Genomic DNA, 288,358 nt, shown 5'->3' with positions numbered 1-288,358 from the left:
TTTATTCCAATTTCCAAATGAGCCACTCGCTGGGCTCTCCCCTATTACATTTCTCAGGACGCTTGTTCATCTTTCTGTGTACTTTCCCTTCATTCTTCCTCCTGAAACTCACAACACAATGACAGTTTTCTCTCCATATGTGCCCATTCACTCTTCCCCCAACAGTAACAAAATAGATTTTTTAAAATACCTGCTTTCATGGAGCTCATATTCTAAGTCACAACACTAGACAGATTCAAGAAAATAAATCCCTCCCCCAATTCCTTACTATAGTTTTCTTGGCCCCTCCAACCTATTTTACAGGCTGGAGATGTGTGCTGAGCTAATGTTGCTAAACCAATTTCCCCACATCATGTGTGAAAATTGTTCAAGATGTATAACTTTGGAATATGGCATCAATTGTCTTGGTGCCCCAGCTAAAACTGAGATAAGAACAGACTACTTTTAATATCCTGTTACAGTTTGATCTAACACCTTACCTAAAACACGGCCTCCCAAGTCATCCCTTCCAGGTCTAGGAAAACAGACATCTTTGCTATTGTCAGCACCGTAATCGTTATCCCACTCCATTCTGAGAGCTCTTCACCCAGTTCCTTCCCCAAACTGCTACATTAGGCTGGGGCGAGGGTGGACTGAAGAAGTCTGGCACTCAGGAGGAGGCTGCGATTTCAGTTTCTTAAACCTTCTCTGCTTCAAACGAAGAATGGCAAATAAATTACAAAAGAAAAATTTGTTATAAAGATAGTAGAACTAAAAATCAAGACAATAACAGCAATAATAATAATCATACAAGTTAAGATCATTATTTTGTTCAAGGAAGATAAAAATAGAAATGGAATAACTCTAGACTTTGTGAAAAATATAGTCATATGTAAATGTTAAACGCTATATATAACATAAGGTAAATAATGAAAGGATGGAAAATGGACTCTATAACTTTGAATCCAGATTTTAAAAGGGAGGAAAATATTCAACAGAGATTTTACATAATGATACTGTAAAAAGAGTGACAATTTTCTTCTGCAAAAAAAAAGTAAATATAACACTGAATGAAATGTCAAAAATAATTTCAGGGCACTGGAAACAACAAAAGAGAATAAATTGAAAAGCATTTATTTGTGAAAAACAGAGCTTTTGGGTAATAATAGCAAGTCTTTGGCTTTGTCCCCTGGGGCTGCTACCATCTTGTTCCCTGCTTTATCCCAACTCATTAGACAAAACTGCAGCCTTACTAATGTGGGCCAGCAGTGAAACCCGAAGCTTTGCTGCCAAAGCCAGATGGAGGGGGTGAGTGTGGGAGACTCCCTCACTTGGGGTGAAGTGGGGGAATTGAAGGAGGAAGCCCACAGCTTTATTAGCCTAAGGTTGTCTCAGTTGGAGTGAGCAGTGGACCAGACATAAATTCAAGAGTGTTAAAAAACTTGAGCTACAACATATATAGGAGAGTCTGCCTAACAGCAGCAGAATTTTTTCCCCAAAGGGTACATGGAACGTTTTTCACCTTAGACTGCATTGCAGGGCATAAAATAAGTCTCAATAAGTTGAAAAGAATCTAAATCTTACAAAGTGTGCTTTCTGATCACACACAAAAATTATATTAGAAATCAACAACAGAGAGAAACTAGAAAACTGACAGGGCATCAAACTGTGACCTCCTGGTTCACAGGTCAACACTCAACCACTGACCAGTGCCAGCTGGGCTATTTTGTGCTTATTTAGGAAAACTTGTACTGTCTCTGTATTCTAACGCTATTTTTCTAAATTTTCTTCTAATAATTTTGTTTTGTTTTTATAATCAAAACTTTAATTTATGATGAGCTTATTTTTTTGAACCATGAAAAGGAACTAAGTTGACTACTTTCAATATTTAAAAAACTATCAACACCATTAATAGCATAATTCATTGTAATGATTCTTTCTCATATCCTGAGGTCTGATATATGACTAGGTCTGTTTACAGTAGCTCTATTCTGTTTTATTTACATTTTTTATAAGTCTAAACCCATACTACATTATCTTAATAAATCTAACTTTGTGTCTCTTTTGTTTAACTGGCAATGGCATAGCTCAGAGTACATTTATTTTATTTTATTTATTTATTTTTTAAATATATTTTATTGATTTTTCACAGAGAGGAAAGGAGAGGGATAGAGAGCTAAAACATGGATGAGAGAGAAACATAGACCAGTTGCCTCTTGCACACCCGCTACTGGGGTTGTGCCTGTAACCAATGTACATGCCCTTGACCGGAATCGAACCTGGGACCTTTCAGTCTGCAGACCGACACTCTATCCACTGAGCCAAACTGGTTTCGGCTCAGAGTACATTTTAAATATTTATTACATTTATTGAGTAGTTGGGTGTTCTCTATTTTGTTTTTGTTTTATTTTAAAAGTCAATTTGGCACCATTTGTCTACTTAAAGGAACCAGGAATTCTGAGAGAATGATTGATTTCAGGGCTGGACATAGAAGGTTTACCTTGAGCCTGGAATACCTTCTTACCTTACAGGGAAAGGTAATGCTTTAAAATAATGGAACATGTGAAAAGAACATGGGAGCCAATGTAATCTGGGAGAATAAACACATCAAATAAATAATGATATTAACAGATTATAACCTCAATGACTAAAACAATAATTCAAGTCCATGTTAATATAAACATGTCAATAAATAAATACAGGAAAAAGAGAGCACTTTTCTATTAGTAGAATGCCAACCAACAAATGTTGAATGAATGATGGATTTAGATAATGACTATTTGGCAAGTCTCATAATAATAATTAATTCAAGCAAGAATTATCAATGGATGTTAAAACTAGCAGGTGAAAATCTGATGAGAAATAAGATATTTATATGGTTTCAAAGTATCTCCCCACAAAACACTTATTAACTACCAAGGGGAATTGCAGTGCAGAAACCTGGTAAAACCATTCTTATTCAAGTGATCAGAGCTAGCATTACCAGTAATGAAACATACTAACATCTGTGCCTCTTGATATGATGCATGCAAAAGACGCAACATCACTTATCTGTTGATCCTACCAAAGATGCAAAATCTGCATTTAATTTATGAAGGAACAACAGAAACACCTGAATTGAAAAACACCTTATAAAATTGAATTGCATCATTAAAAATTATTTTTCCATTACATAGAATATCCTATATTATAAAACCCTAATATGCAAATCAACAGAATGGGGAAACGACTGGCCAGAATGACCAGTCGCTATGATGTGCACTGATCATCAGAGAACATATGCTCAATGCAGGAGCTGCCTCCTGATGGTCAATGCACTCCCATAGGGGGAGCACCACTCAGCCAGAAGCTGGGCTCACTGCTAGCAAGCACAGTGGCAATGGTGGGAGCCTCTCCCGCCTGTGCGGCAGCACTAAGAGGCAGTGAGCCCAGTGGTAAGGAGCAGTGAGAAGTGGGCAATAAGAAGCAAGAGATCCTAGACTGTAAAAAGGCGTAGGCTGAGGTAAGGGGAACCTGCCCCCTCTCCCCCAGTACACTAATTTCATGCATCGGGCCTCTAGTTATTAAGATAATGAACTAGTGTTGAATAGTATCTACAGGTTAGGAAATAATATTGTCACTGTTAATTTCCTGGTTTTGACAATTGCATGTTAGTTATGTAAGAGAATGTCCTTGTTCTTATGAATTACATGCTGACATATTTAGGGGTAAAAAGGCAGCATGTCTGCACCTCACCCTCAGATATACAGGGGTGCTCTAGCTGGTTTGGATAGAGTGTAGGCCTGGGGACCAAAGGCTCCTGGGCTTGATCCTGGTCAAGGGCAGATACCTTGGTTGCAGGCTCTTCCCTGGCCTGGGTCCTGGTCAGGGCTCGTGCACGAGGCAACCAATCTATGTTTCTCTCACATTGATGCTCCCCTCTCTGTCTTTCCCTCTCTTTTCCATTCTCTCTAAAAATCAAGGGAAAAATATCCTTGGGTGAGGATTAACAACAACAGAACAACAAAAAATCAAATATACAGTGTTGAGCTAAAATAGGTTTACAATTGTAATGCAAATAAATACCGGTAATGTAATAATGAATAAAGAATAATGCAAGAATAAATGTGTTTCACATGCTCACAACTGTATACCTACTTTTGCCCACCCTTGTATATGTAAAAAGCAAGTGTGGCAAATGTTAAAATTAGGGGAATCTGGATAAACAGCCCAAGAGTTTTTTGTATAACTTTTTAAACTTTTCTGTAAGTTTGAAATTATTGCAAAATAAAAGTTATAAAAAACTAGTGAATATTTGCTTTCTCTGGGTGGCTCAATTGGTTGGAGCATTGTCATGTTCATCAAAAGATTGTGGGTTCAAATCCTGGTCAGGGCTCATACCTAGGTTTCAGGTTCCATCCCAGGTTGGGGCACATATGGGAGGCAACCAAAGGATGTCTCTCTTTCTCTCTCTCTCTCTCTTAAAAAAAATCATCAATAAAAACATATCTTCAGGCGAGGATTAAAAAAATCTAGTAAATTTTCTTCCCTAAAAGTTATCAATGTTTTTTATGGTGAGCCTTGGAGATGTTTTTTAAAATCACTCTTTGAGACCTTGAAAGTGTTTATTCAATGTCTATTTTTTGGCATCTATTTTATGCTAACGTCCTAAGGACATAAAGATAACTAAAAAAAAAAAAAAATGTAGCTTTCCCCATGTGAAGTTTACAGTCTAGTAGGGAAAACAACGATGGTACAAATAATTGCATAAATACAGTTATTAAGTGACTCATTCCCACAATAACACGTACACTTCACAAAGTCTCACGTATGTGCAGACGGCTTTACATTCCTTTCTTCTGAATATACAGATGCAATCTCCCTTTTTCTTCCCGAATGCCCTTTCTGCCTCACAATAGGGCTACCACCACAGGAAGTCATTAAGAGTCCACCCAAGGACCTGTTCTTTCACTGTGTGTTTCTGCCAGAGGGATGGGGATTATAGAGGGAAGTGGTGGTGGTGGTTTTGTGGGGTTGTTTTGTGGGTTTTTTGTGAGCTAAAAAATGTTCCATCCTGAAAAGCAATAAAGTCTGCTGTAAAGGAGGGCACCTTTTCAAGCCGCTTGTTCATTACAGAGATAGGCATCAAAGGAATTCTGAGCCACGTTCTGCATGACTTTTTTGAAATTTGAACAAAAAGGATCTTGTTACAGAGCTCACAAGGGCAGTTCTAAAAGCTTCATTAATTTTCATAAAAATTTCCAATTAATTCATTAGTCACTTCCTGATATTCTGAAACCATGAATTTGAAAGCTACTTTTAACCTTTTGTGGAATTGAAAATGTGATGATTTTTTAAAATATATTTTATTGATTTTTTTTTTACAGAGAGGAAGGGAAAGAGATAGAGAGCTAGAAACATCCATCAGCTGCCTCCTGCACACCTCCTACTGGGAATGTGCCCGCAACCAATGTATATGCCCTTGACAGGAATTGAACCTGGGACCTTTCAGTCCACAGGCCAATGCTCTATCCACTGAGCCAAACCAGTTAGGGCAAAAATGTGATGATTTTAACTGATGCAACCTATGCTAACTTTCCAGCCACTTAGGAAAGTGCAAAACAGAAGTCGGGGCCCATGTCGGGGACGAGGAATGTGCAGTGATGTCCTTCATTTGTGCCGCCTTCGGAATGAGGAGTCGTGACTCTTCCAGGGGGTATGAAGGGCCCGGTGATAAATAGAATTAGACTGGGTGCTTCCCAATGCTGGGGGCCTGAGGCCTGATAACTGGGGATATCAATAAAACCCTAGTGGGAACATAAGCAAAATTCTCCAGCTCAACCCATCCAGTGTCATTACAGCTGCCCAGAAAAGGGGTGGGCAATAAGGATGTGAAATGTGGGCTTAGGGAGGAGGTGCTGTTCAAGAACCTTCCTTTCTGCCATTGTTGACCTTGTTACCTGCTGTGGTCAATAGTGGTTCCCCAACCAGTGTCTGGGGGGCCTCAACTCCCTAGTGCCCTGCTCAGACTGGCCCCCACCTTGGCCGCCACATCCTCAGAGTCATTCTTCAAGCAGCTGCTGCCACCACTCTTCTCCCCGTTAACCACTGCACAAAGCTTTTAGCTCTTCTATGCAAGTGTCCATTTTTAGACAACTGGGCACGGAAATACCTCAGTCCGCAGGTGAATAAATTGAGAGATGAAGCTCTGTTCTATAAAAGGATTTCTCAGAAAATCCTCCTGAAAACTGAGCTGCCTGATAAGCAGAGGCTCATTTATCATGAAGCTGACAAAGCGCAAGCCGCCAGGTCTCTCTCATTTGCAGGATCCTTCCAAGGCCCCGCGAGGATCACTAGTAATGTGTTGATATGGTCTTTTTTTTTTTAACAAATTTGCAAAAAGCACAGTATTTTAATGGCTATTGATTCTTCACTACAACTCGCCTTCTCCGTACCACTTCCCCTGTGTTGGTGGTTTTTGGGGTGTCTGAGAACAATGTCAAGATGTGGGTTAAAAAAAAGTGGGGGCTTTTAGGCCCACTTACTCTGGGTTTAGTGGTGCATTTTTAGTGGCTCCGACACACTTTGGTATGTAGTTTAGTTATTGCTAGACATCCTGGAGTAGGACAAGCTCTCAGGAACATCCCTGTCAACCACGGGCCAATCCCTCAAACCCATGACAGGAAGGGCCATGCTCTCGGTTTGGGAGTGCTGGCGGGGAAACCTGTTGGAAGGAAGTTGGGCTGGAAGAGGCTTTCCTTTCACCCGGGGCCTTGGCATAGCCAAGTCTCACTGTCCCTTCTCTTCTGTGTGTGGAGTTCTAGAGGCTTCTCTCTGCTCAAGAGGGCAGGAATCACCTTTGCCTGCCTACATGCAGCCTCTTCCTCATTGGTGTGAGGTGCAGTTACCGACATCTGAGTCCACTCTCAGCAGATTCTCTGTGCTCGGCTGGTAGAGACCACACTCCCCTGAGGCTGTACTAGATTTTTAAAATATCTTGGAGGATCTTGATTTTAAGAAAGATCTCAGGGAGAATCCTATATAATAAAGAGATAATATGCAAATTGACCCTCATGCCATTGTACAAGATGGCTGCCCCCAGGAGGTAAAGATGGCCACCACAAGATGACCTGCAGGGGAGGACAGTTGGGGACAACCAGGCTGGCAAGGGAGGGCAGTTAGGGGTGACCAAGTTGGCAGGGTAGGGCAGTTGGGGGCAACTGGACCTACAGGGGAGCAGTTAGGCATCTATCAGGCTGGCAGAGGAGTGGTTAGGGGGTGATCAGGCAGGCAGGCAAGCAAGCAGTTGGGAGCCAGCAGTCCCAGATTGTGAGAAGGATGTCTGACTGCCGGTTTAGGCCTGATCCCTGTGGGTCTAAAACCTGTGGGATCAGGCCTAAACCAGCAGTCAGACATCCCCCAAGGGGTCCCAGATTGGAGAGTTTGCAGGTTTGGTTGAGGGACACCCCCCACCAGTGCACGAGTTTTGTACACTGGGCCTCTAGTTGTTAAATAAAATGGATACTTGTTTCCAAATCATTCTGTTTTGAGTTTTAGAGTTACAAACAATAACCAAGATATAGTGGTGGGTAAAAGTAGGTTTATAGTTGTGAGCGACTTCTTTTTAAGTTCATCAGGCTATTGCAATCATCATAACCTGCATGTCTTTTTCCACACAAACAACTGTACACTTATGTTTGCTAAACCCTGTACTTTGGACACTTGCTTTGTGTCAGGTACTGTACTAAGTACAGATTTTGTGCATTATGTGATCCCAATGAGGGAGTCACTGTAACTATTCCAACGTTAGAGATGAGTCCATTGAGGCTTATTAGGTAACTCGCTGAGGGCTTCCCTGTGCTGCAGTGATTTGCCCTCATTCCAGCGAAAATGTACCTAATTCCCATACTAACCGAACCAAGAAGTTCCCAAACAGATTCTCAAGTCCTGGATCTTGGGAAGGCACTGCTAAGTTGAAGGAACTTGATGACAACAGATACTAGAACTTTACTCCCTTTAGAGAGGCTTAACAAGAATTGCTTAACTGAGTGGAAATGTTCCTGTAAGTAACTCGGTGGACATGGAGATGAGCCACCAGACCCCATTCCAGGAGGGGCATCTTGCCCCAGATGGTGGAAGTGCTCCCGGCGACCTTCAAGGGTGACCTCAGTTGTAGAGATATGTCTCCTCCAAGGTTATGCCCTCCCAGGGGCTGCCCACATCGGATGTAATGTAGCCTGAGCACCTTGCCTAATGCAGGATAACTCTGAGGGTCCAATTCAGCCCCAGAGTTCCCAATGAGTGTCGGCTGAGATTGTTGAGTCTGTGACACTGCTTGCCATCTCCTTCCATCCACTCTTGTTTATTTCCTTTCCTTCCATGAGTGTTGATCCCAAGGATGTTTTCAATAAATATTCACACTCTACCTTCTGTCTCAGAGTTGGCTTCCTAAAAAACCCAAATGGCAACAGCCATGACACATGGAAATGACACTTGGCTTTACCAGAGACCTGAGCTGTTTCATTAACGCCTTGATCACTCAAGTCTTCGATGAATAAATAGCTCAAGACCCTACCGCTGTTTTGGAAAAATTTCTAGTTGACTCTTCTTTTCTTGTGATGTGTGGGTACTAAATGGTGTGTCCCAAACACTTAGGATCCGCTGAATTGAAAAGTGATCCCAGAGCAGAGTGAACCTTTTCTGGTTCTCTTTCTTTTCTTTTTCTTTTTTTTCTTTTTTTTAATATATTTTATTGATTTTACATAGAGAGGAATTGAGAGGGATAGAGAGTTAGAAACGTCAATGAGAGAGAAACATCGACCAGCTGCCTCTTGCACACCCCCTACTGGGGATGTGCCTGCAACCAATGTACATGCTCTTGACCAGAATCGAACCCGGGACCTTTCAGTCCACAGGCCGACGCTCTATCCACTGAGCCAAACCGGTTTCGGCTCTGGTTCTCTTTCTTGCAACTGTTTTCATCTTCAGGAGACAGACACCAATATTGGCCAGCTCATACATGTGGACCCTGAGACTCCACGGAGGTAGCATTCCCGCTGCGGATTCAAGTTTGCCCTTAAGCAAAGTTGCAGGCCTCACACATATGTTTATATGTCATTACACATGGCCCAAACGTTCACACTGAGCGAACGTGAAGTGCAAATCATGCCAAGCCCTGCTGCAGCTGCCGTGTTTTTTCCTACAAGTGCATTGTGCATCTGGGTTGTTCATAATTGAAGATGGAAAATGCCTTGGCTTGTCTATTGAGCTGGTCCTTGTGGGTTCAACTTTAGTGAAGATGAATATGTATAAGGATGTTTGTGGCTCTGTTCATTATTTGAGTCCATTTTCACATAAGATTTTTTTCTTCCTCGGCATTGAATCCTATTAACAAGGAGTTTCCATGGCCAGAGAGGAAATACAGGCATGCCTCCGAGGTAGTGTGGGTTCAGCTCCAGATCATTGCCATAAAGCGGGGGTAGCAATAAAGAGAGTTGTAATCTTTTTGCCGGTGGAGGGTCTGCCTTCAATTGGTAAAAAAAACAAAACAAAACAAAAAACCAACAACACAGCATATGTGAAGCACACTACAGCAAAGCTCAATAAAACGAGGTATGGCTATAATGTATAAATCTTAACTGCATTTTTCACTTGCAGGTGGTTTCATTTTTTTATCTTTGTATCAGAACCAATATTTTGTGTGTTTTTTCAAATGCCACCTTGCTGTGCATGTACTTCTTATGACTGTTGGAAGGATTGATACGCTGCTGTGGGTAATGCCCTTGTCACAGAGCTCGGCACACAGTGGGTGCTAAATAAGTACTGGCTAGAAGCACTCAAACCACTCTGGAGGTGGAGTGCTTGGGGGTGAATCCCAACTCTACCACTTGCTACTTTTATTACTTTGGGCCAATTAGGGGACTTCTCTGTGCTTCAATTGTCTCTCCGGTAAAATAGAGAAAATGACAGTCCCACCTCACAGGGTTGTAAGGATCATGTTTCCATCAATAAACATCAGAAAGCTATGTTTGCATAGGTTAGTATTGTAAAGCACCTAGCATTGTTTAAATATTCACTTTTTTATGAGGAGTTATTCCAAAATGGTAAAATCGTTTTATCAAAATAGGCACTTGAAGTGTTTAAGGTATTTACCATTTGTATTGTACTGCCTAGTTTTTAGTGTTATATACAGTTATTATGTAGTTAACAGTTATCAGGTGCTTACTATGTCCCAAACACTCTGCTAAGCACTTTCTAAGCGTTGCCTTACTTAATCCTCTCAACATTCCTCATAGCAGACGAGGAAACTTATACACAGAGCAGATAAGCGACTTCCCCAAGAATCGGCCAATTTAAACCCTGAAGTGTGTCCAACTTCAGAACTCTCATATTGCTCTATTCTACCTCTTAAGATAGTCTGAAGCTGTTACTAACCAAGAGCATGTACAATAGAAGGCTAAAAATAAATAAAGCCTCTGGGAAGGAAGCCAATCATTGAGACTGGAATCTGGGATAAAATAGTTATTGTTTCAAGCATTCATGTATATCTAAGCTTCCCAGCAGCCAAGGCAAAATGGAAAACATGTGTCATATGATATCTGATTTTTAAAATCAAGCCATGTTTTCCCTTCTATTACCCTAAACTTGGCATACTCCTTTGCATTTATTCATCAATAAAATAAAATCTCAGAGGGAAGGCGGGGAGGTTGAGTGGGTCAGAAGTAATAAAAAATTTAAAAAAATAAAATATAGTAAATATCTACAATTTCCAGACACTTATCAGTCTTTTAAAAGGCATATTTATTGCCCAGATGGCCTGGATCCATGGTGGAGCATTGACTTAGGAACTAAGAAGTCCTAGTTCAATTCCCGGTCAGAGTACAAGACCGGGTTGTGGGCTTGATCCCCAGTGTGGGGTGTGCAGGAGGCAGCTGATCAATGAATCTCTCTTATTGATATTTCTATCTCTCTCTCCCTCTCTCTTTTTCTCTGAAATCAATAATATAGATATATAGATTAGATAGATATAGATATAGATATAGATATAGATATAGATATAGATATAGATATAGATATAGATATAGATATAATAGATAGATACACTTGCTGCCCAGCCAGTGTGGCTCAGTGCTTGAGCGTCGATCCATGAACCAAGAGGTCACAAGTTTGATTCCTGGTCAGGGCACATGCCCAGGTTGCATGCTCCATCCTCAGTAGGGAAGTACAGGAGATAGCCGATCAATGATTCTCTCTCATCATTAACATTTCTATCTCTCCTCCTTTCCTCTCTCTGAAATCAATAAAAAACATGCTTTTAAAAGAGACACTTTTGTGCCGGGACCGGTTTAGCTCAATGGATAGAGCATCGGCTTGGGGACTGAAGGGACCCGGGTTCGATTCCGGTCAAGGGCATGTACCTTGGTTGCGGGCATATCCCCAGTAGGGGGTGTGCAAGAGGCAACTGATCGATGACTCTCTCTCATCGATGTTTCTAACTCTCTATCTCTCTCCCTTCCTCTCTGTACAAAATCAATAAAATATATTTTAAAAAAAATAAAAAATAAAAATAAATAAAAATAAAAGAGACACTTTTGTTGCCCTGGCCAGTATGGCTCACATGTTTGGATCATTGTCCCATATATCAAAAGGATTAGGGTTTGATTCCCAGTCAGGGCACGGGAATAACCAATCAATCTCTCTCTCTCTCTCTCTCTCTCTCTCTCTCTCTCTTCAGAACTCTCATATCGCTCTATTCTACCTCTCTCTTTTTCTTTCTCTCTCTCTCCATCTTTCTCTCTCTCTCAAATTCAATAAATTTTTTAAAAGACACAGTTGTTATATATATATAATTGATTTTTTTTTTTCAAAAACTAAACCACATACATGTTATTTCAAAACTTGAATGTCAAGAGCAAAACTCTGGCTATTAAATAATAACAACAATGCCAATGCAAATCAACAAAATAAGAAATCAGAATTATGGACATATTAATATTCTTTGCTACTAAATGAGTCTCTTTTGTTGCTGGTGTAGATTTACTCAGAGTCTTTGGATTTGCTGCACAAGACTTTGCAGAAGACTGGAAGCTAACAGATGCTAGCATGAGCAGGAACATGATTAAAGAAGTAGCTTCCACATCAGTCTTTAATTTCTTCAGATGACTCCATGTTGGCACTTCAGTCCCTTGCATAGCCTTCAGTTTTCTTCTCCCACTTTGCTGTCGTCTGGGCAACTCTCAGTCCTTTTGGGTGAAGGGACACAGGAGCTTCTCTGAGTCCATTGTGATGACGGACATAACACTCTGGCACCCGAATTGGCTGCATCGCTCCTTCTTTCCTTTCATTTTGAACCCAGGGTTCGACCCCACAACACTTCGGGCCTGGATGCTCCGGGCCTGGCTGCTGCTTCTCTGGGCCTGGCTGCTACTGCTCTGGGCCTGGCTGCTTCAGGCCTGGGTGTTCCAGGCTATAAATGATTTTTTACAGAGAGGAAGAGAGAGGGATAGAGAGTTAGAAACATCGATGAGAGAGAATCATCGATGAGAAAGAATCATCGATCAGCTGCCTCCTGCACACCCCCTTCTGGAGATGTGCCCACAACCAAGGTACATGCCCTTGACCAGAATTGAACCTGGGACCTTTCAGTCCACAGGTCGACGCTCTATCCACTGAGCCAAATCGGTTGCGCCGACACAGTTGTTCTTGACATTGAACTCTCAGCTGAATTGTCAGTGTGGTTCCTCAGAGGATGAGTATGGGAAGACCTGGTGAACAATGTATTTGTGACAGCTGGTGGAGGAGCTGCATGGCCACAATCTAAGTGACCACTTTTGATGTTGGCCCCCAAGAAAGGCAAGTAACAGAGTGTTCAGTCCGTGGGTCCCGATGGGGTTAAACACCACAGCACTCACTGCATTAGCATGAACTACTTATTATCTATTCAACTGGTAATAACCAGGGACATCATTGTGAGTAAAATGATGTATCGCTTTATATTACACTCAGATAGGCACAAGGAGCAGAAGGCCCAATTTTTTTAAATTACTTTTTTTTATTAAAGTATTACCTATTTGTCCTCATCCCACCCCCCCCATTCCCATCCCAAACCCCTTCCCAAGTACTCTATCCCCTTGTCCTCTGTGACCTCTGGTTAGACTCATATGCATGCATACAAGTCCTAGAAGGCCCAATTTTTAAGAAGAAATTATTAAAAAAAAGATTAAATTAAAAAAATTTTAAATTCTACCCAATGACTTAATGTTATTTTCCTAAAAACTGAGAAACACACAGAAGTACTAGATTTTAGTTTGGCACCACCCACAAAAAAGTAATGATTACAAAATAAGGCTGTACGTGTCAATGTAGGAAGCAGCCAAATTTGTAGAGAATTTTTGTAAGAGTTCATTTGAACCAAAACTGAAGACAATTGCCCAAAAGCAAGTACTCAAATGCTCTGGAGAGTGACCGTTTTGCAGTTTCTTTTATGCATTTGATATTAAGGAGGGGATGTAAGGAAAACTGCATGAAGGTGGGAGAAAGCAAAGCAGGGATGATTACAGGATATTTAAAAATATATATATTTTTTATTGATTTTTCACAGAGAGGAAGGGAGAGAGATAGAGAGCTAGAAGTGTCAATGAGAGAGAATCATCGACCAGCTGCCTCCTGCACACCTCCCACCAGGGATGTGCCCGCAACCAATGTACATGCCCTTGACCGGAATCGGGGACCTTTCGGTCCGCAGGCTGACGCTCTAACCACTGAGCCAAACCGGTTTCGGCTGATTATAGGATATTTAACAAAATTATGTGCTCTCTTGAGGGTATGTTAACCTAAGTGCACAAAAACAATGAAAAGGACTTGTTTAAAGCAAAGATAAATCTTTTATTTAAAAAAGAAGTTATAGCCGGGACCGGTTTGGCTCAATGGATAGAGCGTCGGCTTGGGGACTGAAGGGTCCCAGGTTCGATTCCGGTCAAGGGCATGTGCCTTGGTTGCGGGCATATCCCCAGTGGGGGGTGTGCAAGAGGCAGCTGATCGATGACTCTCTCTCATCGATGTTTCTAACTCTCTATCTCTCTCCCTTCCTCTCTGTATAAAATCAATAAAATATATTAAAAAAAAAAAAAAAAAAAAAGAAGTTATATGCCTGGGGCATGGCTACCCACCATCACCTGCCCAGTTGGAAATATATGATGTGCACAAAAACAATGAAAAGGACTTGTTTAAAGCAAAGATAAATCTTTTATTTAAAAAAGAAGTTATATGCCTGGGGCATGGCTACCCACCATCACCTGCCCAGTTGGAAATATATGATCAGATCATCCTGTTACGTTACTTCCATTTTCACCCCAAAGAGTAAGAAGATAGGGCTCCTTGGTGCATCCTTGTTATTCACAGGTCTGCCTAAAGTTTGGGAGTCAAAGGAGGGAATGAGGAGCTGGCCAAGCCAGAGGAAACCAGATCTGGTGGCTTGTTGCCCTTCCAATCCTTAGAACTGGGGAGATGCCATCAGCATTCAAAAGTCAGCCTCCTTTTAAAGAGGGGATTCCTTGCTGTGCCAGAATCCAGGTAATCTCTTTCTCTCTCCCCTTCCTTCCTTCCTTCCTTCCTTCCTTCCTTCCTTCCTTCCTTCCTTCCTTCCTTCCTTCTTTCCTTTCTTCCTTCCTTCCTTTTTTGATTTCAGAGGATGGGAGAGGGAGAGAGAGACAGATAGAAACATCAATAATGAGAGAGAATCATTGATCAACTGCCTCCTGCACACCCCACATTGGGGATTGAGCATACAACCCAGGCACATGCCCTAACCAGGAATCGGACCATGACCTCCTGGTTCATAGGTCGCTGCTCAACCACTAAGCCACAACTGGCTGGGCTAGGTAACCTATTTCTTACTCTGCCATTGGGCCTAATAGCAGTAGGCTAATGTGTTTTCTGTATTCCCACCAGAGGGTAAGTTAATGAAGCATTTCTTAAACTTTGATCAGGAAAAATGTTTGTTGGCAGCACATCTCCAGAACAATGTTCTCCACGACACACTGACCTAATGTAATGAGTATACATCGGTGAATAAATGCTGGCCAATGTCCAAGATAAGGGAAACAGTCTTTGTATTAGGCTTTCATCTTACTTTCAATTTTAAGTGTTAGTTTTTCTTTAAACAAGGCCTTTCACTCACTAGGACTCTTTGTGCAAGGTGTGTTTGCATTTCAAAGTCTTGTGTTTCCCAATACAGCTAAGTTCTAAAAACACATTTTGCTATGATAAGAACCTTTCTGAGATTATAAAGTTCAATAAAAGTACAACAAAGTAAAAAGTTCTTTCTCACCATAGATTACTTATTTATTGGGGTACACAATTTCTTTGTCTATGAGTCCATTGGGCAAGTATATAACCACCATGTTAAAGAGATACTAGGGTTACCCATATGCAGGTGGGTTCTAACTGGGTAGTAACTATAGGGTATGTGTCCTTCAGGAATATTAACTGTTCTCCTCCAGCTGGGTAACTTTGACAAATCAATTTCCCTACATGCATCTCAATCTCTGAATCTGAAAAATAAGAGAATTGGATGACAAAACATCCTCAAAGATAAGAATCATTGGGATAGGGGTTAAATATTGAGGTTATAAACCCTCTGTTGAAATTCTGACTAAAAGGATCTAGGTTGTTTTTTTTGTTTTGTTTGCTTGTTTATATGCTTGTTGGCCGATTTGTTTGTTTTAAGACAGTCTCTAAGTCCTTATCTTCAGGATCTTGAAAACTTGATTAGATGATTCAAGGACTTTCCAACTCTGTAATTTTATGATTCTTTTCTTTTCTTTTATTTTTAAATATATTTTTACTAGAGGCCTGGTGCACTAAATTTATGCACAAGGGGGGCGGGGAGGGTTGTCCCTCAGCCCAGCCTGCACCCTCTCCGATCTGGGTCCCCTTGAGGGATGTCCCTCTCACAATCCAGGACTGATGGCTCCCAACTGCTCGCCTGCCTGCCTTCCTGATTGCCCCTAACGACTTCTGCCTGCCAGCCTGATCACCCCCTAAACACTCCCATGCCATCCTGATTGATGTCTAGCTGCTCCCCTGCCAGCCCCTTTTGCCCCCAACTTTCATCCTCTGTCAGCCTGGTCACCCCTAACTGCCCTTCCTTGCAGGCCTGGTCCCTCTCAACTGACCTCCCTTGCAGGCCTGGTCCTCCCAGCTGCCCTTCCCTGCTGGCTATCTTGTGGTGACCATCTTGTGTCCACTTAGGGGCAGGATCTTTGGCCACATGGGGGCAGCCATATAGTATGTTGGAGTGATAGTCAATCTGCATATTACTCTTTTATTAGATAGGATAGAGGCCTGGTGCACAGATGGGGGCCAGCTAGTTTGCCCTGAAAGGTGTCCTGGATCAGGGCGGGGGTTCCCTCGGGGTGTGGGGCAGCCTGGGCGAAGGGCCTGTGGTGGTTTGCAGGCAAGCCACGCCCCCCAGTGACCCAAGTGGAGGCCTTGGTATCTGGGATATATATTGAAACTTTGTAGCCTGGAGTGGAGCCAAGCCTCCTGCTCGATCTGTGGCAGCAGTGGTTTCTGTTTGGATTTCTTTCTTTTCTTTTAATATATATATTTTTAATATTTTTAAATATATTTTATTGATTTTTCACAGAGAGGAAGAGAGAGATAGAGAGTCAGAAACATTGATGAGAGAGAATCATCAATCAGCTGCCTCTTGCACACCCCCTACTTGGGATGTACCCGCAACCAAGGTACATGCCCTTAACCGGAATTGAACCTGGGACCTTTCAGTTCGCAGGCCGATGCTCTATCCACTGAGCCAAACCGGTTTCGGCTGCTTATCTTCTATAATTGAAATTTTGTAGCCTTGAGTGGAGGCCTAGCCAGCAAGGGCAGGCAGAAAGCTTGGCTTCCTCCGTTGCCAGGGAAACACCTCCCTCCTGCTCTCTATGGTTGTAGCCATCTTGGCTGGGTTTATTTGCATACTCGCCCTGATTGGATGGTGGGCGTGGCTTGTGGGCATGGCTTGTGGAACAGAATGATGGTTAATTTGCATATTACTCTTTTACATTTTTATTTTTTAAATATATTTTATTGAGTTTTTACAGAGAGGAAGAGAGAGGGATAGAAAGCTAGAAACATTGATGAGAGAGAAACATCCATCTGCTGCCTTTTGCACACCCCCTACTGGGGATATGCCCTAAACCAAGGTACATGCCCTTGACCAGAATTGAACCTGGGACCTTTCAGTTCGCAGGCCGATGCTCTATCCACTGAGCCAAACCAGTTTCGGCTGCATATTACTCTTTTATTAGGTAGGATTGATTTCAGAGAGGAAGAGAGAGGGAGATAGAAACATCAATAATGAGAGACAATCATTGATTGGCTGCCCCTGCCCGCCCCCTACAAGGGATCGAGCCCACAACCTGAGCTGGAATCGAACTGGGACCCTTCAGTCCACAGGCCAACTCTCTATCCACTGAGCCAAGTCAGGTAGGGTTCTATGATTCACCATCCCCTCATTAGAAGCTATTGTAGTTAAGGTAAGACTTTGGTAATTTCTGTTTGATTTTTCCCTCATATAAAGTGGCATCCAGATAAGTTTGCATGAAATAAGTATCTTCAGACTTCTCATAAGTCAATAAGATGATAGATTCTGTGAGAAACAATAAACCCAAATTGTTTGTGCTTATTAGATCTGTGAACATTCTTCTCCTTAACTCTTCTGATGTGTTTCCCACATACTAGTCCTAAGCAGGATCCTAGCATCTGTCCTCCTCAAACCTCAGATTGATAACTGCCAACATCCAGAAATGGTTTCATAACCTCGTAACTCCTCTGAATGGCTCCTGAGGTAAGGATGATGATGACCTTCAGTCAAAGCCCAAACTCCTACAAACACCAAGTCTGGTTACTCACTCTTGCTTCTCTGGAAGCCATTTGATCCCTGTAAGACTAACCTAACTATTTCTGAAAACTGTTTGAAAGAATGAGAGTGGTTTTCCAACCAATCCTTTGAAACAATCAGAGGACATAAGGCTAAAAATTCCTGAGAGTTTGGCTTCTCTGAAAGAAAACCTAGAAGAGGGCTGCCAAACACAGTCATTTTCATTGCTTTTTTTTGTTGTTGTTATTTTAAATTTTTATTTATTTTTAGAGAGAAGAAGGGAGTGAGAGACACAGAGAGAGACATCGATATGTTGTTCTACTTATATATGCATTCATTGGTTGATTCTTGTATATGTCCCAACTAGGGATTGAACCAAAAAACTTGGCGTATTGGGAGGATGTTCTAACCAACTGAGTATCCAGCCAGGCTTAATTCCAATTTTTATTTTTTTAATATATTTTATTGATTTTTTACAGAGAGGAAGGGAGAGAGATAGAGAGTTTGAAACATCAGCCAAAACCGGTTTGGCTCAGTGGTAGAACGTCGGTCTGCAGACTGAAAGGTCCCAGGTTCGATTCCGGACAGAGGCATGTACATTGGTTGCGGGCACATCCCCGGTAGGGGGTGTGCAAGAGGCAGCTGGTCGATGTTTCTCTCTCATAGACATTTCTAGCTCTCTATCTCTCTCCCGTCTTCTCTGTAAAAAAATCAATAAAATATATTAAATAAAAAAAAGAAACATCAATGAGACAGAAACATCAATCAGCTGTCTTTTGCACACCCCCACTGGGGATGTGCCTACAACCAAGGTACATGCCCCTGACCAGAATCAAACATGGGACCCTTCAGTCCGCAGACTGATGCTCTATCTGCTGAGCCAAAACAGTTAGGGATAATTCCAATTTTTAAAATTTAAGTTGCACCCTAGCCAGTTTGGCTCAGCGGATAGAGCAGCAGCCTGCAGACTGAAAGGTCCCGCGTTTGATTCCAGGCAAGGGCACATGCTTGGGTTGCGGGCTCGATCCCCAGTAGGGGGCGTGCAGGAGGCACCTGATCAATGATTCTCTCTCATCATTGATGTTTCTATCTCGCTCTCTCTCCCTCTCCCTTCCTTTCTGAAATCAATTATGTATACACAATTTAAGTTGCCCTACCCAAGTTAATTACTTGTGGGTAAAGAAGGGGTTCAATGGAAAGTAACCTCACATGAGATCTGATTATAAATTCCTAACTGGGCAGGTTATTATGGTGGTCACACTCCAGGCATATAACCCCTTTAGTAAAAGGTTTATCTTTGCCTTAAGCCACAAGTAAATGTCACTGTAAGAACATCCAAACCTGTAGAGAATTTTAATAAAAATTTATTTGAGCCAAACAGAGGATATGTCTGGAAGCACCATCTCAGCAGACTGAGGAAAATGTTTCCTAGAATAGCAGCTTGCAGCTTCTTTTAGCATTTGGAATTAGGAAGGAGACAACAGAAGAATACATGAAGAGGGAGAAAGCAAGGTGGGAACTGCATTACTGGATAGTTAGCAAGATTGTATGCTCTCCTGAGGGTGGTTTTGCTTCTGAGAGGTCTGAAAAGGGTATTTCAAAGGTGTATTAACCTCGATGCACAGAAACAATGGAAGGGATTGCTAATGGCAAAGGTAAGTATTTTACTAAAGACCTTATATGCCTGGGGCATGACTACTCACCAGGTCCTAGAATTTCTGATCAGAAATTTCTGAGGTTACTTTCTGTTGAACCTTTATTTTTGTCTGCATGTTTATGTGGGGAGGAAAGCAGCATTGTGTTCTGTTTCAGGAAGACTTTGGAATCTCTTTCTCTGAACATCTTTAAAAATAATATTGATCAGTATGAGAGAAAATAATTAACACTGCAGCCCAGCTGGTGTGGTTCAGTGGTTGAGCTTCGACCTATGAACCAGGAAGTCATGGTTCAATTCCTGGTCAGGGCACGAGGCAGCCAATCAATGATTCTTTCTCATCATTGATGTTTCTATCTCTCTTCCTTTCTCTCTAAAATAAATAAAAATGTATTTTAAAATAATAATAATAATAATAATAATAATAATAATAATTAACACTGCAGAAAAGAATTACAAGTTGATGAGGTTAAGTAAAAACCCTGAAGTCCTGAATTTGAAATGGAAGTATCAAATGAACTCATGAAAACATTTTATTGATTTTTAGAGCAGGAGGAAAGAGGAGAGAAACATTGATGTATGAGCAGAACATTAATCAGCTGCATGCCCCTGCTGGGGACTGGCCCTCAACCTGGGCAAGTGACCTGACTAGGCATGAAACCTGTAACCTTTCGGTGCATGGGATGATCCCCAACCAAATGAGCCACACTAGCCAGGCCTCATGATAATACTTTATTTAAAAACAAAACTATTTTCTAGCTCTGTCCATGGAAGCAAATAATCAGCCCAGTAAAATGAGCACACATAGTACTCAGGTTGTGATCTCTAAATACTATTTCCACCAAAAGGAACTAGGACTTCTTGAAGAAATGGCTGATTCCAAATCTGGGGCAGAAAATCCCAAGATGAGCCTGAATTGTGTTGCCATGTAGAAAGCAAGGAACCTATCAAAGACACTGGGGTTGTGTCAGAAGAACCCAGGGATCCCATTATCGCTTTGTAAGTTATATAAATGTCTAACCATTATGCCGCCCACCCGAAACTACTATAATATTGAATATCAACTATAATTTTAAAAAAATTAAAAAGAGGATTCCCACTTGCAGGGGGCTGTTTTCCATGTCCATCACGGAAAATGACAGGTTCCTGCATGGAGGAGCTGGGGATTAAGAAAGAAAGAGACAAGGAGCAGAAATAGATTCATCAAGCTGGGTGCTAGGTGGGCGCCATCTCTCTGATGGAGAGGCAGCAAGTGACCCCCCAAGCCAAGCAGCAGGTTTATTATAGGGTCAAAGGAGCTTATTTGCATTCTTAACTAGGCTCTAGCACTATTGGATTTACATATCTAGACCCGCCCCTGCTGACACCTGGACAAAGGTAAGTCAGAAATTGAATAACACCCCCAGCCCTCGGGCTCAGTTGACAATTTAAGGGATGTCCATGTGCCTTCTCAGGTGGCCCTCTACACTACTAGTCAAAGATGGAACAATCTGAACATCAATAAGAATAATTATTGCAGGGGTTGGATAGAAAAAGATAAAAAGGCAATAAATGGTGATGGAAGGAGACTTGACTTGGGATGTTAAATAAACAACACAATAAACAGATGATGTATTATAGAATTGTAGACCTAAAACCTATATAATTTTATTAACCAATGTCATCTCAATAAATTTAACTTAAAAAAAGAATAATCACTGCAATGTTTTGAAGCCATCAAATGCATTAAAAACCCATGAATTCATTCTGATACATTTACTTTTCACTGATCGGTAAAATGCACTGGTACTATTTGGAGTATGCTAGGGATTCAACTTTTTACTTTGGGAAATCAGGAAAAGAATCAGGTACTTAGCCTCCTATATGATCTATATTTCAGCCATGTAGTATATAAGAAGTTTATAGAGTATTTCAGTAAAATACATTATATGGAAATCATATAATTTGACTATCACCAAATTATATTTCCTAATGGATCTAGACATAGCTGCTGATAATTACACAAAGAGAGACATGTTTAATTACCTCACAGTCTTCAGTATGCTAAGACACTTTTGGAGCTCCAGTTTGGGGGGAGGGGGTAACAAAATAAACCTTCTGACAAACTTTTTAGCAACAAAAGTTTAGTGTTCTTTGGATATGATTGGTCTATGAACTGAAATTTAATTTCCTAATCAATCTTTCAATTTCCAGCTGCTATTCCTGATAATGTAGATAATGAAAGTGATGCTCGGGATTCGGGAAGACCAAGGTTTAAATTTCAGCAGAAGACATTTGACCAAGTGATTTAATCTCTCAGTACACATGCTGGTTCATCTCCATTTGCCCCTCACGAGGCTGACCTCTAAAAAGTGCATCATCCAGGTGTCCCTGTCCTCTGATTCCCTATTAGGTTTGGCCAATAGAAACCAGTGGTGGGGGAGACCAGTGGGTGGAAGCAGTGGGAGAAGAGAGAGGGGAGGATAATCAATCCCCCTTCACCCCCTCTTTTCTGCCCATTGAACTACAGTGCTTCTGACCATCTCCCTATCTGACTCCAGTTCTCCAGCTTCCCAGGTAATTCTCCTTCTCTTTCCCTTTAGATCTAGGGGTGACAATGACCTCCAGCTGCTGCTAATCCCTCAAGGTTTCATTATCCCTCATTATTCCCTTAACTCTGTTTACATTTCTGTAAATAGTCCATTTCTTAAACTCTCTTCAATTAAAGTGCCTGGGTATGCCATCTGTTTCCTGCTGGATCCCTGACAATACAAAACTTTGGTCTCCTGAGGAAATGATGACTGCAATGCCCCTTTCATGGGGGCTGCTGAGAGCATTCAGTGAAAGCACAAGAGCATGTAAAGCACCAGCAGTGCTCACTAGATGAGAGATAACTGGTCCCGCTTCCTTCTGCCTGTCCTTCCAATAGTCACGTGTGCAGAGATCTTCTTGCTTCTTTGCCAGTGACCCAGGCTGAAGTGGGCAGAGGGAGGTAATACTGGGCCTCAGCCTGGTGATACAAAGCTGCCACGTGTTCCCAAGCTCCAGTCAGTGGCCAGAGAACAGGGCTGACCTGCAGGCTGCGTTATAGTGCCCGGAACAGAGGACCCTAACAGGGACTGGAACAGCGAGGGTCAGGGCGTCTATATGCTCAGCATTTCTGTTGGAAGAAGGCTGCTTCTGTGCTGGATGCAGATGATCCGAGCGCCCACACTGGCCAATTGTTTCCCAAGGAGGAAATCCTTCCATTTCCAAATCTATTTTTTTGTCCGCTGTTAAAGTGATCAAGTGGCCTGGTGTGGGTGCTGCTACTATCCGGGCATGTGCCTTGACAGGGAGGTCACTTGAACTAAGTTTCCAGTACATTTCCCAACAGGCATAAATTGGGGAGATTTTAAAAGGGTAGTAATAGAAATCATGTATTAGAAAATAGTTCATGGATCTGTAGGTAGGTGAACTGTTAATCACTTGAAATTTAGTCAGAGTCTTCATAAAGGAAATTATTGGAAATGTGGGGTATGTATTGGGTATGATGTACAACACAAGCCCAACTTGTGGCATGTAATCAGAACACAATTTTATTTTGTTTCCTACCATCCCCTTAAATGGACTCAGTGGGAGAAATTCTTTCCACACCTCTTGAAAAACTCAGGGAGACTTTTTATCACTCTCTTTTTAAAAATATTTTCATTAATTTTTAGAAGAGAGGAAGGGAGAGAGAGAGACAGAAAGAACCATCAATAGGAGAGTGAAAATGTTGATCAGCTGCCTCCTGCATGTCCCCCACTGGGGATTGAACCTGCAACCTGGGCACATGCCCTGACTGGAATTGAACCATGACATGTTGGTTCATAGGTTGACACTCAATCACTCAGCCAAACCAGCGGGGCTAACCCCTGCCATTCTTAACTGGTAGTGAGTCAAGGTTTCATTATCCTTTGTTAGTTCCCTTAACTCTATTTGCAATTCTGTAAATAGTCCATTTCTTAAACTCTCTTCAATTAAAGAGCCTGAGCATGCCACCTGTTTTCTGCTGGACTCAACAAAGATGGCTAGCAGGATCTCAAGGTGGTGATAAGTGAACACAGACCAGAGAAGAACCTGTTATTGCTGTTCTAAGAGGAGTCCTGGCATTCTATACAAGGGCGCTCAAGCCCACATCAGTCCTGGTCAATCACCCCAAAAGAGTAAGTGCAACGGGGGCTTTGGCCCAGGAGGGAGCCACAGTATCACTGCATTCCTGAGGTCAGATAAAGAATGGGCACCTAGGATTAAAAATGATGATGTCGCCCTAATGGGTTTGGCTCAGTGGATAGAGCGTTGGCCTGTGGACTGAAGGGTCCTGGGTTTGATTCCAATCAAGGGCATGCACCTTGGTTGTGGGCATATCCCCAGTAGGGGGTGTGCAGGAGGCAGCTGATCAATGTTTCTCTCTCACCAATGTTTCTAACTCTCTATTTCTCTTCCTTATTCTCTGTAAAAAAAATCAATAAAAAAAATGAGATTTCTTTTTTTTTAATGATGATGTCATGTTGAATAATTTGTTCTAGTTTTCTATCTTCTTATAGTTTTTTAAAAATATATTTTTATTGATTTTGAAGGATGAGAAACATCAATGATGGTAGGGAATCATTGATTGGCTGCCTCTTGCACACTCCCTACTGGGGGCCGAGCCCGAAACCCAGGCATGCGCCATTGACCGGAATTGAACCCAGGACCTTTGAGTCCGCCACTCTATACACTGAGCTAAATTGACTAGGGCTAGTTTCCAATTTTCTTAGCCATGTATTCTCAAATGAGGGTGGCAAAATCTTAAATGTTACAATGCTTTGGGGCTTCCAAAAGGCCACAGTCCATAAATAGAAAAACAGTATATCTATGATATTAAACTTTTATGGGGAGAAGTGTGACTCCAAAAATTCACCTAAAATTGTTCCTTAGGAGAGCAATAATAACAACAGCAAAGGTTGAGAAATGTTGTTCCAGAGAAAGTTAGTTTTGGTTATTGGTTCCTTCATAATGTACTTTTAAAAATATATATTTTATTGATTTCAGAGAGGAGGCAAGAGGGAGAGAGAGATAAAAACATCAATGATGAGAGAGAATCATTGATCCGCTGCCTCCTGCACACCCCATACTGGGGATTGAGCCCACAACCTGGGCATGTGCCCTGACCAGGAATCGAAACATGACCTCCTGGTCCCTAGGTCAATGCTCAACCCGTGAGCCAAACCAGCCGGGCCATAATGTACTTTTTAATATACTTTATTTGATAATTAAAATCTGAGTCAAATGGAAAAGCTGATTATTTTCTGTTGCATTTATGATTGGAAAAATAATTCTTACAGAGCCTGCCTTATATCAGGGCCCTTCAATAGTCATGGCCCTGGAAGCACAGATAGAAACAAGCAACCTAGGGTTCCCTATTAGTAATTGCTCAAGGATATAAAAACCAGAGTGTGGGTCGAAAGCTGGTATACAAAATTCACCCAGGCAAGAAGATGACAGAAGGGCTGTACTTGCTTCCAGGACCAACTGGGTGGAGGGAGTACTTACATTCTTAGCATTTGCAGAATAGCATGCTAGGGCTAATGAATGGACTTGTAAGTTATGCTTTTTGTGGGTATGACCTAAGGACCCTAAAAATCAACTATACTGCTGCCTTTGAAAATATGACAGTACAAATTGACTGAGAGTAATTGTACATAATCAGCTGTCAGAGGCAAACTTGGGAGTCCTGGGGTGAAAGATTAGGTAGCTTGAATCTATTAACTATGGTTAGAAGAAAGAGGTCAAGCTGTGCTCAAACCACAGGGTTCGGCAAACCTTTTCTGTCAAGGGCAGGTCCTAATTGCAAGTGGGATAATTACCACTGAGATGATGAAGAGCAGAGACACCATCCTGAACCTACATTAAGGGGGCAGTCCTGCACGGGATGCTCCAAACTGCCAGTGTGTGGGTTCCTCCAGCGATGCAGAGAAGGCTTCTAGGTCAACTCAGGACCATGAACATGAGAGCCATGCCCTACAGATGGCTGAGTAGCGAGGCTGGAACACCTAAGTCTCCAAGGACCTGTGAAACAGAGCCAGTGATCCAGCCCCAGGAGGCCTATCTCAGCTGTTACGGAAAATTTCCTGGGGCTGGAACCAAAGAAAGTGGCTGACAACTTTGTCATGACATGAAGAGTTTATTAAGGGAATTTACATACGAGGCCCATTCTGGGCAGCAGCCAGATGACATGGATACCCTCCATGCCTCCCATCCCTCAGACTGTTTTATAGCTAAAAGCACTGAGTATGCTTGCTGGGAGAGGAATGTATGTATAACTTAAAGGGGTTGGAGTCCACCAGGTGATGAGGAGCTCTGGCAGCAGAACTGGTCTGGAGTCAGATAACAACAAGGGTGTGTCCCTCCAGAGGCAAAGCACAGAGTTCTCATGTCCATTCACATACCTGGAGACAGGGGACAGCGTCTGGGCTGTCAAGGACTCTCCAGAGTCAAGATGGTAGATTAGCTTCAAGACGAGCCAGTTCTGTCCACACACTCCACCCCTCTAATCACCTCTGACAAGCTCATCGTAATGTTCCCTGAGCCTCAGAGAGGGCCTTCTGAATGATGCATTACATTCATTCTGTTCAGCTTGCAGGCAAAGACCACAGCCACAGTAGAGGTAGCAGCAGGCTAGGATACTTATCTTATCTAATAAAAGGGTAACATGCAAATTAACCATCACTTCATCACAAAGCTGGCAGTGCCCATAGCCACTAAATAGTGGCGCCTAGTCTTTTAGCCTGGTCGGAGTTCCCAGTCCTGGGGGGTGGGGGTGGCAGCTGGGAGCAGGCAGCATGAGCAGCCCGGCAGAATGCTTGCAGAGGGCCTCTGGACACGGGCATGGAGCCCCGGGAAGAAGAGGGGGGAGGGGGAGGGCGGCTGGAGAGGGAAAACACTTGCATCATCACCCTGGCAATAAGGCAAGTGTTCTGTGCCCATGGGCCTCTGGGCCACAGAGAGCCTCTGGGCAGTGGACACAGAGTGGCCCGGCCCCACAGAGAGCTACTGGCACATGGATTCATAACTAATATAAAACAAGGATAAAGAGTAATGATAGCCGAAGCCAGTTTGGCTCAGTGGTAGAACATCGGTCTGCGGACTGAAAGGTCCCAGGTTCGATTCCGGTCAAGGGCATGTATATTGGTTGCAGGCACATCTCCGGTGGGGAGTGTGCAGGAGGCAGCTGGTTGATGTTTCTCTCTCATCGACATTTCTAGCTCTCTATCTCTCTCCCTTCCTCTCTGTAAAAAATCAATAAAATATATTTTTTTAAAAAAAGAAGAAAAAAAAAGAGTAATGATAGCCCCAAGACACAAACCATGACGATAACCCTAGGGGAAAAGAAAGTTTTGACAAGATGCGTATTTACTCATGTGTGTTCTGTACAGCAAGGCTGGCACCGCCTGAGTTACCAGGGATGTATATGCAACGTTGAATTTTCATGGTGACCTAAGTCCCACCTTGACCAGGTGTTAAAACACTCAGTGCCGTATAATTTTGAAGCACATCTTTCCTTGAGTAAACCATTTCTGCATGAGCCAGTGCAATGCTCTGGAAGCTGTAACTAATCACACGTAGCACGTTGTGTGTGACTAGTTACAGCTTCTGTGTGCCGAATGGTATCCCCGACCTCCAGGGAAGGCACAGAAATAGCTGTGTGGTGGCCATCCCAGTAGAAAACACTCCTTATCCACCTACTGGCTAAATGGGGGTAATTTACAGGGTTCATAACTGTTTTTGTCCACATCTCTGTACCCAAGGAAAACCTAGGGTGCCCCACCCAAGCCAGTCCGGGGACAGCCATGGCCAGAGGTTGAAGCTACATAGCCATTCTGTCCCATTCAATGCCCACCAGGCCATGCCAGGATGCCGAGACCAGTCAGGAGCACCAGTCCATGGTGTGGAGGACAGAGACATTTCAGATTGCTGTCTAGGAAGCCAGCCCATTTCTCTGGCACTATGAGCGCAGGAACTGAGTGTGTGGTTGGCCTGTTCCCAGAATAATGGGGCAACTTGGCTCAGGTGCCCTGCTGTGGGTGTGGGCCAGAGGAAACCATCCCGGATTTGCAAAAACCTTCCCTGTAGCAGTTGTTCTGGGATTTGATGGTGGGAAGCTTGGCTTTTGTTTTCTGTGAGTGAGGGGTTGCTAGGACAATCACCTATTTCTGTGTGGCATTGACAGGAAAAGAATTGCCATGTCCCGTGCTGTTCAAAGAGGCAGTTATAGACCAGTTATTTGCATCATAATTAGCAAACACTGTGTTAAATATGGTGCTTTGGCTTTGAGGAAGCCTTATAAACACCTGTAATTCCCACCAATCAGGTTGCACAGGTGAGACTCACCAGGACAGGCCGGCCGTGCTGGAGAATGGCAGCATGCCGCCGGCATCACTTTGAGCCCAAGGTGGGAAAACATCCACTTCTCCCCAGGCAGGGAGGAGCAGCATCCGGAACAAGAAGCTGTGGGTGGACATACGGATGTTTAGTGGGTCCAAGGACAACAGTGGCATTCTTTGTTCGTTAAAATGGACTGTATGCAGCTGAAACCGGTTTGGCTCAGTGAATAGAGCGTTGGCCTGCGGACTGAAAGGTCCCAGGTTTGATTCTGGTCAAGGGCTTGTACCTTGGTTGCGGGCACATCCCCAGTAGGGAGTGTGCAGGAGGCAGCTGATTGATGTTTCTAGCTTTCTATCCCTCTATCTTCCTCTCTGTAAAAACTGAATAAAACATATATATATTTTTTAAATGAACTGTATGCAACTTGTGGACTCCGGGCAGGCGGCTCATACCAGGCATGCTGTGTGAGGGGCAAGGGTGCTGGGATTATTTCTAAAGAGAGCGGGGTAGCAGAAGGCCATGCTCACTGGCCTATCTGAGTGCCCTTTGGCATCGGTGACTGTACCATTGCACTGGTACACAGAGTGTTTGGGCCCAGGCTCCTGAAGGACCGATAGGGACCACATTAGCTGGCCGGGACACTCCTCCCTCTCAGGCAATAAATATCCTATCCAACCTGGTGCGGGGAAGGGGCGGCTAATCTAACCCCCATTCATGTGTCCTCTCTCCTGGTTCGACATCTCGAGAGGCTCTGAACTGCAGCGCTCCCCTTACCAGCTCTGGCACTGGGGCATTGGGCCATAGCTTTTCGGTGAACTCTCTTTGTCACAGTACCTAGGGAGCCACCCCGTGCCGGCATTGGCTGAATGTATTTTCCTAATTGCCTTGACGATGACCTTTTCCACCTGTGCGAAATAGAGAATTGTAAAAGGGCAAACAGCTGTGCCTTTAAAATATCAAATTTTTTTTTTTTCTCATTCAGTCAAGCCAGCAGCCTCTAGTTACAGGCTTGGTGAAGTCTCCCTTTTATATCCCTCTCCTGGGCCCAATCTTGGACATCATGTCCAGTAAAATGTGTACCTCAGTCACTGCCAAAGCACCGAGGTGAACCATACACAACACTAGCTTGTTCTAACCCCTTCACTGTGGCTATTTGGTTGGTTTTTTTTGCAAGGCAAGGCTTGCAGTGGTCTGGTTGCGGTATCCACACATGTTAAGGAGGCATAGTTCTGTCCTTGGCAAAGACCCAATGTACTCTACCTGCCAGTCTTGTACAGGGATGGGTGCTTTGTGTATATGTCCTGGTAGGTGTGGGGTGCAGCAGGGGTGCAAGTGAGAACATGCCAGGCAATTGGTTGCTGCCACCACTATATCAGCACAGGAGAGGGGCAGTCTGGCCCCCTTTATTATTTGCCATCCTAGCCGCACACTGAGATGCCCAGTCTGCTGGTGTGGGTGTTTGTGAAAGAGCCGGTGTCCTGATCTTTCCTAGGATATCAGCCTCCTTTCTGGGAGGTGGGTCAGACAAATGAGCAGAGACCTGATAGGGCAAGCCAGCTGGCCCTCACCCTTGTACCAAACCCCTATCCTATCTAAATAAGAGTAATTTGTATATTGACTGTCACTCCAACACACAGATGGCTGCCCCCATCTGGTCAAAGATCCTTCCCCCATGTGGACACAAGATGGCTACCACAAGATGGCCAGCAGGGGAGGGCAGTTGGGAGGAACCAAACCTGCAGGGGAGGGCAGTTAGGGGAGACCAGGCTGGCAGAGGAGGGATGTTTGGGGCAACCAGGCCTGCAGGGGAGAGCAGTTGGGGGTGACCAGGTCTGCAATAGAGGGCAGTTGGGGTGATCAAGCCTGCAGAGGAGGGCAGTTAGGGGTGACCAGGCTAGCAGAGGAGAGAAGTTGGGGGTGACCAGGCCTGCAGGGAAGGGCAGTTAGAGGGAACCAGGCCTGCAGGGGAGGGCAGTTTGAGGGAACTCAGGCCTCCAGGGAAGGCAGTTTGGAGGGACCCAGACCTACAGAGGAGGGCAGTTGGCAGGGGGACCAGACCCAGGGGAGAGCAGTTAGGGGCAATGAAGCTGGCAGGCGAAGGCAGTCGAGGGGTGACTGGGTGAGCAGGGGAGGGCAGTTGAGGGTGACCAAGCTAGCAGGGGAGGGCAGTTAGAGGCAGTCGAGCTGGCAGTTAGGCATCAATCAGGCTGGCAGGGGAGTGGTTAGGGGGTGATTAGGCTGGCAGGCAGAAGCGGTTAGGGGCAATCAGGAAGGCAGGCAGACAAACAGTTGAGAGTTAGCAGTCCTGGATTGTGAGAGGGATGTTCAACTGGGATCGGGCCTAAACAGGCAGTCAGACAGACATTCCTTGAGAGGTCCCAGATTGGAGAGGGTGCAGGCTGGGCTGAAGGACACACACACACACCCATGCACAAATTTCATGCACCAGACCTCTAATATATATGTGTGTGTGTGTGTGTGTGTGTGTGTGTGTGCGCACGCCTAAGCAACTGTTCAACCAGTAGCTATAATACGCACTGAATACCAGGGGGCAGACACTCAACGCACAGGCATGGAAACATGGAACAGACTGATGAATCTTAGTGGGAAGCAGGGAGCAGGGAGTGGGTAGGGCAGGAAGAGATTAACCAAAGATTTTATATGCATACTAGAGGCCCAGTGCATGCATTTTAGTACCGGTGGGGTCTCTCAGAGTGGCCTGTGGGAATTGGGCCAAAACTGGCAGTCCAACATCCCCCAAGGGGTCCAAGAATTGCAAGAGGGCACAGGCCAGGCTGAGGGACCCCACTGATGCACAAATCAATGCCATGAGCCTTTAGTCTAAATATAATAAAAAGCAAGTCAATCTAACAGAATTACAATAAATAAAATAGAATTTGGGGTTCAAGTAAGTATTAAGAAAGAAGGGCAGTACCTAAAAATAAAAGGAACAATTTCTGCCCCCTCAAAAAAAATTTTTTGAACTTAAATGTACTTATTATCATATCTAATCTAATAATAGAGTAATATGTAAATTAACCAGCACTCTGCTACACAAACCACGCCCACCAGCCAATCACAGTGAGTATGCAAATTAACCCAACAAAGATGCCTGTTAATTTGCATATGTGAAGGGAGGAAGGAGTGAAGACAGCATAGAAGGAAGAGGGAGAGAAACTGGAAATCAAGGCAGGTGTGGCTGCTGGAAGGAAAGCATTGGCAGCGCATGCGGGGCAGGGCGAGGTGTGTAGTGGCAGTGGCACGCACAGCCATGGAGGAGGTGGTGGCGGGAGGCAGCGGGCACAGCAGGGCGAGCAGCAGCAGTTTGCGTGGCCCCAGAGGCGGCAATAATGAGTGCAGCCAAAGAGGCAGCAGCAGCGGCGGGCACAGCGGGTCTGGCGGGCACAGCGGGTCTGGCGGGCACAGCGGGTCTGGCGTGCGGGGCAAGGCACGCAATGCTGTGGCAGCCTGAGCACCGTGCAGACAGTGGTGCCCCCCCCCACTCCACCCATCCCGCCCCACCCTGCCTACCACAGTGGGAGAGGTGGGGATAGCAGGAAGGAAGCCCACCAGAAGTCTTGCAGGAATATTCCTATAACAGGTGCCTAGTATATACATATTAGACCAATTTTAGCTTCACAGGAAAGTTGAATGGAAGATCACAGTTTTTCCATATATTTCCTGCCCACTTCCTCCCCCGCCCCTCCCACACACACATACACGGCCTCCCTCATTATCAACATCTCCCACCAAAGTGGTACATTTATTTCAATCAATGAACCTACATTGACACATCGTTATCACCCAGAGTCCATAGTTTACATTAGTGTTCATTCCTGGTGTTGCACATACCATGGGTTTGGACAAATTAATGGTGTGTATCCCCCACTGTAGTACTCTAAACATCTTCTGTCCTCTGCTAATTCATCTTTTCCTCCCTGCTCACTCCTGGTAACCACTGGTCTTTTTACTGTCTCCATAGTTTTACCTTCCCCGGAATGTCATACAATTGAAACCATACCATATGTAGCCTTTCCATATTGACTTCTTTCACTTGCTAATGTGCATTTACATTTTCTGCATGTTCTTTCATGTTTTGATAGCTTATTTCTTTTCATGATGAATAATATTCCCTTCTCTGGATGTACCACAATTTATTCATTTGCCTACTGAAGGACATCTGATTGTTTTGAATTTTTAGCAATTATGAATAAAGCTGCTATAAATAAGCTCTTATAATTTTTTCAGAGACAATAAAAAGAAGAAAAGCTACCTAACTCATTTTATGAGAATGGCATAATTTGGGTAGCCAAATACAAAAATAAAATTATACAAGCATTTAAGATCTTGCTTCCGGGCAATTGTCACTAGTTTGGCTAAAATAATCTAAAACTCGCCCTGGTCAGTGTGGCTCAGTTGGTTGGAGCATCACCCCTTGCCCAGAAGGGTCATGGGTTCAATTCCTGGTCAGGGCACATACCCCGGTTGTGGGTTTGATTCCTCAATGGAGTACATATGGAGGCAACCAATCGATGTTTCTCTCTCACATACCTTTCTCTCTCTCTCTCTCTCTCTCTCTCTCTCTCTCTCTCTCTCTCTCTCTCTCTCTCTCTCTCTCTCTCCTCTTTCTCTCTAAAAATCAATGAAAACAGGTGGCGTGGGCTGGGCATGGCGGTATGGCGGTGTGGCAGCCCTCTGCTCAGTGGGACCCACGGGCTTCCTCTTCGCTGCACCCAGTGGATGCTTGCCTCAAAGACTGAGGGGGAGCTCTAAGTAACCCAAATCCTCAAAGAAAACTTTCCTCGAGCTACAACTATCAAAATCACTGACATTTCAGGAGGCTGTGGGGCAATGTACAAAATCCAAATCAAGTCAGAAGAATTTAAGAAGAAGAGGACTGTCCAGCAGCATCAGATGGTAAATCAGGCCCTAAAAGAAGAAATCAAAGGAATGCATAGATTGAGGATATTTACCTCTGTCCACAAAATTGACCACGCCCCGGCTGCATAGATGCTGCTGCTGAAAACCTTGGATGAACTTGACTGTGTTTCCTAGGCATTTGCCAAAAAATGTATCTATTTTGTTCATAGACATTCCCATGTTATAATTATAGAAGAATATGTTCTCTATTTAGATGTTAATTAAAGGTAACAGATAACTGAAAAATAAAAATCAATAAAAACATATTCTCTGGAGTGCAAACTCTGCTCCACCCGCACCTCCTCGCCCCTCGCCAGAACCGGAACAAAGGCTGCATGTGGTATGTACTTGCATGTACTCACGTATTCTCTTGGCGTCTACTTGCTGAAATCCACAACCTACGGAGGCACCACCAAAGTTTCCCGCCCCCATATGCTTGTCTTTGGGCAGAGACAGATTTTTCCTCAAGTTTTCTGGGGTCGAGTTTACCGTTTATTGTCCGAATGGCTGGCTTCTGGGCTTAGTCCCTGGGACTTGGAAATACTTCCTCCCTGAGCTGAAAATCATAGATATTGGGTGGGGTGTGGAGGTTGGGGGCCACAAAAGAGAATTTTAAAAAGAGGAGGGTGGGCCCTAACGAGCTTGGCTCAGTGGATAGAGGGTCGGCCTGTGGACAGAAGGGTTCCAGGTTCGATACCAGTACTTTGGTTGTGAGCACATCTCCGGCTACAAAAATGGTTTTCTTCGGTTCTGCTCAACGGCATGTGCTTTGGTTGTGGGCGCATCTCCAGTGGGGAGTGTGCAGGAGGCAGCTGATGGATGTTTCTCTCTCATCAATGTTTCTACCACTCTATCCCTCTCCCTTTCTCTCTGTAAAAAAAATCAATAAGATATATTTTTTAAAAAAGAGGAGGGTTGGCGGGAGGCCAGAGAAGAAATCTATGAGGAAGAAAAGACTTGATATATTAAGTTGTCCACTTGAAAAAAATCTTATGCGTGTTTGTTTGTTTTGTTTAGTTTCATACAAAGATTCCTATTTACTTATATCTGATGTATTAATTTCTTATTTTGTTTTAAAACTCCTATTGCCCCCTGACCGATTTGGCTCAGTGGATTGAGCTTTGGTCTGCAGATTGAAGTTTCCATTCTATGTATCTTGGTTGCTGGCACACCCCCAGTAGGGGGCGTGCGGGAGGCGGCTGATTGATGTTTCTCTCTCATTGATGTTTCTGATTATCTATCCCTCTCTCTTCTTCTCTCTGTAAAAAAAAAAAAAAAAAAAAAAAAAAAAAGGATCCAAGATGGCTGCGCCCAGGTGAACACCTAGCCGCAGCCGCACACAACAATTTCAATAAAATACAACTAAAATATAAAACGGACATTGCCCAGAACTACAGGAAGGTTGACTGACTGGAAATTCTACAGCGAGAAGCAAGGAGAAAATCAATAGGAGGCGCTGAGGAGCTGGAAAAGCCCAAGGTACGGAGACGCAGCGTGCGGAGAGGACGGAGCCGGAGAGGAGGGAGGCCGAGTGCCTGGCGGGCATTCCCTAGTGGAAAGGAGATAAAACTCCTACTGTGCTGGGCCCCAGACTGCTCTGAACCCCGGTTCTGGGCCAGACCCCGGGGACTCAGGCTCAGCCATAGGGAGCCGGGCTGTAAGGCGGAACCCTGGGGAGAGGCAAAAGGAGGTCCCAGAGGCGCGCACATTGCGCACAGAGAAGGGACGGTCGGCTCTGCCGCGGGATTGCCCTGACGGGAAGGAGACCTGGGCTCCAGACTGCTCTGAACGCCACCTCCAACTCCACTTCCAACTGAACTGAACCCCAATACCGGTCTCATTGGGGGAGAGCATAGACTGTTTGGCAGCAGGCGAAAATCGAGGGCACCTTTCTCTCAGAGGCGCCGGCAGCAGCGAGCACTGAAGGACCCGCATAGGGCGGGGCTGACAGAAGCCAAAGCTGCAGGCTCCACCCTGAAACCCCGTCCCATCTGTAACTGCGAAATGCGACAACAAAATAGATCACAAACGAAAGAAATGGAGGACAAAAAGCGTCTGGATATAGAGTTCAAATCTATGCTTATAAGGTTTTTCAAGAATTTCCTAGAAAAGATGGATAAGGCCTATGAGGATATGAAAAGAGATCAACTAGAATTAATAAGGAGTCAACAAGAAATGATAAGGGATCAACAAGAAATAAAGAATACATTGTCTGAAATAAAAAATATTTTACTGAGTCCTAAAAATAGAAGGGAAGATCGCAAGAATCAAGTCAAAGATTTGGAACATAAAGAGCCAGAAGACACTCCTCCACAGAAGCTAGAAGGCAAGAGAATCCAGAAAATTGAAGATAATGTAAGAAACCTCTGGGACAACTTCAAGCGAACCAACATCAGAATTATGGGGGTCCCAGAAGATGAGAGAGAGCAAGATATCAAAAACATACTGAAAGAAATAGTGACAGAAAACTTCCCCCACCTGGTGAAAGAATTAGACTTACAAGTCCAGGAAGCGCACAGAACTCCAAACAAAAGGAATCCAAAGAGGACCACACCGAGACACATCATTATTAAAATTCCAAGAGCAAAAGACAAAGAGAGAATATTAAAAGAAGCAAGAGCAAAGAAGGTAGTTACCTATAAAGGAGCACCTATACGATTGTCAGCTGATTTCTCAACAGAAACCATGCAGGCCAGAAGGGAATGGCAAGAAATATTCAAGGTGATGAATAGCAAGAACCTACAGCCAAAAATAGTCTACCCAGCAAAGCTATCACTCAGAATTGAAGGCCAGATAAAGAGCTTCACTAATAAAAAAAAGCTAAAGGAGTTCATCACCACCAAACCAGAATTATATGAATTGCTGAAGGGGGTTCTTTCAGAAGAGAAAGTAAACAAAGATAAAAATTATGAACAACAAATACGTATATCAACAAGTGAATCTAAAAACCAAGGAAATTAAAAAAATCTGATGAACAATATTAACTGTTGAACATAATAGAATCAGAGGTATGGAAGGGGAGTGAACTGACGATTCTTGGGGAAAAGGGGAGAGGGGGGCGTGGGAAGAGACTGAACATAAACTGTGCACCTATGGATGAGGACAATGGGGAGGGGAAAGGGCAGAGGGCGGGGTGGGAACCTGGTGGAGGAGAGCAATGGTGGGCGGGGGGGGAAGGAACATTTGTAATAATATGAACAATAAAAACTTATTAAAAAAAAAAAAAAAAAAAAAAAAAGAAAGAAAATAGAACAACCCCCCCTCCCAAAAAAAACAATTAAATATATTTTTTAAAAATTAAATAAAAAAACAAACAAAAAAACCCCCACATATTCTCTGGTTAGGATTAATATAAAACAAAACTCTTAAGAATAAATAAATAAATAAATAATTTATATCTCTCAGATTGAGAGAGGTTGTCTAGTGTATAGTTAAGACAGAAGGTTTTGGAGCCAGTATGTCTGATATTTCCTAGCTGTATGACCATGGGCAATTTGCCTAACCTCTCTGTGCCTTGGTTTTCTCACTTCTAACAGGGATATAATAATAGTTCCTATCTCATAGGATTGTTGTGTAGATTAAATGAGTAAAACAAGTCAAGAACTTAGAAAAGAGCCTCAATTAATTCTCATCTCATCAAACACAGAGGGCATAGAGGCCACTAAAGAAAGATGAGATACAAGTCTGATGTCAGCAATGATGACAAGACAGAAACCACCTTGGGGGTCAGAGGATACCACTCTGGGACGGAAAGAACCCAGAATTAACTGAGTTTTGAACCTAATGTAACAAAGAAATGACTGAATTGGACTGAATTTCCTTGAATAGGAGCAATCAGGTTTTTGCATCAGGCAGAATCAGGGCTCAGAGTCAGAAATGAACTGAGTGGTAGAAAGCACAGTTACATTTTAGCACTCCTGAGTCAGGGCTGTGAGCAGGGCCAGCGACATAATAGGCGGGACGCTGTGCAAAATAACAATGTAAGGTCCCGTGTTCAAAGGGCAGGAATCGTGTGCTATTAAAGGTACTAAAAATGTAATGCTTTTTCCTTTATTTCAAGATCTCCTTTGTAATTTGCTATTTACTATTGTTCTGAACAAAGGGAATTTTAAAAACTTAAATGTTTAGCACGAATTACCATTCATCTTTATATTGTGCAGGGGCAGTCTTCAATGCAAACTTAGGAACACTGAATTCACATGTGGAACCACTGAAATGACCCAGTCCATATTTCAGAACTCATACAGGAATATGTGTTTCGTTCTTGCCCGAACAGTGGAAACCCTGCACAAAACTAAACTGGCTTTATTTCATTTCCTGACGCACACACGTCCTACCAGCACTCTTGTCCTTTGCCTTAGTGTTAGTAAGGAAGCACGGAAAGAAAAGGAACTATGGATTGGCCTCTTTCCCTTTCCTTCTGTAACACAGCAGCATCCACATCACACCTTACACTCACTCCGAGTCCTTGCTGAAGACCCACGTGTCATGGGCCCATCGGAAGCCAGGGAAGAGAATGTTATAAGGAGGTTCAGTGCGGGAAGAAAACGAGGAGGCTACTCAAGACCTGAGAGCAGTGATTTTCAACTTTTTCACCTCATGGCACACATGAACTAGTTATTGAATTCTACAGCACGCCATAAAATATATATTTTGCCGATTTGACAAAAATATAGGTATAATTTATTTTATTTTTTGTTAATCCTCACCCAAGGATATTTTTTCCATTGCTTCAGAGAGAATTGGCAAGAGGGGGAGAGAGGGGGAGAGAGAAAGAGGAAAGAGAGAGAGAAGAGAGAGAGAGAGAGAGAGAGAGTGAGAGAGAGAGAGAGAGAGATGTACAGCAGTGTTTAAACACTGATGTGAGGGAGATACATTGATTAGTTGCCTCCTGCATGCACCCTGATGGGGGGGAGGTAAGAACCTGCAACCCACTACTCTTCAGTGCATGGGCCAACATTCTATCCATTGAGGCAACCTGCCAGCCAAGGCAATATAGGTATAATTTTGACTCATTCACACCAGACAGCTATTGTTGTGTTGGCTGTTATTTTTTATTTAACAATTTAAAAAAAAGTGGTCAGTGTCCCTGACTAAATATTAGGTATTGCATGTTTTTTAAATTCTTGCAGACACTGGTTAAAAATGGCTGCCTTACAGGAAACTGTTCTGATGGAATAGCAGGGTGGAAGCCACATTGAAGACAGTAGAATTGTGAGTGGGAAGTGAGGAGACAGGGATAGTAAGTATTATAAGGAGTTTGGTTGTAAAGGACAGGGAAGGGCAGCATCTAAAGGGGCATGTGTGGTTTTGAGGAAGGATTTGTTTTTAACTGGCAAGCTCCTCCCTGCCTCCTAGGATTGATGATTAAATGACATCATGCATATGAAGGGTTAAGCCTACTGCGTGGTACATAGCACACAGTCAACAAACATTCGCTTTAAAAATAGGGTGAAGTAGTATGAACATCTCCCTTTCATATAACTGTCGGTGTGCCTAACTCCTAACTTTCAAGCACTCCAATAAATGACTTTGCAGCCTGCTAAATTGCCACTCTTAAGCAGATTGCCCTTCTGTTAGGTATGATTATTGATTAAACCCTGAGGCAAAGAAATGTACAGCAGTGTTTAAAGTACTAACTGAAGCTGGATAAAGTATTTTGAATACAGTACTTACTTTTTATCTTTATTCTAATTAAGATAGAATAAAGATAAAAAAGATATAATACTCTGCCCTCAGCGCACTGGATGAGTACAGGGAACCGCCCTTTTCCATCATCAAGTCAGTCTCTTGGAAAACCGGCAGGCTTAAAGACCAGTCAACACTATGATGTGAGCGCCACCTGCTGCTGAGAAACTCAAAGGCACGCTGAGACAGTTTTAATGTCTTTTTGTTGTTTTTTAGAGAGAGAGGAACAGGGAGGGATAGAGATATATAGAAACATTGATTGGTTGCCTTCTGCACTCCCCCTACTGAGGATTTAGCCCACAACCCAGGCATGTGCCCTAATTGGGAATCGAACCTCTTTGTTCATGTCTTGAATTAGTTCAAGGTTATTACTTATTCCAGAGATCCTTCCTAGGGATGAAACTTAGATGATACTTATTTCAGTTATCTAGTTAAAAGGGAAAACTTGAGTCCTAACCGGTTAGGCTCAGTGGATAGAGCGTCGGTCCCGGTTCGATTTCAGTCAAGGGCATTTACCTTGGTTGCGGGCACATCCCCAGTGGGGGTGTGCAGGAGGCAGCTGGTCGATGTTTCTAACTCTCTATCCCTCTCCCTTACTCTCTGTAAAAAATCAATAAAATATACATTTTTTAAAAAGTGAAAACTTGAGCTTTTCTCATCCCTTTCAGACATCCAAGATGTGGAAGCAAGGACATGGTGGGTCCTCGGGGGCGAAATGCTGGTTTCCCTGGTCCTCTGGTAGGAGCCATGACCCACTGTACTGACAACAGGAGCCAAAAATCTGTGCATGATCTCTGTAAAGGAGATCTAGGGAGGGTGAACAGACTTCCTGCTGCCAGGTGAGTGACACGGTGAGGGTCACAGAACACGCAAAGCAGAGCTCAGAAAGAAGGTACACCCAGCGGTAGTAATTCGATAACAAAAGCCATGCCGGAGAAAGGATGGCGTGTTTCTTTAGTTTGAAGATAATGCAGGGGTCAGAGTAAACAATAAAAGCGAAATGAAAGGTTCTGTGCACAGGACCAGTTGCAAAGGAGTGTGCACATTTGTGGCCCAGGATCATCCAATGCTGGCACCATTGCATGACTGTCTGGTGTATTTATAGAGGAAAAAAGTTATTGACACTCAAAAAAACCCACAAAACTTGAAAGGTTCCCTTTAACTAGCAGTAAATTAGTTAACTGGCCAAATATTTGTTCACTATCCCCGTTTTAACCCAGGTATGTGCCCTTGACCAGAATCAAACCCAGGACCCTTCAGTTGGCAGGCTGATGCTCTATCTCTTGAGCCAGTCTGGTTAGGGTAGAAGTTTTAAATTTTAAAATTTGAATTGGCCCTGGCCAGTTGGCTCAGTGGGTAGAGTATTGGCCTCCAGATTGAAGGGTCCCAGTTTCTATTCCAGTCAAGAGCATGCAGCTGGGTTGCAGGCTCCTCCCCTGCCCCGCCCTGATTGGGGCACATGCAGGAGGCAACCAATTGATGTGTTTCTCTCACATTGATGTTTCTCTGTTTACCTTCTCTCTAAAACTAAATGGAAAAATAACATCAGGTGAGGATTAAAAACAGAGAAAATTGAATTAAATTACATTAGTAGTTTGAGCAACTGGCTTTTTTTTTTTTAATACTCAACCAAAGATATTTTTCTATTGGTTTTGGAGTGGGAGAGACAGAGAAAGACAGAGAGAAACATCGATGTGAGAGAAACACATCGATTAGTTGCCTCCTGCATGTGCCCCTATCAGGGCCTAGGCCAGGGAGGAGCCTGAAATCAAGGTACATGCCCTTGACCAGAATTGAACTCTGGCAACTTCTTTATGTCTTCAGCAGGCCTACAGCATCCACTGAGCCAAACCTGCTCCTGCAGTAATTGGCATTTCTAAGACTAGCTTGGTGAGCTTGCATTCATGAACTAGGAACAGTGGTCGGCAAACCATGGCTCGCAAGCCACATGCGGCTCTTTGGCCCCTTGAGTGTTCTAACGCCACTTTTTCAAAATAGACTTGCCCAGGCTGAAAACTGACTTCTGCGCATGGGCCATGAAATTTCAATCGCACTGTACATGTGCGTCCGCATGTGGTGTTTTGTGGAAGAGCCACACTCAAGGGGCCAAAGAATCGCATGTGCCTCTCCAGCTGCGGTTTGCCGACCACTGAACTAAAACATACAACTTCAATTTCACCTTCATTGGTCATTTTCTTTATACCAGGCACTAGACATGGGAGATACAGAGTTTTAAACAATTACCTCAGTAGAGAGCAACAATGGAAAAAATATGTTTAAATGTGAAGTACTAAAATGGAAGTGTATCTAAAATCAGAAAAGAGATGAGAGAACAGTTGGTTCAGTGTGAGATTCTGCAGAGGTGACCTCTGAACCACATACAGCATGACATAACAGGTGGGAACTTATTAAGTCATCCATTTGCTTTTTTATTTTTCAAGTTATAAGAGAAAGTTTATTTAGAAAGTTGCAAATGTAGTAGAAGTCCTAGCTAGAGCAATTAGACAGGAAAAAGAAAGAAAAGACATCTAAATTGGAAATGAAGCAATACTGGCAATATTTGCAGGTGACATGATTCAATATATAATACATATATAGAAAACCCTAAACACTCTATCAAAAATCTGTTGGAAATAATAAACAAATAGAGTAAAGTTTCAATACACAAAATCAATATACAAAAATCTGTTGCATTCCTACATGCCAAAAGTGAAATATCAGGAAGAAAAATGAAGAAAACAATCCCGTTTACAATCACAACAAAAACAATAAAATGCCTAGCAATAAACTTACCAAAGGAGGTGAAGGACATGTACCCTGAGAATGACATGATATTGTTGAAAGACATGGAAAACATAAAGAAATGGGACCATATTCTGTATCCATGAATTGGAGGGATTAATAATGTGCCAATGGCCCTAGCAATGTAAAGATTAAATGCAATCCCTATCGAAGTCCCAATGGCATTTTTCACAGAAATAGAACAGAGAATTCTCAAATTAGTATGGAACTACAAAAGATTCTGAATAGTCAAAGCAATCCTGAGAAAAAAAGAACAAAGCTGGAGGTGTCATGCTCCCTGGCATCAGACTATGCTACGCAGCTACTGTAATTGCTCTTCCTCCCTGGCTGCTTGGAGATCAGCCGCCATCAGGAATGACACAGTAACTATCCAGACCAGGAGGTTCATGGCCAACAGACTACATACTTCAATGGAAACAAAGGGTCATTGGCGTCCTTCATCCTTGAGAAGGCTATAATATCTAAGATAAAAATTCGGGCAAAACCCTAACCACTGAGCATACTACCCAGGGAGCAGTATAGTTATTTTTAATGCCCTCTTTACCCCCTTGAACTTTATGTTATAATGAAGTATTTACTATCCTATTCTGAAGTAGAGTTGCAATTTCTTGGTTCTGACTATATGTTAGTCATCTCACTCAAAGTTTTGTATACTTTTGTCTTTCCGTTTCGGATAGAATAGCTCCTTGCAACATTTCTTATAATTCAGGTCTTGTGGTGGAAAAGTCTCTTAGCTTTTGTTTGTCCAGGAAAACCTTTATTTCTCCTTTATAACCAAAGGATAACTTTGCTGGATATATTATCCTTGGCTAATCGTTCCTCTCTTCCAATATTTTGAATGCTTTCTTCGCTTTCTCCTGACTTGTAATGTTTCTACTGAAAAAAAAATCTGATGATAATCTAATTAAGTTTCCTGGGTAGGTTACAGTCTGTTTTACTCTGCCTATCTTGAGAATTCTTCCTTTGTTGTTAATTTTTTTTTAAGAGAGAGAGAGAGAGAGAGAGAGAGAGAGAGAGAGAGAGAGAGAGAGAGATCAATACAAAAAACATCAATTCGTTACCTCCTGCACGTGCCAGGGATCAAACCTATAACCTGGGTATGTGCCCTGATGGGGAATGGAATCAAACCTACCACCTTCTGGTGAACAGGACGATAGTCCAGCCTACTGAGTCACACTGGGCATCTCATTTATTCAGTTCTTCAGCTCACAATTTCAATTTGGTTCTTTCTTTGTTTGTTTTAATTTATTTGGTAAAGTAATCCTTTTGTGCATTAACTTTATTCCTGAGCTCACACAGAGTTGTCTTTCTGAGTTCTCTTGTGTCTCATTGAGCTTATTCATAACTGCCATCTTGAATTCTCTGTCCTTAAAAGTCACAGTCTTTCCTAAACTTGGAGTCTGGTTTCTGGAGACATTTTCCTGTGCTCGCTTGGTTGTTCCCAGTGTTTGATGGATTGTTTCTCTGTCTAAGCAGTGCTGGCAGCAAACTCTTTTCTTGTTTGGATACTGTTTGGCTCTAAAATTCAGCAGGCTGATAGAATACTTTCCTTTGTTTCCAGCTGATGGTGTTATGGCACACATTTTTGTTTCCTCGCACCTGCATTATTCCCAACCCCGGGTCATGGTGGCGTGGCATCTCTTAGATTAAGAAAAATGCTGTGTGCCCTCTGGGATGGTGGGTGTCCCCTCTGTGGCTGGCTCACCTAAGTTACCGGCATGATCACTGTGACAGGGAACGTGGCAGGTTGTGGAGAATCAATTTTGTGAGCTCCCAATGCTACCTCCTTTTTCTAATGGTTGCCGACCCCACTGTGTTTTGGGAGGTGTCTCTACTGCCTCTGCTGAGCTCTGTGGGGAATGAGGGGGAGGGGAGTACAGGGAGGTGGGAGGCAAGTTCATTGTTTCAAGCCTCTGCTCTCTACACACACACACACACACACACACACACACACACACCGCCAGCCATGGCTGCTGAGACTTGTACTGTTTAAGCCTTCTTAGCTTTCTCTACCTGGCTGGGGGATGGGTGGGGTTAGGGAGGCAGGTTTATAATCTCACCCTCTCCCCTTTCCCCACCTCCCCTGCCAGCAATGGCTATCAACACCACTGTACTGTTGAAGGCTTCCAAGCCACTTCTACTGAGGCCTTCCAAGATGGGGTGAGGGGAAGGGATGAAGGCTCTCCTGGAGGAGCACTGTTCCTGCTCCTCATACACTGCAGGAGGTAGTGTGAGGGCTGCAGCCTGGCTTCCCCTCCCCGCCACACTCCTTAGAGCCAAGGCAGGCACCCACCTGCATCTGCTGCCACCATCCCTGTGCTCTCCCCCATTTCGCCTCCTTTATTTGTGCCAATATGCCCACCGTCGGAGGTTCCAATGTGTGATGCTTTCAAGTATGTTTGTGTGTGGAGCAGGGGACCCTCTGTTGTTATAGTTGTCTGATTTGTACATTTCAACGGAGAAACAAGGAGTCTTCTCACTCTGCCATCATGCTGACATCCTTATGTGACTCTTCCATCGTAAAAATGCGTCTTTAGTGCCTCTAGGAATAAAAGTCAGTTTTCCGCACCCAGATGTTCTCAGTTATAATCCTTTCCATCCTCTCCCCCAGCAATTGTTGAAATTGGCCAAATTAAAATACTGTTTAGAAGATCTTAACAAACAGCGTGAAGCCTGGTTTATTTAAACAATCTGTGGTTCCTTGACTTGAGCTGCTTTGACCAATAGATGGATAGTTGGGCGGATGGGGCCTTTGAAATCACTCTTGGAGTTTTTCCATGGAGAGTGGCCTGAGAGCCTGACTCTGATGTAGGACCATGCCTTTATCGCTAACAAATCTTCTGGACTTCTCTTAGATTAAAAAGTATAAAAAATGGTGTTTATACTTAGAGAAAATGCAAAATCAATGAGTGAGTCTCTCTGTATGAATTGAGATATAGTCTCTTCTGATTATGTGAAGATGCTGAGATAATTTTCCTACAGGGGCACCAGTCACCCACCCTGGCTGCCCTTTTCCAAGTGGTTTTTAGGGATGAGGATCCAGAAGCATTGGCCTTCACACTAAAAAGGTGTTAAGACTCAGTTTGAGTGCGCTGTCCCCTGTGTGAGTTGAGGAAATATCCTTGTAAACCAAGGCTGAGTAGACCAAGGGTGACTTTTCTTGTGAGAACTGAGATAGAGAATAGTTCTAAGGACATGTCCATTAATATTTTTAGTGTATACGGTACATAAATGTTGTTAATTCGCAAATGCTGGAGATGAGTGTACCACAGATAATTTTGGGCAAGATGTTGCTAACCGAAGGATGCACACAACTCAAGGGAGCAGAACACTTCAAGAAAGCCAGTGGACTAGACTTTATGAAGCACATACTTGTAACATCTCAGCTGGGAAGCCTTCAAAAACCTGAAAGGCCAGGTCAAAGTTCTTTAACAAAACTGCTGTCAGCCCAACCTGTTTCTTCTATCCCAAGAAAATGACAGAAATTAATATAAATTTTATAACTCAAAATGAGGGAAATTTTTAAAAATTATACATATGAAAACCTTAATGTAATGTGGTTTGATTTTAAAGACAAAGAATTGAAAGAGCATACCCTAAACATCATGTAATTTGTGCAAATGTTTTGCAAACTAATTGAGGTTTTAGGATCTCAAAAATTAGTGTTTAGAAAACGTTCCTTCAAGCAACCAAATAAAATTCTTAATCAAAAACATAACTCTCCCATTGGTAAAAGGTATAAAAATATTTTAAAATGTCTGTGTGCAAGAATAAATATGCATAAGCATGTTTTGAATGCAAACATACAGACATAACTGTTATTGGTATATTGGTGATATATTGTGATAAGTCAATAAAGCTAAGATATTATGAAGTAAATTATTTTAACTAGTATTTTTGTTTTTAGCATACTGTTACAGGAGAAAAAATGCTTCAAAGCTTCAAAAAAAATAGCATCAGACAGACAAAAATTATGTTAAGGTGTAATAATAATAAAATGCCTGTACACACACATTCACGCATGCATACCTACACATCTGGTAACAAACACACAGTTCCTCCATGCCTAAGATAAAAAAGAGGTGTCACTTTGAATCTTCATTCCACAGACAACAGTTTATGGGCTGTGGTCTTTTCCTTTTTTGGTAAGGAGAAAAAGCATATAGGAGTTCTGGTTTTGTTTTTTTATATAAATTTTATAATTCCAAATCTTAGAACTTTTATATTAAATATTTAGGTTCAAGGTAATAAAATATATAACTAATCTAGGTACATTAGTATTTCTTGCTGTAGAAATTTCCTTACTAAATGTTAATAAGTGAAATTAAAAAGGAAATCTATAGGCAAATTTTTAAAATAAGCTTTAATTTTTATAATGTTACATTATGGCTCATATCTGAAAGGAAAAGTATAGATACTATAAAATACAAAATTGGGAATACAAATATAGTTTGTTTCATTCATTGCAAAGATTCGAAGTGTTCTCCTATTCTTAGGGTAGCTAACATATCTTGTGACTATATTGAAAGAGGTTGTAAAGTGCCCTAGCCAGGTAGCTCCATTGGTTAGGGTGTTGCCTGATACTCCCAAGGTTGCAGGTTTGATCCCTGGTCAAGGCATAAACAAGAATCAACCAATGAATGCATAAGTAACTGGAACAACAAATCAGTGTTTCTCTCTCCCAACTCTCTCTCTCTCAAAATCAATCAATAAATTTAAATAATAATATTGTGGTTTGAACATGTAATATAATAACGCAACACATTAAATGGTATATTAGAGCTAGTAAGAAATATTTTGCCTGAGCTGGTTTGCCTCACTGGATAGAGCATCAGCCTGGGGATTGAAGGGTCCCAAGTTCTATTCCCGTCAAGGGCATGTAGGTCAAGGGCATGTACCTTGGTTGCAGGCACAACCCCAGTGGGGGATGTGCAGGAGGCAGCTGATCAATGCTTCTCTCTCATCGATGTTTCTAACTCTCTATCTCTCTCCCTTCCTCCCTGTAAAAAAAATTAATAAAAATATATTGAAAAAAGAAGAAAAAAATAAATATTTTGAAAGATGGATCTGGAATGTGCCAGGAGGCAGGATATTGTCAAAATGTTGAGATGATCTAGAAGCCAACTTAAAAGCCAGGTTAAATTGTTACAGTTGGCCAAAACCGGTTTGGCTCAGTGGTAGCGCATCGATCTGTGAACTGAAAGGTCCTGGGTTCGATTCCGGTCAGGGGCATGTACCTTGGTTGCAGGCACATCCCCGGTGAAGGGTGTGCAGGAGGCAGCTGGTTGATGTTTCTCTCTCATCAACGTTTCTAGCTCTCTATCTCTCTCCCTTCCTCTCTGTAAAAAATCAATAAAATATATATATTTTTAAAAATTGTTACAATTGAAGAGAAACCAAGATGGCAGCACAGGGTAGACACCTGAATGCAGCCTACCACAACAAATTTGAATTTAGAACTGGAAAACAGGGGAAACGTTGCCCTGAAGTACCGGATGGCTGGCTGAGAGGAGGCTCTACTATCTGGGAAGGAGAGAGAAGGCACGCAGGAACTGTGAAGGTGCGGAGAACTGTGTGCTCGAAAAAGTGGCCGCCAGATTTTGCTGCTGGCTTGCTTGCGGAGTGCAGAGAGGGTGGGCCGAGTTTGCTGCTAGTGTACTCCCTGCGTGCAGAGAGGGCGGACAGCTAATGCGCAGCTGGCTTTCTTGTGTGGGACAAAAACAGAACCACCCTATTGCTCTGATAGACGGCCCCAGACAGGGAGAGGCCAGACTGTCAGGCAGTGGGCAGAGATCTCTCAGAGGTGTGTGAAGCCAGTGGCCATTACTGCAGGACTCAGAAACCAGACCCTCGTAGGGAGGGGCTGACCAAAGCTTGTCTGCACTACCCAAGACTCCGCCCCATCCAAGCGGAGCACAGAAGCCCTTCCAGTGGCTAGCTTTATCGTTCACCCAGGAATAGGACTCTCCTAGGGAGGGGCAGACAGGAATCTAAAGCTTGTCTGTGCCTATACCCAAGAGGTGCACGTGCCTATAACCAATCTTCGGGATTCACCAAAGTTTGGCTGTGCCACCCCGAGACTCCACCCCATCCAAACGGAATACAGAAACCCTCCTAGCTGAGACACTTCTGATCCTCATAGCCAATTGGCTTGGAGATCAATGCTTCCCAGTGATACCAACAACAAGCAAGGCTTAACAACAAGACTGCACACACAGCCCACAAAGGGCTACATCAAGACTGTCCACCTCAGGTAACTGGGAAGCTGACCCACTGAACCATATAGGACATCTTAGCACACAAAGCCACCCTACCAACTCAGGGAAGCTGTGAAAATGCTGAGACAAGGAAACAGAGCACAAACAAAAGAAATGGAGGACAAGAAGCGACTGGATATAGAGTTCAAAACCACACTTATAAGGTTTTTCAAGAAATTCCTAGAAAAGGCTGATAAAATAAATGAGACCTATGAGGATATGAAAAGGTTTCAACTAGAAATAAAGAATACATTTTCTGAAATAAAAAATATTATACAGAGTCCTAAAAACAGAATGGAAGATCGCAACAATCAAGTCAAAGATTTGGAACACAAAGAGCCAGAGGACACTCCTCCACAGAAGCAAGAAGATAAGAGAATCCAGAAAGTTGAAGATAGTGTAAGAAACCTCTGGGACAATTTCAAACGAACCAACATCAGAATTATGGGGGTCCCAGAAGATGAGAGAGAGCAAGATACCAAAAACATACTGAAAGAAATAGTGACAGAAAACTTCCTCCACCTGGGGAAAGAAATAGACTTACAAGTCCAGGAAGCACACATAACCCCAAACAAAAGGAAGCCAAAGAGGAACACACCAAGACACATCATAATTAAAATTCCAAGAGCAAAAGACAAAGAAAGAATATTAAAAGCAGCAAGAGAAAAGCAGGTAGTTACCTACAAAGGAACACCCATACGATTGTCAGCTGATTTCTCAATAGAAACCATGCAGGCCAGATGGAAATGGCAAGAAATATTCAAGGTGATGAATAGCAAGAACCTACAGCCAAAAATACTCTACCCAGCAAAGCTATCACTCAGAATTGAAGGCCAGATAAAGAGCTTCACAAATAAAAGAAAGCTAAAGGAGTCCATCACCGCTAAACCAGAATTATATGAATTGCTGAAAGGGGTTCTTTAGGAAGAGGAAGAAGATATAGATAAAAATTATGATCAACAAATACGTAACTATCAACAAGTGAAACTAAAAGCCAAGGGAATTTAAAAACCTGATGAGCAATATTAACTGGTGAATATAATAGAATCAGAGGTATGGAAGGGGAGTGAACTGACGATTCTCGGGGAAAAGGGGAGTGGGGGGTGCAGGAAGAGCCTGAACAAAAACTGTGCACTTATGGATGAGGACAATGGGGGGTGTGGAAAGGGCAGAGGTTGGGGTGGGAACCTAGTGGAGGGGAGCAATGGAGAGGGAAAAAAATGAGGAGCATTTGTAATAATATGAACAATAAAGATTTATTTAAAAAATTGTTACAGTTTTATTGCTTAGAAAAGGAAATTAGTCTTATACTTACTAGTATTTAAAACAAATTAAGAATGTAAAAAGCCACGAATCCATAATGATATTCAAAAGAAAAGAATAGGAATTCTTTTTCTCTTCAAATTTTAGTACTTCATTAAAGTTTATTGAGAAGAGAAAAATATTTTATTCAGAGAAGAAAAATTATTGTTGAAGTTTAGTTGTAGTTCTCTTTTTAGGACGGGTGAAACATACAAAGAATAAAAGAATGTTAATGGTATGTGAAAGACAAGACTCTCTTCCCGTGAAATATAAATAAGCTCTAAATAGGCTCTTGAGACTTCCTGCTACCCCCTCAGCATCCACCCACTTACCGGACATTCATCTATTGAATTGACACCAAGCATTAAGGAAGTGGGGCAAGGCATTCCTTTCAGAGGCATGGAGGTCCCCCCTCCCCCTCCCCTCAGCCATGAGATGGTGAAAAAGAATTTAAAATCCTGAAAGCGATGGGTTTTACCTCTTAAACAGACTTTAATTTGTGGAAATAATCTTTATTTTTTATTTATTTATTTATTTTTTTAATAAGTTTTTATTGTTCATATTATTACAAATGTTCCTTTCCCCCCCACCCCACCATTGCTCTCCTCCACCAGGTTCCCACCCCACCCTCTGCCCTTTCCCCTCTCCCCATTGTCCTCATCCATAGGTGCACAGTTTATGTTCAGTCTCTTCCCACTCCCCCCTCTCCCCTTTTCCCCAAGAATCATCAGTTCACTCCCCTTCCATACCTCTGATTCTATTATATTCAACAGTTAATATTGTTCATCAGATTTTTTTAATTTCCTTGGTTTTTAGATTCACTTGTTGATAGTTACGTATTTGTTGTTCATAATTTTTATCTTTGTTTACTTTCTCTTCTGAAAGAACTCCCTTCAGCAATTCATATAATTCTGGTTTGGCGGTGATGAACTCCTTTAGCTTTTTTTTATTAGTGAAGCTCTTTATCTGGCCTTCGATTCTGAGTGATAGCTTTGCTGGGTAGATTATTTTTGGCTGTAGGTTCTTGCTATTCATCACTTTGAATATTTCTTGCCATTCCCTTCTGGCCTGCATGGTTTCTGTTGAGAAGTCAGCTGACAATCGTATAGGTGCTCCTTTATAGGTTACTACCTTCTTTGCTCTTGCTTCTTTTAATATTCTCTCTTTGTCTTTTGCTCTTGGAATTTTAATAATGATGTGTCTCGGTGTGGTCCTCTTTGGATTCCTTTTGTTTGGAGTTCTGTACGCTTCCTGGACTTGTAAGTCTAATTCTTTCACCAGGTGGGGGAAGTTTTCTGTCACTATTTCTTTCAGTATGTTTTCGATATCTTGCTCTCTCTCATCTTCTGGGACCCCCATAATTCTGATGTTGGTTCGCTTGAAGTTGTCCCAGAGGTTTCTTACATTATCTTCAATTTTCTGGATTCTCTTGCCTTCTAGCTTCTGTGGAGGAGTGTCTTCTGGCTCTTTATGTTCCAAATCTTTGACTTGATTCTTGCGATAATCCCTCCTGTTTTTAGGACTCTGTAAAATATTTTTTATTTCAGACAATGTATTCTTTATTTCTTGTTGATCCCTTATCATTTCTTGTTGACTCCTTATTAATTCTAGTTGATCTCTTTTCATATCCTCATAGGCCTTATCCACCTTTTCTAGGAAATTCTTGAAAAACCTTATAAGCGTAGATTTGAACTCTATATCCAGACGCTTTTTGTCCTCCATTTCTTTCGTTTGTGATCTATTTCTTTGTCGCATTTCGCAGTTACAGATGGGACGGGGTTTCAGGGTGGAGCCTGCAGCTTTGGCTTCTGTCAGCCCCGCCCTATGCGGCCCGTCAGTGCTCGCTGCCAGCGCCTCTGAGAGAAAGGTGCCCTCGATTTTCGCCTGCTGCCAAACAGTCTATGCTCTCCCCCAATGAGCCCGGTATTGGGGTTCAGTTCAGTTGGAAGTGGAGTTGGAGGTGGCGTTCAGAGCAGTCTGGAGCCCCAGTCTCCTTCCCATCAGGGCAATCCCCCGGCACAGCCGACCATCCCTTCTCTGCGCTCAGTGTGCGCGCCTCCGGGACCTCCTTCCGCCTCTCCCCGGGGTTCCGCCTTACAGCCCGGCTCCCTATGGCTGAGCCTGAGTCCCCGGGGTCCGGCCTAGAACTGGGGTTCAGAGCAGTCAGGGGCCCAGCACAGTCGGAGTTTTATCTCCTTTCCGCTGGGGAACGCCCGCCAGGCACTCGGCCTCCCTCCTCTCAGGTCCCTCCTCTTCGCACGCCGCGTCTCCGTACCTTGGCTTTTCCAGCTCCTCCGCACCTCCTTCTGGTTTTCTCCTTGCTTCTCGCTGTAGAATTTCCAGTCAGTCAACCTTCCTGTAGTTCTGGGCAATGTCTGTTTTATATTTTAGTTGTATTTTATTGAAATTGTTGTGTGCGGCTGCAGCTAGGTGTTCACCTGGGCGCAGCCATCTTGGATCTCTAATTTGTGGAAATAATCTTTAAATGTAGATACTGGATAGTGGTTTTACTAGCTGTCTTGAGGTTGGTTGCCTTTTGTGGTTGCTAAAGATGCTGAATGCAGGCGACAGGTTCACATACTGAGCCTGTCTTTCTTTAACTTGCACCCAGAAGTGGGGGGAGGGTTGGAAGAATTCTCACCCAATCCCAAATAACCCTACTCCTGTTGAGACTCTTCGCTGACTTTTCCCAGGGAATGAAATCAGAAAACAATTCATTTACAATGTTTTTTGTTTAAAAAGTTTTTTGCTATTTTCAAAGTAATACATATACATGCTTGCGGGCAACCACTTTCAACTTTTTTTTTTTTAAGAATTCTTTATTGTTCAACTTAAAAAAAAAAAAATATATATATATATATATATATATATATATATATATTTTTTTAAGTTGAACAATAAATATATATATATATATCAGAGAAGAAAGGAGAGGGAGAGAGAGAGATACAGAAATATCAATAATGAGAGTATCATTGATTGGCTGCCTCCTGCACACCCCACACTGGGGATTGAGCCAATAGCCCAGGCATATGCCCTGACAGGGAATTGAAGTGACCTCCTGGTTCATAGGTCAATGCTCAACCACTGTGCCATGCCAGCCAGGCCCACTTTCAGCTTTTAGCTGATTCTTTGATATTTATGACTGCATATCTAAATAACATGTTCATATTGCTACTTCTTGATTTTTTTCAGAGAGCCATTATCTATTGACTTCCCAATACGGAATAGAAGGAGTTAGCTTTCTTGTGCACACTCCTGTGCGCTTCTACGAGGCATGGACACTTTTAGTTCTTCAGTTGCCCTGACACAGTTATCGAATAATTTACTTATGGGCCCAGTCAGCCGGATGTCATTGATGTAAGAGATTAACATGATGTTCTATAACAAGCATGTCAAACTCTCTGCCTGTGGGCTGCATGCGGCCCACAATGAATGTTTTTGCAGCCCAGCCAATATAATAGGATATAAGAAACGTTTTTGATAAAAATTTCCTAACTTGGTTTTTACAATATTCTGTTATTTGTAATTATTAATAGCAAACTACAACATTTGCTAACGACTATTATAATCATGTTGCATTCATTTCCCTTACACGCTTTACATGCAGGCTCACCATTTCTCTCCACTAATGCTAGCAGCGAATATTTTAGCAGCCGATGGCCATGTCATTAGTCTTGGACTGACTTGTTTGGTGTGCACAACAGGAAATATTTTACTTTCAGAGAACAAGAAAAATAGGTTTATTTGCGTTATGTGTAATTTGTGTCTAGTAAGTTAATGTTCAAGAAAAAATATTAATTTTTATTAAAATGTTCTATTATTTTATGTTAATGATCACTCATTTATTTCAGCCCTTTGTATTCAGCATGATTCCATTGAAATAAAACTACGTTTCTGTCAAAACCGGTTTGGCTCAGTGGATAGAGTGTTAGCTTGAAGACTGACCGGTCCCGGGTTCGATTCTGGTTGAGGGTATGTGCGTGGGTTGTGGGCACATCCCCAGTAGGGGGTGTGCAGGAGGCAGCTGGTGGGTGTTTCTCTCTCATTGATGTTTCTAGCTCTCATCCTTCTCCCTTCCTCTCTGTAAAAAATCAATAAAATATATATTTTTTAAAAACTACGTTTCTATGAAAATTAAAGCTTTTGTTTTTTTGCAGCCCACATAAACTTAAATCTTGTTTATTTGGCCCATGTTAGCCTTTGAGTTTGACATGTTTGTTCTACAAGATGTCCAGAAGGTCTAGATCTATTCAAGCTACTTTGGGACAGAGGGCAGAAATGTTAACATAGCCCTGGGTCAAACTGTCAAAGTATACTTTTGTCTGGTTTATGAAAATGCTGTTTCTGATCCTTTCTTATAATTGGATTGGAAAAGAATGCATTCACTAGGTTAATGATGTTTACCAAACACTCGACGCTGTATTAATGTGCTCTACAAATACACTACACCTGGCATCAGGCCCATTAATTGGTGAACTTGCCATAATCTACTGTCATCTTTCAGGGTCCATCTATTTTTGCAGGGACACATGGTCAGTTAAATAGAGATATGCTAGAAATTAGCACCTCTGTATCTTTAAATTCATAAGAATGACACTAATTTCATCTCCTGAGAAACAATATTATTTTGATTTCCTGTGCCATGGTTGGCTGGGCAGAGAATGCAATTTCAGAGGCTTACACTTGGCCTTCCCTACAATAGCTTTTACTCCACAAACTTCCCAATGTGTTTGTACCAGTTGCCAAATGTCATTCCGATTGTACATTTGGGGTCTGGGAAAATGACCACTATGTGGGCCACAGACCCAATGGACCTACGCTGAGCTGGACCCGGCCTGGACCCCACTTATTAACTGGTCTCTTTATGCCTCCAGTCTAAGAGAGGGCCATGACGATACTTGTGATCTCTGGGTATCAATTGAAATGCTATGTCTAACAGTCCTTGAATGTCTGGGTATTCCCATTTCCCCAAGGTACAATTACCCAAGTAAATGACCAAATATCCAGGATGGGGCAAAAGTAGGTTTACAGTTATGAGTACATGAAACAGAGTTTATTCTTATGCCATTATTGATTAATTGTTGTATTATTTTCATAGGATCAACTGTAAATCTACTTTTGCCCAACTGTGTACTTTGGGGATGGACTGGGGAAATGGTTACTATTTATACTTGAAGTGTAGCAAGGTTCTTCCTTCTTGTGGCCCTCTTAAGTCAATGGGTTCCAGGTCTATCAACCGGCATAGGTGTGGAAAATGGTCAATGGAATTGTGACTGTATTGGGTGAGAGACCTTAGCCTCCTGGTCATCTATTCCTGATTTTTTTCTTCTGATACAAACTACCCTGTTTCCCCAAAAATAAGACAGTGTCTTATATTAATTTTTGCTCCCAAAGATGTGCTAGGTCTTATTTTCAGGGGATGTCTTATTTTTCCATGAAGAATACGGTACACATTTATTGTTAAATGAAAATAAAGGAAATTTATTACCTGTATACAGTATGGTAGTACGGTAGTTGTCAACACAAACCAGACAAACTGTGAATCCTACAGTATCAAGAATTTACTCATTTATTCCATGACAATCATGTCATCATCTTCTGGAACATCATCATAACAATCCAATTCCTGAATTTCCTGGTGAATTTCTTGTGACTCCATTTCTTTCAGAATCAGTGGTCCAAATCTCTCATGTATCAAGGTGGGGTGAGGGGACTTAAAATGACACATGGGGGATTTGAGGGGGGAATCAAAATGGCACAGGAGAATCAGAGGGGGGATTACCATTTTAGTAATCCCTTTTGATCCTCCTGTGTCAATTTGATTGCCCCCTCTGATCCTCCTGTGTCATTTTAAATGATCCCCCTCCCCCCACCCCTATGCCACTGAACACCTTCACCAGACATCCCCCCCTACCCCTTTATCAGACATTTACTCCCTGGGGCCTGCCTGCAGACTGTCACTGGGCTTGCTGGGGCCTGGATCTGGGCTGGAGCAGGGTCTACCACTGACTGAGAACCTTCAGTCATCATGAGGGCGGCCTTGAGCATCAGGTAGTATCACCAGAGACAGACCAGCACTCACCACCTTCGCCGCATCCTGTCCACTCTGATTCTCCTGTTCTTCTACATGCATCCATGAAAGTCTCCTCCTCTCTCCCGCCCCGGGCTCACAGCTCACTCTGACCTCTGCCCCGCCTCCACACAGCAGTGACGTCAGGACTCCACTTAACACTGGTTGCTAGATACCAGTTGGGGCGGCCCTCGAGACCAGTTTACGGTAAATTAATTTTCATTCTGAGACAGAGCCTAGGGGGGCCTTATTTTCCGGGGGGATGTCTTATAATTCACTCAGAAGGAAACCTGTAAGTAGGTCTTATTTTCGGAGGATGTTTTATTTTCGGGGAAACACGTTAATAAGATCTTTGTTGGATGCCTATCTATTTTGCCCTGAGGGACACCAAGTTCACTTACTGAGCCTGTCTTTAAGTTGCACCAGGAAGTTCCATGAATCATTTCCATAACTGTGTGGGACAGGTCTGCATTATGGTCATTGTAACTTTCTGGCTTCTGGTATTTGAACACTGTCCCCTGGCCTCTATTGTTTTGGAGCCCTGTAATCCCCATTGCTCTCAGTGAGCCAAGTTCTAGGAGGTCTCTGCTACCTTCAGCTGGGACTTGCTGAAAGTCATGCATACCCCAGGCTCCTAGTGGTGTATGATGGTAGGTCTGAAACCAGACAACCAGTGTATCCGAGCTGCCTGTCACTTGAGCCAATTAAGCAAGACAGGGTTGAATCATATATGAGCATTTATTCCAATAATGCTGGCACTATGAGAGAGCAGCAGGTCATCCACAAAAATCTGCTCTGTCCCTCATAAGCCAGCTGCTTATATTGGGAAGGACAAAGATTACATGGGGAAGCTGTAATCACAGGCATGGGGAAGGAGTGAAGGTGGGCTGGGCCTGGGCAGGACTCCGTTGTTTGGGTAACAAGGTTATTAACCTTTCCATGATAATAATAGACAGTTCTTTTTAGCTATTGTAATAGGTCAGTCTTTAGTTTGACATTGTGTACCACGGACTGGCGTGTCTCTGGCAAAATCATTGCTACTTTCAAACTCTACTAGGATGGATAACCAATTCTAATTTCCTATTCTCATTTTCCCATTTCTAGTTTTTCTATCACCATTGAGATCCTGTTGTCTGTAGCCACTATTCTCCCTATCGGGCTCATCGAGAGAATGGAGAGGGACCACATTCCAAGGTTGACTCCCAGGTCCTGGGGGCAAATAACTCCCAGCCACATTAGAATGTGCTTTCTTTAATCTGAACAAAATAATCACAGTTAACAGAGCACGATTAATATTTTTTATTTTTTTCTTATAAATAATAGCAAGTCCACAATATTCTATTTCTGTCCCTAACAGGTCTTGCATCTTTTTTTTGGAATAGTCCTCCATTATCAGGCATAGCACCTCCCAACTAGGTAGGTTATGCTATGACTTAACCTAATTATAGGCCTAGTGGCCAGAAGACCATAGATTTACGATGCACATAGAAAACCTTAAAAGAAATGTCATGTTGGCTTAGTGGAAGCATTTGGGCAGACTCAGAAATTGCAAGATGAAAAACTGGTGACCTTTGATGTCCAGTTGCAAGATATTTGTAGCATGAAGGGAGATAATTGGAAAAATTTATAAACTTGGTATTTGCTGGCTTTTTCTTGCCACTTTTTGCAAAGTTCTATGAGAAATGAGGCCAGCACTAGCTGACCTGTAGGTATTATAGATATGGAAAGGAATACAGTTTTGCTAAGATGGGTGCTTTGTCTATAACTAAGTGGGTGATTATGAGTCTCAGGCCAGGATGGCTCAGTTGATCGAGTGTTATCCCATGCACCAAGAGGATTCCCAGTCAGGGCACATGCCTGGATTTCGGGCTTGATCGCGAGTAGGGGGCAAGCAGAAGGCAACTGATCAATGTTTCTCTCTCATTGATGTTTCTTTCTCTCCCTCACCACCTTCCCCCCTCCCCCCCCCCAAAAAAAAAATAAACCAAAGAACTTATAGGCATATAACTTATAGGCAAAACCTATGGACACAGATGATAATGGAGTGAAGGCCTGGGTAGGAAGTAGGAGCAGGGTAGAGGGGGTCAATGGGAGGGGGGGGGGAGAGGGACATCTGTAATACTTTTAACAATAAATATAAATTTAAAAAAAATATTGAACTTTAAAAAAACATATAAGAAAAAAAAAAAAAAAAAGAGTCCCAGAATTTAGAGTCTTAAAGGGCTGATCAAAACTAATTATTTCTCCACCTCCAAATCAAAGAAACCATGCCTGTGAACAGAAGCCTTGGAAGGAAATATGCCTGCCACTCAGCCACATAGAGCTGACAATATGGGTTAACAAAATGCTATCAACCTGTTAAATCCCATTGCTTCAGATGCCCCAGGTTAGCTGTCATTAAGTGTGAGGTAGCTGCTCAGAACGAAGAAGCCAGAAAAGATAAGTCTTTGGGGCTTGCAACAATAAAGATTAAATAAACAAATAAATAGTCTTTGGGCTTAAAAACAATATCTAGGCAAGAACTGCAGTAGTAATTTCTCCTACACAGAACTGTCTGAAAGCAAAGGGGTTAGAAAACCTTTAAATTTTTGTGTGAATTATGGTGCCAGAGATACACCAAGCCTGATATGCATCCATGGGCTCCTGCTGTTGCTGACAAGCAAGTTTGGCAATTCTGAAGCAACATTAGCAAAACCTAGGTATTCAGCCACTAGTTGTGTAGGCCTTGACGGGCAGGACTTAGGACATACTTGTGCTGGTGGAATGGATTCTATTCTCTCGTGAGCCCTGATGGGGAGAATAGTGGCAGACAACAGGATCTCAATTGTGATAGAAAAACTAGAATTGGGAAAATGAGAATAGGAAAATAGAATTGGTTATCCATCCTAGTAGAGTTTGAAAGTAGCAATGATTTTGCTAGTATGAGAGAAAGAGACACGCCAGTCCGAGGTACACAATGTTAAACTAAAGACTGACTTATTACAGTAGTTAACATCTGGAAACAGCTCGAGTGCCCATCAGTAGATGATTGGATAAAAAAGCTGTGGTACATTTACACCATGGAATACTATGCAGTGATAGAAAAGAAGAATCTCTTACAGAGAGGAAGGGAGGGATAGAGAGTTAAAACATCCATCAGCTGCCTCCTGCACACCCACTACGGGGGATGTGCCCACAACCAAGGTACATGCCCCTGACCAGAATTGAACCTGGGACCCTTCAGTCTGCAGGCTGACACTCTATCCACTGAGCCAAACTGCTTCACTGAGACAGCAGGAGGGACCTGGAGAGTATTATTCTAAACGGAAATAAGCCAGCCAGAAAAAGACAAGAATCACATGATTTCATGCATAAGTGGAATCTAATGAAAATAAACTGAGGAACAAAATAGGTCCAAAGACACAGAAGCATAGAAAAGATTGTGGAACATCAGAGGGAAGGTGGGAGAGGATAGGTGGGTGGGAAGAGATCAACATCCTTGTATGCATATATGCATAACCCATGGACAGACAATAGGGTGGTGGTGGTGGGTGGGCAGGTGGGCAGGGCAGGCTAGAAGGGGCCAAGGGGTGGGGAGGAGACATTTGTAATACTTTCAACAATAAAAAATTAAAAAAAAAAGACAGTTATATTTTCTAACTCTGTCCTTATCTATTTTGGGTATCGCCATTATACTGGCCTCAAAATGAGTTGAGTTGCTTCTTCTCTCAAATCCCTTGAAAGTGTAGTAAAACACTAGTTTTGAGCCCATTTTACCATGTAATAGCAGAATTAACTTCTCTTTAGAAAGTTTAGAGATCACTGTGTGTGTGTGTGTGTTTTTTACAAAAAATATACAATGATTCAAAGCTTTCTAAGTTTCATTTTAAAAATTTCTTGGGGGGGGGATGGTTAAGGTGGGCAAATTAAAGGGAAGTTATCTGGATTCAGGACTCGTGGCTTGGCAAGGGTAATGAATCTCCTGCAGATTTTTTATTAGGATGAATATTATAATTCTAGGTGATTTCTCCTAGTCTCACGGTTTAAAATACCATTTGGTCCTCCCAAATTTATATCTCCTGATCGAATCGATCCGTTGAGCTCCAAAATTGGTATCAGCTAGCCGAAACCAGTTTGGCTCAGTGGCTAGAGCGCTGGCCTGCGGACTGAATGGTTCCAGGTTTGATTCCGGTCTATGGCATGTACCTTCGTTGTGGGCACATCCCCGGTAGGGGGTGTGCAGGAGGCAGCTGATTGACTTTTCTAACTTTATCCCTCTCCCTGCCTCTCTGTAAAAATCAAAATCTTAAAAAAAAAAAAATTATATATATGGCACACAGTAAGCGCCAAGACCTGCTTGACCTCACAAAGCACGCAAACACTGCCTCATCGTGTTTGGACCCTTTCGCAGGGGCTCCCGCAGGAGTCCTTTGCAGCTCTCCCAGCCAGAACCCAGACAGTAAATGCTATTTTAAGGGAAAGGTGTAAACAGGCAAAAAAAAAGAGTGGGGGAACTGAAGAAGCGGCTCTACGGTATCCTACTGAGGGCGTACTGTTACCCACGTCAGCCCTTGTTTTTACTGGACAGGCCTGGGGCCGGGCTGCGGATGCAGAGAGAACCTGACGGGGGCGCCCACCGGAGAGCGAGCAGAGCGGCCATTTTCTGAAACTAGTTTCCCGGGGACCCCGCCCGGCGCGCACGGGGGGAGGGGGCGGGGCCTGCGGGAGGGCGCGGCGCCGGAAGCCGCGCCCCCGGCGGCCGGGCGGGTCCGCAAAGCGCGCAGCGAAACTTAACAGTTGGCGGCGGCGAAGCGCGCCCTGGAGCGCCAATGAGAGCGGGAGGAGGCGAGCGGCTCCTGAAAACACTCTGTACGTCCAGCAATGATTGGCTGGAGCCCTCCTTTTTTTTTTTTTAAAGTTTTATTTTTATTGAATGTATTGGGGTGACATTGGTTAATCCTTTCTTCCCGGTATTGGCTGGACTCCCTCCCCCCCGCCCACTCAGCGGGCTCTTTGTCCGGGCACTTCTGATTGGCTCCTTCCGACCGGAGGCTGGGGGCGGGGGAGCCGGGTTGGGGGCTTGTTCACGGATTGGTGGATTTGAGCACCTGGCGGCTCCATCTCCGCGAAGGAGCCCGTCCCGTCTCCCGACCCGTCGTCGTCCGCTTTCCAGAGGCCACTGGCGCGCACGAATGGTTAAAACAGGGCGGGGGCCGGAGGGCGGGGAGGTGTGAGGCTCCAGCGCGCCAGCCCGGCCCCCGGCGCCTCGCGCGCGCCCTCCGCGAGGACCCGCGCGGGCTGCCCGCGCCGATGCCTGCGCTGTTTGAAACTGCGGAGCCGGTTACTGTCTTGGGGGGGAAACTACCGTTCCAGCTGGTTCCGGCGCACGTGCGTGCCGGGGGGCTAGCGGAGGTCGCGGGGCGGCTCCTGTCTTCCGCATCTGTGCCTCGAGGAGACTGGAACCGGCATTTCCGAAGGGCACCTCCGCCAATCGCAGCGCTGGCGCGGGCGGAGGCTGAAACACGGGGGTCCTAAGGCGGAGGAAAACGCGCCAAGTTCCCCTCGGTGGTGGAGTGGGGACGACCCTAGCGGCGGAGGCACTTCGCCAGCGGGACTTGTTCTCCGCGCTCCGTACCGTCCCGGGGCCGGCGGGCACCGCTCCGGGGATGTAGTTGGTGCCGGCGCGAGGCAGGACCTAGCGGCGCCCCGGGCTCCCGCTCTTGAAAGCGAATGGTCACTCCCCCGCGGGGAGGGCGATCTGTATCCAGCTTTTTCTCGGACCGGGGACTCCGCGGGCTCGGGACGAAGTCTCCTCGGGGTCGCACCCACACTCGTCCCGGTTGGACCGGCCGGCGTCACCGCCGCGGACCTACGCTGGGGGCCATGAGCAGGTAAGGAGGGCCTGGCGGGGAGAGGCCGTTGCCGGGGGCGACGCGAGTTGGGCCGGTTCCGGAGCCGGGCTTCCCTGGGACGCCGGCGCCGGTGCGCGGGGGACTTCCCCGGGCCGTGTGGGTGCTGCGCCCGGGCGGAGCTGCCCCTGGGCACCGGCCGGGGCGCCCCCTCCCGCCGCGGCGGGACCCGGGAGAGCAGGTGCGGGCGGGCTGGGCGCGCACCGGCCGGCCGTCTCCACCGGCGTGGGCGCCAGGAGCCGCGGTTCCGGCCGCCGCCAGCCCCCCGCCGGGCCCCGGGCTGGGACCCGCAGCGACCGCCGCGCAACCTCGGCCTCTCCCCCCGTGGCTGTGCGCTCGCGGAAGGGCTGGGATTCAGGAGCAACACTGACGTCGGTCGTCCTGTGTGCATAACTGCTCGGTGTTACACGCAGTTTGTTTTCATCTGTCTTAGAAGTATTTGGAACGCTACGTGCCTTACGCCTTTGTCGAAGGTGTTATTGTTTTTGCATTTTTCTTGGAAAAATTGGAAATCGAGTCGCGTCATTTTATAGAGGAGAGAACTTTTAAAACTTAATGGGACTGAGTGGTCAACGCTGTCATTTGTTACGAGAGACTTTTTTTAAATTATTATTAAACGTAATAACCCCCCAGTTTTAAGAGAAGCCAAGAGCAAGAAATGTTAAGTCTCATAAATGTTCAAGGTTTAATCCTATTGCTTGGAGGGAGCCAGGACTGGTTGATAATCCGTTATTCCAGCGGCTTGATCAGTTTTTCTAATATCTGCTTAAGTCCGGTTTCTCTGTTTCGTAGAGAGCCCAGTTTCTGTCGTTTCTTAGAATTGGCTCCCGAGGAAAACCTTTGGAATGCCTGGAGGCACCTGACAACCGAGCGCGGCCGGCGTGTCACTCACGTTAGCGTGTGTCAGTAGCGTTCAGTGGCCCGGCGGGCGGATTGAACTGGAGGCGGGGCAGGGGAAATTGGTCAGCTTTCCACATTCCTGGGTTTGAGTCTCAAAAATGTGGTTTCACTGCCGATTTCAGTGTTGTGAATTTCTAGATCAGAAGATTCCAGGGAAATGCTTAGTAAAGATGGAATGCGAGTGAATTTTGTTAGTTCGTAGTATTACTCTATATTTGAAAGTTGTTGGCTGAGCTTTTGGCTTCTAATTAATTTAGATAATCTTCCCCACCCCTCTAGATATCCTAATGAAAAACAGGATTAATATATAAAGTAACTACACAAATAGTGCCTTTTAATTTATTTTAAAAAAATCTTTATTGTTGAAAGTATTACAGTTCTCCCCTTTCCCTCCCATTGATTCCTTCCTCCCTCTCCCGTCCCCACCCACCCTGCCCTTAGGCTTTCACCGCAGTAGTGCCGTTTTTTTAACCTAAAAGTTTTACTTTAAAACTGGCAAGAAAAATAGCAAAAGGCAAGCCAAATCACCCCCCTCTCCCACCTAAAGCATTATTTTAAAAAATGTACTTTAACAAATGTTTGGAAAATTAGTAGTATAAGAATGTTATATACACAAAGTTGCTCACTTATCCCAATTTTCATTTGTTCTCTTACTTTTCACTCAAGTTTTTAGCTATAACACCACCAGGTTTTTGCCTTTTCTTCTATTCAAATTACATTTTGAAGGTACTTTTTAGAAACTTTATTTCATGTGTTCATATTAAGTAGAAAAGACCTTGGAAGGAAAACTTATTCTATTATAGCATCCTTTGATTTTTCCATCCATCCCTCCTTTTCCCACTATTTTGTAAATTAGAGATGATAGTTGCTCAGTCAATATTTATTGAGTGAATTAGAAAGTTAATAAAAATGTTTTTACTTGTTAATCTTCTGTGGGTCTACTAAAATGAGGTCTTTTGTGAGGTGACCCTTACTCTAATGCAGGCTAAAAAAAATTATTTCCTCTACTTAAAAAAGGTTTTTATTGATTTCCGAGAGAGGGAGAGGGAGAGATAGAAACATAAATGAGAGAATCATTGATTGGCTGCCTCCTGCACGCCCCCTACTGGGGAGTGAGCCCACAATCTGGGCTTATGCCCTTGTCCAGGAATGGAACCAGGACCTCCTGGTACATGGGTGCATGCTCAGTCACTGAGCCACACCGGTGGAGCTATCTGATACTTTTTGTTTTGTAAGAAAGCTAGGACAAATGGCAGGCAATAGAACACTGAGCATTTATTATTGCCAGGCATTAGGTATATGAAGTCCTAATTAGTAATTATTCCTTATAAGTTTGTTTTTAAATGTTATTTTATTGACTGCAGCTGATAACTGAAAACTTTTTTGTGATTCACAGATATGATTGGTGATTATAACGTCCATATGTAAATCAGTATTTGTAAACTCTTTGATATTTGAAGAAAAAATGCCTGGTGTCATACCTAATGAAAGTAATGGGCTTTCAAGAGGTAGTCCATCAAAGAAAAACAGACTTTCCTTGAAGTTTTTTCAGAAAAAGGAAACTAAGAGAGCCTTGGATTTCACAGATTCTCAAGAAAATGAAGAAAAGGTTTCTTCTGATTATAGAGGATCTGAAATGTAGGTATCGTAAGTATATTTCTGTACTTATAAAATTCTACATCAAGGAAAAACTGGTGAAATTAGATCAATATCTTCAGACATCCCTACCTGATAATCCATAGAAGCAAAAAAAAAACAAACACACACAAAAAACAAACAAACACAAAAAACCACCCTCTTATTTGTGAGACAAGTCTAACAGTATATAGTGAAAACAGTAAAACTAGTGGTGGTTCCCCTAAGGATCACACCATGTTAACTCATTTACATTGTGCTCAGCCAATTTGACTAACTTGCATAAATATTTATACACTGACACTGCTTTTAATGTAAACTTGTTTGTTTTGTAGTACAACACAGTGTATGGGTAAATAAATGATTTTTTTAAAGAATACTGTACTTGACAGTTACCTGAGATACTTAAACTTTATTAACAGTCATACCTGATATATGAATTGCAAACCTATTGGAGATGTACAGTGGCAAATTTATTTTAAATAAAATTAAAAACAAATGCTTTTGATAGTAATCCTTTGGTGACTAAAAGGAAAGTAGAACAAAATGAAATACTTTATTCTATCAATAGTTGTTCCAGTTGGAGTCTACACTAGCCCCCTATTCAACAGATAGGTACTCTTCTATATGACTTTAGTAGATATGGTTTTATGTATAATTTCCTAATATTAACCAATAATCAGCTTAGGAGGTTGTGTGTGAAGCTTTTGTTTACCAGCATTCATGCCTAGAAATACTTTGAGGTGTTAGGGTAATAGCAGCCATAAAATAAAAATGCTACAATGACTCTCTGCTTGTTAAAGTAATAAACTTAATTCATTTTAAGTGCAGGACAACTATGTAATTCTCTTCATACTCTTTTTTCCTCTTACTTTTTTTTGGGGGGCGGGGGGTGTTAATCCTCACCTGAGGATATTTTCCCATTGATTTTTAGAGAGAGTGGAAGGGAGGGAGGGAGACAAAAAAACATCGATGTGAGAGAGACACATTGATTGGTTGCATCCCACTCATGCTGGAGATGGGGAATTGAGCCTGCAACCCAGTTACATGTGCCCTTCACTGGAATCGAACCCGGGACCCTTCACTCCGCAGGCTGACCCAGCTAGGACTCCTCTTATTTTATTAATAGAATCTAACTTAGTGAAGCTTCTCCCAAATATTGTCATAGTCAAGTTATTCCCAGGTTTCTATTCAGAGTTAAACTGCAATTGATCCTTGAATGTGGGTTTGAATTGTGTGAATCCATGTGTACTGGGTATTTTTTTTTCAATAAATACCATAAATGTATTTTCTCAACATTTTTCTTTTCTCTAGTTTACTTTATTATAAAAATGCAGTTTATATATAATACACATAACATACAAAATATGTTGATTGACTAATTTTTTCCCTAGTAAGGCTTCTGGTAGGCTATGAGTAGTTAAGTTTTGGGGGAGTCAAGAGCTAGGCGAATTTTCAACCAAGCGTTGTGGAGGTCAGAACCTCTACCTGCCCCCCACACCTCCAAAAACACACCCTGCATTGTTCCAGAGTCACCTGTACTTGATAAAAGTGTTATGATGGCTTAACAAATCACTGTGAACTACTCCGTTTTCTGCTCTATAAAATAGGATTAATAACCTCTTGATGGAATTAACTTTGAGGTATCTTAATTGTAATAATTTTAAAGTGCTTATAAAATTTGTATTCTGGGTGTATAGCAGATTTTTCACCTTAAAATGTCATTTGAGAAAAATCCATATGGTTTTCAGATTATACAGCTTTTGGGAAAAGACAATCTAGGGAAGTAACATTTCTGCTTTCTCTAAGATACTATTTCATTATATCTTCTCTGCTCTATACTTATAGTGATCAAGTTGTTCCTGCGGCACAGTCCTCACCTATGAATTGTGAGAAGAGAGAAAACTTGTTACCATTTGTGGGGCTAAATAATCTCGGCAATACTTGTTATCTTAATAGCATACTTCAGGTAAGTTGACAATTTTGATATATAATAAAACCTTAGTAGGCAAAGAATGACAAAACATCTAATGCTTCTGAGAATTTCAGATCATTAGAGTATTTTAATTATCCATAATATCTTTGCATTTGATTGTAAATAAATTAGAATGGGCTACAATAAGAATAATGATTCTTAAAAAGAATAAGGATTCTAAGTTATATGTTATACATAACCTTCCTTTGGGGTAAGAGAAAGTGATGCATTAAAATTGGGAGAGCATAATTGAGTAGTCCTTAGTTAAGTGGAAGATGCCAGACTTTTTCTCAATTCCTGGTGCTATGGTGATAAGTATTTAGGCCTTGGAACCATATCTGTTTTATGTTGTGTTCTTACCACCATAAGTCTTAGCAATATCTGCTCAGGCTCAGTGCTTTATTGCCAGTGAAGGAAGAGAGTGAGTGAGCTACAATGATGAAATAAATCCTCACCGCAGGATGTTTTTCCATTGGTTCTTAGAGAGTGGAAGAGAGAGGTAGAGACAGAGATAGAAACATTGATGTGAGAGAGACACATGGATTGGCTGCTGTCCGCAGGGCCCCAATCAGGGCCAGGGATTGAGCCCACAACTGAGATATGTGCCCTTGACCAGAATCAAACCCGGGACCCTTCAGTCTGCAGATGACGCTCTTCCACTAAGCCAAACTGGCTAGGGCGAGAACAGTTTTTTGACACAAATCACAATCTCAGAATTTTCAGTAATGCACATTTTAAAGTGCGTTACTTAAAAAGCATGATAGTGTTTGAATAACCTTAAATGCTATATTGTTGTTGTTTGTTCAGTAAACACTCAGTTTCACTTTTTATAGGTATTATATTTTTGTCCTGGTTTTAAATCTGGAGTGAAGCACTTATTTAATATTATTTCAAGGAAGAAAGAAGCTCTTAAAGATGAAGCCAATCAAAAAGAAAAGGTAAAATATAAAAGTAACAAAATATAAAAATAAATGAAAACTCACTTGCTTCATAATAAAAAATAATTAGATGCACAGAGGATTTGGGAAGAGGATGACAAAGATTATTTCTTAGTTAAACTATAACTTAGAATTGAATTTCTTAGTAGTTTACAGTCAGAAAAGCAATTATTTGTCATTCTTGCAGGGTAGCTAACTAGATTATTCCCTTTTACTGAGTGTCTTCTCCAGGCCTTTAACTTATTGTTTACCAATAAACATTGTCTTTGTATACCCACCATCACAATTTATCATACCTTTGTATCACCTGTCACACTCATTGTTTTTCCTATTGACTCTCTTTAAAAATACAAGTAACTTAGAGGAACTGTTGACTTACGTAATTAGAAAACCATTATCCACATAATAAAAAAAAACCCAAATTTTAAAAGTTTATTTGTATACCTCCATAAAATTAGTGCTGTAATGAAGTTAAATTTAAAAAAACTAGTTTTGTCTAGTGAGACAAAGGTATTTAATTTGTTCATAAAACTGATTTGTGTGTTTCTTTCTTGACAGGGAAATTGTAAAGAAGATTCTTTGGCAAATTATGAACTAATATGCAGTTTACAGTCCTTAATCATTTCAGTTGAACAACTTCAAGCTAGTTTTCTTTTAAACCCAGAAAAATATACTGATGAACTTGCTACACAGCCAAGGCGATTACTTAACACACTCAGGTATAGTCTGTAATATAATTTTAGGATTCTAATTTAGCTACTTCTTTTCCTTGGAGGAGTGCGATACATGAACAAATGGAGGTGTAATAAAGGGCAAAAAAAAAAAAAATAGAAACTACATATTTATAGTCCTTATTATCCTAGAGACTCAAAAAAATGGAAAACTTTTCATAAGTTTGGTATTAAACTCATTAAACCCAAATGTATATGAGTTTATAGTCTTCCTTCGTATTACCTGTAATACGAAGATCCATACATTTTTAAAATAGAAATAGTAATGTGTTTGCTTGCAGTGGTTCCCAAAGTGTGGTACGTGTACCCCCAGGGGTATGGGAAGAGTTTGGTGGGGGTACACATTGCACTGGAGTTTGGTGGGGATATGCACTGCACCGTGCTTAGCTGCGCCTAATTCTACATTCTCATGAGTACGAGGGGTACTCAGCGTTACCAAAATTATAGAAGGGGTACACAGATGTCAAAAGTTTGGGAAACACTGGCTTAGAGGATAGTGTCCCTTATGTTAGTGATATATATATTATGTGTCATATTGTCTTTTTTAATCTGAAAAATTGTGAATTCCCAAACATTTTGTCATAAAGATTTCAGATTATGAATTGTATGTTTGTATTCAAAATATGCATAAGAATTCCAAATATTTTTTGTTGTGTGTACTTAGAGTCATTAACTGGATTAGGTTTCTTTGTAGTATTGTCTTCAAAAATAAAACTTTATCCTATATATAAAATAGTTTTATTTAAAATGTTATAGGCTAAGTCTTTTAAAATAAAATTATCTATTCATTTGGTTTAGGAATGGACCTAGGTGTAATACATTGCTGTATGTTTGGTAAGAGGCAGTGTAGCATGGTGACTAAGAGCAATTTTGAAAAAATAATTGTATTTGTTATTTAAAAAAATATATATTTGTATTGCCTTAAAGAGGAAGGAAGAGAGAAACATCAATGATGAGAGAGAATCACTGATTGGCTGCCTCCTGCACACCACCCTCCTGGGGATGGAGCCCACGATCCGGGCATGTACATTGACTGGAATCGAACCCAGGACCCTTCTTTCTACTGAGCCAAACCAGCTAGATCTAAGAATAAGTTTGAAAGTTTCGCATTTATAACTGAATGTATGTTTTTAGATTTAAAAAATACAGTTATGGCCCTGGCTGGGTAGATCATTTGATTGGAGAGTCATTCCATACACCAAAAGGTTACAGGTTTGATTCCCGGTTGGGGTGCATATGAGAGTCAACTGATTAATGTTTCTCTCTCCCTTCCTCGCTCTAAAACTCAGTGAAAGCATATTCTTGGGTGAGGAATTTAAAAAATAATAAAAATGAAAAAGTAAAGCTATGATATCCCTATAAATATTAAATTCTATAAAATAAAAGGCTAATATGCAAGTCAACTGAATGGTGGAACAACCGGTCACTGTGATACGCACTGGCCACCAAGGGGCAGACACTCAATGCAGGAGTTGCCCCCTGGTGGTCATTGTGCTCCCACAGGCTCATGGCTGGTGAGTGTGGGAGCCTCTCCAATCTCTGGCAGCACAAGGAACAGCAAGCAGGAGGGCGGTAAGGAGCAAGGGCTCTTGGATTACGAGAGGGTACAGGCCAGGCTGAGGGACCTCCTCCCCACCCCAGTGTGGGAATTTCATGCACCAGGCCTCTTGTTTTTATATAGGAAAGTTTTCTTATTTGTATTGTATCTTTAAAAGTACAATATATGAAATGGGAATTTTTTTTTTTTTAATAGGGAACTCAACCCCATGTATGAAGGATACCTACAGCATGATGCACAGGAAGTGTTACAGTGTATTTTGGGAAACATTCAAGAAACATGCCAACTCCTAAAAAAAGAAGAAGTAAAAAATGTGGCAGAATTCTCTAACAAGGTAGAAGAAAATCCTCGTCAGAGAGAGGAAATTAATGGAGTTAATAGCACAGAGATGGACAATATGGGGCCTTCTGAAGACTATAAAGAAAAACTCCCAAAAGGAATTGGGAAAAGAAAAAGTGACACTGAATTTAGTAATATAAAGAAAAAAGTTAAGGTATCCAAGGAACACCAGTCATTGGAAGAGAACCAGAGACAAACTAGATCAAAAAGAAAAGCTACAGGTGATATACTAGAGATTCCTCCTAAAATAGTCGCTAAGTGCATTCCTGAAAATGAGAGTGCAAGACCCTCACAGAAAAAATCAAAAGTTAAAATAAGTTGGTTAAAGTCTGCAACTAAGCAACCCAGCATCCTTTCTAAATTCTGTAGTCTGGGGAAAATAAACCAAGGATCCAAAGGACAATCTAAAGAAAATGAATATGATCTTGAAGAGGACTCTGGGAAGTGTGAAAATGATAACACAATTAATGGCTGTGGACTTGAATCTCCAGGAAATAATGTTAAGTCCATTAATGATAATGAAGTTAAGCCCATAAACAAAGGTCAGTATGATTTATTCTTAGACATTGATAGCTAGGCAGGTTAACAGTTGAAGAATTAGAATTAGTCTCTTAGATATATGTACAATATAATATAAATCTGACGTTTTGTTTAAAAAAAATTTAATACTTTGAATGGTGGTGTTTTAAGCACTGCTATCTGTTTGTATAAATCTCAATCTTAAGGTAATGTTAGTTTATTATAAACTAAGGGAGTTTAATAAATTTTAATGGAAAGGATATAAACCTTTATATAAGCAATATTTGCCATAAACACATGAAAGGTAATGCATTTAGTGAAATGCAGTTTTAAAGGAGAAAACCAAGCAGGTGCACCATACTTGGACTGAATTTCTACCTACCTTCTTCCAGATCTGCAGCTCTCAGGGAAACTAGTATTGATGTGGTTATGGTTTTACTAAGTGTCATCCTTATTTTAGAGTTACTCTAGGCCCTAGAGTCAAACACAAGGCCCGCGGGCCAAATCCGTCCCGCCAGGCCTTGCAATGTGGCCCGCACCACGCTGTCATCACTGCACTCCGCTGCATTTCCATCACAATGACAGTTTATGACTGTTCAGTAAACCATTCGGCCCGCGATTTAGGCTGGATTTTAGATTTTGGCCCCTTCTCTGATTGAGTTCGACACCCCTACGTCTAGGGGGTAGCAATTATGAAGACATAGTTATGAACTTCCTTTATTTAGTAATTTGTATTCTAAACTACCTTTACAGAATTTACATTAAATGAATAAGGCACCTTTTAATGCTAATAAGCAGGTTGAGATTTGAAATTCAGCTTATTATTCACATGTGCTTTAAATGAATATTGGTTACTTGGGCTATACTGAAAAACTAATATATACTTATATTTTCCTATTTTTGTTTTAGGCACAGAGCAAATTGGTTTTGAGCTTGTAGAGAAGTTATTTCAAGGTCAGCTGGTATTAAGGACTCGTTGCTTAGAATGTGAAAGTTTAACAGAAAGAAGAGAAGATTTTCAAGACATCAGTGTGCCAGTACAAGAAGATGAGCTTTCCAAAGTAGAGGAGAGTTCTGAAAGTAAGCAAAAACTGGAGTATTTGTAAGGACTGAAATAATTACAGCAATTTAGTAGTTTGTATAATTATTGAGAAATTGTTTTTTAGTTTCTTTTGTATAATAAAATCTTTGCTTATATAGCTTCACTTGTCAATAGTTAGCATTTGGGAAATGTGGCATCCTTTTTTTTTTTTATATGTAGAATATGATGAGAAAATGAAATGTTTTGATAAGTTAACATTTGGGTACCTGAATTTCTCAGAGCTACTGAGGATTTAAAAAAAAAAAAAAATTATTGATTTTACACAGAGAGGAATTGAGAGGGATAGAGTTAGAAACGTCGATGAGAGAGAAACATCGACCAGCTGCCTCTTGCTCACCCCTCACTGGGGACGTGCCCACAACCAAGGTACGTGCCCTTGACCAGAATTGAACCCGGGGCCTTTCAGTCTGTAGGCCGAGGCTCTATCCACTGAGCCAAACCGGTTTCAATTACTGAGGATATTTTTAACACGATGTTTTGTCTAGTTTAAATGACAACAAGTATGGAAATGTTACAGGAAATGATCATGAGACTGATTTACCTGCTCAGATATTGGAAATTGGCTATCTATAATAATAAAAGCATAATATGCTAATTAGACCAGCCAGCCAGACAATCTCCTGGACTAAGTGGGTCTGCAGTACTGAGACAAGCTACTGCAGCTGTGAGGACTGAGCCCCTTGCACAAATTTTGTGCATCGGGCCTCTAGTTAAATATAAACTAAAGTCTTATACTGAGGCAGAGACTTGGTTTGCCTGACATTCTTTCTGACTAGCATCTAAATGTTTTTTGGCTGATCAAATACAAATATTTAAAAGATGTGCACTGCTGAGGGAGAACCTAATAATTTCTGAAACTAGTTATTGTCTTTATTATTGGAAGGATTAGTAAGTTGAAATTTGATGCTAATTTTGAACATAGAACTTCATGGTTTTATTTTTAAATGTTGGACAGATTTTTCATTTGTGAGTGAAAGGATTCTCTTATGTAGTTTCTCCAGAGCCAAAAACAGAAATGAAGACCCTGAGATGGGCAATTTCACAGTTTGCTTCAGTGGAGAGGATTGTAGGAGAAGATAAATATTTCTGTGAAAATTGCCATCATTATACTGAAGCTGAACGAAGTCTTTTGTTTGACAAAATGCCTGAAGTTATAACCATTCATTTGAAGTGTTTTGCTGCTAGTGGCTTAGAGTAAGTATTATAAATAAACGCTATCTGAAGAAAATGAGATGCTATATAAGAAGTTTTGTTCAAAATAGTATAATATAAACTACTTCAATGAAGTAATTTATAAATATTGCCTTAGAAAAGTTTGTTCTCTTAAGTTTCCCTGTAAAAATGTATCAGTATGAACATACATTCTGTGATTTCTTCACACCTTTTCATTCCTTATCAGATATAGTTGAATTGATTAAAGCAGAGAACAAATTTTATATACATTAAGGTTTTTTTTAAGGGGAGAAGAAAGGCAAAATTATTTAGTTTTAAAGTTAGCCAGGAAATCAAACGAATCTGAGCAATTAGATTCTTCTATAGTTGAAAATTTAAATATCTAAAAGCAATTTAAAAAAACATAAAATATCAGTTGCATTTTGAATAGTCTGAATTTTTCTGACATGTACACATGTTGTGGATTTTATTCCTTTTTATATTAATGAATTTTTTAAATTACTATGAGAGCTTCCCAGAAGAACAACATATGATCCTTTCATTTTCTTATTGCACAAAATCAGTATTTTTCTTCGTGGGAATATTTTAAATATATTAGTTGGGGTCTTTTTTTTAAAACAATATTTTGTGTTTACTCTTAGGAACACTAAATATTAAGGGTTCCTTCAGACTCTTACTTGGTTTCACATTGGGTATATAAAATATATATGTGTGTGTTAGCAGAAAACCTTATTTATTTTTTCTTCTTCCAAAGGTTTGATTGTTATGGTGGTGGACTTTCCAAGATCAACACTCCTTTACTGACACCTCTTAAATTGTCACTAGAAGAATGGAGTACAAAGCCAACCAATGACAGCTATGGATTATTTGCAGTTGTGATGCATAGTGGCATTACAATTAGTAGTGGGCACTACACTGCTTCTGTCAAAGTCACAGACCTTAACAGTTTAGAACTAGATAAAGGAAATTTTGTGCTTGACCAGTTGTATGAAATGAGTAAGCCAGAACCACTGAATGAGGATGAAGCAAGAAGTGTGGTTGAAAATTACGATGATGAAGTGTCAATTAGAGTCAATGGAAACACACAGCCAAGTAAAGTTTTGAACAAAAAAAATGCAGAAGCTATTGGACTTCTTGGAGGACAAAAGAGCAAAGCAGATTATGAGCTATACAACAAAGTAGCTAATCCTGACAAAGGTACCAGCACAGCATTTGCTGAAAATAGAAATTCTGAGACTAACATTACTAATGGGACCCATGAGTCTGATAGGAACAAGGAATCCAATGACCAAACAAGCATTAACATGAGTGGATTTGAGAACAAAATTTCAGATGTAGTGCAAAGCTTAAAGGAGTATGAGGGGAAGTGGTTGCTTTTTGATGATTCTGAAGTAAAAGTTACTGAAGAGAAAGACTTTTTGAATTCTCTTTCCCCTTCTACATCTCCCACATCTACTCCTTATTTGCTATTTTATAAGAAACTATAGTGTACATTTTCCTTACGTGTGTGTATATATATATATATAAAAAGACAGACCCAGACAAACATTGATAAAGTTGATTACATCAAAAAGTCTAGCTTATCTTTTAAAGCTGTTGGATTACAATTGGTCTCTAGGTTTTTGTATAGTGAAATTTGAATTCCTGAAAACCATGTTAATTTTTAGAATTCATTTTCCTTAGTAGAGACTAGTGATGTATTATCTCTGGGGGAAAACTTGTGTATAGGTTCGTAATTGAATTATCCAAAATGGAAGCATTTAAACACTTTTGAATTTACACCTTTTTTTGTGTTCGCTTTTTAAAATAAAGTGCTTGTATTTGTATCTCCAAATTTTGGAGTAATTACATGTTTATAGGTCCTGTGGTTTTTCAGCTAAGCAGAATATCATTTCAGTACATTTACTTTTATAAGTCAGGAAGCCAAATATTTGATGGGCTGTAATAGAGGCACAAAGTCTGGAATATGTATGTATTCACAATGATGTGTACATTTTGTGCCTTGGGTCACTCTGAAAGTGTCACAGAAAACCTGGATAGTTCTATCTTCACAAGAATTTTATATGTACTTATGAAGGTGATTCTTTAGTAAATCTTTTTGGGCATGGACTAATTTGTATCTATCTCTTCATAGTCATATTCTGCACGATCTGTATATAGTATATGAAACTTAGAGGTCTGACCTTAAGTTTAACTTTTTAAAAAAATAAGGTCAATAAAATTTTAAATGCTTAACTATGTATACAAATGCTCATTAAAAAAAAAAAACTTGCTTATTTTTATCATAAATACATCTGGGTTCTCAGAATGTGTGATATTGAAGAACGCAAGTAGGCATAATTACCTTTAATAATACTTAATATTTTTTACTGTTGTAATGAAGAAACTTTGAAGTAGAATTCAAATTGTGCTTACTTAGTCCATCTAAGTTGTCATACTTAAAAGAAGTACAGTAAAAATTGTTAGTAGTTTAATCATTTGCACTCCGAACCATTCTGGACATTGGCTACCAGCTACTCGACGCTACTTTGCGAAACGTGCGTTAACTCAATTCCCCGTAATCACTAATAAACTGCAGTGTCCCCTGAGAGGGGACATCCGAGTGATATGCTAGAATTCCGATGTCCCCTGAGAGGGGACAGCGGAGTGCAAAGGGTTAAAGTAGAAATACAACTTTATGGAATCTAGAACTGGAAAACTTAAGATGATGCCTCGGGCACACAAAAAACTTCGTTAAATTTTCATTTTAAATATATTAAGTTTGTAAGTGGTCAATTATCTTATGCCTTGATAAAATACATTTTTGGTTAAGTTTGTAAGTGGTCAGTTATCTTATGCCTTGTTAAAATACATTTTTGCTATTTAAAAATAATTCTAAAGAATATACACTATTGGCTGAAACCGGTTTGGCTCAGTGGTAGAGCGTCAGTCTGCATACTGAGAGGTCCCAGGTTCGATTTCAGTCAGGGGCATGTATATTGGTTGTGGGCACATCCCCGGTAGGGGGTGTGCAAGATGCAGCTGGTTGGTGTTTCTCTCTCATCGATGTTTCTAGCTCTCTAGCTCTCTCCCTTCCTCTCTGTAAAAAATCAATTAAAAAAAAAAAAAGAATATACACTATTGGAATAACACCTTTATTCCATTTCAACAAATAAGAGTACCTATCAATTAGTTATATACACTGAGTGGCCAGATTATTATGATCTCTGAATGCATAATAATCTGGCCACTCAGTACCGTATATATCCTATATAATAAAAGGCTAATATACAAACTGCCCCCTTGGCCAGGACTTTGACCAGCAGGCAGGCCGGCCAACCACCCATGTCCCCTCTCCCTGGCCAGGCTGGCTGGGTCCCACCCATGCACGAATTCATGCACTGGGCCTCATATATATATATATATATATATATATATATATATATATATATATATGTGTGTGTGTGTGTGTGTGTGTGTGTGTGTGTGTGTGTGTGTGTGTATGTGTATATGTATGTATATATGTTATACACATACACTGAGTGGTTAGATTATTATATGTTTAGAGATCATTATAATATAGCCACTCAGTGTAGTTAAATAATGTCTTACATACTTCATAAGATGGTATGATATAAAAAGTCACGGCTCACCTCATTCTACATTCAGTATCACTAATAGAACTTTTTAAGAAACAGCTCTGAACATTATCTATCTGATGAAACAGGAATCACTAACAGAACTCTTAAAAAGAAATAGCCTGAACACCACCCATAAGCTTCTGACGGAGCAGTTCAAGGCCTCCAATACTTAAGGGGCAGCCAAGGTTAAGAACCTCTAGTATAAATTCCTTATAGGAGAAAGTTTAAAGGAAATTGTGTTCATGGTAAGTTACCAAGTGTTCTGTCTTAAGGGTAAGGAGTCAGAAAATAATCAGTAATGCAAGCTAATTATATAATTATATAAATACTAGAGGCCTGGTGCATGAAAATTTGTGCACACGGGGGTGGAGGGTGAGTTGGGTGTAGCAGTGTGTCCCTCAGCCTGGACTGCCTCTGGCGATGTCCACTTGCCAGCTTAGGTCTCCTGGATTGGACCTAAGCTGGCAGTCAGATATACCTCTGGTAGCCCAGGAGCCCTTGGGGGATGTCCACCTGCCAACTTAGGCCTGCTCCCTGGCTTATGCTGAGATGAGCTCCCCCTGTGGGAACACACTGACCACCAGAGGGCAGCTCCTGCATTGAGCATCTGCCCCCTGGTGGTCAGTGCATGTCACAGTGTTGCCTTTAGGGTAAATTTGCAAATTACCCTTTTATTACATAGGATTCAAGTTCTTGATATTGTCACAGATTCATTTGAAACTATTCAAATTTTACATAAATGCAATTTAATGAGAAATGACCTAGGGGTTTAATATCCTCTCCCTTATATCTTCCTACTTTCCGTACCCATGGAAAAGTATATGTACCTTTTTTTTGTTTTAAAGAATGTCCAATTCCAGCCTTTCCTTATTGTCTATCTGGATCCTTTGTCCCCAAATATATTTTTGAAGTTATACCTTGTTGACTTTTTGGTTAACCCCTTGTGATCCAACATTGTAGACTTATCTGAAAAACCTTTTCATAATTCAGTCTTTGGATTGATGTAAATAAGAATTTGAGATGATACTGCCAGTTATAAAGGTAGGTTGGAGGTGGGTAGATACTCTGACCTCACCTATGCACTTAGGAGAATCAGATGTTTTGGAGATCTTACTTTCTTAAGTGATTCATGTAACTGGTCAGATCAGAGGAATAGATTATAAATGATGATTTTCTGTAATCTATAATACTACACAAATAAAACATTGTCAAAACACTTCCAGAAAGCATTAATGCATTTTCTTGGGAAAATCTGCCAAGTAATTGAAATACATTTCCCCCGAAATTGTTGAATTTCTCGTAAAGTTAAAAATTTAAATTAATTGGTTCTTAACTTCAATTAAAACAACCAATTTTACATATTTTTGTAAAATCTATACAAGTATCAAAAAATATAACTTCTTAGCTGGTAAATTAAAGTCATACAGCAGCTCTTCGTGTTTTTATGGTGTAATAGCATTATGATGTAATAGTTTTGGTCACGAAAAAACTGATGACTGGCTTGTTTAATTTGGAAACAAATCATTCATTTTAGTCACAGTCATTAAACTGATACCATTATCATTAGTATAATAAAGTTGAAAGTCAAAGATCAAGCTACTGTCACTGGTGTTAGCTTTCCCAGTACTTAAAGTTATTTCTGCAATTTATTCTAAATCCCCCCTTTTTTGATGTCTAAATGCAAAATAGCTTAGAAACCAGTTTTAAGACTTCACAAACCAGTTATCAATGTCTTCACCCATTCATTCAATTTGGAACTTTGGGGCCATAAAGTGACTGTCAATTTTTATTTTCATTATGCTAGTTCTTGAATCAACTCTTAACTTATTTTTTGCCTTTGTCAATAAAGAAAGTTTTTAAAAGTCCCACTCAATAAAATTAGTGTAAATGTTCACATATTTAATAGTACCTTTAAAATAATCATTTACTACATTTAAAATGGTTCCAAAATGAATTATAAATGGTCATATAAATTAAAAAATACAAACCTAAAGTAAATAAAATTAACATTAGCTATGGTATAAATAATGATAAATGTATAGTGTACCCTTGAGTCATTAAAATGTCTTTAAAAAGATAACAGCACATTACCAGAATATTAGAAGCTATAGCCATGATTCTCAAACTTCAACAATCTACATTTGATTTGGCCACTGCATTCTTCATTGAGTAAATTAATGCTACGATTTTCTGATTTAAGTGCCAAGTCTTATTTTTCAATAGATCTTAACTTCTTGTCACACTCAATGTTGAATATGTGGCTCTCTTCAAATTAATAAAAACAAGTGTTTATTTTAGAGATCCATTTTGCGCAGGCTCATTCGACTGAAGGAATCTCTGGGAAGAAAAAGGATATAATTATAAGCAAGCAAACTTTGCAAACTTCTGTACATTACGCTTCACTTTTTTGTTCTGCCAAAGTTACCTCAAAGTTTTGCCACCAAAAAGTTAATAACTTTTAAAACTTTTTGTACCAAAGTTGTTATTAATGTTCAAATTAGTCTGCCTTACATATATTACTGTTTATAGACCTTTATAGATTAAAGTATATTGCAGTAAACACTTTAGCAAATGCATTGATCACTTAGTCATTTGTGCAATAGTAGCATTAGATATGATAAATAAGGAAATAAGGGGTAATGGGCAAGATTTCAGGACAAGATTTTTTTTTATATACAATTATTAAAAGGCAAAAGGCAAGGTGTGTTTAAAACAATAAATTTTTCTTAGTTTTAATTTCTAATATGGTAACTATAATTCACATAAACAAAAGTTTCCTGTGTACTCAATTTTTAAGTGTAAAAAAGTCCTAAAACTCAAAAGCTTAAGAACCACTGATTAAAGAATTGAAATTTAATGTTTTAGGGGGTTCTTTCAGAAGAGAAAGTAAATAAAGATAAAAATTATGAACAACAAATATGTAACTATTAACAAGTGAATCTAAAAACCAAGGAAATTAAAAAAAAATCTGATGAACAATATTAACTGTTGAATATAATAGAATTAGAGGTATGGAAGGGGAGTGAAATGATGATTCTTGGGGAAAAGGGGAGAGGGGGATGTAGGAAGAGACTGAACATAAACTGTGCACCTATGGATGAGGACAATGGGGAGTGGGGAAAGGGCAAAGGGTGGGATGGGAACCTGGTGGAGGAGAGCAATGGTGGGGGAGGAAAAAAGGAACATTTGTAATAATATGAACAATAAAAATTTATTTAAAAAAATTCAACTTATTTTTACAAAATAACCTATTACATAAATAGATTTATTAAAAATAACTCGGGCCGGAACCAGTTTGGCTCAATGGATAGAGAGTCGGCTTGGGGACTGAAGGGACCCGGGTTCGATTCCGGTCAAGGGCATGTACCTTTGTTGAGGGCATATCCCCAGTTGGGGGTGTGCAAGAGGCAGCTGATCGATGACTCTCTCTCATCGATGTTCCTAACTCTCTATCTCTCTCCCTTCCTCTCTGTACAAAATCAATAAAATATATATTTTTAAAAAAATGGAATTGCCTTTAAAAAAAAAAAAACTCGGAATAAATTTTACAGTAGTGGCATGCTTACATATTTAATGTCTGGCTTAATAAAAAGCCTAGGTTCTCATGTCTTTTACAATATCACGTTGCATGTAGTCTGGAAAACCACTGTACTTTCTCAAGAGAATGACAGTGAGAAAGGCAAATCATATTTGGTTTTATATAAAATTAGTTTTGACTCTGGAACTTCCTGAAAGGGCCTCAGGGGCACCCTCCCACAGAAGTTCCAGACCATACCTTAAGAACCACTATCTTAATACTGTATAAATAATTAATACTCTAGATTTTTTAAATCAGTAAAAAGTTTCAAATTCTAAGGAAGCTTTATTTTCTAAGTTCTAAAGATTTAGTTAATAGTGAGGAGACTAATATTCTTCAGTACCTCTTAATGTATTTTCCTTTATCCTGAATTTGTTTCATTTATCCTTCCTACTATTAAGGTTAATCCTTTTTTTTTAATTAAATCTTTTATATATATATTTTTTATTGATTTTTTATAGAGAGGAAGAGAGGAATAGAGTTAGAAACATCGATGAGAGAGAATCATCAATCAGCTGCCTCTTGCGCACCTCCTACTGGGGATGTGCCCGCAACCAAGGTACATGCCCTTGACTTGGAATCGAACCCGGGACCTTTCAGTCCACAGACCGACACTCTACCACTGAGCCAAACCTGTTTCGGCTATTAAGGTTAATCTTTGAGGTTTACAATCTCCAGGAAAGGAAAGGGCAGGTATAAAAAAGTCATGAGCTTTGAATTTCAAAGTGTGGGGTTTTTTTTTTTTTTGGTTCCAGAGAAAATAGCAGTATTAAAAGCTAGATAATGTTTATAAGAGCTTTTCTAAATTCCAAAGAACTTCTGCAAACATTAAGAAATGAATCTTGAGGGACTGACCATAATCAGTTGAGAAAGCAAAAGCTCAGGATAACTGTAAGGGAGTTCCCTTCAAATAGGAAGAATACAGTCTTTCCATTGACAAGTGGGAGAGATTTGAAGGAAGTGAGACAAGCATTAGGAAACTGCCTGACAACCTCAGGGACCCAGCACCCTCATTCTAGGTCACAAACAGTGTAAAACTGGTGGAAGGGGGTTAGAGGCAGCAAGAAGAAAAATTCCAAAGTGATTGAAGGAGAAGCCAAAAGTGGAGGGGACTAGTGTTGCTTCCCTCTGGCAATTTTAAGAAGAAGCCACCTTAGGTATTCACATCTGTACTGGATGGTGGAATCAAAATAATATTTGCCAGAGGAAGGATTTAATTCGGGCCCTCTGATCTCCCTCTGCTCCAGTAGATTGTGGAATAGATTCAAATAATATGCATGCTTCCTGTAGGAGACATGACATATAGCAGCCAGATAGTCGGCATTTTTTGAATGAATGTTTTTTTTCCAGAGGACTAAAAGTACAGAAATAGATTACTGAAGAACAAGGACTAATTTCCAGATGATTAAATAATTTTCTTTTGTAATATATTATAGCATGCATTTACATTATGTTCTCTTTTTTTTTTTTTTTTTTTTTTTATTGATTTTGTACAGAGAGGAAGGGAGAGAGATAGAGAGTTAGAAACATCGATGAGAGAGAGTCATCGATCAGCTGCCCCTTGCACATCCCCTACTGGGGATGTGCCCGCAACCAAGGTACATGCCCTTGACCGGAATCGAACCCAGGACCCTTCAGTCCCCAAGCCGACGCTCTATCCATTGAGCCAAACCGGTCCTGGCCATTATGTTCTATTATAAGCAACTTCAAAGGCCCTCTGAATATTAATTAGGTAAGTATAATTTAATGGCTTTACCCTTATTAATTCAGAAGGTGGTAACATATTGGTGCCACAATAATTCAAGTTATATATATATATTTAGGTTTCAAAATGCAAAAGCAGTTTACCTTACCATGTCTTGTCCAGAATTGAGGCACTAAAAAGTACAATGTTAAGTACCATCCTTGGAAATGTACATGCCATTTAATGTCCACAACATCATTTTCAAGGTAAGAAATTTTAGAGGAGAAATCTAAAAATTAGGTTAAATTACCTGCTCAAGTACAACTAGGATCAATTGTAGAAAATTCCAAGTTATTTCTATTTCTAACTTTTTGTGTCATACTTGGAAAGTAGAGAAAAATACTGAAGCCTTCTTGATACCCAATGTGGCTGTGTGTTTTAATACAAAAGAAGAACACTACATATACTATTTACTGCCAGGGCTGAAGGAAACAAATGCTTGGTTCCTGACATACTCCAGTGAATTCTCCCACAAAAATACTAGGAAGTGTGACAGGACTTTAATAAAAGGAGTAGTTTTAAGAGGCCAGACTTATATATGGTCCTGGTTAGTATGAGTATTTAACACAACTTTGTGATTCTTGAATTACATACATAACTTGGAGGCTGATTCATGTAGAGATATAAAAGGCTTATTATTAGTTGAACTTGTCAGGAGACACAGTATCTAAAATCATGTAATAAAAGTTACACTAATTCATTATTAAAACAAATAATTCAACAGATTTTGTTTTTCTGAACATATACCAAACAATAAAAAAATGAGCATACCTGTGGCAGGTGACAGGTAATACTACCTTGTATAACTGAGGGATCTTTCTGTTTATCAGAGGCTGTAGGGCCTCTTTAAGGCGATGATAGTTTCTCTCCAGTTCTCTTTGATACTCCTTTTGATCTGGCCCAATTAAGCTCTTATTTTTTCTTAAGGCATCTTCACACCTAGAAAAAACAGTGATGTCAAAAACTTTCTTCTGGTATAGTTTGAGGGGTTAGGGCCATATACTGACTGTATACACACACACACACACACACACACACACACACACACACACACATACATATACATTCCCCATGATGACATTCAAGTTTCTTGGTTGATTGTTAAATATTCTGTCTTATATTAGGTTTAAGAAAGGGAACAGATGATAAACTGTTTAAAATCATTCACTTCCAGTTTTCATTTAATTGAAAATTATTTTATTCAATGAAAATTTAACAAGAAAAAAACTGTATTTTTTAATATTAATTCTGAAGCATTTTTCCTCCCTCCTATTACCACTAAACTTAAAGCTCTAAACTAAAAGAAATATAATAGCCATATTCATTTATGATGCAACAATGGCATCTGGTACACTGGTCTGCCTGTGTCCTAGTGTTTCTAAATGAATAGCTCTTGAGAATAGTTTATTCAGATATTTGAGGAAAAAATATCTGACTCTGATAGATAAATGAAAGGATATTAAAAGGCAATGTAGCCCTAGCTGGTTAGCTCAGTGGATAGAGCGTCAGCCTGCAGACTAAAGGGTCCCGGGTTCGATTCCAATCAAAGGCATGTACTTTGGTTGGGGGCACATTCCCAATAGGGGGTGTGCAGGATGCAGTTGATCGAAGTTTCTCTCTCATCTATGTTTCTAAGTCTATCCCTCTCCCTTCCTCTCTGGAAAAATCAATGAAATATATTAATAATAAAAAAAAAAAGACAATGTATACAGATCACCACTTGCAGAACGTATCGAAAGTATTGCTCAGAGGAGAATATACAGCCCAAATGCTTACATTAGGAAAGAAGGCTAAAACTGAAGAGCTAAGCAATCTAAAAAGAACAAAATAAACTTGAAGTATAAGGAAGGAAATTAAAAGTATGACAGCTATATATGAATAAATAAAAAAATTGGTTCTTTCAAAGGAAAAAAAAAAGACTAAGCACTGGCAAGATTAAATGAGAGAAGGCTAAATAATTCCTATTAAAAATTAATAATGAGACAAAGTCAAATACAGAAGTTTATAAAGGTACAGAGGATATTATGTATAATTTAATGCAATAAATCTGGAATTATACTCTTCTAGATTAATATAATTTATCAAAACAGACTTAAGAAAAAAAAATTATCCTAAAATCATCAAATACATAGAATCAGTCAAGTCACAAATCTATCCCCAAAGTAAACACTAATATGTAAATTCTAACAAACACTGTAAAGATGAATAATCCCAATGTGACAATTCCAGATTATTAAAAAGAAAATCTGAAATATATAGGGTGGGAGGGGGGAAGAGGAGAACTATTCCTGAGACGAGTTTCCAACTCATTTTTCAAGGTTGGGATACCAAAACCTAATGGGAACTACAAGAAAAAATTTTATTTCATTTTTAAAAATATATTTTATTGATTTTTTACAAAGAGGAAGGGAGAGGGATAGAGAGTTAGAAACATCGATGAGAGAGATTAGCTGCTTCTTGCACACTTCCTACTGGGGATGTGCCTGCAACCAAAGTACACGCCCTTGACCGAAATTGAACCTGGGACCTTTCAGTCCCTCTATCCACTAAGCCAAACCGGTTGGGCAAAAAAATTGTATTTCAATCTCATCCTTAAAAACAATTGCAGCCAAAACCAATACTAATTTCCTTCCTCTTTGAAATTAATAAAAATATATTTAAAACAAAACAAAAAAATTCTTAGCCTAAGTACAAATAGGTGGGAGCCTCTTTAGTTAAAACATCTACAAAAAACCTGAAGTAAACATTATACTCAACAGTGAAAACATTTCCTTTTAGATCAGAAATAAGAAAAGGATGCCTCTATTACTGTTACCATTTAACAGAGTGCTAACAATCCTAAACATCACTGTAAAAATATTCTACAAGTTAATTATTAGAATTAACAAGTTTGGCAATATTCTTATGTAAAATATATCAGTATATGCATTTCTGTATACCAATAAACAAAACATAATTTAAAAAGATACCATTAACAAAAATATAAAAGTATTAAATATCAAGGAGTAAATAAAAAAAAAATATACAAGGTCTCTATGGAAAATTAAAATAATATTAAGAAAACAGAGAATCCAAGATGGCTACACGGGTAAACACCTAGCCGCAGCCACACACAACAATTTCAATAAAATACAACTAAAATATTAAATGGACATTACCCAGAACTACAGGAAAGTCGACTGACTGGAAATTCTACAAGCAGCAAGGAGAAAACCAGAAGGAAGCACGGAGGAGCTGTAAAAGCCTAAGGTATGGAGATACAAGGTGCGCGCAGAGAGGACGGAGCCTGAGAGGAGGGCGGCTGAGTGCCTGGCTGGCATTCCCTAGCGGGAAGGAGATAAAAGCTCCGACTGTGCTGAACCCTAGACCCGACAGCGCTGAACCCCAGTTCTAGGCCAGACCCCGCGGACCCAGGCTCATCCATAGGGAGCTGGGCTGTAAGGCAGAACCCCGGGGGAGCGGCAAAAGGAGGTCCCGGAGGCGCGCAGAGAAGGGATGGTTGGCTGTGCCATGGAATTGCTCTGGCGGGAAGGAAACTGGGGCTCCAGATTGCTCTCAACACCACCTCCAATCCCACTTCCAACTGAACTGAACCCCAGTTCCGGGCTCATTGGGGAAGAGCCTAGACTGTTTGGTAGCAGGCGAAAATCAAGGGCACCTTTCTCTCAGAGGGGCTTGCAGCGAGTACCGAAGGACCCTGAGGAATACTGAGACTCAGGAGTCACATAGGGCGGGACTGACGGAAGCCAAGGCTGTAGGCTCCACCCTGAAACTCCGCCCCATCAGGGAAGCTGCGAAAATGCCGAGATGAAATAGATCACAAACGAAAGAAATAGAGGACAAAAAGCGACTGGATATAGAGTTCAAATCTATGCTTATAAGGTTTTTCAAGAATTTCCTAGAAAAGGTCGATAAGACCTGTGAGGATATGAAAAGGGATCTAGAATTAATAAGGAATCAATGAGAAATGATAAGGGATCAACAAGAAATAAAGAATACATTGTCTGAAATAAAAAATATTATACAGAGTCCTAAAAACAGAATGGAAGATCGCAAGAATCAAGTCAAAGATTTGGAACATAAAGAGCCAGAAGACACTCCTCCACAGAAGCAAGAAGGCAAGAGAATCCAGAAAATTGAAGATGATGTAAGAAACCTCTGGGACAACTTCAAGTGAACCAACATCAGAATTATGGTGGTCACAGAAGATTAGAGAGAGCAAGATATCGAAAACATATTGAATGAAATAGTGACAGAAAACTTCCCCCATCTGGTGAAAGAATTAGACTTACAAGTCCAGGAAGCGCACAGAACTCCAAACAAAAGGAATCCAAAGAGGACCACACCAAGACAAATCATAATTAAGATTCCAAGAGCAAAAGACAAAGAGAGAATATTAAAAGAAGCAAGAGCAAAGAAGGTAGTTACCTATAAAGGAGCACCTATACGATTGTCAGCTGATTTCTCAACAGAAACCATGCAGGCCAGACGGGAATGGCAAGAAATATTCAAGGTGATGAATAGTAAGAATTTACAGCCAAAGATAATCTACCCAGCAAAGCTATCACTCAGAATCGAAGGCCAGATAAAGAGCTTCACTAATAAAAAAAAGCTAAAGGAATTCATCACCACCAAATCAGAATTATATGAATTGCTGAAGGGGGTTCTTTCAGAAGAGAAAGTAAATAAAGATAAAAATTATGAACAACAAATACATAACTATCAACTAGTGAATCTAAAAACCAAGGAAATTAAAAAAAAATCTGATGAACAATATTTACTGGTGAATATAATAGAATCAGAGGTATGGAAGGGGAGTAAACTGACGATTCTTGGGGAAAAGGAGAGAGAGGGATGTGGGAAAAGACTGAACATAAACTGTGCATCTATGGATGAGGACAATGGGGTGTGGGGAAAGGGCAGAGGGTGGAATGGGAACCTGGTGGAGGAGAGCAATGGAGGGGGGGCGGGGAAGGAACATTTGTAATAATATGAACAATAAAAATTTACTTAAAAATAAAAATAAAAATAAAAAATTAAATAAAAAAAGAAAACATTTAAAAGATGTCAGTAAATGAAGAAATACGCAACTATTTTTTCATTATGAATCACTTTTCTATATTTTCTCTTTTCAGTTATTCCTTAAGACACTTATTTTACAGTGTGGTTTTAGACATTCTCAATTTGAAGAGCTTTATGTAGGAAGCCTTGAATACCTTTTAGTAAAATCTTTAAAGCAGAGTCGCAGTTTATTATGATGTCTGAAGAGTTTTGGGTCACTGGGTATTTCAGATAGGAAAACCTGAGCAACTTCCAAAGGCCCCTGTAAAATAAGAAAAACAAGAGGTGTGTTTTGTCTTCTCTAAAATCAGAGATAGAAGCTACCTGAATGATTTTTCTTACCACTAAAATGGCTGCATCTAAGCTTAATGCATATGTACATGTGACAGGATCTGGTCATATGTTTTTAGTTTTTCCTAATGTCAAGTCTATATTCTTGCCGACAAAATTTAAATTAAATTCTTGGGCTACTAGCAATCAATTGTTAATTCAGATTATTAGACTTGATTTCCTGAAACATTTCCTCTACATTCAAAATCTGTTCCCAACACTGTAAATTAAAGAAGATAATCTTTTGCAAGTTATATTATTTGGAGCTAAGATCTCCAAATATTGTGTTTTAAGGGGTTAAAGGTCTTAAAATGTTTGCTTCTCGCTGAAACCAGTTTGGCTCAGTGGATAGAGTGTCGGCCTGTGGACTGAAAGGTCCCAGGTTCGATTCCGGTCAAAGGGCATGTACCTTGGTTGTGGGCACATCGTCAGTAGGGGGTGTGCAGGAGGCAGCTGATAAATGATTCTCTCTCATCGATGTTTCTAACTCTCTATTCCTCTCTCTTCCTCTCTGAAAAAAAATCAATAAAAAAATATATTAAAAAAATGTTTGCTTTTTTGGCTTTATTCCTTAAACCTAAAAAATAGGGTAAGACAGCCCAACTGATGTGGCTCAGTGGTTAAGCATCAACTTATGAACCAGGAGGCCTTGGTTCAATTCCCGGTCAGGGTACATGACCAGGTTGTGGGCTCAATCCCAAGCAGGGTTGTGTAGGAGGCAGCTTATCAATGATTCTTTCTCATTATTGATGCTTCTATTTCTCTTTCCCTCTTCTTTCCTTTGTGAAATCAATAAAAATATAAAGAAAAAATAGTATAAGACATATTATATGAAATCTTACTTGAAGCCTGTCTGGATTTCCTCTTACCTTGGAATATTCCCTAATCATCATCAGAGAGACAATGGAATGCCTTCTAATCTACATGTGACAAACCAACAGTACTCTTTTGTGTATATATATATTATTAAAATTTCAAAATGATTCCACATTACTTATTTACTCCTCACAGTTCAGTGTGGCAATCTGGAGGAAATAACATCAGGAAATATGAAAAAGAGTAAGCATTCACATGCATGTACATAGCTCTGAAAATGAACCTTCCTTTTTGAGCACATTTTTTTAGTACAAAAAGGAAAGTCTATTCTAAGCGAACCAATTCCTCCTCCTCCTCCTCCTTCTTCTTTTTAATTCTCACCTGAGGATATTTTTCCATTGATCTTTTAAAGAGAGTAGAAGAGAGGGAAATTCTGATAGAAATATCAACATGAGATACACACATTGATTGGTTGCTTCCTGCACAAACTCTGACTAGGGTCCAGTCTGGGGAGGAGCCTACAACTGAGGTAGGTGCCCTTGACCAGAATTGAACCCGAGATCCTTCAGTCTGTAGGCCGGTACTCTATCCGCTGAGCCAAACTGGCTAGGGCCTAACTCCTTCTTAATGGAATGTTTAAGAACAGGCAGATAGAAAAATCTAGGCAGGGTAGAAGGCAGGAGTGAAAATATTTACCATTGAGATGATACTAAAAACTTTTCCCAGTTTACCTTCATATTTATACTTTCAGTGTCTTTTGTGACCAGTTTTAACATCTTTTTCACTTAATTTGGAACTTATTTGTAATCTTTGTAAAATCTATATATATAGAAGCCAAGTGACCAGAAAGACCGATTGCTATGACACACACTGCCACTGGCCAACTCCCCCAGCCCCTCCTCCTGGATGGTCCAGCCCCCGATTTTCCCCCTCTATCCCTGATTGGGATGGGCTGGCCAGATCCCACATATGCACAAATTTATGCACCGGGCCTCTAGTATAATGATAAAATCACTCCAAATTGCATTCATAACTTAAACAGTGCCAGCAGAAAGCACCAACCTGATTCACAGTTGTGCCCACAGAACCCTGGAGCACCATCTGAAGCATTTTGGGATCTGCTGGATCCTGATGTGTTGCAAATGCCAACTCCTGTGTCTTTTTCTGCATGTCTTCAATAGCAACTTCAATTGGTGTTAAGATGATCTGGATGAAATAACATCTGTTAGGTCAGTGTACTGATAGAAAATTATTTAAAGAGCTTTATATATAATCAATTAATAAAAAAAGTGGAGACCAATTGTAAATTGTCATCCTATCTAATAAAAGAGTAATATGCAAATCAACCATCACTCTACTACACCCACAAGCCATGTCCACCAGCCAATCAGAAGCAAGTATGCAAATTAACCCAACCACGATGGTTATGGCCACAGAGAGAGTAGGAGGGAAGGTTGGGTGTCCCCAGCGATGGAAGCCAAGCTTTCCATATACCCTGGCGGGCCCAGGCCTCTGCTTAAGGCTACAAAATTTCAACTATAGAAGATCCATAAATCCCAACAGAAATGGCAGCAGCTATGGAGCTGGAGAAAGCAGGATGCTAGGGTTTCCCATGGCAATGGAAGAAGCCAAGCTTCTGTAGCCCTGGCCTGCTTTGGACTCCACTTAAAACTACAAAGTTTCAATTATAGAAGATAAATAAATCCCAACAGAAATGGCTACCAGAGCGAGAAGAAAGCTTGGCTCTGCTCCTGACTACAAAGTTTCAATTGTAGAAGATAAATAAATCCGACACAGGGTTTTTATTGGGTCACTGGGGGGCGTGACTGGCCTGCAAACCATCACAGGCCCCTTGCCCAGGCCACCCCACGCTCCAAAGGAACCCCCACCCTGATCTGGGACACCCTTCAGGGCAACCCAGCTGGCCCCCACCTGTGCACCAGGCCTCTATCCTATCTAATAAAGGAGTAATATGCAGATTGACTATCACTACAACACACAAGATGGCTGCCCCCATGTGGACACAAGATGGCCAGGAGGGGAGGGCAGTTAGGAGGGACCAGGTCTGCAAGAAAAGGCAGTTGTGAGCGATCAGGCTAGCAAGGGAGTAGGTGGGAGGGACCAGGCCTGCAAGGGAGGGCAGTTGTGGGCAATCATGCCTACAGGGGAGGTCCATTAGGGATAACCAAGCCGGCAGAGGAAGGAAGTTGGGGGCAAACAGATTGGCAGAGGAGCAGTTAGACATCAATCAAACTGGCATAAGAGTGGTTAGGGGGTGATCAGGCTAGCAGGCAGAAGCGGTTAGGGGCAATCAGGAAGGCAGGCAGGTGAGCAGTTGGAAGCCAGCTGTCCTGGATTGTGAGAGGGATCCCAGATTTGAGAGGATGCAGGCTGGGCTGAGATACACTCTCCTCACCCTGTGCACAAATTTCTTACACCAGGCCTCTAGTGTAATAATAAAATCCCAAACTTAGGATGCCTTAATAAAAAATCACCTAAGTAGCCAAAACCAGTTTGGCTCAGTGGTAGAGCGTTGGCTTGCAAACTGAACGGTCCCAGGTTCGATTCCGGTCAAGGGCATGTACCTTGGTTGCAGGCACATCCCCAGTGGGGGTGTGCAGGAGGCAGCTGGTCGATGACTCTCTCTCATCCATGTTTCTGACTCTCTATCTCTCTCCCTTCCTCTCTGTTAAAAAAAAAAAATCAATAAAAATATATTAAAAAAAAAATCAATCAGAATTATGGGGGTCCCAGAAGATGAGAGAGAGCAAGATATCGAAAACATACTGAAAGAAATAGTGACAGAAAACTTTCCCCACCTGATGAAAGAATTAGACTTACAAGTCCAGGAAGCGCACAGAACTCCAAACAAAAGGAATCCAAAGAGGACCACACCAAGACAAATCATAATTAAGATTCCAAGAGCAAAAGACAAAGAGAGAATATTAAAAGCAGCAAGAGCAAAGAAGGTAGTTACCTATAAAGGAGCACCTATACGATTGTCAGCTGATTTCTCAACAGAAACCATGCAGGCCAGACGGGAATGGCAAGAAATATTCAAGGTGATGAATAGCAAGAACCTACAGCCAAAGATAATCTATCCAGCAAAGCTATCACTCAGATTCGAAGGTCAGATAAAGAGCTTCACTAATAAAAAAAAAAGCTAAAGGAGTTCATCACCACCAAACCAGAATTATATGAATTGCTGAAGGGGGTTCTTTCAGAAGAGAAAGTAAACAAAGGTAAAAATTATGAACAACAAATACGTAACTATCAACAAGTGAATCTAAAAACCAAGGAAACTAAAAAAAAAAAAAAATCTGAGGAACAATATTAACTGTTGAATACAATAAAATCAGAGGTATGGAAGGGGAGTGAACTGTTTATTCTTGGGGAAAAGGGGCGAGGGGGATGTGGGAAGAGACTGAACATAAACTGTGCACCTATGGATGAGGACAATGGGGAGTGGGGAAAGGGCAGAGGGTGGGGTGGGAAAGGGGGGAAAGGAACATTTGTAATAATATGAACAATAAAAATTTATTTAAAAAAAAAATCACCTAAGTAAAGGCTGAGTGTGAACTAGGGACTTAGAAAAGAAGCTTAAAGTAAGTAACTTAAAAAATGGATCAAGTTCTAGTATGCTACCACATGAGGGGTGGTATATAAAGGCATATCCACACTGTTCTCACATGGCTCCAATGTATTAATTTCACCAGTTCTGTTTCCTCATTTGTGAACTTACCTCCTCTTTGTGAGTAACATTGACCCTTGTCTTAATATAAGGAAAAGCATGAGAAGTGGTCAGTATGGTCTTCCGTTTGAATTGTTCATGAAGTTCCCCATGGGCACGACCATCTAAAGTGAAGGGTGTACAGTACATGAAACGGCGAAGATTATAATTTTTGTCAAAATATGTGATTCTGTCCTTCATCTCATATGTGTCAAAGTACGGCTCCACATAGGTAATCTGAATATATGCCTGGGAAAGGAAAAAGTCATTCGTTTTCTCACTGATAAATCATTACACAGTCTCTCTCCAACAACATCACAGTCTCAAAAACATGTCTACATATCATACAGTTTAAGCAACCATACCTTGTTAGGATCTAATTTACACTTGTCTACAGGATTAGAATCCTTGATTACTTCAACCACATCCTCTCCAAATCTTTCTCCATAAAATCCCTACAAGAAAGAAAAAGAAATCTTTCACATGATGCTTACAGTATTATAGACTAGAGAAGGCCTCTGAAGGAGACTCCTGAGCAAGGTTAGGCCATTTAGTAAGCTTATGTACAACCATGTTAATAATTACAAAGGAAATTATATTTAGCCTACAAATTAGCCCAGTCTCAGTCCATATTTATGTGATATTATTTCCATTTACTTTTTTAAAATAACACAAAGCGGAAGAAAACAACAGTCTTTCTTCAATAAAAATTCAGGTTTTCACAATAGGTCCTCAAGAAATACAAAAAAGGACAGAAAGCAAAAACAAAAGAAACTCAGTATCTTTGATTTATAGATCTTACTTTTTTTTTTTTTTTTTTTTACATATTTTTGTTAAATTATTATTTGTGTACATATTTTAACATTGCCCCCCTAGGTCTTTTATTGTATCTGATGTGGCCTGATTTCTTGCGGACATGGGTCAATGAAGAAGCATTCAATTTTATGAATGATTACATGCAATGCTCTAGAATTTCAAATAAAAGCACTAACTTGATGAAGTTTTACTTAGGTTTAGATTTTGAAAAGGCAACCCTGGGTCAAGAATGCAGTGACTTTTCCATATGACACTGAGTAGCAGCATGGGCAATGAATGGAGCTATTCAAAAGAAAAAATTAAATCTGAATCTTCAAAGGAGAAACCCTACTCTTCCCCCAAAGGTAATTTTTATGATTAAATTTGAGGAACACTGTCTCCATATTTCCCAAGACTTACCTAGCCTCTTAAACTATGACTTAGAATTAAGTCACAGTTTAAGCCAATTTACAGAAATCGATACCAGTAAAGTCATCAATAATCCCAACAGAAATGGCTACCGGATCGAGCATAAATAAGAATAAAACATTCAAAAAATTAACAATTTTGTTGAGAATAAAAACAAGCCGCGAGCAATGTTTCTCAAACTCTTAAGTGAATACAAGTCACCTAGGATCTGGTTAAAATGCAGATTATTATTAGGAAAGCCTGGGTCAGAGCCTGAGACTCTGCCTTCCAAGCAATCTCCCAGCTGATGCCAGTGCTTCTGGTCGCTGAACCACACTTTGAGTGATAAGAATAGAGAAAGGTTGGAAAGCAAAATGATAGCAGAAAAGATAATTCCTTGTACTCTAAAGGACAGTTTATTTGGCATGATGTGTATTATCAGAAGATTAGATTTGGATCTGAAAGTCTACTCTCATTGGGAATTAAAGATGACATTGTATGAACCACGACAGCATTCACCTCCAGTCTGTGAGATATCTCTGCAAGTTTGGTTATTGCAGGCTCCTTGTAAACAAATTCCTGTTCATCCAAATCCCCAAACTTGGTTCCATAAAAACCAACACGAAAATAGGTGCCAAACATCCGCTTCCCATCCTAGTTTAGGAAAATAAAGAAACTTTAATACAAAGTCTTTTTGTTTTTGACATTATGCTTAATTACTATAATATAAAATTCCCAAAACACTGCAAAAAGTTTTAATTAAAAATTACAATACTTTGTTATTTCCCAAATGAAGATAAAAACAAAGCAATAACTTTTCCTCTTTCAATATTTCTAACAAATAACATTATAGAACTGGCCTTTCACCAACTGAATAAATCACACATGATATATGCTTTTTTTTTTCCTTTTCTATTTTATTTTATTTTTTATTTTTTAAAATATATTTTATTGATTTTTTTTTGCTCCCCTCACTCCCTCCCCACACATGATATATGCTTTTTAACATTTGTACCAAGTGACTACTTCACATTGGTTTATGTTTTAAGTCCATACACTTGAAATAAATTCACTTATTTTCCTTATTGCAAGAAAAGATGTTCAGTATGATATGGACTGTGTCTTAACTGTTCTGAAATTAGAGCATACTACATAAAAACACTAACATTTTTAGTTAACAGCCTTATATAATCTCTAAATATAATAAATTAGATAATAAAAGTTAGGAGCCAAGTATAGCACTGGGCATAGAGCAGTCAATCAGTAAATGCCAAGACCATCCAGAAGCATTAAAGCAAAACATTTATAATCAGTAGACCTGTGCTGATAAAAATATTTGGATGAGTAACTAAAAATGAAATAGAAAAGGAAAAATGTAAAACGGAAAGCTAAAAGGGGGAAAAAATTGATAGGAGTTACGTAGTTATTTGTCAGTCCTCAAACCACTCACTTCATACATTAACCACACATTAATTTCAGGTATGAAGTACATTACAGTCACTTTTACACAGAGCATTTGGAAACAAATTCCTTCAATAAAGATAAAATAGTTGGAAGCTTTCTATGCAATTCTTTCAATTTAGATACAAAGATATTTTAGGATTTTGTGGTGGCTCCTACATACACAGCACACATAAATATTTAACCCTAATGTGTCCCATACTTATTTTTCCTATATTGAGTTCTTACTATAAAGGCAAAGGGCATGTAAAATAAATCACAAATGTCACAGATAATCAATCAAAATGGAAAAGTCTGATCCTTAATTTATCAGTTTTATAATTAAAAAAAAGGTACATATTAAAATACCTCACATTTTTGTCAAGATTTAAAGTTTTTTTAAAAAGACTTTGGAGCCAAATAAATGTGAGGTTTCTAATTTAAATTTTTTCCACAAGTTATTTCATTTCAAAATTTAACAGACGTAAAAAATTAACTGATTTCTATACCAAAGGAAATCTTTCCAGATAGATTAAATGTATTCAACAAAAATTCTGATAAAAATTATCAACTTGCTAATGGAATAATATAATAATAGCAAATTTTGACATAATTAAGGAACAAAGAAAACAGTGCATGGGAAATAAAAATTATTTTAAAAAATGAATGACTTGTGATTATTTTTCAAAACATTATATACATGAAAATTCCAACAAATATTAAAATATTGTTATTCTGGCTGTACTCCTCTGAGAGGTTTCCAATTTAAGATACTATTTCAAATCTTCAATATGATGATTTTGGCCTTTTATATATTTGAAGACAGCTATTAAAATTTATTTCCTTTAGCTATACTTTCCATATGAGAGTAATCACTATCCTGTGTGCATTTTATTTGTTTTTTTCAATGCCATCTTTTTTAAAGCGTTGTGCCTCAGAAATAAATCTAATACTGTTATCAATGAGGCTCACTGCCTCCCTGGATCTGGACTTGAATATTATTAATGCTAACTTTAAAATTGAACTATGAGCAACCATTTAAACTCTTTCTTTACTTTCCATAATAAAATCCAGTTCAAAGAAAGACATTGAGTGCTTATGATGTGTTAGCCACTATTCATCAGTAACAGGAACATAAAAATACAATTTGGCTCCTCAAGAGAGTAAAAAATGTATTAAAATAATTACAATATGAAGGGTTATGTGCTAAAAAGTTGTACCAAAAAATATTAATCCTTTTGGAGCCAGGTCACAAAAGGGATAACACAGTCAGGGTTCTACAATTTGAGAATGAACACTGGATTGTGGGAGGAGAAAAGGACATGCTAGCGGACAAAGAGGGAAAATCATGAAACAGAATGTCTGTAAGGGAAACCATCCATTCACATATTTGAGTGCCTCCTATGTGTCAAAAACTATCCTAGACATTTGTGATAAATCAATGAACAAAGACATGAAGAAAGTGAGTTATTCATGTGGATCTCTGGGGGAAGTGTATTCCAGGCAGAGGAAAGAGCCAGTGCAAAGGCCCAAGGGCAGGTGCCTACCTAATGTGTTCAGAGAACAGGAAGGTGGCCAGTGTGACTGACGCAGAATTAAGGGCTAACTATATGGAGTTGCTGGAATTAAAAATGAATGTGTGCATACTAAAGTGAAGGAGGGAGCAACAGAGGTAGGAAAATTAAGAGTCTGAGTAAATTTACTTTCTTTCTGTTTAAAAAAATATATTGTTGAAAGTATTACCTAGATCCCTCTTTTCTTCCTCATTGCCATCCCCCCTGCAACTCCCCAATCAGTAAATTTATTTTTTATTATTATTATTTTTTAATATATTTTATTGATTTTGTACAGAGAAGAAGGGAAAGAGATAGTTAGAAACATCGATGAGAGAGAGTCATCGATCAGCAGCCTCTTGCACACCCCCTTCTGGGGATATGCCCGCAACCAAGGCACATGCCCTTGACCGGAATCGAACCCGGGACCCTTCAGTCCCCAAGCCGACACTCTATCCATTGAACCAAACCGGTCTCGGAGTAAATTTATTTTCAACTTAAGAGTTCTCCAGTGTCAAACCACTGATGCTATCAGGCTCATGAAAACATTAACACATAGCTTTATCTTCAGGAAAAACGTCACTTCCATCTTTATTTTCTCTCCAGAGTTTTGGACCACAGAATAACTGTTTTCCTTTGAATTTGAAAAATAAAAATCCACTTTTCTTAAACCTAGCGTATGATTTTCTAACATAATCTTCCTTTACTGATATGAACTCTCTTGGACTTCCCACATACTTCAACTTATTCTTTCTTAGCAGTTCTACTTATTGGCTTGCACAATCTTTTGGTTGATGAAAATGTCCCAGACAAGGAAATCCATCTACTCATCTATCCATTTCTCTAATGGTTGGAATTTCTTATGAGAAATATATCTTTTTTTTTAATACAGAAGTTTTTGTTTTAAAAAAATATATTTTATTGATTTTTTACAGAGAGAGGAAGGAAGAGAGATAGAGAGCTAGAAACATCGAAGAGAGAATCATCGATCAGCTGCCTCTTACACACCCCCCGCTGGGGACGTGCCCACAACCAAAATACATGCCCTTGTCTGCAGGCCAACGCTCTATCCATTGAGCCAAACAGGTCTTGGCGAGAAATATATCTTAAATCTGTATTTTATAAGAAAGATTCTGTTAGGCTGGTTATATATTTCTACAATGACATCACTTCTATAACTTCTTTTATCCTTACTCAATTGTTACCCCCTCTATTTCCTTCAAGTTAACTGATTTCCATCAAGGCATACCAGTATTTCACACAGTGGTAGTTCCCTTCTATTAGATCTGTTCCTCTTAAGAGATCACACTGCCCTGGCCAGTGTGGCTCAGTTGGTTGGGCGTCATCCCATGTATCAAAAGATTGCCAGTCTGATTACCAGTTAGGGCACACGCCCGGATTGTGGCTTCAATCCCTACTAGGAGGTGTGCAGGAGGCAGCCAAACAATGTTATGTTCTAATTTCGATGTTTCTCTCTCTCTAAATCAATTTTAAAAAACCTTTAAAAAAAAAAGTAACATTAAAGTAACATACTTAAAGAGAGAGAACACTTACATACTTTTATCAGTTTATTTAGTCACAGATCTCAATTTGGGGACATTAACACCTCTTAGATTTTATTAACCAAATTGTGTTAGGATTTCAAGTAATGGTACAAATAATGATGATAATGAATATAGTACAACAAAAACAATAATCTCCAACATTTTTGACTACTTAGTGTGTGCTAGACACTGGCTATCCACTTTATATGAAGTATGTCAATTTTTATCTCAATTTTGAGTAAGGTACCATTCTTTCCTCCCTTATTTTAGGAAAAGGGAAAGTAACTTGCCCAAGGTCACATTTGGAGACCATACTGTGGTGGAGATGGGGGTTAAATCTCAATATATTTGACACCTTAGTCCAAGTTCTTAATTAGGCTATCTATTCCCCATACTCTATATATACTGGTATACAAAAACTAGAACATAAATATATATACCATTTGAGACTTCTCTTGTTTTCCCTGAGAATTTTTGAGAATTTCCTTGAGTAATTATGTGGTACTTCTCTTCCTATATTTTGTCGTTCTCTACCTTACAACTATATTCTACTATGAATACAAATGACCTATTTTTAATATAAATTGATCACTATTTGGTAAAGATATCTTTTAAAAATGAAATGCACATATAATATATGAGGTGGTTATAAAAATATCCAAACAGAAACTCAACATTTCTCTTTTTAAATAAAAACAATTTAAAATGCAATAAGAAATGATTAAAGCACATTGTATTTCCTATTATTTAAAAAAAAATAGATGTAGGAAAAGAAAAAATAAAAGTGAACAGCAAACAGCCAGCGAGGTACTGAAACTGGACAGCAGATTAACAGTCACCTTGATTCATAAAGGGTTTATGATTGGTTATTTTGCATGGTAAATACTTTACTAATAAGTGTCAAGTTTTAGAATTACCATTTATATACATACACAAACCCGAACACACATCCCCCAAAAGCTTTACCAACTCAAACAATTTATACCAAATCAAGGAGAATAAGAAAAATGAAAAACAATGCATATATTTAAGTGCAAAAGGCTTTTCCTCTGAGTCAAAGAATCATTCTATAATGTATAAATTATCCTTACTAAATTTCAACCCAGTGAGAGTTCTTTGAAAATACTAGGAAATTAGCTAGAAAACACAGTTTTATAGAAAAAAAAATGAAATTACTGAAGTTTTCTGAGTAAAAAAGAAAAATATTCACAAGATAGGAACTTACCACAATAGACAATAGTAAAAGTAGGGAGTAGGGTCAGCAACCAGGGGCAAGAGAGAAGAGAAAACAGAAGGCATTTTAATTAAGGAAATTTCAAAACAAACAAGCAGCAAATGGTAGCAAACACATTTTTTTTTTTTTAATGCAAGCATTCATTTAAGTTTTACAAGGAAAAAGCAAAAAACAAGCGTGCAACAATTTTAGAAGCTACAAAGCTAAAGGTCCAGTGAAAGGCAGTAACAAGATATAAACAAGAAAATAAAGCCTGTGTGACTTTTACCATGCAATAAACATGATGACAGAATGATATTAATGTCATAACCAGTGAAAATTATACCTTTCAGGGGTCGATTTAGCATCAAGCTGACTAGTAAACTGCTCAGAGGTTTCTATATAGCCTTTATGCTTACTTTTCAGCTAATTCCATTTCACGATAGGAAATCCATAAGGAACATTATCCCTCATAGATAACCATGGCAAGTCCTCATATGTCTTAATTAAGCCACAGAAATGAGGGATTATGTACTAAATATTAATAAGGTCATACACATTTCATCTGGAGAATTAAGGTAGGTGCAAAAGTACAAAAAAAAAGTTAGGAATCAATTCAGAAATGGAAGAAAATACAGTAATAACATTTATTGCTAAGGTTTTCTATTTGGATCCCAAAACAAGGACTGCAATACCAAAACCAAACAGAAAGCCTAAGCTGTTTAGTCAACATGAACATAACTACGAAGTGAGAAGTTAAAGCAGACAACTTTGCAAATACACCTCGCTTTAAATAAATTTGATTAATATTTTGCTTTTTATCTCATCAAAATAAATTAAAATGTATTTTATAGAATTCTTTCCTTTACATAAAAATTTAAAATGATGGTAATTCATTTCTTCCTGGCATTTTAAGATTTGATATAGCTTTCATGAGCCTAACCACTTAATACATAAAAGGCTGCACACATTGTTTTCATTAAATATTAATTATCAAACACTATCAGAATATGAGGTCAATTAAATTTCAAGTTCTCTCAATCTCTTTATAATCCCTCCCCCCAATGAAATTGAATTTCTTTCTTCAGGAGTGCTTATACTCAAGGTGAAGTGACTCAAGATCAAATTAACACATTCTTTCATCAACTCTAAGATGCACAATTGTTTTTGCATACATTTTCATAACTCTGTAGTTGGCATTAATCTTTGACCTGATAGGATTTTGTGGTTTAATACACAGGTTTCTTTTTCTTTCTTAAGTGCATGTAAATTAATGAGATGTCTTACAATTGATGGCATCTTAGATCAGATGAAATACAGTATTTTTTATTTACACCTCTGAGCAATAACACATAAATCGACCTCTGTAAAATGAGGTGAAACAATATGGTTAAAAAAAGAAATCTGTGTGTAAATGTTGATGAAAGAAAATGCTTCAAGGGATAAAAACAAACTAAAGTGATGACAAAGTGGCTCATTTACCAAAGAATCTCATTAGTGTAATACGGATTTCCATGCACTACCTACACCTCTTAATAATAAATTAAAAAAACAACTTATAGTATTTTAACAAAATTTCTTTGGTTAATGAATTCAGTTGATAGCAGATAGCAACAGAATGCCCACAGCTAGCACATGTGGGCAAAGCATTGGCATAAGAAATCTGATCAAATCAATCTATTAGTGTCTTTAACTAACTAAAACATTACCTACCTCCCAGCCAGTACTCTGTATAATAAAAAGTAAAAAAGGGCAGGTCATAAAAAAATTGTTTAAAAAGAACAAAAAAAGCCCAAAGGAAGTTCAGCAGTATAAAGAAAGGCACCATATATCATAAATTCTTCTCCACTGATAGCACTAGGATATTTTTAAACACCACATTCTTTCACTTTTAAGACCTCTGATAATTTCATTAAGTTGCTTGTTCAAAACCCAATAGCTAAAATTTTGCCCTTTAAAAACTTTCAAAGTGAAAGTACATATTTTGGGAAAAGAAAGCCTACTGCTTATTTCATTTGTGTATCTAAACTAGATCTCTAACTAAACTCAGCTGAACTACCTGGGGTAAATTGAAATAGAAATTGCAATTTTGCTCACTAGTCTTTGGTACACATGGATGCGAGTTTCTTGTAATTTACTAGCTCTAGATGTTCCAGAACTGACTTGTGTAATTTGCAGTTTACAGCTCTAGAAGCTGGAATAAGGCTCCTAGACAGTATATGTATAATTGAATATAAACCCCCCTCCTCCTTATGGACATGAATACTAGTAAATCTTTTGCAATTTCAATATTTTAGCAGACAACAATAAAATCCTGGCAAAACAGTATAGCAGCTCTATTTTAAGACTGTTAAAGTTTTTAGATTATATCATTTCATCTAGGACAGCTTAGTCAAGGGCAAGAAAGAAGTCAAGCTGACAGACAATAAAGAAGTAGTACTGAATATAGAAGTGGATATTCAGATTTCACTTCCTTCTTAGATGATGGCGGTAGCAGATAACAGCATGGGTAGCACAGGAAAGGAACAGTAAAGTGGAAGAGGAAAAGGCTTAGTAGGGTATTATGGAGTATTTAAATAGAGCCAAGGATTTAGTTTTAGGGACAGCAATTGCTAATAGTCTAATTGTAAACTAAGTTTATTTTGATTTTAATATTTGTGACATATGGATTCCATGAACTATAAACAAGTATTGAAGTTATACTATTATTATTGAATACATGTAAGACAACCATTTTATTCATTATTTTCATACTAGAAATATATCAAAGAATGATTAAATGGAAATATCTAGGATAAAACAGTTAAGTCCAGTTGAAATCACAAAATATTAGGGGTTTATTAAATTTTCTTACCATTTAATAAAAAATTAACTTAAAAAACTTTTTTGGCAGCCTAGAAATAAAAATTAATTTAAAAATCAAATTCATAATTATAACTCACACAGTGAAACAGAAAATACCACACAATTAAAAAAATTTGGCAACTAATTATCATTTTAAAAAGGAACACAAAAAATAAAAAAACACGACAAAGACAAGCTAAGTGGGAAGCTTATAATGATCTTAATCTACTTTAGGTAAATTCATTTTTTTGTTAATGAGCCTTGCTTTGGTCCTGAACCATCATTTTGACACCGTTCATTTATAACCTGATTAAAATGGTCATTCCATGGGATCCAGTTTGACATCAATTCAACGCAACACTAATGTTTTTAGACAGTTTTCTTCATTTATACAGAAGCTTGAAATTGCAATCATTACCTGATGAACAATTTTGCTGAATGCTTCTTGAAGTTTACCATGAATTGTGGATAGTTTCTTTGCATCCCGATTAGCTTCATGAATAGGAATAAGTACCTTGTACACCTCATTAACTGCTTCATACATGCCAGCCTGTAAGAATAAGATATTGCTTTCTTTTACATCAACAAGAAAGTAAATATTTGCACTTTATGAATTCACAATATATCTGCTACAATACCAACTGAAGCTTTTCCAATAGGACATAAAAACAAACAATACTAGTTTTAATTTTACTAAACTTAATAGAAGAATTTTTCACAATGTATTATCTTCTCTAGACGGATATAGACGCATATATATGTGTGTGCATTTAACACACACATGCATATTTATATTTCTATATAATTTGAATTGGACATTCTGCTTCTATCTACCCAGTAATTACTTCACTAAGGTAAATATGTGTGTGTACTTGTATATGCAGATAAACTTTTTAAAATATATATATTTTATTGATTTTTTTACAGAGAGGAAGAGAAAGGGATAGAGTTAGAAACATCGATGAGAGAGAATCATCGATCAGCTTGCCTCTTGCACACCCCCTACTTGGGATGTGCCCACCACCAACGTACATGCCCTTGACCGGAATAGAACCTGGGACCTTTCAGTCCACAGGCCGACATTCTATCCATTAAGCCAAACCGGTTTCGGCTGCAGGTAAACTTTTGCAGAAACTAATTCTGAGCAGAGAAATAAAAGAAATCCAATTATTAAATTGGTCACAGATACATTACTATCAGATAACCTGTGGCCTCCAACGAAACTAAAATTATTTAACTTTTACAAAATATTAAATTGGCACAGGAAATCCCCTTTGGGAAAACAAATGATTTATAACAAAACATGAAAATGTCATCAGATTTTCAGATTTTATTCCACTAGTGGCTAGTTGGCCAGCAGTTGGCCAAGGGTTACTCTGGTTATACTAAGTAAGGGACAAAATGTGTTTGTACTACTCTCCCATTCTCTTGTCCTTAATCATGGGTTGGTAGCTATAGTGAAGGAAGAAAGATTTTCCAAGAGCTAAAGAGTTCCCATTGCCTCACAAATCAGCAAATATATTTTCCCAAGGAAATAAACATATGGTTCTTATATTTTCTAGTTAGTACACAGGAATATGTTTAAACAGTCACATAGCTATAAGAGTGAAATAGATTTAGTGTAACTAAAATGCCTCAGTAATTATTTTAATTAAGATTAAATAGATTAATTGAAAAAGAATGAAATTCATTATTACATGCTATTTATTAAAAAAGAAATTCTGTAATTAGGTCATTGTACCACAATCTGAATTCACTACTTGATTATTAAAATTACACACACACACACACACACACACACACACACACACTAATACACACAGTGTATATTTATAAAAATATTCCATTAATAGCAAAAAAAAACCTTCCTCCCCTGCTAGTTCAGATCAATTATATTGAAACTCATGGAGCAGAGATCCAAGGTTATGAAAGACAAAAATTTTTTAAAGTGGACCAACACCTAACATTCTGAGAGTTATTTATTTATTTAAATTCTTCTTCTTCTAAATCTTACCCAAAGACATGCTTAGAGAGGAAGGAAGGGTAGAGGAGGGAGAGAGGGAGAGAGGGTGAGAGGGAAAGAGAAGGGAAAAAGGGAGAGAGGAGAGGGAGAGAGGGAGAGAGAAGGGAGAAAGGGAGAGAGGGAGAGACGGATAAAGGAGGGAGAGAGGGATAAAGAAGGGAGAGAGGGAGAGAGAGTTATCAGTTGCCTTCCATATGAGTCCTGATCAGGGATCAAACCTGAAACACAAGTATATGCCCTGATTGAGAATCTAATCAGCAACCTTTCCATGCACGGGATGATGCTCCAACCAACTGAGCCCCACTGGCTGAGCTAAGAATGATTATATTCAGACTACCTGGTTCTAAGAGCCATTACGATGCAGACGAGGATAGTCAGCCGGCTAGTGTTGCTCAGTGGCTCAGCACACATTATTACTAATCTGGAGCCACATTACATATATTAATTCATTTAATACTGACAACATTCCTATGATGTAGGTACTAGTATTAGATGCATTCAATGGGTAAGAAATGTAAAGCACTGATAGGTTGAGTAATTAGTGCCTGAAGTAATTTAACTACTAAGGTGGCAGAGCCAGGACTTGAATTCTGGCTGTATGCCTTTTAAATCTATACCCTTAACCAATATATTGCAAGGTAGGGGTAAGGTCAAGAGAAGAAATAACCAATTCCTAATTGTGGTACAATGGGGAAGTTGGGGCAGCATTGTGTATTATCTCAAGATACCATCTTACCCTAACATGTACCTCCCTGCCTCCTAAACCTTGATGCTGGGACACTAAGCACTCAGCAGAAAAGTCAGAGGAAGTAGGTGACCCTATCACCATGGTTAAAGAAGGGATTCAGCTAGTTCTCTCAACTTTCTTTGATAAACATCCCATCCTAGAACCACATGAATACTTAAATTTTTCACATACAGATGTGGAGGGACAGGATTGGGGTTAAAGTAAGGTAGGGTAGGTCACACAGAGATCTAGAATGTAGTTCATGAAATTCCTGATATGTGAGCTCCAGACCCCTAACACCTCCAGGCAACCAATGAGATGAGAAACCATAATCTTCCTGAGCACTCAACACACTCAAAAACAGATTCGCCCTTTCATCTAACCAGCAGGTCTTGTCAGTGTATCCAAGCAGGGAACTGAAATCATTCAGAGTCCTTGTTTTGTTCTGTTCTGTTTTTGTTTATAAAATTCTTTTCTGTTTGGTGGTGAAAGTTTTATAAACAACAACAAAAATCTGTTGTAGATTAAGCGTTGGTCAATAAACAAGCAAATAGAGAACACGAAAAGTGACAGATTATTAAGACTGAAAGGAGAGTAAGCAGTAATAAATTGATGAAGATTTATTCCTAGATAGTTCTTAAGGTACCCAGAGAAAAGTATTGCAAAGGAAAAGTAGGATCATAAGCAGAGAGAATAAATATACACATTACTAATAATCCAAAGATATGTAACTGGGGAAAGAGAATGAGCACGAGTCATTTACCATAGAGAAAGAAGCAGCTGCTTGCTCTAGCAATCCCACAAGTCCTGACTCAGTGAAGTACTTTCCAGAGCAGATGCCTTCTTCATCGGGAGATACGACATCATCTGAGACTGCAGACTCTTCTAAAACATTAGATGAAATATTCTAGGGAGAAAAAAAATCGAAAAGGTTTGTGAAATGGAATTTCTTATCATAAAAGATTTATATGAAGAAATAATTTAAGATAAAATATAGTTATCAGCTTAGGTTAAAAAAAAAAAAAAGGGGGTAATTAGCCCGGCTAGTGTGGCTCAATGGTTGAGCATTGACCTATGAACCAGGAGATTATGGTTGAATTCCTGGTCAGGGCACATGCCTGTGTTGTAGGCTTGATCCTGTAGATTGGTGCAAGAGGCGGCCAATCAATGATTCTCTCTCATCAATGATGTTTCTATCTTTCCCTCTTCTTCCCTCTCTGAAATCAATAAAAAAAATTTTTTTTTAAGGATATTCTATACACAGATAAAGACAAATCTCCAAAACCTTTTTGTAATTTTGGAGATGACAATAAAATGACAAGGTGACGCCAAAACCTGTTTGGCTAAGCGGTAGAACATCGGTCTGCGGACTGAAAGGTCCTAGTTTCGATTACGGTCAAGGGCATGTACATTGGTTGCGGGCACATCCCCTATAGGGGGTGTGCAAGAGGCAGCTGGTCTATGTTTCTCTCTCATCGATGTTTCTAGCTCTCTATCCCTCTCTCCTCCTCTCTGTGAAAAATCAATAAAATATATATATTTTTTAAAAATGACAAGGTGACAAGAAAACTTTTCTATCAATAAAAATTGTGAGAAATTTTTAAAAAATCATAGGCTAAGTAAAATATTAATATGACACTGTAGGCCTGGTACACAAAATGGGGGTTCCTCAGCCTGGCCTGCACCCTCTCCAATCTGGAACCCCTCAGGGGATATCCTACTGCCGGTCTAACATCCCTGTCGCAACCCAGGACAACTGGCTCCTAACCATTCACCTGCCTGCCTGATCACCTCTAACCCCTCTGTCTGCCTAATCACTCCTATTTTGCCCCACTGCCAGCCTAATCGCCCCTACCTTGCCCTACCTGCCGTCCTGTCTGCCTGATCACCCCTAACCTCTCTGCTTGCCTACCTGAATGCCCCTAACTGCCTCTGCCTGCCTGCCTGATTGCCTCTAACTGGCCTCCCTTGCCAGCCTGATCTCACCCCTACCTGCTCTCCCCTGCTGGTCTGATTGCCCCTAAAAGCCTCTGCCTGCCTGATCAACCCCTAACTGCCCTTCCCTGAAAGCCTGCCCTGCCCCCAACTGCCCTCCTCTGCCAGCCTGATCTCATTCCTAACTGCCCTCTCCTGCCAGCCTGATTGCCCCTAACTGCATCTGCCTCAGCCCCTACTACCATGGCTTTGTCTGGAAGGAAGTCAGATATCTGGAAGATGGTTGGTCAACCCGGTCTAATTAGCATATTACCCTTTTATTAGTATAAATAGATTATATAGGAAAGGGTTGCTTAAATGGCGGGGGAAGTCTTTTTCATCAGAAGGAGATGCTCTTGGCAGACAAAAATATATAATCTCTATATCTGGACTGATAGCCAGCTATATGCAGTATACTGCCAAATCAGTCATTAAAAAATTGAATCACTTTCTTACACCTTACACCAAGCAACTGTTGCCCTTAAAACTCCTCCTGAGGCCCCACGTTAGGTTCTGCCTTTGCAGTTCACCCAGAGTAGGTTCTGATTAGTCAGTTTCTATGCCAGTCAGCATCAAAAGCTCTGCCTCCTAGGCAGCCATTGGCTCTTTGCAATTCATCCAGATTTGGTTCTGATTGGTCAGTATCTACGCCAGTCAGCATCTCTGGGCCTATCTCTGGGCTTGATCTTAGAGGCGGGGATGATCAATAACAGCCCCAGGCTGCTGGCGAGTGGGCTGAACTGCTGACCTCTGGGAGAAAGAGAGCGGCTTGGCTTCTGGCGAGGCCCAGAGAGAGAAGCAAGGTCTGATCACCCTATTTCTTTCTCTGGGCCTCGCCAGCAGCCGCTCCCACTGCTGCTCACCCCTCCCCCCTCCCTCCAAGAGGTCAGCGGTTCAGCCCATTTGCCTGCTGCGCACGCAGCCTAACATTTGGTTAAGTCTTTGGTCATTTTGGATGTTACGACCTGGCTCTTATATATATAGATATAGATAGGACATCCAAGGAGATTTAAATAGTATTTAATTTAATTGTTCTTGTCAAAATTCCCTTTGAGGGAAATTAAGATACAAAAAAATGTTCTCTTTGATTTACCCAACACAGAGTTAATAAAAAAAAGCCTCAGGTATAATAATAAAAAAACACACACAAAAAAATCTTTACTCCCTAAGATTGGAATCAATCATTAGTTCTAAAAAGAAATGATGCATAAATACTTTAAATATTTTATTGTGATGTAAACACTTACAGGAGATACTCATTTGTCAATTTTTTCAGGCAGGTATAAGACCTGTTCTTTGAGTATGTGCCTCCAGATCAGAGTTCCATGCACTTTCTCTTGACTACTCATAATGCAACCATAATTTGGTATTTCCAGTTTTGGTTTCTATAGAGTAAAGATTTGAACTTAAAAAGTTTATTATATTATCCTAGATTTTTAGGAGCTTTTCCTGCAATCTTTTATATCTATCTGATCCAAAATTAACTCAACTGTTCTGGAGACTCACTTTTATCAAGTCTTTGCAAATCATTCAACTGATTTGCAAAGACTTGATAGTTTTCAAAGAAACAATAACTCACTTTCTTTTTGCATTTAGATTTCATCAGAGTTTATAATATTTAATAAAAATTAGAAAATTTCCAAACCTGGCATAACAGGTTTTTAAGAAAAGCAACACATAACTGACTCTTTGCAAGCAAAGAATTCAACTAGTGAATCAAAGGTACCTTTGTAACTCTAGTAAACTACCACTTATGAGCCAGGTATTAACATATTTTATACAGAAGATGGAGAATGTTGGTTTATCTTCTAGTTAAGTAAAATGTTGGTTTTTCCTCTAGTTAAGTAAAAGCCAAATAAAAGCTTCTACTGAATTTTGATCCTCAGTATTTTGAGTGTGTTCCATAGATGACATAAAAGTCCATAATATTTTAGGCAAAGAGAAAAAACATACACGGCATTGGCAATTCAGAGGTAAAACCATGGGGAGAGAATGAGCAAGAAGTATTCTTAAAAAATATATTAAAGACAGTGATATTGAAATGTTACTCCATCTTATGAAGCATACCTTCCATCTTTATGCTTTCCTTACCAGTCGAATTAATCTAAACACCAGGGAGAAAAATTAAAACCAAAAAAGGGCATACCTGGATTTAATTTAAGTCTGGCAGATTCCTACCTGAAATGTTACACAGCCCACAGGGAGATATTTGCGGTCCTCCAGCATGCTCAAATATTCTGCAACCAGTGCTGCTGAGTGGACCAGGCACTGCGCAGCCTCAGCGTGATTGCTGCGCTCCGAGTGCTTGCCAGCCATGTTCTGCAACCAGGTCAGACGCAGATCCGGAGAGGTCTGATAGCCCTTGGCAATTCTAAATAGAACAGAAATTCTTCCCAATTAGCATTGGCTTCCTAAGCTGAAGGGAGTTTAGATTGCTTTTTATGAGTAGTGTTTACCTACAAAGGTTTCTGTTATTTAACACAACCCATTAAGACAAGTTTTTTAGGGGTATGGAAATGTCTTTGTGTATGCTTAGAGAAAGTGGGCCCACGGAATGGGCAATATCAGGGTTTTTTTTAACGGAGGGAGAGGGAAATACTAAAAATAGCCGTGCCATATTAAAATCTGGCTATTAACCAAAACTGGTTTGGCTCAGTGGATAGAGCGTCAGCCTGTGGACTGAAGGTCCCAGGTTCGATTCTGGGGGTGTGCAAGAGGCAGCTGATCGATGATTCTCTCTCATCGATGTTTCTAACTCTCTATCCCTCTCTCTTCCTCTCTGTAAAAAATCAATAAAATATATTTAAAAAAAAATAAAAAATAAAATCTGGCTATTAAAGAAAACAATAAGGGAAAAACTATGAGAATTTACGTGTTCATTATGGAAAAACATAAAGATGTTTTATATTCAATAAAAAAAACCTTATAAATATATTTGTCTTGAATGTGCCCTTTAAAGAACTCCAAAACTGAAAAGAGAGTCATGTGGCAAAGAAAAAGCTTCAAGTTTTACTTACATCTTTCTACATATAATAGGAATTACAAAATTCTCAAAACGTGTTCCTAGACATATTCTATAGCATAACCATATTTAAAGTCAGGAAATGGTTATGATAAATATCACTAAAGGACTGATTTTTATATTTAAAATATGGGTTCTTGAGCCTTCTTAGGAAGTCTAGGGTCCAGGATGCCAAGGTGTTAAATGTGTTCTGATAATTTTTTTAAGCCCTCTCCTTTTTTATAATCAATATATATACTGAACAATTATGCATAGTTCTTAAAAGAAGGAGTATACAAGGGATGTGAAAAAGCCACCTAAAAAAAGTGCATTTTGACTTTTCAATCTACCATTGGGAAATGACTTAGTATTTGTGTGTTTATTTTTTTTTTTACCTGTTTCCTGTGTCTTACTAATTTAAGCCCTTAATATAGTATTATTATAAGTTAATCAAACAAATGGTACCTGTACATTAGATCAATCAACATTTCAGGATCCTCCTGGTGCTCCTTCATTTTAACAGTATCAGAAAGGATCATATGAAGATTGAAAACCAAATCTTGAACCTGTAGCAGATAATTATATGAAAAACATTCTTCAATTGCCATTCACAATTACTAAATTAGTTTGGAAGATATTTCCTAAGAGTACCTGAAGATTTCAAAACAAATAATTGATATAGTTAAGAGTGGGATTGCTGGAGTATCGTGGGTTAAGGGTACTAAACTTTCTACAGCAGACTTTTTTGTTTTTCAGTTTTCTCACCTGGAAACAAGTAGAATTATAAGTAGAAATAAAATATAGGGACAGAATAGATATAAAAAAGAATACAAAATATAATTCTCTCCTATGTTTCTGATTCTCCCAAAAGGTCGTTTGTAGAAAACTCAAGTTGTTAAGGCAAATTACTATTTCAATAATAATTGGAAAAAACATTTCATCATAAAACTTTCTGGTTGCCCATACTGCTCGACTATGGTTCTTTCTGTGACAAATACACAGAATTAAACCCTTCTTTTTTTAACCCAAGAAGGAAAAGTAGCTTATTGAAATAAAAAAATTCATCCCTGTCTATGGGATATGATATGTGGATTGAAAGAAAAATTCAGGCTCCTCCAGTAAAAAAACAAAGATTGATTTAACAATTTGGAAAAGTGACTATTCTGCAATACTATTTTAATTAATGATCTAGAAAGTGGCATTTCTGACCTGATCAGGAAAGGTTGTTTCTCTCAATTCCAGATCTTCTTCAGCATAGGTCAATATAGTCTTCAGAGAACGTCTTAAGAATTCTTCATTAAAATTCTGAGATGTACCCACCAAGGAAGATAGTGACATGGTTACCTGCATTTTAACCCTGGCAAAGTTCTGTAACAGAGACATTATCGGGTTACCATTCAATATAGGAGAGCTTAAAGGAACAGTCCAAAAGAAAAAGTTAATTAGTGAAAGAAATACCACTCTACGCAAAATACTTTTAAAAAGTAATAAGATATGCATATTGAAATCTTATTTTAAAAAGAACTTAGAGCTGAAGCCGGTTTGGCTCAGTGGTAGAGCGTCGGTCTGCGGACTGAAAGGTCCCAGGTTCGATTCCGGTCAGGGGCATGTACATTGGTTGTGGGCACATCCCCAGTAGGGGGTGTGCAGGAGGCAGCTGGTCGATGTTTCTCTCTCATCGACGTTTCTAGCTCTCTATCTCTCACTGTAAAAAAATCAATAAAATATATTTTAAAAAAGAACTTAGAACAGGGTTTTAAAAAGTGCCACGTGTTAGTTAAATTAGAAATTGTACCTAGACTTAACATTGACCTATTATAAAATACTAGAGGTCCGATGCACAAATTCGTGCACAGATGGGGTCCCTCTGGGTGGCTTGTGAGGATTGGGCTGAAACCCACATCCAGTGCTGCCTGCAGCTCCTACCTGCCGCTCCCACTCATCCTGGCCCACTGTGCCTGCCGCAGGCTCGTGCCCTATCAGTCCCAGTCGGGAGAGGCTTGTGCTACTGCAGCAGTGGTTGCCAGCCAGTGGTGAGCCCTGCAGTTGGCACCCTCTGAAGGGCGTGGCCTGTGGGAGTGGGCTGAAACCGGCTCTCCAACATCCCCCGAGGGGACAGGCCAGGCTGAGGGACTTTACTGTGCATGATTGGGCCAGGGAAGGGCTGTGGGAGGGCTCCAAGGCGTGTGAGGGCTTGTCTCACCCAGTCCCAATTGGGATCCGTGAACTGGGGAGGGATGAGGGAGGTTGGCCAGCTGGGGAGGGACCATGGGAGAGCTCCAGGTGTGTTCGACCCATCTTGCCCAGTCCTGATCAGCTGAACCCCAGCAGCAAACTAACCTACAAGTCAGAGGCTTTGCTCCCTGGTGGTCAGTGAACATCTTAGTGACTGGTCAACTGCCCCCTGGTGATCAGTGCACGTCACAGCGAGAAGTTGAGTGACATTAGCATATCATTAGCATATTACACTTTGATTGGTTGAACAGCCAACCAGATACTTAGCATATTAGGCTTTTATTATAAACAATGTAATTAATAACTAGAGACCTGGCATATGAAATTCAGTCCCTAGGCCTTGACTGCAATCAGGGCCATCTTCCCCAGCTGCCTGCAGCAGGCCCCACCCCCTGCCACTACTCACCCCCAAATCCCTGTCTGCCATTGGGTGATCAGTGCCTGACAGCCAAGGAAAGGAGCCAGGAGGTCGGTTGTTCTCACCTGCTCACTGGCCTTGCCCCTGCTGCAGGTGGCCATCAGGCAATCGGAGCCTGCCAGCCAGGGAAAGGGACCAAGCAGTGGTCAGTGCACCTCATAGTGACTGGTTCAGCAGTCATTCTGGTTGTTCTGCTGTTAGGGTCAATTTGCATATTACCCTTTTATTATATAAGGTAACACAATTTTTACAGACTAGAGAGCTTAACCAACCATCATAAAATTATTACTTTTATTTGTTAATCCTCAACTGAGGATATTTTTCCTTTGACTTTTAGAGAGAGTGTAAGGGATGGGGAAAGAGAGAGAAACATCAATGTGTGAGAAACACGTGGATTGGTTGCCTCCCACATATGCCCTGACCAGGGCAGGTGATCAAGGCTGAAACTGAAGTACGGGTCCTTGACTAGAATTGAACCTGGGACCCTTAAATGCAGAGGCTGGAGGCCAACACTTTATCCACTGAACCAAATCACCTAGGGCCATCACTAAATTCTTAAGTGGTAGATATGGTCTTTAAACTTTGGCACATTTCATTAAGTCCATTATTATGACATAAATAACACAAATCATTCATAAAGTAACTTAAAGGTATTGTAGAATCTTTAGAATAATGTCTATAAGAGAATTTACATTATTCCATTTTTAGTGTAAATTCATTTATTTCACCATTCCCCACTATGAAACTATTTTTAAGAGTTTATCAATAATAACATAGTAATTGTCAAACTGAAGATATTTTGTCAAAATCCTATTTGATATCTTTGTATATGTAAATGTATTGATTATTTTTTCCTTTAAAATTTCCTATCTTATCTTCAGTGGTACCACTTTATCCTGTTTTTCCTATTTTTAAAAATATATATATTTTATTGATTTTTTGCAGAGAGGAAGGGAGAGGAATAGAAAGCCAGGAACGTCAATGAGAGAGTAATATAGATCAGCTGCCTCTTGCACACCCCCTACTGGGGACGTGCCCGCAACTCAGGTACATGCCCTTGACTGGAATCGAACCCGGGACCCTGGAGTCCGCAGGCTGACGCTCTATCCATTGAGCCAAACCGGTTTGGGCTGTTTTTCCTATTTTTTATCTGCTCTTTTGGTACTAAAGATTCTGTCAAGAAACTTTATAAAATACATATATTTTTATTGATTTCAGAGAGTAAGAGATAGAAGTATTAATGATGAGAAAGAATCATTGAGCGGCTGATTCCTGCATGCCCCCCACTGGGGATTGACCGGGAATAGAACTGTGACCTTCTGGTTCATAGGTAGACATTCAACCACTAAGCCACCTCAGCCTGGCAAGAAATTTTTTTTTACTTGTCATACTCTAAATAGTCTCATCCATTTCTTTGTTTTTGACTAGTACAGATACATACTTATGTCTTCATAGCTCCTATTTTTCTCTATAGAGTTCTAGGCTATTATATTTTACTAGATAGCTCTATTTGGATGTGTCTCATAGGTACCACAATTTTAACATTAAAATACTTTCTCTTCCTATAGATTAAATGAATGGTGCTTCTATTCATGTACTTATTCATGCCAAAAATCTAGAAATCATTCTTCCCTTATTACTCATACTATAAATCCAATTCACAATTCCCTAATCTGTTCCAATCTGTTCTTTCTCCATTCCCAATGCCATTGCTTTAGTTTATATCCTTACTATTTCTTGCTTGAATTACTGTAATAACTTCCTAACTGATCCTTTTTGCCTTTTCTCTTATATCCCAAGTCTATCTTCTAAATAGCTTCAGAAAAGTTTTTGTCAAATGCAAACCTAAACACATCTCTCTTTAAAAAGCTCCAATTGCTGAGCATAGCTTTAAGGATAAAACACAAGTATCAACTCAGTCAATGTGTCAAACTATATGGTGGGAACTGAGTACAGTAATAAACAAAACAAATATCTGTCCTATGAAAGGCCTTTTCAATGACAACTTTATCTCTTATTACTCTCTCTTCCAGCATAATCATCAAGCAGTGCCAGAAAGTATCTTTTTCTTTTTCACTGTCTCCTTCTATTGTTTCCAGGCTTTTCTAATGATTATTATTATTTAAAAATATATTTTATTGATTTTTTACAGAAAGGAAAGGAGAGGAGAGACAGAGAGAGCTAGAAACATCTATGAGAGAGACATTGACCAGCTGCCTCCTGCACACCCCACACCATGGATATGCCTGCTACCAATGTACATGCCCTTGACCGGAATTGAACCTGGGACCTTTTAGTTCGCAGACCGACGCTCTATCCACTGAGCCAAACCGGTTTTGGCAGCTTTTATAATTATTTACAAGGCTCTATTCATCTACTTATCCTAAAGTACAGATGTCGGAGATAATGGGAAAAAACACTTCTTTTAAATGAAAGACTCATTTTTGAAGTGATAAAACTATCTGTCCTGAAAAGTAAATGAGTAAAAATCTGTGAGTGGACAAAAACAGATTGACCAGAAACTTAGAAAGTTAGACAAGATGTATGTATAATAGCAAAGTTCCAAGAGAAATTACACTCTTGAAGGAATTTTCTACAAACACCTGGGTCAAGAAAACCCAGCTTATTCTATATCTGTACTAATAAAAGGGTAATATGCAAATTGGTCACAATACCCTCACAGTAACAACCAAACAGCAAGCTGCGTGGGGCGACCAGGCCAGTAGGGAGGTTAGCGAGGGACAACCAAACGACTGACCAGCAGGCTGCATGGGGCAACCAGACTGGCACGGGGGGCAGTAAGGGGCAACAAGGCTGGCAGGGAGGGCAGTTGGGGGCGATCAGGTTGGCAGGCAAAGGTGTTTAGGGGTGATCAGGATGGCAGGGGGGCAGTTAGAAGCGATCAGGCAGGCAGGCATGCAGGTGAACAGTTAGGAGCCAATGGTTCCGGATTGTGAGAAGGATGTCTGACTGCCCCAAACTGGCAGTTGCACATCCCCTGAAGGGTCCTGGATTGCAGAGGGTCCATGCTGGGCTGAGGGCACCCTCCCCTCCCGCATGTGTACTCTAGTTGAGTAATAAAATAGTAAAGAAGATCAGTGAAATTCACCAGATAAAGAACACTTATTATAAAAATGCTGTCATGAAACAGATGAAAATTCTAATGAAATATTTTGCCTTACATTATTAAAAAGATGTGTTTAGTCATTAACTTTAAAAGGGAATAAAGGCAGAAATAAAATAATTTAAGGAAAGATAGCAAGAATAAGAAAGTGATGATGCAATAGGAGTTCACATGTCAGTATAAATAGAAACACAAATTTTGTGCACTGGGTCACTAGTTTGTTATAATAGCAAATATGAAAAGATTTACTTCAACTTAGAGAGTGGATTACATAGCACAATTCTATCTTGTATATGAGAGGCACAACTAAAATAAATTGATTCTTAAAAGTACAAATAAAGAAATATACAAAGGTAACTTAAGAACACATAAGAGGTACAGGAAGAGAAAAGCACACAAAATGAACAGTAGGGTTCAAATTAAAAAGAAAGTGGAGGTATTTTAATACCATACAAGGTAGAATTTAGACCGAAATAAATTTAAAATAAAGCCTCTTCACCCTTTTCAATTCTAAAGGGAATAATAATATAATTCATAAAAAAGATGTAATAGTTATGAATATCAATTCACCCAATAAGAGCTAAAGGAGAAAATACACAATTTGTAGGCTTAAAATAATTTCTATCAGTCCAGCAAATGGATCAAAAATAAACAAGGATATAGAAAAATAGAATAATGTAATTAATAAGGTATTTTGTTTAACTCAATGCTCTAAAAATAAGAAATACCCATCTTGTGTAACATTTACAAAAACATTGCATATATGAACACACAAAGGCACACAGTACAAAAGAGATATATGCTGTATGATCACACAGCAATAAAACTAACATCAAAACTTAAACATGCCTGACCAGCGTGGCTCAGTATACTGAGCATCGTCCTATGCACCAAGAGGTTGCTGGTTAGAATGTGGTCAGGACAAATGACCGGGTTGCAGGCTCAATCCCCAGTAGGAAGCATGTAGAGGGCAGCCAATCCATGTTTCTATATCTCTCCCTTTCTCTCTTAATATAAAACCTATAAATACATTATTTAAAACAACCACCACCACCACCACCAAGAACTTTAAAACAAGCCCTTCCTAGGTAGCTTAGCTGGTCACATCATTGTCATATAATGCCTAGGTTGTACGTTTGATCCCAGGTCAGGGCATATATGAGAATCAAGCAATGAATGTATAAATAACATGATGCTTCTCTTTCTCTCTCCCTCCTTCCCCTCTCTTTTTCTCTCTAAAATCAATATTAAAAAAAATAATAATAAAAAAACTTTAAAACAAAAAGGACTATCAATTCTTTGGGTTAAAAGAAAATACTACATATCAGACCCAATAAGATACCAAAAACAGTACTCAAAGAAAAATTATAAAATTTAATTTTTAAATACTTACCTGAGTGAATTAAACATCTGACTAAAAACAAACAAAAAAAACTAAAATAAAAAAATATAACACATGAATGTATTATTAAATAAATACTTAAATGAAAAAATGGAATTCCTCAAAGTCTGACATATAATCATAAAATATTAAATCAAAATACTTAAACCTTTAATTTTCTCTATTATTACTTTCATTTTACTAAATGGTAACAATTAAAATTTATAACACCTCAACATAGATTTATGTTCTAAGTTTACTACTGTATATTATTTTTTTAAAATATATTTTTATTGATTTCAGAGAAGAAGGTAAAGGGAGAGAGAGATAGAAACATCTATGATGAGAGAGGATCATGGATTGGCTGTCCCCCACTGGAGATCTAGCCCACAACCCAGGCATGTAGCCTTGATTGGCATTGAACCCAGGACCTTTCAGTTTGCAGGCCGACACTCTATCCACTGAGCCAAACAGGCTAAGTGCTGTATGTTATTTTTAATACAGAAAAAAAAATTAAAGATTTGAATTTTTATAAGATATCCATAGAATGACATGCAGAAAACAAAATTAAAGATTTGAGTTTTTATAAGATATCTATAGAATGAGAAATATCAAGATAGTCTAGGATTAGGCTCAAAATATATAAAATAATTCCAAGCTTCCCCCTAAATCCATTTAATAGACAGTTGCAGGAGTTATATTTCATTATGAATCCAAAGACAAAATACTTACATTCCCTATTTCAAAGTTTTGTCTCATCAATAGGTAAAGGGAGGCACTAGCATGTGACCGTATTGTACTGATGCTACTGCTACAGTGTCGGAGAAGCCGGAGGCATAAATCAGCACATTGTTCTGTCTCTTCTTCAAACAGGAGTTCAGGGAACTATAAAAAACAATACCGACATTGAAGTTATGTAGCCTGAACTAGAGATTTGTTAGTATAGCCAAGAATCAAAAGAATGGTGAAAGGACAATATTTGCTAATTTATATATATAATCTCTATATATAAAGGCTAATATGCAAAGTGTCCCCTCAGGAGTTTGACTGGCCAGCAGTTCGATTGCTCACTATGATGTATGCTGACTACTGGGGGGTGGCGTGGAACAAAGGAAGGTCCCGGCTGGCAGCTGGGAAAGGAAGTCCCCAGCTGGTAGAACCCTACTGGTGCATGAATGTCATGTACTGGGCCTCTAATGGTTAATAATGTGGATCAGATTCAGACAGACTGGGTTTGAATACTACCTAACTATGGCACTTACTAGCTAGTAGCAGCGTAAAATTGGACAAGTTTTCTTATCCATAAAATGAGCCAAATAATATTATCTACTTGGGGTTGTATATCTATCTTACATTAGATAATTCCCATAAAACACTTGGTATAGTAACCAACATGTAATAATTCTATAATATGTTTTTATTATTACAAGAGTACTGAAAGTTATTTTCACTGGTTAAGTTTCATCAGTAGCTCTGTATTCCATCTTATAAGATGTATAAGATGAAATAGCTACCTTTGAATATGATCTCACTTATTTGTGGAATCTAATGAACAAAAGAAATTGACCAAAAAAATAAGACTTAAGCATGGAGGAACAGACTCACATACCACAATGTGGGGTTGAGGGGACAAGAAGAGATAAACCAAATAATTTATATACTTATTAGAGGCCTAGTGCATGAAATCTGTGCACTCAGGGTGGGGGGAGGGGACTCCCTCAGCCCCCCCTGCACCCTCTCACGGTCTGAGAGCCCTTGGGGGACATCTGCTTCCTATGGGGAACGGGTCTAAGCCAGCAGCCGGACATCCTTAGCATTGCCACGGAGGTAGCAGAGGCTCGCCAGCTGTGAGCCCGGCTTCTGGCTGAGCAATGCTCCCCCTGTGGGAGCACACTGACCACCAGGGGGTAGCTCCTGCATTGAGTACCTGCCTCCTGATGGTCAGTGCATATCATAGTGACTGGCCATTCCACTGTTAGGTCAATTTGCATATTAGCCTTTTATTATATGGTATATGCATAGCCCATGGGTATGGGCAATAGGATAGTGAAGATATGGGAATGTTAGGGAGGAGCTTAGAGGAGGGAAGTAAGAGATGGGGCAAATTTGAGGTATCTGTAATATTATCAAAAAAGAAAAAGAAATAGCTACCTTCGAGATTTAAGGATATTCAAATTTTTAGGAGGAAACCAATGTAGGAGATAAATATTTGAAGTCGTTGAACAAATGTACTTTATTTTCCATTCACCATACATTAAGTTAATTTAAATTGAATGGACTGAACTACTTATACATTGAATTCTTGATTTATCAAGTTAATAAGGAACAGGAAGAACAAGAAATAAGGAAAGCCCCAAATTTAAAATTAGCTATTAATTTTAGGCCTTTCCTCACATCAAAATTATTTTTTAAGCCAGAAACTGGTTAAAGGTGATCCAAATAATAATTCGAAAAGGCAAACAATAGAAGAGAGACAAAGAAGAATCAAGGGTCTTGGGTTTCTATGAAAACTTTAAATATAAATACATTAGCCAATGAACATGTCAAATGATCTTAGACAATGTTAATAAAGTCTGATAAGACTGAAGGGAAAAAATTAACCTACCTTTGAAACCAGGGCCCTCTGTGTAGCAAAACAGTGTTGTAGATAAACTGCACTTTGGTTACATGCCATACTATGTAGCAGCACTTTTAGTACCCCACCAAGGATGCTCTCTTTGGATTCTGTTACAGAAACGGTCTGCAATTTAAAGATTAAATAAAAAAAGAGATGTACTTGCAATTTGGTTAAGGAGACAGAATATGTATACACAAAAAAAAATAATGTTTTTAAAATAGGAAAATGATAAGATCTAAGAGAACTTAAAAAAAAAAAAAAAAAGTTTACCAGGATTTGGATAAAAGAAAAAAAGAGAAAAACAGAATGGGCAGAATTTATTTATTTATTAAATATATTTTATTGATTTTTCACAGAGAGGAAGGGAGAGGATAGAGAGCTAGAAACATCAATGACAGAGAAACATCGACCAGCTGCCTCCTGCACACCCCCCACTGGGGATGTGCCCGCAAACAACCTATATACCCTTGACCGGAATCAAACCTGGGACCTTTCAGTACGCAGACCAATGCTTTATCCACTGAGCCAAAACGGTTTTGGCCAGAATGGGCAGGATTTAAATGAAGGAGAGCAAGGAGAGCAAGGATATAGCTTTTAGGAACTACTTATACTTAAAATGTAATAAAATGGCTCAATGAATACCGTATTTTCCAGCGTATAAGACGACTTTTGAAAGGAAAAAAAGCCTTCTCCGATTGGCCAGAGTCAGAGAGACAGTCTATTAAAAAAAACAAACAAACTGGTGTTGCCTCGGAAGTGAGGGGTAGTCTTATACAGCGAATATAGGCCTAAACCTATGTTTTAACTGTAAAATTAGGGGGTCGTCTTATATGCTGGAAAATACGGTACTTTCCCCCCAAACTCAATTTACCAAATATATATATATTATTGATTTTGTACAGAGAGGAAGGGAGAGAGATAGTTAGAAACATCGATGAGAGAGAGTCATTGATCAGCTGCCTCTTGCACACCCCCTACTGGGGATCTGCTCGCAACCAAGGTACATGCCCTTGACCGGAATCGAACCCGGGACCCTTCAGTCCCCAAGCCGACGCTCTATCCATTGAGCCAAACTGGTCCCGTCCAAATCTATATATTTTTTCTTTTAAATATATTTTTATTGATTTCAGAGAGGAAGGGAGAAGGAGAGAGAGACAGAAACATCAATGATGAGAGAGAATCTTTGATCAGCTGCCTCCTGCATGCTCCCTACTGGGGATGGAGCCCACACCCCGGCAAGTGCCCTTGACTGGAATCAAACCCAGGACCCTTCAGTCTACAGGCTGACACTCTATCCATTGAGCAAAACGAGCTAGTGAATCAAATCTATACTTTAAATTCCTGTTCTTTGCGTTCTTACCTGGACAACAATCTCTAGTGTATCCAAAATGATTAGGTTTGCTTCAGTAGCCAGATTTCCATCAATCAGTGCTTCATGTTCAATCTCTGCTCTTGATCTAATTAAAATAGTATAAGAAATTATATTTATCTTAAAACAGCAGATCCACAATTCAAAAAAAGACTTAAAAGATTCATAGAAAAAACAAACAAAACTTGGAATCATTTTTCAGTATTTGGTGAATTGAAAATTATAAGAGAATAAGGGAAAAGACAATATTTTACATATCAATGTTTTATTTTACCCTACATTTTGTTGACTATTCCTATATATATACTTTATCACAATGCCAATGAGAGCAGAAATACTTAGCTTCCAGAGATACAGCAAACACAGAAAGTGTTTTATTCTGCATGGAATAGCCACTAGGTGGTGCTATGTGGGTTTGCATTTAGGGCTGCATCATGGCATTATTCAAAATGTTGAAGGATAAAAGTACTTTCCCCCCCTAAAGTTTAAAAAATTTTAAATTTTGATGCAGAAAATAAATTAACTCTTCAATGAGACTCTGGATGGAATCACGCATTAGAAACAAAACATCTGATGCCAATCAAGTCATTTACTTGACTATCCAATATATACAAAAGTATTATTTAATAAAAATTTAAAAAACTATAGATGATTTATAGGTAAAGTTGACATTATTTTAATAGCAATACATATATAGAAATTATATATTACATCTAAATAGACAAAATAATACACAAATCAAAGCAAAAGTATAAGGACATACTAAATACTAACTTACTGAAGTTCTTAGATGTTTAAGTCTCTGAATTTTTATTACTACCATTAAAGAGAAAAATTTATGAGTTTATATTTTACAAATTAAATTTAAGGAGAAAATACAGCATAGTTAGAATTAAATTGAAAAAGAAAATAATGCATTGTTCAAACATAAAATCCAGAAAGACTTCTGTAAAGAAACATTATAAAAATATGGTTTAGCCCTAGTTGGTGTGGGTCAGTGAATAGAGCGTGGGCTGAAGGGTCCCATGTTCCATTCCAGTCAAGGGCATATGACCAGGTTGCCAGCTGATTCCCAATAGGGGGTGTGCAGGAGGCAGCCAATCAATGATTTTCTGTCATCATTGATGTTTCTCTCTCTCTCTCTCTCTCTCTCTCTCTCTCCCTCCCTCTCTCTCCCTCCCTCCCTCCCTCCCTCCCTCCCTCCCTCCCTCCCTCCCTTTTCCTCTCTGAAATCAATAAAAATATATTTTAAATATTATTTTAAATAAATATTAAAAATATATTTTAAACCATATATATATGGTTTAAACAAAAAGAATCAGGAAAATACTAAAAAAACACACAAAAAACAGCTTCCTTAGAATACGGCAAGATAAGCAGAAAGAACATTACACAAATGCAGAAATAAAGCAATATATGCTGGCTGTTTTGTGAATTCCACCACACATGTGGAAAAGTAATCAAAGAAATGGACTTAGGCAGACAAAGAAGAGAGAAAAGTGAACACTCAAAGTTCAAAAATGTTAGCATATTAATTTTATACTCAGTGTCTGCTTTGGTCTGAATATTTGTGTCCCCCTACATTCTTATGTTGAAAATCTAATGCCCAAGGTAATGAATGGTATTAGGTGAGGCAAAGGTCACGAGAGTAAGGGCCTTGGGAATGGGATTAGTGCTTTTATAACAGAGGTCCCAGGGAATCTGTTTGCCTTCCTACCATATGAGAACATAGCGAGAGAGAAGTCTGTAACCTGGGAGAGAGTCAGACACCAAATCTGCTAGTGCCATGATACTGAACTTCCCAGCTTCCAGAACTGTGAGAAATAAATGTCTGTTGTTTATAAGTGGCCCAGCAAATGATATTTTGTTATAGCAGCCTAAAGAGACTAATAATTTCAAATTCTCATCTATATGGTACTGAGTCTGCTGTTACTGTTTTTTGTCTATAGGCTTGCATAGGGCCTTGCTTTCTGTGTTTTACGGTTTCACTATTGTGAACTAATATTTCTGGAAGTTTATTTTAAGAATCCTCTAACTCTTGGGCTGAAAATGGTTTCAGATTGAGTGACCAACAATCTTGGACAGGACTGAGGGGTTCCCTGGGATATGAAACATTCAGTGCTAAAAATTAGTAGTACTAGGCAAACCTGAATGAGCTGGTCACCATATACTAAAGTTTTTTGGGCCAGTCAAGCTACTCCAGGGCTAACTTGTAATTACAAATTGCCAAGAGAAAATATTTAGCCCCTTAATTCAATGCCAAGTTTCAAGCCAAGCAATTTTACCTGCAGTCACCTAGGCAGTGAGAAGGGTTCATTTCTAGTTCTCTTTATACTGATGATGTAGTCCTTTAGGCTCCTGGACTCATGGTAGTGCATTTCAGCTGTGTTTTTACCTGGCTTGTCTCCACGCTAGAATCAGAAGACCCAGAGTGTTTTGTCTTCCTTTAATTATATTTTAGGCTCCAAGAGGGCAAATAATAGTTTTCTAATTTTTTGTAATGCTTGAAATATTTAGTTTAAGTGTGATACCCAAAATATATTCTAAAATAGTTGTAGAATGCAACTTTCGAAGGGGGTGGGCTGCTGGGGAAAATGGGGTAACATTTAAAATATGTAACATTATGCTTTACTATACCATATTAAAAATTCTTCCCCCAAATCTTTTTAAATCTTCTATTTAAAAATTAAGTATAATATTTTTTCTTCTAAGATTTGAATGTCTAACATATACATAAAATAACATTAAAATTAAGTCATTTTCCTCTTGCAGCTGAAATTCAACAGGCCTATCATTTAACATAAAATAGAAGATTATATTACTTGTCAAGTTTCTCAGTGTTTTGCCGCCAGTGAGTCATATCCTTCCTCCACCTCAGATTTTCTTGACTGCCAAAGGCACTTCCAGATGGGCTTCTCTCTGTTAAGTACATTTCACAACCATTTTTAAAAATGTTATTTCAAGTGGACACATATATATACTTGCAAACATTTAAGAAATCCTGCACAATGTTAATAATTTTTTACACAGCCATTTTTATCCTCAATAACAATGGAAAAACCTGACAACGATGCTTTTTATTCAAAGCTTTCATAACAGTTACAGAAGAAATATGCTTGCTATATGTATTATAACAACAACAACAACAACAAAAACAACATCCTTTTAAATAAGCAACTTTTCTAATACCTATTTTCTCAAAATCTTAACCATGGCTTCTATGGCTCTACATGATATAACCTTATTTCCTATCCTTATTCCTCTTGCTTGCACCACTAAAGTTGTGTGTGTGTGTGTGTGTGTGCTTGTGTATGTGTGGTGTATTCTGAATATATGCTTCTGAGTTAGAGCCTAAAGGTTGTTTTTTCTTCTACCAGATTCTTCTTCCCAAATTTTCCCTGGCCAGTCATTTCTTACTTCCACAGATAGGCCTTTCCCAACTCTCCAACTTCTTTTCTTCTTAATCTGCTTTACTTTTCCATAGCACTTATAAACATAAGGTTATAAATCACTAAGAACAGAGATTATGTTTATTTGCCCACCACTTAATGTCTGAGGCTGACAAAGTTTCTGGCACATTTTCAGTGCTCAATAAGTTTGTTTGATAAAGAAAGAAAATAAGGATAATTCCTATAGTGATTCTTTTAGACAACAGAAAGCAGAGCAAGAGAAAAACAAGGGCTTTCTCCCAAGAGGTTTCTAGGATGAAAGATGGACTGAATCACACAGACTCTTTTAAGAGGCAGTAGCAATAGAACTGATTTATACAAATCCAGCAAAAGTGTGATACCCAAAATATATTTGGGAATTGTGCAGAAATATAAAAATACTTAAACAATAGAATGCCATGATTTAATCAATGAGAAAGTTAATGCTCCTTTTTGAAAAACATGAGACCTTAAATTGGTTGGGAAGATGGAAAGAAAAATGGAAATCAAAATTCAGAGTTCAAATACAAATTTTAAAAATTTTGAGAAAAAATATAATTTGCCACACAATAAAGGACATGTCTGGATATATCATCTCTGTAGTGACCATATCTGTAAACATTTCACAAATTGGAGGAACAAGAAAGGAAATGTGTAAACATTTCATAAATTGTAACATATTGTTAGTAGTTCCACCTTTCCAACAATAAACTACAGAAAGAGTTGTAGTATAATATGAAGAACACTAAATTGGAAGCCAAAAGATCCTGCTTCTGTCACTTAGTTTATGATCTTAGACAAGTTGTTTATCTCTATGATGAGGATATCCTCTCTTAAAGATGAGGATAATATTCATTAGATTTTGGTAATAATTAAATAACCTACTTGAAAGTTAATTTTCATACCTTTCTTGAAGATTATTGTACATAATAAATGAGTTAAAAGAAAATACATAGGTCATTGTGAATTGTATATAACTACAGTGAAAAAATTGGTGCTCTATTAATTCCATTAAAGGCAAAGACTTTATCTTATTCATTATTAAATTCCAAACATACATAGCATATAAAGAATATTTAAGCTCACTTAAATAAGTGACCACCGTGATGACAGCATTTTGAAAAACAATAAAATATCTATCTAAATATAAAAAACCCTAATATGCAAATAGACCTAATGACAGAACAACTGAACAACCTGTCCCTATGAAGTACGCTAACCACCAGGTGGCATGCATGGAACATGGTGGGTGTTGGCAGCAGGCAGCAGAGCATGGAACAGGAGGGCGTTGGCTGTGACAGGATTATGGAGCAGGTGAGCAAGAGTGTCAGACCAAGACAGGGCGCTGGTCACTGTCATCAGGACAAGCCTCTGGTGGTTAGTGAAAATTCTTTGCTCCCGCACACTGCAGTCCCACCTGGCGCTTGCACCAGCTGCCAGCATTGAGCGGCCACTCACACCCGCTGCCAGCACCTAGCACCGATCCCAATTGTTGGCGCTGTCAGCAGGTGTGAGTGGCAGCTGCAGGCCTTGACCACCCCTGCGGGTTTCTCTACCTCTCCCTGCTCCTGAGGGGCTGTTGGTACAGCTGCCACCCCTCACACCCACTGATGGGGCCGGCCCTGCTCACACCCACTGCTGGCGCCGGCTCCAATTGCTCCATGCTGTCAGTGGGTGCAAGCAGGGCCGTTGGCAGAGAGGGGACTGAGGGCCACGGTGGGGGGCCTGGGTGGGGGTGCAGGGATGGGCCGATACCCACACCTGTGCCCACCGCAGCCTCGTGGCCCACAGTTCCTTTCAAGGTGCATGAATTCATGCACTGGGCCCCTAGTATACTTATAAATGTATAGTCATATTTTAAGTCAACAAATATACATGGAACTATTAGCATGTGTCATGTACACAGATGACTAAGCCATGGCCCTGTCCTTAAGGAGTTGACAGCAACAATATCATTTACATATCACTTTAGAATTTATGAAATGTTTATACATATGATCACTACAAAGATGATAAGCTCAGTTAGTTATACTACCTTTTAAATTCTCCAAACTATCACAAGTAGATAAGGAAAAAGAAAGTGGGGAGATTAAGTGACCTGGTCAAAGTTATATGGCTAATTGTTAGCAGACCTGGGATTAGAATCAGGCCTCTAAAGCTATTGCTTCTTCTCACTAATATTGGAGTTTGATGGCCAATATCTTTGCCTTAGTTACAGAGTATATTAATTCATTGTGCAAAATAGGTAACTTTTAAGAGTAAAAGGAAATGCTACAAAGAATGATACCAAGAGTGAGCCCTATATAGACTGTGTGATTATGATGTGTTAGTGTAGGTTCATTAATGATGTTGATAACGGGAGAGTCTATACATACATGCAGGCAAGGAAATCTCTGTATCTTCAGTTCAATTTTGCTGTGTACCTAAAACTAGAGTAGTTTTAGGATGCTATTAATAATCACACAAGGGTAACAGGAATAAACTGAGACTATCCAGAGCAAATCACAAAGAACGTTTCACCCTACTTCAATCAGAACTCTTAACTTGAGTTCCTACGGAGAAATGGTTATTTCAGTTAATTCACAGTTACATTTAAAACACTTTTTTTTAAAGGGTAGAACTGTCACTGAAGACATGCAACAATGAGGACTATAAAATAAACTTGAAGGAAAATGAAGAAATTCTCACCAGAAGGAGAAGACATTGTGTACATACCAAGCTGTCCTCGGCTTCGGCGCACCATTTCTTGCCTAGCACCTATGCTCCCAAGAATAGCTTCTTCAAGCTTAGCTCTCATGTCTTTTGATTTTTTAAAGGTCAAGCTATTCATTCTTTCAAACACTTTCTTTCCCTAAAATTTAAACATTAGAAAAGAAGAAGAGTTGAGAAAATTTTCTTCTTTCTCCACATAATTTCCTATCTTGTTCCTCTTTGCAATGGCATAATGATCACTTACTTTGTATTCAAAGCAAGATACACAGAGGTAAAGCAGATCTAACAGGCGGTTGAGCTGCAGGACTGAGAGATCTGTAAACCACTTTTGTAGAACTGACTCATCTGCATTCTTGAGAACCCAAAGGAGGCAGATCAAAAGGCTCCGACTTGATTCTGCTGAAAAGGTAGTGTGTTGCCTGCCACTCTGAAAATCAAGAACAGTAGAATGAGTTAGAATGATCAATGACCTTTCCCTTTTTGAGCAGTTGTCAACTGTTTTCTTCTAAAAGCAAAAAAACAAAATTATTTAAAAATCAAATATTATAAAATGATCATTTAGATAATACTTGTATATGTCATACACCTAACCTTAGACTTAAGTTCTTGAAGTTTATTGAACCTTTCCTGGCAATAGAAGACTGTTTTAGCTTGGGTAGGGCTTCCAGCAAATGTTAACAGAATTTATAAAGCAAAAAACTAAAGGTCTTACTATTAAAAACTAACATATCTACCACATAATATCAAACATAATGAAAGTAAAAAGAAGCAGCTGATTCAAAAAATAAGAGAAGTATAAGAAAGTAATAACAAAAAGTTTATTAGGTTTAGAGAACCATTGTTTCCTGTCAGGGACAATGACAAAAAAGAAGTCTTCGATATTTATACAATGTATTATAAAAAATATTAACTTTTCCACAAAATAAAGCTCAGAGTACTTCTGCGTCAGTTAATACAACAAATAATCTTAGTTATTTAAGGGTACAAAAAAACTTTTGTTTGAGGGTTGTTTTTACCGTTGATGTGAGAATAAAACTTCCAGGCCTTGTTAGTTGAGGAACTGATGTTCCTGCAATTGCCATGGCAACTGTCTGGCTTATCATGCTTCCACTCTCACTTTCATAATCATCAGTGGCTATACAAACTGGTCTTCCTCGTTGATTGTGAGTTTCTGAGGGGGGAAGGAGAGAAGAAATTCAAAATACATACATACATACATAAAACTTCTGAATAGCTTAATAAACAGTTCTTAATAAACACGAGGAACTCAGTAAATGTTTGTTTCTGTTTTGATTGAACTGGAAGTATTTTATCTAGTTAATGGCTAGCTTAAATGCAACCTACAGTGTTTTTTTCAGAGCAAGTGAAAGAATTCAATTCTAATATGAAAAGCAAAAGCAATAAAACTTTGTAGGTCCTAATTTTTAAAAAGCAACAAAACTTCATCTCATTAACCCAATGTTAGCAATAAACCTAATTATTGATATTCAGGTGAATATTAATTTAAATTACATTTATATGAATAAAACTAATACAGAGGGTAGTAAACAGTTTTCAAGTTTTCTTGTGTTTTTTTTAAGAGGAACAGTAAGTACACAAAAACCCTATTTTCTAACAAGTAGGAATAAAACTACTATACAATTATTACTTAAAATTTCACCATAAGAACTACTTACAGAAACCTTGCAGTGGATTCTCTCACAAAGTCAAAAGATTTTCAGTAATATAATTATTTACAGTTTACTTATATTAGTACATTTCTTTATATTGCTTTTCCTAAAATAAGATCTTTAATCTTGAGAAATTGTCTAACACTTTTATTATATATTGTGACTTGCCATTAAAATCTGTTTTACATATACTAAGTACCTGTAAAATCATACAGCTGAGGAACAGTTTCCATGATAATGCCAATCAGAGGTAGATATAACATAGCCACCCGAGCCTTTATCTGGGGGTCAGAGTACCGTGGGTCTGAGTCGTGACTGGATAGTAAATTGTGTACCATATTGATGACTTTCTTATGCAATCCAAACAGTCTATTTAAAAAGAAGATGGAGAAGAAGCAATAAGGTCACCTATATTAGTTAATACCTTTAAAGCAAACAGTCAGCAGTGGTACTGAATTAATTTTGTTCAACTTCTTAATTTTGCCACGTATTTGCATCTATTCTTTTTTTTTTAAAATATATTTTATTGATTTTTTACAGAGAGGAAGAGAGAGGGATAGAGAGTCAGAAACATCGATGAAAGAGAATCATCGATCAGCTGCCTCTTGCACACCCCCACTCTGGATGTGCCCGCAACCAAGGTACATGCCCTTGAGTGGAATCGAACCCGGGACCTTTCAGTCCACAGGCCGACGCTCTATCCACTGAGCCAAACCTGTTTCGGCTGCATCTATTCTTATAAAAACACTTCTATTTTAAAATTAATGTCTTTCTGTATAAGTAAAAATTGAGGGAAAAGAAATGTTGTATAAATTCACTAAAGAGTAAACCTGAATATTTTTACATTAACTCCTTCTTAGTGCATTTTAATGTTAAATAACGTAAGAGCAGTTATGGTGATATTTTATTTTATTTTTTTTAAAATCAATCTTTATTGTTCATATTGTTACAAAGGTTCCTCATTTCTTCCCCCCTCCACCAGGTTCCCACCTCACCCTCCGCCCCCTCCCCATCCCCCATTGTCCTCATCCATAGGTGCAGTTTATATTCAGTCTCTTCCTCCCTCCCTTTCCCCGATAGTAAATCCCTTTTCAGATAGTAAATCAGTTACTTAGCATTTTCTCATATCAATAATACCACCACATGCCCAATGACACATTTCACACAAAAGACATTTCCAAATAGGTCAACCAGCCTCATCCAGGCCCCACCCAAGGCACTCACAGGTCAACACCCCAGCCCTATACTAACTCAACACATCCAGATCTAAGCCTTCATCACTTGATTCAGCAGACCCTCAAGTTCCCGCAAAAGTTTCCAGCCATGTCTGAGAGGCAGCCGTGGTGCAGGGGCAGGCGAGGAGCGAGCTGTTCCGGGCCTGGCTGCTCCGGGCCTGGCCTCTGTTGCTCTGGTTCATTCCACAACCAGCTGCTCCGGGTCTGGTCACCGCCACTCCCGACCTAGTTGCTCTGGACCTGACTGCTGCTGCTCCAGGCCTAGCCGCACCCTACCCGGCTGCTCCGGGCCTGGCCGCTCCCAGCCTGGCAGCCGCTGCTCCAGGCCTGGCCGCTCCCAGCCTGGCAGCTGCTGCTCCGGGCCTGGCCGTACCAGACCCGGCTGCTCCGGGCCTGGCCGCTCTATGGTGATATTTTAAAGAAAAAAAATAAAAAGTTAACAGCTACATTTTAAGTAATCTTCTATTTCCTTTTTCCAAAGAAAAATCCTCAACCTAATGGATTATGTCGTTCACAGGCTGAGGTTGCCTTTGACATCTATTTGAACAGAACTTCCTTGCTCACATACCTCATATGGGCCCTAACAACTTTTCTAGACTTCCACTCGCCTGCATTTCAACTGAGATAATAAACTAGCAAGGGTCACTCTCATCTTCATAGTTTTGCCTTTCTTCTTAAATTGAAGATGCTTTGACTATGCAAACCATTCTAATTAAAAATTCATACAACTTCACCCGCCCCTTAATGCTGTACCTAGGACCAATTTCAGATCACATTATCTCTCCTTAAGCCTCTCACCATCAATATCAGTAAAAGACCTTACCTCCAATTTCTTTCTTTTAGGAAAGAAAGCCATTCCAAATTTGCTCTAGTCGCATCATTTAAAAAAAAAAAAAAAAAAAAAAAAATATATATATATATATATATATATATATATATATGTTTTTATTGATTTCAGAAGGAGAAAGGAAAAGGGAGGGGGATAGAAATATCAACGATGAGAAAGAATCATTGAATGGCTGCCTCCTGGATGTCTCCTACTAGGAATCAAGCTTACAACTTGGGCATGTGCCCTGACCAGGAATCAAACCGTGACTTCCTGGTTCATGGGTTGATGCTCAACCACTGAACCACAATGGCCAGGCTGGTCACATCTTTTAACATATCTCCATCTATATAGCTATAGATCATCTTTCCTGTGTTTCAGAAAAAGCTGTATCTTCTCTGTATGCAGATAATAATTTAATGAAAAAAAAAGCAAAAAAAAAAAAAAAAAAAGCTGTATCTTCTCTCAGAAAGTAACCCCTCCATATAGTCAATAAACCCCATCTTTCTTCAATAGCCTAAATGTCCCCTTCATTTTTCTTTTCTACCTTGAAAATATATGTTCACTTGAAACTAGTTTACTCTAACTTATACAGTATTTCACTTAGTAATAAACTATTACATGATGTCCCCAGTAATAAACTTCCTGAATGTTTTAAGTCTACACCAAGTGTTTCCAGTTACTTCCTCTATTTACTTCCTTTGTTTGTAACTAACAGAATTTAAATGTTTATAATATGGTACTTACTAGCTTCAACGTTTAATAGCTAAATGATTTTTTGAAGATACTTAATCTCTGTCTCTTTATCTATGGATGTGGGTAATAACCTACCTAAGGTGGTTTGAAATTAAGCTAAGTAATTTATGCCAAATGCCTAATACAGTGCCTTGTATACTGCCTTCCTCAGTAAATAGTAACTTTTAAAAAAAATTTTGCAAGAGAACGTTTATTAGGTAAATTACAGAGGTAGAAGTAATTGCTAGAAGAAATGGGCTTAGGAACGAGTTACAGAGGTAAAGGAAGGGCCCTTGGAGCTTGGGAGTGAGGAAGCTACTGTGCCTGGGGGAGTGGGAGGGGAAGAGAGAGAAGGGAAGGGAAAGCGATGGGCATGCTCCTGGCAGGGAGAGCGCCAATACATATTACCTTTTATTTCTTAAGATCATATAGATTCAAAAGCTGAGATCTGAAACAAAGTAATCTTAACGCCAGAGCCCTTATCTGCCATTTTATATAGCTGCCTATGAAACTTAGCTGGAGATTCTTCTCCCTTCCAGATTTTTATTCAGAAAGTATATTTTTAAATATTGTCATGAACCACATCTAATGAACATATATCAGATTTCATTCTCTAGATTTCTACTTGACATTGTCATCTTGTAAGTTCTTTTCTCAATATTTTCTCCAAATAGTTCCTCCTCTTCTGGTCATTTGCTTTTTGTGTTTCCCCTTTCTATTTCCTGCATCACCAGCAATGATTCCCAAACCTAACTGTCTATTCCTTATCTTTCAACAGCTCCCAATTCCAGCCCGATCTCACCTCTATCTGCCCTCCCCTGCAGGCCTGATTGCCCCTAACCCCAATAGTACATTGTATCTAAACTTAATCACACACAGTAATTAAATATAAACTTATGCAGGACCTGCAATATTCTATTCTAGATGTTGGAGATAAGACATTGTCTCTGTTCTTAAACAGCTTATTTTGTAGTAAGAGAGGAACAGACAGCAAAGTAATAATTTATTGTTACAAATGCTATAATAAAGGCGTTAATTTTCTACACAACTATGTCTGTACTACAAAATTAGCACTTAATCATAGTATATTGTTTCAGTTTTAACTTTCTTCCTATAATGAGTTTCTAGAGAGCAAATCTGTGATCAGTGTTAGAACATATTATTGCCCTCAAGGAATTATCTTGGTTTCTTATCAAGCTGATGGAATAAAAAGAAAAGCATTTCTCTCAAGTAGAAGAGTGGGAAAGATTAATCTTTTGATTCTTAGGAAGTTTAAGTGGGATACATCTGTCCTGTCATCAAAATCAAGCTAATATTCTACAAGCCAAAAACTGGTTTACTCACCCTTCAGCCTCAGGGTCTAAAATGACAGCCAGCTCTGTTAATACAAGTCCTGCCAAATAATGCTGTTGGCGGAAAGGCACAGACAATTCGAACATATTTGCAATCTTCTGGTCCTGTACATTGGTGGAAAATCCAGAACTCTGTTTGGGAGTGAGATAGAACAAACTATAATAGCTGTGCAACAAAAAATTCCACAGACACACATTACAATGAACAGAATGTGAGAATTATCTAAAAGTGAGAGAAACTTTGCCTAGAATAATTTATTGCCTAAGGTTTATTACAGATCAGTTTATTTTATTAAAACTAGAGGCCCAGTGCACAAATTTGTGCATGCATGGGGTCTGAGCCCGCAGGGAGTAGTGGCCATGGATGGTTGGCTACCCAAGGGGTGGGGGTGGGGGGGAGTGCTGTGGGTGGTTGGGGCTGCAGTGTATGTCATAGTAACTGGTCATTCTAGTTGCTTGGCTTTCATATATATAGACTAGTTCTGAGCATGAAACTTGTGCATGGGGGGGGCTGGGGGGGGGGGGGGAGGTGATTATCTCAGCCCAGCCCGCATCCTATCCAATTGGACATCCCTCTGGCAATCTGGGATCACTGGCTCCTAAACACTTACCTGCCTGCCTGCCTGATTTCCTCAAACTGCCTCTGCCTGCCTGATTGCCCCTAACTGCTTCTGCCTGCCCCAACCTCTCTACTTGCCTGCTTGATAGCCCCTAATTGCCAACCCTGACCTGATCTCACCCCCAACTGCCCTCCCCTGCTGGCCTGATTGCCCCTAACTGCCTCTGCCTTGGCCCCCACCACTATGGCTTTGTCTGGAAGGAAGTCAGATGTCCAGAAGATGGCCAGTCAATCTGGCCTAATTAGCATATTACCCTCTTATTAGTATATATAGGTTATGCAGAATAGAACTGCTTAAATGAGGGGGGGGGGGGAGTCTTTTTCAGCAGGAGGCAATGCTCTTGGCAGAAAAAAAATACATAATCCCTATATCTGGACTAATAGCCAGCCATTTGCACTATACTGCCAAACTGGTCATTAACAAATTGAACTGCTTTCTTACACCTTACACCAAACAGTTGTTGCCCTTAAAAATCCCTTCTAAGACCTCACCTTGGTTTTGCCTTCACAGTTCACCCAGATTAGGTTCTGATTGGTCAGTTTCTATACCAGTCAGTGTTAAAAGCTCTGCCTCCTAGCAGTCATTAGCTCCTCGCAGTTCACCCAAATTTGGTCCTGATTGGTCAGTTTCTATGCCAGTCAGCATCTCCAGGCCTGATCATAGAGGCGGGGCTGATCAGCAGCCACCCCAAGCTGTTGGCAAGCAGGCTGAACTGCTGACCTTCCGGGGGCAGGGGGTGAGGGGGGGAGGCTGGACTGCTGGCAAGGCCTGGAGAGAGAGGCAAGGGCTGACTGGTTATTCTGGTTGCTTGGCTTTTATATATATATATATATATATATATATATATATATATATATATATATATATATATATATATATATATATATATATATATATTAGTGGCCCCAGTGCACAAAACAGCCCTTGCCTCTCTCTCTCTCTCTCTTCAGGCCTTGCCAGCAGCCTGGGGCAGCTGCTGATCAGCCCACTTCTTTCTCTCTCTGAGAGGTAAGCAGTTCAGCCCGCTTGCTAGTCCCCGCCCACCCAAGCCTGCTGCGTGCAAGCCTGGCATTTGATTGTCCCTTCGATCATTTTGGAAGTTATGGACTCTGGCTCTTTATATAGATTGGAGAAAGTACTCTTTTGGTATAAGAAACTATGGTGAAATATACTTTTGATTATTTTCAATTTATTTTTCTCATACTAAAAGTTTCCATCTGTTGTCTCCCTCCCGCCCCATCTGTTTTTTTCTTTATTTCTTTTTGTTTGTTTGTTTTATTTTTATTGATCAAAGTGTCACAGATGTCCCCTTTGTTTGTTTTTCCCCCCCACTGACCCTTTCCACCCTGCACCGGGCCCCCCTCACAGGCCTTCACCACTCTATTGTCTATATTCATGGGCTATGCATATATACCTATAAGTTCCCCAGTTAATCACTTCCCCTACCCACTAACCCCACCTTTCCTCTGAAATTTGTCAGTCTGTTCCATGCTTTTATGTCTCTAGATATATTTTGTTCACCAGTTTATTTTGTTCATTAGATTGAACATATGAGTAAGATAATGTTTTAATATGATACTCTGAATAAAAAAAAAAGCATAAGGAATATAATCAATAATATTGTAATAACCATGTACAGTGTCAGATAAGTACCAGACTAACAGGGGTGATGAATTGGTAAGGTATATAAATATCTAGTCACTATGTTGTATGCCTGAAACTCATATATTACATGTCATCTGTAACTGAAAAAGAAATTTAAAATAATGTCAACATGTGACTTGGTTCCAAGTATAGTTGTGCCATTTAACTGTGTGACCTTGGGTAAGTTACTGACTTTAATGTGTTTCAGTTTTTTCATCTGTAAAATGGGAATAGTAATAGAATTTACCTTCTAGAGTTGCTTTGATAATTAAATGATTAATACTTATGAAGCACTTAATACAGAACCTATTATACAGCTTTTATTCCAGTGTAACCTATAATTTTTCCCCAGTGTTTAAAATGCTTTTTGACAGATGTGGACTTTCAGGATATTTCTTTCTTACACTTTGCATACCTGAGATGTTGCAGAAGAAACAGAAGGTGATGGTGATGCAGGCGGAGTAAGCAGGCTACAGGGCAAGTTTAATGTAACATAGTGCTCATGGCTGCAGATGATTCGCAGAAAATCCAACCTCAAGGACACCAGGACACTTGGAATTGGTAATGAGTAAAGCTTTGAAGACACCTTGTAAGCATTGCGTAAATAAGAGAAAACCAATCGAATATATCATTCTCTAATGCCAACACCAGAAGGACAGAATAAAGAATTAAAGAATAGTACTCAGTGGGCAGCTTTGTTTTTTGTGATTTAAGTAATAGTATCAGCTGTCTCTAAAATTACTGTTAAAATACAAAATTTTGAACTACAAGATTTATTGTAGAATTCCACTGATAGGCTAACTGGCTAAGACTAAGCCACATTCTTGTTTCTAATATAGCATTAATATTCTGCTTTTCAAAGATATACTTTATGAGAAAAAAATACACCACCAAATTAACTTCATAAAAGAAGTATTCATTCTTTTTACAATACTTTGTGTTAACCTATATTTATAATGATCTATTTGCCTATTTCCCCAGCAATACCATAAATTACTTGAGGACATATATGAACAGACTTAATAACTTTAGCAACCCTAGGACCTAGTTCAATGTTCAGCAAATGTAGGAGGTTAATACTTGATGAATAAAGACAGGAAAAGATTTTGGAAGCAGCAGAACATGAAAATTTTAAGATAGAGTAAAAATAATACATACTATAGCAAATAATTATAAGTGGGTCAGTGTCCACACACAGTTTTAACTTCTCTAATAAAAGAAACATACAGTAAAGGCATCCAATAGAACAGATCTTCAAAAGCCTAAATATTTCACTGCCAAATAGCATTCTTACCCAGTAGTTCCCAAAATCTAATTTGTGGACCAGCTCGGAAGTGCTTCACAAGCACCATGTCCCTCACTCCCTACGCCCACCATCAGGATTCAAACTCCTCAATAACACTGAGATGGGACCCAGAGGTCTACATATTTTAAGAACTTCTTTAAAAGGGATCTTTAGGATGAGTTACTAGCTCACTAGCAAAACTGCCCGTTGGGTCCAATACTAATTTTTTCAAAAGTTAGATTTCACTAATAAGTTGATAAAAATTTAAAAAGAGAATCAGCTGTTTGTGGAAAAGTTCCAGACTGCTTTTAGATTAATAAGAACAAAATGAATGACATTTGGGACTTGGGTAAACATTTGTCTACAATTCTAAACTTCAAGGCTGTGTTAGGAAGAATACATAGCAAAATGCAGCTACTTTAAATATCAATGAAGACACAAAAAATGCAGTTAGTTCTTCATTTAGTATAAACATTATTTTTGAATGAAATCTCTGGGCTGCTTTACCTGGTGGTGTGCTCCAGAATGGGCCAGTGTAACCCAAGCAAAAGCCAGTTTTACTGATATCAGCTTGCTACAGTCTTGCGTTCTAACAAATGTAACTTACTTTTGCTTACTAATAAAACTATGCTATTAAAAACAGTATTAATATATGCATGTATATGAAGGTCTCTTAGCTCTGGCTGAAAAAAGAGCAAACACTGTATTTAGGTTATTTGACTACTAATTATTACTAATTATGAATTACCTGTTTATAGAAGTTCTTTATAAGGCTAAAGACAAATCCTCTGTCCATAACAGACAACAGATCATTGAGAAAGAATGCAAGACTTGTGTTGAGTCTTTCAACCATTTCTGCATCCTATGAAATGAAATCAAAAGCAAAAACAAATAAAGGTATGAGAGTTTATTGTGAGCTTGAAAAATATTTATTTATTTAAAATATATTTATTGAGTTTTCACAGAGAGGAAGAGAGAGGGATAGAGAGTTAGAAACATCGATGAGAGAAAATCATCAATCAGGTGTCTCTTGCACACCCCCTACTGGGGATGTGCCCGCAACCAAGGTACATGCCCTTGACTGGAATTGAACCTGGGACCTTTCAGTCCACAGGCTGACACTCTATGCATTGAGCCAAACCGGTTTCGGCTTAAAAAATATATTTTTTAAAAAGTCATCATTACCTTCTGAAATCGAGAAACTATATCACTGGCAATTGTACTGACAAGAGCAGCAATGTCATCCATGAAACGCTCTGGAAAACGAGATTTTCTTGCTGCATTTAGTTTATCATTAAAGTATAAATGATGCACCATGCTCTTCACCTGAAAAAATAAATAAGCCATTAGTTTAATTTCTTACAGATGCAATTAATCATTATAAAGACTCTAAACAGTAGGGCTATTTGTTTCAATATAAAACGTGATTTATTACAAAGCTGAAAGATTTTTAGCTCCTCAAATATTTTGGAAAGTTCACTATAACATTTTGTATATTCCAAAGAAATGTAAAAAAAAAAAAAAAAAAAAAAAAAAAAAAAAATGCAATCCAATCACAGGATCATCTTCATAAAATTACCCTGGCTGTGAATAGGGGAAAAAAGTGTATGTGCCGAAACCGGTTTGGCTCAGTGGTAGAGCGTCGGTCTGCGGACTGAAAGGTCCCGGGTTCAATTCCGGTCAAGGGTATGTACCTTGGTTGCGGGCACATCCCCGGTAGGGGGTGTGCAAGGGCAGCTGATCGATGTTACTCTCTCATCGATGTTTCTAGCTCTCTCTCTCCCTTCTTCACTGTAAAAAAATCAATAAAATATATTTTTTTAAAAAGTGTATGTATGCAAAAGAAAACAAATATAGCACTCCTTAAAACTGTTTTAAATTAAATCTTTCCAAGACTCAACAATTTTGCCATTTCTTATCCCTGTGAGCTTTGAGAGATTAGGAACCTGGACTTCACTGTAGTGCCTCTCGTACCTAACAAATGGTGGATGTATATTAAATATGAATAACTAAATATTTTACCTAAATATTAGGTAAGCAATAACAAAGTGATTCAAGTTGATAAAATGTTTTTGGGGTATAGATTCTTATCCCCATGTGATAATGGTAAGAAATATTTTAGATTTAGGGAAATTGAAGCCAAAATTCTACATTTAGTAAATAGCAGATCTAAGTCTTAAACTATAAACTTTTGACTAATTTATATATAAGAAATCTGAACATACATTTACAACTATCAAAAAATAAGTCAAATTATAATTTTGAACTTATATTAAAAGTACATGAATTACAAATGTGGTGCTTATTTTCTAGGGAAAAAATGAGTTACCTATCATTTATGGATGGTCCCTTTACACTTATTTGGTGAAGAAATGGCTTTATATTCTCAATATATGTAACATTCGATGCTGAGACTGACCCTATGATGTACTCTAGAAGCTCCTTTTGTGTTTCTTTTCTATCTTTCTGATTTCCTTTGTTTCTTATTTATTTTTTACATACTGCTTTTCCAGAAGAAAAAGTTTCATTGATTTCAACTTTCTAGAGGCTGAAGAGAAAGATCCCTAGTGCTTGAAAAACAGTTCTGCTATCTATAAGCAGTGTATATTTAAAAGTTACTTAATTTCTCTGTGCCTTGGTAATATTTAGCCCATGGAGACAGTGCTAACACAATGCACACATCCGATAATACATATATACACAAAAGCAATAAACAATGATGTGTGTGCATAAATATTAAGCTCCTAATTGATTCCTTTGTTTTTAATATTATTTATTGAATGAAACAAAGAAGTTTTTTAATTGGCTTTAACTAAAATAAACTTTATCATTTCAACTAAATTGTGCTGAGTGTTCACAATGTTTATTTAGGGATATAATATATGTAATTTTGTCTTGCAGGAACATGTAAAACTGTAAGACAACAGAAAAAGATTTCTAGTATAAAATAATGAGCTAACACAAAAGTGTTCACTAAGGAAAACAATATTTAAAAAATGTGTTTATTTTGCTCACCATTAACTCAAAAAAGAACCAGGCCTGCTGCAAAGCTGCCTCCCGAACGCTGCCACTGCAAACCACCCACTGCAAAGCCAGCTCCTCGTGAAAAAGCTATCCAGAAGTAAATCCAAAGTTATTACCAAAGTCAAGTCTGTTAATAACACAAACCAAATAATAATGCAACTGCAAATGAAGATATAATGAGAATAAGCAAAATAAGGCATGTGAACCATTCAATGATGCAGTGAGGACACCCATTAACGAAACGGCTATTTATACATGTAAGACAGTGGCATGTTGAATAGCTGGAAAAATTACATGTTATCTTGTGGCAAAATGTAATTTTTAGGTGGGAAATAGCCTCCTAAATTGTACCTGCAAATAGAAACTAGACCAAAAACTCAAAATTGCAAATAAAATTTTGTTTGTGCCTTACATACATATTTCAACATATGCAAATACATTAATGAACTTTGCTGGTACAACTTAGGAAATACCTTTAAAAAATTTAAACTTTGACATTAATTTTCAAGTTTTCAGGTACTGAAAGTCTTTTTATAAAAACGGCAGAAATATCCTGCCTTGCAATGGATATGCATACAAAGCATTTGCAAAGTAGTGTATAAAACTAACAAAACTGTGCATAAGGGAAGCAAATCAACATATCTTACTAAGAGTGATAATTTTTCTAACTCATCTTCCTTTTCCTGGAGATTTAAAACACAAAACAGAAGCAGTTACAGAAACAGAATTAAGAGTTGATACATTTTTTGGCACTAAAATTTGATGATCAAATTTCAATTCACTGAAGTCCACAAGCAGCCAGACCTAAAGATGCACATTAAAATAATGTAAAAGAGCCTACACTGGGAAGGCATGCCCCAAAAGGCATCAGACAAGCAGAACTTGCTCAACTGTGTTTTAAAATGCAATGGAAATTCTGCAACATCTCATATTGATTAGGTAAATAAATCTTGTATCTATTTAATTGCTGAAATTATTTTCCCTCTATATGGATTGTCTTCATATGAATCTACCTTTTTAGTTGGTAAGCGTCCCGTTAATGTTTGTAAGAAACTTGACGTCTCTGTGTGCGAAGACATACGATTACAACTTCGATCCATAGCCTATGGAGTGAAGATGAATGATGACGAGATAACATTAAAGTCTGCTGTGGATGACTTTGCAGCTCAAGGAATACATAGAATTTTTTAAATAGTGTTTTATTGTGGTTTCAGAAACCATCTATTTTATTGCTCATCTCATTTTTACCATTATAAGTTTTTTAATGCCTTAGGAATATCAAAATGACTTCTAAAATTTTTAGTCTTAAAAAGATGAATATTTTAATAAATATATAAATTCAGAGTGCTGCAAAGAATGAAATTTTTATTTGTGTGACCTATACACATGCACATAACTAGTAAGAAAATGTAAAAACATACTTCTCAACTGATCTCAGACAAAAAAAAAAAACCCACCAAACTTTTATATTCAATAAAAAATTATAAAAGTTTAGAATGATTTCTTTCACTTTCCAGTATTATCAAAAATAGTATTCAGGCTTACCATATACTACATGAAATATAAGTCAATTCTGATATTAAAATATAATTAAATTGTTCCTACAAGAACAAAAACATTTTCCTCCAAAATCAATAAACAGATGAGAAGTATATTTGAAGGTATCATGCAGTATAAGCCATCAAGCAATTAGACTTAAGTCAGCAAAACCTAATTCAACTAAGTTATAATATATTTCATACTTTGCAACACAGCACAAATTGAGAAAGTATTTTGCTTCTGGTATTTAATCTTATAGGATGGGAAGCATACTGTATACTGTTCACATTTAATTTCTGCTTTATTATCAGTATTTTTACTGATCATGAAAAAAACAACAAGATAGTAAATGCTAAACGATACAATAGCTACACTTTAAACCAAAAGCAAATGGAAAACTGTCAGGTTTTTCCACTCAAAATATTTAAAAATTCCTACTGAAGATACGCTACCCCTAAAGTAGAAACCGTTATCAAAGTCATCAATCGCATAAGCAACAGGAACTGATATAATGACAGAGTGTATAAGGAGGGAGGGAGAAGAAAACAGGAAAGCAGAACAATACTGGTGCAACTGGTGGTATTCATGCATAGTAGTTGAAAAATGTGCTAAGTAAACAAAAATACACACTTTTTAATAATTAAAAAAGCAAGCCACTGAAATCATAGTATATACTAAAAAGTAATGTTCTAGAGGGAAACATCAGCAGCCAATAAAGAAACCTCTAATATAAACACCACCTGTGTTGATTCTGCACTTGGACTGGGGTTGGATCCCCATGGGGCAGCTTTTGGACCACCAGTGTTAACCCAGGAATTGGAGCGATCTAAACCCTAAGCATATAATAGAAAGCAGTTGGAAAGGAAAGAAATATTACATGTGGCATGCTGTAAATTATTCTTAAAGAAATCCAGAATTTCCAATGCAAACATTTTTTAAATTAGTACTGTTAAAGCAACCAAAAATTTTAGGCACCTACAGAGTATTATTAGTTTACCAAAGTTAACTTATTACATACATTTTTAAAAATCACCAAGACCATGAAGAACACCATTTAAAGGTGATTTCTTTTTATGTAAAGGGATCACCTTGAAGTACCAACAACTAAAATTCCCACAGCACCCCCCTCCCATTTTCTTTAAAGACAGTATGAGTTAGCAACAGTTAATTTACTATGAACATAACTAAGGTCTCAAAAAAAAAAAAGAAGAAGAAGAAAAAACACTCCATTCTTTTTTAAAAGAATTTAATTTCATTCCATATGTCATCACTGAAAACTTTTGTGCAGTAATACTCGATAATTCTATTTGATCCTGCTTCTTATTTTCTTTTAGGGACTGATAGGAGAAATTAAGTAGAAAAAATTTTTTTTAATGCCTAATATTTGTTCCTTCTTAAAAATAATGGTAAATTTGGGGTTGTGCTCAGTTTTATTGTACTTACTATAATTAAATCTAATGAGCTACTATATACATTAAGAAAAAACATTCTGGAGCTATTTATAGTAATTATTATCTTCATTATTACAATCAATAATTTAAAGTTAAATATGTTACTAATGTGTATGACCAGAAGTGAATTATGTCTATCTGTCTCTAAAAGGGGTCATTATGATCCCAGGTGAAGAAAACTGGGGCTTTAGTTCAATGTCTTAAACCTGACTGATGATTATAATTAATTGAGAAGGTTTGTAAAATCAGATTCTAGGCCCTACTCCCAAAAATCCTGACCCAGCAATCTGGGCCTGGGAATCTGCTAACAGAACTGGAGCAAGTTATAACAAGTTTTTAAAGGATTGTTGGAGTAAGATTTATGAAGACAAACCAAGAGAAACTGACTTAAAATATCAGAAAACATCAAAGGAAGAACAAGTAAAAGACTAGAGTAGTCACAATGTTAAGCAATTCTGTAGACAGTATCACCTAGGGAAATGGATAGTCATCTACAACACAGTATTAAGAATTCAGTAATAATAGATGGTAATCAGCAGATGCAATGATAAAAGTTTACTGAAGTTTTCTTCTGATGGCTTCAATTTTCACAATGAAATAGAAGATAAAGTCAGAAGGAGGGTTAGTGAGGAGCTTTTATGAGGCTTGAGGTAACAAAAAGTGGAATGAAACATTTTCTGGGAGAATGGGAAGGTAAAGGAAATACAGAAATATATATAATTGCTTGATAACATTAGGGCTCAGAGGTTTATGGTCTTTAATTTCAATTGAGACCAGCTATCATGGTATTTCTCAAGTCTTATTCAGTGGCAGAGGTAGTGACAAGGCAAAGGAAGTCAACTGGGTTGAACTATGGTTTGAGGTTTGGTTAAGCAAGTAAAATGAAGTGAGAGAAGGGTAAGGGAATTGAGGTTTGATATAATGGGCATAATTAAAGTGATTATGATATTTTAGCTGGCTAAATTGAAAGAAATAATATTAGGGGGGTAATACACAGTACAAAGGTCACTGAATCAAGTAATTGGAGGTTGAAGAGAAATAAAGAAATTGTTAGAAAGGGGGTACTGAAGAGAAAATTAACCCTTAATGGTTAAAGAACAAAATTCATGAAATTGAGATTAAGAGGATTAAAGTTATTGGTAACGAGAAGATCTAGGTTATGACCATGGCTGAGGCAAAGTGAAAGGCAAAATCATTAAAGAAGAGTTACTTAATATCTAAACCAATAAAATCAGACTAAATGAAAAGCAGCTATAAATAAACTTCAAGCTTCCTTACAATTTTTCAATAAAATAAAATTATATACAATTATAAGGAATTATGACTAAAGGATACTCCAAAATAAAGAGAGTTAGCAAAAATTTTACAACAAAGAGAAAACATAAAAAGCATTTAAATAAAAATTCATACAAGACTGTATTATCATAAAAAACTTCCCATTTTATGATGGCTTGCTCAAAAGTTGATGTTTATCATTTTATATAATCAAAAGTAAGTTTATGTCATAGGTCCCATTTTATAAACTACTTGAAAAAAAAGCAACTAATCATTCCAATATATGTAAATCTTGTTCTAAATCTTAGATGTTGTAAGTTATCAAATACATCATATGAAAGAAAACTCTAGAATCATACTAAATGAGGCATAATGCAAATCTTATAGAAACAGACATTTTAAAAGTATAGCCTTAAAGAAAATGGTGTCTATAGTTTATAGAAGAATTGATTATAATTAACAAATCAGATTCATTCTACAAAGTATTGTGTTTTATAAATATGTAAATAATGCTAAGTATTATTAACAAATATGTAAAGAACTTGAGTATTTTTCCTAAACACGGAAAGTATGTGGGGTAAGGCTAAAAAATGTATTTTTGATCTGTGAGAAATTACTTATAAATTGTTTAAAAGTTATTTTATGCCCTAGCCAGTTTGGCTCAATGGACAGAGTGTTGGCCTGTGGATTCAAGGTCCCGGGTTTGATTCTGGTCAAGAGCACATGCCCCGTTGCAGGCTCTATATTTCGTAAGGGGTATGCAAGAGGCAGCCAATCAATGATTCTCTCTCATCACTGATGTTTCTATCTCTCCCACTCCCTTTCTCTCTGATATAAATAAAAATATTTTTAAAAGTTATTTTACAATGAAGGATGCATAATTATTCTGAAAATGTAAAATTTCTGTAACTATATGAATAGATATAAGTAATTCTGATTTTTTTTGTCAGTATTCAAGTATTTCACCTAACCAACCCAAATCTTAAATATATTCCATTATAGTTCAGACTAAGTGTTAAACACAGACCCTAGAACATGCTTATTAATTCCTTCTCATATCATTATTATGAAATGCCAAATAAAAGTTGCTATGATTCCATAAAAATAACATCTTCCTCTTTTCCAATAGGAAATGTATTTACATTTGCAATGGTTTGGTCAAAACACATGACGTGATTTCTTGGACTTACTGTTCTTTTGTCCAGCTTGTTTAAACTCTGAAATATTTTTGTACTTTAAATATAAAAAGGGAATTAACTATTTGTTCCTTAAGCATATTTCTTTGGGTAATAAAGATTAATGTTTTAAAAAATATATAGCTAGATCTTAGATTAGCTGGCATCTCCCTTATTATCTGGAGTAATCATTAACCATCATTAAATAAATCATATAATTTTAATCCTGGTGCATCTTACATAGAGTTTTTCATAAGAAATGTAGCTCAATTACCAATCTAGATTCTTTTGGAGAAGGACTTAAAATTTTGTATCACTGATGATATAGTCCTTCTACCCAGCAGTCACATAAATCTGTTCTAATTCTATATAAAAATCATTTTTCACATGATGAAAGGCAGACAAAAGTGAATAATATATGATTGGTCATCCTGGACAAATTTTAGAATTTGGCAGATTTTTTTTTTTAGCAGAAGGCACAAACCAGTTTGCAATAGCAAGCATATTTAACAGAAACACAAAACACATAGTGTTTACTGGCAAAATGGAAATGTTTGTTATTAACTCAAATACATTTAAAAATTCAAAATAAATTAAAACATTTGGACATTTCTCATTTGTTCATGAACTGAAAATCAAATTTACAGGCGCATATCTTCAGTTTACCTTACTGCCGATGATTGACCGTACTTCATCATCTGGTGACGTGGGAGTCCCAGATATATCTGGATTACTGTTACTAAGGCTCCGAGAACGATTTAAATTAAGGCTTGCAGGTCTCACAGCAGATCTAGCCATTGTGGCATAATGCACTGATCCTCCTAAACCCCCAGGACCTAGAGTTGAATATAAAACAGCAGATAATTATACAAAGAAAATTAGTCAAGAAAGGACATGAAATTAATCTGTCACTTTACAGAATTTCACCAAGACCATGAAATGCTTTTGTTTCTGAATCAAAAATACTATAAATAAGAAAAAGTCTAGACTTAATAATAAATACACTAAGATATTCTATTTCACAGCAGTTGGCAATATCGTATGAATTATAAATACAATTCTTTTCAATGTTTCTTTTTTTTTCATTTTATTATTAAGGTATTATATTGTACATATTTTATCATTGCCCTCCCATCCCACTCCCATATATGCCCTCACCCCCTCTCTTCAATGTTTCTATGATTATAGATTATGTGTACAATACAACAAAATAGAAAACACTCACATACATTATCTAGGTACACACATTGTATCTAAAACCCAAAATGCTTCAGTTTGTGTCTCTTCTTTTTCCTCTGTCCTTCCTTGCTTTGTCCCTTGATACAATCAATAGAGGGACAGCCAATTTACTGTCATAATCTCTTTCAAGAGATTATGCTTTACTCCTCTATCTTCATCAGTGACAATCTGAACTATAACAAAATGGCACCTGTGTGATATCCATATAAAAAACCTTAAAGAAAGCCCACCTTATATAAAAGAACCCTTTTCATCTAAAATCAGGTCTGACACCATTATTCAACCATGTTCCATGAACATAAATATACCCAGCGACTGTATTCATAATTTATCTCCATTTTTCTTATTTAAAGAAATCTTTCTGAATGTCATATTTGCAAATAACAAATACCTGTCAACTATTTATTTGTCTTTCACATCAGCATATAAAAATGTTTTGCATAATCTGTGGTATTCTAACAGATACTGAATGAAAGAGTAAATGGAGGAGTATTATATATAGTCCACAATCACTTCCATACTTGGAGCCTCAAATACTATAATTTTAAAAACCAAGAGAGGAAATTATGAATCATATGTGATATGAGTCAATTACTACTACTTTTGCAATTAAGAAAAACAAGGAGCTAAAATTCATGTACTATTATCCTTAGTTTTCATAATGAATGCCATAATTAATTTTCACCATTATTAATCTTAACCTTGTCAATTGCTGGAAAGGGCACTTACCATTATCACTAGTGATAAATTATGATTCACACAGACAAATATATGAGCAAGTTGAGAGATATATATGATATATTCATCAACTAACTGAACATCTAATGAGTTATTCAAATTAAGATACATCCATCACCTCCACCACCATCATGAAAAACAAATAGCTACTTTGGGCTCTAGTATTCTGAAAAGTTATATGACTTTATTAATAATGGAGAAATCAGAACTTTTCTAGAAAATAATCTTTTATATTATTATAGGTTTCACACGGTTATCAGGGTTATTTCTTCTTTAAAGTCCAATAGGACTCCAATGACAAATAAATATTCTCTTTATCTTAACAGGAAATAAAATGCTTCCAATGACAAAAAGTTATTTTCAGGGCTCATTCCCAAGAATTAATTCAACCAAGATCTACTAAAGGAAGCTGTGTAAATAATGGTGCTTTAAAGTGTAACATTTATTTTACTCCAGCACTTAGAATAGTGTATGCCACTTAGTAGGCATTCAATAAATATTTGCTGTTCATGATAAAAAGAATAAAATACCTGGTGATGGTGAATTAGGGGAAGTATTTGGTAAGCGAAAAACATAATAGATATATGATGCAAGAAGACTGTTCCTGCCGTGCTGGTCATGACTTCCATCCAGATTTTTGTGAAGCCGATTTATAATTGATGACATCGCTTCAAAAGATGCTTGACCTAGATTAACTTTTAAGAAGAAGAAAAATATTTTTGCATTAATTTTTTAGACTATAACTTCCAAAAAGGTCAAGGTTTTGTCATCTCTATATACATTAAGTATAGTGATTACACATAGTAATTGTATAAAGATATTTGATGTTTATTTTCAAAATTTATTTTTCAATTACAGTTGACATACAATAATATATTAGTTTCAGGTATACCACACAGTGATTAAACAATTTGATGTTGATATTAAAGATTTTCTTATATTAGATAAACCAAATTACTTTTCTAAACAAAATGGAAATTTTTTTTTTTTTACTAATTTAACATAAAAATTGTATGGGTTTGTTTAGTCAAAAACAAAACTTCATCCCACAGGTACCTAAATTTTATAAACAATGCAAAGCACTTATGGAAAAAAAAAATCTATCTTGGAGAAGTAAATTCTTTTTATTCATTTAATATTTCATTTTTTAAAAACTTACCTTTATTGTTGAAAGTACTACAGCTGTCTCCTTTGATTTTTGTTCTACTGAACTTCTCCAGTTTGCACCTGCCCCTCCCAAGCTTTCACCACACTAACCTATATAGCACACAATGAGCATGTAACTTTTGTTTTTAAAAAATAAAAGTAACAATGAAAGTAGATTATTAAAAATACCAATATAATAAGAAAAGAAAATAGTGAACAAGCAACTTGATAGAAATGAGTGAATTTATAAAAGGCTAGAGGCTCAGCGTGCAAAATAGCATGAGACCTAGAGTCCCACCGCACCATGGGACCCATCAATGCACCTCCTGGTGACCGGTCATTTGGTCATTCCAGCATTACAGCCACTGGCCTTTTATATATTAGATTAGGAGGGGGAAAGACTAGAAAACCAGGTTGAGGTAAGACTATACAGCATTTTATATGATATTCAATTGAGTATGTAAGAAGAATTTTACGCCCTGACCAGTTTGGCTCAGTGGGGTCCCAGGTTCAATTCTGATCAAGGGCATGTACCTTGATTGTGGGCACATCCCAGTAAGGGGTGTGCAGGAGGCAGCTGGTTGAGATTTCTCTCTCATCGATGTTTCTCTCTATCCCTCTCTCTTCCTCTCTGTAAAAAACCAATAAAATATATTTACCAAAAAAAATTTTTCCCCCCCAAAACTAAGAAATACTGGTATCACATTGAATAAATAGGTAAACCAAACAGCCATCTTAAGCAATAGAGTCTCAGATACTTCTGTACAGCAAAGAAACCAGCACCAAAATGACAAGGGGACCCACTGTATGGGAGAACATATTTGTCAATGATAAATCTGATAAGGGGTTAATTTCCAACTCATATAACTCTATAAAAGAATGACAAACAACCCAATAAATAACAAACAGGAATCATGGTTCTACTTTGCAAAAGTTAGAAATACCAAATTATAAATGCTATGATTCCCCCCAAAAAAGTAAATTACCTATTTGGCCAGCAATGACTGGAGGTCTAACAACTAAAAGTATCAGTTTATCAAGCAGAAGATGAAGAAATCGGACCACTGGTTCCAACTGAGATAAATTCAATGCTGAAATACTGCTCTTCAATTCATTTTCTAAGTTATTTTCCATGATTCGCATGTCTCCAATTCGGACAGGGAACATGTGTTCATCCAGAGCATTGACCAGAGCAAAAAACTTGTCAAGATAAGGATCCTAAAACAAAGAATGAACAAAAGCACTAAGCAAATGTAAAGATATGTACACATATAATATCTTAATAAAAAAAACAATAAAAAAGCATTAAGCAAGTATAGCTCTATAAATTCTTCAAACTATAAAACACTAAAAAAAAAATCTCTTATTAACTAATAATACAAAAAATACATAGCAGTATATATAAACATTGTTTCCAATTGAACACTAAATCCACAGTGGGTTAATATAAAATCTGCATAAGTAGGTCTATAGTTGTTAATATAAAAAATAGCAATAGCCCGGCCAGCTGAACGTCGACCTATGAATCAGGAGGTCACAGGTGGATACCCCATCAGGGAAAATGCCCCGGGTTCTGGACTTTATCCCCAATAGGGGGCATGCAAGAGGCAGCTGAACAATGATTCATTATTGATGTTTCTCTCCCTCTTCCTCCCTTTCTGGAAAAAAAAAAAAAAAAAAAAAAAAAACATTTTAAAAATACAATAATAAATAATAGAACAAGAAAAAACACTTGTGTTTTGTGTATTTACAATTGTAAATCTACTTTTGCCCCACCCTATATTTTCACTTATTATTATAAAGTATCCACTTCAAATACTACTAATTACTCAAGAAATATATTGATACTTATTCAGAATATTTTCCCCAGTGAGTCTGCCTTATTGTTTTAGAGCTCAATTATAATGATAAGATTTGTTAGTAGATTATCTGTACCCATTACTAATTTACTAGATGCCTAGTGCATAAAATTTGTGTGGTCCTTAGCCCAGCCTGCAACCTCTTCAATATGGGACCCCTCAAGGGATGTCTGACTCCCTGATTAGGCCCAATCCTGTTAGAATCAGGCCAAATGGGCAGTCAGACATCCTTCTCACAATCCAGGACTGCTGTCTCCCAACTGCTTTCCTGATTGCCCCTAATCACTTCTAGTCTGATCACCCCCAAACCAATCCGCTGCCAGCCTGATTGATGCCTAACTGCTTCCCTACCAGTCTTTTTGCCCCTAATTGCCCTCCTCTGCAGGCCTGATCACCCATAACTGCCCTCGCCTGAAGGCCTGGTACCACCCAAACTGCCCTCCCCTTCAGCCTTGTTCCCCTACTCTCCCCCAACTGCTCTCTACTGCAAGTCTGGGTCCTCCCCAACTGCCCTTCCTTGCAGGCTCGGTCACCTCCAACATCCCTCCTATGCTGGCCTGGTCACCCTGAACTGCCATCCCCTGCAGGCTTGATCGCCCCAAACTGCCCTCCCTTACAGGCCTGGTGCCTCCCAACTGCTCTCCCCTGCTGGCCATCTTGTGGAGGCCATCTTCTGTCCACATGGGGGTAGGATCTTTACCCACATAGGGGCAGCCATCTTGTGTGTTGGAGTGATGGTCAATTTGTGTATTACTTTTTTATTAGATAGGATAGAGGCCTGGTGTATGGGTGGGGGCTGGCTGGTTTGCCCTGAAGGGTGTCCCAGATCAAGGTGGGGGTTCCCTTGGGGTGTGTGGCAGCTTGGGCGAGGGGCCTGTGGTGGTTTGCAGGCCGGCCATGCCCTCCGGTCACCCAAGCAGAGGCCCTGGTATCTGGGGTTTATTTATCTTCTACAATTGAAACTTTGTAGCCTGGAGCGGAACTAAGCCTCCTGCTTGCTCCATGGCTGCAGCCATTTTTGCTGGGATTTATTTATCTTCTATAATTGAAACTTTGTAGCCTTTAGTGGAGGCCTAGGCCAGCCAGGGTGTGCAGAAAGCTTGGCTTCCTCCATTGCCAGAAAAACCCAAGCCTCCTGCTTGCTCCGTGGCCACAGCTATCTTGTTTTGGTTAGTTTGCATACTCACTCCCAATTGGCTGATGGGCATGGCTTGTGAGTGTAGCAAAGTGATGGTTAATTTGCATATTACTCTTTTATTAGACAGGATTGCTCTCAGCTCCATCTATACCCAACTACCTATTTACTCTATTATCTCCAATCCTGAACAGCAAACAAACTACAGGTGCCTATAGGACATTGTCATCTAAATTGCATAGGCATGTCAAACTCAACAAGATAAAAAATAAATTCACTGTAGTTTCACAATTGCTTCCCCTTAATGTGCTCCCAAATTTACTTCTCTCATGTTTCCTATATTTAGGTCAGAAATCACCATCTACCTGGACTCCAAACTGTAAAGGATTCAAATTCCGTCATAATCTGTTACCAGCCTGGTCTTCCATCTTTATCTAACACAATTTCCCATGCACTTTACATTGCCTGCCCGTCCTTAAACAGATTACTGTCTCTTTGCCAGTTGAACGTCGTTTTTATCTTCTGAGTTGTCCACCTTTCTCTGTATGGCAAATGCCTACTTATCAGTGAAACACCTCAGTTCCCAGCAAAACAGACAACTCCTCTGTACTTGATTTAGTTCATATGTCTAACATAGTATATATTTTATTGTATTGTAATTATTTTTACATTTCTCCCTATTGTAAGGTAGGAAAGTCTCTTTTCTTGACAGGTAATGACATCCCTGACCTCATGAAGTTTATAGTCTAATGGGAAAAAGAACCAATAAACAAATGCATATTACGTTAAGTATATGTATGTACATGCAAACACACATGGACAAACAGTGAAAGTGCCAGAATGCATGAGAGCAAAAGGCAGTAGTAAATGCAAGGTAAGATGACACAGAATAATGAGGCTGCTGTTTAAGTCACCAGAAAAGTTATCTCTGATATAAACAGAAGCCTTAATGAAGAGAGGTCAAATGAATGTCAGGAGGAAAAGCCTTCCAGCTAAAAAAATAGTTAATGTAAAGGCTTTAAGGAGAACGTGGCATATTCAAGAAGTACAGTGAAGAATGTAGAGTAAATGATCCCTAAGAACACTTTCTATTTGAAATATCTAAGTCTATGATAAATAAAATATGTTGGATGATGCTTTTTGAACTTTAAAGTACTGCCATGTACAAGAAAGTTAGGGACAAAAATTATTTAATTGTTCAAAATGAAGTCAATAATATTTTGAAAAGTAAAATATTTGCTTTGGTTGACATTAACATTTTGTTGATAAAAAGAAATTTATAAATCCTTACATTTTTAACTGACTTATATTCCTAAGTCTAACAGCAGGCAACAAAACTGATTTAAGTACTAGACAATATGTTCAATTCATTCAAGTGAAATTTGATCATAAAAATTATTAACATTCACTTACTTGTGTATGGATAGATGAAACAGCAACAACTTCAACATTAAAAACACCTTTGTGGTTATCTACCCATTTCATGCCAGGTAGAGGAACCTATAAAATATAAATTACAACAATCGCAGATGTTTAAGTTGGTTATAAACTCTGAAAACAGATTTTAAAATTATAATATCTTGATGAGAAAAAAATCTGTGAAATATATTTTTATGCACTGTAAATAAATGTAAAATTTATGCTTAATTCTTATTATAAAAATCAATGCTTTCTAAATGAAGAGGCTCAAAAAGCCAAAAGCAGAAAATATACATTCAAAATTGTATCTTCCCAGAGACATGTCCCTTTATGTAATCCCAAATCTTCCTCTAGGAAAATAAGTGATTTTTAAAGTTTTTTAAAAATATATATTTTATTGATTTTTTACAGAGAGGAAGAGAGAGGGATAGATAGTTGGAAACATCGATGAGAGAGAATCATCGATCAGCTGCCTCCTGCACACCCCCTACTGGAGACATACTTGCAACCAAGGTACATGCTCTTGACCAGAATCGAACCTGGAACCTCTCAGTCCGCAGATTGATGCTCTATCCATTGAGCCAAACCGGTTTCGGCTAGGAAAATAAGTTTTATACACACCCTTACATAGGTGATATCAAAGATATTTTATAACCTGTTTTTCACATATTACATTGTGAATCTGTTTTCATGTCCACAGTACCATTTTAATGGTTTATAATATTCTTTTTTTTTTTTTTAGGCATTTTTTAAATTAAATTATTATCTGTGTACTTTTTTTAAATTTTATTTATTTATTTATTTATTTTTTAATCAATCTTTATTGTTCATATTATTACAAAGGTTCCTCATTTCTTCCCCCCTCCACCAGGTTCCCACCCCACCCTCTGCCCCCTCCACATCCCCCATTGTCCTCATCCATAGGTGCACAGTTTATGTTCAGTCTCTTCCTCCTTCCCTTCCCCAATCATTTTTTATTTTATTTTAAACACTCTTCTTTTGTTTTAAGTGGGTTTAAAATCTTCATAAACCAAGGAATTCTGTTTTACAGATGAGAAAACTTTTCTTTGCTAGAAATTAATTAAAATTATATAATAAAATCTTATTTTTAAAAGAGAATACATCTGCAGAAACCAGTTTGGCTCAGTGGATAGAGCGTCGGCCTGCAGACTGAAGGGTCCCAGGTTTGATTCTGTACATCCCCAGAAGAGGGTGTGCAGGAGGCAGCTGATGGATGTTTCTCTCTCATCGATGTTTCTAACTCTCTATCTCTCTCCCTAAAATAAATCAATAAAATATATTTTAAAAATTAAAAAATTAAAAATAAATAAAAGAGAGTACATCTGTTCTATTTCTCCTGCTAAGTCCTGCCAAAAAATAGAAGCATTGATATAGGAATGCAGACAGGCTAAAACCTCAGGAGGGAGGAGTAATAAGGTAGTGTTTCCTGGGTTTTATTTTTGCCTGATATATCCTAAACTAGGTGCTAGAGATGCTGTCTAGCCAGAAACATCAAAAGGAGCAAACAAACAAAATTTCAAGAAAGGTCTGCTCTCTCTTTTTAAAAATATTTTTTATTGATTTTTTTACAGAGAAGAATAGAGAGGAATAGAGAGTTAGAAACATCAATGAGAGAGAAACATTGATCAGCTGCTTCCTGCACACCCCCTACTGGGTATGTGCCTGCAATCAAGGGCATGACCTTCACCAGAATACAACCTAGGACCCTTCAGTCCGAAGGCCGACGCCTATCCACTGAGCCAAACCAGTTAAGGCAAGGTCTGCTCTCTTAGGTCAAAGCCAATATTTGACCTACTTTGGCAAAAACAAATTGCAGTCCCATGCCACCTCCACATGCTGAGTGGGGAGCCTGGGTCTCTACCCTCAGCTGGCTATAGAAGGTGCACATCCCCAGCTCTCCCCACACACAGTGGGTGGTATCAGAAAAGACAGTCCAGTGGTACCCCACCAACCATGGTGTCAGTGGAGGCCAAGAGGAAAGCAGTAACAAGGTGCCCCTCCCCCCTCCTAGCCAGGGAGGTGTTAGCACAGACTAGTGGGGAGCCTGAAATACAGGCCCTCACATCAACACATTGCTATGTGAGGAATGTGGAACTTTCCCTAGCAACAGCCTCTTCCCCCACTGTTAAAACACAGACATAAATAAGAACTAGAGTCATAATCTAAAATGCTCATATCTAATAAAAATCATCCATCCTAACCAGAACCAGGTCAATCTCAACTTAAATGAGAAAAAGACAACTGATACCAATACTAAGATGATATCATGTTGGACAGATTTGACAGAATTTTAAAGCAGCCATCATTAAAAACAAACAAACAAACAAAAAAACCAAAAAAAACACTACAACAAGCAATGATGAATACCTGTGAAACTAATGACAAAATTATACACTCAGAAATAAGTAAGTAAATAAATAAATAAATGGGTTTCTTTTCCATGGTTTCATATTTTTATGTGCAGAAAAGAAAATCAAATAAAATTAATTTCCTGTTAAATAATTCAACATAAATAGGTATATATGAATGTCTCTATTGAGGCAAACAATATAGATTTAGAAATATTTCTGGAAAAAAAGAAAAAGCAGTGAATTTAAGTGGCTCAAAGCAAAAATCAGTACTAGCTCTATCGACCCAAAATACTGTTTTCAGTATTACAAAAAACAAAAAGGGTGGGGGACACAGAAATAAAATGTGAACACATACTTCTTTAAAAATAGCGGTTCTCAAAGCTTGAACTAAGGATCAGCAACACAAACATCTGGGCACTTGTTTGAAATGTAAATAATTAACACCCATCCCAGATCTACTGCATCAGAAACTGGGGTAAGGGGGTGGAGGGAGTAAGGTCCAATAACTGGTGTTACAACAAAGTCTCCAGGTGATTTTGATGTTTGCTGAAGTAAGAATTGCTGTCTTAAAAAATTCTAACAAGCAGTGTGGTAAAAGGAATGGTGTAATAGTAGCAAATATTACTTTAGTACTTTTTATGTGCTTGACTTCATTCTAAATGCTCTGCATACCATTAAATCATACAATTATCAACACAACTCTTTATTATAAGCATTAATTACTCTCCTCAATTTACAGATGAGAAAATTCAGACAGAGAGAGTGGTGTCTTAGCTAGAGTGCTATTATAAAACACCATATGCTGTGTGGCTGAAAACAACAGGAATTTATTTTCTCACAGTCTGGAGACCTCAAGTCCAAGATCAAGGCACCAAAATGGTCAGTATCTGGTGAGAACCTCCTCCAAGCATGCAGATGGTCACCATCTCACTGTGTCCTCAAGAGAAAGCAAACTCTCTGGGTCTCCTTATAACTAATTCTATCATGAGGCCCCACCCTCATGACTTCATGTAAACTTAATTCCTCTCAAAAGGCAAATCTCTAAATACTATCACATGTGGGAGTTAGGGCTTCAAAACATGAGCTGGGAATGGGGACCACAACTCAGTCCATAACAGATAAATTAAGACACTTGCCCAAGATCACACAGCTGGAAGTGGTGGAGCCAAGAGTACTAGCAAAACCCTGGTAATTACGCCACACTGCCTTTCAAAGTATGCGAGGTTTAAAACAACAAAATATCTCACAATTCCACACCCCTTCAATAACTAACTTTGCTAAATTTGATGTATATTTTCCAAACTATTTCCCACACAATTACTGATGTACACCTACATACTAAGTTTGGTTGTCACTATATGTTTTTATGTTTTATTCTAAATATCCTATTGAGATATTGCAATCTATATCATTCCTCTTACTACCATACTATTCATTGTATGGATATACAAAAATTCAGATTGTAAATATCCAGATTATTTCCATGTTTTGTTTTTTGCTAATACCAATAATTCTATAATTTTTTCTATTTAATTCATACAACAAATATTTATTAAAGTCTATCTATTTTTCTAGGTTTTGGGGTTTCATGGTAAGGTCTACATAAGGTCTACATAAGTAGACATAAGGTGTACTCTCAGGCAGCTGACATGAATAGAGAAAAAAAAGTATGTAATTTCAGATAGTGATAAGTAGTAAGTAAATAAAATTTGATTAATATGATAGAGTATATCAGCAATGTGGAGGAGTAAAGGGTTGAAAGTTCATGAAGTGAAGAAAGATTTTTCTGAGGAGGTGCTATTTTACATACAATTCAGAGAATGATAAGAATCCAGCCATGTGAAGAACAGGAAGAGAAGTAAGATGATTCAAAGACTTGGAGGCAGGAAAATTTTTGGAAGAAATTCTAAGTACAGAGACAGGCTGCAGTTATGGCAAAAGACAATGCTAGAGATGAGGGCACATCCTCAGATCATTCAGAGATTTGAAGGTCATGAGGAAAAAATCTGGACTAAATTTTAAGGACAACAAAAGGCCAGAGGAATATTTTATTTTAATCAAAAGAAATACTAAATCTTGGTAATACAATACTGAATGGAAAAAGCAAGTTCCAGCCTGGCTGGCACAGTTCAGTGGTTGAGCGTCGACCTATGAACCAGAAGATCATGGTTCGATCCAGGTCAGGACACATGCCCAGGTTGCAGGCTCATCTCCGGTGTGGAGTGTGCAGGAGGCAGCCAATCAATGATTCTTATTCATTGTTGATGTTTCTATCTCTCTCCATCTCCCTTCCTCTCTGAAATCAATGAAATACTAGTATCTTTAAAAACAGAAGAAAAAAAGCAAAAGTCCCAATAGAATACATAAAATTAGAAATTTTGGTTTAATTCATAACATAAGCAAATTTTAAAAATGTATTATTTAGTCACACACAAAATTGTTTTATGAGGCTAGTTTTCGAGATAATATGACCATACTTAATGCCATAGAACTGCATACTTTAAAATGGTAAATTTTATGTTATGTATATTTACCATAATTTTTAAAAAAGAAAGCTAGCTTTTTATAGAGGAAAAAAGAGTATGGGATGGAGAGGAACAAGTAAATGATGCAAGTTATTCTAGTTCTTGAATTGCATGGTGGATACATCACTGTTTATTATATTAGTAAATAAAATAACAATAAATTGAAAAATGTAATTATCTATATATAGATTTAACCACTGCTAAGTTTAGAAATATGCTATCTGTGGATCTTTGCATACTTAAGCAATTATATCTGTAGAATAAATATTTAGAAGTATAATTCATGAGATAAAGGTTATGTATATTTTTCATTGTGACATGTATCAGGCAAAAACAATAAAATAAAAAAATAAAAAAAACTATTTTAAGGTCCAAGTGACTATGATGAGTGCTGAATACCATAATCCTAAAGAGAAAAAAAATCTGCTGACCATGCTGGTCTCTACTAATACGTCTATCTTCCACGAATTTTGTAAATATGAATCTGCTTCTAAGAGCCCAATAAACACTGATCCTTAAAAGCTGATGACACTGAAGTGAGGTAAATTCACCAAAGCACCAACAGTCTGTTGATGTTTATTGGTGGCCAAGGTTTTTCTCTCAGCATAAGGTTCCAAAAGTTATTTAACAAGAATAAATCTAATGTTAGGCATGTTATGCTCGAGGTATCTGTGGAATATCCTGGTAAAGAAAAATAACTGGCAAAATATGGATGAGCAGAGATGCAGATTTAGGATTCATCAACTAACAGTAAGAGTCAAGAGTATCTTGGTTTTTGTACAAGTTATACACTTTGGAAGTATTATACTGTTCACATGAACTGCAGCCAGTGGTCCTGCCTAGGAAGAGAACTTACAGGTCCAGAGTGAAAGGAACATGAAAACTTAAGGGGAAAATAGCTAACAATCAAGAAGAAGAGACAGCCGGGACCGGTTTGGCTCAATGGATAGAGCGTCGGCTTGGGGACTGAAGGGTCCTGGGTTCGATTCCGGTCAAGGGCATGTACCTTGGTTGCGGGCATATCCCCAGTAGGGGGTGTGCAAGAGGCAGCTGATCGATGACTCTCTCTCATCGATGTTTCTAACTCTCTATCTCTCTCCCTTCCTCTCTGTATAAAATCAATAAAATATATTTAAAAAAAAAAAAAAAAAAGAAGAGGCAAAACAAAGTCACATAAAGTTCACCTTCCTTTCTACCCAGTATTAAAAAGGAAACAATCCACTGATCACTAGAAATGGTCAGTCAAATATCAAAAAACAACAGTTCATTGGTTACAGAAATTAGTTTACCAGTATCGAAGCATGCATATATAACAAGCCTCATATTCTAAGCCCAAAGAACTACTGGAGTTACACATATCAAAAGGTCTCTGACCTTCAAACAAAGCTCAACCTCAGCCAGGAAAGTAAATAAAAAATTGCATTAAGCAATGACCTATAAAAGTTCAATGTTGAAATACTTATCTCTCACATATTTTAAATTAAACAGTAAAATCAGTAATATTTACTATTCTTTAAATAAAAGCTAAGAATATATACTGTTATTTTAATATATTAATTAAAATATGCAAAAGTGTAAGCACTTTCAATCAGGTGCTTTCCTCAGTATCAATCAGCCATACTACATGTCTATAGTCAAATCCAAATCTTCACCGTATTTTTTATATGTGAGCATACACAACATGGTAAAAGAAGCCACCAGCTTTGCTTTAGAAAACTGACCTTGCATTTGCAAATCATAGAAAATCAAATATATAACTTCCATAAAATCATATTTTCTTTCAAAATACTTCCTCTTGAAATATAATGCCCCCCTGGCAGAAGACTAAGTTATTTACTGAAGAAATGTGTTCCTGAAAAACTAAATGACAGATTAGGGAAGGAGGGGGAGAGTCATATTTTTAATTTCTAATAATAAATATTGATTTCCTACTATGAGCCATGCAGTATTCTAAGTACTTCTAGATACAGCAATGCACAAGAAAACTCCTACCCTCACAGTTTATAGCCTAGAGATAATAAATATATAGATACATAATCTATAAAGTCAGTGATAAATACTATGAGAATGTAGCAAAGTAATGGGATAAAAAATGGTGAAGGCTGCTACTTGAAACAATTGTCATAGACAACCTCTCCGAAGAGATGGCATGTAAGTGGCTATCTGAATGAAACGGAGAAGCAGGCCTTGAGATAAAGCATTGCCAGCAGACAGAAGTGCAAAGTGCCTGGGATGAAATGCTCTTTTCATGTTTGAGGAACAGCTAAAGTGACTGTGCTATGAGACTAGAGCACAGTGAGATAATGGTGAGAAATGAGGTCAAAGCAGTAGCATTATATTGTTTCTTCTTCTGTTTTAAAAAAATAAAAACAATACTAATTTACTTGTGAATACTTTCTGAGTTCTATTCTGAAAATAATTCCACCAGGACAACATAAACAATACATATTTCAGACATATTAAACATATTAATGTTTATATTGATGGTCAAAGCAATAAATGGATTGGTAATCATCCCATAGTAGTTCTCTTAAAGGGCACTTTGGTTTTTGAACAGTGGCTACTGATTCTCAAGTGAGATTTTTCCAATGTTTTTGTTTCTTTCAAGTCACATATAATCATCAAAGCTGCTAATGTCTCTTAAAATAAAGGAGTATGTTTATAGCATATTTATAGGCACTTTATTTTCACATATATAATCAGCAATTATAAAAAATTTCTTTTAAAATAATTTAAATCTGTTCTCCCTCTAGCCTTTTAGTTAAATACTAGAGGCCCAGTGCATAAAAATTCATGCACTGGACAGGGGGAGCCCTCAGCCTGGCCAGCCCCTTCTCACAGTCCACGAGCCCTGAGGGGCAGGAGGTGACCCTGAGATCAGGGGAAGGCGATGCCTCTCATCACACCTCTGCTACTACCACTATTGGCAGCGCAAGCCTCAGCTGGCCCTAGTTACCTGAGCCTCGGGTGGGCCCTAAGCGGCTGGGCAGCTACCATTTCAAGGCTTGCTTGTGCTTCAGCCTGCTCTGTGTGCCTGAGCCTCAGTCAGGGGGGATGCAGGAGGATCCAAGACCCCCAACGGAGATGACTTCTGCAGCCTGCAAACAGAGCAGCTGGCCCCGCCCCCACTGTGGGTGCTGCCATTTTATAATGGCATGATGGTCAATTTGGATATTACCTCTTTATAATATAGGATTATCTACTAAAAGAAAGACTTATTTATTTAAAGAAATTTCTCATGCTATAATATAAAAATTTTCCAGATGTATCTTTTCTTTGAGTTTATATTTCATGTATTATTATTTTTAAATGAATAAACTTATATTTTTAAAAAATAGTATGAAAGCTTCTTAGTATTCTGTAATTTTAATTATAAGAGAAAATAATATTATTATTTATTATCAACATACTTATAGACAGAATTGCAAGGTCTTGTTTGAAAAAAACACCTTTGTAATGAAAACCCATTTTGTTCAATCTGGAGAATTTCAACATGAGAGATACTGACCTCAGGAGACAGTACAGAATAAGCCTGTGGTGGTTTTTCCAGTGAGACCGGTAGGCAAAATTGCCCAGTCTTTAATCGTCCATTCTGAAGCATTGGTATCCACTTTTAAATAAAAAGAAAACAATATTCATTTAAATATGTTTGTTACAAAAGTAATTGCCTCTGAATATGAGCCACATTTGTCTCCCATCTCCAAACACCGAAGGTATTTTAATTATGTAATTATGAGCTTTCATAATTTCTCCAAAGTTTCCCTGACAATATTTTATTAAGGATGATCTGTGAGATATTATTAGTCCTAACCAATTATACAATTTTTAAATCTATACAAGGTCCTTAGAAGCTAAGGGAAAATTGGTAGTAGAAAAAGGTCAGAGTGTTTCAATACTAAACTGGGATAGCAGTGTCAATATAAGAAGAAAAAAAAGGATTTGATTATATATGACTGTTGAAATAAAAATTTAAAGTGTGAACATTAATTTATTTTCTTACATTTAGCAAAATTCATGTCATAAACTGCAAAGGATAATAAAATAAATCAAATGTTGACTTTTCTCTTTTGGGTGGAGGCATGAATTTTCTAACAAAGTAGTAATAGCACATTATGATGTCCTTCACCTTAGATTTGCTTTTGCAATTCAATCAAAATGATTTTCAAAAAGTACTCAAGTTTTTTAATTGCCTTTAATTGAAGTAAAAATATATTTAATTGACAAAAGTCCTTTTTTTTAATCACTTTATATTCAAACTACTCTTTTCTGAAGAACCCTTAAAATTATATTTATATTGTATAGTTGAATAAACATAATAATTAGAACCAACAACTAATGTTTAGACTTGTTAGTCAATTAATTACAACAATGAGCATTTTATTATTATAGTGGTCCTTCCTAACCAATGTGGGGAATCAGATAAGAATTATTATACCAACTACATATATCTTAAATATTGTACTAGTTTTAAGATCAAAGAGCTAACTATTTAACAAAAATATACTTACTGTATATCCAACAGGAGTTTCAAGAGGAGTATTTTGTTTTTGTTGACAACTAACATGATAAAAAGTAAAAAGCAAGTGATGATGGTCAGTTAAGGTAGCAGGGAGTTTAACCTTGATTTCTTCATGAAAATCAGGAGACCTTTATACAAAAACAACAAAACAAATCAACAGTCAGTAATTTCTTCAAAATAAAGAACTACTGCATTTGTATAGTTGAATAATTTTAAAATTAATTTCAGGATTCATGTTTAATTTTTCTTCTAGTCCAAATATTTTTTATTCCCAAATAAGTAACTAACTCCTACTTCTAGATGAAGGAACTGTCACTGTTTCTAAAATTTCTCCTCCCATTTTTATTAATAGGTTGAGTAATCCTATTATTTGAAAATTCATTAATAATTACCATCTTGATATTGAGACCTTCATTAGATTGGAAACTATAAAAGAGGAGACTATGTTAAGACTTTCTATTATATCTATACTAATTCTTATACACATCAGATAAAAAATAACAGAATTTTATAAGAGTATATTTTAAAACCATGCCACAGAAAAACATTTTTCTGTTATAAGAGTATAGCTTCAAATTAAGACTAATTTGTATTATCCTTTTGTTAAAAAAAGAAAAAAGAAAGAAAAAGGTAATCTTTAGACAACTTAGTAACAAGTGGGGCTCTCTATGAAATGTCTTACATCAATTATCCCATTGCTAAAAAAAAATAAATTATGTTACTAAAACACTAACAGCTCAAAGAAAAAAAATCAGGGAATACCCACAAATTGCATTTGTTCAACATTTTAGAAGTGTTTCCAGTCACTATAAAGAATACAGCAAATATATTTGATCAAACCAATGAAATTTTCATCTCAATATCCATTGAGAATTTTTATAGAAAACCATAACTATTATTTATTATATAGACTTGAAAGGGATAGAATCTTAGCATCCCAATCTTCCAGGTTGAGTTAGTATCTCTCAGAGTTATCTTCAATGAAAATGCATCCAAACTATAGAGCTCCAACTACCTTTAAAGTGAAGGCTGTTCATCCAAAACCAATTAGGTTATTTCTCTCTCTGACACTTATAGGTCAAATATTCTTTTCAGATAAACCCCAAAATGCTAAAGGGTGTAGATTTGATCACAGAAATAGTAAGTGGAATGAAATTTTTAATACCCATAAGAAAGACAGCCAATGCTAGCCATCTGAGAATTTGATGACTTTGGTGAGTAAAAAGATGCTACACATTTTACTACTGATCTTCCTAGTCATCCCTGAATTAATGAGAAGTTTACTAGAATGTTTGACTATACTGTCATTTAAATACTACTAATTATAAGAACAACAAAAATAAAGACTTAGGCATAAACTAAGATATTTTTTAAAATTACTACTTTATCAAAATTTTTCCTTGTATGGAGTGTTTTAGTTAATGTCTTTCTTTAGATTGTATTTCTGTGAAGACTTACAGAAAATTAAACATCTTCTAATTATTCATCAGCGAGTGAATTGCCCACCTTTAGGTTAGGCATTGTATTACTTTTGGTGGGTTTAAAGATGAACATAAAAAATAATTACCCTCAAAAATATATAATGTAGTAGAAATATAAATAGAATGGGGGTTGGCAAACTATTGCACACAGACCAAATCCAGTCAACTGCCTAGTTTTGTTCAAACTATAAACTAAGTATGATTTTTATATTTTTACACAGTTGAAAAAAACAAAAGTATACTGGTTCACTTTAAATATTACATGAAATTCAAATTTTAGTGCCCATAAATAAAATTTTATTGGAAGACAGTCATGCCCATTGATTTGCAACTTTACTTACTGGCTATTGCTGCCTTTGAACTAAAAATAGCAAGACTGAGTAGTTGCAACAGAGACCACGTGGCCTACAGGGCCTAATATATACTATTTGGCCCTTTGTGGAAAAAGTTTGCCAACTCCTGGGATAGAGCATATAAAGTTAAATGCTTTAAGAACAGAGTTCAACAGATTTCTTAAAATTTTAGGTCAGGGAATTTTATTTAGGAAGAGATATAATATAGGCCTTAAAGAATGAGTAAAAGCTCAGTAGGTAGAGGGTATATGTATATAATAGAAATAAAGATCCAAGAAAGGCCCAGAAATAGGACAGCACATATTATGTCTGGTGATGAGATAGGAAGAAAATCATCAAGATATAAAAGAAAGATACTTGAATATTAGAGAAAAGAAGAAAGAAGGTAAGAATGTCTTAAAGTTTGAGTCAAACTAACAGAAAAACAGATAGGGTCAGGAAGAGGGCCAGGAGAAAATAGATGGAAATTGAAAACGCAGCAGAGAATCCAAAAGAATATGCCCAATAGGCCACTGAAAATACACATTAGAAAGAAGGTACTGTCTAAAAATAAAAGTTGTGAGCAATCCACATAAAGGTAAAAGCATTTTCATTGAATGTAAGTCTGAGAAATACATAAAATTATTTAGGAAGAGAATGGTATAGTAATAGAGGGTTAAGAACAAAACCTTAGTGTTTTGTATGGAATGTCTGTACTTAAAAGAAAAGAAAAATTGAGAATAATTACTACAGAAGAAAAAAGTGTTCAAAGAGATAGAGGCCATAAAAAAAGGTGAGGTCCAAGAAAGTTTTAAGGAGGTCAGGGGAAACATGCTGTACAACAGCAGTGCAGAAAGACGTGTTTTGTTTGTTTTTTAAGAACAGGAAACGTAAGCTTCTTTTTGACAGTAAAAGATGGAGCTAATGAAACAGGAGATTGATGATGCAAGAGAGGGGATAACTGATGAAGTCATATTCTGGAAGAAGCTGGATAAGATTGAGAGCAGATTCACATTGAACAGGATGTGGCCCATTACTGCCTTTGAAACAGATGGAAGGCAGATCAGTGCAAAGATATTTGAGGTGAAGGGCAGAAAAGCTGATGGATCTCAAGTGGGATGGATTCAATCAACTTAAATAAAATAGAAAAGCTAAGAATAAAAGCAAACAGAAAAAAGGTAGCAGCTAGAGGAAGAGGAAGAAAACTTAAAATAGCTATTGCATAATTAGAGAGTAAAAAGTGATGACAAAAAAATTAACAAAAAATTATCTTTTGGGGCAAAAAGAAGATAAAATAACCTATGATAGTACTGATTGGTACTCCAACAGCATTCAATTAAAAAAGAAAGAACAAGTCCTAACTGGTTTGGCTCATTGAATAGAGCATCGGCCTGCGGACTCAAGGGTCCCAGGTTCGATTCTGGTCAAGGGCATGTATCTTGGTTGTAGGCACATAACTAATAGGGAGTGTGCAGAAGGCAGCTGATCGATGTTTCTTTCTCATCAATGTTTCTAACTCTCTATCCCTCTCCCTTCCTCCCTGTAAAAAAATCAATAAAATATTTTTTAAAAGAAAAAGAAAGAACAAAAGCAAAAATTAAAGGTTATCCAGTTAATTTCTCAAAGGAGTAAAATGGAAAGGTACCAAATCAAAGGATTATTGGTTGGTGAAAATATCAATTTAATTGACTAGTGGTTTCAAGCTTAGTAAAGAGTTAAATAAAGCTGCAAAATGTTAGGGGAATACCATAGGAAAAGACTGAAAAACCAGAAGCCACAAAGATAATCAATTGTAATATAATAAAAATGAAAGGATCAAAGAATTTGATAGAAAAGATGTTTTGTATATAAAGTCTTATATTTGAGATGTATATAGAAAATATGGATCCACATGTTGAAAATTATAACTATGATGTCAGCTGTCTTGAATTTGCACATTCAGTGCAGCAAAGCATTTGGGAAACACACTAACGTGAGTGTTAACAATGCCACTGAGAAGTGAGTAATTTTGAAAGAAATATTTGAATTCAGTACCTGTTATGATATACTACGGCTGTATAGGCTTCCTTTGAAAATTCTGAACAGCTAGATTTACCAAAGATTACCTGTAACAAATAACAGCATGTTGAAACTTTGTTGTAATAAATGTTGGATGTTTCATATCTATGTAAGAACTTGTCTGATTTAATAACTATTTGAGAAAAATGGGCAAAATTAGCCCAATGAAGAACAATGTGCCTACGACGATCATTAATAAGTTCAATTGATTAATTCTAAATTTCTTTTCAACTATGGACCCATCTAACATTCAAACATTCAGAAAATTTCTATCCATTATATTTATTTATATTGGGGAATAAGGTACATTTCTTTCCTTTTTGAAAGAAGATAATTCATCTTATAATCTGGATACAGCACATCATTTGAAATTTATATATGAAATATGGCCCTAACATGGTGGCATATATCTACTATACAAATTGGTGGCTTCTCCACTAAGACAGCAGTCATTCTGAAAGTCAAATATGTATTATTTATAAATGATATTTAAAAATCCTATTTTAGATATCCTTTGCTTCCAGTACTCCCTGCAAGCTACTCTAAAATGGAGGAGCGCTCCACTTTATATTCTTTTAAATTTTTATCTTTATTGCTGAACATTATACAGACCCATTTTATATTCTAACATGTATTTTAAAAATCCACCACATAAAAAAAATACAATACTACTTTTGAAGAAGTTTTAGCAGTAAAATAATACAGTCTTATACACCTGCCTCTTGAATTCTAACAACAAGTGGTGGTTAATTAGGGCAGCTAATTAGAATGTTGGCTTAATGATGTCAAAGTCACAGCTATGATTCCAGGGGGTGACAGGTAGGCCTGCAATGTTATCTAGCCACAAGTCATTCAGCACACTTTCATCAACAAAACTGGTAAAACGACTCAAATTTATTCCTATACAAAGGAACTAATTGGCATCATCCCCCCCCAAAAAGAACATATTAATAGGTATTTTGTTTCTTTTTGCAGTATCTCAAGCAGGCCCTTTTATTTTAAGTGTAATAATTATGGCTCTCCTAGAAAACTCTAACCCATTTACTAAACATACTTCACTATATTTTTATAAAAGGTTGTTCTAGCCGTGGCCCGGGTGGCTCAAGTGGTTGGAGTGTCTTCCCTTACACCAAAAGGGAGTGGGTTTGATTCCTGGTCAGGGCACATACCCAGGTTGCGGGTTCAGTTCCCAATTGGGGGCATATGCGAGCCAACAGATTGATATTTCTCTCTCACATTGATGTTTCTCTCTTCCTTTCTCTCTCTAAAATCAATATCCTTGGGTAAGGATTAAAAAACATTTTTAAAGATTGTTCCAGTGCCAGAATTAGAGTTTATGGTTTTATCATACTGACATTATATGATCAAAAATTATCTTAGTCTTTGTTTTTTTCAATAAGCAAACAAAATGTGTCTGTTTGTATACTCTTTCAAAACAACTATTCACATAAACATAAAAAAACATTATATTTTCATATGACTAATAATATACAAATAAAGGAATGTGGTACCTTTGTTTCCCCATTGAGAAGTTATCATTTTTTACAGAATAACTCATTTATTTTCATAACATGAATGATATACAGAGGAATAAATGTGTTCCTTTTTTGACTATCGATATGTATGTTTAAGCATTCATCAATATGAACAGAGCATCGATTATGTACATTAAGATAGGCATTAAAATATAATTATGAGTAAGACATGGTTCCTGCCCTCAAGGAGCTCACAGTCTAGTGGACATGATGAAGAAATCAACATGTAGTCATAAAGATATAAGGTCCATAACAGAGGTAAGAAGATGCTTTGGTAGCACAAAAAGGGAGAGGGGTCTAACTGCAATGTGGCTGGATGCAGCTAGGTTTCTGTAGAGGAGGCCATACAGATGGTAAGACAAGGAAGAGTTTGTTAGGAAAACGATAAAACAGACTATTTTACATGTATTGCATTTGTCATAAACTCAAATGCATATGACAATTCACATAAGATGCCAACACATGTATTTTTACAATCCAGTATCTTTTTATAACTATGATAGCATGTTCATCCCTTCAGCAGAAATAAAGAGCTAGTAAAGAACATGAAATGCTAATTCGAATCTAAAAAATAAAATCTACATATTTAACAAATATTTATTCAATATGTATTATATGCAAGGATCTGAAACAGCTGCCACAGAATACAAAGATGAATAATTTGTGCTTCTGATACCAAGTTCTAAAAATGCTGATGAAATTAAAACAACAGGGAAGAAGAAAATATACAGCTTTCCTAGCTGGTAGAAAATCAGAACTTGATTCAAATGACTGATACAAAAGACTAAAATAAAATTGTTAACAATGCACCTATTCTTGGCTCATTTGCATTCCACTAGAGTTGTCAGAAGTTGAACATCTATAGTGACAGTTGTGCCTCTATTCTATATATTACTAACTTCAAGTTCAGTAAAAAATCTACTTGCATTTATTCGTGTTCCACATATACTAAATCATAATTTGGTCAGTTTCCTGTCTGGCCTCAATCTACTATTTCTACCTTCCACTGCTCTGGCTGGCTCACTGGCAACACACCTCGGGTGAAGGATATTCTCCAACCTGAATTGCTTTCCTACCTCCACCATCTAGACTTATTGCCATTAACATTTCACCACCTTTAAGACATTCTCTCCTACCATTGAGCACCTATGCCTTCTATTAATATAATCTTCTATAATTAGCACAGACCTTGGTTCTCAATACTGGCTGCAAAATGTAATCTCTAAGGCAGATTTTAAAATACTGACATCTGCCTGGTTCCCACACTCAGAGATTATAATTTAATTGGAATTAGATTCAGTCTGGGCATTGATATTTTTTAAATCTCCCCAGGTGGGTATAATATACAGCCAAGGTTGAGATCTATAGCCAGAGTTTAAAAAAAAAAAAAGGGGGGGGGGGGAAGAACCATACATATTAAAATCAGCTGGAGCCGGGACCAGTTTAGCTCAATGGATAGAGAGTCGGCTTGGGGACTGAAGGGTCCCGGGTTCGATTCTAGTCAAGGGCATGTACCTTGGTTGCGGGCATGTCCCCAGTAGGGGGTGTGCAAGAGGCAACTGATCGATGACTCTCTCTCATCGATGTTTCTAACTCTCTATCTCTCTCCCTTCCTCTCTGTACAAAATCAATTAAAAAAAATAAAAATTAAAAAAAAATAAAAAATCAGCTGGAGAACATTTTTAAACTATACCACAACCCATTACCCTCCACCTCGGTTGCCTGGCCTTTCATTCTAAAGGAGGAGAATAATCCAGATGCCAAGACAGAGAAAGGTATCTGTGCTTTGTTAGAATAGCCAGAGTAAATATGATCTGACTCTCTTTTGAAAGTCATTATTTTAGAATTTTATGTATTTGGCTGATATCCTCCAGATTACAAGTCGTATTCATCTTTGTATCTCTGGGAGTGCCTTGCATATACCAAATCCACAAAAATTAAGACTGCAAAGAAATTTATGATTACCTGTACAGTAAGTAATGCAGTTTGAAATTTGGTTTACATTAATTTCCAGGTTAGACCTGCCAACCAAGTAATACTATTTGAGCTACGTATGAAGAATAGGAAAAGTAAAGAACATTTATTACCGGCATGGCATTGCTTGGATCCTCCCCATACATAAACTGCACTTTCACTGTTATATTTCTGGCAGAACCTTGACGATTGGCAAAATTGAGGCTTTGAGGGTATACGTAGAGAAGATTTCTGTGAAGGCAATAGTATACAGAAAAATGAATACATATCTAAAAACAATATCAAATATGTCATAAAAAGATAGAATTATTAATATTTATTAGCCACTATGCTAAGTATTTTCACGTACAATGTTTTATTTGATCCTTAGAGTAATCATTCAAATAAATGTATCCCAATTTTGCAGACAAATTACGGCCCCAGAAAGTTAAGGAATTTTCATATACAACCAAGTATGTGGCAGAGATGAAATCAGAATACAGTTCAGACTTCTAAACACATGTTCTTTCACCTACAAGAGGCTTTTGGGAAATAAAGGAGTATGAGCTGAAACATTAAGAAATTAAAAGACAGTTCCAATATTCTCTTAAGTTCTCCACGCAAATATAAATAGGATGACGTTTTTAAATGCGGCTTTCATATAAATGTGATCAAAGATTTAAGAGGTATAATATTCAATATTATTGTTAAAAACATATATGACAATTATGGTAAGTATAATGAGCAGCAATAGGTAGTTACTATGAGATAATCACACATTATTCTGCATTTGATTTCATGTCCAGTTTATGATCTTGTATCTTACACAATTTTAACAGTTCCTGCTATAAACACAAAGGAGAAATAATTCGCCAAAAGAAAGAGCTAAAAAAAAAAAAAATTAGAGATACTTTATCTGAAGACTAATGATAACAGCTGATAAAACTTCAATAATAACAAAACCCTGCTAATGGACTGTTAGGGCAACAAAAACAGGTCTAAATTTTCTGGAAGGTGCTAAGGTAATATAAAAATTTTAAGTGAATACACCCTTTGATCCAACAAACCCACCTGTAGTCTAAGGAGAAAACTACACATGTGTACAATGAGTGTGTTCAAAGAAATTCACTATAACATTTCTTATAACAGGACATAGTTACAAATAATTGTAAAGAAACTAGAGGCTCAGTGCACAAATTCATGCATGGGTGGGGTCAGGCCAGCCCCATCCTTGGCTGACCTCCAGTCAAACTCCCAGTCAAGGAGACAAGAGGACAATCTGCATATTAGCCTTTTATTGTATAGGATATAATGCTCATCAGCCCTGGATAAATTAATACAGCATGACAATGTACAGTAGTATTTATTCATGTAGAAGGAGATATCCACCACGTTGGATGAAAAAATGCAGGTTCCAGAGCAGGATATAGCGGCATTACACTACTTGTAGAAATTTGGAGTGGGATTTACAGAAATGAGTAAAAAAGGGTATTTCTGAAATAGTGGTTAAAAGTGATGGGTCTAATTTTTTTTTAAATAATTTTATTTGAAAAATTTTTACAGTGAGAATATATGATCTTTATAATTAGAAGAAGCAATAAAGTAGTTTCCATGGTGGGAATATGGGTGTGTGTGACAATAAGCATGCAATCTGAAAATCACTAAAGAAATGAAGAAGAGTCAGTTGTGCTCAAAATAGTCAAAAGTGCCCTGGCAGGTTGCTCAGTTGGTTGGAGTGTCATCCCATACACCAAAATGTTAATAGAATTCAGGATTTTGTACTTTTTTTGTTGTTAATCCTCACTGGAGGGTATTTTTCCATTGATTTTTAGAGAGAATGGAGAGAAGAAGAGAGAGAGGGAGAGAAACATGGAATGGCTGCCTCCTGCATGCACCCTGACAAGGCCCTGACAAGGCCGGTATGGCGCCCTTGACCACAATCAAACCTGGGACCCCTCAGTTGAAGGGCTGATGCTCTATCCACTAAGCCAAACCATCCAGGGCAGGAATTTTGACTTTTTACAGGTTTTTGAAATATCTGAGTTTCCACAGTATTTTCAACATAAAGCATTTAACATTTCTTAATAGTGAAAGCAAGTAAGATAAATAAAATTATTCCTGGAAAAGTCACTCATCTTCTAGACCAGCACTATCCAATAAAATAGTCTAGGCCAGTGGTCGGCAAACTCATTAGTCAACAGAGCCAAATATCAACAGTACAATGACTGAAATTTTTTTTTGAGAGCCACATTTTTTTAAAAAAATATATTTTATTGATTTTTTACAGAGAGGAGGAAGGGAGAGAGATAGAGAGCCAGAAACGTCGATGAGAGAGAAACATCGACCAGTTGCCTCTTGCACACCCCCTACCGGAGATGTGCCCACAACCAACTTACATGCCCTTGCCCGGAATCGAACCTGGGACCTTTCAGTCCGCAGACCGACGCTCTACCACTGAGCCAAACTGGCTTCGGCAGAGAGCCACATTTTTTAAACTTAAACTTCTTTTAACGCCACTTCTTTAAAACAGACTCGCTCAGGCCGTGGTATTTTGTGGAAGAGCCACACTCAAGGGGCCAAAGAGCTGCAATGTGGCTCGTGAGCCGCAGTTTGCTGACCATGGATCTAGGAGACTATCAAGCACTTGTTGTGTGCCTGTTCTGAGATATCCTAAAAGATAAAATATACACCAGACTCAGTATCTATTTGGGGGACTTAAATTAATTTTACTACTTTCTTTTTCTTTTCTACATGTATAATTCACTATATTTGCACTAGACAATGCGAACAAAGAAAGGAAATGGGAGCTAATGAATAAATCTGGCATTATTCTTTAAGTTAATATAAACATTTCTACTTATACACGTTTTTCTCAGTTATTTTCAGATTCTTTCTACCAAATACATTAATTAAAAACCAAATTATCACATTTAAAAGGGGAAAATTTAACAGGATACTATATTCAAAAGATCCATAATGCCTCGTATTTTATTCGGAAGTTGTATCTCCAAAAGATTACACAACCTGAGGGAGGATAAGAGTCTTTGTTTTGCTTGGAATTCAAACAAGGCTTCTAAATGTACTAAATTTCTATGTTGCTAAAAATTTTGTATATTAGTTATTAGAAACTAGAAATCCTTAAATTGGGGCCTGATTTTGCTTAGTTCCTCTTATTTTCTTTGGCATAAAATTTTTAATTTTTATAACATTACTGGTTATATTTGATCAGGGTTCTATTTATATAGGCACGAGTTCAAACAAAGTTTATATTCTGCCTTTAATAATGTGTACTCAGGCAGGAGACACTGAAAGGTAAATAAAAAGCCATTTATAAAATTACTACTTTCATCACATTTCCCACGTTGACACTCTTACACTTGTAATTAGGCAAATTATTTAATTATACTCAATAATATGTCAAACTACTATTTCAAAAAATCCAAATATTTCTACCCCAAAACAATACATTCTAAAAACCAAGAATTTGTGACATTGATTCTAATGTACCTGTTAGTGATACAAAGGGAGGAAATGTATAAATTATGCAAAGGTTAATATTCTAGTACAATAACCCAAATGGAAGAAAATTCCTTCACACAACCTCTCTTTGGTATTAATGCTGATGCTTTCATGCACTGGATGGGGCAACCTTTCAAAAATATATATATTTATTGATTTTTTACAGAGAGAAAGAAGAGGCACAGAGAGTTAGAAACATCGATGAGAGAGAAACATCCATCAGCTGCCTACTGCACACCCTGCACTGGGGATGTGCCTGCAACATGCCCTGGAATCGAACCTGGGACCCTTCAGTCCACAGGCCAACGCTCTTTCCAGTGAGCCAAACCAGTTTCGGCATGGGGCTACTTTTTAAATTCCTTTCTCTAAAAAGAATGGAAAAATTCTCATGTTATGACTTTATAATTCTCTTATTAATTCAGCACATATTTATTATTTCTTCAAAAAAGTAAGGCTTTGTACTAACATGCTGTAAGGGATATATTAGTAAATTAAAAACAGATAGATCTTGCTAATAACAGCTTATAATACAATACAGATAAGAAGTTGGCCCATCTCCATTTCCCCTCAACTAGAAAGTAGATAAAATATCAGGGTCAATCAATAGTTTTAAGCCAGAAAAGTAGACCAGCTTAGTTAAGAAAAATTTCGAAATATGCCCTTCATGACCAATAATGACAACACTAACTTTTCCCTTTTAAAATAAGAGAGAGAAAATTCTAATTTATTCAATACTTCAACATATGCTTTTATAATTTCATAATTGTACCACTGGTAAAGGTTAAGATGAATATAAAGTATAAGGAATTTTTGTTTTGTTTTTCTTCTTCATTACTGGAAGTATTTGTGTATTTTGTTTAGTTGCATTCTTCATTCTCTTAACAAAAATATTTACATGATTCTGTATTGGTTACTTAGAAAAAGTATACACAGGCTAAACAAAAGACAATATAATTCCATGTGCTACTAAAGCCCAAGAGAACAAAACTCCAAAAATCTAGACTCTGGCAAAATTTCCCAACTTATTTCTTAACATGAGATTAGATCATATTCAACAATAGAATAATACAGTATGTACATAAATGTGTTGATTGTTTCTAACTACCAAAAAACAAACAAACATACAACAAAACCCTAATACACTGTGTAATGTTTACTAAGCACCAGGTATTGTTCTAAGTGCTTTAAAAACATCAATTTTTAATCTTCATACAATTCAATGAAGTAGATATTAACTTCACTTGACAGACAAGAAAACAGAGATACAGAAAACCCAAATAATCTGACCAAGAGTCACACAGCTGCAGGACAGCAGAGCATTCCAATTCAGCCAGTCTCTCTACATAATACTCAACCACTAGAGCATATACCTCTACTATAATTATTCTGTACCCAAAAGCCCTTATTTCTAAATTTCAAAAAAAGAGGTTCTCTATTTTATACCAGAAAGAGAGACATTTCTTAAGAGTAGAAATTTACAAATGATTCATTTTGTAAAGTGTTAACTTGACAATTTACAATTTAAACTAAAATTCATTATATTAAAGCTTTGTTCTCTTTGCAAACAAAGGCCTTCATGCAAAATTTCTTTTGGGTAGGACTGATTTTACAGAAACACACAGGTTAAAAACTGGGATATAATGACTAATATTTTGAGTGCTTCCTATTTGCCAGACACTGTCCTAAGTGCTTTACACATATTATTTCTTTTAATTCTCATAATTCTATAATTATGTAGTATATGGAACTACTCTAATGTACAGTTGAGGAGACTGAGGTATGAAAAGGTTAAATAATTTGTCTAAGGCCAGACAGCAAGAGCTGGCTTTTGGACCCAGACCAGTCTGATTCCAGAACCCACACTCTTAACAATTTTACTATATTAATTTGTCAAGATAAGGAATTTTTAAAGAATTATTACTTTCTCCAAAAGTTCTTAATATGAAGGCTTAAGAAGGATAATCACTTGTAATTTAACCAAAGTATTAAGTATTTTTCCTTTTAACCCTAAGTTAGAAGAAGCACAGTGGAACATTAATCTTTGTACATAGTACTAATTGTTTCGGTTTTGTTAGATTTATATTATCAAAATTGTTACCAAGCTCACAAACTTCAGAAAAAAATTATAATGACCAAATCATGTCAGACACTGGAATTATTTAATTCTGCTTTGACCTTAGAAGACCACAATCTATTGGTCTTTCAGGGGGTACACAGAAAACAAGCTAGAACATAAGGGACAAAATATAAGGGGAAAAAGGGATGAAATGCTGTTTAATGTATGGGATTTTGTGATAATATACAAATACATATGGTTAAGACAGGCAAATATGTATACACACAAATTATTATAATAAGAAATATATAATCATTTGTTAGCTTATACAGCGTGTGAGTACAATATTAAGAATCATAAAGATCACCCAAAAAAGTGGAGGAAGGCTTCACAGAGAAGGCATTTATTTTTGTAACAGGTCACTGTTTTCATAAAAACTAAAATATAATTTGGGAAATTCATAATTCATTAATGATGAATTTACCAGGCAAAAGAGTCTGGTGCTTACTTTAAATCTCTAAATATCATGACAAATTAAAATTAGCTTTTAAAAACAGGTAGATCATGCCCTAGCCAGTTTGGTTCAAAGGATAGAGCGTCAACCTGCAGACTAAAGGGTCCCATTTTTTATTCCGGTCAAGGGCACATGCCCAGATTGAAAGCTCGATCCACAGTGGGAAGCGTGCAGGAGGCAGCCAATCAATGATTCTCTCTCATCATTGAGGTATCTAACTTTCTCTCTCCCTCTTCTCTCCTCTCTGAAATTAATAAAAATATTAAAAAATAATAAAATAAAAATAAAAACTGGTAGATCACATAACAATGAAAATGCAACTTATAGCAAAATTAAATAGAGTTAACAATTTAGGATGATCAATTAAGTTATTTGCTCATTTCTTTGATTTCATTTAGCATTGATCTGACTCATTGTGGAAGGTTACATTCGTACAAGTTTACACTGTTTAATGATTAACTATATTCACCTGCCAACGTTATGGCTCATGTGGCAAACAGTGGTATATATAGAGTTCAGAAATCTAGGTCTGCTTACAAGAGAAAACTTGTCCCAAATTGCTTGAAATTGAATAATTAAGATAAAATGTACACGATTAAGCTCTTTCTTTTTATTATTCCTCTAGTTATCTCTTCCACAATTGACCAAGATTTATATTCACCATTTGATTCTATACCTCCACAGCCAAAATCAAGATTTGCTATGTTAGATGATGTAAAAATTTTAGCCAATGGCCTTCTTCAACTAGGGCATGGTCTTAAAGACTTTGTCCATAAGACAAAGGGCCAAATTAATGACATATTTGAAAAACTCAACATATTTGATCAGTCTTTCTACGATCTATCACTGCAAACTAATGAAATAAAAGAAGAAGAAAAGAAACTTCGAACAACTACATCTAAACTACAAGTCAAAAATGAAGAAGTAAAGAATATGTCACTTGAGCTCAACTCAAAACTTGAAAATGTCCTAGAAGAAAAAATTCTACTTCAACAAAAAGTGAGATATCTGGAAGAACAATTAACCAATTTAATTAAAAATCAAACTGAAATTCAGGAACACCCAGAGGTAACTTCACTTAAAGTAAGTACAATAGAAACCAAAAAATGTTCTTGATTATGTTTAAATGTGGAACTTTAAAAAAAATATTTAAGATACTTTAAATATTCTGTTGCACAACTGAATTTTTTTTTCTCTCAAGAAAAAAAAACGCCTCCAGGAAATAACATTTTCCATTACAATTTTGTTAGTTTTTGTTTCCCTAACATTATATGTTATATTTGAAAACAACTATACTATATTTCAAACTAAAATTTTAACTTTACATTTAAATAATAAAATATAGAACACAGTATTGTACATTACTGGAGCAAGAAAATGTTAAAGAAATATAACTTGAAACTATTCTTCCATGTTTAAAATAAATAAAAGTAATACAGTATATGGTAAAGATTTATTTTTACTAAAATACAGGATTTGGGTTTATTTTTATACTTTATTGAAGTAGTTTAAAGTTCAAGAAACCAGATTTTAGAAATGGTACATTTAAAATAAAACAGGTTAAAAAATATGTACTATTTGAAAGAAGCATACAAAGAGTAAAATAATTACCTATATTCATTTTTCTAATTTACTAGCTTATATCTAGCTTTAAAAGTTATACTGTGATAATGTTATAAGAAATTAAAAAACAGCAACTTAACTAAAATGAAAAAAGAAACTTCTAACCAACTTATAACCTATGTTCAGACTTTTGTAGAACAGCAAGATAACAGCATCAAAGACCTTCTCCAGACTGTGGAAGAGCAATATAGACAATTAAACCAACAGCATACTCAAATATTAGAAATAGAAAATCAGGTAAGTCAATATTTTAATGGTATATATAATCTTTTACATAAATTTTAGGTTTATGAAAACATTGAACCCTAAAATTATTTTAAATAATTATAGCTGAAGAGTAAGTAAAAGGATTGTATCAGCATACTTGTTATGCTTGCAGGCTCTGAAGCTAATAAAATTACCAGGGTTTAAATCTTGAGTCTAAAATTTTTATGTGAAACTTCAATAAATTACTTAACACTTCTCTCTCACTTTCCTATTATTATGGAGATAATAATAAAAAACTATCTTTAGGATTGTTATGAGAAAAAAAAGGATTGATTCATGTAAAGTATGTTCTCAATATAACAGCCAAAGCGATTATTAAAATTTAAATGAGATCATGTCTCTGTTCGAAATCCTACAAAGTGTCCACAGGCCTGGGAGTCCCCAGATAAGCCTTTACTGTGTCACTGACTTCATCTCTTCTACTCTAGTCATACCAATCTCTTCACTGTTACTGAGAAACTTCTAACATGCTGCCATCTCAGGGCCTCTGCCTTGCTGTTCCCTACCTGGAGTGCTCTCCTCCCTGGTTCTGCATGGCCACTCTCATTTTCTTTAGGTTTTTTCCAAATACAGGATTCTTAATGAAGTCTTCTCAGGTCACTTAAAAATTAGAATCCCTTACTCCCATCCTTGTAACCTGCTACCTCCTTAATTACTCTTTTTTTTTTTCTTCTTAGTACCTACCTCTATTTAACATAATATATATTTTAGTTACTTATTTTGCCTGTCACTGTACTAGTATGTAAGCTCCATGAATACAGGAATTTTCTTCCATTTTTTAAATTGCTGTTGCCTCAGAAGATAGCACACTGTCTGACACTTAATAAATATATGATGAATTAATAAAGATAATGACATACTCAACACAAAAAATGTCAATAAAAACTTATTAGAAACTGTGTACCTGATAATTAAGTTTAATTCCCAACAATAAAATAATCTACAATATAAACAACTGGCTAAGTAAGAAAAATAACTATTTATAAGAAAGCTATCAGAATCTAAGAATCCAATCTAATAAAATACTAATATGCAAATTGACCATCACTCCAACACACAAGATGGCTTCCCCCATGTGATCAAAGATCCTGCCTCCATGTGGACACAAGATGGCTGCCACAAGATGGAGAGGGCAGATTGGGGGACCAGGCCAGCAAGGGAAAGCAGTTGGGAGCGATCAAGCTTGCAGGGGAGGGCAGTTAGGAGTGACCAAGCCAACAGAGAAGTTGGGGGCAAACAGGCCTGCAGGGGAGGGCAGTTGGGGGCAATCAGGCCTTCAGGGGAGGGCAGTTAGGGGCAACCAGGCCTTCAGGGGAGGGCAGTTAGGGGCAATCAGGCTGGCAGGGGAGCAGTTAGGCATCAATCAGGCTCACAGGGGAGTGGTTAGGAGATGATCAGACTGGCAGGCAGATAAGCAGCTGGGAAGCAGTTATGAATTGTGAGAGTGATGTCCAATTGCCCTACTAGGATCGGGCCTAAACAGGCAGTCGGACATCCCTCAAGGGGTCCCAGATTGGAGAGGGAGCAAGCTGGGCTGAGGGACACACATCCCATGCATGAATTTCATGCACCAGGCCTCTAGTTTCAATATATATAATACCACTAGAGGCCCAAATTCTTTCACCAGGGGTGTCCCTCAGCCTGGCCTGTGAGGATCGGGCCAAAATCGGCTCTCTGACATTCCCTGAGGGGTCCTAGATTGCAAGAAGGTGCAAGCCAGGCCCAGGTTCCCCACCCATGCATGATAGGCTGGGGAGGGACTGTGGGAAGGCTCCAGGGCATGCCCAGCCCATCTCATCCAGTCCCGATTGGCCAGACCCCAGCAGCAAGCTAACCTACCAGTAGAAGTGTCTGTTCCCTGGTGGTCAGTGTACATCATAGCGACTGGTCGAATTATCAGATACTTAGCATATTAGGCTTTTATTATATAGGATAGTTAGAAATATTAATTAATAATACTATTAAACAGTCATTCAAGAAGGTTCAAAAATAACAGACTTGGAGAAATGGGTTAAAAAATAGTTGCCAAGAATTATAGAACAAATATTATTACCAATTTCCCGTAAATGAACATTTCATTATGTTTCAGTAATTATGTGACATTAATTTTAGTAGGTTATTTTTGCTAATTTATGAATCATAATTTTTATTTGTCCAAAAGTTTTTTTGATAAGTAGTTTTGAATTCCATAATTTCATTCTTATTTTGTTATTTTTCTAAATTATTTTCCTGTATCTTTTATTATGACTAAATGAACCTGCTGACGTAAAAAAAGCTAATACTAGTAACAAAAGATATAAATCAATTTGAAAAGTTTTCAGCCTATAAATTGCAAACCTAGCATACGTTAAATGAGCTGTTATTGCTATACTCACAGGACAATGAAATATTGAAAGTAAATAAATAAGCCTGCCAATTTGTTACCTTTACAGATATGTTTACATGTCAAAAACTATCAGGAAGCAGCCTTTTCCAAATTATATGCTATGTCTTTAAAGCAGGTTTGAGAAACAATAAAATCTGCAACTGAGAATTAATAAATTTAAAATCTGCCTTGCTAGTGATTACAACATATATTCTATTCAAATAAATAGAACATATTAAAATATTTATGCAAAGTCTTGATGTCTCTTTGCCTTGCTTTTTCTCTACTTTTTAACTCATTAAATAATGTGCCTGATTAAATATTTTTAGAACATATGTGTATAATCTGGAAGCATCGATTATCCATCTTAAAAATCAAAAGCAAAGCCTGGTCAGTGTGGCTCAGAGATTGAATCTCAACCTATGAACCAGAAGGTCATGGTTCAATTCCTGGTCAGGGCACATGCCCGGGTTGCAGGCTCCACCCCCAGTAGTGGGGCAGGGTGCAGGAGGCTACCAATTTAATGACTCTCATCATGGATTGTTTATATCTCTTCACCCTTTCCTTCTCTCTAAAATAAAAAATATTTTTCAAAAGCCAAAAGCAATAACAATTATGAATTAAAAAATACATAGCCCTAACAGGTTTGGCTCAGTAGATAGAGCATCGGCCTGTGGACTGAAGGGTCCCAGGTTCGATCCCTGTCAGGGGCATGTGGTTGCGGGCACATCCTCAAAAAGGGATGTGTAGGAGGCAGCTGATTGATATTTCTAACTCTCTATCCCTCTCCCTTCTTCTCTGTAAAAAAAAAATCAATAAAATATATTTTTAAAAAATACATACACGTTGTTCTTTTAATATCCTCACTCAGATTCCCCTAACTGTATATTCAGTATCATTTTAAAAAGTACATTTATATTCTTTTATCAGTTAAGAAGAACTGGTATTCAAGAATCCACAGAAAATTCTCTTTCTTCGAAACCAAGAGCACCCAGAACTACTCCCTCTCGTCACTTAAATGAAACAAAAAATGTAGAACATGATGGTAAGATAATTTGGTTTCCTTCCTAAAGCTATTATCAAATTCTCCTCCCATCACCAAAATCTCTATTCTCAGGGTCTGTTCCAGTCTAAAAGAGAGTAAAGAGACAAAGCTACCCAATACAATGTCAACCTAAATTGGATCCTGGTGTTTTTGTTTTTTTAACCCTATAAAATACATCCTTAAGATAATCAGGGATATATGAATATAGACTTGATATTAAATAATATGGAATTATTATTCATTTTCTTAGATGTAATAGTGGTATTGTAGTCATGTAAAAGAATAATCTCATGGTAATAATTATTTTGGTATTCTTTGCATAATATGCTATCTAATAAAAAAGCTTTAGCATAAAGTACTTCTTCAATAATACATTAATTTCAGTAATACATTACTGAAGAAAGCTCAAGGCTACATTCACTGTAATTCCATAAAATGTCAAGATCTCAAGCTATAAAAATATTGTTCTTATTACTATATCTTATGAAGTAACATTTTGTTGATTCTAGACATTCCTGCTGATTGTACCACCATTTATAACAAAGGTGAACATACAAGTGGCATCTATTCCATTAGACCCAGCGGCTCTCAAGTTTTTAATGTCTACTGTGAGGTTAAATCAGGTAAAACTGGCCTACAAAGACAATGGACAGTAGTTAGTTCAGGTTACTTACTACCTATTAGTAATACTGATCCTGTCATTTTTATTCTGAATATATATCAAATGAAATATAGTATATAACATGAGTAATAGTTATATAGATCTAGTACTTATATTTGTTTTTAAATATATTTACTTATGCATATATTAAATATTTTCCATAAAATAATCTGGAATTACTATTGTTAATAAGTTTATTAAGACAAACTCATTAGTTATCCTTTTCTTAATGTCTTGGGACCATAATAAATAATAAAATGTTATTACTGTAACAGCATTAATAATTATCTTACACAGCCACCAATTAAAACCAAACCAACTAACAGTCTTTTGTTACATCTATTAGCATCAATCTACTAAAAATGCACTGTTGTCCACTGTACTCAGGTAGTTCGTGGACATTAATTCAACACAGAATAGATGGATCACAAAACTTCAATGAAACTTGGGAAAACTACAAATATGGCTTTGGGCAGCTTGATGGTAAGGTGACTTTATATTCATTCATTTACTTGTTAAAAATATTTATTTATTATAGATGGGACATTAGGAATGTAACAGTGAATGAGAACATCTCAACTTTTATATGACTTAACAGTTACACATTTGTTAGTAATTACACTTATGTATTTATTTGAATCATCCTACTCAAAACTAGATGTCTGCTCTTAAGGATACTTATAATTTATTTGATGGCTTCTAATAATTATAATTATTTTTTTAAAATTCTAATTAAATGCTATATGTTTTGATACATGGTAAATGCTATGAATGATGAAGAAAGCCATCCTTATCACTAGTCACTCTTTCTTATTAGCATCTTAGATGTCAATTATTTAAATATTATAAATGTATAGTATAAGATTTGTGTTTAAAATAAATTAGTTAACTCCATACAAAGTATTATACCTTGATCACAGAATAAAATTATTAAACAAGATAAAGATTAATAAGATAAAGAGGTTTAATTACAAAAAAACTTGTTATAGAATCCGTGAATGATGTACAAGTATACATTTATAAAATGGAAAATTTCATCTTTTATAAAAATTTTAAACACTAAATACTATTGGAGCATTAAAAAAAATTTTTTGTATTCAAACTCCAAGTTAAATCCCTAACTAAAAGGTATTTTCAGTAATGTTTTATAGCTTCAAATCTTCTTCTAAGAGTGAATGAACCCCAAAATAAAAGACTGACAGTTAAGTTCAAAGTACTCATTTATTATATTTTGGAAAGAAGAAAACCACTTATAATGCATCCCAAAGACTATACATGATTTAAGTGCCTGATATATGGCTCTGTTCATGTCTTTAAATTAGGTTTCCTTATATTAACTCACTGGAAGCATATAGAAAATCAGTTTTGGTACCAAATTTCTATTTCCCAAGTAAGCCATTTTCCATCCTTTGGTGGTAGTTGTTATTTATATTTTTGGTGTTAAAAAAAAAGGCCAACTTTTCATTGCTTCCTGGTTCCTAGTCATAAGAAATATTGATTGAACACTGCTGACAGTAATCTTAATGTTTAGCTTGTCTTTGTCACTCTTCCCATTAAATTATGTTTGAAATTTTAAAAAAAGAAAGTAAGCTATTTGTACTTGCAATTCTTAAAATGAACTCTCTTAGTAATTCAGTATCAACAGAAAATTTTCACATTTTCCTTAAATACTTTAATAAAAAGGGTTGTAATAATTTAAAAAGATCTATTTGTATTGTTATGTTTTAATGTCAAATAAAAATAATTTTTCAATTATAGAGAAGTTACTAAAATTATACTAATTTTAAATGTTTTTTTACATTTTTATTTTCTTCTTTTTCTACAAAAAATGACATATATGCCAAGCAATTGTCAAAGGCCAAGATTATATTTGACAAAAATGACTGTTACCATCCAAGTCTCTGGAAATACTTAACAAATCTCTTCATAGTATAATATATGGGTATTAATAAATAGCTGATAGTAAAGCCAGTACAGATAATATTTTATCAATGATCAGAGCTAAAAATGTCTATAATAGCCCAATATGTTTAACTCATGAACTATAGTTAAAAATATCTATTTGAGAAAAAATAATCAGACTTAGGCAAACCTATTAATATTTTTAACATTTTTGTACATGTAACTATCTTCAATAAAATTGTTTCAAAAAGAAATATTTTAAGAGACTCTAAATAACTAAAGAATTTGAGACTAAAACAACTCATTTACTTACGTTAGTAAAAAAAACTTTCTCAAAAAAAAAAAAAAGTCAGTATCTAATCTGCAGTTAACAATCCACAGATTTTTACAACTTTTCTTTTCAGGAGAATTTTGGTTGGGTCTAGAGAAGATATACTCCATAGTAAAGCAATCTAATTACATTTTACGAATTGAACTAGAAGATTGGAAAGACATCAAGTATTATATTGAATATTCTTTTCACTTGGGAAATCATGAAACCAACTATAAACTACACCTAGTTGAGATTACCAGCAATGTACCCAGTGTACTCCTGGAAAACAAAGATCTGGTGTTTTCTACTTGGGATCACAGAGCAATAGGACACTTCAATTGTCCAGAAAGTTATTCAGGTATTTTTTTCCTAATATCAATACTTTGTTTTTCTATGTTGACACTATTTCCCAAAGTATCTACAATGACAACTCTTAAAAACTGAATCCCAAGTAATCACTTTTCTACAGGTAAAACATATCTTAATATGTGTTAACATATGTATTATTAACACATATAACATCATAATACAAGTATTATATTAAGTGTTAACTTATGTGTTTTTTACCCTTAACCTTGCTCAGATATTTTATTTTGGGTGGAGTATATGAGTCTTGTAGCGATTATCCTATAAAATAAAAGGGTAATATGCAAATCGACCAAATGCTATGATATGCACTAACCATCAGGGCTGGCTGATGGCTGGCCAGCACAGCCGCTAGTAAGTGCAGCAGCAGTGGTGGGAGCCTCTCCTGCCTCCGCAGAGCAGTGGGCCACTGCCGGCGTAGGCCCACTCCCCCGATGGCTCTCAGACTGCTAAAGGTGCAGGATGGGCTGAGGGACACCCCCACCAAGGGCCCAATGTCATGCACCGGGACTCTAGTTTAAAATAAAGATACATGCATACAAGACTGCAATATTTATAAGAAATAAAAATATACTTCACGTGGAAATATAGTAACAATAACTACATGAGTTACTATTCATTAAATTGCATATCTATCTTCTTTAGGAGGCTGGTGGTGGAATGATGTATGTGACGAAAACAACCTAAATGGTAAATATAACAAGCCAAGAGCAAAACCTAAGCCAGAGAGGAGAAGAGGAATATATTGGAAGTCTCAAAATGGAAGGTTATATTCCATCAAATCAACCAAAATGTTGATCCATCCAAAAGATTTATAAAGCTCTAACTGAACAAAGGCAAATTAAAAAGTCAATAAATTAAACAATAAAATCATCCCAAGTTACTGTGGTTTAATAATATGGTATTAAATATAAAGCTTTAGAAAAAAGATTATTTTAAAGCCACTGTGCATTTAAGATTAAACATACTATCACATCACCTAAAAGAATACCACTAATCAAATCCTTATATCATTTATTCATTTATTTTGTGATATGGAAATCAATTTTAACTAATGGGTGAATTTTTAAATAACTTATAAAAATAAAAGCTTACAAAGAGACTTATTTTAAAAGTCATCATGTGAGCTACTTTTACAACCTCCCCAGTTAAAAAAAGACTAATTTTCTTAAAATTCTAAACTTGAATAAGTATAAAGAACTGATAATTGTATAGTTCTTAAATACTGTAATACTAAAATCCACTCAGTTCATAGTACATGTAAAAAATCTATAATATGAATTTTAAGAATGATGTTTCGTTTTACTACAAAAGAATTTGGAATATTTAAATGTTTGGTATGCTTTATTTATGAAGTGGGATGAAATACCGTATTGAAATAGGTACACTGTCTTAAATTCAGTAGATTATGATTACTAAGTCATATTGACATTAATATTAGGTACCACTGTACCTTAACATGCATTATCTAACTTATATATAATGTATACATTTTATATATATATATTAAATTTTAAGTTGATTTCAGAGAGGAAGAGAGAGGGACAGAGAGATAAAAACATCAATGATGAGAGAGAGAGAATCATTTATTGGCTGCCTTCTGTATGCTCCATACCGAGGATCAAGCCTGCAACTGGTGCATATGCCCTGACCAAGAATTGAACGGTGACCTCCTGGATCATAGGTCAACACTTAACCACTGAACCACACCAGCCAGGCTAATGTATAACATTTTACATATTTTAATACTTAATACTGTGAAAACAAAACATTTTAAGGTATCATATAATCTATATATATTAAAGTCTAAGTGACTGCTATAACCGAATGACCAGAACAACCGGTCAACCAGTCACTATGACATGCACTGACCACCAGGGGGAAAATATTCAGCCCAGGAGCTGCCCCCTGATGGACAGTGTGCTCCCACAACCAGCCAACCTTCCCGGTTCCACCCCCTGGCTGGCAAACCTCCCATCATCCCTCCCCTGTCCCTTTCCCTAGCTGGCAGCAGGCTCCAGCCAGCCCGGCCCTGATAGGAACTGGGCAAGAAGGCCCCGATAGACCCTGATCGCCGGCCAGGCCTAGGGACCCCACCCATGCATGAATTTCATGCACTGGGCCTCTAGTCCATATAATAAAAGCCTAAGCGACCGTTAAGGCAGGACAACCAGAATGACTGCTTGCTATGATGCACATTGACCACCAGGGAGTAGATGCTCAACACAGGAGCTGCCCCCCTGATGGTCAGTGCACTCCCACAGGGGGTGTGCTGCTCAGCCAGAAGCAGGGCTCATGACTGGTGAGCACAGCAGTGGTGGTGGGAGCCTCTCCTGCTTCCACGGCATCACTAAGGAGCAGTGAGCCTAGTATTAAGGAGCAGTGAGCAGTATGAAGCGAGGGGTCCCAGACTTCTAGAGGGTGCAGGCTGGACTAAGGGACCCCCATCTCCGCCTCAGTGCACAAATTTCATGCGCCAGGCTTCTAGCAATACAATAAGAATGAATGTATTTGTGCCCTGGCCAGTGTTGCTCAGTTGGTTAGACATCATCCCATGAACTGAGAGGTTCCAAGTTAAATTCCAGATCAGGGCACATGCCTGGTTTGCAGGCTTGATCCAGGTAGGGGGTGTGCAGGAGACAACCAATCAATGTATCTCTCTTTCTCCCTTTCCTTCTCCCTCTCCAACTTCTTGTATCTCTAAACATCAATAAAATATTTTTTAAAGAATTAATGTATTTTTGACATCAACTTAAATAATGTATTCTCCCTGGACACGGTGTGAGTCTAATACCTATGTATAGGTTTTCAAAATCATTCAAGTTACTGAATGTTCAAATAGCCTGAGTCGTGTATATGTATGTCTCTACATTCAATAGACTGAAAGGTCCCAGGTTCGATTCCAGTCAAGGGCATGTACCTTGGTTGCGAGCACATCCCTAGTAGGGGGTATGCAAGAGGCAGCTGATCGATGATTCTCTCTCATGGATGTTTCTAACTCTCTATCCCTCTTTCTTCCTCTCTGTAAAAAATCAATAATATATATATATATATATATATTTTAATTGACCTTTTAGAGCCAGAACACCAAAATAGCTTTTTTTTAAAGAAAAAATTGAAAGCTTTCAAATGCAAAATAATGCATTATTCAACATACCAATTACTTTCTCTATGTTTTTTCTTTTTGTTGTTGTTGTTAATCCTCACCCGAGGATATTTTTCCATTGATTTTTAAGGACAGTAGAAGAGAGGGAAAGACAAAGAGAAACATCAATATTAGAGAAACATATCAATTGGTTGCTCTAGAAGGATCCCGTACCAGGGCCCCATGGATAGGCCAGGGAGGTGCCTGCAACAAAGGTATGTGTCCTTGACCAGAATGGAAACCAGGACCCTTTAGGTACACAGGTCAGGTGACCCTCTATCCACTGAGGCTAGGGCTATTTGTTTTTCAACTTTAAACAATTCTCAGACAATATGTTTCATTTTGTTCCTTTTGGGAGTACTATTAGTTTTGTTCTGCTTTAAATATAAAGCTCAACTTGAGAGATCATTCTGGTACAGAAAAAGAAGTAATTTTCTCCTTTATTATTCACAAAATTGAGTCTTCTATCCTCACTACTTTGCCAAAACTGTTGTAATTTCATCACTAAGTCACAATTGTCAAATCTAAAGGCCTTTACCCAATCCACATAATCTTTGATCTCCCAACTACTTATTAATAACAACATTTTTTTCAAATTTGACCTTCATTTTGTTTCCATAATATTATTACACTCTCAGAGAAATATCCCTAACCTGAATCTATCTTTATAGCCCTATGCCCTGCTAGTATTTAGTATTGTGGGCTAATGTCCAATCTTTAATCATTTCTTCTACTCTGACTTTCCAGAAACTCAATCTACTCTCATAGACTCTTTTATTTTCCATGAATAAAGTTCCAGAATTTGCATATTATTTCCAGTTCTCTCTCCAATTCCCCTACCTGCCATTTCTCCTTTCAATATCCTATAGTCTCCTCAAATTCAACATATCAAATAACAAATTCATCAAGGCCTTACTGCCTCTGCAGGTCCTTCCTCCCTTCTTACCCTATCCCACTCTCCTCCTTACTTCATTATATCTTATTGGCACTACTATGCTTCTCAGTCACAGAAGTTTAAAACCCAAGAAACATCTCTGGCTTTTCACTGAACTTTGTAAACAACCTCTCCATCATAAACCACTAAATCCATGACAATCTTCTTTTGAAAAGTCTCTTAATCTGATAAATCTGGCATAATCTTCTTTTGCAATCTCTCAACCTGATATGCTTTCTTCCCATTTCTACCAAGGACTGCCTTTAACCTGAGTCTTAAAATTATCTAAATAATCCCCTGCCTGGGCTCCTAATTTTATGTCTTTCGCCCCTCAATCTTTGTAAAACAAATTTGTAATGGCTATATACTGCTTCAACTTGTGTCGTTCAAACTGTCTACTAAAAGAGTATAACAACAAAGAAAATATAATGAAAACATATCCTTATAGATTCTGCAGTTATAGGATAAAATGGCTTAATATAAGCAAAGATTTACTTTAGAATCGTAACAGGACTTTATCTTAAATTTTATGATCTTATCTTAAAATTACATGCAAATTGTGTTTTCTACTCCACCAATCTATCTTTATATAAAAATAGTTATTTCCTCCCCAAATCTTCTAAGAAGTGAATTTCTTGGAAGATGTTTATCCTATGGACTTGCATGTCCCATCTAGCTATGCCCTCACATGAACATGTACCCCAACTAAAAGAGCATAAGCCTTAGAATGAAATCCAAATCTCTTCCAGGTACTCAAGGATTTTTATAATCTGAACCCTAATTACCTCTTTAAGCATTTCTTGCCCAACATAAACCCTCAGCTCTAATAAAAATTACCTACTTTTAAGCATTCCCTATATAATTTCCTAATGACTTTCCACTTGCCTAGAATGCCTCCAGACCTTTCTACTTGCTAGGTTCTATTTATACTTCAAGTTATAGATAATGTCATTTTCCCACAAATAACTAGTAAATGGAGGCTCCTACCTCTGCAGCCTTGGATGCAGCATTACTATTTGTGCCTTCAAATGACACTTAAGAAATGAAGATAAAACAGAAAAGTAAATCTGACAAACATAGTAATATAAATTTCGAGAGAAATAAAAACTCCAAGAGCAAAGATAGTCCATCTACTTGATTTTAGTGAATTACTTTAATTCCCTCTTTTATCTGCAGTCTTGTTTCCATGTTTTCAATTATCGATGCTCTACCATGGTCCAAAAATATTAGATGGAAAATTTCAGAAATAAACAATTCACAAGGTGTTCTTTTTAATTTACAAGTTTTAAACTGTGCATTCTCCTGAGCAGCATGATGAAATCTCGCATCGTCCAACTTCATCCTGTCCAAGATACGATGAATATCCCTTTGACCAACATCTCCAAGCTGGAGATGCTACATACACAATAGTCACTTAATAGCTGCCTAGGTGATCAGATCAACTGTAGTAAATTACAGGGCTTGTGTCCAAGTAAACCTTATTTTGATTAAAATGGTCTCTAAAGGACAAGAATAGTGATGCAGGCAATTAGGATAAGCCAACGAGAAATCTTAAAGTGCTTCCTTTAAGTGAAAGATAAAAATTCTAGACTTACTAAAGAAAGAAAAAACATCATATTCTGAGGCTTCTAAATCTACAGTAAGAACAAATCTTCTATCCGTGAAATGGTGAAGAAGAAAAAAGAAGCTTGTGGTAAGTTTTGCTGTCACATCTCAAAATGCCAAAGTGATAGCCCAGTGTATAAGTGCTTAGATAAGATGAAAGGCATTATGCCCTAACGGGTTTGGCTCAGTGGATAGAGCTTGGCTCAGTGAATAGAGCATCGGCCTGTGGACTGAAGGGTCACAGGTTCGATTCCAGTCAAGGACATGTACCTTGGTTGTGGGCACAACCCCAGTAGGGGGTGTGCAGGAGGCAGCTGACTGATGTTTCTGATGTTTCTAATTCTCTACCCCTCTCCCTTCCTCTCTGTAAAAAAATAAAAAAATATGTATTTTTTAAAAAGATGGAAGGCATTAAATTTGTTGGTAGAAGACATGACATCATCATGGCTCGATGACCTCCTGATGCACTGTCAGAAGGTCATTGGAAGCCTAACACTACATCACAATGCCTACATCATTCACCTCACTTCGTCTCATCATGTAGGTATTTGTATCATCTCACAACATCACAAAAGAGTAAGTACAGTACAGTAAGATATTTTGAAACAGAGATACCACATTTACATAACTTTTAATACAGTATATTGACATAATTATTCTATTTTATTATTAGTTGTTGTTAATCTGTTACTGTACCTAATTTATAAATTAAACTTTATAATAGGTATGTATGTATAGGAAAAAACATAGTACAATATAGCAGGTCCTCAAATAACATAATTTTATTCAACATCATTTCATTCTAATGCTGATGAGATGCTACAGAAACTTAACTCTTGTTTATATCTGTTAGGCTATGGTAAAGTTGGTTTTGCTACATGTCATTTCACTTAAAGTCAAAGAATCTATCCATAACAGTAAATGGGGATTTTTACTATATAGAGTTTGTCATTCCCAGGGATTTTAGGCATCCTTTGAGATCTTGGAACCTGCAAATACAGGGAGACTACTGTATTGCAAAATTTCTACACCAAAAGTTTACTCTGAACCAGTGTGATTTTTACTGAGCGCAAGTATACTCATTTCTTTTTTTTCAGGATTACCTATTTCAGTACAATCTATTTACCCACTCTTTTTCATCCTAGAGTCAGCATGTTTTCATGCCTGTATCGTTCCTTCCTAATAGTATGACTCATGAAAATCACTCATTAACCAAAACTGTACTCATTAACCAGTATTTATTCAGTACCTCCCACTTGCCTCCTTTATGAAACCTATCCCAAATATGTATGGCTACATATTTCACCTTCTGTTAAAGAAGAATCAAATTTCCTTGATTTTTCCCATCACTAACAATCACCAAGTGACCATCCAACACAACAGCTTTCTAAATTGAAAAGGGACACAATAATTGGCCTTTTAAACAAAGTCCAAAGTGTTCTCATGGAAAATAGACTAGGTCAAAATTACTCAATCAGTGTGAAATGTGCAGTTCAAGGTCATGAAGATAGGCTTAACTAGCTCCCACAATAACCTTTATAAAATAAGGTTTTAATGACCTTTTTAAAAATATAAAATCAAGGATTCCATCTCAAACATAAAAACTACTTTTATAAATTCATATCTGTACACTTTAAATCCCACCCTTAGACCAGTGTCTAGTTTTCAGTTTCTTAATTCATTGAATAAATATTTATTATGTGCTTTTGATGTGCTAGCACACTCATGTAGATGCTGAAGATAAAGCAATAAACAAAAACAAGTCCCTAGCATTTACAGTAATTACATTCTAATGAGAAAGACAAAAGTGATCCCATGACTATATATTATGTCAGATAATGATAAATACAATAAGGGTAAAGAACTAGAGGAGGGAAGCAGTGGATCATTTTAGGTAGGGTGATGAGAATAAGCCTCTCTAAGAAGTGACCTTTAAGACACACATGTTTGAGAAAGGAACCAAGCCATATAGAAATCTGGGGGAAAACGACAGGCAAAGAAAACAAATAGAATGTCTTATGTAGACCTGAATTTTGTTTGTACAGGATGAATAAAAAGGCCATTGAGGCTCAAATGAAATAAGCAAAGCAGAGATTAGATGGGCATGAAGTTAAAGAAAGACAGAAACAGATATGTAGAGTCTTATAGACAATTATAAAAAAAAAATCATTCTTTTTTTGCTTATAATGGAAACAACTAGAGAGCTCTAGAAAGAGGAATGAATGATCTGATTTTTAATTTTTAAAAACCTCTCTGGCTGCAATGTTGAGAGTTGACTGAGGCAGGAGTAGAAATATAATCAAATTAGAAAGGTATAACAAAATTCAAGATTAGCAGCTATCCAAATACAATAGCCTCTAGTCTCACGTGGCTCTTTAGCATCTGAAATGAGAAGTGCTTTACCAGTAAAAGTAAAATACACCTCAGATTTTGAAGACTTTAGTAGTAGAGAAAATAAGTAAAATATTTCAATAATTTTTATATTTAGTACATGTCAAAATGATATGTTAGGTATATTGGGTTAAACAACATATCATTAAAATTAATTTCACTTGTTTCTTTTTATTTTTTTAATGTAACAACTATAGAATTTTAAATTACAAACGTGGTTAGTATTATACTGTTATTTGACAATGCTGACCTACATGGTGACTTAGACTTTGAGTTTTAAGAGTGGAGAACATAGAAATACTAGATTTGGGATACAATTTAAAAATTAAAGTCTATAAAACTTGTTCCAGGAGTAAATGGAGGAGTAAGAAAAGAAGGAAAGTCATTTTGATCCCCAAAATTTTGGCCCCAGGAACTGGGTAAATGGTGGTGAAATATGCTAAGACGGGGAAGTATGCATTAGAATCTTATGTCTGAGGTGCTCTGTTGAATATCCCAACATACTTATCAAGTCATGGTCTCAGCATACATAAAATGTGGGGAGCATCATTTATTAAAAGTATATGTAAATGGTACCCATGGAGTTACTAGTATGTAGTGTTCAGCCAAAATAGTAGTGTTACCCAATAACCTCATATCAGGTAGTCTCTAAATTAGGGGTGTCAAACTCAATCAGAGAAGGGGCCAAAATCTAAAATCCAGCCTAAATCGCGGGCCGAATGGTTTACTGAACAGTCATAAACTGTCATTGTGATGGAAACGCAGCGGAGTGCAGTGATGACAGCGCGGTGCGGGCCACATTGCAAGGCCTGGCGGGACGGATTTGGCCCGAGGGCCTTGTGTTTGACACATGTGCTCTAAATAATATATATTTACCAAATACTGTTATTGTTAGAACATAGTGTAGGAATTAAACTTGGTTCATGTGTAATACTAGATTCTGCTGAACATTTGAGAAAAAATCAGAACTAGGAATTCAAATGTTTTAAACAAATAGCCCATGATTCAAGTGCTAGGACCACCACACTCAAGTAAACTAACCTCTCCATCTGTTTATTCACTTCTAAAATGAAGATAATACATACCTCAAGTTATGAGAATTAAGTAAGATAATGTATGTAAGAAAATTAAGATTTTATCTGGCACACAGTAAAAGCTTCATACATTACAGCTATTAATACAATTATGTGGTAAGAAATGGAACAAGTAACAAAGCTAAAAAGGCGTTTTGGAGAGTTTCATTCTAGTTCTATATTACTATTAGTATAGTATCTTATTTCAAAATTCTCCCAAATTAAAATGTATTACCTGTAAGTAGTGTTTGGAACATAAACATCCCTAGCAGGAAACTCCAAAATTTCTCTGGTAGGTCTAACTCTACTGTCAGGGTAAAGCTTCACCTGAAGCAGCTCCGGGGTTAGGCAATAATGAGGATTCTCAGGTGCTGGAGAAATGTCTATCTTCAGCTGAGCTGCATATAAAAATATATTGTAAAAATAATGTAAACATAATAAGTAAAAACTTCATGTTAAAAATTTTTTTGAATGAATCTAGATAATATTTTTGAAAGAAGACTGGGAAGAAACCAAAATTATTATTGTCTCAGTCCTCTAAATCATGTCACTTTAGCAAGTCTCAAAGGTTTAAATTCCTGAGACAGACAAAAATACATGTAAAATACTGAATGAATGAATTAATGAATGGGAAGGAAGAAGCAGAAAACAAAACAAAACAAAACAAAAAAACAAACAAATAGAAATCTAGCACAGGAACAATCTACCATTTCAAAGATTAAATGTTTAATTTAAACTTGGTAGGCTTAAAAGATAGTTGTACTCTGGAATGATTTGCTCTGATCATAATATGAATCAGTTTCTAAAATTTTACCATTTCACAATTATGTGATACCATAATCAATAAAGTTTTAAAAATAAATAAAATAAAATTTTATCATTTCATGCATTTTTTCCTCAAGAAAATAATTTTAAGCCATGATATTATTCATCGCTTTCATTTCAGTTCTTAAATTATCAAAGGTTCCTGCCTTCAAACTGTCAGACCACATGAGGGTAGAATGAGATGAAGAGTAATGACAAGCATTGAGCATAGACAGACATATGGGCCAAGTAAATGAAAAAGGAATACATATTACAAACAATACAATACATTTGTGATGATAACAGTTATAATTATTTCTAGTTAAAAATTTTAAATACCTGTAATAGGTCTCAGCCTCCGTAAAACAGAAGATGGCCTTCTCATATCAGCAAGGAATTTGTACAGATCTTCATCACTTAACCGGTCTCCTTCCTGATTTTGAAAACAAAGGAAAAATTATTTGATAAAATAAATATGGTAGATTTAAAATACTGCTTGTTAATAATCCTGCCCTTCTTCCTTCATTTGAGTCAAAGTGAAAAGTAAAATTAATATAATTGTGATTAAAAGTCAATATGCTGACTTATTTCCTTTTTATGCTTTCAAATTTTATTGAGCTATGATATTGCTATCTGTTTTTAAATTTTATATATGTATTTATAGCCCATTTGTTTATAAGGTATTACAGGGAATTCTAAAATATGGAAAATCAATACAAATTAGAAATAGATGAAAAGGATAAAAAAATGAATATTGATATAAAACAGACATATATAATGACAACCTTAAAAACTTATAACTCTTGAGTTTATATTTCTTTTCAACTTTATATTACCAAGCCTCTCAAATGCAAAATATACAGCATTGACTAAATATACAAAAGGAAAGAATAACAAAAAGTTCTCTTGAAATAAAGTATAACTATCTTGATATTAAACCAGAAAGAAAATAACGCTGAAAAGATCTCCATCCTGGAAAAAGAGACAAACCAAACCAAACCGTACCTAATCAATAATTTTTTTTCAATTTAAGGTCATGTTTTGCAATTTAATAGGTAGGGGTTCATTTTGGTTTTTAATTTAGTTTTTAGCTTATTAATTTAAACCTCCTGGATTTAATATCTTAGTGGTTTTAAAGCATAGTTCATGTCATCTTTTTATCTTAAATAGATTTAAGGTTACTTTACTATTATGAGCTCACCCTAAGCTATTATATATATTCCACCTGCTCACTATGTTCTGAACAGGATACAGAATTGCTCATCTTTTATTCCACTATCTAGAAAAGTGATTTTTACTTTCTAAGAAGTTGTAGGTTTTTGTTGATACTTTTATAGTTTTTAGTTTTATTGAGTTATGATTAGCAAATTTGAATCTGAAGATTTTTTCAGTGACCTAACATGTAATTATTACGAATGTTTTATCAGTTGCTAAAACAATATATTCTATTCTTTTGAATACAAAATTAAATACATCTTTAAATGGGTCTTATTTATAGTTAGAAGCCTGGTTCAAAAATTCACACACATTGAAGGGGAATTAATTAGAAGAAATATTTTAGCGAGGCCGGGGAGGGGCCACGGAAAGTTGGCTCCAGGGCACATCCAGCCAATCTCGCCTAGTCCCGATCCACCAGACTCCAGTAGCAAGCTAACCTACCAGTCAGAGCATCTGCCACCAGGTAGTCAGTGCACGTCATAGTGACTGGTCAAGCAGTCAACCGAATGGTCAACCAAACACTTAGCATATTAGGCATAGATAGATAGATAAATAGATAGATACATTAAGATTATCTTCAGATTCAATTATTTCTGTCTACTTAACCTGTGAAATTGATTATATTATTAACCTGCATTCTTTACTCCGTATCTGTTTCCCTACCTTTTGTTAGGTTGGACATTTTAACTCCCTCCTCAAGCTCATTTTGGCCAATAAGCAAAGATGACGCAGAAACTTCAAAAATATTTGCACAACTAAGCTTGCCCTCCCTCTTGAACTTCTGCCACTGCTATAGAACATGACCAAGCTAGCCTGCTAAATGATGAGAGTACAAGTTGAGAAACATGAAGGAGGTCTGTTATTTGTCTTCCCAAAAGTCAGTCTAGATCAGCTGACCCTGGTCAACCTCTAAACATGTGAATGAACCTAGTTAACAACCCCTTCTCCATACTCCAGGTTTACTGTTGTGTACTCCTAAAGCAACAACTTACACACATTTTAATAAATAGAAAAAATGCCCTTAAAACTAATGTGTGAATTTGATTTTTTTTTTAAATCTCCATGTATTTCTAATAACTTTAGCTTGTCATATTTAAAATCTGTACCTAAGCACTGATTACTATATCCTAATCATGAATAGTAATTGCTCATCAATTTTTAAAAACAAAAACAAGCAGAAATCGGTTTGGCTCAGTGGATAGAGCATCGGCTTTGGGACTGAAGGGTCCCGGGTTCGATTCCGGTCAAGGGCATGTACCTTGGTTGCGGGCATATCTCCAGTAGGGGGTGTGCAAGAGGCAGCTGATCGATGACTCTCTCTCTCATCGATGTTTCTAACTCTCTATCCCTCTCTCTTCCTCTCTGTACAAAATCAATAAAAAATATATTTAGAAAAACACCTGCTTTCTATATCTCATTTAGGAGATAATTATGCCTTAAATTCTATTAATACTTTATTAAAATTATAATCTCCACTTTTTACTTAATTTGCCTGATATATAATACTAGTACAGAGCCCTAAAAAGTCAAATGTTAATGCTTTCTGTTGCTCTATGTCTCCAGCAATCACTGATTTTTAAGTTTCACAAGTAGTTTGTGCTAGTTTCCAGTTACCAGTCTCTAGTACATGGTGAATATTCAAAAAAGTATTTGTTGGATAAATACGTAGGTGGGTAGAATGATGCTCAGTACATGGTGAATGCTCAATAAAGTACCTTTGAATAAATAGGTGGGTAGGTGGATGGATAACTTGTTGATTTGAGTTTACAATACCAGTTCAATGATAAAGCAGCTGAAGAAAAGAAAAGAAAAGAAAAGAAAAGAAAAGAAAAGAAAAGAAAAGAAAAGAAAAGAAAAGAAAAGAAAAGAAAAGAAAAGAAGAGCTGTGAAAATAGCAGAAATGATGTAGCAGCTGAAGAGGCACAAAGAGAAAAATGTCATAGTTGTGAGGCTGTGTGTCATAGTATCAGGTAAATCTACCGCTGTTTCTATAGCTGTACTTGGCTATCACCTTATCGAAGTAAGACTGAAGCCTTTTCTAAACTCTTTTCTTATACTACAATCTCTATATATAAAAGTCTAGATGACCATCCGACTGTCCGACCAGTAGCTATGATGCGCACTGACCATCAGGGGGCAGACGTTCAACACAGGAGCTGCCGAGCTGCAGCAACTTGGCAGCTGTGGCTCTCGGGTGACCCAGAACCAGAGAGGAGGGAGCCAGATTCCAGGGTGCATCACCCGGGAACCACACTCTCCCAATCTGGGTCCCCTCAGGGGATGTTGGAGAGCCGGTTTTGGTCCGATCCCCACATGCCAGGCCAAGGGACTCCACCGGTTCATGCACCGGTCCTCTAGTTTACAATAAAAAGACCCTTACCACTTCAGACACTTCTTTATTTTTTTTTAAATATATTTTATTGATTTTTGTACAGAAAGGAAGGGAAAGAGATAGAGAGCTAGAAACATCGATGAGAGAGTCATCGATCAGCTGCCTCTTGCACACCCCCTACTGGGGATGTGCCCGCAACCAAGGTACATGCCCTTGACTGGAATCGAACCCGGGTCCCTTCGGTCCCCAAGCCGACGGTCTATCCATTGAGCCAAACCGGTTTCGGCCAGACACTTCTTACCTGCTTTATTTTCCATCCGAGTGTCTCAGAGCAGTTGCCTATGAATGCTATTGATGGGTAACTATGAAAGGCACTTCCAGTACATTGTTATCTGTCAACTCATGGCACATCCTGCTCTAAAATCTAGCTCTCTCAAGTTGCAAGGTATCAGAAGGCCAGGATTTCCTCCCTATATTTATTTATTTTTTTAACATATTTTATTGATTTTTTACAGAGAGGAAGGGAGAGGGAGAGAGTTAGAAACATCAATGAGAGAGAAACATCCATCAGCTGCCTCCTGCATACCCCCTAGTGGGGATGTACCTGAAACCAAGGTACATGTCCTTGACTGGAATCGAACCTGGGACCCTTCAGTCTGCAGGCCGACGGTCTAGCCACTGAGCCAAACCGGTTTCGGCTTCCTCCCTATACTTAGAATAACATCTCAAAAGGAGGAATTTTGAGAGAGTATTTTGCATTTCCTTTAATCTGCTCTAAAACACGTGTCACAGTTTGTCACACTAATACAAATTTTCTTCCATAATTATATGGTTCTGGTCATCTGCTTATGCAAAAGGCTTTAAAATTTTTCTGATCTTTGGTTCACATTATAAAATTAATTTTACTTCAAAATCCAGTATGCATATACTCATAAAAAAAACAAGGGGGAGCCGAGACCAGTTTGGCTCAATGGATAGAGCGTCGGCTTGGGGACTTGAAAGGTCCCGGGTTCGATTCTGGTCAAGGGCATGTACCTTGGTTGCGGGCATATCCCCGGTAGGGGGTGTGCAAGAGGCAGCTGATCAATGATTCTCTCTCATCGGTGTTTCTAACTCTCTCTCTCTCTCCCTTCCTCTCTGTACAAAATCAATAAAATATATTTAAAAACAAAAACAAAAAAAAACGACGGGGAATAAAGCTCATTGAAGCAGTATTATAATTCTATGCTGACAAGTTTTGTTTTTATGCTGGGTATTATATACTAAATTTCTATTACTATTAATGGATCATGACCAGCATTTGAAAAATACTGATTTGACTCAAGATTTGAAGTGTACGAAACATACTTGCAAAGAATAAAATATCTTTAAGAACTTCTTAGACTTACAAATTCACCTTTAAAAATAGCAATGGCATTTTGGTACCGAGATGCACCACTAAGACCTGAAAGTTCTAGTCCATATACCATGGACATGATAGGTTAGGTAAGAAAAAAAACTTGGGTTGGTAGGACAAATATAACCACATAATCACTCTATGAAAATCCATAAACTATGAATACTTAAGAAAAGTTAAAATATTACAATTAATAGAATATAGATGTGGAGGATTGATTCTGATGCATTATTAGTCAATGTCACTATTTAAATAAAATGATAAAACATATAACTTATTTTTACATATTTTATTTTATTCTTAAATTTTTTAATTTATTGAAATTACTATCAATTATTGTATGTAAAAGTACTACATGTGCAAGATTTTTCTGAAAACAAAAGAAATTTATTTATTTATTTATTTATTTATTTTGAAAGGGAGAAGGATAGAGAGTTAGAAACGTTGATGAAAGAGAAACATCGACCAGCTGCCTCTTGCACACCCCTACCAGGGATGTGCCTGCAACCAATGTACATGCCCTTGACTGGAATTGAACCCGGGACCCCTCAGTCCGCAGACCGACTCTCTATCCACTGAGCCAAACTAAAAGAAATTTACGAACAAATAATTCCCTAGAATTCCTACATGACAGAACAATACCTGCTTAAAAAAATTTGTCACTGTGAGCGTAGCAGGTCGAAAGCTGGTCAGGTTACAAGCATCATCTCCACTTGTTGTCCTTTCAAGTGATCGCCTGCCAACAATACTAGAATTCCTCCTCTCTGACCAAGACCCTTTTCTTTCTACAAAGGAAAAAAAAAAAAAGTAAAATATTCATTTTTTTTAATATTTAAAAAAGTTGTTTTAAAGCAGCTTCCCAAACACAGGGTGGAAATCCACTAAGGTTGAAAATTAACCACTTAGCATATTGATTATAGTATTATAGAAGAAATTCACTTCTGGGGAGATCAATAAGGAAATATTACATCTAAATCTTCTGATTCTCTTTAAAATTCTCCAATGTGGGAAGAAAAAAAAAAGGTAATTACCACACAAAGATTATGCATATGACCAAAGATGAGCTAAGAAGATCAGATATAGAGGAACTATAAATTTTAGTCACTATATATGGTCCCTCAGTCTTATAGCACTTGAATTTGAAACTTTTATTCAAATTTTTGCAAGATAACCCTACTATTCAAACAAAATAAAATAATTATGTTAAAGATTTAAAACTATAAACAAATTAGACCTACTAGACATCTACAATATACTCCACTAAACAAAAGGCAAGTGCACATTCTTCTCAAGCACACATAAGACATTCTCTAAAACAGATTATATATAGGTATATCTTGTTTTATTGCACTCTACAGATATTACATTTTAATTTCACATATTAAAGATTTGTGTCATTGAGCAACTCTATTGGTGCCATTTTCCAATAGTATTTGCTCAATTTGCCCCTGTTCACATTTTAGTAATTATCATATTTCAAATTTTTTTTTTTTCAATCCTCACCTGAAGATATTTTCCATTGATTTTTAGAGACAGAGGAAGAGAGTGAAAGATAGAAAAAAATATCAATGTGAGAGAAACATATAGATTGGCTGCCTCCTGCAGGTGCCCTGATCAGGGCCCAGGTCGAGGAGAAGCCTACAACTAAGGTATTATACGTGCACTTGACTGGAATCGAACCCAGAACGCTTTGTTCTGCAAGCCAATACTCTATCTAGTGAGCCAAACCGGCTAGAGCTATTTCAAACTTTTTCACTGTTATTATATTTGTTATGGTACTCTATCATCAATGATCTCTGATGTTATTGTAATTGTTTTCGGACACCACAAAGTTAAGAGAGCAAACTTAATAAATGTGTGTTCTGATTGCTTCACTTATGGGTTGTTCCCCTATCTCTCTCCTCTCCTAGAGACCCCAATTCCCTAAATCACAACAATACTGAAACTGGCCAAATAATAACCCTACAATGGCCTCCAAGTATTCAAGTAAAAGAAAGAGTACTATGTTTCTCATTTTAAATCAAAAGCTACAAATGACTAAGCTTAGTGAAGAAGGAATGTTGAAAGCCAAGATATGCTGAAAGCTAGGCCTCTTGCACCAAAGAGTTAGCCAATTTGTAAATGCAAAGTTCTTGAAATAAATTTAAAAAGTGCTGCTCCAGTGATCACACAAAAGTTAAGAAACTGAAACAGCCTTAATCTTGACTAGAGGCCGGTGCACGAAATTCGAGCACAGGTAGGCCAGCAATCAGGACTGATTGGGGCCTTCTGACTGCTGGCTAGGGCCTTCCTTCCAGCTGCAGGCTGGGGCCTACCTTCATCCTTTACTGCCCCCTAGTGGTGAGCACACATCATAGCAAGTGGGCAAACTCCAGGTCTGTCTAACTCCTGAAGGGACAATTTGCATATTAGCCTTTTACTATATAGGATATGGAGAATGTTTTAGTGGTCTAAATACAAGATCAAACTACCCACAACATTCCGTTTAGCCAAAGCCAAATCCAGAGCAAGATCCTAACTCTCTTCAATTCTATTAAGGCTGAGAAAAGTGAGGAAGATGCCGATGTAAAGTTTGAAGCTAGCAGAGGCTGGTTCATAGGTGTAAAGAAAAAAGCCATCTTCATAACATAAAATTGCAAGGTGAAGCAGCAAGTGCTGATATAAAAGCTGCAGCAAGTTATCCAGAAGATCTAGCTAAGATAACCAATGAAGGTGACTACACTAAACAGATTCCTAATAGAGACAAACAGCCTTATGTTAACAGATGCTATCTAGGACTTTTATAGCTAGAGAGAAGTTAAGTTAATGAATGGCTTCAAAGCTTCAAAACCTGACGCTCTTGTTAGGGGCTAGGCAGCTGCTGACTTTACATAGAAGCCAATGCTCACTTGCCGTTCCAAAAATCCTAGGGTCCTAAGAATTATGCTAAATCTACTCTGCCTGTGCTCTATAAAAGGAACAGCAAAGCCTGGATGATAGCACATCTGCCTGCATTATTCACTGAATATTTTAAACCCACTCTTAAGACCTATTGCTCAGAAAAAAATATTCCTTTCAAAATATTACTACTCATTGACAATGCACCTGGTCACCCAACAGATCTAATGGAGATGTACAACATTAATGTTTTCATGCCTCTAACACAGCATCCATTCTGCAGCCCATGGATCAAGGAGTAATTTCAACTTTTAAGTCTTTTTATTTACAAAATACATTTCATAAGGATTTATCTGCCATACTGATTCCTCTGATGGATCTGGTTAAGTAAATTGAAACTTTCTGGAAATGAGTCACCATTCTAGATGTCATTAAGAATAACACTGATTCATGTGAAGTGGTCAAAATACCAATATTAACAGGAGTTTGGAAGAAGTTGATTCCAACCCTCACTAATGACGACTTTGAGTGGTTGAAGATTTCAATGGAGGAAGTAGCTGCAGATGTGGTGGAAACAGCAAGAGAACTAGACTTAACAGTGGAACCTGAAGAAATGACTGAATTGCTGCATCTCATGATAAAACATTAATAGATGAGGAAATGCTTCTTATAGTAGATTGAGATAGAATTGACTCCTGATGAAGATACTACGATGATTGTTGAAATGACAACAAAGGATATAGAAATTATATAAACTTAGGTGAAAAACAGCAGCAGGGCTTAAAAAAACTGACTCCAATTATGAAAAAAGTTCTATAGGTAAAATGCCATCAAACAGCATCACATGCTATAGAGAAATCATTGGCAAAAGAAAGTCAATTAATGCAGCAAATTTCATTGCTGTTGTATTTTCAGAAACTGCCACAGATACCCCAGCCTTCAGCCATCACCACTCTAATCAGTCAGCAGACATTAACAGAGTCAAGACTCTCCACCAGCAAATACTTTATAACTCATTGAAGGCTCAGATGATAGTTAGGATATTTTAGCAAGAAAGCATTTTTAATTAAATTATGTACATTGTTTATTTAGACACTAGAGGCCCAGTGCACAAAATTCGTGAAGGGGGTGATGGTGAAGGTTGTCCCTCAGCCCAGCTTGCATCCTCTCCAATCTGGGACCCATTGAGGGATATCCAACTGGGATCAGGCCTAAACAGGAGATTGGACATCCCTCTCACAATCCAGGACTGCTGGCTACAAACTGCTTACCTGCCTCTGCCTGATTACCCCTAACTGCTTCTGCCTACCAGCCTGATAACCTCCTAACCACTCCCCTGCCAACCTGATCGATGCCTAACTGCTCCTCGGCTGGCCCGAATGACCCTAACTACCCTCTCCTGCTGGCCTGGTCACCTCTAACTGCCCTCCCCTGCAAGTCTGGTGCCCTCCCAACTGCCCTCCACTGCAGGCCTGGTCCCCCCCCCCAACTGCCCTTCCCTGTAGACCTGGGTTCCCCCCCAAATATCTTCCCCTGCTGGCCTGATCCTCCCAGCTGCCCTCCCCTCCTTCCTGGTCCTCCCTACCAAGTGCCCTCCCCTGGAGGCCTGGTCCCCCCCAGCTGCCCTTCCCTGCAGGTCTAGTCCCCCTACAACTGCCCTCCTCTGCTGTTTTAAATAAACACTGAATTATACACTTTAAATAGGTAAAATATATGGTATGCAAATTACATCTCAAAAAAACTGTTAAGGTTTTTACAAAAGACAAAAAAAGAAATCTATGTATGACTCATCACATTGCAAAGTCTACACATAAAACAAGCTATGTAAGAAAAAAGAAAAAATTATATATTTAGAAATATTTTATATAAAACACTCTTACCTCCAGTACTAATTTCTACCTCTGTAGAATCTCTTTCCAAACTCCCAGCACTGCTAACAATATTCATTAAATGGATCGCAGTCCAAGCAAAAGGCATGCGATATTTCCCAAGTCTTTGGCAAAACTGATCAGCTTGACTTTTCAGCTTCTCCAATTTTTCCTTATTCTGCAAAACAAAACTTTATACATTATATGATTATGCTCAAAGAAATGAATTAAAGGCTATTTCATATTAAATAAAGACACAGTTTGAGAATTCTCAATTTTCAACAAAGATGTAAAAACCATCTGTAGCTTTCAGAAATCAATTAACAGTGTGCTATCTTAACCATTGAACAATCTTAACCTGTTCTACAAATGTATGTATAGAATAAGTCTTTGACATTAGTTTGAAATTATCTCTGGAGAAAAGAAAAAAAAGCAAGGGTCAAACATGTTTATGTTCTAGAAGCTCAGTACATGAAATCTCACAGCTCTGCCCACCTGTCCGCCACTCCACTGTGCTCACAGCCCCACCCACCTGCGTTAGTGTCAAGTCCCCACCAGCGCCCATACACTCAGCCTCCTGGTGACCAGTCTTTAGTCATGCCACCGTGACAACGTCATGACCACGGGGGGTTTTTATGATAGAGACTAGTGGCCCAGTGCATGAAATTCGTGCACAGGGGTGTCCCTCAGCTCGGCCTGCACCCTCTCTAATCTGAGACATCCTCTCACAATCAGGGACCGCTGGCTCCTAACCAGTCACCTGCCTGACTGCCTGATCACCCATAACACTGCCTACCGGCCTGCTCACCCCCAACTGCCTTCCCCCACCAGCCTGCTCACTCCCAACCTCCCCACCCACCCCACCCCCATGGCCTTCCTGTCCCCAACTGCCCCACCTTGCCGGCCTGATCATCTCCAACTGCCCTCCCCTCCTGGGGCGATTGTTCCTAACCATCTCTGCCTCAGCCCCACCACCATGGTTTTGTCCAAAAGGACATCCAGAGGTCTCCTGGTCTAATTAGCATATTACCTTTTTATTAGTATAGAGATTGTAAGTACTACAATATTTTATGAAAGGAAACATTACCATGTTTACAACTGCAAACTAAAAAATATTCTAGGTTATGACTCATTAATTTGAAACATTCTAAAAAATATGGAAGCACTTGAGCCAATTTAAAATAGTTCCTAACTTAGAGCAACCATGAGGTGGGAGTGTAGGACACAAATATGCCAATAAATAAGACCAGAGTAATAATAAATAAAGAAAAAACAAAACAGTATTATGAGAGTACTAAATCCTGGGAAAAGACTAATGATCCAAACAGTAATGCCTATTTGGGAGACATCCTGAAGCTGACTCAACTTTTAGGCTATTCCTGAACAAGCACTAAGGCGACCTGCAATATCCAACCAATGATCCAAGAGTGAAAACCCACACCAAATTCCTCACTTATTCTTTCTATACAGTATGTCTCCTGGTGTGGTTTATTCTAATGACAGTTCCCTATCTGAATACTCAGAATTGGGAAAAATGGAAGGATAGCTAAATGGCATCACTTTGACTGTTATATCTAGTATACTTTAAAAATAGGTTCTTGTTTTAAAAGCCTAACTATTAATATAAAATGTACTTAATTCTATAAGCTTATGTAAATAAGTAAGAAGAAATGTGGAATAAGCTGCTATAATATCTTTGAGCTCCATACAACAGAGCAAATTTAATTTGTAAAATGACAACCTAGGAATACTTTAACCGTGCTTTCAACCAGATAGCCAGGGATCAGAGATTATCATGTGTTCAGACCTACCTATAATAACAGAAGAGGCTCAGCTCTTGTTCTGAATCTCAGAAAAATAGAAAGCAAAACATTTTCTAGTTTGTCAAGTATTTCTCAAGCATATCTCTCCTGGATATTTCCAGTATTAACTGAAGTGGTCAAAGACCTCAGATAACCTGTTATTATTATCACTAACTCAGGGTATCTGGAATTTGGGACCTATTATGGACCAATTATTTTTGCTTTAGAAGTTTATCTAAATTCTAGAAATTTGTTATTTGACAAAATAGAGGTTACATTTTCTCTTTTTAACACATTCTTAATTATCTATAGCTAGACAGAAGCCTAGAATATTTTTGTTTTGCTAGGAAAAGTTCCATCTGTATATATATAAGAAAAAAGTAATTATTTGGGAATTAAACTAAATTCACTTAGTTTTCTACGAAAAATTTTAATAATCAATTAATGTTTGGTGAGGGATTTTTTTTTATTTTTTATTTTTTAAATATTTTTATTGATTTTTTACAGAGAGGAAGGGAGAGAGATAGAGAGCTAGAAACGTTGATGAGAGAGAAACACTGACCAGCTGCCTCTTGCACACCCCAGGGGATGTGCCCGCAACCAAGGTACATGCCCCTGACAGGAATCGAACCTGGGACCCTTCTGTCCACAGACCGACGCTCTACCACTGAGCCAAACCGGTTTCGGCCGGTGAGGGATATTTTTAAAAAATAGCACAGGATGTGACACAAGCTAGGTGACAAAGCAAATAAAGAAACTGAGTAGGATAATAGAAAAAAATGAATTAAATTTATTAGTATGCTTTATATAGTAGTTTCCCAAATAAAAACTCAGGAGATTAGAGGTAATTTAGGACTGGGTTTGGGGATTTGGGTGAAATGGCAATAAATACAAAAGTGGGGGAAATGAGAGGAATGATATTCTATACCTTGGTGGCATCTGCTTCTTTGAAAATCATATATGGTTCTGCACACTCTCCAATGTCTCCTTGCTGTAGGACTTTTTCTAACTGTCAAAGACAATAATTAAAGATTAAACTTAAAAAAAAAAAAAAAAGCTATAAGCATGAATGCAAGGATGATTCAACATATAAAAATTAATCAATATAATAAAACTACATAATCATCTCAAGTAATACAGAAAAAGCACTGAACAAAATTCAATATACTTTCATAAAAGAAACACTCAACAAACTAGGAATTGAAGAGAGCGACCTCAATATAATCAAACCCTTATATGCAAAGCCCACAAGATAACATCACACTAAGTATTTAAGGTCAGCAACAAGATAGGGATGCTCACTTTTACCAATTCTATTTAATGTAGTAATTGAAAGACTGAGTCAGAGCAATAAGGCAAGAAAGAGAAATAAAACACAATCAAATTATAAAGGAAAAAGTAAAATTACCTCTATGAAGAGACATGATCTTTTATACAGAAAACCCTAATATTTCTCTCTCTGTCTCTCTCTCTCTCTCTCTCTCACACACACACACACACACACACACAACGATACTTTAGAACTAATTAAGGAATTTAGCAAAGTGTCAGATACAAAACATGCAAAAATAAGTTGCATGTCTATACACTAAAAAATGAAGCAATTTGAAAAAGAAATTAAGAAAATAATTCCATTTACAATAATATCAAAAATAATAAAATACTAAGGAACTAACCAAGAACTGAAAGATTTGTATTTTGAAAACTAAAACGGTGGTTAAAAAAAAAAAAAATGAAATAAAGGAAACAAATAAATGGCAAAAGATCTTGTATTCATGAACTAGAAAGCTTAATGCAGTTGTCAATACTACCTACAACAATCTGTAGATTTAATCAAAGTCACAATAATGGTGTGTTATTTTTATTTTCAGAAATAGAAAAATACATCCCCAAATTCATATGGAATCTCAGAGCACCTTGAAAAGTCAAAATAAGCTTTAAAAAAAAGGAACAAAGTTGAATGCTGGAAGCCTCACACTTCTTGATTTCAAAACTTAATATAAAGCTACAGTAATCAAAACAGTGTGGTATTGGCTTAAGGATATATATATATAGATCAATGTAGTAGAATAGAGTACAGAAATAAACCCATGTTTATATAGTTAAATAAATTTCAACAAGGGTACCAAGATAATTCAATGAGAAAAGAAGAGTCTTTTCAACAAATGGTGTTAAACAAAAACAGAAAACCTGAATGTCCAATTGCAAAAAATAAAATTATACCTTTACCTTATATCATATACAAAAATTCCCTTAAAATAGATCAAAGACTAAACATAGACCTAACATTATAAAACTCTTAGAAAAAAAAAATAAAGGATCTGACAATGTTTTCTTGGATTTGAGACAAAAATAGCACAGACAATTAAAGTAAAAATAAATAAACTGGACTACATCAAAATTTAAAACTTTTGTGCTTCATAGGACACAATCAACAGGAAAGACAAGAAATGAGAGAAATCATATATCTGATAAGGAGTTAATATCCAGAACAGAATTTTTTAAATCCTATAACTTAATAAAACAATAATAATTTGATTATTAAATACGCAAAGGACTTGAGTAGACATTTCTCCAAGGAAGCTATACAAATGGATAACAAGCATATGAAAAGATGTTCAAACCATTAATCATTAGGGGAATGCAAATCAAAACCATAATAAGATCATCTTACACTCATCAGAACGGCTACTCTCAAAAATAAATAAATATACAACAAATACTGCTAAGGATATGGAAAAACTGGCACACTTGGCAACTACTAGTGAAATGTAAAAAATGGTGCAGCCACTATGGAAAAGAGTACAAAGATTCCTCAAATATAAAAAATAGAACTACCATGCAATTCAGAAAATCTATTTCTGGGTATATATCAAATAGAATTGAAAGCAGTTGTTTGACCAAATATCAGACTAGATGTTGCTGTGTAGGTATTTTTTAGAGGTGATTAACATTTAAGTCAGTAAACTGAGTAGAACACGTTAACCCTCATGATGTGGGTGAGCCTCATCCAATTCATTAAAGGACATAGAACAGAAACTGAGGTTTCTAAAAAAAGATATTCTCAAAACTACTTGCCTGAGTTTCTAGTATGCTGCTCTGTGGGATTAAAACTCAAGACAACAACTCTTACCTGAATTTCCAGCCTGCCTGCCATACAGATTTCAGACTTGCTAGCCCTCAGCCAAATCCTTCCTTTCTGTGTTTGTGTGTATGTGTGTGTGTGTGTGTGTGTATGTGTTTGTGTGTGTCTATCCTACAGGTTTGTTTCTATGGAGAACCCTGACTAATACAGCCCCTAACTGAAGAAAAAAACTAGTAGCACCGTTAGTGTATGTTAAAGAATACTAAGAAGAAAAAATAAGTAAAGGCTAATCTGTGCCCATAAAAAGCTGCACTACTGATAGAGAGATGAGTATACAGACACTATACAAATAAACAAATATATTTAACACTAGAGACCCGGTGCACGAATTTGTGCATCAGTGGGCTTCCTTGGCCTGGCTGGCAATTGGGGCCGATTGGGGCCAGCTGGCCGGGGGGAGGGACTGCAGGAGGTTGGCCAGCTATGGGAGGTTGGCTGTGGAAGTGAACTGACCACCAGAGGACACCTCCTGCATTGAGTGTCTGCTCCCCGGTGGTCAGTGCATGTCATAGCGACTGGTCATTCAGTCACTTAGGCTTTTATATATATATTATTCTCACCTTTATTACAAGAAAAACATCTTGGGAAGGATAAGTGATAGAAAAAATAGCTGATCTTGCCAGGGTGGTAATGGCAGCAGGTGGTACATGTGGGCGTAGCAATCCTTTCATCTGCTCAGAATTAAGGTCAAAATAAAAGTTTTCTGAAATCTAAAAAATAAAATCATATATCAAATTTTTAAATTTACATTTTATAGAAACTCACACAAAAAATCATATATACCTAATCTTAAACTATTATAGATATTTAAATATTTATACTATAACATATAGCTTATCATATATGTCACTGACAATTCTTTACATATCTAAATCCAAAAAAATGTACAAACTATTTGGGAAATATAACACAATAAACATAGTCTAAAGAAGCATATCCCAAACTCTTCTGATTAGAAATGCAACCTCTAATAAAATATACAAAGAAGTTATTATTGAGACGAATTATCCCAAAATGTCTTTAAAAATTATATGAATAACTAGAAGCCCGATGCACGAAGGTTCGTGCAGGAATGGGCCTTCCTTTCCTTGGCTGCCAGCACCATCTTTGCACTCTGGCCCCAGAGCTGCCTTTCTGCTCCAGCCCTGCCTTCCCACGCTGCCCAGAGTCCCTGAGTGGCTGGGGCAGTACGGAATGCCTGTGTCATCGGCATGATGACGATGCAAGCGCCCTACCCCACCCCAGACAGCTCAGTGCCTGCATAATACAAAGATGGTGGGTTAATTTGCATGCTCACTCCTGATTGGCTGGTGGGCATTGCAAAGGTACGACCAATATGCATCTTTCTCTTATTAGTGTAAATATATCAGCAGTTTTGACTTAGCAAATACAAGTTGCTCAAGCAAAGTTCCACTGCCCCAACCATATTTTGACAGCAGAAGTCACTGAAGGCACTTCAAGTTTTTACTATCTTTACGCTTAAAATATTCAATAAGAAATGCTGTGATAAGATAGCCTTCTGTAAATGATGATGATAAAACCAACAATTAAAAGTTGCTACTGGCCAACAAAGGCTAGTCCCGGAGCAGCCAGGCCGGGAACAGCTCGCTCCTCGCCTGCCCCTGCCCCACGGCCGCCTCTCAGACATGGCTGGAAACTTTTGCGGGAACTTGAGGGTCTGCTGAATCAAGTGATGAAGGCTTAGATCTGGATGTGTTGAGTTAGTATAGCACTGGGGTGTTGATCTGTGAGTGCCTTGGGTGGGGCCTGGATGAGGCTGGTTGACCTATTTGGAAATGTCTTTTGTGTGAAATGTGTCATTGGGCATGTGGAGGTATTATTGATATGAGAAAATGCTAAGTAACTGATTTACTATCTGAAAAGGGATTTACTATCGGGGAAAGGGAGGGAGGAAGAGACTGAACATAAACTGTGCACCTATGGATGAGGACAATGGAGGATGGGGAGGAGGCGGAGGGTGGGGTGGGAACCTGGTGGAGGGGGGAAGAAATGAGGAACCTTTGTAATAATATGAACAATAAAGATTGATTAAAAAAAATAAAATAAAATAAAAAAATAAAAGTTGCTACTGGCTTTTGGAATTCTTTCAATGAAATAAAATCTAGGTATCAACTAAATTATTCCTTAGTAAGAAAATACTCAAGTCTTACAATTTCCATTTTCCTTTGTAAAATATCAATCTTTAATAATTCATAAAAAATTGTTACTTATTTATCTTATAAAACAACTTAAAATCAGGTTTCTGAAACCTATTATGTTTAAATCATATAACCTTACCTTTTTCTTTTCCTTGACATCATATAAAGCCAAACTTGCAAAAATGGGTTCAATTTCAATCTCAAACCTTTAGGAAGAAAAAGAATGAAGTACTTTAAAAATAAATATAGAATACATAATTGAAGAGAAATTCTCATTCCAAAAATAATCTCAATATCTTGTACTTTCCTACATCTGTGCTACACCCTCTATGTTAGCCTCTTCTTCCTGAAACACACTTTTCTAGGCATATCTTTCAATTTATATCAGCCATTACCTACTCTAGGTTATCTTCCATAATTTTTCCAGCTATAAGTAATCTCTGCATAAAAGTTCATGGCATTTTAAGTCCACGTTCTGACACTAAGTACTTTCTTAACTATAATTTGGTTATTTGTGTATGTAGATATATAAAATTTTAAATAAATTTTAAAAGTAAAGACCTAATGTTTTCATTTTCAGTATGTAAATCACATATTCAATGTAAAGAATATTTGGAAGAAAATGGGAGCATCCAAAATTTCATAACATGGAACCATAGTGCCTATACACCCAGATTTTTCTCTATGTATAAATGCACTTATTAAATTGATTAGTTTTTAAATAAAGAGTGTCACTATATACATATTTTATAGTCTGTTTTAAACTTAATATTTTATGGATATATTCCCATGACATAAATATTATTCTATCATTTTAAGTGCTGGCATACTAATTTTCATTACTTATTTTATAACGATATGTGTAAGTTGAGATGTCTAATTGACTTCCACAATGACTTACATTTAGTAAACACTCAATCAATATTTGCTAAATGAAATAAAATATTGTATAATAGAATAAAACGGTAGAACAGTGGTTATCAACCAAGGATAATTTGCCTCCAAGAAGAAATCTGGCAATGTCTGGAGATATTTTTGATTATTATAATTATTCCAGGATTATTACTGACATTTATTGAGCAGCGGCCAGGGAGGTGGCTAACCATTTTATATTATACTAGAAGCCCGGTGCACAAAATTCGTGCTCCGGAGGGTGAAGGGGGGTGTTCTCTCAGCCAGGCCTGCACCCTCTCATAGTCTAGGACCCGCTGGGGGATGTCTGACTGCCGGCATAGGCCCAATACCCCTAAGGATCAGGCCTAAGCCGGCAGTCAGGCATCCCTTTCACAATCCAGGATCCCTTGCTCCTTGCTGCCCACCTGCTCACTCCTTACGCTTGGCCTGCTGCTTCTTAGTGCTGCCGCAGAGGCAGGAGAGGCTCCCGCCACAGTTGATGTGCTCACCAGCCATGAGCACAATTTCTGGCTGAGTGGCACTCTCCCTGTGGGAGCGCACTGACCACCAGTCGTTCTGGTTGTCTGCTTATAACAGTCGCTTAGGTTTTTATTATATATAGACTAGAGGCCAGGTGCATGATATTCATGCACTGGAGGGTGGGGGGGCATCCCTCAGCCCAGCCTGTGCCCTCTTGCAGTTCGGGACTCCTTGGGGAATGTCTGCCTGCTTGCTTAGGCTGGCAGGCGGACATCCCCCAAGGGGTCCTGAGTGCTGCCGCTGAGGTGGGAGAGGCTCCCATCACTGCCACTTCACTCACCAGCCATAGGCCCACCTACTCTGGGAGCACTCTGACCACCAGGGGGCAGCTCCTGCATTGAGCACCAGCCCCCTGGTGATCAGTGCATGTCATAGTGACTGGTCATTCTGCCATTTGGTCGATTTATATATTAGGGTTTTATTATATAGGATAGGAGAGCCCCAGACAAATAATGCTCATTTTTTTATTATATGATTATCAGCCAAAGTCCTTAGAGGAGATAAACAACATATTTTCATTGGATTAAGAGTTTAATAAAAAGCCACTGACAAAGATTTGGACATAACTTTAGGGGAAACAATTACAGAGAATGCTATTCCCTGGAACAGCAACATCAGCAACTCATTATCATCACCCTAACCCCGTGGTCTGCAAACTGCAGCTCACAAGCCACATGAGGCTCTTTGGCCCCTTGAGTGAGGCTCTTCCATAAAATACCACGGCCTGGGCAAGTCTATTTTAAAGATGTGGCGTTAGAAGAAGCTTAAGTTTAAAAAATTTGACTCTCAAAAGAAATTTCAATCGTTGTACTGTTGATATTTGGCTCTGTTGACTAATGAGTTTGCCAACCACTGCCCTAACCTAAAGGAAAATGTGCAAGTGGTAACCAAAATTAGAAAAAATAGCTCTATGGAGGACCCTTCACAGGGTGACAATTAATCAACGTTATCTAGCAAAGAATAAGTTAAAACAAGTACCCCAACTTGATCTCACTCTCTTCCACCCTCTGACTTCCTACTGATGCCTCTCTTAGCAGACCTCAACCAGATGCCAAAAGAATAGGGGTCTCGGTTATACCGTGTACATGATTAAGCCTCTACTAAGCATCCTTTGTAACACTTGACAATGCTAGTCTTTTTGAATTGTCTGGCTTTTCTTACCCATTCCAGTGCGTAAATGGTATCATATTGGATTTTCAATATGCATTCTTTCATGTTTAATTAAACACATATAGCCTTAGCTTTCAAGGAAAGAAAATTGCCTATGTTATCTAAACACAGAAGTGGCCTGTCCTTATACATTGCTTCTTTCAAAAAAATTATAAATTGAAACTTCTTTTTTCATGTCAGAATAACTAACTGATAATATTAACATGATAGAGTATAAAGAGCATAGGTTGCATAATGAGTATGCTAGTTAATCTCTGCTAATGCTTTTGAACACTGGTTTCCTCATTTGTAAAATAAAGAAAATAATATCTACCTTACAGAATTACTCTGAAGACAGCATGAAACAAAATAAGAGAAAGCATTTTGTGAAGTATAATATAAATGTGAATATTTAACTTTTTTACAGAAGGGAAAAAATATGTTCTTCAAAAAAACAAAGCCTACCATGTGACAAAGGCACAATCAATTCTTTAAGGAAAAAGATACGTTATCTTTATATTCCCCACGCCAAGAAAATACTTCTCAAAAGAATACAGTAAACCAAAGTATGCAGTAAACGAAATGAATACTCACTTGAGTGATAAACATTTTACAAGAAGTCTTTGACCAAAATGTTCTTTGGGCACATCAGGAACACTAAGTCGTTCTATTGGTTCTTCCTACAAATTGACAAGCAACACCAAAATGAACATGCTTAAAATATTTCAACCCTTCACAATTTCTTTAAAAACTTATTTTATTAATTTAGTACTTTTAGTCTTCATAATTGAACACAAAATAGAATGACCTATTTATTATAGAACAGAAGTCACTAGATCATAAGTGAGTTAAATTCACAGAAGCTACTCATTAGGAATAAATTCACTAGAATAAAAAGTATGTTTCATTTATAAAAATTATAGCTATGATTCAGGTGAGATTTATCCCCTACATTATTATAACACTATACTATATATAACTCATACTCCCAAAATGTCTATTTCATAATTACTTGCTTCTTTATTCCCAAATAACTATACCTCATCTGGTGATGGATGCAAACCAAAGAGTTCCTTGTGACGGTTTGATTTCCTTTGGTCATCATTCTGACGGTCTATTTCTTCATTTGGAGTTCGATCAAGTAAGTTGGGAAGCAGAGCATCGGGAAGTGAATTTTTCAAGTCAAAAATACTACAGGCCCAGCTACCTCTTGGAGTATCATCTATTGACATTGAACGTCTTTTAAGATCATCCTGACATGTAAAATATTAAAAATATATTAATTAATGAATAAAACAAGCCATTTAAAAATATCATTTAATAGTAATTTCAAAATAAAAGTATTACTTGCTCATCCTGGTAGTTGCTGCCATCTGGAGCTTCATCAGATTCAAACACCTGTTTTGGCAAACCTTTTTGCCTTTCTTTCTGTTTATCTAATGTATTGGGATTAAATCCTGTTCCCAGTTTATGATATCTATTCAAAATAAAACAGTTATGTAAATACCAATTTTCAAAAAATTTCCACTTTTTCATCATCAAATAATAAGCCAAATATTCTCTGAATATTTATTTACATAATAAATATATACACTAGCAGTTTTGAGTGTGCTAAACAATTAACCAGAGGTTTAAGAAAACTTCCCTTCCAAGTTCTTTTAATCCAACTAGAGAGCAGGTTAAGAATTTCCAGAAGTAAACCACAATTTGGCTATGGGAGATCAAAGAATTTACTTAACTACTCCGAGCCTAAGCTACTTTTCTATTGAAACTTTAAATGAGATGAGTATAAAGTGCTCAATAAAATGACAGCACATAGTAAATACCCATAAACATTAACTATCTGACTCTGTTGCCTAAATCAAGGTCAGCAACACCATGATTAAAATTAAATAGTAAATTCCATAATTCTATAAAAATATATTTTAAAAACAAACAAAACTAAATCTCCTAAACTATTTTAAATCTCCTACAACTAAGCTATTTATTGAGATTTCTGGTTTTAAGTTTCCAACATACATGTATAAAAGTAAAAACTTTTGAATTATCTGACAGAGGGACATTCTCTTCACTAAATTCTAAAAGCTGACTATTGAAATACTTATCAAAAGTGTAAGTTAATAAAAACAGCTCTTCTTTAGAAAGAGTAGCAGTCTGTGCTTTTATTAGGTCACACTAAAACTAAAAAGCATGTGAGCAGTATCCCCAAGAGTGAGGCTTAGCACAATGTTAAATCCAGTAAAATAAGACAAGCCATAAGGGCAAAACAATAAGTAACGAATACATTATTGTTGCTAGAACAACTGAGCACACAGTACTTCATTTCTGAAAACTACAGAATAGAAGTCATAAAAGAATTCTCCACTATTTCAGTCATATTTCCTTTTTAAAAAAAAAAATAAGGCTTAAAAATTAAGTCTCATACAAAGACTCTTATCTTCATTATGCAAAGTAGCAAAATAAAAGTTTTATTTGCCCTAACCACTTTGGCTCACTGGATAGAGTGTCGGCCTGCGGACTCAGTGGTCCCTGGTTCGATTCCAGTCAAGAGCATATACCTTGGTTGCAGGCACATACCAAGTAGGGAGTGTACAGGAGGCAGCTGATCAATGTTTCTCTCTCATTGATGTTTCTAACTCTCTATCCCTCTCCCTTCCTCTCTGTAAAAAAAAAAAAAAAAAAAAAAAAAAAAAAAAAAAAATCAATAAAATATATTTTTTAAATTTAACTACTTAAATTTCAATAAATTGAATTCTTTTTAAAAACTAAAATCATTCATCAATAACTACCCATGATTTTCCAAAAGAATTAGACTATAAATCATTTTAATTATATACTATCAGTTATTAGTGATCTATGATAACATGAAAATATTATCTCCACAAACCTATTATTTTGTAAGAAAAGTAAGTAAGAGTAATTGTGGAACTCCTAGAGAGAAGACATATGTCTGAAGATATCTTTTGCTTCTTCAGCTACTTGTTTAAAGTAATCTTTAAGTTTCATAATTATTACTAATTTACCTTAATCTATTTATAGATCCTACTTAGTATTTTTAAATGCTATAATAAACATATAACTTACTTTCTGATCACAATTGCCCAGTCTTCTGTATAACTTCTTATACAATCTCTAACATGTGGATCCATTTCACTATTTTAAAAGAAAAACATTTGTAATTTAGATAGAAAAGCAGCAATGTTGGTGAATTTGGTTGCTATAACTCTCTGTTTGTATAACAGAAAATAGCCCTACCGTAAGAAATAGGATATAAATCAAATAATAGATCGTAGCCTTTCTGTAGTTACTAAAACCAAAAACAGGTTAATGTCTCCTTACCTTTCTTCAGGTACAGCTGAAACAAGGGTTCTGCAGTCCCTAGGACTATGAACAACTTCGATATCATCTGGAGGGAATTCAACCAATTCCCTTAAAGGCCCAGAATCCACACCTAAAGGATGAGTAGCAAGGTACTCTTCTAAATCCACTGGATCCACTGCTTCCGTAAGGGGCACCTTTATAAAAAGGGGGGAGAAGGAGGAGATGTAGGAGATAAAAGTGAATGGAAAGGAAAAGGCAAATGTTAAGAATTTTAAAACTTTAAGCAAAAAAATTTTATTCTTTTAAAGACAATATGTTTTAACCTAGTTACTTCTAAATTTTCAACAGATGCACTAAAGAAACTATGAGATTTAGGGTTATAATCTCTTTAATCCTCTTGCTTAGACTTTATCCATGTCTCTCATGTAAAGCCAGCAATGATCATTAACAGTTTTATAATAATTTACAGTGACAAAATGGTCATAGAGGAATTTTTTTTTTCTTTTTTATATCTTTGGAATTTTCATTGCTAAGTTTCTAAATAGTACTTTTACTTTACTTGTTGCCATTGTTGATTATCCTAGTAAAAACATATAACCAAACTGTGGTAAGCTGAAAAATGGTCCTCCAAAAGATCTCCCTATACCAATCCATTGACCTTTCATGACAAAAAATTAAGATAAAAAAATAAAAGGTATGATCTATAATATAATATAATGTGGACATTATCTTGAACTATCTGAGTGAATCACAAATGCAATCATATACATCCTTATATAAAGACAGGAAGAGTTGGGCCACACAGAGGAGAAAACCATATGAAGACATAACAAAGACAGATCTGAAGATTCTGGCCTTAAAGATAGAAGTGATGCAGTTACAAGTAACAATCAGAATCTGGAAGAGGCAAGGAACTAATTCTCTTCTACAATATATCCTCCAAAGAGAGTGAGGCCTTGCCAAAACCTTGATTTCAGTCCATTGATGCTGATTTCAAACTTTTGGACAGAAGTAGTATGAAAAAATAAATTTCTTTTGTTTTTAAGCCACCCAGTTTGTGGTAAGTTATCACAGCAGCCAAAGGAAACTAATTCACAGACCATATTGAAAGTAATAACAGAATGTTCAGAGCATTCCTTAGCAAAGCTGAAAATATACTTTTTATTAAGACACCCAACTTATTTTCTGAAGAAAAAATATTTAGGCAAAACAATGAAGGATTATATAACAAACGTCCAGATGTGAAACATTGGTGTTATGAAAAAAAATACAAAAACACAGAATTACCATATGATGTTCCAATATCACTTCTAGGTAAATACCAAAAAAACAAAAACAAATAAAGACTCAAACTGATTTTGCACACTCATGTTCACAGCAGCATTACCCATAGCCAAAAGATATAAACAACTCAATGTCTATCAACAGATGAATGGACAAAATGTGGTTTACAACAAAATTAAATATTATTCAGCCTTTGAAATTAAAACACACTAGAGGCCCGGTGAACGACTTCGTGCATGGGTGGGGTCCCGTAGCCTGACTGGGGATTGGGGCCAGGGAGAGACCACAGGAGGTTGGCCAGCTGGCTGGGGAGGGACTGCAGAAGGGTTCTAGGGTGTGTCTGGCCTTCTCCATCAGTCCTGATCAGCCAGACCCCAGGAGCAAACTAACCTACCGGTCAGAGCATCTGCTCCCTGGTGGTCAGTACACGCCACAGCAACTGGTTAAGCGGTCAACCAAACAATTGACGGATTGGTCAGATACTTAGCATATTACACTTTTATTATATAGGTTGATTCAACATGGATGAGCTTTGAAGACATTAAGATGAGTAAAATAAGCCAGATACAAAAGACAAACATTGTACAATTCCACTTATATGAGGTACATGGAATAGACAGATTCAGTGACAGAAAATAGAAGTTGCCAAGGATTGAGAGAGAGAATAGGGAATTATTGTTTAATGGGTATACAGTTTCATTTTGGGATAAAAAATTTCTGGAAATAGCTAGTGGTAATAGTTGCACAACACTATGATATACTTTTTTTTTTTTTTAAATAGATTTTATTGATTTTGTACAGAGAGGAAGGGAGAGAGATGGAGAGTTAGAAACATCGATGAGAGAGAGTCATCGATCAGCTGCCTCTTGCACACCCCCTACTGGGGATATGCCCGCAACCAAGGTACATGCCCTTGACCGGAATCGAACCTGGGACCCTTCAGTCCCCAAGCCAACGCTCTATCCATTGAGCCAAACCGGTCTTGGCAACACTATGATATACTTAATACCACTGAATTATACATTTAGAAATGAATTGGTAAATTTTGTTATATATATTTTAACACCAGATAGAGAGATATATAAAAAAATTTAATGAACATTTTTAAAAAACTGAAGTCAATGCTTCTCCATCCAGATATTATTTTGGGGGCAGTATAATTTTTAAGATTTAAAGTATCACAAATGAATATTCAATGAAAATAATGACAAAAGTTGGGGAACCTTACACATGTCTAATTCAAAATTAATTTTTCCTCAAAATACCAACCATATCAAGAGTGTTAGGCCCTAGCCAGTTTGGCTCAGTGAAGAGTGTTGGCCTGCGGACTGAAGGGTCCCAGGTTCAATTCTGGCCGAGGGTACACACCTAGGTTGCAAATTCAATCCCCAGTAGGAGATGTGCAGGAGGCAGCCAATCAATGATTCTCTCTCATCATTGATGTTTCTCTTTCTCTCCCTCTCCCTACCTCTCTGAAACCAATTTTTAAAAAAGAGTAAAAAGTATTAGGGTGTCATAGGAAGCTATGACACTCTCTTAAAAACATTAAATCACATAGAGGATAACTGATCTTGTTTCTATAATTTATAGAGAAGGTCAATGGCTTTCTAGGTATAATGTTAGCTAGATCAAGGAAACAAATTTATTTTTGCTACAATGGTCTCCATTCCCTCTGATGCCCATGGGGAGACAGCAGCCTGAGTTAGTCTTGGGATGTATTGATGAGCTCCTTACAACTATAAATTATTTTACAAGACTCCAAAGAAAGATCCTGTATTCACTGACAAAAAAAAGAAGATTGCAACATGACTTTATATGAGAGAGTGAGTGATAGGGCAGCAAGCAGGGTTAAAGGTGACAAAGAGAATAGGAAAGCACTACAGAATGTCTCACAGGCAATGTGAGAACTTATCTAACTTCAGCAATCATTGCATTGGAATTTTGGCTGACATGTTTATTTTATTTTTATTTTGGCTGACATAGTTAAAGATCTCTTTCAATTCTTTGCAGCATGCCATCAAAACTTCTGGCATTTAGCCCTGGCTGGTTTGGCTCAATGGATAGAACATCTGCCTGCGGACTGAAGGATTCCAGGTTTGACTCCAGTCAAGAGCACATGCCTGCATTGCAGGCTCGATCTCCAGTGGGGTACATGCAGGAGGTAGCCAGTCAATGATTATCTCTCATCATTGATGTTTCTCTCTCTCTCTTCCTCATCCTTCCTCTCTGAAATCAATAAAAATATATTAAAAACAAAACAAAACAAAAAAACCTTCTGGCATTTAATTAGTGGTTGTATGGGCCTGAAGGAAAGGGGGTAAAAGGGTTATAGCTAAAGAGTATTTTTTTTAAGGTGATGAAAATATTATAACCGGACTGTAGCAATGGTTGCACATATCTTTGAATATGTTAAATCCATTGAATTTTACGTTAAATGGATGAACTGTATGATAAATAAATTAAATTTCAATAAAGCTGTTTAAAAAAAGTTCAGCCAGAATCAAATCAGTTACAGGAAATACGGAAGTAGAAAAACAAGTCTATAAGGAAGAAATTTCAAAAAAGCTGCATCAGAATCTAATCAGTTACAGGAAATACACGGAATAGAGAAATAAGTCTACAAGGAAGCAAACATAAAATCCAAAAGGCAAGATATACTGTAAGACAACTAACCCAATTTCCTCAAGTCAATGTCATAAAAACAAAGTTAAAATTTCAGAATTGATTAAATCCTGAATGTAGTTTCAGAATTGACTAGGAAATCAACACTTCTATAATACCTCCTAATATTCTCCCCCAACTCAAATTTCAGGAAAGAGAAAACAATAAATAAGGTTATGAAACGAGTGATGTTATCCAATCTACTGGATCCTATCTTTCCACTATTTTTTCATGGCCTAGTCAGTAATATACCAATAACATACCATATCCATATTTTAAATATGCTACTTACTGCGGTATGATGGGATATATTGCCAACAATGTTGAGGTTTTTAAGCAGTTGAGGAGAACCACTATATTGCCCAGAGATCTGCTTCCTAACTTCAGCAGCCACAGTTCTACAACAAAAAAAGCAAATATATTATTTTTAAAAAGAAAACAAAAATTAGGTTTAAAATGGGAGAAAGGTAAGTATATTAAAGATCCATTTGAAGAACAAAATCTCAGCATGTTAATTCTATCTAATAAAAGAGTAATGTACAAATTAACCATTACTCTACTGCACCCCAAAGCCATGCCCACCAGCTAATCAGGAGCGAGTATGCAAATTAACCCAACCAAGATGGCTTCGGCCACAGAGCAAGCAAGAGGCTTGGGTTTTCCTGGCAATGGAGGAAGCCAAATTTTCCACACACCTTGGCCGGCCCAGGCCTCCACTCAAAGCTACAAAGTTCCAATTATAAAAGATAAATAAATCCCAACAAAAATGGCAGCAGCCACAAAGCTGGAGAGAGCAGGAGGCTTGAGATGCCCCCGGCAATGGAGGAAGCCAAGCTTCAGCAGCCCTGACCTGCCTTGGCCTCCGCTCAAGGCTACAAAGTTTCAATTATAGAAGATAAATAAATCCCAGATACCAGAGCCTCCACTTGGGTCACTAGGGGGTGTGGCCAACCTGCAAACCACCACAGGCCCCTTGCCCAGGCTGCCCAACGGGCCAAGGGAACCCCTACCCTGATCCGGGATACCCTTTAGGGCAAACAAGCTGACTCCCACTCATGCACCAGGCCTCTATACTATCTAATAAAAGAGTAATATGCAAATTGACCATTACTCTAACACACAAGATGACTACCCCCATGTAGTCAAAGATTCTGCCCCCATGTGGACACAAGATGGTCATTACAAGATGGCCAACAGGGGAGGGCAGTTGGGAGGGACCAGGCCTGCAAGGGAAGGCAGTTGTGGGCAATCAGGCCAGCAGGGGAAGGCAACTGAGAGGGACCAGGCCTGCGAGGGAGGGCAGTTGGGAGTGATCAAGCCTGCAGAGGAGAACAGTTAGGGGTGATCGGGCTGGCAGAGAAGGGAAGTTGGGGCAACCGGGCCTTCAGGGAAGGCAGTTGAGGGAGACCAGGCCTGCAGGGGAGGGCACTTGGGGGTGACCAGACGTGTAAAAGAGGGCAGTTATGGTGACCAGGCCTGCAGGGGAGGGCAGTTAGGGGCAAACAGGCTGGCAGGGGAGCAGTTAGGCATCAATCAGGCTGGCAGGGGAGTGGTTAGGGGGTGATCAGGCTAGCAGGCAGACAAGCAGCTGAGAGCCACAGTCCTGAATTGTGAGACTGATGTCCCAGATTGGAGAGGATGCAGGTTGGGCTGAGGGACACTCCCCCAACCCCATGCATGAATTTCATGCACTGGCCTCTAGTCCCTTCTAATAAAAGAGTAATATGCAAATTAAGACTATAAATTTATAAGATACTAGAAACCCAATGCACAAAATTCGTGCATGGGGTGGGGGGTGTCCCTTAGCCCAGCCTGCACTGTCTCCGATCTGGGACCCCTTGAGGGATGCCCGACTGTCCATGTAGGCCCAGTCAGACATCCGTTTCACAATCCAGGACTGCGGGCTCCCAACCACTCACCTCCCTGCCTGCCTGGTTGATCCTAATCGCTTCTGCCTGCCAGCCTGACCACCCCCTAACCACTCCCCTGCGAGCCTGATCGACACCTAACTGTTCCCCTGCCCGCTTGATTGTCCTTAACTACTATCTCCTGCCAGCCTGCTCACCCCTAACTGCCCTCCCTTGCCAGCCTTGTTGCCCCTAACTGTCCTCTCCTGCAGTTCTAGTGGTCCCCAACTGCCCTCTCCTGCTGGCCCAGTCACCACTAACTGCCCTCCCTTGCCAACCTGGTCACCCCCAACTGCCCTCCCCTGCAGGCCCCACTGGGGATGTGCCACAACCAAGGTACATGCCCTTGACCGGAATCGAACTTGGGACCCTTCAGTCCACAGGCTGACGCTCTATCCACTGAGCCAGACCGGTTTTGGTGAAAGAGAATCTTTTAATAGCAGACATACAAAAAAATAATCCCCATTTTACAAATACTTGTCTTATTTCTGTATGACACAACTTTCCCAAAAAAGAAAACTGACAATAATTGAAAATAAGAACCTGTTCCAAACTGAGCTTTAACAGCAATATCTGCAACCCAGACAATGGATGTATTTACAATGAGATCTCAGTATAAAAAGATTTCATTAAATAGTAACAAGGAATTTTTCCCAAATAAAAAACAGTACCTCTTAACCATACTATGGCCCAGAGAATGCAAGACAAGAAATGTGATGAATACAGTTCTTGATAACAGTCAAAACACTTTATCATAGATTACTTTTTCTGACAATTTTTGCTACACTTAGTGATAACACATACAGTAAGGTAATAAGGAAGTCCTTTTTACTTCTAATAAGCTATTAACTTCAACTTCAAAATGGAAAGAAGAGTAGGTCAGAAATCCCCTATAACTTATGCTCTTAAATTATAAGAGAAAAGCTTCTTCCCCTCCCAAAAGAACATGATCCAATATTTGACCTATTGGTCTCCTTATCAACTCTCTCCACCATAGGATGTTGGAAATAACCAACAAAGGATGCACATTCTGCAGCAAAGTAATGTTGCATTTAATCTTTCCTCTAACCTCCTCTCATTTTCAGATGCACCATCCAACCATGACTTTCAGAATGACCCAAGGATAATAAGCTGATCTGGGTCTCTCTCATCTCCAGTCAGCCTAAGTAAAGTGAATAAGAAGAGTTTAGACTAAAATAAAAGCATTTAGTTGAGCCATTTCTTTAATGTCTAAAATAGCTGCAATGTAACATGTCAAATAAAAGAACAAGACCTCACCGGGACCGGTTTGGCTCAGTGGTAGAGCGTCGGCCTGGGGACTGAAAGGTCCCAGGTTCGATTCCGGTCAAGGGCATGTACCTTGGTTGCAGGCACATCCCCAGTAGGGGGTGTGCAAGAGGCAGCTGATCGATGATTCTCTCTCATCGATGTTTCTAACTCTCTATCCCTCTCTCTTCCTCTCTTCCTCTCTGTAAAAAAAAAACAAAAACAAAAACAAGACCTCTTGGAACTGGCTCTGTTTATATCTAAGATAGAAGTCAGGGAAAAAGAGAAGGGGGAGAGAATATACCACAGAATGTACCAGGTAAGAAAGTATATCAAAGGCAATGCAAAAAAAGGGCTAACTAGAAATCTCCAAAAGAAAAAGGACAAAAACAGCTTATGATGTCCCAGTGCTGTGACTATCAAAGTGAGGGAGGAAGAGAGGGAGGGGGGAAGGAGGGAACAAATGGCTCTTGGACACTGGTGTGAAGAAAACAGTTATAAAAACCATTTCTGGCCGAAACCGATTTGGCTCAGTGGATAGAGCGTCGTCGGTCTGCGGACTGAAAGGTCTCGGGTTCGATTCCAGTCAAGGGCATGTACCTTGGTTGCGGGCACATCCCCAGTAGGGGGTGTGCAGGAGGCAGCTGATCGATGTTTCTCTCTCATCGATGTTTCTAACTCTCTATCCCTCTCTCTTCCTCTCTGTAAAAAATCAATAAAATATATATTTTTTAAAAAACAAACAAACCATTTCTGGGGTTATTGAGATATTTGAACACAGTCAAGCAATGTATTACATAATTAAGAATTATTGGTTTGTTTATTTTTAATGTGTGAAAATAGTATTAAATGTGCAAGAAAAAAAATCCTTTTATTTTAGAGATACAAATGATTTAGCTTAGGACTCTTTAGTTATTATTACTCTGGCTTAATGAGGAAAGCTAGCAAATTAAATATAAGGTACAGATGGGGCAAATACCCTTCAATCAGTATATCACGGCCTCCATAAAGCCCTGCCTGATTATTTCTACTCTATTTCACTTAGGTAAGACACTCTGTTGGGCTTTCCAAGCACTCTGTGTTTATCCATATACGTTCAAAGAAATGGAGTTCCTAGGAGGCTAGTTCAGACAGGCAGCAGACTAGCCAGACTGCTTTTCACCGTAGCATAAGAAGAATCTGGCCTTGCTGACAGAATTTGATTTCAACAGCAGGAAAGCCTGGTTTGTAAACATTCTCTTTAAAAGAAGCACATAAATTGCATAGTCAGTTTTTCTTAAATAATAGCAATGCAACCCTCAACTATAAAATTTGATGGAAAAGAAAAAGGTACAGTTAAATATCAAGAATTTGGCTTCTCAGGCCTGGTATACTCTCACTCTTTAGGGGCACCTTTGCAACCTTCTTGAGGAATCTGGGAGGAATAAGAAAAACTTCACTTTCATCCTGGCTGGTTTGGCTCAGTGGATAGAGCATCAGCCTGCGGACCGAAAGGTCCTAGGTTTGATTCTGGACAAGGCCAGCATGTACCTTGTTTACATGCTCAGCAGGAGGCAACCAATCAATGTGTTTCTCTCACATCAATGTTTCTCTCAGTCCTTCCCTCTCTCTCCCAATTTCCCTAAAAATCAATGGAAAAATATCCTCAGGTAAGGATTAGCAAAACAAAAAAAGAAAGAAAAGGAAAACTTCACTTTCAATTGGAGTACGCTTTGCTGTCTCTTATTTTGTATAAATGCCTCAAAGCAGGTTAATGTCTGCCATTAAAGAAAGTGTACAGAGTGAGTGGGGCAAAAGTAAGTTAACAGTTGTTCATATGGCAAATAATTAATATTATTGTTTTTATTATATTAAATAATTAATAAATAATAATACAAGAACAAACTCACAACTACAAACATACTTTTGCCCTACCTTCTATATTCTTTAACTCTGTCTGGTGGCTCTTTTCTACTTCATTTTGATAATTGAACAATACCTTAATCATGGCATCTATCAAATTGTTTTTAAATCTATTTACCAATCTCCTTGCAAGAACTAAGCAATTAAAAGGTAGATCTTCACATTATTTATCATTATACCCTTTAGCAGGGTGCTTTAAAAAGGATTACAAAGCTACAGTGGAAAATGAGAATAAAGAGAAACTCTTAACTCCTCCCCAAAAAAAGCAGTTCAATGAGAATGCTAGAATGGAACGAGTGATGTGAGCTTCTTGGAGGGAGAAGGGCAGAGAGAGCAGGGCGGGGGAGATAGATACTAGTATATTATAAGAGTGAAAAGAAGGTAAGTAATAAATGAATTTAGAGATTACATCATATATAAACTTTCCAAATGCTTTTTAGAGTAAACTAACCTGTAAGTATAGTTGGTTTCTAACTTATTGAGAAGGGACAAGAACATACGCTTTTTAATCCATTTCTGTCAAATAGGTAAATATTTGCTGGCGGGGGAAAATCTGAATCCACAGAAGATTTCTAAATGTATAACCTTTCTTTAAAAGCATAGCTGACACCATTATTATCCCATGTGTTAACTGGTAAGGTAAAAATATTACTACTGAAACTCTTTATTTTTTTAACAAGATATATAACATGTTTACATATCTCAAAGTAGTCTCTAGCCCTAACCAGTCTGGCTCAGTGGATAGAGCATCAGCCTGAGGACTAAGGGGTCCCAGGTTTGATTCCAGTCAAGAGCATGTACCTTGGTTGCGGGCACATCCCCAGTGGGAGGTGTGCATGAGACAGCTAATCGATGTTTCTAACTATCCCTCTCCCTTCTTCTCTGAAATAAATCAATAAAATATACTTTTTTTTAAAAAAGTAGTCTCTAATATATCTTTACCATCTCTGCAAAGGGCTGGTTCCAGAACTACTTTCAAGCTTTATGATTATGCAAATAAAATTACTATGAGAAGCAGGTTTTTCAATATAGAGAGAAGACAAAGAAAACAACTTAATAAAAGAAGACATTTAAAAAATAAATATAACAAATATGTGCATGACACGTCGAAACCGGTTTGGCTCAGTAGTAGAGCGTTGGTCTGTGGACTGAAAGATCCCAGGTTCGATTCCAGTCAAGGGCATGTACCTTGGTTGCGGACACATCGCCGGTAGGGGGTGTGCAAGAGACAGCTGGTCAATGTTACTCTTTCATTGACGTTTCTAGTTCTCTCTCTCTCTCCCTTCCTCTCTGTAAAAAATCAATAAAATATATTTAAAAAAAAAATAAATATATATATATATATATATATATATATATATGCATGACATTAAAAAATTCAAACTTCAGCCCCAACTGGTTTGGCTAATGGATAGAGCGTCAGCCTGTGGACTGAAAGGTCCCAGGTTCGATTCTGGCCAAGGGCATGTACCTTGGTTGCGGGTACATCTCCAGTAGGAGGGTGTGCAGGAGACAGCGGATCGATGTTTCTCTCTCATCAATGTTTCTGACTCTTTATCCCTCTCCCTTCCTCTCTGTAAAAAAATCAATAAAATATATTTTTAAAAATTCACAAAGAGGTAAAAGAAAAAGGTATTATCTCTCTACCACTTCCAATCCCCAGCCTTATTCCTCAAATGTAACCACTTAGTATTTTCTTAGGTACCCTTCAAGAAAAAGATGTGTATTTATCAATATATACACATATACATATACATATATGTATCACTTATTATTTAATAATATCATACAATAACATTTTCTTGATACATTATCAGCACATAAAAAATACCAGCAATACTTATCAAGCACATACAATCTACCTGACAATGAGCAAAATGTTACATTTGTTACACCTCATTCATTTAATCTTTAGAACAACCCTATCTGGCAGGCACTCTATTAGGATATTTAACTTTCAAGAGGTCAAGTTCATACAGGCAATAATGAGTAACACCAAGATCTGAGCTTAACCACTGCTCTCTTTCTTTTTATCTGTAATAGAGTCCATGACATACATAAACTGGAACATATTTAGCCAATCTCTACTGGTAGACATTTAGGCTATTTCTAGTTTTTACAAAGACCATCACTGGAATGTAAATTTCTTTAGGGCAGATTTTTGTGTGAATCAAAAATTATGAGTAATTTTTATTATCTCTTTTGTGCCTTTTTTTCTGCAGTACTATGTATTATTATAATCAGGGGAAAATAGATATTGAGATAAAATTAAAGTAACTTTCTCAAGCTTATTTTGAATGGTAGAGCCAGGGTTTGAATTCAGATCCTTAAAGCTCCTCAGGCCTCTTTCTATGGAAGCAAGTTTCCAAAGGTAAATTATTCTAGCTATAGTTAATACCAGTAATTTCTCTATTCTTCAAAACCTAGCTATGAGGTCAGTTAAATATACCCGGGGAAAATGTCTAGTTTTATATACTACCATATAAATAGGAACACTTTAATGACTACCGCCACTGTTACGATCGGCTTCCTACTTTTCACTGATGGCTAAATGAAACTCCCATTGGAGGCACTGCCTCTGTGCCACTTATAAACCAGCCTGTGTTAAATTCCTTAGGAATTTAGATTCAGAGAACATCAGTAACCACTAAAAGCCAAAAAAAAAAAAAAAAAAAAAAAAAAGAAAACATATAGGTTGGTTTATAAAACCAAAGAACAGAAATAGTCCTTCTATATAATATGCGTTAACATGTAAGACATAGCTTCTTTTTGTGGAGAAATTTTTAAAAACTCAAATGACTCATGCATCCCATCTGACACTATTTTGGGATAACATTTAAGTCAAAGATTTAGAAAGCATTGTATCAAAGAGACTTGGATGTCTCCATCACTCTGATCTATAGTATTTCAATATAACTCAATTTCTTCACCTAAAACATGAGAATATTGCTCCCTAAAATGATGGAACATATTAAATTATAACTATATTTAAAATTTTAGCACTAAAAAAAATTAACACATCTGAAACTAACAACTAAAAAAAACCCAGATAGGTTTGTTCAAAGAAGAACATGTGACCCAAGTCAGACCAATAACTGTTGCTGGATCTTTTGTGCCAGAACTAAACTGGCAGGATTTGAGCCTGAGGCTGCGAACCCTCATTGTAACTCAGTGGAAAATCTATAAAAGACAGGAGGATAGGAGTCTGCCGACATCATATGTATCTCTAGACCAGATGTACTCAGTTATTAAGTCAACACTTTCTTGTGTGCAAATTAATCTGAATTGAGTTTCTGACAATTGCAATAAAAAAAAAGCCACTTTTTCAGTGGCTCTTCTATAAAAAGCCACTGAAAAAGTGAGACAACCTAGCTGGTGTGGTTTGGTGGTTGAGCGGGGATCTATGAACCAGGAGGCAGCCAATCAGTGATTCTCTCTCATCACTGATGTTTCTATCTCCCTCTCTCTTCCTCTTTGAAATCAACATATATGTAATATATATATATATCAATATATATATATATATATATTTATTTTTTTTTTTAAAGTAGTGAAACATCTAGAATGGTTGCCAAAGGGATCCAACCCAGAAGAGAAGAGGAGTTATCTCTCTGAGAAGAATGAATTAACCAATGAAAAAACACGATTCAGGAGAAAAGCAGGGCGATTAATTTCTTCTTCTTCCAGACTCCCATCTACTGAGCTGAGGAACTGCTCCTCCATAAAAAGATATCCTGTGTGGCCAAGCAAGATACCTGTCAACAATCTCTCCACAGCTCTTTGGGGAGCAGTTGCCAATGAGATAAGCTATCACCTTATATTGTTTCTCTTCCTTTTCTGCCTCATTTGCATTTTCTCTTTTGATGCCTGGAATTATGCCTCCCAGATAAAGTCTCAACTCTTATTCCTTGTCTCAGTACCCATTTCTAGAGAACCCAGACCAATAAAAGTACAGCAACCAACGGGCATTGAGATCATAAACAAAATGAAGATTCTCAATATTAATACAATGTTGAATAAAAATAATAATAATTTGCACAGTAATAAAGACAAAAAATAAATCAGTTATAAGGTTTGGAAAGGAAGGAACAAAAATTCATAATTTCTAGATGATATGGTTATTCATACTACATAGGGGTCCACAGATACATTTTTAGAATTAACAAGAGTTTAGCAATTTATATAGCTGGTACGAAATCCTTATATACTAGGAATCCTACCTAATAAAAGCGTAATATGCAAATTAACCATCACTCCGCTACACCCATGCCACCAGCCAATCAGAGAGAGTATGCACATAAACCAACCAAGATGGCTATAGCCACAGAGAGCAGGAGGGCGGCTTGGGTTTCCCAGGCAATGGAGGAAGTCAAGCTACCCCCCTGCCCTTGCCAGCCTAAGCCACTCAAGGCTACAAAGTTTCAATTATAGAAGGTAAATAAATCCAAACAGAAATGGCTGCCAGCCACAAGCGAGCAGGAGGCTTGGCTCCACTCCAGGGTACAAAGTTTCAATTGTAGAAGGTAAATAAATCCCAGATACCAGGGCCTCTGCTTGGGTCGCTGGGGGCCATGGCTGGCCTGAAAACCACTGCAGGCCCCTGGCCCAGGCTGCCCCACACCCCAAGTGAACCCCACCCTGATCCAGGACACCCTTCAGGGCAAACCAGCTGGCTCCTACCCATGCACCAGGCCTATATACTATCTAATAAAAGAGTAATAAGCAGATTGACCATCACTCCAACACACAATAGCTGCTCCCATGTGGTCAAAGATGGCTGCCCCTATGTGGACACAAGATGGCCACCACAAGATGGCCAGCAGGAGAGGGCAGTTGAGAGAGACCAGGCCTGCAAGGAAGGGCAGTTGCAGGCAATCAACCCTTCAGGGGAGGGTAGTTAGTGGTGACCAGGCCAGCAGAGAAGGGAAGTTGGGGACAACAGGCTGGCAGGGGAATGCTTAGGGGGTGATCGGTTAGGGGCAATCAAGAAGGCTGTGAGAGGGATGTCCGACTGCCGGTTTAGGCCCGATCCCACCAGGATCGGGTCTAAACGGGCAGTCGGACATCCCTCGAGGGGTCCAAGATTGGAGAGGGTACAGGCTGGGCTGAGGGACACACACACACCCTCTAGTCCTATATAATAAAAGGGTAATATGCAACTCGACCAAACAGTGGAATGACTGGTTGCTATGATGTGCATTGACCATCAGGGGGCAGACGCTCAATGCAGGATCTGTCCCCTGGTGGTCAGTGCACACCCACCAGGGGAGCACTGTTCATCCAGAAGCCAGGCTCATGGCTGGCAAGCTCAGCAGAGGTGGAAGGAGCCTCTCCCACATCCGCAGCAGCTCCCCCAAGAGTTCCCAGACTGCAAGAGGGCACGGGCCAGGCTGAGGGACCACCCCCCCAACACACACAAAGGGCACCAGGCCTCTAGTAAATCTAATAAAAGATATGTGAGAACCTTGCAGAGAAAATTATAAAATTTCATTGTGTAATATAAAGAACTAAATAAATGGAGAGCAGCCCAGCCGGCATGGCTCAGTGGTTGAACATCAGCCTATGAACGAGGAGACCAGGAGGTTTGATTCCTGGTCAGGGCATATGCCTGGGCTGTGGGATCGATCCCCAGTTTGGGGAGTGCAGGAGGTAGCTGATCAGTGTTTCTCTCTCATCATTGATGTTTCTATCTTTCTCTCTCTTTCCCTTCCTCTCTGAAACCAATAAAAATATTTCTTTAAAAAATAAATAAATGAAGAGTACACCATAAATTGGAAATTTAGTAATATAAGGATGTCACCGTTCCCAAACTGATATATAAATTAAATGAAATCCCAGTCAAATTCTAATAAGATTTGGAGGTTTTCTAAAATATATATGGAAATTCAAAGAGTTCACTCAGAGCAGCAGCCAAGATACTGTAAAAAGGTGGGAGGAGTTTACCAAATTCTAAGACTTATTAGAATTAAGAGCATTTATAGTTGGTGAAAATATATATAACCAGAACTATCGAACAAAATAGAGAGCCCAGAAAAAAAACCCACAAATAAGGACACACAATCTCTTACAGAGGTGGAAGGTCAGATCAAGGGAGAAAAAATAACCCACTGTGAGTAAAATTAAAATTTCATACCATATACATATCAAGCCCAAGTAGAATATAAGCCTAAATACAAACAAGTCAACTACAAGTTTGTGATAATACAGGTGGAAATCGCCGAAACCGGTTTGGCTCAGTGGTAGAGCATCGGTCTGCGGACTGAAAGGTCCCAGGTTCGATTCTGGTCAGGGGCATGTAATTGGTTGCAGGCACATCCCTGGTAGGGAGTGTGCAAGAGGCAGCTGGTTGGTGTTTCTAGCTCTCTATCTCTCTCCCTTCCTCCCTGAAAAAAATCAATAAAAGTATATCTAAAAAAAAAAAAAAAATACAGGTGGAAATCTTAATGACCTCAGGAAACCTTAATGACCTTATTTGTTAAAAAAACAAAGTATTTCTTAAACAAGACCTCAAAAGTATTAACAGTCAAAAAAAACAAAAACAAAAACTGATAAATTACATTAAAACTTAGCACTCCATTTTGAAAAAAAACCTCCATAAAGAATATTAAAAACTGAGTAGGAAGATATTTGCAACACCTATAATCAATAAATGACTAATACACTAAATGTATATAAAGTACTCACACAAATCAATAAGAAAAAGACAGAACCCAAAGCAAAAAATCAATGAGAAAGAATGGCAAAAGATTTCAATAAGCAATTTACAAATTTACAGCTCAATCTCATCAGTAAATACAAATTAAAACTTTTACAATATAATAGCATCACCCATCCACCGATTGGCAAAAACGAACAAGTCTGCAATACTAAATGATGTAATTATATAAAAAACATTGTTCTGGGAGTGTAAATTTCTACAACTATCTTAGAAAACAGTTTGACATTACCTAATAAACTTGATGAGAAATAAAACTGCTAGACAAGCAATTAAATACCTAAAACCCAGCAATTTCCATACCTGGGTATACCATAGAGAAACTCATGCACACGTGTACCAGAATAAATGTATAGGAATATTAATAGGATCATTGCTTCTAATAGTCAAAAACTGGAAACAATCCAATTCTCCCTTGACTGTGAAATGGAAAATTGTGGTATTTATACAATGAAATAATAAGAAATAAAAATGAATAAACATCAATTACTCTTAACATTATGAATATCAATTACAGATATAATTTTGAGCAAAAGAAAATAAAGTATATTAACATACAGTATGACTAGATGCAAATGAATGGCGAAAAAAAGCAGAAAAAATCTGTTACTTAGAGATGCAATATGTGGAAAAAATAGAAGAAAAAAAAAAAGGAAAGAAAAGAAAAAGATAAAAGAAAAAAGAAATGGTTATCCCAAAAGTAAGGGTATTGGATTAGAATAGTCTGAAGGAAAAGGTAAGATTTAGAAAAGAAGAAGGATATACCAAAAGAAAAAAACGGAAGAGTTATAGAGATACAAACGAGCAGAGCATTTGTCTGCATACAGTGAAAACCCCAGATTGACTGGTCCAAAATGCAAGCTAGAAAATAAGTGAAAAAGAAATGGACAAGATTATAGATGACATTAAAATGCAAGCAAAAGTTTGGATTTTACACAATAGGAAACCACTATATATATATATATACATAAACAAAAACAAAAACTGATAAATTGCATTAAAACTTAGCACTCCATTTTGAAAAAAAACCTCCATAAAGAATATTAAAAACTGAGTAGGAAGATATTTGCAACACCTATAATCAATAAATGACTAATACACTAAATGTATATAAAGTATATACATATATATATATTTTTTTTTTTTTTTAAATCCTCATCTGAGGACATGTTCATTGTTTTGTTTTGTTTTAAGAGAGAGGAAGGAGGGAAAGAGGAAGGGAAAGAGAGGAGAGAGAATGAGAGAGACAGAGAGAAACAGAGACAGAGAGAGACAGAGAGAGACAGAGAGAGAGAGAGAGAGAGAGAGAAACATAGGTTGGTAGCCTCCTGCACATGCCCCAACCAGGGATTGAACCAACAACCCAAGTATGTGCCCTGACTGGAAGTCGAACCCATAACTTTTGGTATATTGGATAAAGCTCCAACCAACTGAACTACACTGGCCAGGCACCATTATATATTCTTAAACAAAAGAATGCCATGTGTTTTAGGGAGAATTCATTTGCAACAAGTTTGAATTAGAAGAGGGAGCCAGGGATCAATTACACTGGTTTGTAGTCACCTCGAAGTGAGGTAATGAAAGATGCTCCCTGCTGTCAGGGTGGCATTCATTCAAACACTTATGTGTCCAGTTTACACAGACTCTGGGCTAAACACTGGAGATTAAAAAGACCCAGACCAGCCATCAGAGAGCTCTGAAAACCAGTGTAAAATAGGAGAAAGAGTGGAGGGTGGAAGCATGAGAAAAATTTTAAAACAAGCAGTAGTTTCTGAAATCAGTGATGAAGAAAAGGAAAAAATCTTAGATTCCTAATCTTCAAGAGTTCTACAATTCAAGTACATATAAGGTACCATGGTAAGTACAGCCATATGGGCCATGGATTGATGAGAACAAGCAGGAAGTAGTCTCAACTATACCACAAACAAGTGAGAAATATGACTAGAAAAGAAAAAGGAATGATTGGTTGGCAGCTAAAAAGGCCAAAAGACTCAATGGTTCTTTGTTTTATGATGAGAAAGGCATAGTAAGTCTTATGGCTTAGGGGAGCATCCATTTAAAGGAATAGATTGAAGATGCTAGAAAGGAAAAGAAAAATTGTGAGATCAAGATTCTGAGGAAATGGCAAGGTATGGGACTAAAGTACAATGAAATATGTAAGCCTTAGAGATTAGACACTGTTCAGGCTCAAGAGAAAGATGGTTAAATGACATATTGGCACAGTAGTATGCTGAGGCTAAAATGAAGAACTCATGTTTGAACTCATGTCAAACTTTCCAGTAAAAGATGTAGGGAAACAAAGATGATAAATGAGAGAAATGATTTGTAATAAACTTTAAAGGAAAACTTAATAAGAGATCAACTTTGGGGAGTTTTTTTATTTTGTCTTTATTGTTAAAAGTATTACAGATGTCCCCTTTGGTTGTGGGGTTTTCTTTACCATTGACCCCCTCCACCCCGAACCCATCCCTCCCAGGCCTTCACCACTCTATTGTCTGTGTGAACTGGTCTAGTCTCCCTTTAAACACTACTCTACAGCTCACGAGTAAGAAATTCTAATATATAAAAACCAATATATAACGACCAATAACGACCTAGGCTCGACCAACCCAGCACTGACTGCTTCTGTTGCAGGCACAGTGCCCCAGCAATGACTTTTGAGGGGCTGCAAATCAAGGCTGGAGAGAAGCATGAAGAGAAGCAGTGACTGGTCTGTTGCCTCTGGCAACTTTTGATCAGCATTTGCCTTTCTCTTTCTCTCCCAGTCCGGCCAGCAGGCTTGCCTTCATTTCTCTCCAGGCCTCTCCACTGGAACTGCTGATCAGCCCCACTTTCTTTTTTTTTTTTTTTTTTTTAATATATTTTATTGATTTCTTACAGAGAGGAAGGGAGAGGACAGAGAGCCAGAAACGTCGATGAGAGAGAAACATCGACCAGCTGCCTCTTGCACACCCCCTACTAGGGATGTGCCCGCAACCAAGGTACATGACCTTGACCGGAATCGAACCCGGGACCTTTCAATCCACAGACCGACGCTCTACCATTGAGCCAAACCGGTTTTGGCAGCCCCACCTTTTGATGCTATGAAGAACCAATGGCTGCCTAGGAGCTGACTTAGACACCAACTAATCAGGACTAAATGTGGGTGCTGTAGGGAGCCAATGGCTGCCTACGAGGCAGATCTTTTAATGCTGACTGGCATAGAAACCAATCAATCAGAACCAAATTGGCCAGTAGAGGAGGGCAGTTGGGGGCGAGATCAGGCCTGCAGGGAGGGCAGTTGGGGACCAGATCAGACCGACAGGGGGGGGGCAGTTAGGGGTGATCAGGCTGGCAGGCAGAGGCAGTTAGGGGCAATCAGGCAGACAGGCAGGTGAGCAGTTAGGAGCCAGTGGTACCGTGTTTCCCCGAAAATAAGACATCCTCCAAAAATAAGACCTACTTACAGGTTTCCTTCTGAGTGAAATATAAGGCATCCCCCCAAAATAAGGCCCCCCTAGGCTAAACATGAGAGATTTGGTCCACTGATTCTGAAAGAAATGGAGTCACAAGAAATTCACCAGGAAATTCAGGTATTGGATTGTTATGATGATGTTCCAGAAGATGATGACATGATTGTCATTGAATAAATGAGTAAATTCTTGATACTGTAGGATTCACAGTTTGTCTGGTTTGTGTTGACAACTACCGTACTACCGTACCATATACAGGTAATAAATTTCCTTTATTTTCATTTAACAATAAATGTGTACCGTATTCTTCTTCATGGAAAAATAAAACAACCCCTGAAAATAAGACCTAGCGCATCTTTGGGAGCAAAAATTAATATAAGACACTGTCTTATTTTCGGGGAAACAGGATACCAGATTGCGAGAGGATGTCCAGTTGGAGAGGGCGCAGGCTGGGTTGCGGGGAACCCCCCCTTCCATGCACGAATTTCATAGGTTATAAGATACTCAGCATTGAGTTAGTGATATGAATATAACAAAAGCTCAATGAAGTATATGTCAAAAGTGACAAAAGAGGCAGCATTAAAGTAGTTGATAGTAATTGGAAAGGATTTACTTAGATCAGGAGTGAGATAATGAAATGAACATAGCAGATTCAGCAGATCGAAAAATTGGGCCTACCCAACCAGAGTTATAAACAAGTTCAGGACTAAAAACAACTGGGGTTATAAATAAGTCTATATCTAGGAAACTCTACTCATGTAAAATTCTCATCAGAAATAAAGATCTGATGAAAGCCTTTCATTATATTCTGCTTCTTTAGCAGCAAAGATGATATTAAGTTAACAAAGGCAAGACTAAAAAGGCAAGGATAACTTTTGAGATGCTAACAGTAGCACTCTTAGAAAATCTAGAACTACTCCAGAAAATATTTTGCAGAAAGAAAATACAGTTGAATAAAAAGTGTTAAGACCTGCCCTGACCAGGTAGCTCAGTTGGTTAGAGCTGCCTTCCAATATGCTAAGATTGCAGGTTCAATCCCAAGTAAGAGCACATACAGGACACAACCAATGAATGTATAAATGGGTAAAATAACGAGTCGATGTTTCTCTCTCTCAAACCAATAAAAAAAAAATTTAATTTATTTTAAGCATAAGACCTTAAGACCAAAAATCAGAGGACTAGGATTTGAGTTCCAATTTAAGCAAATAATCCCATGCCCAGTAGGCCTCAATTCCTTATCTAGATTATGGACAAAATAATAACAAAAAATAATATAGAAATAAGAATAGCAGCAGCTTTTTTTTCTAATGGTTCTTATGTTTTAGGCACAGTTCTAAATTTTTTTACATGTATTAACTCACTGAATCCTTACATTAATTCTATGGAGGTGATTTATCCCTGCTTCACTGATGAATAAATGAAAACAGAAAAGTTAGATCAAATGTCCAGAGTCACATAGCTATTGTGATAAAAGCAAAATTTCAACCTGTATAATATGCCCTGGATTTTTTTTTACTATGTTCTTCTGCCTCTCTGGGTTATGAAGATGAAAATGTAGCAAAATGTATTTTAAGAATATACAAATGCTCATCATTACTGCTGAATATCAATCAAGTAACAGGACAAAATAATCCAAACAAAATCCTAGATCATTAATTTACAGTCAACATTCCAAAAAAAATGTATATATTATATGCTGGGGGTGAGTATAAACCTTAACATGCATGTGCTTTGTCCTTAAAAAGTAGGGAGACAAGATATTGACAAAATGAACATGCTGCTTTTCTATGATGGGCTGAGGTAAGGAGAACAATCAATGATACAGAATAAAGAGCTTGAAAATCACAGCTTCAAAAAATAACAGCACTAAAATAACAGCAAAAGGATCAGGAATAACTGAGCCAGAAAAGAAATTAGCGTAATTCTTTTTTAAGTAAAGGTTTCTAATAATTATAAAGCTTTTTAAAAAAGAAAGATAACATTTCATGCTGAAACCAGTTTGGCTCAGTGGTAGAGCATCGGTCTGCGGACTCAAAGGTCCCAGGTTCGATTCCGGTTAAGGGCATGTACATTGGTTGTGGGCACATCCCCTGTAGGGGGTGTGCAAGAGGCAGCTGGTCGATGTTTCTCGCTCATCGCTGTTTCTAGCTCTCTATCTCTCTCCCTTCCTCTCTGTAAAAAATCAATAAAATATATTAAAAAAAAAAAAAGGAAAGATAACATTTCAAATAGTAACAAGTTTTTCAGAGCAACAGATTTCACATATGCACACCACAGAAGGGGATTATCACTACCAAGTAAAGGTCCTAGCCATATTATAAATACTGTAATAACAAAAATTGTTGATACTTACTGGGCACTAGCAAAAATCACTGTTCTAAGCACTTTACATGTATTGATTTATTTAATCTTTACAACAAACCTGTAAGTCCTACTATTATCCCATTTTATAGATAGGGATAATGAAGTGAATAAAGTAACATGCCCAAGTTTACTCAACAAGGGGCAGTGCTAATATGGCAGACTAAGGCAGTTTGCTTCCAGAGTTTGTGCTATTGTACTTCCTTTAGTAGGAAACTAAGAAGCAGAACAAGAATTTATTCAGAAGTATTTATTCAGTCATATTTGGCAACTAGGAGGAAAGTGCCTTTCACTCACGATAAGCAAATAATACTTCATCTACAGCAGTTCTGTCCTTGGCTTTCCCTCCAAATTAAGACTGCACATTTCTCCTGGGCTTTCATCTCCTCTGCTTCAATTACAATCAACTTACTGATGGCTCCCAAATCTAGATCTTCATTCCAATCTCTCTTCTGCACCTAAAACCTGTACCAACAACCTAGTAGACTTTTCCCTCTGAATGCTTCATAAGCACCTCAAATGAGCATGTGCAACACTGAATCATGATATCCATTCCACCTCATTTCTACCCTCAAACCTATTCTTCCTCCTGATTTTTTTTTTTAATTGCTTTCAGAGAGGAAGAGAGAGGGAGAGATAGAAACATCAATGAAGAGAGAATCCTTAATAGGCTGCCTCCTGCACTCGCCCTGCTGGGGATCTAGCCCACAAGCTGGGCATGTGCCCTTGACCAGAATCGAACCCAGGACCCTTCAGTCCCCAGGCTGACGCTCTATCCACTGAGCCAAACCAGCGCGGGCCCCAATATACTTTTAAGACAATTTATTTTATCGCCATTCCCATTTTACAGATGAGGAAACTTAGGCACAAAGAAGTCAAAAATTTGCCTAAGGACACAGCTAATAGTCCACAGGCTGATGTTCTATCCACTGAGGATAGAACCAACAAGGGCCTAACTTTACTTTATAAGGCTATGTTAATTTGAATTTAGTGTTAGTTTTGCAAAACCGATCTTGAGTGTATGTGTATGTGGGTATGTGTGTGTGTTGTACTGTCCCATCTGAGGACAAACTCCATAGATGGAGAGCAAACATTGTATATGTTTCATATCTAAATTCCTAATGTGCACATTTCTTGAACAGCGCAATGTTCTCAGAGATGAACTTTTGGTTCCATTAAATAAATTAATACTAAGCATGGTGTCAAGTAATATATCTTTTTTTAAATGGCACTGCCTTCAGAATCAAGACCCAATTGTTTTACAAATAAAGTACTAAGCCGAGACAGGTTTGGCTCAATGGATAGAGCGTCGGCTTGGGGACTGAAGGGTCCCGGGTTCGATTCCGGTCAAGGGCATGTACCTTGGTTGCAGGCATATCCCCAGTAGGGGGTGTGCAAGAGGCGGCTGATTGATGACTCTCTCTCATCGATGTTTCTAACTCTCTATCTCTCTCCCTTCCTCTCTGTACAAAATCAATAAAATATATTTAAAAAATAAAAATAAAATAAAAATAAAGTACTAATTGAGTATTAAATCAATCACAACTCTTTAGGATATGCTAATCATTGTAAGTGTTCAGTGATAGCTAGTATAGGCCATGCACTATGCTAAACACTTTACACACATTTTGCCATTTAATTGTCACAATTCTCCGATCTGGGTTCTGTTATCATACCCATTTTTCCAGAGGAGGAAACTAGAACTTAAGATAGCTTAAACAATTTGGCGAAGCTGGCAAGTTAGAAAATAACAGGAGGGATCTCACGTCATAGTTTAACACCAGAGCCTGGGCCCTTTGGCATTTACTATTCTGCCTCATAAGGAGAATATAAAATACATCTTTAAAACGTCAAAGAAAGAAAAAATGTAAGCACAAAGCTTAAACCAAAGAAATGTTAGGTTTAAATAGACAACGGGCCAAAACAGAGAAGCACGATGGAAGCTCAGGCGGTTAAGAAAGGACCTGTTTGGGAGGTCCAAAAAATCTTTTAAGAAACCTCAGCAAACTAAAAAGATCCAGGCCCACAGAAATACAATTGTCAAAAAAAAAAAAAAAATGCATTGTCAATGTTTCTTTTATTGGAACCCCATGACCCATAGACACCAAAAATGTCTAGCATCTTATACATTGGTATAATTCCACAAAGAAGTCCTACAAATACAAGAATCCTCCACAGTAATTCAATGTTTAGGTTTGCTTTTTGGGGGGGGAAAGGGGATGTCAATTTTTAGTTTTGGGGGTGGGGGGAAGAAAGGTGACAACCCACCCCAAACAGAGAAAGGAGCAGTGAGTGAAGAACACCGCCTCTCATCCATCCATCTTCTTCCTCGGGAGCTGGAAGCCCAGGGACGCACAGAAATGCACATGGCATGAGCATCCAGCTGCAGCCCACCGTCCGCCCCACGTCCTGCAGCCGCAGCCGCACGCCTAAGGTGCAGACCGCAGGCTCTTAACTTTTCATCGTGGCCGTGAATCCCGCTCTGACCTGGGCCTCTGGGCGCACAGAGGGTCCCTGTCAGATCCCTCGGGAGGGGGAGGAGGAGGCGGGGAGGAGGGCCCCAGCCCGCGCGCGCCGCTCCTTTGTCGGGGCGGAGAGGAGGGCGGCCGCCCGCACCCCCGGGGGGCGCACGGGAGGGGGGGAGTGGGCGGGGAGAGGAGAGCGTGGGGCGCAGCGCAGGCCGCGGCTTCCCCGGCGCCGGGGGTGGGGACACAAAGAATTTGGGAAGCGCCACCGATCAGCCCAGCCGGCCGGCCGAGGGGCTTCCCCCCCACGAGCCGCGGCCAAACTCCAGGCCCGGCGCCCGCGGGCCGGCGGAGGAGGCGGAGGCGGAGGCGGGCGCCCCGGGCTCTCGAGGCCCCGGAGTCGGCGAGGCTGCGGGCGCCGGGGTCCGAGGGCGGCGCGAGGCCGCAGCCGCAGGGCAGGCCGCGGGGTCCGGGCGCCCGCGCCGCCACACCCACCCACCCACCCACCCCCGAGGCCGGGCGCGGGAGGACTCCCCCGCTCTCCCTCCGGCCACGGCGACTGCGGCCCACGCCGCCCGGGATGTACCTGCTGATCTTCTGGGCGAAGGCGCGGCGCTCGGCCATGGCTGCGGCGGCGGCGGCGGCGGCGGTCCGGGCGCGGAGGGCGGGCGCGTGCCTCCCCGCTCGCGCTCCCTCGCTCGCGGCCTCCGCCAGTGCCGGCGCCGGGCTCGGGAGGCTGGGGCTGGCGGCCGCGCCGGGAACGAGCCCTACCGTAATGCTCCTGAGAGCGGCGCAGCGAGAAACCGCTCCCCCAACCCACCCCCACCCAAAGCGCGTCAATTCCCGCGGGAGTGCCGGCGGCGGGGGAACCCAGAGGAGGAAGAATGGGGCGGCGTGGGGAGGACCCAGGAGCCAACCCTGGCCCCGCGCTGCTGTGGCCCGCACGACCTACAGGACAGAGAGAGAGAGAGAGGAACCAGAATGGGGCCAGCGACCTAGCGGGAGGGGGTGAGGCAAGCGAGGGGGCCCTTCCCAAAAAGGAAGGGAAGGAAATGGGAGATGGACTTTGCTGCCCTGGGTGGCTCGGTTCGGTTCGAGTGCCAGCAGCGCCCATCTCCGACCTAGTAAAAGCACTTTTCTTTTCTCTTTCCACCGTGTGAACGGGGTCTGACTGCACAAAGAATGGTCTGTCTGACAAAGAAAGGGACGGAAAAGACCTTGCTCCTGCAGAAGTAACAGTGATAATAGCTGACGTGCGGTGCTCCGCCGGGCCCTGGATTAAAGTTTTACACGCACGACAGTGTTTAGAATTCACAATAGCTCTCTGAAGTAAGTTGTGATCGCAGTTTTGGCGAGCAGGAAACGGGTTCAGAGAGGCTAAGCGACTGGCCCCAGGTCACACAGATCGTAATCTCTGCCACTGGCCTTCAAGCCCAGAGGCCAGGCCTTTGCTTGGAGGACAAGTGTTTCTGCCTGGATAGTACTCTTCCTCAATCTGTTACTTCCCCCCCCCCCCTTTTGGATCTCATTTTCCATTATATATGCTGGACGATGCGAGCTCTACCAATTTCCTATTTTATTAAGCAATGTCTGCGTAACACTCTAAATGATCTTGCCCATTAAATCTGATTATCAAACAGGGAGTAGCAGAAAGCATGCTTTATTATTCTGTTGCAATCCCATGTGTCTAGATTGTTTGCCTCCTGGTGCACATCTGCTGTTTAGTGACGTTACAGTGAAAATAAGAACAATATCTTGGTTTCTTGTACCTTTCCTCTTAAATACTGCAAGAATTTACCCTATGTATGTATTATTATCATCCTCCCCTGTGCCCTTGTGAAGTACGTGGGATACTTATTTTCCTCTTTTACAGTTGGCAAATTTGTAGTATTCGGCCGTTAAGTTACTTGCCTGGACTCACACACTGAGTCAGAGGTAAAAACCTCCATTAGTCAGATCCAGAACTTCCTGTCCCGTGCTCTAACAGTGTGGGAGATTTCATTTATGAATTTTGTATAACAGTGCTCACACCAGCAAAGACAGTTTCCTCAAAGAGGGGATACATGTAGGTTCTACCTAAGTGTAGAGCCCACCTAAGATTCTAGGGAATACAAAACTGGATTAGGCTCAGTCCTACCCTCAGGAAGTTTGAGTCCATTGGCAAAGATGAAACGGCTGCTTATAAAACCGAAAGTCAAGGCTCACACTGTATCATGGCCTTTCAGATCCTCTGTATTAGAAACCCAATCTTATTCTGCCGCTTCCTTCCCTATGTGACGAACTTACTTAACTTCGACTCTAAAATGGGAGAAATAATTGTACCTACTTGAAAGAGTAGAGTGAGGATTCGTTCGAGTTATTTCGTACGAGGTTCTTAGAAAAGGACATACGGAAAGTACTCTATGTATTAGCAACTGTTATTATTATCACTACTGCTATCATTATTCATCATTACACTGAAGCTTGTCCTGGGTGCTTGATAGTCCCTGAATTGGTTGTCTGCTCTCAAGCCCAGCCAGATGTTGTATGCCTTTATCTCTGCTCCGCAAACATCTTTTCACCACTCTCATAGAGAACTGACCAAATTCTGTTGTGAATAGCTCTTTGTGTACATGACTCACTAGCTGCCAAAGTGTCTGGGAGGACATTGCATGCACTGTGTGGCCTGCTGGGAACATTTAGAGCAAAGAGAGGATTCGCAGGACCAAGCTGTAAGCAGGAGAGACAGAGTTTGAGGACTACTCCAAGCGAGAATGGTGGCTCCCACCTCTGGGGAAGTGCTGGCAGTCACAGACAAGACCAGTCCGGGGCAGATATCCATGTTCGACAGGGGTCCAATCTTAGGGAAATGTATGGAGTTCAACAAAGGAAGTGAGAGTGGAATTGCTTTGGCTGACCAGCATTCATGCTTCCCACACTAACCTACGCACACATGCACATATGTACACGTGGGCGTGTGTGCATACACATACACACTAGCCTCAATTCACCATACTTCTATGGAGCTGACCTCCCCACCCCAGCTCCCCTGTCATCCCAGTTTAAAGGATGAGTATGTGTGGCCTGAACCTTGGAAAGCACAGCAGCACATTCCTCTATCTTATGTAACTAATTTAGAGGTAGGCATGTGAACAAAGCCAAGACTATTGGGCCCAATCAGAACTAAAAATTATATGTGCCGTACCAGGTACCTCCATCTCATTTGCCTGAGAGTGAAGTCAAACACAGCAGAGAGGAGAGCAAAAAAAATGGGAACAAGGAGGAAGAGATAGCTCCTATAACATTACTTGATCCTTGGACTTTGCAGTTATACAAAGTAACGGTGCTGAGGTTTTGTCTGTGGTTTGGTTTGGTTTGGTTTGAGATTTTGCTTAAGCTAATTTGAGTTCATTTGGTTTTCTGACATTAGCAACGGAAAGAGCCTTACCTGATAGAGACCTTTATTTAGTCAACCAATGCTACGAGGCCCTGGAGATAGAATGGTACAATAAGACTCTTTGTGTCCTCAAGGAGTGTAGAGTCTAGTTGAAGAGATAAACAACTAAAATGTATGTTAAGTGTTAACATGGGAAAAGTTCAGGATGCTCCATGTCCATTCTAGATAGCATCAGGTCTTATCACCAGGATGCTCATTGGACATAAGGTGGTGAAAACTAGATGGAGTGTAACTATGTGTAACCCTATTAAAACTTTGTGGAAAGACTGTTTGGAACTCTGGAGCACCAATGGCTCAGATATCGATGAATTCAGAACCCAAGTCTCCCACTGATGGGAGGATACTGGCAAAGAAATGACTTACCAAAAGCCAGCACCTATTTGGCAGAACAGCCTCAAACAGTGACTTTTAAGTAAGAAAACCTCAGGACAGTTTTCCCACTGGACATACACATTGTTCTCAAGTCCTTTAAGCAGAAGACTTAGGGATGTGGCAAGAAGAAAAAAAAAAGAGGAATTCATATTAGTTTCACATTCTAACCTTTACGGAGTTCAGGTTTCCCCTTTAAGGAAGGTTATGGTGGTGACAAGGTCAAGGTTCTAAGGCCACAGAGTGTTTGTGTGACGAGGGATAAAGTTCTGGCTTTGCAGGCAGAATGTATTCTCTTGGGGGATTTGGGAGAGGGAAGGAGACAGAGAGTGGTTCCTCTGTGTAAGCTTGAGCTTTTATTAAGCATCACTAGATTGGTGCAATAAAACTGACATGAGGCTTCCTCCACTCGAAGGCTGTAAGGAAGGCCGGTGAGTGTGGCCCAGAGGAAGGGATGACTGGGCCATGCCGCTTGGGCTTACCTCAATCCCAAACTGAAGTCTGGGATTGAGCACAAAGTCTATGCTAGGGAAGCTTTTGTCTACCTCATCCTCGGTCACTCACTCTCTCTTAATGTCTAGCAATATGATTTTTACAAGAGATAATTCAGGGATTCTAAACCTACCCACACTGCACAACTAATAGCACCTATATTTACTCTTAGGTTGCTTGCTACACTATTCACGAATTGCCTATTACTCTGAATTTTCCCATTAGATTAGATCTCTTGTTCACCATTGTATTTCCAGCATCTACTACACTGCCTGATCTATTATAATCACTCTGTGGATATGTTTGAGCAAACAAATGCCATGAACTAAAATATTTTGTGATCTTAATTTCCCCAGAAGCAATGATTAATACATCACATGAATGTGTCCATCAACTCAGATGCTCTCCAAACCCCACCAATCTAGGAGTTTTGTGGAGATTCCATTAGGTAGGCATGATTGATTAATCATTGGCCATTGGTGATTGAATTCGATCTCCAGCCACTCCTCTCTTTAAAGGTCTGTGGGTGGGGCTGAAAGTCTCAACCCTCTATTCACAAGTGCTTCCTCTGGCAACCAGCCCCCATCCTGAAGCTCTCTTGGGGCCCACCAAGAATCACCTAAAAAAGATGTGGTTGAAAGGAGATAGTTATAAATAACAAAAGTTATAAATAACAAAAGATGTTCCTGTCACTTCTATCACTCAGGAATTCTAGGCTTTTAAGAAATATACATATTTTAGCCAAAACCGAAAGTTTGGCTCAGTGGATAGAGCATCAGCCTGTGGACTAAAGGGCTCCAGGTTTGATTCCGATCAAGGGCATGTACCTTGGTTGCGGGCACATCCCCAGTAGGGGTTGTGCAGAAGGCAGGTAATTGATGTTTCTAACTATCCCTTCCTGTCTGTAAAAAAAAAAATTATATATATATATATATATATATATATATAGAGAGAGAGAGAGAGAGAGAGAGAGAGAGAGAGAGAGAGAGAGATAGATATAGATATTGATATTGATATTGATATATATTGATATATATTGATATCAATATATTGATATCAATATATTGATATATATATATAATTATTTTTTATTTATTTATTTATTTTTACGAAAAGGAAGGGAGAGGGATAGAGTTAGAAACATCAATCCAGCTGCTTCCTGCACACACCCCACTGGGAATGAACCCGCAACCAAGGTACATGCCCTTGACCGAATCAAATCTGGGACCCTTTAATCCGCAGGCTGACGCTTAATCCACTGAGCCAAACTAGTTAGGGCTGGAATTCTAGGCTTTTAAACAAAGACCAATATGTATTATTGTATCATATTTCAATAAAATTATTTTTTTAAAAGAATAAAATAGACTTGAGACATACTATATTTGTCAGGGTTCACCAAAGAAACAGAATCAATCGAATAAAGAGAGAGATGTATTATAAGGAATTGGCTCATGCAGATAAGCTAAGTGCTAAGATCTGCAGTTGGCAAGCTGGAGACCCAGGAGAGCCAACAATGTTGTTCCAGTCCCAGTCAGAAGGCACGAGAACCAGGAGAGCTGGGATCCAGGAAGAGCCAATATTTCATTTTGAGTTGTCTGAAAGTAGGAAAAACTGATGTCCCAGTTCAAAGGCCATTAGACAGGAGGAATTCCCTCTTATTTGGGGGAAGTTCAGCCTTTTTATTCTATTTAGACCTTCCACTGACTGTTTAAGACCTACCCACTTAGGGAGGGTGGTGATTTGTTTTACTTAGTCTATTGATTTGAGTATAAACTCATCCAAAAACACCCTCACAGAAACACCCAAAATAAAATTTGGCCAAATATCTAGGCTCCCTGTGTCCCAGTCAAATTGGGACATCCCAATTAACCATCACATAGCAACTTAAATACAACACATGGGTCCAAAGAAAACAAACCAACTATAAAATAAAAGGCATTTGTGAGACAGCAAATTCTGTTCACTGGTTGGGTATTAAATGATGATAAGAATTATTATTTTCTGAATTCTTCCAGTTGTTCCTCCAGATACACTCTCCACCCTGTTCTCTTCTCCAGAAGGCTGGCCTATATGAATTAAATCAGCAGGGTTCCCACGGCCTTTGGCTATTAGATGGGCTTGGCCAGTGAGAAATACTGGCAAGAGAACAGTGGGAGGAAGGAGAGTAATGTCAAGGTATTATTCCCCTGCCTCCCTCCCTGCAAGGCCACCTCTTGATTGCTGTATCTCTTGACCAAAGAACATTGCTTCTCTAAGAAGAGCCATCTCTCTAAACTCATTCTCCTCCCACGTTCTGGTAACTACGCCCTCACCTTATCCCTTTGGGTCTGCAGGTAGTACCAACTTAGCCGCTTACCCTAGGTTACTACACTATACATTGTGGTTCCCCTATACCCACAGCTTTTAAATAAACCTTCTTAGAGTTACCTTATTTTAAGTGTGTCATCCTGTTAAACTGTTGATTTATGTGTGATAAGGGTTTTGTGGTTGTACCACAAAGAGAGAGAGAGAGAGAGAGAGAGAAATCTTTATTCCTTGAAGATACACACTGAACTACTTATAAATTAAATTATGTAAACATCAATACAATATGATTCATAATTAAAAACAATCCAATATGATTCATAATTAATGGGTATAAAGTTTCAGTATTAAAAGATTTTAAAAAAGTTCCAGAGAGCTATTGCACAACAATGTGAATATACTTAACTCTATAGAACTTTACACTTAAAAATGTTAAGATGATGCCAAAACCGGTTTGGCTCAGTGGATAGAGCATCAGCCTGCAGACTGAAGGATCCCAGGTTTGATTCCGGTCAAGGGCATGTACCTGGGTTGCGAGCACATCTCCAGTGGGAGTTGTGCAAGAGGCAGCTGATCAATGATTCTCTCTCATAGATGTTTCTAACTCTCTATCCCTCTCTCTTCCTCTCTGTAAAAAATCAATAAACTATATATTTTTTAAAAATGTTAAGATGATACATTTAATGTTATGTGGTTTTGGCCACAGAAAAAATAATAACCTAACATTGGGCTTATGTTGCTAAATGTTGAATCTGGGTGATGGGACTGTTGGGATTCATTATATCATTCTTTCTAAGTGAAGAAAAGGAAATAAAAAAGGCCTAAATTGGTATGATGTCAGAAGGGAGAAGGCAACCTGCTGATTAGAGAAGAAACAGAGGTGAAAGCTCACAGAATGACTCTATCATGTAGCCAGACTAGAAGGTCTAAGCGGCCAGGGGTTAAGGAAATAAAAGAAGTAGAAGAAATGTTGGCTTAAGGGCCAGTTTGGGACGAATGTCAGTGGTATCCAGTTGTGCTGTAATTTGATTTCAGAGGGCTAGGAGCTGAAACCTGCTGGGATTATTGATTCTGGATCTGGGCCCAGCAGATCCTAGTGTTCTTTAGGAACAGTAGGGAAGTTCTGGAACAAACAGGTCTGACAAAGAAAAGAAGAAGCACCAAAGTTCAAGAGTTGGAGTCATGGAAACGTTCTGACTGGTAAAAAACCATACATGTTTGTAGACTAAAGGAAGAATTAAGAGGAGAGAGAAAATTGAAAATATAAGGGAGACACTTTTGACAACCTTGAGAGAAACAGGTACCTTTTATCTGCTACCTCAGGAAGGAAGAAAAGGATGGAAAACCATGCAGCATTGGAAGGTGGAATAAGGGAAATTGAGGGAGATAAATTCAGATAGAATTCCATTTTCTCTCTAAATATAACCAAATAATGCAGCAATATTCATGGCCCATCACTATGTAATCAAAGACGACCACCATCATAGATTTGTTACATTATGTAAGCTATCCAGGGAGTGACTGTCTCATCGTACACACAGGTCCCATCCACACACCTGGGAGGGCTTACACAGAATATATACATCAGAGGCAGGAACTTGGAGGCCACCTTAAAATTCTGAGTGCCACCACCAGGAAAAGAGGGAATCTCAGAAGTATGGGGTCAGTGCTACAACTGGTTCAGTCGATGAACTGAAAGCTAAGGCTTTGGCTAGGGTGCCAGGGACCACATTGAAAACTTATGAAGAGACATAGAAAGTGAAATGGTGGGAGTCCTGAAAGTCACAATTCCTCTTCCTTCAGTTGGGGCAGGGGACTAGAAATCAAAATGACGGGTTTTAGTTCTGGCTCTGCCACAATATTACTATGAAACTTTAAGCAAATAGCAACATTTCTGGGCCTCTTTTTCCTCAGCTATAAAATAAAAGTGATAAAGCTAGATGATTGTTGAGGCAAATAAGAATTCTCCATTATCAGTATCATCTGGTACTAGGACAAGTCTGAAAAAGAGTGGAAGACTATTCTTTTTCCAAATAACTTACAGAACTGCATAGCTTGCTCTGCTTAAGGACTACTAGATGTAGCCTTGCTTACAGATAGGGGGGAAAGTAGGTGATTGCCTCTTCAGAATGCTGCCAAATCCATAACTACTCGATTCTAAAGTAGAAAGCCATCTTGTACCTTAGCTTTGGTATTTGCTATTTTAATCTACCTACAATTTGTTTTAAAATTCACTGCTTTCTTGCCTTAGGTGGTTTGACTCAGTGGATAGAGTTTTGGCCTGTGCACTGAAAGGTCCCAGATTCGATTCTGATCAAGGGCACATGTCTGGGTTGTGGCTCAGTTCCCCGTAGGGGGTGTGCAGGCAGCAGCTGATCAATTATTCTCTCTCATCATTGATGTTTCCATCTCTCCCTCTCCCTTTGTTTCTGAAATCAGTTAAAGTTATATTAAAATAAATAAATAAAATTCACTGCCTTCTTTACTAGTTTTACTCTATATTGTCACACAATTGTTTTACAGTAGGTGGGATAGAGAGACTATTGCTGGGGTTCAAGACAAGTCACCTCCAAATACCCCATAGTGGTGTATTGATTACTTTGAAATAAAGTTACTTGATAAGAAGCTGGTGCCAGAAGGGTACCTTGACCCTCCCTTACCTCTGTGAGTGCAGGAAATAAATCTCTCCTGTAAAAAGTGCCCTGCTCCAGGAGGGCTAGAGACAACATTATCACTCAAGCTAAGAGGTCTAGCACTGAAGAGCCTGTACTTACAACCCTTATTGCCTCTTTATTGACTTCTCAAACCCAAACTTTAATCAGATTCCTCACTAACAAATCCCCAAGCCTTGCTTAGATTTCTTTCTAATGTTCTCTCAGTTTTTCAAATTCTTATTGATTCTTTGTCTAAAAATATTGCCTGGTTCATCATTTCTCTGAGCATCATTTATGATTGTCCTGTGAACATGTTTTAAATTGGTGGATTTTTCTCTCCTGTTAATCTGGTTTTGTATTCATTTTATTGTTATTTCACTAATGACTAATTACTATAATCCTATTGCATTCATTTCTCTTACACATCTTGCATGCAGGTGCACCATTTCTCTCTACTATTACTAATAGTGACTATTTTAGCAGTCGATTACTGCGTCATTAGTCTTGGAATAACTTGTTTGGTGTGCACAACAGGAAATATTTCGCTTTTGGAGAACAAGAAAAATAGGTTTATTTGTGTTATGCTTATTAATTCAGTGTCTGGTAAGTTAATGTTCAAGAAAAAATATTAATTTTTATTAAAATGTTCTATTATTTTATGTTAACAATGACTCATTTATTTCAGCATGTCTCTATCGTAATAAACCTACATTTCTACGAAAATTGAAGCTTTTGTTATTTTGCGGCCCACATAAACTTAAATCTTGTTTATCTGGCCCATGTTAGCCTTTGTTTTTGACATGCTTGCCCTAGAGTCAACCAGATAGCATTTCGGTTTAGGCAATATTGGTTAAGAGTATTTATTTAGAATATTTTCTTTTAAAATATCACTTGATTTGATTATGCTAGTGTCAGAAATCAAGTTGAATTCAGGTATTCAAGTGTCCCTGGTTGTCCGGATTTAACAGGTATATGCTTTCAGTTGTTTATTTGATGCATTTGATGTATTCTCGTGGCTTCCATTGTGGGGTGAGTGTACCATTCCAAAAGATCTCCCTCTCTGCATAGGCTGGCTCCTTGTGTGAACCCCACAATAGAATGCTGAAGCCTGGAGTTCCTATAATCTGTGCTTATAATTCTAGGAACTGCTCATTAGTGCTTTGCATAAGCACAATTATGAGCACAATAGAATTAGTTCGTTCCTTCAATTCTAGTTTTATTTGTGTAGTTGCTGATAGGTAGATTTGTTTAAGAATGACATAAACTGTGAAAGCACTAATAGACAAAGGGGAAATTCTTACTTGCTTTTTACCTAAACAGTCCATTTGCAGAGAAGATATTCTACGTGTAAACTTTCAGGACAGCAAAGAAAATGTGAAAAAGCATCCCCATAACAAATAGCATAATCTAAATCAAATCAATTTATGTTACTTTTCACTGGAGTTATAGGTCACAAATGGATATCGGTGTTTGTCATTTATTTGAGCTAAACATGAAAATCTCCAAACCCAATGAACCTTGGAAAGCATGCATCAGAAAAATAATAGAAACATATCTGGATTCTTTTCATAAATCTGTTTCCCAGCTACAAAACACTCCAATACCTTTGCCAATGATGAATTGAAATCAGCAGAGATGGCAAGGGTGATGAAAACTGTGCTCAGAAAGATGCCTATGAGGGGAAAAGAGCAGGTATCTTATGTTGACTCACAGACAATTTCATACATGGAACATTAGCTTTAAAAATGAGGGGATACAAATAGTCTACAAAAGTGAGATGCCTGATTTGTTCTTTCCCAGCACTTCTCTCATATTTGACTCAAAGGAAGGCCTTATTACTACCATAAAGGTTTTTTCTATGATAATCGAGGGAGATTAATAAGCTGGAAATAATCACTTTCACTCTAATTATCCTTATTATCTCTCTTCAATTCCAAAAGAATTATTTAGTTACCAAATTATTTTAAAACATGCAATGTTTTTTTAAATGAGGAATGTATTTTTAGTTAATTAGTTTAGAAGTTAGAAATAAATTTTTAGTGTTATTTCTTAAAAAGATAAGTTTTTGTGAAAGTAAAAATACTTTTGTAACTGTCTCAGTGTTGGATATTCCAAATCGGCCCTCTCCTCACCCCCAGGTACTGTTTATAAAATATAAAATGCCAGGCATTGTGCTTAGTACTTTACATACATTGTCTTTCATCTTTTGCAACAATGCTAAACATAATATTCTGATGGTAACAAGAAGAAATGAGATTCTCTGAGGGTAGGTGACTTAACCAAGATCACATAGCCAAGATTCAAAATTCAGGTCTGATGTCAGAGTTTGGGCTTTGTCCACTAAGTTTTGCTTTTTTCTTTATTTAATTGTTGGGACAGTCTACTTAATTGGAAGGGCCAGTTACTAGTCCCTTTTCCTCACCTCATTTCTAAATGAGAAAATAAGATGTAAGAGTAAGGCAGTGGTAGCAAAAGACATACACACACACACACACACACACACACACAACAACACAAACAACACCACAAAACAAAACAAAAAAAACACCACCGTTATTACTGATAAAGTTTAGGTTGGAGGACTGATGTCTGAGCAAGTGAACTTCATGATACTGAGTTCAGAATTGTTCAGCCACTCCTACCCAGTTCAGGCAGTGCTGGAACTGGGCAGATCCCTGCTTTGCCCCCAGCATGGGTGGTGCCTGCCCCTAGAGGAGCAGAGAGATAAACACATACACCCTCTCTTCAGTTTTATCCCAAGAGGTAGAAGCTGAGTTGTTCACGCCTTTCTTTTTTCAAACATCACCCCTAGCCCAGCAAGCATACCTCAGTGGTTGAGCATCAGCCCATGATCCAGGAGGTCATGGGTCAATTCCTGGTCAGGGCACAGGCGGGTTTGTGGGCTCAATCCCCAGTGTGAGACGTGCAGGAGGCAGCTGATTAATGGTTCTCTCTCATCATTGATGTTTCTATATCTCTCTCCCTCTCCCTCCCTCTCTGAAATCAATAAAAATGTATTTGAAGAACAACAACACGTCACCCCAGAATGCAATGAGTGCAGCGTTGGCAGAAGATCAGAAGCACTATACTAATATGTATACTAATGGGCTCCTGTCACAGAGAAGAAACATCAGGAGTAGGAAAGAAGGACCTTCAATAACGCTAATAGCATACTCACAGGTTAAATACATCTATTTGTCTATCTAGAAGGTCCCAATTGATTGATTTATAGCTCTTTTCAATATTCTTGATAAAAATTAATTTTTTCCATTGCCTTATAAAGTTCAAAAAATTACCCTGCCTATACTCAGAGTTTTAATAGTATCATCACTTTATCATTACAAAGCAATTATACTAAGTGCCTACCTGCATGTAACCTTGGGATAGACACTTTAATCTGCCATTTTACCACTGCTATTATTTCAAGAGAGAACATTTGTTTTAATAGATTATGAAACATGAGAGTAAAGATGAGCTCAGTGCTAATGAAAACTCCCAAGGGCCTTTATTTATCTTATTCAGCACTGCTCCTGAGCTTAGTGCCTGGCACATAAAGGGTCCCAGTAAGTATTTGTTGGATAAATGAACATACTTACCCTAACATGTATTTAGATGGCCTATATTCTAGTTAACATGTATAGAAAAGCCTTAATATCGATATTTGTGAAGAAGTATGCTCTGGAAGACTTTTTTTTAAGCTGCTGGGGTTTTGTTTTTGTTTTTTTTAATATATTAATATTTTATTGAGATTTTACATAGAGGAAGAGAGAGGGATAGAGTCAGAAACATCGATGAGAGAGAATCATCAATCAGCTGCCTCTTGTACACCGCCTACTAGGGATGTGCCCGCAACCAAGGTACATGCCCTTGACCGGAATCGAACCTGGGACCTTTCAGTCCACAGGCCAACGCTCTATCCACTGAACCAAACCGATTTCGGCTGGAAGACTTTTCAAATGGGAAAATCCTTAGTAGAATGAATGTCTTAGAGGGAGAGGAAAGCCAAGAAGAGACAAGGTAGTTAAAAAAGGATGATGCTTTTTTTTTTCAAGTGGACATTTGCATGTCTTTCCTCCCCAGCATTTTCCCCTCTCCACATACTATTTCTCCTTCCTTCTTTCCTTTCTTTGTATTCTGTCCTTGCTGCTGCTGAACCTCCCTCTTCTTCTTCCCTCCCCCTTCTTCCTCATGGAAAGAGGAACAGCAATTATATGTAAAGAGACTGGTCTGTATTAGAAGAGTCAGGGGTTCTCTGGACCAGGGAGCTTAGAAGATTGGAGAAGATTAAATTCTGCAGCTTTTTAAACCAATAGATATCAGTATTTCTCAGCCATACAATCACCCACTTCACTCACTAAAATAGATAAGGAATTATTTTTTAAATTATTCAGGCCCATAATGGCTCCTACCAGCAAAATTAACCAAGTGGGCAAAGTTTGGTGATTGCCCTGCTCCTCTAAGGATTCATGGTCTTTTTTTTTCTTTTTATTGATTTTTTTTTTTTTTTTTTTTTTTTACAGAGAAGAAGGGAAAGGGATAGAGAGTTAGAGACATTGATGAGAGAGAAATATCGATCAGCTGCTTCCTGCACACCTTCTACTGGGGATATGCCCACAACCAAGGTACATGCCCTTGACCGGAATCGAACCTGGGACCTTTCAGTCTGCAGGCCGAGGCTCTATCCACTGAGCCAAACTGGTTAGGGAAGGATTCATGGTCTTTGTATTGCAGTTCCCTCATCCAAAGTTCCCCATCCTTCTGATTTGTCTTCCTCAAAGCACCATGAAAAGTACTTCTTCTTCCTTCTTACATCTGTTAGTCACCAGATTAGATAGAATGTACAGGAATATATTCTAGCTATTTTAAACAGAAAGGGTTATTCAAGGATATTAAGAAGTTCACAGGATCTCCCAGAACATGAGAGAAAAAGGCTTGGAGGACCAATGCCCAATGACATGACAGAACTCCACCAGAGAAACATCACAGTCTCTACCACTGATTCTAAAGTGAGGCATGGACCTTCTTAACGGAGCCTCTGCATTAAGATCTAGACTGGGTCTTGCATGCGTCTTTACCTCTGTAACCTCCAGTTCAAAGTTTGGTGCATGTGGATTGGACTGGACTGGGGTGTTTCCCAAACTTTTGACATATGTGTACCCCTTCTAAAATTTTCATAATGCTGAGTACCCCTCGTACTCATTAGAACGGAGAATTAGGTGCAGCTAAGCACGGTGCAGTGCATATCCCCACCAAACTCTTCCTGTACCCCTGGGGGTATACGTGCCACACTGTGAGAAACACTGGACTGGAGGAATGTGACTGCAGGAAAGGTTGAGAAAGTGAGGTTTGGCTTTTAATCAATAGGAAAGAATTCACCAAACAAATGAAGATTATTCAAAGGTTCTGTGAAGCCAGTAAGAATAACAAAAGCCTACTACTACTATACTCCAGTTAGCTCTCAACTCCTACTGATCCGAAGTAATTCAGTGTAGGTGACTGATGATCTTCCTTTTTGAGAGTTGGCTGTTAAAAAGAGAAGCTCTGCCTGGCTGGCATGGCTCAGTGGTTGAGCGTCAACCTATGAACCAAGGAGGTCGCTGTTCAATTCCCATTTTGATCCCCAGTAGATGGCATGCAGGAGGCAGCCAATCAATGATTCTCTCTTATCATTAATGTTTCCATCTATCTTTCCCTCTTCCTCTGAAATCAATAAAAATATATTTTAAAAAATAATGTTTTTTTAAAAAGAGAAGCTTAATAATACAAATAAACCCACCAGTTATTGAAATATTTATGTAGAGAAAAATACTTTTAAAACATGGGGACTTCTAACTTTTTTTTTCTGTGCCTATCCATTCTTGCCAACATGGTGAATGGACTTTCTGTAAGAAGTGTGGTAAGCACCAACCCCACAAAGTGACACAGTCCCAGAAGGACAAGGATTCTCCGTATGTGCAGGAAAAGTGGCATTACGACAGGAAGGAGAGTAGCTTGGCAGGCAGACTAAGCCAATTTCAGCAAAAAGCCTAAAACTACAAAGAAAATTGTGCTGAGGCTTGAATGTGTTGAGCCCAACTGCTTTTCTAACAGAACTAAGAGATGCAAGCATTCTGAATTAGGAGGAGGTAAGCAGAGAAAGGGCCAAATAATCCAGTTCTAATCTTCATATTTTTATTATGAAAACAATAAAATCTTGAGGTTATGTTAAAAAAGGAATTTCCAGTATTCCTTTTATATCTTTGCTTAATACACATTATTGAGAGCACATTGTACCAGAGCACATTGAACTGAGAATGTGATCAACTCATTGGAGAAAGAGAAAAGTAAGTAAATGTAGAACTATGTAGTAAATGCAGAAATGGTGATATATATATAAGATGGCCCTGATCAGCATCCAGGACAAGGGACCCCACCCATGCACAAATCTGTGCACTGAGCCTCTAGTTACATATAATATTCCTATATATTTGAAGAGATGCAGTTAGGGAAGATTTCCTGGAGGCTGGGTTAGGGAAAGATACAAAACAAATAATTTGGTAGCGTGTTCATGGCAGCACAAACAGCCTAAATGCCCATCAGCAGATGACTAGATCAGAAAACTATGGTACATTACACAATGGAATACTATGCTGCTGTAAAAATGAAGGAATTCTTACTATTTGCAGCACCATGGATGGAACTGGAGAGCATTATGCTAAGTGAAATTAGTCAGCCAGTGAAAGAAAAATACCACATGATCTCACTTATCCATGGATAGTAAAGATGAACAAAAAGATAGATACAGAGGCAGAGAAGCATCGAACAGACTGTCAAATTACAAAGTGAATGCTGGGGAGGGTAGTGGGAAGGGAGGTAAGAGATCAACTGAAGGACTTCTATGCATGCATATAAGCATAACTAATGGACGCAAGACACTGGGGGTGGGGGTGGGGGGTGGGGAGCAGAGGGATGATGTGCCAGGGTTAGAGGAGGCTGGGGAAAGGTCAATGGGAGAAAAAAAGGAGACATGTGTACTACTATTTGTAATACTTTAAACAAAAAACAAACAAACAAAAAAAAAGAATCACCTTCGTATTCTATGTTAATGAGCTTGGACTCTACCTTGTAGCTGACGGAAAGATTTTAAGAATCCAAGTAAGTAATAAGATGATCAAATCTGTGTTTTAAATAAATTGCTCTGGCTGGTGGGTAGAAGATAAATTTGGAGAGATTCAACACTAGAGACCTGGTGAATGTAAGCTGTTGGCAGCCATCCAGTCAAGAAATTTTGAGGGTCTGAGCTCTGGCAGTGATTTTAGAAATGGAGAGGAAGGGATTTGGTTAATAAATAATGTCAGCTTGGTCTTAAAGAATGATTAGGAGTCAACCAGGCAGAGAAGTGAAACAGGACATTCCTAGGCAGGTGTAGAGGCAGGGAGGTGTGGAAAAGCAAGAAATGTTCCCAGAGTGAATAACTCAGCGTGACTACAACATAGGACCACTTCAGTGGACTGTCAAAGAAAAGCCAGAGCTGGGCAGTAAAGTGGTATAAACAGACTTTATTTAGGAACTATTGCAATAGGGGAAAAGAGACCTCAGTGTGGAGCTGGGCTAAATTTGGACTGTTAAATGAAAAATAATACCAAGAAGTGCTTTGTCAACAAAAATGATTTATTTGAGAAAAAAGAAAGGGTTGCAACCCAGTGCGTACAAACACAATAAGCCACGTGTATATTCTGGTCTGTGTGCCAAGATGAAGGGATATTTATAGAAGGGAAAAGGAAGTTAAGGGAAGGGGAAGTTAGAACCATAAAGCTTTATTATAAATATAAAGTTCTTCCTGTAGGTTACGCTCACGTGTAGGGTTTCCACAGTTATCTAGAATGCGAAAACTTCCATAGCCCTAACTTCTCCCATAGACCCCTTTACTGATTGTATTTGCTTCAAGTTCCAGTTAGTCTTTATCAGACTCTATGGGAAAGTAAGGATTTATAGGCAAGGAGGGGGTGGAATGGGAATTATGGGTGGTTTGTGTTTTCTGTCAGTGAATGGAAAATTACTAAGGGGGTAGGATAATTCTTGCTAAACTGACCTACTAGGGTTCTTGCTGATTGTAGGCCAGGGTAATCAGGTATATCACCTAAGAGATAGTGACAGATGAAGAATTTGGCCCGATATCAAAAGTGGGAAATTCTCTCTAAACTGACTTAGCAGGATTCCTGCTAAAACTGGGCAAAGCAGGCCAACAAAGACAGACACTGAAACCCAAGGTCAAGGCCTACTTGAGAAGAGGTCTCAGAGGAGTCTGATTAAATTTTGGTAAAGGAAAGCATCTTTGTGAGGAGAAAACAAAAGGAAAAACTGTCTGGTTAGTCAAAATTCAACTCATGAAGACTATTCTATTTTATGCTTAGGAGTTTGGTTTCTTTGATAGCTTATGCTTGCATACTATCCACACTCGCCTTTTCCTCTTTTGTAAGAAAGAGGCTCTGAACTCCATAGAGTGCAAAAATAAATAAATAAATAAATAAATAAATAAATAAATAAATAAATAAATAAAATAAAATAAAAATCAAGGAGTCATTGACAGAAGGGCCACAGCCCCTCCAGAAATATTCAGAACTATTATTAAGAATTCTCCTTGTAACCTAGCCAGTTTTGCTCAGTGGATAGAGCATCGGCCTGCAGACTCAAGGGTCCCAGGTTTGATTTTGATCAAGAGCATGTATCTTGTTTGAGGGCACATCCCCAGTATGGCTTGTGTGCAGGAGGCAGCTATTGGTGTTTCTCTCTCATCGATGTTTCTAACTCTCTATCCCTCTCCCTTCCTCTCTGTAAAAATCAAATAAATAAATAAATAAATAAATAAATATATATATATATATATATATATATATATATATATGTGTGTGTGTGTGTGTGTGTGTGTGTGTGTGTGTATATATATATATATATATATATATATATATATATATATATATATATATGGCCAAAACTGGCTTAGCTCAGTGGATAGAGCGTCAGCTTGCGGCCTGAAAAGTTGCAGGTTTGATTCTAGTCAAGGGCATATGCCTGGTTTGCAGGCTCGATTCCCAGGTGGGAGGGGGGTGTGTGTGTGCAGGAGGCAGCCAATCAATGGTTCTCTCTCATCATTGATGTTTCTTTTTTTTTTTTTTTTTTTTTTTTTTTTAAAATATATTTTTATTGATTTTTCACAGAGAGGAAGGGAGAGGGATAGAGAGCTAGAAACGTCGATGAGAGAGAAACATCGACCAGCTGCCTCCTGCACACCCCGTACTGAGGATGTGCCCGGAACCAACGTACATGCCCTTGACCGGAATCGAACCCGGGACCTTTCAGTCCACAGGTCGACGCTCTATCCACTGAGCCACACAGGTTCTGGCTCATCATTGATGTTTCTATCTCTCCCTCTCCCTTCCTCTCTGAAATCAATAAAAATATATTTTAAAAAAAGAAAAGAGAAAAAGAATTCTCACCCTGGGAGGGCCCTTTGTGATCCTGCAAACATCATAGTCTAAATACAGGATGCTCTTCAAGTCCCCAATTTCACTTCATTGACTGAAGCTTTAGTGAGTCTGTTGTCCGAAAAGGAAGCATTTATTCCTCAAGTACAGGAAGCCACCAAACAATTAGCTTCCCTGAGCTCGTGCAACCTGGGTTAAAGTCCTTATTGTGATTGTCTTTGCTCCATATCAGGCTATTGAGGAAATGTTTTGTAGGCCAGAATCTTGGCTTTGATGTGTTGTTTTGAATCAATGGAGTCAGCTGTAAGACCTCAAACAGTGATAACTATCTATAGTAAAATGTGAATACAGCAGTCAGAGGTCTGCCCTGGGAAAGGGAAGTTTTCAGAGGAGCAGAGAGTTTTTTTCTAAAATACATTGTAATTTGGATATTCAGGGGTGGGAAGGGCCACTTATGCAGACCAGAAAGAAACTAGTGTGGGAAGAAAGGGAAAGGAAAATAGTAATTACATTTTGTGGCCAGGGAAGACTACACCCTTGAAGGCAGGGAAGTCGTTGTGTGTTGTACACAAGGCCAGCCTTATGGGGAGGTGGAGGCAGTTAAGAGGCACTGGGAAAGATTTCCCTGACCCAGAATGTGCCTCAGAGAGAAATGCCGAAGGAAAAACAGAAGCACAAAATGAAATGGGGATAATATCAAGGATGAGCATCCATAATGATAATATTTTGCTAGCTGAGGAAAAAAAAATCATATTCCAGGGAAATGTTATCTATTATTAAGAAGGTAGCAACTGATTATGATTACTATTATTTATTTTATTTTTTAAGTATATTTTTATTGATTTTAGAGAGGAAGGGAGACAGAGAGATAGAGAAACATCAATGATGAGAGAGATCCATTGATCAGCTGCCCCCTGTAATGCATAGGAAACTGATACAAGAAAAGCCCTCTGCCCTCCACCTACTTGCCTACATGCTAGTTGTAAGTTTGAGGTAAGGAGATGGCTGATGAAGTGGTAGAAGTCACATTGTGGAGGGACTTGCAGGAACCATAAAGAAGATATATTAAAACGGAACCAAATGCAAACATTTATATTTCACAAGCCCTAAAAAAATGATACTATTTACCACGATGGTCTTGGCTGTTAGGATTTTTGATGCTCTTTTTTATTTTTTCCCTTTGAAATGCATCGGACAGCATTCCAAACGATCTACTTAACCAAATCTGGGCTCTGCCACAGAGATAGATGTGAATCCAGTTTTTCAGCAGTTCATAAAAAGTTGTTTTCTCTCTTTTTTTTCTTTTGCCATCATCTCTGACAGTGCTGTATTATACCTCCCACTCAAAAGCCGAGAAAGACGGTCCAACTACTTCCTCCTCCGACATACTTACAGGAAAGAATAGAAACACTTTTATCAACTCCAGCTGGGCAACACAAATGCCAGGAAGCTTTTCTTACATTTTGAATCCTGCGTGACTCTCACTGTAGGTGCTTTCCAACAAACTGGTTTTATTTTTCTTGAATTGTGTTCTTGCTGCAGAAACCTTCAATTGTCTAATCTTGGTGGCATTCAGCAATCTTTGCCAAGTTTAATTCCAAGTCATTTGCTTGGAAGGTTTCAGTGGCCCTGGAAGACAGTTTTGTAAACCTCCTTGTTTTGTGCAACAGGAATTTACTCAAGAAGCATTAGTCAGGCTCCCTCTAAGTAAAATAGATGGACTTGTTTTCTTTTATTTCAGAGAGGAAATGGAAGACAAACCAAAAAATATGACCTCACTCTTGCCCCACCCCAGTATGAGTTAAATCTGCAGCATTGCAAGAAGCAGTGCTTAGTCTGATTCGTTTGGCTCAATGAATAGAGCGTCAGCCTGCAGACTGAAAGGTCCCGGGTTCAATTCTGGTCAAGGGCATGTACCTTGGTTGCAGGGATATCCCCAGCGGGGGATGTGCAGGAGGCAGGTAATTGATGTTTCTCTCTCATTGATGTTTCTAACTCTCTATCCCTCTCCCTTCCTTTCTAAAAAATCAATAAAACATATTTTTTAAAAAAGAAGCAGTGCTTAGCCTGACTGGTTTGACTCAGTAGACAGAGCGTCACCTGGTTGGATTCCAGTCAGGGCATGTACCTTGGTTGCGGGCACATCCCCAGCGGGGGATGTTTCTCTCTCATCGATGTTTCTAACTCTATTCCTTTCCCTTCTTCTCTATAAAAAAATCAATAAACTATATTTAAAAAAGAAAAAAGAAAAAAGCAGTGCTTGCCTAATGAATGTATATGTAGCTCTGATAGCATCTAAGGTCACTTTAGCTGGTAAGTAGGCAAATTTTACTTTAAGAATTATGTGTTCATTTTAATATGTATAAAAAGAAGATAACATATAAAACCATTATTTTATGGATATTATTGTTTCAGATTAGGCTGAATAATAACAAAAATGTCCAAGATAAATATGAAGTAAATGGTAACATAATCGGCATGAAAATATGACCAAATCCTGAAAGTAGTACTTGAACAGTGGTGTATGAACAGCTGATATTTAAGAAAAGGGGACATGTGTAATATTTTCAACAATAAAGATTTTTTTTTAAATAAAAAGAAACATTGTCAAATTAAAATAGCCCTGGCTGGGTGGCTCAGATGATTGGAGGGTCATTCCTTATGCCAAAAGGTTGCAGGTCCAATCCCTGGTCAAGGTGTGTAAGGCTGGCAACCGATCTCTCTCTCTCTCTCTCTCGCTCTCTCTCTTTCTCTCCATTTCTCTCTAAAATAAATTAAAAAAACAAGCATATTCTTGGCTGAGAATTAAAAAACATACACAGATACCTAGGCATCTGTCTTAAGTTAGAACTGTTTGCAATCCCAGTATTGCTACCTAGCATCTGTGAGCTTTAGGCAAGTTCATAAACCTCTCTAAATCTCAGTGCTTTTATTTGAAATATACAGTTAATCCTACCTTATAGCATTGTTGAAAGAAACCAAGCTACAGGATTAAAAGCACGGTTTTAGAAGGAGCATAGTGTGGGCACATTAAATGATAGACATCGTAATTTGATTCCTTCTGACTGTTTATTGTCATTTATCTTAAGTAAAATCTTGTAGCCACAAAGCAAGAAACCAGATCTGCTGTCCAAAATTAGTGTTTAAAAAATACTGGTGCCCTTGAGAAATAGGGAATCTAATGAATAGGGCACTGTTTTAGGAATCAGGAGATCTGGCTTCCACCCTGGACTTCCTGGGGCAAGGGACTTAACTTACAAAGCAACCGTGAAAACAAGTCTTGTGCCTGAAAAAATAATCCATCTCACTCTTTGTCTTGGTGTGTTTGATTATCAGGGGATTGTTTTCAGAATTAGGAGACTATGATTCAAGTTCAATTCAGGTCATCAAATACTGTTTTTCAAAACTTAATTTGTGTCAGGCACTGTGCTAGTTCTTGGATAGAAAAATGAATAAGGCAAGGTTCCTGTGCTTTCATGAACTCAATTCAATAAATGTTTATGGAGTACCTAGTAGGTATTGAAATGGTGAGAGGAATCAAACAAAAACAGTTACTGCCCTCACAGAACTTACTGTATAAGAACAGTTATGGAGAGTGATAAAAGTTTAAGAACTAGCTCTCCAGCCCTAACTGGTTTGGCTTAGTGGATAGGGAATCAGCCTGCAGACTGAAGGTTCCCAGGTTCAATTCTGGTTAAGAGCATATGCCTGGATTGTGGGCTCAATCCCCAGCAGGGGACATGCAGGAGGCAGCTGATCAATGATTGATTCTCTCTCATCATTGATGTTTCTATCTCTCTCTCCCTTTCCCTTCCTCTTTGAAATCAATAAAAATATATTTTAAAAAAGAATTAGCTCTCCAAAAATAAATCAAACAAGGTATGTGTGTATTAATTTTACTAATAGGAAGGATGTGTAGCACAAATTTATGGATGATAATATATACTTTATTTGTAAAATTGTTTTAGCCTATTGATTCTCACAGAAGGATGTCATTGATTTTTGCAGAATTCTTGCATCCATGGCCAACATATGGTTCCAATTAACAAAATGAATGTGTTTTTGACCTGCACATCGGTTGATATTTTCATTTAAGTTAAAGAGTAAGAGAAAAGTGAAAAGAAAAAAAAGAAGAATGTCAGAACTTCACTTTTTTGTCAGTGATTGAGTGATTTATTGGGTGACTGAGGTAATTGTTTTTGAATACTGGAAGAAGAGATTCTCAATTTTTTGTACTATTCAACTTAAAATGCTACAGACACAACATATTTTTTAGTTAATTGGCATTATTAATATTTTTCTCCATGACTTAAGTATGGACAATAAAAAGAAAACAGTATCAATCTGTTATTTGTAACTTTTTAATATTTCTGTTACAAATACTCTCAGTGTGGCCACTTTTAAGCTACGAATATGATTTCACTAAACATGGAATTGAAAGTGATATACTAGTATAGCACATTATTATATAATATTTCACTAAAATAATGAAGAAGTTATGAGTTTTGAGTATTTATTATTTTTGTATTTAACAATTTATTTCATTGTAAGTTGTAAGCTATATTAGACACTAGAGGTCCAGTGCATGAAATTTGTACACTAGTAAGATCTCTAGGGGCTGCTGGTTGGGTACTCTTCCTTCCTTTCTCCTTCCTTCCTTCCTTCCTTCCTTCCTTCCTTCCTTCCTTCCTTCCTCCCATGCCCTATTCGCACTCCTGGATGAACTCCCATTTGAGTGGACAATTTGCATACAACGCTTTTATTATATAGGATTGTAAGTTTAATTAATTTAAATGTTATTAATGGTTGTTTAGAATTATTGCTCACAAAATTCCTGAAAATAAAACTATTTTTGTGAACTAGGATGAGCTGGCTTCAACACCATTGGAAGTGTTATAAGATAATATCTTAAAATACTAATATTTGCACTTTTTCTTTTTTCTATTCTCTTGTACTTAATCTTTCCCCTGTAATTCAGAGGTACGGTATCCAGTTGCCTTGAGAAGTATGACCATTATAGAATGTTGGGAAGCACAAGAGACTTGGTTGGAAAGTTTGTAAGGAGGACATTCTGAGAAAAGGGAAGTGTGTGGAAAGCTGCCTGGCCTGTTTATCAGAATTCTGACTTAGGGGAGACATAGGAATGTCAAGGCAGCACCTCTAATTATTCTTCGTCCTTTCCAAACAAGCCTGTGCATGTGCAGACCCCTGGGTGTTTACTGGAATCCTTATGCTTAACCCCTGGATGCCCTGGCCTAGAGGACAATGTAAACATATGTCCTCCAAGATTACTCACCTACTGATTGTATCTAAAGATAAAAACTGCAATAAAAGGCTAATGAGACAGGCAATGGAGGCTGCCTACCTGCTCTTAGCCAGGTCAACCCTTAGCCCTCTCCCGGATAGTGAAACTGTGTCAGAGTAATCTGTCCGTCAGAGTAATCTGTTCATCAGTGGTTCAGGGGCTGCTGGTCAGCCCTGGCAATAGAAGGAGATAAACAAAGGTCCTGATTATGTGATATATTGAACAGGAGTATTTACCATGTCTTTCTCCTGAAACCCTAGTAAAGTGATCTCCCAAAGGCACAAACCAAGAAGGATCAAGAGAATGGGAGAGAAAGCAAGATAAAATTGGAAGCATGGAAGCGAATGAGTATGTGAGAACTAATATGCTAAAGTAAAAAGAGCTCAAAACTCAACTTGCAGATGGGAAAGCGTCTCGACTTACCATAGGGTTATATTCTGATAAACACATTGTAAATTGAAAAGATTGCAAGTAAAAAATGCATTTCATATACCCAACCTACCAAACATCATGGCTTAGCCTAGCCCAGTGGTCGGCAAACAGCGGCTTGTGAGCCACATGTAGCTCTTTGGCCCCTTGAGCGTTCTAACGCCACTTCTTCAAAATAGACTCACCCAGGCTGAAAACTGACTTCTGCACATGGGCCACGAAGTTTCAATCACACTGTACGTGCGTGCCAGAACGTAGTATTTTGTGGAAGAGCCACACTCAAGGGGCCAAAGAGCCATATGTGGCTCACGAGCCACGGTTTGCTGACCACTGGCCTAGCCTATCTAAACTGTGTTCAGAACACTTACAGTAGTCTACAGTGGGGCAAAATCTCACGGTCACTGCCCAGCATCAGGGAAGAGAGTTTTTTACATTGCAAACTCGGGAAAAGATAAAAATTCAAAGTACAGTTTCTACTAAATGTGTATCACTTTCACACCATTGTAAAGTCCAAAAATCATAAGGTAAAACATCGTATGTTGAGGACCATCTGTAATTACAAGATGATTCATGCTGTGAGAACCCTAAAAGTTCAGGAATTGAAATATAAAATTGAAGAAAACCTGGGAGGAGGTAGAACAAAAAACAAAAATGAAAATGTAAAAGATATGGAAAATAGAAAACCTAAGAAAATTTAAGGCAGTTCAGCATCTAAATTATAAGAGTTTCAGAAAGAAGAATAGAGAAAACAGAGGGGAGAAGATGATCAAAGTAGTAATTCACAAAAATTTTCCACAACAGTAGAAACTTTCCAGAGTAAGAGAACCCACTTAATGCTAGCACAATAGATTTAAAAAGACCAACCTGGGGTGTTTTATTTACTGGAATAAAAGGAATTTTCAAGCCTTGGTTGGTTTGGCTCAGTAGATAGTGCATTGGCCCTGGTACAAGGGGTCTGGGGTTTGATTACCATCAAGGGCACATGCCTTGGTTGCAGGCTTGATTCCCAGGCTAGCTGGGGTGCTTGCGGGAGGCAACCAATCACTGTCTCTCTCTCACATCAAGTTTTCTCTCTCTGCGTCTCTCCCATTCCCTTCCATTTTTTCTAAAAATCAAAATAAAAATATCCTCAGGTGAGGAGTAACAACAACAAAAATTCCTAGACATTTCCCAAGAGGAAAAAAATAAAGGCCACAAATAAAGAACTTGAATTTTAAAGGAATTGACTCTTCCAATAATGCTCTTATGCAAGAAGACAGTGGAGTAATGCCTGCAGAAATCTAAGGAAAATAGTTTAAACCTAGCCTGGCTGGTGTGGCTCAGATTTGATTCCTGGTCAGGGCATATGCCGGGGTTTGAGGCTAGATCCCCAATAGAGGGTGTGTAGGAGGCAGCTGATCAATGATTCTCTCTCATCATTGTTGTTTTTATCTCTCTCTCCCTCTCCCTTCCTCTCTGTCTGAAAATCAATAATTTTTTTAGCCATAGCCAGTTTGGATCAGTGATAGAGCATTGCCTGTGGATTAAAGGGTCCTGGGTTTGATTTCAGTCAAAGACATGTACCTCAGCTGCAGCTTCCTCCCCGCCCCAGCCCAGGTCAGGGTGCGTGCAGGAGATAACTAATCAATGAGTTTCTTTCACATTGATATTTATCTCTGTCTTTCCTTCTCTCTTCCATCCTCTCTAAAAATCAAGGGGAAAATATTATTGGGTGAGGATTTAAAAAAAATAATTATGGTGAAAAACTAATATTAAATTTTTTTTAATAATTAAAAAAATAGTTTCAACTTTATTCAGCCAAACTTTCATTCAAGTGTGAGCCTAGAGCAGTGGTCAGCAAACTCATTAGTCAACAGAGCCAAATATCAACAATACAATGATTGAAATTTTTTTTTGAGAGCTGAAAACTGTGCATGGGCCAAGATGTTTCCATCGCACTGTATGTGCACGCCCACATGTGGTATTTTGTGGAAGAGCCACACTCAAGGCATCAAAGAGCCACATGTAGCTCTCGAGCCGCAGTTTGCTGACCATGGGCCTAGAGTAAAGACATTTTCAGATGTTCATGTTTTTAAAGAATATACCTACATGTACCCTTTCTCAGGAATTGTTGGAGTATATGCTCCATAAGCAAGGATGCAAAGCAAGGAAGAAAGATATTGAATTCAAAAAACAGGAGATCCAACAAAGGGAGAACAAGGAACTCCCCAGGATGAGTATTAGAGATTCCAGAGAGACACCTGCACAGCATTTCTAGAGAACAATGTGTTGGTGTTGGCACCAGGGAGCAGAGGGCTCCACCAGGGGTATTGCCACAAAATAAATAAAATCTTTTAAAAATCCGATGTATTTGGACATTATGAGAGAAAATTTATAATTCTGGAGGAATGTTTGAGAATAAATTAGTGATATAGAAAACTGAGCAAACAATAAAGACAACTATTAATTCCAGGAGAAACAAAATATTGTGCAAGAAAGGCAGTATAATCATTGTATACCTCATGGGCATGTTGACTAAGTCAAAACTTATGGATAATGGAATTGTATAGGGAGAAATGGAGGAGGAAAAGAATGCATGTGGATGTGTGTGATGGGGTGTGTGGCGGACAGTGTGGTTAAAAGCTTAGTTTTCACCCTCCATAGCAGGAAGCCAAAAGATCCGAAACTGAGAGATCTTGAAATAGCAACAATATAAGGATGCTATTTAGGAAGACTGAGGCAAGTAGCAGAAGACTATGAAGCTATAATAGAAAAAAAAATTGCTTTGCAGAAGCAGGAATTTTATTTTTAAAAATTATGTCATAGTATTTTGACTTTTAAATCTCTGTAGAAAGATAGACTATTGTTTTAATAAAGGAGCAAGAAACAGCCGACATTCCCTCCCCAACAAATAATCTTTTGAAAATATAGGGGTGCAGAAGGGAAAGTGATAATGTGTGTAAGGGAAAGCTTCAACCCTAATGATTATTTATGTGGTACCAGAGAGTGGTAATTACTACCCCTGTTGCAAAAATAATCACACCCGTCAGTGTTTTAAAAGAAAACTGTAGGGAATCATGGACGCTTAAGATAGGGAATCAACCTCATCTGGGGCTTGTGGAGGGTTTCTATACAGAAGCTTTTGGATCAGCCAAACAGAAAAATTATAAACAGATGATTTCAACACAGCAGGTAAGTAGAAATGATAGAAGGGTTTAGAACACATAGAAAGGCGTTTAGCCCAGTCTGGATGGGAGGGAAGGATGTCCTAGAGCAGTGTTTCCCAAAGTGTGGTACATGTACCCCCAGGGGTACAGGAAGAGTTTGGTGGGGGTACACGTTGCACCGGAGTTTGGTGGGGATATGCACTGCACCGTGCTTAGCTGCGCCTAATTCTACGTTCTCATGAGTATGAGGGGTACTCAGCGCTATGAAAATTATAGAAGGGGTACACATAGGTCAAAAGTTTGGGAAACACTGTCCTAGGATAAAGAATGACTAAAAAGCTGAAACCGGTTTGGCTCAGTGGATAGAGTGTCGGCCTGCAGACTAGAAGGTCCTGGGTTCGATTCCAGTAAAGGGCATGTACTTTGGTTGTGGGTACATCCTCAGTGGGTGGTGTGCAGGAGGCAGCTGATCGATGATTTTCTCTCATGGATGTTTCAAACTCTCTATCCCTCTCTCTTTCTCTCTGTAAAAAAATCAATAAAATGTATTAAAAAAAAAAAAGAATGGCTAAAGATAAGCAGCAGAACAATCATCAAATGTTTCAGAAAGGTTTTGCACCTTTGCATGCATGAGTTGGAAGTTTCTAGATGAATGTTTTGACCCAACGATCAGAATCATATCTGGTTTTAATATTTTTAATATCTCTTTACAAACCTAATACTAGTATTGTTTTTAAACAACTGTAATAGAAAAACCTTTGTTTATTTGGGCCTTAGTATATTTCTTTCAAGTTATATTCTTTTTTTAAAAAAATATATTTTATTTATTATTTTACAGAGAGGAAGGGAGAGAGATAGAGAGCTAGAAACGTCGATGAGAGAGAAACATTGCCCAGCTGCCTCTTGCACACCCCCTACCGGGGATGTGCCCGCAACCAATGTACATGCCCTTGACCAGAATCGAACCTGGGACCTTTCAGTCTGCAAACCGACGCTCTACCGCTGAGCCAAACCGGTTTCGGCTCAAGTTATATTCTTGTCTTACCCTGGAGATATAAGGAGAAGGCAAGGGTATCGGGAAATAGTCACTCTAATTCATAATTATTTTTATAATTTGAGAGCACTTATCACAACTTCATTCTCTTATTACATTAATTGAAATGAAACATATATATTATTTACCAACAAATGATTAGTACTTTAATTTATAATTACCATATTTGAAAAAAAACTTGAAAATCATTCCATTAAGTGGAAAGAAGACAAAAATTATATTGGGTCGGCAACTAAGTAATTGCGGATTTTTTAAAGAAAATCAAAGACAATTTTTTTATGGAACTAAATAACTTTATTCTTTAATGTATTGCCCATTTTTATCAATGACCTTTTGCCATCTTTCAGGCAGCATCATAATCCCACGTTCAAAAAACTTCTGGTTTTTATTAGCAAAAAACTGAATCAGGTACGATTTGACATCATCATCATTATTGAAATTTTTACCATTCAAGGAGTTTTGTAAAGATCGAAACAAAAAGTAATCAGATGGTGCAAGGTCAGGACTATATGGTGGATGTGTCAAAACATCCCAACCAATTTTTGCCGAGTGACCAAAAATGTGTGTGGCCTTGCATTGTCATGATGGAATACAACACCTTTTCGATTTGTCAATTCGGGCCACTTTTCTTTAACTGCATTGTTTAATTTCATTAGTTGTTCAATGTAGACATCAGAATTGATCGTTTGGTTGGGTGGTAAGAGTTCAAAGTAGACAATTCCTTTGTAATCCCACCAAACTGATAACAAAACCTTCTTTTGATGAATATCAGCTTTTGATGTTGTTTGAGTTGGTTCACCTGGCCTGCTCCACGATCTTTTCCGCTTGATATTGTTGTAAACAACCCATTTTTCATCGCCAGTTATCAATCGTTTTAAAAATGGATCATTTTCATTATGTTTCTTTAGCAAATCGCAGCTGCTAATGCGTTGCGTTAACTGTGATTCTTTCAGTTCGTGAGGAACCCATGTATCGAGTTTTTGAACATAGCCAAGTTGTTTTAAGTGATTTTCAATGCATGTATGTGATACATGAAGCTTCTCTGCAATCTCACGTGTTGTACTGTGACAGTCCGAATTGATTATTGCTTTGATTAGGGCGTCATCAACTTCAACTGGACGACCAGAGCGTTTTTCATCTTTGAGTGAAAAATCACCAGAACGAAATTTGGCAAACCAATTTTGACACTGCCATTCTTTTAAGGCTTCGTCACCATAAACAGCACATAACTTTTTATGAGCTTGGGATACGTTTTTCCCTTTGTGGAAATAAAAAAGCAAAAAATGACAAAACTGTTCCTTTTGATTTTCCATTTTTCAACGAACGCCAAACAAAAACTACGAAACAGATCAAAAAACGTTTTTTACTGATTAACAGCTGAATAGCCAACTATCAAATAACAAAATGTGTTTTACATTTGTACTACGTCTGCAAACCTAAAAATTCAACTGAAGCCATATATGTGTGAAACCCGCAATTACTTAGCTGCCGACCCAATATTTCTTTTGTCCTTATAATTTGAAGTATGATATATTCAAAATAATGTTTGTACAGCAGCTAAGCTTTTAACAAAACATTCAGAATGCAGTTTTATAAGCCTAACAAAAAGGCCACATTTTGTTGATAATCTTGAATCTTTATACTATTCTGATTGAACCAACAATTTACAGACACTGGACTACAGGAACAAGCTAACCTAACCCTAGTCCTATTTCTAGCTATTAGCCAACGCGCTCTAGGTATCTTTCAGCCTGGCTTCTCAATCATACTCATCAGTCAGCAGTTCTAGCCTTTTCTCCTCTTTCTGGCCATGTGTTCCATTGCTTCCTGGATTTGAGGTTGAAATCTCAAACATTCTTCTAGTCAGCTGAATAATTAAGCCCGATGAGCAGTGGAGAAGAGATTTTATTATGTTCAATCAAGTTTGTTTGAAGATATTCTTCAGGGTCTGGGAAAATACAGTCCATGAATAGTTTTCTATGTGGTGGAATTATTAGTGAGTTTTATTCTTTTTTTGGTTACTTAACTTTTTCTCTAATAAACATGGGAAGAAGCAAGGGTAGCATACCAAATCTGTAGGCTTCTACCCTTTATATCATCTTCAGCAAGAGCTGTTCAACTTTCCAGTGTTTTATTTGTCTAACTTTCATGGTAAGATGTTAATAAAGGACTCAGCAAAATCAAGCAAACAGGGCTTTTAAAATCATGTGTACACTGTATTTCATTTAATTTTCAAAACAACCCAGCAAGGCTGTTTAATCATCTTTTAACATTCTACTTGAGCTATTAGAGTGTGAAAAGCAACAAAATATTGACTGATTGAGCTTCTTTTATACAGCTAGTTGGCTTTATATCTGGGACTAGAATTCAAGGTCAAAAGTAATTATGGTACAAATTGTCTGGAAATTCAAGTGGTAGATTCTTGTGGTTAGCAAAGAGTAAGCCCCAAATTAGATTTTTCATATTCATTCAGCACATTCACATCTCTCCCTGAGCCTGCTGGAGTCACCAGCACCCCAGTGCCCTACCTGAGGATTAATTGTTAAAACACTGATGCCTTGGTGATCCTTTTTCTATTTTAAAAATTGGGATTTTTTAATCTAACAAAAGATATTTTATTGACATGCATGAATTAATTTACAGGGAAAATCTTCAGAGACAGAAAAGTTAAAATCCAATAAAGAAATGACCTTTGTTATGAAAGAAGAAGAAGAAGAAAAAGAAGGAGGAGGAGGAGGAGGAGGAGGAGGAGGAGGAGGAGGAGGAGGAGAAGAAGAAGAAGAAGAAGAAGAAGAAGAAGAAGAAGAAGAAGAAGAAGAAGAGGAGGAGGAGGAGGAAGAGGAGGAGGAGGAGGAGGAGGAGGAGGAGGAGGAGGAGGAGGAAGAAAAAGAAGAAGAAATCAGGTCTTTTCTGGAAAATCTGGGACATTGAATCATGAGGCGTAATGTGCTTCCCCCTGGGGACATAGGCCACTTTCAGTATTTGCCAAGGCATTAGATCATCCAGGCACTGGCAAGCATTTCTAAGCTTTAATAACTGAGTTGCTTCAATGTGTTTTGGTAAAAGTTTAAAAGTTCTCTGGCACCATTTTTCTAACACATATCTTTGATTATATAACATAGCTTCCTTAGGATATTACTGAGAGAATAACTATCTACTTAACAATTTCTAATTGTGCCTGTAGTACATATACAGTGAGCAAGCACAATTGTTATGCAGTAAAACTACAATGATTAGAGTTCTGGAAGAGGATTTAGGGAAATAGGAGGAATTTGTAATCTGAATAGGACATGACTTAATTATTCAGCTGACTAGAAGTATGTTAATCTTTGATTCTCAAATAAACTGAAAATCAGGGGTAAACTTTAGATAAAAAAACAGAAACACAGAGGTCAACTAAGGAGACAGGAATTAAAAAAATAGAGTTAAAACAAATTTGCTATGGACTAATCAGAAAACACAGATACTTAAAAAAAGAGAAATTAAAAACTATCTGAAACTCTACTAACCAGAGATAAGAATTATTAAAAATTTAAGATATATCCTTTTATACTTTATATGCATATATACATATGAATAATAAAAAGCTATATATTCTGTTTTATAATCTGCTTTTAAAAATTCATCAATATATCATAAACAGCCCTAGCCAGTTTGGCTCAGCAGATAGAGCATTGGCCTGCAGACCAAAGGGTCCCAGGTTCAATTCTGGTCAAGGGCACATGCCCAGGTTGGGGGCTTGATCCCCAGTGTGGGGTGTCCATGATTCCCTCTCATTGTGGATGTTTCTATCTCTCTCTCCCTCTTCCTTCTTCTCTGAAATAAAAAAATATATATTTTAAAAATATATATCATAAACATATTTCTATGTCAATGAGAAAATAAATATGCTAGTTACTACATAGTATTTTATTAGATTAATTTATTAAAATTAGCATAACATCTTCATTTGGTTTATTTATGGATTTTGACATTTACTAATATTAAAATGGTAGACATTCTTATAATCAAAATCTTTGGAATTCTTTGTCTGTCCCTGAAGAGAAACTCTGGGAAGTGGAATTGGAAGGTGTATTGGTTAAGATTCTTTGGTTGCAAGCAACAGAAACCCAACTAGAACTAGCTTTAAGGAAAAAGGGAGAATTTGTTGACTCACATTTATTCAAGAATTTTTAAAAAAATGATTAGCGCTTTTGTTCATTGGAAACTATGAAGCTGTGTTTATTTTCCAGGATGGAGCACAGATATACTCAAAGATATGCTTGTTTTTTTTACAGTTCCCACCTCAGATAGTTCCTCTTTTACATACTCTGATCAATACTCAGCTAAATAATAAATGTAATTCCCAGAGAACTCTCTCTGTGCAATAATCTCCTCTCTGGTATGCTGCCCTGAGAACTGTAGCTGCCTTGTCTCCTATGACCCCATCTTCTCAACTCAGAGAGTTTATGAGGCTCTTCCTGGATTCACCTCTTTGCGATAGAGTATGGAAACTCTCTCCAGACAGAAAAATGGAGTGATAATAGGACTTACTTTATTTTATCAGAAATTACTCTGTTCTCTTTTATTTCTCAGGAATGACTCTGTTCTCTTCTGTCTGATGTCTAATGTCTAAAAACCATTTAAAAAATAATTTATCTGCTTTTTAAATTGTTTTAGAAGGGAGGGTACATGTGGCCCCTGTCACTCCATTTTGGTTCAAACTGAAGGCTATATATCTTAACAATTGTTTTTAGAGTGTCTATCATGTGCCAGGCATCTGGGATTCCTGCTTTTGTAGAGCACACAACCAAACTACAGAAATCTTGGAAGTTGAGCTTGTTTCGGGGACAGCAGGATCTGAGATTATAAATGCTACCAGGTCTCTGTTTCTCTCTGGGAATTGCCCTTAAACAAAGGAATGCGCCTCCCTCAGGTAATGCCTCCTCCTAGGGATCAGCTTGCATCCAAGGACTGACCAGTGAGGGCTACTGAGGCTTAACCTTTTGCCTTGATTTGAGACATATCCTGAAGGCCCATCCCAGCTTTAGATCAGTTGAGGAGTCTGGGGAACTTGAGAAGGTCTGACTCTTGGCAGATCTGAAGAAAAATGGTTGAGTTTACTATTTTTATTCTGAAAGAAATGGAAAGAGATAAATATGCAGTGAAATCATAAGACTTTCAATTAAGGAAGAGCAACCACCTGGCACTGTGACCCCCCTCTAGGACTTTATAGATTTTTATCAAGTGCTTGAGTACAAGCGAGTCTTTTGTGAAGGAATGAAGACACTGGGCTTCCTTCCCCTCCCAGGATGGCCTAGGATAGGTTGGAACTGTAGCATACTTAGGAGTTTAGAGACATAATCTGAGGAAATACGTTCTAGAACTTTGCAGAAACAGTGATAGGACTATAAACTCTACAGGTTATAAGGTTTAACCAGTGGCTGTATGGATGTATCTGTAAGCAGCAAATAACTTTTTAGTTCCATTTGAGGAGCTAACAGTAAAACCAGCAAATGCTCCCTACTCCAGCCCTCAAATCATAATACCGGTATAATAAAATAAGGTAAATGTGGAGATACAAAGATCCAGGATAACTAATTGCTATATTAAAGAAAATATAGACTTTTATAAGTTATTACTTAGCTTTGTAATGCATAAAAAAACTGAGGGAAGAATTAGACAGGTCTAAAGTTATAATAAATGAGACAGAAAGAAAAATTGGAAGTTCATTTTAAGGAAAATTTTAAAAATAAATTATATTCATCCATCCATCATAACAGATAAAGATCATTAAAATTATAGCCTCCAATAAAAACATTTTGGAAAGGCTGAAACCAGTTTGGCTCAGTGGTAGAGCATTGGTCTGTGGACTAAAAGGTCCCAGGTTCGATCCCAGTCAAGGGCATGTACATTGGTTGCCAGCACATCCCCAGTAGGGGATGTGCAGGAGGCAGCTGGTCGATGTTTCTCTCTCATCGATGTTTCTAGCTCTCTATCCCTCGCCCTTCCTCTCTGTAAAAATCAATAAAATATATTATAAAAAAAACATTTTGAAAAGTGTTTCTTTATGCTTTATTAATTAAAAAAACAAACAAAAAATCACAACACCTTCCCCACCATAACTATTCACTGAAGAGATACCTCTGCAAATGAATTTACAATTGTTGATTGTAAATCCAATCAAAAGATAGAAGAATGAATTAAATAATTATTGGAGAATCATTTTTACCCTATTAGGGTTTTCTGATGGTGTAACCTGACACTTAGAAGCACAAATCTGAACTGAAAAGAAAATAAATTAAGAGAGCCATCTACTGGCAGTTCATTGAAATCTGTTTTATTCATTTGGTTTCTATGCCAAATAGACTTGCATAAGTAGTACTGTGATCAACTTTTGGGATAAATTTAATCTGACCAACCTTCATGCTATACTTTGCATGAAAGAAGGTATCTTAAGACCCAGATAACCATGCTTAGGAGTTGTTCTTTGAAATTTAGCCAACTTGGCTATCACACTAGGAATGATGATGACAGGTTATATGATATTTAGCAAAGTAAACATAATAAGAGTAGACAATATATGTCCAGATCTGGTCCATTAAATATTTTGTCCCTAAGTCAAGCTGCTAATAAGTGTCAGAGCTTGGATTCAGATTCAAGAAATTTGATTGCAATGTTTATACTCTTAACCATAACCAGATTTTTTTAAAAAAGATTGAATTCCTATTATGTAATCACTATTGTTAATGTTTATAGAGACAGCAGGGCAAATTTGAAAAAGTTATATATAGTTAGGATGAAAATGCAAACATAGATATACTTTAGTATAAATAATGTGATACGTTAGTATATGTAAAGGATGCTCTGAGACCACAAAGAGGTACTTAGCAAAAAGGTTACCACTTGGTAACCAGATTACGATTTTTACTTTATATTATTATTATTTTTCAATATATTTTATTGATATTTTACAGAGAGGGAGAGAGATAGAGAGCTAGAAACGTCAATGAGAGAGAAACATCGACCAGCTGCCTCTTGCACACCCCCTACCGGGGATGTGCCCGCAACCAACGTACATGTCCTTGACCGGAATCGAACCTGGGACCTTTCAGTCCGCAGACCGACGCTCTACTGCTGAGCCAAACTGTTTCGGCTTTATATTATTTTCTGTTTTTGATTTTTGCCTTGATTAGAATGGTAATTTTTAAAAATCTATTTTCAAAGTTCAATAAATTCTTTTTTTCAACTGTCTAGCCCACTGTTTAACCTTCTCATTGAGTTTTCAATTAATTGACTACTTTTTCTATTTCTAGAAATTCTGTCTGGTTTTCTTCAAAACTATCTGGTTTTTTAAAACAATATGATTTTTCTTCTTTCTTTTTAAAATCACTTTAAAGATTCTTATGTATAGGCCCTATTGAATAATTATATTTCCAGATATTTCTGGGTTTCCAAGAACTTACGTTGCTATCTCACATGGTAAATTGTTTCCTCCTGGGTTTTTTAAATTGGATTGTGACCACATCTTAAGCAGAACAGGAATTTTGTGGTGGCCTGACTTTAGGGTGTGTTCTTTCAGGAAAGTTTTGTAATTGCAGTTGATTCTTATTATTTGTAGATTACATATTTGCAAACTCATCTACTTGCTATAATTTTTAAAAAATATATATTTTATTGATTTTTTACAGAGAGGATGAGAGAGGGATAGAGAGTCAGAAACATCAATGAGAGAGAATCATCGATCAGCTGCCTCCTGCACACCCACTACTGGTACCAAGGTACCAAGGTACATGCCCTTGACCGGAATCGAATCTAGGACCCCTCAGTCTGCAGGCTGACGCTCTATCCACTGAACCAAACCGATTTCGGCTACTTGCTATAATTTATGACCTGCAAATCCATAGTCATAGCTCTTTATCTGTCATTGGTGGACATGCTCCTGCATGGAGCTGTGACAAATATGAGTTCCCCGCTCATGGTCCCAGCAGAGATAAAAAAAGGCAACACTGCCCCTCTGTTTCTGCTCTCAGATGGTAAACAAGTGTCCCTTTCGAGGTATACTTATTGCTATGTTTTTTTGTTTTACACATTCTTGGGCTTTTTGTTGAAAAGGCCCCAAGCTAATGTTGAAGTGCTGCGTCTAGTGTTCCTCAGTGCCAGAAGCTGCGATGTGCCTTACAGAGAAAATGCCTGTGTTAGAAAAGTTTTATTCAAGGCATGAATTGTAGTATGTTGACCATGGGTTCAATGTTAATAAATCTATAATATCTAGCCCTAGCCGGTTTTGCTCAGTAGATAGAGCATCGACCCGTGGACCAAACGTCTGAAGTTTGATTCCGGTTTTGGGCACATACCTCGGTAAGGCAACCAGTCAATGTGTTTCTCTCACATCAATATTTCTCTCTGTCTTTCTCTCTCCCAATCAAAAAATCAATGGAAAAATATACTCAGTTGAGGAGTAAAATAATAATAAGAATAATAATGTCCATAATATTTATTACATAAGGTGTCTTTAAACAGGAATACACATAAACAAGGTTATACAGACAATGAAATAGTAAAGTCATGTTAATGCAGAGTAAGTGGTCTGTGTGGAGAGTGAGGGGGTAAGTAGTTTCAGTATTACTGCCCAAGTTGTGTATGTGTGGTTTTGGTTCTTCCATTCATTTTGTATTAATTTCTCAATTTGAGGATTCCCTGCTATGCACGGAGTATAACTCCAGAGTTGAGTGAGGGCACACTCAAATTGCAAAATATGGAAATTGTAAAATTCTCGCATCCCTTCTTTTTTTCCTACCCAATTCTACAATAAGGTAACTTTCCTTCCTTCCTTCCTTCCTTCCTTCCTTCCTTCCTTCCTTCCTTCCAGTCTACTTTTCACTAAGCTTTTCTATATATTTTGTAGTAAGAGAATGTGGAGGTTTTCTTGTTCAAAATATTACCTCTGTTACATTTGTTTTTCAATTACAGTTGACATTCAATATTATTTTATATTAGTTTGTCTGCACACCTGTATTGCTTTTACAACTAGAAAAACAGATCATCAAGAGTCCATATGTACACTTGTCCACCCACTTGAGGAGAGATGTGCAACAAATACTTTAAGCACTATATTTTGCAAAACAGAAGATAAGCATTGTTATCCAAGGAATATAAAATAGAGGGAGAGCCTGGAATTTGGATTTAGACAATTCTAGATGCAAATTCTACTTCTCTCCCTTATACCTATGTGATCTGGAGCAAATCGGTGAACTTCTCTCAGTTTCATTTTCTTCAGTTTTACAATAAAGACAACGTGTAGATGAGACTGGAATATATCAGGTATTTGCCAAGATGTAAATGACTAAGAGTTTAAAGCACTAACTCTCAAAGTGTGGTCTGCAACTTTGGGGATTTCCAAGACTATTTCAAGAAGTTTGTAGTCAAAACTGTTTTTATAATTTATAAAAAAAGACTATCTGTCTTTTTTACTATGTTGACATTTCACTAAAGTACTGTGATCTTCCCAGTTTTTGTGTTTCTATAGAGAAATAAAAAAGAATAAATATCAAGAAGAGTTCTCTTCTGGGGATGCCTTTTTAAAATATATATTTTATTGATTTTTTTTACAGAGGAAGGGAGAGGGATAGAGAGCCAAAAACATCGATGAGCGAGAAACACTGACCAGCCGCCTCCTGCACACCCCTTATCGGGGATGTGCCCGCAACCAAGGTACATGCCCTTGACCCGAATCAAACCTGGGACCCTTCAGTCCACAGACCGAAGCTCTATCCACTGACCCAAACCGGTTTCGGCTGGAGATGCCTTTTTATTTCAAAATATAGACATATAATGTTTTTATACTTTCATTTAAAATTTTGTGATATCAAGATTTAATATTAATATCAACTTAATTGAAAGTTTGAGATCTTGCTTTTAGATCAAGTGACAAGCTGCCATTATTAAACTCTTTCCTATTTCTCTAAGATCACTGAATTCTTGAGTCTCCAAATATCCAAAGTAGTTAATTTTTTATTGTGCAAGAGAGAGGGAGGGAAGGAGGGAGGGAGGGAGGGAGGGAGAGGAGAGAGAGAGAGAGAGAGAGAGAGAGAGAGAGAGAGAGAGAGAGAAGAGAGAGAGAGAGAGAGAGAGAGACTATTTTTAGATTCAGAAGAATCTGAAATTGGGCCAGGTTGAAAGTTAGACTAAAAGATGTAATGTTTTTGAAAAGTGTTTAACTTCCTGTCTTTCACTGGAAAGAGTGTAAAGTAGAAAAAAAAGAATGTTTATGAATAGTTCATAATAACATGGGTATATGCTTTATGTTTTAATGACAAGTGAAAACAGCTAGATAAAAAATTATGCTGGTAAAACAATCACAACTCTGTCAAACAAATGTATAAAAACTATATTTAGAAAAGGTATAAAAAATACAGATCAAAATGTGAACAATGGTTGCCTTTAGATGGTGACATTTTGAACGATTCCTTTTTTTCTTACGGCTTTTCTCCCTTAAATACATTAGTTCTAAAAAGGGGACACACACACACACACACACACACACACATATATATATATTAACATAAAAAAAACACAAAACACATTGAAACCTGAAAAGAATTTTTGTGAGTTTATTTGAGCCAAACTGTCGACAAATGCCGGAAGCAGAATCTCAAGGAATTGAGATAATGCTCTCCAGAATAGCAGGTTACATTTGTATTTATACATTGCAATCAAAGGCGAGACATAGGTGGGATACATGAAATTCATTGGTGATAGATTAAGGAGGTGGGATAAAGCAAAGTGAGGGGAGGGGGGGCGAGGGAACCCCTGAGATTTGAATAAAAAGTAAAATGATGGACACATACTTAGGTGGGTGCAGGAACAATTAACATGATAATGAAGGAATTTGTGGTATATGTCCTGGTGCCCACCACAATTGGTTGTACCCCAGGGACTCCAGAAAAATAGAAGTTACAAGTTACCTGGACATTTCGAGAGAATCTTATCATGGTTGCAAAAAGACAGATTGGCTGAATTAAGGTAAAGATTGACCTTGTCAGTGAAGATAGTAACTGCCCACCCTAACTGTTTTAGTTCAAGTTTAATTTCAGGCCATCCTTGTGGCTTCTTTAGGTCTCTGAGTTTGCAAGACTGCCATGCAGGGCTCCCTGAGCTTGTCAGATCAGCCTGTGGCCCTTTTCGTCCACATATAATTCTTTCAATAATAAAGAATTATCAAACACACACAACAAAACACTAATTCTGCCACCAGCACCAAGTGTGAGGAACCACTGTTTTAGCTCCCCATGCCTTAGAGGTCATGCACATAATACACCCACAAAAATTGTACTAAAATATACACGAGTATCTTTCTCGTTTTCTTTTCCTGGCTCTCAGCACTAACCCAGTGCAACTCCTCTCCCTCAACATCCGTTCTCATGACTGACTCGTTCTCATTGTCAGGCCCCAGGGAAATGCTTTCCCACATCTCTTGCCCCACAAGGCCGCTGTGTTGGAATGCCATAATGCTGGTGGCAACATCAAAGATAAACACTGCTTCAGGGAACGGAGAGGATTCGAGTGGCCAAGTGCTCAGATAGGAAAAAAGATTTTTTTTTTTTATCCAATCTTCTCTCACAGAAATTATGAATGCAATAGATTCTTGCTTAGCAAAGAATCATTTTGCAATACAGCGAGGCATTCCTTTTCTTGCTTTTGTTCCTCTTCCAACTTGGGCTTCCAAGGTACTTAGGAATTAGCATGGTGTGTGCAGCCATTGTATGTGGTGATTGAGATAGGTATTTCTAACATGGCCTCCAAGGATTCCCTCCTCCTTGTATGTGTGCCCTTGAGTTATCATCTCCCCTTGAGTGTGAGCTAGACTTGGTGAATTGTTTCTAGTGAGTGGAATACAGCAAAAGTAATGGGCTGTTAATTTCATGATGGGATTTTAAGACCATGACTTCCTTCTTGCTAGCAGACTTTCTCTATTGCTTTCTTGGCTCACATGCTCTGATGAAACAAGCTGCTATTGTTGAAGAGGCCCATGTAGCAAAGAACTGAGAGTGGCTATGGCCAACAGCCAGCGAGGAACTAAGGCCCTCAGTCCAACAATTGCAAAGAGCTGAATCCTGCCAACCACTGAGAGAACTTGAAAGCACATTCTTTCCCAGTCATGCCACAGAAGGCATGGCCCACACCTTGGTTGTAGCTTTGTCAGACCAGGAGGCAGAGGACCCGACCATATCATGACCAGATGCCTAAAAATTGTAAGATAATAAATGGTTTGTAAAAACCATGAAGAGATGGGTAGTCTGTTATGCAGAACTAGAGGCCCGGTGCATGAAATTTGTGCGTGGGGGTGTGTGTCCCTCAGCCCAGCCTGCACCCTCTCCAATTTGGGACATCCCTCACAATCCATGACTACTGGCTCCCAACTGCTCACCTGCCTGCCTTCCTGATTGCCCTTAACCACTTCTGCCTGCCCCTCTAATCACCCCCTAACCACGCCCCTGCGAGCCTGATTGATGCCCAACTATGCTCCCTGTCAGCCTGTTTGCCCCTGCAGACCTGGTCCCCCCTAATTGCCCTCCCCTGTAGGCCTGGGTTTCCCCCAACTTCCCTCCTCTGCCAGCCTGGTCACCCCTAACTGCCCTCCCCTGCATGCTTGATCACCCACAACTGCCCTCCCTTGCAGACCTGATCCCTCCCAACTATCCTCCCCAACTGCCCTCCCTCGCTGGCCTCATCCCTCCCACCCAACTGCCTTCCCCTGCTGGCCATCTCGTGTCCACATGGGGGCAGCCATCTTTGACCACATGGGGACAGCCATCTTTGACCACATGGGGACAGCCATCTTGTGTGTTGGAGTGACAATCAATTTGCATATTACTCTTTTATTTGATAGGATATGTCACTAATCCAGTGCCTGTGAAACATTTTGCAATTTTAAATGTATAAACATAAAAATATATTTTATCATAAAAATGTGATTAGTGTTGTTGAGCATTTATTCATGTACTTATTGGCCAGCTGTATATATTCTTTGGAGAAATGTCTATTCAAGTCCATTGCCCATCTTTTATTTATTTATTTATTTATTTATTTATTTATTTATTTTTAAATTATTTTATTGATTTTTTACAGAGAGGAAGGGAGAGAGATAGAGAGCTAGAAATGTCGATGAGAGAGAAACATCGACCAGCTGCCTCCTGCACACCCCCTACCAGGGATGTGCCCACAACCAATGTACATGCCCCTAATCGGAATCGAACCTGGGACCTTTCAGTCCGCTGATGCTCTACCACTGAGCCAAACCGGCTTCGGCCCATTGCCCATCTTTTAATTGGGTTGTTATTTTTTTTGTTATTCATCTGTAAGTTCTTTATATATTCTGAATACTAGACTCTTTTCAGATATATATATTTACAAATATGTTTTCCTATTCTGTGTATTGTCTTTTCATTTTCTCCACAGTGGCCTTTGATGCATGAAAAGTTTTTAATTTTGATGCAGTCCAATTTATCTATGTTTTCACTTTTGCTGATGTTTTTGGTGTCTTATCTGAGAAGTCATGGCCAAGTCCAGGTTATGAAGATTTTCTTGTATGGTTTCTTCTAATTTGTCATTTTAACTTTTATACTTAAATCTCTGACCCATTTTTAGTTAATTTTTTGAGTATGGTATGAAGTAGGCATGCAACTTTATTCTTTTGCATATTGAAGAGACTATTCTTTTGCTATTGAATGATCTTGATTGCCATGTACTGCTTTTTTCTCCATTTTTTTTTATTGTGGTAAAATATAACAAAATTTACTTTTATAACCATTTTAAGTGTACAGTTTAGTAGCATTTAAGTACATTCATATTGTTGTGCAACAATTACCACCATCCATCACCAGAACTTATTTCATCTAACAACACTAAAACTCTATATCCATTAAATAATAATTCCCCTCGGCCCCCAGCCACTGGCAACCACCATTCTACTTCTGACTCTGTGCCTGTGACTTAGGCTCTACAGCAGCGGTTTTCAACCTGTGGATCCCACAGGTTAAGAAACGCTAGCAGGGTCGCCTAAGACCATTGGAAAACACAGATATTTACATTATGTTTCATAACAGTAGCAACATTACAGTTATAAAGTAGTAACAAAAATAATTTTATGGTTAGACTCTAAACTTTAGGTAAATGATAATTTATGCCATGTAGGGCTTGAGAAAGTATTCCTCCCCTGAAGCTCTTAGCTTTGAGGAGGAGGGTGCCTTCCATTTTAAGGGAAGTATGTGAGTGTTGTAAGCAAGTCAGTTACACTCTCTGCTGTAAAGATGAGTGAAAGCTGCACACACAGGTTAGGGTAAACCACGGATTTACCTGGGATTTCTTTCTTGAAAGTTTGAGGCCAGTGATACTATCTCACATTTCTGTCATCCTCCCTCACCATCTTTCTTTTTGTGTTCTCTCCTGTGCTTCCTTTCCCATGATTCAATCTCCCACTATTTTTCTCCCTTCAAATATTTCAGTTCCTTTGATGCTCTTGTTAGCTACATCCTGATTCTTTCACAGAATTCTTGCTTCACTTCTTGGTCTTAAAGAATACCAACTCTTCTCTGAAGATTCCGTCCCCGTGCAACTTTCTTGAATTTATGCTTTTTTGACTTTTTGGTTTCATTTATTCATGAACACCACATCCACAGTCCACAGATGAGTTCAGCTCTCTCCTCATTATTTAGTGCTATATAATTCAGTAGTGCTTTGCTTTAATGTAAAAATCTGTTCCTTAAAGGATTTCATGACATTTGCATGTATCATTCTCCACTCCACCTCATCTCTGTCACATTTTGGCTGGATGGTTACTAGCTCAGGTTCCCACCCACCTGGTTCACAATCTTACCCTTGCCCATTTTTTCAACTGTCATCTAAAACTGATGACTCTCAATGCTAAATGCTCAGCTCAAATCTTCCTTTTAAACTCCAAATCTAATTGCCTCCTGGGCATAGCTATCTGTCATCTCCAAAGCTCTCCTAATTTAATACATAGAAAGTTGAAAAACAGAAGCCTGGGAGTCTCCCTTGATTCCTTCTCTCCCTCATATCTCTTTTTTATTCTATTATCCTAATATCTCTAACCAGTCTATTTTAAAAAAATATATATTTTATTGATTTTTTTACGGAGAGGAAGGGAGAGAGATAGAGAGTTAGAGATAGAAATATCTATGAGAGAGAGTCATTGATCAGCTGCCTCCTGCATACCCCCCACTGGGGATATGCCTGCAACCAAAGTATTCCTGCCCTTGACTGGAAACAAAACCGAGACCTTTCAGTCCCCAAAACGACGCTTTATCCATTGAACCAAACCGGTTTTGGCCTACCAGTCTATTTTTGCTTTTTCCTTATCACTAGTCATATATTCCTTAAAAAAAAAAAAGAAAAACCCACAACCTGAAATATAATAATATTTCTTTCCAGTACAACCCATTCTCCATAATATTGCAATGAGCAACCTAAAATGCAATCAAATCATGTCGTTCCTATCCCCTAAATGGTTCCCTTTATAGTCAGGTTAAAGTCCAAGATTTTTATCATAGTATACAAGGTCCCTTTATGAAATAGCTGCAGTCTGTCTTTCCAGCTTTATATGGTACCATTCCCCCATCCTCATGCTCCAGTTATAATGAATTTATGGGATATATCCTAAACTGGTTGAACTTCCTTCTTCTGAAGTTGGTTAATAATTATTTTTGTCATTTAAGTGATTGCAGGATTTCCTCCTCTAGAATCCCTCAGTTTGGGAGTGACTGACATTTCTTTTTCTCATATTACCTGACCATACTTCTACCATAACACTATACTGGGCGGTCATAGATATATTATCTAAATTCTTTTCATATTTCCAGGTTTTAGCACCGTGTTTAATAATATTAGCTGTGACTAGAGACTGTGCTACATTTCAAGGCTAAGACTTACTTTGTAGCACTTGTGAAGTGTGACTATGAAAGGAAAAGGAGGATAGAATAATAGTGCATTTAGGAGGGAAGTTGAGTTCACTGAAGATGCTTTCAAAATTATGGGGATCCTGTGAATGTTTGTAGGCTGAGGTAAAGGGGACAGTGGAGAGATGGAGAGGTTGAATATATAGGAGAGGTGATAGAAATAAGGTCACTTGGAAAGGAGAAAAGGTTTCACTACATTTTGCCTAAAATAATTTTTTAGTCTTTTAAAGTCTACAAGGTATTCATCAAGTTATTTCAAAATAATATCCTTAGTTGAGTTCAAGTTATCTCAAAATAATATCCTTAATCAGGCATTCGTTGTACACATTTACTTATTAAACAGAACCTTCATCTTTCCTAGTTCCAGGAGGAAGATGGATAAGAAATATACTAGGTAGGCCCCTTGTCAGGAAGCTCAACTGGTTAGAGCAGCGTCCCTTACGCCAAGGTTGTGGGTTCAATCTCTGGTCAGGGCACACACAATAATCAACCAATGAATGTTTAAATAAGTAGAACAACAAATTGATGTTTCTCTCTCTCTTTCATTCTCTCTCTCTCTCTCTCTCTCTCTCTCTCTCTCTCTCTCTCAAATCAATCAATAAATTAAGAAAGGAGGATACTAGATAGAAGTTAAAGATCGAAATTTACTAACAAAAATGTAAAGCTCTATCACAATCAATATGCTACTAGAGTGCCTAGTACGGTCTCAAAGTACAGGCATGGGATATGATGACATTTTAGAAAGGGCTTGACACTTAAGATAAATGTATTTGATATACATATGTGTTACTGGAAAGGGGACCTGGCCCTTTGCAGGTCTGCTTCGGACTGGCCTGTAGTGTGTGGGTTCTCGACTTCTTGCAGGAAGGATTTGTGGGCTCTTGCTTTTGTGCAGGAAAGATTTCACAATGCAAGTCCAGATGACTTTGAGAGAATGTTTATGAAAGCCAAAAACAAGGAAACAAGGAAGGGCCTAGGATAAAAGAAGCAACAGGAGAGACCCTAGAGGGGCTGCTTTGGCTCACTGAGAAGTCAGAGACAAGGGGTTCAGGGGTTAACCTGGGACAGGCTGCTGCTGCCTATTGCTCCTCTGCTTTCAAGTCTAGGAGCTGCATGCCTGTGAGGGAAGAAGGGTGGGGGGAAGGGATGGAGGGAGAGTGTGCTGGGTCCTTTATTTTGAGGGTTTTTAGAGGCTAGGAGTTCAGGGGAAGTCTGAGGCGATATCTCCATGGAATAGTCCTCAACTCCCAGGTGTGCCCTTTCAGAGTGCTAGGGCAGGGGTCATAAGTAATTGCGGCTGGTCCTGGCATGGCCTACCAGGTTTTGCTGCTTTTCTGGGTCTGGAGCTGAGATATATTTGAGGCCTAGATATTTTCTCTAGGGAGGTAAAGTCCAGGGCCTAAACCTCATGACCAGTGATATGGCAGAGGAGGAAAGGCCACCCTGAGGGCTAAGTCCCGCACCAGTTTTGCCTGTGGCTAAGCATCAGGGTTTTTCTAGCCTCATGACCTTCTGTATCTGGCTTTAAATTGCTTGGCCAGTTTATTCAGCTATTTGCCTCAGTTTCCCCATTTCACTTGCCAAGGAATTTTTCTAGCTTTTTAAAAAAATATATATTTTATTTATTTTCACAGAGAGGAAGAGAGAGGGATAGAGAGTTAGAAACATCGATGAGAGAGAATCATTGATCAGCTGCCTCCTGCACACCCCCTACTGGGGATGTGCCTGCAACCAAGGTATATGCTCCTGACTGGAATCGAACCTGGGACCCTTCAGTCTGCAGGCCGAGGCTCTATCCACTGAGCCAAACCGGTTTTGGCCTTTTCTATCTTCTTATTGTCCTGCCTCATATACTAGTATATATCTCTATCTCTATCTCTAACTGTATCTCTTTATATATGCAGCAGTAAATTGCTGTCTTTCATTATTTTTGAATGTCTGATTAATCAAATATTCTGGTTTTAATAGCTATTTTATTACATAATCTGAATTATTAATTTTAAAATAATCGCTTATGTTGAAACTACATAGCATGGGTGAGAAGAGAGTTTCAAGGCTTCAGACATCATCGTGAACTCCCACAAATACTGAGGGAGTGCCAGTCACTGCACAAAGAGCTGTGCTTAGAGCTGAGAGAGACACAGATGTTTAAGATGTGGCTCCTGCCTTTTAGAAGGTAAATGGGCTATTACAGAGTTCCAATTAACCAAATGCATCTGTGATTATTAAAAGTTGATATTACACATGTTACTTCTTATTTCCTGTTCTGATAAAGCTCTTATATTCCTCTCATTTCCCTTTAAATCTTTCCTAATGATTAAAACTATCTGTGCTTCAGAAACAGATTGCAGTGCCTAGGCAGGGTGCTTTGCCCCTAGCAGGTATATTTGTTGAACTGAAATAAGTATCTTGTCCAATGTTAACTCTTGTATGGTTGGGAATTGGCTGACTTGGAAATTCAAAGATACATCTAGAGGAGAGGATATGGCTCAGCACTGCAGCTGCAAAAATGTCGCTTAAAAACCTAAATTCTGTTACATAAATTATGTATTCTTTAAACTCTCTTCCACATTCATTTACCCAATTGATCACTGAAACTGCTCTAGAAATATGTGTATCAAATATTTAGCATATTTTTAAAGCTTCCTTAATAACATCCCTAATAAGTGGATGCAATTATGTATTTATTTACTATGAACACCTATGAATAGCTGAGAACCTAATTATAGCTGATCATTACTTCTGTATCATTCCAAAGGAAATGGTTTCTCCCTGAGTGTTATTGTGTTGGTACACGAGCATGGAAGGCAGCAGATTGTTTTCCAGGATCATAGATTTTAAATATTTACTTGCTAGTGCTGCATAATTTAGCACACTGGCGTTGGAAGGCAGTTTGTATGGTAGGTGAGGCCATGTCAATGTTACAGAATATAATTTCCCTCTGTGACTTCTACATGAAGTTGTAAAAATGGAGACTATTCTAGTCTGTTTTAACCAATTAAAATTTGTTTTGCTATACATCCATAGAAAACGAATGTTTGTTGTATACACACACGTTTATTTTGTATAATTACCACGTAGTTTATTTTGAGACTTCAAGCATCTTTCTTAATGGTCTGATAATGCGCACTATCAAAAATAAAAAAATTCATTCTTGTAATCCTAGTCTTAATTAAGTAACAAAAAGGTATCCACACAGCTTGCTAATGTGTGTTATGTGTTCTAAGAAATCAAAACAGAGTTCTGTGATTTAAAATATGGAACTGCTACTGCATGGAGTGTGGGCCTGGGCGGGTCTGCATGGGGCCCGCTGGTAGTATTCCTGACTTTGTGTAGAAAGGACTTCACAAAATGAATCCATGTTGCTTTTGAGAATATGTTTATTAAAGTTGATGACAGTGAAACAAAGGGAGGGCTTAAGGTAGGAGAAGCAACAGGAGAGGAAAAGTCAGAGAGAGGGGTCCTTGGAGACAGGCTCAGGGGGTTAGCCTAGGGCAGTGGTCAGCAAACTCATTAGTCAACAGAGCAGCCGTTTGCCAACCACTGGCCTAGGTTGACCTGCCATTGCCCACTGCTCCATAGTTGCAAGTCTTGTAAGGTCTCTTAGAGTTTAGGAGTAAAACAGCAAAGATGCAAGGCGTGGGCATGCTCTTGGGAGAGCTTGCTGTGGTGCTAGCTTCTTGGAGATTTCTTGACCTTTCTTTGGCCTGCTGGAATCCTAGGGGAAGTCTCAGGGGAGGGTCTTAACAGAATGTTAATTTGCTTTTCAGGTGTCTTCATCAAAATGTGTGTATAAATGAGCCAGGGTTATTTTCTGGTTAGTTTTATTTTTAAAGAACATGATTGAAGGGAGATTGGGATAAGGCTGGTCTGCCCTGGGACAGTATGTAATGTGTAAACCATTTGCTCCTAAGTGTATTTGGTTAGGAAAGATAAACCTTGTGATTTATTAGCTAGCTGTCAATTGCTCAAATCATTTGGCATTGTCTAATTATTTTATCTGTTTCCCTTATTCCACTTGTCAAGGAATTTCCATAGCTTCTTACTATCCTGTCTCAGAACCATAGGCTATCTATTCAGGCAAGAAACCAGTAATCTTGTTTGCTCAATCTAATAAATGTTCCATTTTTGATTTTGCTCCATCCTTTGAGTGATTAATTACTTGGCTTCCCTACTACATAACAGAAAATAAATATTCTAGTTACCTGTTTTAGTGAGAATAATAAATAAAAAATAAGATAGTTCATATCATTTAGCACATTAAAATTGGAAAAAATTTCAAATTTAATTTTGAACTTTTAAATATATTTTATTGATTTTGTACAGAGAGGAAGGGAGAGTGATAGAAAGCTAGAAACATCGATGAGAGAGAGTCATTGATCAGCTGCCTCTTGCACACCCCCTACTGGGGATATGCCAGCAACCAAGGTACATGCCCTTGACCGGAATCGAACCCGGGTCCTCCCTTCAGTCCCCAGGCCGACGTTCTATCCATTGAACCAAACGGGTCTCGGCTAATTTTGAACTTTTAAACTCTGCATTCTGAAAGGTTTTCTTTCCCATGTGGTTTCATAGTCATGTAATACAGCCTGTTTCTTTTTAAAAAATTTATTTTATTTATCTATTTTTTAACTTCTAACGGTCCTTACAATTTTCCGTGCAATTCAGGAGCATCTCTGGTAGTCCTTGTTCCAACCCAATCTTGCAGTACTGCAACATGACATAGGATTACTCTTTGCAATAATTTAGGATTTCTCTCAACATCCCTCATGAGTGAGGATAAAAAAAAAATTCATTTCATAAAAAGCCTTTGCAGATTGTTAAATTTCAATCCTTGAAAATAACCTGCATGTGGAAAACGAGAGCATATACATTTCTTAATATTTTTTAAAAAATATTTACCTATAATCTCAACTATAGCTTCGTTTGTGCCTTTAAAACAGGTGAAAGAGGGAATACAGCT

At 38.2% G+C, this 288,358-nt stretch overlaps 3 protein-coding genes and 1 pseudogene across 23 annotated transcripts; 3 read left to right on the top strand and 1 right to left on the bottom strand.

Moving 5' to 3' along the window:
• The first annotated feature begins 39,148 nt into the window (after positions 1-39,148).
• Positions 39,149-39,557, top strand: LOC118724179 (annotated as a pseudogene).
• Positions 39,558-60,633: 21,076 nt separating this feature from the next.
• Positions 60,634-73,898, top strand: USP1 (ubiquitin specific peptidase 1). Of its 5 annotated transcripts, none has more exons than XM_036448259.1 (9): positions 60,634-60,775; positions 63,090-63,331; positions 65,177-65,297; positions 66,137-66,241; positions 66,800-66,960; positions 68,726-69,411; positions 70,298-70,468; positions 71,483-71,684; positions 72,418-73,898. In XM_036448259.1, the coding sequence occupies exons 2-9, from the start codon at positions 63,159-63,161 to the stop codon at positions 73,148-73,150; spliced, it is 2,352 nt and encodes a 783-aa protein (XP_036304152.1). In that variant the 5' UTR covers positions 60,634-60,775; positions 63,090-63,158; the 3' UTR covers positions 73,151-73,898. The 5 variants fall into 5 exon arrangements, with proteins under 5 accessions (XP_036304152.1, XP_036304150.1, XP_036304153.1 ...); XM_036448257.1 differs by having other exon boundaries at positions 71,468-71,684; XM_036448260.1 differs by lacking the exon at positions 66,137-66,241 and having other exon boundaries at positions 71,468-71,684.
• Positions 73,899-76,006: 2,108 nt separating this feature from the next.
• On the bottom strand, positions 76,007-239,566 carry DOCK7 (dedicator of cytokinesis 7). 17 transcript variants are annotated; one of them, XM_036448238.2, is made up of 50 exons: positions 239,373-239,564; positions 219,011-219,116; positions 214,792-214,967; positions 214,537-214,605; positions 212,800-212,929; positions 212,493-212,705; positions 212,047-212,132; positions 209,009-209,075; positions 207,271-207,420; positions 204,494-204,574; positions 201,776-201,941; positions 197,661-197,803; positions 192,412-192,505; positions 191,504-191,666; positions 167,624-167,741; positions 163,978-164,048; positions 160,120-160,258; positions 159,120-159,221; positions 150,709-150,795; positions 147,288-147,519; positions 145,686-145,850; positions 143,845-144,014; positions 140,018-140,110; positions 138,752-138,841; positions 137,730-137,825; positions 135,900-136,040; positions 135,463-135,576; positions 133,845-134,015; positions 131,158-131,297; positions 127,217-127,386; positions 126,364-126,518; positions 125,592-125,774; positions 125,324-125,486; positions 122,030-122,126; positions 119,199-119,295; positions 117,827-117,961; positions 115,954-116,106; positions 109,273-109,431; positions 108,529-108,629; positions 107,241-107,433; positions 103,852-103,995; positions 100,757-100,888; positions 99,208-99,222; positions 92,264-92,389; positions 90,907-90,996; positions 90,554-90,790; positions 87,874-88,017; positions 85,821-85,927; positions 81,376-81,543; positions 76,007-77,620 (listed from the first exon to the last, which is right to left on the bottom strand). In XM_036448238.2, the coding sequence occupies exons 1-50, from the start codon at positions 239,408-239,410 to the stop codon at positions 77,578-77,580; spliced, it is 6,423 nt and encodes a 2,140-aa protein (XP_036304131.1). In that variant the 5' UTR covers positions 239,411-239,564; the 3' UTR covers positions 76,007-77,577. The 17 variants fall into 17 exon arrangements, with proteins under 17 accessions (XP_036304131.1, XP_036304134.1, XP_036304133.1 ...); XM_036448241.2 differs by having other exon boundaries at positions 125,351-125,486; positions 239,373-239,563; XM_036448240.2 differs by lacking the exon at positions 99,208-99,222.
• On the top strand, positions 174,119-182,993 carry ANGPTL3 (angiopoietin like 3). The gene is made up of 7 exons (XM_036448263.2): positions 174,119-174,661; positions 175,328-175,438; positions 178,764-178,878; positions 179,388-179,501; positions 179,927-180,022; positions 181,846-182,112; positions 182,766-182,993. The coding sequence occupies exons 1-7, from the start codon at positions 174,164-174,166 to the stop codon at positions 182,936-182,938; spliced, it is 1,374 nt and encodes a 457-aa protein (XP_036304156.1). The 5' UTR covers positions 174,119-174,163; the 3' UTR covers positions 182,939-182,993.
• Positions 239,567-288,358: the final 48,792 nt, after the last annotated feature.

This window comes from Pipistrellus kuhlii, unplaced genomic scaffold (assembly GCF_014108245.1).
Source record: "Pipistrellus kuhlii isolate mPipKuh1 unplaced genomic scaffold, mPipKuh1.p scaffold_m20_p_2, whole genome shotgun sequence".
NCBI classification, from domain to species: domain Eukaryota; kingdom Metazoa; phylum Chordata; class Mammalia; order Chiroptera; family Vespertilionidae; genus Pipistrellus; species Pipistrellus kuhlii.
The sequence above is the reverse complement of the archived record's forward strand: the minus strand, read 5'-3'. Positions and strand labels throughout refer to the sequence as shown.

Excerpts from the sequence above, each read along its gene's own strand:
- USP1 (XM_036448257.1), top strand. The coding sequence starts at position 63,159 with ATGCCTGGTGTCATACCTAATGAAAGTAATGGGCTTTCAAGAGGTAGT. Across the intron at positions 65,298-66,136 it reads ATCTTAATAGCATACTTCAG|GTATTATATTTTTGTCCTGG; the intron begins GTAAGTTGACAA and ends CACTTTTTATAG. Across the intron at positions 66,242-66,799 it reads AAGCCAATCAAAAAGAAAAG|GGAAATTGTAAAGAAGATTC; the intron begins GTAAAATATAAA and ends CTTTCTTGACAG.
- DOCK7 (XM_036448238.2), bottom strand. The coding sequence starts at position 239,410 with ATGGCCGAGCGCCGCGCCTTCGCCCAGAAGATCAGCAG. Across the intron at positions 212,930-214,536 it reads TGGGCAATTGTGATCAGAAA|ATATCATAAACTGGGAACAG; the intron begins GTAAGTTATATG and ends TATTTTGAATAG. Across the intron at positions 100,889-103,851 it reads CAGCTGCTTCTTTCTCTATG|GCTGGCATGTATGAAGCAGT; the intron begins GTAAATGACTCG and ends TTATTCTTACAG.
- ANGPTL3 (XM_036448263.2), top strand. The coding sequence starts at position 174,164 with ATGTACACGATTAAGCTCTTTCTTTTTATTATTCCTCTAGTTATCTCT. Across the intron at positions 174,662-175,327 it reads CAGAGGTAACTTCACTTAAA|ACTTTTGTAGAACAGCAAGA; the intron begins GTAAGTACAATA and ends ACCTATGTTCAG. Across the intron at positions 175,439-178,763 it reads TATTAGAAATAGAAAATCAG|TTAAGAAGAACTGGTATTCA; the intron begins GTAAGTCAATAT and ends TTCTTTTATCAG.